Source organism: Salmo salar, chromosome ssa10 (assembly GCF_905237065.1).
Source record: "Salmo salar chromosome ssa10, Ssal_v3.1, whole genome shotgun sequence".
Classification (NCBI taxonomy): Eukaryota; Metazoa; Chordata; class Actinopteri; order Salmoniformes; family Salmonidae; genus Salmo; species Salmo salar.
The window spans coordinates 50,206,265-50,433,764 of record NC_059451.1 but is presented as its reverse complement, the minus strand read 5'-3'; the positions used below and the strand labels follow the sequence as shown (position 1 = coordinate 50,433,764).

Below are 227,500 nucleotides of genomic sequence, written 5' to 3'. Positions count from 1 at the left end.
TGCAACATCAGAAACAAAAAACTAAATGTTTCTGAAAAATGGTTTGATAAATAATGTAAAACAATTTGAAAACACCTAAGACAAATGTCAAATGAAAAACATAAGCAGCAAAACAACCCAAAGCTGCGATATGAATACTTAGAAACTGTGAAACAGTAGAAACATACACTGAAACGCAAGAAATCGAATTATACCAACAAGACACTTGATGAAATTGAAAACGCAATCGACCAAAATCAGTTCTGGGATATGTGGAACGATTTAAGCATGACAAAGCCGCAAGAATTAACCATAGAAAATGAAAGAATTTGGAAAACTTATTTTGATAATCTATTCAAAAACATCCCACAAAAAGACTTACAACAGAACCAATTAGAAATTCAAGAAAAATTGAACATCCTTGAATCAGTCATTAAAAACAATAAAAATTCATTAGATTACCTAATAACCCAACAAGAACTAAATGAAAAGCTCAAATCTATAAAATCAAAGAAGTCTTGTGGTCTAGATAACATCAGAAATTAAATGCTGAAAAACAGCACACCTGAGTTGCAAAATGCTGTGCTTAAATTGTTCAACATGGTATTAACTTCTGGCTGCTTCCCTGATGTCTGGAACCAGGGGCTCATCTCCCCTATCCACAAAAGTGGAGACAAATCAGACCCCAATAATTACAAGGGAATTTGCGTAAACAGCAACTTGTAGCAACCTGTAGCATTTTGAATGCAAGAATTCAAACCTTTCTTAAAGAAAAAAAATCTAATAAGTAAATGTCAAATTCACTTTCTCCCCAACCATCGTACTACTGACCAAACCTTACACTAATTAATAAACACATCCATCAAAAAAAGAGGGAAAAATCTTTGCTTCTTTATTGACTTTAAAAAAAGCATTTGATTCTATTTGGCACGAAGGGCTATTCTACAAAATTCTCCAAAGTGGGCATGGTGGTCAGGTGTATGACTTAATAAAATGTACAGTTGAAGTCGGAAGTTTATATACACAAGGCCCACCTTCAAAGTCAGTGCCTCTTTGCTTGACATCATGGGAAAATCCAAAGAAATCAGCCAAGATCTCAGAAAATAATTGTAGACCACCACATGTCTGGTTCATCCTTGGGAGCAATTTCCAAATGCCTGAAGGTACCACGTTCATCTGTACGAACAATAGTACGCAAGTATAAACACCATGGGACCACGCAGCTGTCATACCGCTCAGGAAGGAGAAGCGTTCTGTCTCCTGGAGATGAACGTACTTTGGTGCAAAAAGTGCAAATCAATCCCAGAACAACAGCAAAGGACCTTGTGAAGATGCTGGAGGAAACAGGTACAAAAGTATCTATATCCCCAGTAAAACAAGTCCTATATCGACATAACCTGAAAGGCCGCTCAGCAAGGAAGAAGCCACTGCTCCAAAACCGCCATAAAAAAGCCAGACTACGGTTTGCAACTGCACATGGGGACAAAGATCGTACTTTTTGGAGAAATGTCCTCTGGTCTGATGAAACAAAAATAGAACTGTTTGGCCATAATGACCATCGTTACGTTTGGAGGAAAAAGGGGGAGGTTTGCAAGCCGAAGAACACCATCCCAACTGTGAAGCACGGGGGTGGCAGCATCATGTTTCAAAGTTGTAATTATTTTTGCCTCTATGGCCTATTTATTGCCTTACCTCCCTACTCTTCTACATTTGCACACAGTGTACATAGATTCTTTCTATTTTTCTTTTCTTTTGTGTTATTGACTGTACATTTGTTTATCTGTAACTCTGTTGTTTTTGTCAGTGTGTTATGCTGTCAGTACTGTTGAGCTGTCAGTATTTTCTTGTTTTGTAGTGTTCCAGTGATCTTTTTTTTAAATTAAATGATGCTGAACACTAACTCTGCTGCATTTTGGTCCACTTCTTCTCTCCATGACGACAGTTGTGACAGAATTACCCACCAAACCAGGACCAAGCAGCAGAGGAACGAGGAGGAAGGATGGACGTGGGCAGAGCTAAGGAGGAGCGTTTCCAGGGCTATGGAAGAGTTTAGTAAACTCGAGAGGCAGCCCCAATAATTTTTTGGGGGGGGTCACAAGGGCAGTTTTGCGGGGCAAGAATGGAGCCCCAGGCCAGCTCCCCGCACTAGCATGGAGGTGCGTGTCTCCAGGCTGGCACGTCCAGTACCAGCCCCACGCATCAGGCATCTAGTGTGTCAGCCCAGCCTTGCCAGTCAGGAGTCGCCAGAGCTGCCTGCCGGTCGGGAGTCGCCAGAGCTGCCTGCCGGTCGGGAGTCGCCAGAGCTGCCTGCCGGTCGGGAGTCGCCAGAGCTGCCTGCCGGTCGGGAGTCGCCAGAGCTGCCTGCCGGTCGGGAGTCGCCAGAGCTGCCTGCCGGTCGGGAGTCGCCAGAGCTGCCTGCCGGTCGGGAGTCGCCAGAGCTACCTGCCGGTCAGGAGTTGCCAGAGCTGCCTGCCGGTCAGGAGTCGCCAGAGCTGCCCGACTGCCCGGAGATGCCAAAGCTGCCCGACTGCCCGGAGATGCCAGAGCGGCCCGACTGCCCGGAGATGCCAGAGCGGCCCGACTGCCCGGAGATGCCAGAGCGGCCCGACTGCCCGGAGATGCCAGAGCGGCCCGACTGCCCGGGTCTGCCAGAGCGGCCCGACTCCCCGGGTCTGCCAGAGCGGCCCGACTGCCCAGGTCTGCCAGAGCGGCCCGACTGCCCGGGTCTGCCAGAGTGGCCCGACTGCCGCCCGGGTCTGCCAGAGTGGCCCGACTGCCGCCCGGGTCTGCCAGAGTGGCCCGACTGCCCTCCGGGTCTGCCAGAGAGGCCCGACTGCCCTCCGGCCCAGCCCGAGTGGCCCGCCTGTCCTCCGGCCCAGCCCGAGTGGCCCGCCTGTCCTCCGGCCCAGCCCGAGTGGCCCGCCTGTCCTCCGGCCCAGCCCGAGTGGCCCGCCTGTCCTCCGGCCCAGCCCGAGTGGACCGCCTGTCCTCCGGCCCAGCCCGAGTGGCCCGCCTGTCCTCCGGCCCAGCCCGAGTGGCCCGTCTGCCCGGCGCAGCTATCGGCGCCACCGAAGTGGGCGACGCCAAAGGTGGAGCGAGGTCCACGTCCTGCACCTGAGCCACCTCCAGGATAGGTGGGTTGGGGAGGGAGGGTGTAGCACAGTGCCGCCGTTGACGGCAGCCACCCTCCCTTCCCTCCCTTATTGTTTAGGGGTTATTGTTTATTGGTTTTGTTGGGGTATTGGGGATTTTTTGTTGTGTTTTCTTTTTGTAAGGTGCATTACGGGGTCTGCACCTTGAGGGGGGGGGGTACTGTCACATCCTGACCAGCAGCGGGAGCAATTGGATTAGTTTTGGTCAGGATGTGGCAGGGTTTTTGTGTGTGTGAATGGTTGTGTTGGTGGTTAGGACTCCCAATTGAAGGCAGGTGTGTTGAGTTGCCTTTGATTGGGAGTCCTATATAGGAGTGTGTGTTTTTCTTTGGGGTTGTGGGTAATTGTTTCTGTTCAGTGTGTTATGCTGTCAGTACTGTTGAGCTGTCGGTATTTTCTTGTTTTGTAGTGTTCCAGTGATCTTTTTTTTTTATTAAATGATGCTGAACACTAACTCTGCTGCATTTTGGTCCACTTCTTCTCTCCATGACGACAGTTGTGACATTGTCGCACTGCTATGCTTTATCTTGGCAAGGTCGCAGTTGTAAATGAGAACTTGTTCTCAACTGGCCTACCTGGTTAAATAAAGGTGAAATGTTGTGGAATGCTTTGCTGCAGGACGGACTGGTGCACTTCACAAAATAAATGGCATCATGAGGCAGGAAAATTATGTGGCTATATTGAAGCAACATCTCAAGACATCAGTCAAGAAGTTAAAGCTTGTCGCTAATGGGTCTTCCAAATGGACAATGACCCCAAGCATACTTCCAAAGTTGTGGCAAAATGGCTTAAGGACTACAAAGTCAAGGTATTGGAGTGGCCATCACAAAGCCCTGGCCTCATCTATAGAAAATTTGTAGGCAGAACTGAAAAAGCGTGTGCGAGCAAGGAGGCCTACAAACCTGACTCAGTTACACCAGCTCTGTCAGGAGGAATGGGCCAAAATTCACCCAACTTACTGTGGGAAGCTTGTGGATGGCTACCCAAAATGTTTGACCCAAGTTAAACAATTTAAAGACAACGCTACCAAATACTAATTGAGTGTATGTAAACTTCTGACCCACTGGGAATGTGATGAAAGAAATAAAATCTGAAATAAATCCTTCTCTCTACTATTATTCTGACATTTCACATTCTCAAAATAAATTGGTGATCCTAACTGACCAAAGACAGGGAATCTTTACTAGGATTAAATGTCAGGAATTGTGAAAAACTGAGTTTAAATGTATTTGGCTAAGGTGTATGTAAACTTCCAACTTCATCTGTATGTACACAGAAAACAAGTGTGCAATAAAAATCAAAAACCAAAGAACAGAATTATTTTCACAACGTCGAGGTGTGAGACAAGGCTGCAGTTTGAGTCCAAATCTTTTCAACATTTATTTAAATGAATTAGCAGACATGTTGGACCATTCTCCAGCCCCAGGACTCACACTATTTGACACAGAGGTAAAATACCTGCTATATGCTGATGATTTGGTACTTCTATCACCAACCAAAGAAGGTCATCAACAGAACCTTAACATTCTAGAGCAATACTGCCATAATTGGATCCTGGCAGTAAATTTCCCAAAAACGAAAATCATGATTTTCCCCTAAAAAAAACTGATGTCAGAAACACAAATATAAATTCACCCTAAACAACACCATAATTGAACACACAAAAAATGACTCATACCTTGGTCTGACCATATCTGCATCGGCAAACTTTAATATGGCAGTGAATGCACTCAAAGAAAAATCCCACAGAGCATTGTATGCAATAATTATGAGACTATTCAAAATCAACATCCCAATTAGAATTTGGACTAAAATATTTGACAGTGTAATCCAACCAATAGCTCTTTACGGAAGTGAGGTTTGGGGGCCACTCAATAAACTGGACTTTAAAATGTGGGACAAACATCCAATTGAAGCCCTACATGCAGAATTCTGTCGGAGAATTCAACAAGTCCAGAGAAATACAGCAACTAATGCAGGAAGGGCAGAATTGGGCCTCTTTCCAGTGGTAATGTAAATACAGATTAGATCATCAACATTTTGGCTACATCTAAATTCAAGTCTGCAATTTAAAGGACTTCAAACCCAAGAGCTGAGCCCAGAAACGAGCCCTCTCAGTCAGCTGGTGTTGGACCTAACCAACCAAGCTGACACCAGCACTGCTTCAAAAGAAAGAATTCCAATAAACAAAATCATGAACCAATCAAAGGACTCATATTTACAACATTGGAAAAACGAAACAAAGAGAGAGAGAGGTGGTAGAGAGAAAGAGAGAGAGAGGGAGACAGTGAGAGACAGAGAGAGAGAGGGAGACAGTGAGAGAGACAGAGAGAGAGAGCAGAGAGAGACAAAGAGAGCGACAGAAGGAGACAGTGAGAGAGAGGGAGACAGTGAGAGACAGAGAGAGAGAGGGAGACAGTGAGAGAGACAGAGAGAGAGCAGAGAGAGAGAGACAGAGAGAGAGACAGAGGGAGACAGTGAGAGAGACAGAGAGAGACAGAGAGAGAGAGGAGACAGTGAGAGAGACAGAGGGAGACAGTGAGAGAGACAGAGAGAGAGAGGTGGTAGAGAGAGAGAGACAGACAGAAAGGTGGTAGAGAGAGAGACAGAGAGAGAGAGGTGGTAGAGAGAGCAGGTTTGTAGCTGCTGACAATGTATTCCTGTGTTGGACAGCCTGAGAGGCCAGGCTTTGAAGACAAGATGAATGCCTGCAGTGTCCCTGTGGCCCCTTCTCCCCACTTCCTCCAAGGAGACCGTCTTTTCAGCACTTTGATGCATATCTCCTCTCAATGACGCTAGCTCTCCCTCTCTGCAGATACAAACAGGAAGCCATGCCAACTCCCCCTGGAAAACTCACTTCCGTAATTGTTATTTTGTTCCAGAGAAGGGGGCGTACCCACCTTGATTTAACACCCCGTCCTCGATGAGCTCATCTTCACTGAAGTCTATGAAGGCTTCCACGTGAGCCAAACACTGAAACAACAAACAGACAGATGTTGAGCGAGAGAGACAACAATATATGCAGTCCTCATCACAATCCTCTCTATATTAATTCCTTTGGCAATGATTTAAATTTCTCGGTCGTGATTGTCTTCTAGGTCAGAGGGATAAATGGAAGGCCACATCTCAGTAGACTAAAACATCCCAGTAGACTAAAACATCTCAGTAGACTAAAACATCTCAGTAGACTAAAACATCTCAGTAGACTAAATCATCTCAGTAGACTAAAACATCTCAGTAGACTAAAACATCTCAGTCGACTAAAACATCTCAGTCGACTAAATCATCTCAGTAGACTAAAACATCTCAGTAGACTAAATCATCTCAGTAGACTAAATCATCTCAGTAGACTAAAACATCTCAGTAGACTAAATAATCTCAGTGGACTAAAACATCTCAGTAGACTAAAACATCTCAGTAGACTAAATAATCTCAGTGGACTAAAACATCTCAGTAGACTAAAACATCTCAGTAAACTAAATCATCTCAGTAGACTAAAACATCTCAGTAGACTAAAACATCTCAGTAAACTAAATCATCTCGGTAGACTAAATCATCTCAGTAGACTAAAACATCTCAGTAGACTAAATAATCTCAGTGGACTAAAACATCTCAGTAGACTAAAACATCTCAGTAGACTAAATAATCTCAGTGGACTAAAACATCTCAGTAGACTAAAACATCTCAGTAGACTAAAACATCTCAGTAAACTAAATCATCTCAGTAGACTAAAACATCTCAGTAGACTAAAACATCTCAGTAGACTAAAACATCTCAGTAAACTAAATCATCTCAGTAGACTAAAACATCTCAGTAGACTAAAACATCTCAGTAGACTAAAACATCTCAGTAGACTAAAACATCTCAGTAAACTAAATCATCTCAGTAGACTAAAACATCTCAGTAGACTAAAACATCTCGGTAGACTAAAACATCTCAGTAAACTAAATCATCTCAGTAGACTAAATCATCTCAGTAGGCTAAAACATCTCAGTAGACTAAAACATCTCAGTAGACTAAAACATCTCAGTAGACTAAAACATCTCAGTAAACTAAAACATCTCAGTGGACTAAAACATCTCAGTGGACTAAAACATCTCAGTAGACTAAAACATCTCAGTAGACTAAAACATCTCAGTAAACTAAAACATCTCAGTGGACTAAAACATCTCAGTGGACTAAAACATCTCAGTAGACTAAAACATCTCAGTAGACTAAAACATCTCAGTAAACTAAATCATCTCAGTAGACTAAATCATCTCAGTAGACTAAACAAAGCATCCTCTCCTTGTCTCCCTTCCTGTGCCATGACAGAGGTGAACAGGTGAAGGCATCATCGCTACTGAAATGCACCCTAAAGATCTGAATGTTGATTGACACATGGAATGATTCAATAGTTCAATAGTTCCAGTAGGACAGGAAACATCAGCCGACTGCATGTTCCCTCCATCCACACATTGTACCAGAGAAACAATAGCAGCATTGTCTGCATGCCGAACTAAGGAAAGGGTGAAACTACAGTAGGTAGATTCCAAACATACTATTTTGACTGTCAAAAATAGAGATTGGATTTTGTTAGGCTGCTGACGGTCTTCCTCAGGAAGACCAAAATTAGGCTCTTTTCTGTAGCACTCCTCTCAGGAGAGGTGGTGAAGTGTTGATACCCAGGTCTGGTGCCAAGGTAGAGATCACATGATACACTCTGGGTAGAAGCTGCCCATTGGCACAGATCTAGGATCAGCTGGTTCCTGATCCCTGATCTCTCATCCCTGCTGTCAGACAACTACAGTATAGACAAGACACTCTCTGGACATCACACTTAATCAGACCACTCTAACAATGGCCTGGGGACGACTCGCAGCCAAATGGCAACCACGCCAACTCAAACAGCTCACCCTAGACTTCTACAGTATACACAAAGGCCTGAATCCTAACTTTGTGACCTGTGTGTTTTTAATGCAACACCGCTGAACAACTGCCTGGCTAGCTTAGACAACAACAAGCTGGGTGAAGCCGATCCAGGCTAGGTAACCATCCATGTATTTTCTCTTTCTCTGGGGAACCTACTACCTACCCGTTTGAGCCTGTAACTCCAGTCCTGGTAGAGACGGCCCAGCTCCCCATCCATCTGCCTGAGGGCCTGCCTCCTCTGGGCCTCAGTCTCAGCGTGGATCAGGTCCCCCAGGCCCTCCACCTCCGTCAAGCCCAGTTTCCCCGCGTGGAAGGCCCTCCGCGTGAACTCCCCTGCCTCCGCAGGCCTCACACCCTCAAGGCTTCCTGCATAACACACAACGCACAGCAAGACAGAGAAAACAGGGTCAATGCCAGGGTTAATTAGTAACACACACACAGCAAGACAGAGAATTACTCAAACAGGGTCAAAGCCAGGGTTAATTAGTTACACATACACAGCAAGACAGAGAATTACTCAAACAGGGTCAAAGCCAGGGTTAATTAGTTACACATACACAGCAAGACAGAGAATTACTCAAACAGGGTCAAAGCCAGGGTTAATTAGTTACACATACACAGCAAGACAGAGAATTACTCAAACAGGGTCAAAGCCAGGGTTAATTAGTTACACATACACAGCAAGACAGAGAATTACTCAAACAGGGTCAAAGCCAGGGTTAATTAGTTACACATACACAGCAAGACAAAGACAACACTTGGGTCACTAATAAGGTTCCCTATCGTTCACAAGCCAAGGTTACTAAGGTTCACTAAGGCAATGTACACTACAGTTCAAAAGTTTGGGGTCACTTAGAAATGTCCTTGTTTTTAAAAGAAAAGCCCATTTTTTGTCCATTAAAATAACATCAAATTGATCAGAAATACAGTGTAGACATTGTTAATGTTGTAAATGACTATTGTAGCTGGAAACGGCAGATTTTTTTATGGAATATCTACATAGGCGTACAGAGGCCCATTATCAGCAACCATCACTCCTGTGTTCCAATGGCGCGGTGTGTTAGCTAATCTAAGTTTATCATTTTAAACGCTAATTGATCATTAGAAAACCCTTTTGCAATTATGTTAGCACAGCTGAAAACTGTTGTTCTGATTAAAGAAGGAATAAAACTGGCCTTCTTTAGACTAGTTGAGTATCTGGAGCATCAGCATTTGTGGGCTCGATTACAGGCTCAAAACAGCCAGAAACAAATACCTTTCTTCTGAAACTCGTCAGTCTATTCTGGTTCTGAGAAATGAAAGCTATTCCATGCGATAAATTGCCAAGAAACTGAAGATCTCGTACAACGCTGTGTCCTACTCCCTTCACAGAACAGCGCAAACTGGTGCTAACCAGAATAGAAAGAGTAGTGGGAGGCCCCGGGGCACAACTGAGCAAGAGGACAAGTACATTAGAGTTTCTAGTTTGAGAAACAGACACCTCACAAGTCCTCAACTGGCAGCTTCATTAAATAGTACCCGCAAAACCCCAGTCTCAACGTCAACAGTGAAGAGGCGACTCCGGGATGCTGGCCTTCTAGGCAGAGTTGCAAAGAAAAAGCCATATCTCAGACTGGCCAATAAAAAGAAAAGATTAAGATCGGCAAAAGAACACAGACACTGGACAGAGGAACTCTGCCTAGAAGGCCAGCATCCCGGAGTCGCCTCTTCACTGTTGACGTTGAGACTGGTGTTTTGCAGGTACTATTTAATGAAGCTTCCAGTTGAGGACTTGTGAGGAGTCTGTTTCTCAAACTAGACACTCTCAGTCACCCAAGTCATAGACTGTTTTCTCTGCTACCGCACAGCAAGCGGTACTGGAGCGCCAAGACTAGGACCAAGGCTTCTTAACAGCTTCTACCCCTAAGCCATAAGACGGCTGAACAATTAATCAAATGGCCACCGGACTATTTACATTGACGACCCTGGCAATGAGGTAAGGTGTTTTTGTTAGAACCTTTACAGAACTTAATTTATTGTTTGTTAATATGGTGGCCTGATTCTTACATGCTCTGCAAAGGCATTACATCAACCAGAGACTGTTGCCAGTTGTACTACTACAGCATTAATAAAGAACAACAAAGCTGGTAACTACAGGAGACACCAGGATTATATAATCATCAGCTTTATGTATTGTGTTGTTGACTGGCTGTTCTGAGAAGATGCAAATCTGAGACACTGCACAGTTTACATTCATTTATATAACACTGCCCCCTAGCAGCCAAACATGAACATTGCAAGGACACTGACAACAGTTCTGCATTGCTCTCAAGTTCAAGGAAAGTGTTTGCAGGAAGGAAAGCAACGCAGACACCCAGATGAAACAGCTACAAGAACACTTATCTCCTCTAGGCTCTAGCCTAGTACTATATATATATATATATATATATATATATATATATATATATATATTCAAAAACAAGGACATTTCTAAGACATTTCTATATATACACACACACACACACTATCGTTCAAAAGTTTGGGGTCACTTAGAAATGTCCTTGTTTTTGAAAGAAAAGCACATTTTTTGCCCATTAAAATAACAACAAATTGATCAGAAATACAGTGTAGACATTGTTAATGTTGTAAATTACTATTGTAGCAATTACTATTGTGTTAGCTAATCCAAGTTTATCATTTTAAAAAGGCTAATTTATCATTAGAAAACCCTTTTGCAATTATCTTAGCACAGCTGAAAACTGTTGTTCTGATTAAAGAAGCAATAAAACTGTCCTTCTTAAGACTAGTTGAGTATCTGGAGCATCAGCAGATACTCTCTGGACATCACACTCAATCAGACCACTCATATCTCTCTACAAATGACTGTGCTCTAACCTACTTCCATATCTCTCATCATATGACTGTGTGTTTACCTAGGGCTTGTAAGACAGCTGTGATGACTGCAGGACCTCCGTGAATATGGAACTCTGCACTGTCTTCCCCTGTGAAGCTGTGGGGACCTGACAAGAAAGCACAACAACAGTCACGACAACAACATTGGATAAGACAAACAAGAACAGCTACTATGAGATGCTTATATATATTTTTTTTAAATCAAAATGCATTGTGGGTTTATCCGATAATAACTGTGAGATGTCCTCTAAGACCAATCTGACCTTTGAACCAGAGGACCAGTCCTCGGTCCAGCAGCTCTTTGGACTGGGGGTCAGTGATCCTCCGTAGCAGGGCGGTACGAGGGGGTAGAGCCTGGGTCAGACCTGCCATGTTTCTCAGGACCATGGAGGAGGCAGGACCACTGACACGGACCACCGCCACACCACACCTGCCGTGGCCCGACGACAGGGCAAAGATGGTCTCAGCATCGCATACCGCTCTGGTCGGGATACACAGGCCCCTCGCTGATGGAGATGCTCTGTTGAAGACATTTATACAATTGTCAAGCGACTGGGTGCTTGAAAAGTGCGATATATATACACTGAACAAACATGTTAAATGCTACATGGAACAATTTCTAAGGTTTTCATGAGTTACAGTTCATGTAAGGAAATCAGTCATTAGGCCATAATCTATGGATTTCACATGATTGGGAATACGGATATGCTTCTGTTGGTCACAAATACCTTAAAAAAAAGTAGGGGCGTGGATCAGAAAACCAGTCAGTATCTGGTGTGACCACCATTTGCCTCATACAGCACAACACATCTCCTTCGCATAGAGTTGATCAGGCTGTCGATCGTGGACTCGGACACCACTATACCAATTTCTCAGAAACTTGGTGTACAGCACCTCAAGACCAAGATCTTCAAAAGCAGTTGATATCGTAAACATCATGGCCGCTGTGAGCCAATGAAGTTGAGTGATGTCGGGCTGACAATTCAAGTCAGTCTTGGAGGGAAGACCATGAGGGAAGGCCCTGAGGGAAGACCCTGAGGGAAGGCCATGAGGGAAGACCCTGAGGGAAGGCCCTGAGGGAAGACCCTGAGGGAAGGCCATGAGGGAAGACCCTGAGGGAAGGCCCTGAGGGAAGACCCTGAGGGAAGGCCATGAGGGAAGGCCATGAGGGAAGACCCTGAGGGAAGGCCATGAGGGAAGGCCATGAGGGAAGACCCTGAGGGAAGGCCCTGAGGGAAGGCCATGAGGGAAGGCCCTGAGGGAAGACCCTGAGGGAAGACCCTGAGGGAAGGCCATGAGGGAAGGCCATGAGGGAAGGCCCTGAGGGAAGACCCTGAGGGAAGGCCATGAGGGAAGGCCATGAGGGAAGGCCATGAGGGAAGGCCATGAGGGAAGACCCTGAGGGAAGACCCTGAGGGAAGGCCCTGAGGGAAGACCCTGAGGGAAGGCCCTGAGGGAAGGCCCTGAGGGAAGACCCTGAGGGAAGGCCCTGAGGGAAGGCCATGAGGGAAGGCCATGAGGGAAGGCCCTGAGGGAAGACCCTGAGGGAAGGCCATGAGGGAAGGCCATGAGGGAAGGCCCTGAGGGAAGACCCTGAGGGAAGACCCTGAGGGAAGGCCCTGAGGGAAGGCCCTGAGGGAAGACCCTGAGCTGAGGGAAGGCCCTGAGGGAAGACCCTGAGGGAAGGCCCTGAGGGAAGACCCTGAGGGAAGGCCCTGAGGGAAGGCCCTGAGGGAAGGCCCTGAGGGAAGGCCCTGAGGGAAGGCCCTGAGGGAAGACCCTGAGGGAAGGCCATGAGGGAAGGCCATGAGGGAAGGCCCTGAGGGAAGACCCTGAGGGAAGGCCATGAGGGAAGGCCATGAGGGAAGGCCATGAGGGAAGGCCATGAGGGAAGACCCTGAGGGAAGACCCTGAGGGAAGGCCCTGAGGGAAGACCCTGAGGGAAGGCCCTGAGGGAAGGCCCTGAGGGAAGACCCTGAGGGAAGGCCCTGAGGGAAGGCCATGAGGGAAGGCCATGAGGGAAGGCCCTGAGGGAAGACCCTGAGGGAAGACCCTGAGCTGAGGGAAGGCCCTGAGGGAAGACCCTGAGGGAAGACCCTGAGGGAAGACCCTGAGGGAAGGCCCTGAGGGAAGGCCCTGAGGGAAGGCCCTGAGGGAAGACCCTGCTGGCCATGCATCTCAATACTCTACAATGTTTCCTGAAGTCTGCACTGGTCCACTACCTACATGGATTCAAAAGTATACGATTGGTGAGAGTACCAGAGATGAAGTCAGAACCAGAACCCTTTAAATCCAGACCAAGAGTTTTTAAGACCCAGACCAAGGACCAGTGGATCGAGACCATGACCTGACCAAGACCAGTTTAAATGGGTAAAAATAGTATAGTACAGTATAGTTCAGTACAGTAGTCTAGTATAGCACAGTATAGTCCAGTACAGTAGTCTAGTATAGCACAGTATAGTTCAGTACAGTAGTCTAGTATAGCACAGTATAGTTCTGTACAGTATAGTCTAGTATAGTACAGTATAGTTTTGTACAGTATAGTCTAGTATAGTACATTACAGTAAAGTAAAGTACAATACAGTAGATTCAGTACAGTAAAGTACAGTATAATACACTACAATTATGTTCAGTACATTACAGCACAGTTCAGTACAGTTCATTACAGCACAGTACATTACAGTACAGTTCATTACAGCACAGTACATTACAGTACAGTTCAGTACATTACAACACAGTATAGTTCAGTACATTACAGTACAGTTCAGTACATTACAGCACCAGGCAAGAGGCCGGGAGTATGGGAGTGTGATCCATGGACCGCTCCTCTCTGTCATACATCCGGGACAGTGTGTCTGCCTTAGCGCTCTGGGAACCTGGCCGGTAGGACAGGGTGAACACAAAACGGGTAAAAAACATGGCCCACCTTGCCTGGCGAGGGTTCAGTCTCCTCGCCGACCGGATGTACTCCAGATTGCGGTGGTCAGTCCAGATGAGAAAAGAGTGTCTCTCCCCCTCAAGCCAATGTCTCCACGCCTTCAGAGCCTTGACGACAGCCAACAGCTCCCGGTCCCCCACATCATAGTTTTGCTCCTCCGGACTGAGCTTCTTCGAAAAGAAGCCACAGGGGCGGAGCTTCGGTGGCGTACCCGAGCGCTGAGAGAGCACGGCTCCTATCCCAGCCTCGGACGTGTCCACCTCCACTATGAACGCCAAAGAGGGATCTGGATGAGCCAGCACGGGAGCCGAGGTAAACAGAGCCCTCAGGTGACCAAAAGCCCTGTCCGCCTCAGCTGACCACTGCAAGCGCAGCGGGCCCACCTTCAGCAGTGAGGTAATGGGAGCCGCTACCTGACCAAAACCCCGGATAAACCTCCGGTAGTAGTTGGAAAACCCTAGAAACCGCTGCGCTTCCTTTACCGTGGTGGGAGTCGGCCAATTACGCACGGCTGAAATGCGGTCACTCTCCATGTCCACCTCTGACGTGGAAATGCGGTACCCTAGGAAGGAGACGGACTGTTGGAAGAACAGACATTTCTCAGCCTTGACGTACAGGTCATGCTCCAACAGTCGACCAAGCACCCTGCGCACCAGGGACACATGCTCGGCGTGTGTAGCGGAGTATATCAGAATGGCGTCGATATACACCACTACACCCTGCTCGTGCAGGTCCCGGAAATTCTTGTCAACAAAGGCCTGGAAGACTGATGGAGCATTCATCAACCCGTACAGCATGACGAGGTACTCATAGTGCCCTGAGGTGGTACTAAATGCCGTCTTCCACTCGTCCCCCTCCCGGATACGCACCAGGTTGTAAGCGCTCTTGAGATCCAATTTTGTGAAGAAGCGCGCCCCGTGCATTGACTCGATCGCACTGGCGATGAGCTGTACCTCACCGTGATCTGATTGATACCCCGATAGTCAATACACAGGCGCAGACCTCCATCCTTCTTCTTCACAAAAAAGAAACTCGAAGAGGCAGGTGAAGTGGAGGGCTGAATGTATCGCTGCCCCAGGGATTCGGAGACATATGTTTCCATAGCCGCCGTCTCCTCCTGTGACAGAAGATACATGTGACTCCTGGGAAGTGCTGCATCTACCAGGAGATTTATCGCACAATCCCCCCGTCGACGGGGTGGTAATTTAGTCACCTTCTTCTTACAGAAGGCGAGAGCCAAATCGGCATATTCTGAGGGGATGCGCACGGTGGAGACCTGGTCTGGACTTTCCTTTCACACCTCCCTGAGCACTTGTGACCACCCCTTGAGAGCCCTCTGTTGCCACGAAATAGTGGGGTCATGACAGGCCAACCAGGGTAGGCCCAGCACCACGGGAAAAGCAGGAGAATCAATAAGGAAGAGACTGATTCTCTCCTTGTGACCCTCCTGCGTAACCATGTCTAGTGGAGCGGTGGCCTCCCTAATCAGCCCTGACCCTAATGGTCGACTATCTAGGGCGTGCACAGGGAACGGCATATCCACAGGAACAAGGGGAATTCCTAATCTATGGGCAAATGAACGGTCAATAAAATTCCCAGCTGCGCCTGAATCTACGAGCGCCTTATGCTGGGAATGCGGGAAAAACTCAGGAAATTTAATAAACACATACATGTGAGCAACAGGGGGCTCTGGGTGAGCCTGGTGCCGACTCACCTGGGGTGACACGATGGTGCCCTGCCTGCTGCCTCGACTCCCTGAGGAACCCCCCCAGCACTGACCAGCAGTGTGCCCTCTGCGGCCACAGATGGTGCAGGGAATGACCCTCCTCCGGTCGCCCTAAGCGCAGCACCTGCCAGCTCCATGGGCGTCGGAGCGGAGGTCCTGGGGGATGGAACTGACAGGCCCCGATCCGGACGTCCGCGGGTAGCCAGCAGGTTGTCCAGCCGGATGGACAGGTCCACCAGCTGGTCCAACGTAAGGGTGGTGTCTCGGCAGGCCAACTCCCGATGGACGTCCTCGCGCAAACTGCACTGGAAATGATCGATCAGGGCCCTGTCGTTCCATCCCGCGCTGGCGGCCAGGGTCCGGAAGTCCAAAGCGAATTCCTGCGCGCTCCTCGTCCCCTGCCTCAGGTGGAACAGATGTTCACCCGCCGCTCTACCCTCAGGCGGGTGGTCTAAAACTGCCCGAAAGCGGCGGGTGAACTCTGCGTAATGGTCCACTCCATACGGCGTTGGCCCACTCCAGGGCTTTGCCTGAGAGGCAGGAGACGAGGGCGGACACGCTCTCACGTCCCGAAGGAGCCGAGTGGACTGTCGCCAGGTAGAGTTCCAGCTGGAGTAGGAACCCCTGGCATCCAGCAGCCGTCCCATCATAATCCCTCGGGAGCGCGAGCCGAGTGAAGGAGGGGTGAAAACCGTAAAGTTGGCAGGTAGCAAAGTAAGGTTAGCAACAAACCGCACAGCAGCACGTAAACAAGTCTACAGGTTGTGACCGGTTCAGTACATTACATTACAGTACAATTCAGTACAGTACATTACAGCACAGTACAGCTCAGTTCAGTACATTACAGTACAGCACATTACATTACAGCTCAGTTCAGTACATTACAGCACATTGCAGTACATTACAGCACATTGTAGTACAGTTCAGTACATTACAGCACATTGCAGTACAGTTCAGTTCCTTACAGTTCAGTACATTACAGTACAGTTCAGTATATTACAGCACATTACAGTTCAGTACATTACAGCACATTACAGTTCAGTACTTGTCGGTACATTACCGTTCAGTTCATTACCGTTCAGTACATTACAGTTCAGTACATTGCAGTTCAGTAAATTACAGCATATTACAGTTCAGTACATGTCGGTACATTATCGTTCAGTTCATTACCGTTCAGTACATTACAGTTCAGTACAGTTCAGCACTTTACAGGTCAGTACATTACAGCATATTACAGTTCAGTACATTACATTACAGTTCAGTACATGTCGGCACATTACCGTTCAGTTCATTACAGTTCAGTACATTACAGCACATTGTAGTACAGTTCAGTACATTACAGCACATTGCAGTACAGTTCAGTTCATTACAGTTCAGTACATTACAGCACATTACAGTTCAGTATATTACAGTTCAGTACATTACCGTTCAGTACATTACAGCACATTACAGTTCAGTACATGTCGGTACATTACCGTTCAATACATTACAGTTCAGTACATTACAGCACATTACCGTTCAGTAGAGTTCAGTACATTACAGCACATTACAGTTCAGAACATTACCGTTCAGTACATTACCGTTCAGTACATTACAGCACATTACAGTTCAGTACATGTTGGTACATTACCGTTCAGTACATTACAGTTCAGTACATTACCGTTCAGTACATTACCGTTCAGTACATTACAGTTCAGTACAGTTCTGTACATTACAGCACATTACAGTTCAGTACATTACAGTTCAGCACATTACAGCTCATTACAGTTCAGTACATGTCAGTACATTACAGTTCAGTACATTACAGCACATTACAGTTCAGCACATTACACTTCAGCACATTACAGTTCAGTACATTACAGTTCAGTACATTACAGCACATTACAGTTCAGTACATTACAGTTCAGTACATTACAGGTCAGTACATTACAGTTCAGTACATTACAGCACATTACAGTTCAGCACATTACAGTTCAGTACATTACAGTTCAGTACATTACAGCACATTACAGTTCACTACATTACCGTTCAGTACATTACAGTTCAGTACATTACAGCACATTACAGTTCAGTACATTACAGTTCAGTACATTACAGCACATTACAGTTCAGTACAGTACAGTACAATTCAGTTCAGTACATTACAGTTCAGTACATTACAGCACATTACAGTTCAGTACAGCACATTACAGTTCAGTACATTACAGCACAGTACATTACAGTTCAGTACATTACAGCACATTACAGTTCAGTACATTACAGTTCAGTACAGGTCAGTACATTACAGTACAGTTCAGTACATTACAGTACAGTACAGTTCAGTTCAGTTCAATACATTACATTATAGAAATCTAATGTTGGGCCAAATATACATCTACATTGAGTGCAGAAAACATTAAGAACACTAGTTCTTTCCATGACATAGACTGACCAGGTGAATCCAAGTGAAAGCAATGATCCCTTATTGATGTCACTTGTTAAATCCACATCAATCAGTGTATCTGAAGGGGAGGAGACAGGTTAAATAAGGATTTTTAAGCCTTGAGACAATTGAGACATGGATTGTACATGTGTGCCATTCAGAGGGTGAATGGGCAAGACAAAATAATGAAGTGTCTTTGAAATGGATATGGTAGTAGGTGCCAAGCGCACCGGTTTGTGTCAAGAACTACAATGCTGTTGTGTTTTTCACACTCAACGGTTTACCGTGTGTATCAAGAATGGTCCACCACCCAACGGACATCCAGTCAACTTGACACAACTGTGGGAAGCATGGGAGTCAACATGGCCCAGCATCCCTGTGGAACGCTTTCAACACCTTGTAGAGTCCATGACCTGACGAATTGAGGCTGTTCTGAGGGCAAAAGGATGGGTGCAACTCAATACTAAGAAGGTGTTCTTAATGTTTTGTCCACTCAGTGTATTTGTGCTATTGGAGGGTTGGAGCCCTTGCAGGCTATGCATGTCAATACTCTGCACTTTTTCCCTGAAGTGTGCAGTTGTCTACTATCCACATGGTGGTTCTCTGTAGCTCAGTTGGTAGAGCACGGCGCTGGCAAAATAGTGGGTTCAATTCTCACAACCCCCCAAGTGTAAAGAATGTATGCACGCATGACTAAGCTGCTTTGGATGAAAGCAACCTGCTAAATGGAATGTTATATGATTTGTGCAACACTGGAACCTGCAATTCATACACATACAGTGCATTCTGAAAGTATTCAAACCCCTTGACTTTTTCCACATTTTGTTATGTTACAGCCTTATTATGAAATTGATTAAATTGTCCCCCCCCCCCCCTAAAAACATATCACATTTTATAAGTATTCAGACCCTTTCCTAAGTACTTTGTCGAAGCACCTTTGGCAGGGATTACAGCCTTGAGTCTTCTTGGGTAAGACGCTACAAGCTTGGCACACCTGTATTTGGGGAGATTTTACCATTCTTCTCTCAAGCTCTGTCAGGTTGGATGGGGAGCGTTGCTGCACAGCTATTTTCAGGTCTCTCCAGAGATGGTCAATCGGGTTCAAGTCCGGGCTCTGTCTGGGCCACTCATGGACATTCAGAGACTTGTCCCGAAGCCACTCCTGCGATGCCTTGTCTGTGTGCTTAGGGCCGTTGTCCTGTTGGAAGGTGAACCTTCACCCCAGTCTGAGGTCCTGATGGTTCACCCATCTCCACAGAGGAAGTCTAGAGCTCTGTCAGAGTGACCATTAGGTTCTTGGTCACCTCCCTGACCATGGCCCTTCTCCCCCAATTGCTCAGTTTGGCCGGGAAGCCAGCTCTAGGAAGAGTCTTGGTGGTTCCAAACTTCTTCCATTTAAGAATTATGGAGGCCACTGTGTTCTTGGGGACCTTCAATGCTGCAGACATTGTTTGGTACCCTTCCCTAATTCTGTGCCCCGACACAATCCTGTCTCGGCGCTCTACTGACAATTCCTTCAACATCATGGCTTGGTTTTTGCTCTGACATGCACTGCCAACTGTGGGACCTTATATAGACGGGTGTGTGCCTTTCCAAATCATGTCTAATCAATTGAATTTACCACAGGTGGACTCCAATCAAGTTGTAGAAATAGCTCAAGGATGACCAATGGAAACAGGATGCACCTGAGCTCAATTTCAAGTCTCATAGCAAAGGGTCTGAATACTTATGTAAATAACGTATTTCTGTATTTAATACATTTGCTAAAATTTCAAAAAGAATGTTTTCACTTTGTCATTATGGGGTACTGTGTGTAGATTCCTGAGGAAAATGTTTTATTTAATCCATTTTAGAATAAGGCTGTAACGTAACAAAATGTAGAAAAAGTAAAGGGGTCTGAATACTTTCAGAAGGCACTGTATGCTCTTCCATAGTGTTCAACCATGACGTGAGCACGGCTCAGAGGGCTAGTGCCTTAGTCTTGTAATACATGCCAACCCAAGGCAGCCTAGTGTCAAACCTCACCCCTGCAGCTTTGACAGACATCCCTGGACAGTGAGGGGTGTTGTACCAGAAATACATTTTATGACTTGTAAAATAAGGCATAATATTTGAGCAAACGAAAACGGGACAAAAAAGGCTTGGACCCCGGGTCATCGCTGCTTGCAACTATATTTATTATTATTACACATTTGAAGACTGGGAAGATAAGTCAGATCATGGGACTGTTATATGGCTGGGTAACAAAATGTGGGTTATCGATTTGTTAAGGGATATTATTAAGGGATATATTGGTTATAAAACGGTAGAAGTATGGTTATGATCAGGATACATTGAATTGAAATAAAAGCAACTAGCCCAGAGAGTTTTGACTAACCTGAATGTCTTGAGGGTGTGTATAGCGCTTCTCCACAATCCCCAAGTGCATGGCAACATTATGACTCAAAGCAAATCACAACAAATGTTGCATAGCTGATAGGCTCTGCCCATTGTATGTAGATAGCTAGGTTATGTGTAGACCCTATTCTCGGTAGAAGCTATAACAACTACAGCTGTCCATGTGAAATGTTACCATCGTTTAGTAAAAAGGCGAATCTCACATGAGATTCACTCGAGGCATTCTGTCAATCGTTCTGGTGGTGACTGAAATACTTGAATATGGCAGTTAGACAACGCAGAGTTGTATTTACTATATATCGGTAACATTCAGCACACAAACTCCCATCGCCTGTCTCCACGCTTCTTTCTTTCCGTTTCCAAAAATATGAAAACGTGTTAATACTACGGATGGTTTGTATTGGTCTGGGGTCCTCAATCTCGGAAGAGATGCATGAATGTAACTGGTCCAACCACCGTCAATCAAGAATATGCCCTCCTTTTTTGTGCTATCAAAATGGGTCCGTGGTGCTACTGCAGCGACATCATGTGCGCAAATTTGCATTCTGTTGAGTTTGCATAAATATGACATCATTCGCTGACCTTGTTACTTAATATCGTTTGTTCAACGTTGTAGCAGAGATCTTAATATAATGAGGAGATGCTCATGTCTCCGCCCTCACAATGGGAGTCGTTGTCCTAAACACGGGAAGGCAGGCGACAAGCTTACTGTAGGTCCAAAATAAGCCTTTAGAAACGCATTGGACTTATTTTGGACATACTTTGGCGAGGGTGAAACCTCTCGCTTCGCCTCTTCCTCTCTGGTTGAATTTATGTTATTGAGACTGTAGTAGCTGACCTAGTGTTATAGGTACTAGGCACATTATGAACAGTGAAACCTTAATGGTGCACTATGCAGAAATCACTCCACCATTTCCTGGTTGCTAAAATTCGAATAGCTCGCCTAATTTCAGTTTATGGGGCAAGCAAGCAAGTGCAGTGTATAGAATCATTGTATCATCTAAACCGCTGTGAAATATATTTTACATAACCAAAAATATTGTATTTTCAGCTGTTTGAAGCTGGTGTACAAAACTGAAAGTAAAAGACGCAATAACAAAACTTAAGAACTAGAAGCATAGAAATATTGCACATAGAACAAATCTATAGCTTCTTGGACTTGCTTTAAATTAGAATGACAGATCTATAACTCGCATTTCTATGGTAATTTGGTGGTGTCATCCCAAAAGTTACATATTGCAGCTTTAATATCATACTCTTTGATAACGTGCATGCCTATAGATTTTTCAATGTAGTTTTCTATTATATTTAAGGATGTTTTAGAAAGTATTTTTTATTTTATTTTTTACAAAACATATATATTTTTGGGTGAATAATCATCATGATAGAAACCTGCCATATTTTCTTTGAGCACTTGCCGCAAATACATTATGTAACAGGCCTATCTACAGTAGAGTAATTTGTTTTCTCTCTGTGAAACACACGATAAGCTGTCAGTCACTGTGGTGACGTCACCATCTGGCCATATCCTTACTTGCCTTGAAGTGAAGCTGTTTCTGTCAGCTCAGTTTCAGTCTAGTCCTAGTACTTTGATCACTGAAATAAATCCCATATAAACTGTAATTTACCTTATGATTGAAATTCGGTTTTACTTCTCATTCTTAATTTCATTTAGTTAAAAAAATAATCCAGTCTCTTTTGGATGATTCGAGGATTACCTGTCAAAGCTTCACAACGGAGCTCACGGCTCTCCTGCCCTAACCCCGTGGGGGTCATACATAGACAAGTCCCATAAATTCAATTTGTTTTGACGCCTAGTTTGAATACTCGTCATCCTCTCTGTCATCTGACAGCTGCAAAGATCTGCAGTGGGGCTCCCCAGTGAACATATACACTGAGTTTACAAAACATTAGGAACACCTTCCTAATATTGAGTTGTACCCCCCTTTGCCCCCCTTTGCCCTCCTTTGCCCAGCCTCAATTTGTTTGGGCATGTACTCTACAATGTGTCGAAAGCGTTCCACAAGGATGCTGGCCCATGTTGAATGCAATGCTTCCCACAGTTCTGTCAACTTGGCTGGATGTCCTTTGGGAAACTGTTAAGCGTGAAAAACCCAGCAGCGTTGCAGTTCTTGACACAAACCAGTGCGCCTGGCAGCTACTACCATACCCTGTTCAAAGGCACTTAAGTCTTTTGTTTTACCCATTCACCCTCTGAATGGCACACATACACAATTGATACACAATATTCAGAAGGTGTTCCTAATGTTTTGTACACTCAGTGTATATGTTCACTGGGGAGCCCCACTGCAGATCTTTGTGGCTGTCAGATGAGAGAGAGGATGGTGAGTAAGCAGAATGTATGCTGGTGATACTAGCTACCTCTGAGCTTCACCGAGGAGAGTGCTGGGAGGGGTTGGAAGGCTGGGCTCAGAGCGGTGGGAGGGTTGGGTAGGAGGGCTGAGCTGAGCTGGGCTGTGAGGGGTTGGAGGGCTGGGCTGTGAGGGGTTAGAGGGCTGTGAGGGGTTGGAGGGCTGGGCTGTGAGGGGTTGGAGTGCTGAGCTGTGAGGAATTGGAGGGCTGGGCTGTGAGGGGTTAGAGGGCTGGGCTGTGAGGGGATAGAGGGCTGGGCTGTGAGGAGTTGGAGGGCTGGGCTGTGAGGGGATAGAGGGCTGGGCTGAGAGGGGTTAGAGGGCTGGGCTGTGAGGGGATAGAGGGCTGGGCTGTGAGGAGTTGGAGGGCTGGGCTGTGAGGGGATAGAGGGCTGGGCTGTGAGGAGTTGGAGGGCTGGGCTCAGAGCGGTGGAAGGGCTGGGTAGGAGGGCTGGGCTGGGCTGTGAGGGGATAGAGGGCTGGGTTCAGAGCGGTGGGAGGGCTGGGTAGGAGGGCTGGGCTGGGCTGTGAAGGGATAGAGGGCTGGGCTGTGAGGGGTGGGAGGGCTGGGCTGTGATGGGTGGGAGGGCTGGGCTCAGAGCGGTGGGAGGGCTGGGTAGGAGGGCTGGGCTGTGAGGGGTGGGAGGGCTGGGCTGTGAGGGGTGGGAGGGCAGGGCTGTGAGGGGATAGAGGGCTGGGCTGTGAGGGGTGGGAGGGCTGGGCTGTGATGGGTGGGAGGGAGGGCTGGGCTCAGAGCGGTGGGAGGGCTGGGTAGGAGGGCTAGGCTGGGCTGTGAGGGGTGGGAGGGCTGGGCTGTGAGGGGATAGAGGGCTGGGCTGTGAGGGGTGGGAGGGCTGGGCTGTGAGGGGTTGGAGGGCTGGGCTGTGAGGGGTGGGAGGGCTGGGCTGTGAGGGGTGGGAGGGCTGGGCTGTGAGGGGTGGGAGGGCTGGGCTGTGAGGGGATAGAGGGCTGGGCTGTGAGGGGTTGGAGGGCTGGGCTGTGAGGGGTTGGAGTGCTGGGCTGTGAGGAATTGGAGGGCTGGGCTGTGAGGGGTTAGAGGGCTGGGCTGTGAGGGGATAGAGGGCTGGGCTGTGAGGAGTTGGAGGGCTGGGCTGTGAGGGGATAGAGGGCTGGGCTGTGAGGAGTTGGAGGGCTGGGCTGTGAGGGGATAGAGGGCTGGGCTGTGAGGAGTTGGAGGGCTGGGCTCAGAGCGGTGGGAGGGCTGGGTAGGAGGGCTGGGCTGGGCTGTGAGGGGATAGAGGGCTGGGTTCAGAGCGGTGGGAGGGCTGGGTAGGAGGGCTGGGCTGGGCTGTGAGGGGATAGAGGGCTGGGCTGTGAGGGGTGGGAGGGCTGGGCTGTGATGGGTGGGAGGGCTGGGCTCAGAGCGGTGGGAGGGCTGGGTAGGAGGGCTGGGCTGTGAGGGGTGGGAGGGCTGGGCTGTGAGGGGTGGGAGGGCTGGGCTGTGAGGGGATAGAGGGCTGGGCTGTGAGGGGTGGGAGGGCTGGGCTGTGAGGGGTTGGAGGGCTGGGCTGTGAGGGGTTGGAGGGCTGGGCTCAGAGTGGTGGGAGGGTTGGGTAGGAGGGCTGGGCTGGGCTGTGAGGGGTGGGAGGGCTGGGCTGTGAGGGGTGGGAGGGATGGGCTGTGAGGGGTTGGAGGGCTGGGCTCAGAGCGGTGGGAGGGCTGGGTAGGAGGGCTGTGAGGGGTGGGAGGTCTGGGCTGGGCTGTGAGGGGTTGGAGGGCTGGGCTCAGAGCGGTGGGAGGGCTGGGTAGGAGGGCTGTGAGGGGTGGGAGGGCTGGGCTGTGAGGGGATAGAGGGCTGGGCTGTGAGGAGTTGGAGGGATGGGCTCAGAGCGGTGGGAGGGCTGGGTAGGAGGGCTGGGCTGGGCTGTGAGGGGATAGAGGGCTGGGTTCAGAGCGGTGGGAGGGCTGGGTAGGAGGGCTGGGCTGGGCTGTGAGGGGATAGAGGGCTGGGCTGTGAGGGGTGGGAGGGCTGGGCTGTGATGGGTGGGAGGGCTGGGCTCAGAGCGGTGGGAGGGCTGGGTAGGAGGGCTAGGCTGGGCTGTGAGGGGTGGGAGGGCTGGGCTGTGAGGGGTGGGAGGGCTGGGCTGTGAGGGGATAGAGGGCTGGGCTGTGAGGGGTGGGAGGGCTGGGCTGTGAGGGGTTGGAGGGCTGGGCTGTGAGGGGTGGGAGGGCTGGGCTGTGAGGGGATAGAGGGCTGGGCTCAGAGCGGTGGGAGGGTTGGGTAGGAGGGCTGGGCTGGGCTGTGAGGGGTGGGAGGGCTGGGCTGTGAGGGGTGGGAGGGATGGGCTGTGAGGGGTTGGAGGGCTGGGCTCAGAGCGGTGGGAGGGCTGGGTAGGAGGGCTGTGAGGGGTGGGAGGTCTGGGCTGGGCTGTGAGGGGTTGGAGGGCTGGGTTCAGAGCGGTGGGAGGGCTGGGTAGGAGGGCTGTGAGGGGTGGGAGGGATGGGCTGTGAGGGGTGGGAGGGCTGGGTTCAGAGCGGTGGGAGGGCTGGGTAGGAGGGCTGTGAGGGGTGGGAGGGATGGGCTCCACGGCAGATGGTGGCCAGGGGGGTGAAGAACAGGAAAAGACTCTGAGGGTGTGTCTCAATAGTCTCAATCATTTCAATTTAAGGGCTGTATTGGCTGTATTGGGCTGTATTGCCAAAGCAATTGAAATAGATTAAAAAAACAATAACAAATTAACTGTAAACATTACACTTCCAAAAGTTCCAAAAGAATAAAGACTTTTCAAATGTCATATTATGTCTATATACAGTGTTGTAATGATGTGCAAATAGTTAAAGTACAAAAGGGAAAATAAATAAACATAAATATAGGTTGTATTTACAATGGTGTTCGTTCTTCACTGGTTGTCCTTTTCTTGTGGCAACAGGTCACAAATATTGCTGCTGTGATTCCACACTGTGGAATTTCACCCTATAGATATGGGAGTTTATCAATGTTGGATTTGTTTTTTGAAATTCTTGGTGGGTCTGTGTAATCTGAGGGAAATATGTGTCTCTAATATGGTCATACATTTGGCAGGGGGTTAGGAAGAGCAGCTCAGTTTCCACCTCATTTTGTGTGCACATAGCCTGTCTTCTCTTGAGAGCCAGGTCTGCCTTCCGCGGCCTTCCTCAATAGCAAGGCTATGCTCATTGAGTCTGTACATAGTCAAAGATTTCCTTAATTTTGGTTCAGTCACAGTGGTCAGGTATTCTGACACTGTGTACTCTCTGTTTAGGGCCAAATAGCATTCTAGTTTGCTCTGTTTTTTGGTAAATTCTTTCCAATGTGTCAAGTAATTATCTTTTTGTTGTCTCATGATTTGGTTGAGTCTAATTGTGTTGCTGTAATGGGGCTCTGTGGGGTCTGTTTGTGTTTGTGAACAGAGCCCCTGGACCAATTTGCTTAGGGGGCTCTTCTCCAGGATTATTTCTCTGTAGGTGATGGCTTTGTTATGGAAAGTTTGGGAATTGCTTCCTTTTGGGTGGTTGTAGAATTTAACTGCTCATTTCTGAATTGTGATAATTAGCGGGTATCGGCCTATTTCTGCTCTGCATGCATTATTTGGTGTTTTACGTTGTGTTTTTCCCATTTTGTGAATTCCTGGTTGGTGAGCAGACCCCAGACCTCACAACCATAAAGGGCAATGAGTTCTATAACTGATTCAAGTATTTTTTGCCAGATCCTAATTGGTATGTCGATTTGTTTATGTTCCTTTTGATGGCATAGAAGACCCTTCTTGCCATGTCTCTCAGATTGTTCACAGCTTTGTGGAACTTACCCGTGGTGCCGATGTTTAGCCTGAGGTATATGCTGTATAGGTTTTTGTGTGCTCTAGGGCAACGGTGTCTAGATGGAACTTGTATCCGTGGTCCTGGGAACTGGACCTTTTTTGGAACACCATTATTTTTGTCTTACTGAGATTTACTGTCAGGGCCCAGGTCTGACAGAATCTGTGCAGAAGATCTAGGTGCTGCTGTAGGCCCTCCTTGGTTGGGGATAGAAGCACCAGATCATCAGCAAACAGTAGACATTTGCCTTCAGATTCTAGTAGGGTGAGGCCGGGTGCTGCAGACTGTTCTAGTGCCCTCGCCAATTCGTTGATATATATGTTGACTGCATCCCTGTCTCACCCCCCCGGCCCTGTGGAAAGAAATGTGTATGTTTTTTGCCAATTTTAACCGCACACTTGTTGTTTGTGTACATGGATTTTAGAATGTTGTATGTTTTTCCCCCAACACCACTTTCCATCAATTTGTATAGCAGGCGCTCGTGCCAAATTGAGTCGAAAGCTTATTTTGAAATGATCAAAGCATGAGAAGACTTTGACTTTGTTTTGGTTTGTTTGTTTGTCAATTAAGACCTGCAGGATGAATACGTGGTCTGTTGTACAGTAATAATCCCTCCTCTCTTGTCTCTTCTCCTTCATCAGGACTGATCTAATCTTGGTTAACCAAGAACTAAAATCTTGCGTGATTTGGTCAGATGCTCAGTTATGTTTACGAGAGATTTGCACTAATTTAACAGGAATGGACAAGTGACAGCATATCCTCTGGCTACATCCTGTCATTATTGCTGTCAGCTTCTGTTTCTTTTTAGATCAGTGCAGATGAAGGAGGCAAAGAGAGGAATCTACTTTAGACTATTGAGACGCAGCCTGTTTATAGGCAGGGTACCTATGCAGTCAGAGCCAAGTGCCTGAGGGACACTCTTTAACTCTTTTGATCTGAATTATTCAATGGGCTCCATCGAGGACAGCTGGCACCGTCCTTGAACCATCAGCACCAAGACTTTGTCTTCATCCCTCCCTCTGGCTTTTGGTGTCAATGCCACTCCGAAATTGCTCGATCGAATATTGATATATTTCTTAATTCCATTCTTTTACTTTTAGATTTCAAATCAAATCAAATCAAATTGTATTTGTGACATGCGCCGAATACAACAGGTGTAGACCTTACAGTGAAATGCTTACTTACAAGCCCTTAACCAACAATGCAGTTTTAAGAAAAATACCTAAAAAAAAATTCGAATTAAAAAAATAAAGATTTAAAGAGCAGCAGTAAAACATTTACATTTACATTTAAGTCATTTAGCAGATGCTCTTATCCAGAGCGACTTACAAAAACAACAATAGCAAGGCTATATACAGGGGGTACCGGTACAGAGTCAATCAATGTTCAGGAGTCTTATGGCTTGGGGGTAGAAGTTGTTTAGAAGCCTCTTGGACCTAGACTTGACGCTCCGGTACCGCTTGCCGTGCGGTAGCAGAGTGAACAGTCTATAACTAGGGTGGCTGGTATCTTTGACAATTTTTAGGGCCTTCCTCTGACACCGCCTGGTATAGAGGTCCTGGATGGCAGGAAGCTTGGCCCCAGTGATGTACTGGGCTGTACACACTACCCTCTGTAGTGCCTTGCGGTCAGAGGCCGAGCATTTGCCATACAAGGCAGTGATGCAACCAGTCAGGATGCTCTCGATGGTGCAGCTGTAGAACCTTTTGACGATCTGAGGACCCATGCCAAATCTTTTCAGTCTCCTGAGGGAGAGTAGGTTTTGTTGTGCCCTCTTCATGACTGCCTTGGTGTGCTTCGACCATGTTAGTTTGTTGGTGATGTTGACACCAAAGAACTTGAAGCTCTCAACCTGCTCCACTACAGCCCCGTCGATGAGAATGGGGGCGTGCTCGGTCCTCCTTTTCCTGTTGTCCACAATCATCTCCTTTGTCTTGATCACGTTGAGGAAGAGGTTGTTGTCCTGGCGGCCCCACACAGCCAGGTCTATTTGTGTGTATTGTGTGTACTTGTGTGTATTGTTGTGAATTGATACTACTGCACTGTTGGAGCTAGAGAACACATGCATTTCGCTACACCCGCAATAACATCTGCTATATATGTGTATGTGACCAATATAATTGGATTTGATTTTTGTATGGTAAAAGCAATCATCATGTTATTCTCTTGGTGCACCTTACACGCACACACACACACACACACACACACACACACACACACACACACACACACACACACACACACACACACACACACACACACACACACACACACACACACACACACACACACACACACACACACTAAACTAATAAGAAGTTGGGGGGTTTGTCATGTGTGGAGACTGTTACGTTGGCTACCATCAATATTAGCTTTGAAGAAGACTTCAAATCTAACATTCTCTGTCTACAGTAGGAGTATACTCTAACTGAATCTTTGTGGATAGTGTGCCCCTTTTGTGTTCCTGTGTTTTGACGGTTTGACAAATTAAATACAATTTATGAGGTCTCTGGGTTCACCTTCTCGAAGGCTATTTACAAAGTATAGAAATAGTGGTTTTGAAAAAGAGAATACTGTTTACGACAGTGTTCTAAACATGGAAAAGTATAAAAACAGAACAAACACGCATCATAGGCCACTGTAAGTAGACCTGTCGTCCAGGAAATATTGTAAAGCATATGTTAGGCTATGGTATATCTATTAAATGGTGATGACTCCAATGTGGGCTAGAGAGGAAGCAGATGATCTATCTCACCAAAAAAATTATCTGTGAAGAAATTTCTTGCATTGATAAATAAATAATGATGTACTTAATCCTTCACAGACAGGCTGGGTTCTTTGTTATGTATTACACATCTGAGGAGAGGAGCTTCACCTACCTGCCTGTCTGTCTGCTGGACTGCTCAAGCACCTGCCTGTCTGTCTGTCTGCTGGACTGCTCAAGCACCTGCCTGTCTGTCTGTCTGCTGGACTGCTCAAGCACCTGCCTGTCTGTCTGTCTGCTGGACTGCTCAAGCACCTGCCTGTCTGTCTGTCTGCTGGACTGCTCAAGCACCTGCCTGCCTGTCTGTCTGCTGGACTGCTCAAGCACCTGCCTGTCTGTCTGCTGGACTGCTCAAGCACCTGCCTGTCTGTCTGTCTGCTGGACTGCTCAAGCACCTGCCTGTCTGTCTGCTGGACTGCTCAAGCACCTGCCTGTCTGTCTCTCTGCTGGACTGCTCAAGCACCTGCCTGTCTGTCTGTCTGCTGGACTGCTCAAGCACCTGCCTGTCTGTCTGTCTGTTGGACTGCTCAAGCACCTACCTGCCTGTCTGTCTGCTGGACTGCTCAAGCACCTACCTGCCTGTCTGTCTGCTGGACTGCTCAAGCACCTGCCTGTCTGTCTGTCTGTCTGTCTGTCTGTCTGCTGGACTGCTCAAGCACCTACCACAACATAGGCTATTTTGCTGCTAAACTGTCTAGAGAGTGATCTGGTAAAAAGTAAGTACATAAACCTTGCTTTATAGGAACATAAATGTATGTTATGGGGTGGCATCATGGGTGACTGACATGACTAGGGGTGGCGTACTTTTTCCTATGGCATGGAATTGAAAATGAAATATAAAACGTTTTATATGTTCAGCGATATCATAGTTGGTGGTGGCGCGTTTGCATCGGCTCGTGGTTCTATAAAAATAAACAATTTGTTCTCTAGCGGCTGCAGAGGTCAGGGGAAAGTGAAGGGTGTATTTAATGCAATTCTCTCTTTGAGGGCGAGAAGGAGAACCATGATATTTTATTTCCAGCATGCCTGTGCGTGTATGTGTTTTCGTGCGTGCGCGTGTCTGTGTGTGAGGCTGGCTGTAGCCCTACGTGTGTCGTCCCCCCCTTCTCTCTTTGTCCCTCCTCCATAGTAAGAATCAACCCGACCGCTATCAATCTGCTCGCATCCTGCTGCAAACTAGGATCAGCCATCACCACAACAACCTTCACTTCACTTCCACGTTCATTTAACCCCTATCTCTCTCTGACACACCGACCAGCAGCGGCCCATGATTTGCCTGCCTGAGATGCGATTTCGCTCTCCCCTTTCCCGGAGAATATCGTCCGTTACTCCCCACTGAAAGACCATGCCCGAGACGGGGGCGGCGGGAGCAGCAGCCCCTGCAGCAGCGGGTAGCAGCTCCTCCGATAGCAGTGGTGGCACCGAGAGCTCGCGGCACAGACACCGATCGCAAGGCGAAGGGGAAAAGACAGATCAAAGTGCTGCCTCCTCGCAGCAAACGTCATCCGGTGTACTGGGTGAGTCCGTATTTTCAAAGGGTCGGTTTGGATTGGGCCGGGGACGGAAATTGAATGTAGAATTGTAGCGACAGGACAGGTGGATGTGGCAGGAAAACGAGATGAGCAGGGCATCACAATATAGCCAATAGCCTACTGCCACCGCAGCGTCTTTTTTGTCTTTATGCACCGGGCCCTTAGAAAAACATCCCACATCTTATGTTGTTTGTAAAATGATGTATTTGTCCTCGAAGGTCACTGTATATTCGTCGCTGTTTACTAGGCTACAAACATCCTATTCCATATTTTCAGAGACATTGTGTTGTCTATGTAGGCTATCTCCAGCGGCCTGACATGTGGGAGGTTAGCCTGTAAATGCAGCAACGTCCCAGTTGCCAGCTTCTTGACAAATTAACCTTTTAATGTCACCGAAAGATTAGGCTACTGTATTCTGAGCTTTCGAAAGGTGCGGGTTTTGATCGTTGGCCACGAAAACATCACATTATACTCAACACTACACAGCCTGTTCAAACCGAAACGGATTTCGCACAATAGGCAGATGAATGTTTTGTTATTTAAATGATGTATTGTGGGGAGAATGTTGGTGACATTGTGGCCCTTCTATCACTGGGTTTATGAATTCGTTCGGCTGGACCCGTTTATTTGAATAAGCAACATCGGTCATATTCTGCGCGGGGCCTGTGTTATTTTGGGGATACGGTCCCGGGGCCTGTGTTATTTTTGGGATACGGTCCATGCTTCATGTGGGAACCGGAGCCGGGATTCTGGGAACTGCATCAGCTGCGTGTGGCTGTTTTCGTGTCTTGGCTGAAGGGAGGCAGAGAGAGCACAGGCAGCATGCTTCCCCCAAAACAATTTTATCCGCCCTCACTTGAAGGCAGAGATAACAATTTAAGTTTTAAAGGTAATTTCCTGCAATTCAATACATTTCGCCATGGTGAGTTGGGTGATCACACGTCCCGGATTGTGCGGCGGGACAGTCCCGCATTTTGGCCCTTTGTCCCGTGTCCCGCAACCAAACAAGCATGTCCCGCATTTTATCAACAAATTCAAACGCCACAAATTTTTATTTTTATTTATTTGTACCCGTATTTCAGTCAGACATTCCAACCTGTCTCTTGCAGTCACGTTGCGCTTATGAAAAAAAATCTATATCATAAGGATGTGATAGCCATGGTGATGTTAAACACTTCTCCAATCGTTGTAGAGATCTGATATCCTGTGAAGCGCAAGACGAGACGTTGGCCAATGTTTCGTTTCTAGGTGCGCTTCAATTAGCTCGTTCGGTGCAGCAGGAGCAGGGATGTAGTGCTGCTGGAGCAGGCATGTAGTGCTGCTGGAGCAGGGATGTAGTGCTGCTGGAGCAGGGATGTAGTGCTGTGGCGACCACTCTGCCACTTCTCACAATGGGGCTTTTTTAGTAAAGTTAGATCAAAGCTGAATCAATGTCTTTGAATATCACATAGTGATTCATTCGTATTCTACATAACACAACCAAATATAATAGCACAGTATAATGTTACTGTTACACCAAAAACACCACCTCATTTCTGATGATATTTTAGGATGGTTAGCTGAATAAAAAAATTAAAAAACTCACCAGCGCACCCCACTAAACATAATATGCTTTGATTGAAACTAAATACAGGAAGGCTGTTGTTTTAATCAGCGTATGCTTACTTTGATTTTGACATGCTAATTAAGATAAGCAGAGTAAGGTGTTTATATGACTAATACCATACTTGGCCTACTGCCATAATGAGTTTAATATTGATTTATTACTGTCTATGTAAAATTACCCACTGAGTGTACAAAACATTAAGAACACCTGCTCTTTCCATGACGTGTAGACTGACCATGTTAATCCAGAAGAAAGCTATGATCCCTTACTGATGTCACTTGTTAAATATTTACATTTTAGTCATTTAGCAGACGCTCTTATCCAGAGCGACTTACAGTAGTGAATGCATACATTTCATACCATGCATTTTTTTGTACTGGCCCCTCGTGGGAATCAAACCCACAACCCTGTCATTGCACACACCATGCTGACGTTGCAAATACCATGCTCTACCAACTGAGCCACAGTTGGTAGAGCATACATCAATCAGTGTATCTGAAGGGGAGGAGACATGTTAAGTAATGATTTTTGAGCCTTGAGACAATTGAGACATGGATTGTGTATGTGTGCCATTCAAGAAGGTGAATGGACAAGAAAAAATATTTATTAAGTGCCTTTGAACGGGGTGTGGTAGTAGGTGCCAGGCGCGCCAGTTTGTGTCAAGAACGGCAACGCTGCTGGATTTTTCACACTCAACCGTTTTCTGTGTGTATTAGGAAGGTGTTTTTAATGTTTTGTACACTCAGTGTGTAGTTAGTTAACCCCATCTGCTCTAATTCACTCACCAGACAGTCATTCAATAAGATCTGAATACGTATTCCCATGAAACTAATGGAGATCAAATGATTGGTATGTAGATACAGTTTGGACGTTTCACCGGTATCTAATTATCATTCACGATTGACAGGGATGATGGCCTATTTTGAAATTGGGTATGCCTAACTTGGTGATTCAGGATATTAAAAATATTATTATATATATTTTTTTTGACAATATGTGTTGGCCTAGGCAGACATTGCGATTGGAGGATGTATTTTATGCATTTTCTATATTGTATAGGATGATATATTCAACAGGCTACATCTGTCGGTACAAACTTTGAGGAAATTACGACGCATTTCTATTTTAATTGCGCTCCAGCACCTAAAAAATATCACTAAACCATGAGTGGGAGGGTGGCGAGAGAGTTGTTTAAGATAATCTACCAACAGAGAGTTCTTTAAGATACTCCACCAACAGAGAGTTGTTTAAGATAATCTACCAACAGAGAGTTGTTTAAGATAATCTACCAACAGAGAGTTGTTTAAGATAATCTACCAACAGAGAGTTGTTTAAGATAATCTACCAACAGAGAGTTGTTTAAGATAATCTACCAACAGAGAGTTGTTTAAGATAATCTACCAACAGAGAGTTGTTTAAGATAATCTACCAACAGAGAGTTGTTTAAGATAATCTACCAACAGAGAGTTGTTTAAAATAATCTACCAACAGAGAGTTGTTTAAGATAATCTACCAACAGAGAGTTGTTTAAGATAATCTACCAACAGAGAGTTGTTTAAGATAATCTACCAACAGAGAGTTGTTTAAAATAATCTACCAACAGAGAGTTGTTTAAGATACTCCACCAACAGAGAGTTGTTTAAGATAATCTACCAACAGAGAGTTGTTTAAGATAATCTACCAACAGAGAGTTGTTTAAAATAATCTACCAACAGAGAGTTGTTTAAGATAATCTACCAACAGAGAGTTGTTTAAGATAATCTACCAACAGAGAGTTGTTTAAGATAATCTACCAACAGAGAGTTGTTTAAGATAATCTACCAACAGAGAGTTGTTTAAGATAATCTACCAACAGAGAGTTGTTTAAGATAATCTACCAACAGAGAGTTGTTTAAAATAATCTACCAACAGAGAGTTGTTTAAAATAATCTACCAACAGAGAGTTGTTTAAAATAATCTACCAACAGAGAGTTGTTTAAGATAATCTACCAACAGAGAGTTGTTTAAGATAATCTACCAACAGAGAGTTGTTTAAAATAATCTACCAACAGAGAGTTGTTTAAGATAATCTACCAACAGAGAGTTGTTTAAAATAATCTACCAACAGAGAGTTGTTTAAAATAATCTACCAACAGAGAGTTGTTTAAGATAATCTACCAACAGAGAGTTGTTTAAGATAATCTACCAACAGAGAGTTGTTTAAAATAATCTACCAACAGAGAGTTGTTTAAAATAATCTACCAACAGAGAGTTGTTTAAGATAATCTACCAACAGAGAGTTGTTTAAGATAATCTACCAACAGAGAGTTGTTTAAGATAATCTACCAACAGAGAGTTGTTTAAGATAATCTACCAACAGAGAGTTGTTTAAAATAATCTACCAACAGAGAGTTGTTTAAGATAATCTACCAACAGAGAGTTGTTTAAGATAATCTACCAACAGAGAGTTGTTTAAAATAATCTACCAACAGAGAGTTGTTTAAAATAATCTACCAACAGAGAGTTGTTTAAGATAATCTACCAACAGAGAGTTGTTTAAGATAATCTACCAACAGAGAGTTGTTTAAGATAATCTACCAACAGAGAGTTGTTTAAAATAATCTACCAACAGAGAGTTGTTTAAAATAATCTACCAACAGAGAGTTGTTTAAAATAATCTACCAACAGAGAGTTGTTTAAGATAATCTACCAACAGAGAGTTGTTTAAAATAATCTACCAACAGAGAGTTGTTTAAGATAATCTACCAACAGAGAGTTGTTTAAAATAATCTACCAACAGAGAGTTGTTTAAGATAATCTACCAACAGAGAGTTGTTTAAAATAATCTACCAACAGAGAGTTGTTTAAAATAATCTACCAACAGAGAGTTGTTTAAGATAATCTACCAACAGAGAGTTGTTTAAAATAATCTACCAACAGAGAGTTGTTTAAGATAATCTACCAACAGAGAGTTGTTTAAAATAATCTACCAACAGAGAGTTGTTTAAGATAATCTACCAACAGAGAGTTGTTTAAGATAATCTACCAACAGAGAGTTGTTTAAAATAATCTACCAACAGAGAGTTGTTTAAAATAATCTACCAACAGAGAGTTGTTTAAGATAATCTACCAACAGAGAGTTGTTTAAGATAATCTACCAACAGAGAGTTCTTTAAGATACTCCACCAACAGAGAGTTGTTTAAGATAATCTACCAACAGAGAGTTGTTTAAAATAATCTACCAACAGAGAGTTGTTTAAGATAATCTACCAACAGAGAGTTGTTTAAGATAATCTACCAACAGAGAGTTGTTGAAGATACTCCACCAACAGAGAGTTGTTTAAGATACTCTTTAAGATACTCTACCAACAGAGAGTTGTTTAAGATACTCTACCAACAGAGAGTTGTTTAAAATACTCTTTAAGATACTCCACCAACAGTGAGTTGTTTAAGATACTCTACCAACAGAGAGTTGTTTAAGATACTCTACCAACAGAGAGTTGTTTAAAATACTATTTAAGATAATCTACCAACAGAGAGTTCTTTAAGATACTCCACCAACAGAGAGTTGTTTAAAATAATCTACCAACAGAGAGTTGTTTAAAATAATCTACCAACAGAGAGTTGGTTAAGATACTCTACCAACAGAGAGTTGTTTAAGATAATCTACCAACAGAGAGTTGGTTAAGATACTCTACCAACAGAGAGTTGTTTAAGATACTCTACCAACAGAGAGTTGTTTAAGATACTCTTTAAGAAGACTCTACCAACAGAGAGTTGCAGTGGTATGGACGGGAGATGGCAAGTGCCTGGAATTAGGACCTGCGCCACTTCCTGTGTGAGGAAAGGTTGTACTCTACGGATGTTGTAGAGCATGAACCTGCAGGAGCGAGTCACTGCTTTGATGTATGCAGAGAACGACAGGGTGTTGTCCAGGGTCAAGGTTCTCTGCACTCTGGGAGGAGGACACCACAGAGTTGTCAACCGTGATGGAAAGGTCTTGGAGCTGGCAGGCTTTCTCCGGGAGGAAGAGCATCTCCGTTTTGTTGAGGTTGTGGGCCGTCATCCTAAATTGAGATGTCTGCCTAGCATACAGAGATACGTCCCGCCACCTCTCCACGCCACATCCTCTCCACGCCACATGGTAGGAGCGACCTGCCAGGCAGGATGCAATCTAGGAGTGTTTAGAGTCTGAGACGCCCAGCCCTGAGAGGGTGGAGAGGAGGATCTGATAGAGTCTGAGACGCCCAGCCCTGAGGGGGTGGAGAGGAGGCAGAGCCTGAGTCGCCCAGCCCTGAGAGAGTGGAGTGGAGGCAGAGCCTGAGTCGCCCAGCCCTGAGGGGGTGGAGAGGAGGCAGAGCCTGAGTCGCCCAGCCCTGAGAGAGTGGAGAGGAGGCAGAGCCTGAGTCGCCCAGCCCTGAGAGAGTGGAGTGGAGGCAGAGCCTGAGTCGCCCAGCCCTGAGAGGGTGGGGAGGAGGCAGAGCCTGAGACGCCCAGCCCTGAGGGGGTGGTGAGGAGGCAGAGCCTGAGTCGCCCCCCTCCTTGAGTGGAGTGGAGGCAGAGCCTGAGTCGCCCAGCCCTGAGAGGGTGGAGAGGAGGATTTGATTGAGCCTGAGACGCCCAGCCCTGAGAGGGTGGAGAGGAGGCAGAGCCTGAGTCGCCCAGCCCTGAGAGGGTGGAGAGGAGGATCTGATAGAGCCTGAGTCGCCCAGCCCTGAGAGGGTGGAGAGGAGGATCTGATAGAGTCTGAGACGCCCAGCCCTGAGAGGGTAGAGAGGAGGATCTGATAGAGCCTGAGACGCCCAGCCCTGAGAGGGTGGAGAGGAGGATCTGATAGAGCCTGAGACGCCCAGCCCTGAGAGGGTGGAGAGGAGGCAGAGCCTGAGTCGCCCAGCCCTGAGATGGTGGAGAGGAGGATCTGATAGAGCCTGAGACGCCCAGCCCTGAGAGGGTGGAGAGGAGGATCTGATGGTTCATGGTGTCGAAGGCAGCGGATAGATCTAGGAGGATTAGAACAGAGGAGAGAGAGTCAGCTTTGGCAGCGCGGAGAGCCGCCTTGAAGCCTGCGCGAGATGGGGTGGCAGGGTAGCCTAGTGGTTAGATCGTTGGGCTAGTAACCGAAAGGTTGCAAGTTTGAATCCCCGAGCTGACAAGGTACAAATCTGTCGTTCTGCCCCTGAACAAGGCAGTTAACCCGCTGTTCCTAGGCAGTCATTGAAAATAAGAATTTATTCTTAACTGACTTGCCAAGTTAAATAAAGATAAAATGGACTAGTAGGCTGAGTGAATGAGGAGGAAATGTCATCAACCTTTTTTATGGTTGACAAAGTCATCTGCGGGAGTGGAGAGGGAGGAGGTGGAGAGTGGAGAGGGAAAGTGGAGAGGGAGGAGGTGGAGGACTAAGGATGGAGGAGGAAGTGGAGAAGAGTTTCTCAGGGTTTACATTTTGAGTGATAGAAAGCGGCTCTAGCAGAGAATACAGAGACAGGAAGGAATGGAAGGATGATAGGTCCTCCGGAAGTTGAGCTTTTCCACATTTCCGCTCAGCTGCCCGCAGCCCTGTTCTCTAAGCTCGCAGTGAGTTGCTCAACCATGGTGCGGGAGTCGAAGGTTGAGCCGGCGGGGAGGAAATGGGACAATGAGAGTCAAAGGATGCGGACAGAGAGGAGAGAAGGGTAGAAGAGGTAGAGTCAGGTGACAGGAGGGAGAAGGATTTAGCAGAAGAGATAGAGGATTGAATAGAGTAGTGGGAGAGAGAGAGAGAGAGCGAAGATTGCGGCGGCGCATGACCATCTGGGTAGGAGCTGAGTGGGTTGGAGGAGAGATGGGTAGGAGCTGGGTGGGTAGGAGGAGAGATGGGTAGGAGCTGAGTGGGTAGGGTTGGAGGAGAGATGGGTAGGGGGTGAGTGGGTAAGGTTGGAAGAGAGATGGGTAGGGTTGGAGGAGAGATGGGTAGGAGGTGAGTGGGTAAGGTTGGAGGAGAGATGGGTAGGAGTTGAGTGGGTAGGGTTGGAGGAGAGATGGGTAGGGGATGAGTGGGTAAGGTTGGAGGAGAGATGGGTAGGGTTGGAGGAGAGATGGGTGGGGGGAGTGGGTAAGGTTGGAGGAGAGATGGGTAGGGGGGAGTGGGTAAGGTTGTAGGAGAGATGGGTAGGAGCTGGGTGGGTAGGGTTGGAGGAGAGATGGGTAGGGGTTGAGTGGGTAAGGTTGGAGGAGAGATGGGTAGGGGGTGAGTGGGTAAGGTTGGAGGAGAGATGGGTAGGGGTGAGTGGGTAAGGTTGGAGGAGAGATGGGTAGGAGCTGGGTGGGTAAGGTTGGAGGAGAGATGGGTAGGGGCTTAGTGGGTAGGGTTGGAGGAGAGATGGGTAGGGTCTGAGTGGGTAGGGTTGGAGGAGAGATGGGTAGGAGCTGAGTGGGTAGAAGGAGAGATGGATAGGGCCTGCGTGGGAAGGAGGAGAGATGGGTAGGGGCTGCGTGGGTAGGAGGAGAGATGGATAGGGGCTGCGTGGGTAGGAGGAGAGATGGGTAGGGGCTGCGTGGGTAGGAGGAGAGATGGATAGGGGCTGCGTGGGTAGGAGGAGAGATGGGTAGGAGCTGAGTGGGTAGGGTTGGAGGAGAGATGGGTAGGGGGTGAGTGGGTAAGGTTGGAAGAGAGATGGGTAGGGTTGGAGGAGAGATGGGTAGGGGGTGAGTGGGTAAGGTTGGAGGAGAGATGGGTAGGAGTTGAGTGGGTAGGGTTGGAGGAGAGATGGGTAGGGGATGAGTGGGTAAGGTTGGAGGAGAGATGGGTAGGGTTGGAGGAGAGATGGGTGGGGGGAGTGGGTAAGGTTGGAGGAGAGATGGGTAGGGGGGAGTGGGTAAGGTTGTAGGAGAGATGGGTAGGAGCTGGGTGGGTAGGGTTGGAGGAGAGATGGGTAGGGGTTGAGTGGGTAAGGTTGGAGGAGAGATGGGTAGGGGTGAGTGGGTAAGGTTGGAGGAGAGATGGGTAGGGGTGAGTGGGTAAGGTTGGAGGAGAGATGGGTAGGAGCTGGGTGGGTAAGGTTGGAGGAGAGATGGGTAGGGGCTTAGTGGGTAGGGTTGGAGGAGAGATGGGTAGGGTCTGAGTGGGTAGGGTTGGAGGAGAGATGGGTAGGAGCTGAGTGGGTAGAAGGAGAGATGGATAGGGCCTGCGTGGGAAGGAGGAGAGATGGGTAGGGGCTGCGTGGGTAGGAGGAGAGATGGATAGGGGCTGCGTGGGTAGGAGGAGAGATGGGTAGGGGCTGCGTGGGTAGGAGGAGAGATGGATAGGGGCTGCGTGGGTAGGAGGAGAGATGGGTAGGAGCTGAGTGGGTAGGGTTGGAGGAGAGATGGGTAGGGGGTGAGTGGGTAAGGTTGGAAGAGAGATGGGTAGGGGTGGAGGAGAGATGGGTAGGGGGTGAGTGGGTACGGTTGGAGGAGAGATGGGTAGGAGTTGAGTGGGTAGGGTTGGAGGAGAGATGGGTAGGGGGTGAGTGGGTAAGGTTGGAGGAGAGATGGGTAGGGTTGGAGGAGAGATGGGTGGGGGGAGTGGGTAAGGTTGGAGGAGAGATGGGTAGGAGTTGAGTGGGTAGGGTTGGAGGAGAGATGGGTAGGGGTGAGTGGGTAAGGTTGGAGGAGAGATGGGTAGGGTTGGAGGAGAGATGGGTGGGGGGAGTGGGTAAGGTTGGAGGAGAGATGGGTAGGGGGAGTGGGTAAGGTTGTAGGAGAGATGGGTAGGAGCTGGGTGGGTAGGGTTGGAGGAGAGATGGGTAGGGGTTGAGTGGGTAAGGTTGGAGGAGAGATGGGTAGGGGGTGAGTGGGTAAGGTTGGAGGAGAGATGGGTAGGGGTGAGTGGGTAAGGTTGGAGGAGAGATGGGTAGGAGCTGGGTGGGTAAGGTTGGAGGAGAGATGGGTAGGGGCTTAGTGGGTAGGGTTGGAGGAGAGATGGGTAGGGTCTGAGTGGGTAGGGTTGGAGGAGAGATGGGTAGGAGCTGAGTGGGTAGAAGGAGAGATGGATAGGGCCTGCGTGGGAAGGAGGAGAGATGGGTAGGGGCTGCGTGGGTAGGAGGAGAGATGGATAGGGGCTGCGTGGGTAGGAGGAGAGATGGGTAGGGGCTGCGTGGGTAGGAGGAGAGATGGATAGGGGCTGCGTGGGTAGGAGGAGAGATGGGTAGGAGCTGAGTGGGTAGGGTTGGAGGAGAGATGGGTAGGGGGTGAGTGGGTAAGGTTGGAAGAGAGATGGGTAGGGTTGGAGGAGAGATGGGTAGGGGGTGAGTGGGTAAGGTTGGAGGAGAGATGGGTAGGAGTTGAGTGGGTAGGGTTGGAGGAGAGATGGGTAGGGGATGAGTGGGTAAGGTTGGAGGAGAGATGGGTAGGGTTGGAGGAGAGATGGGTGGGGGGAGTGGGTAAGGTTGGAGGAGAGATGGGTAGGGGGGAGTGGGTAAGGTTGTAGGAGAGATGGGTAGGAGCTGGGTGGGTAGGGTTGGAGGAGAGATGGGTAGGGGTTGAGTGGGTAAGGTTGGAGGAGAGATGGGTAGGGGGTGAGTGGGTAAGGTTGGAGGAGAGATGGGTAGGGGTGAGTGGGTAAGGTTGGAGGAGAGATGGGTAGGAGCTGGGTGGGTAAGGTTGGAGGAGAGATGGGTAGGGGCTTAGTGGGTAGGGTTGGAGGAGAGATGGGTAGGGTCTGAGTGGGTAGGGTTGGAGGAGAGATGGGTAGGAGCTGAGTGGGTAGAAGGAGAGATGGATAGGGCCTGCGTGGGAAGGAGGAGAGATGGGTAGGGGCTGTAGGAGAGATGGGTGCTGCGTGGGTAGGAGGAGAGATGGATAGGGGCTGCGTGGGTAGGAGGAGAGATGGGTAGGGGCTGCGTGGGTAGGAGGAGAGATGGATAGGGGCTGCGTGGGTAGGAGGAGAGATGGGTAGGAGCTGAGTGGGTAGGGTTGGAGGAGAGATGGGTAGGGGGTGAGTGGGTAAGGTTGGAAGAGAGATGGGTAGGGTTGGAGGAGAGATGGGTAGGGGGTGAGTGGGTAAGGTTGGAGGAGAGATGGGTAGGAGTTGAGTGGCTAGGGTTGGAGGAGAGATGGGTAGGGGGTGAGTGGGTAAGGTTGGAGGAGACATGGGTAGGGTTGGAGGAGAGATGGGTGGGGGGAGTGGGTAAGGTTGGAGGAGAGATGGGTAGGAGTTGAGTGGGTAAGGTTGGAGGAGAGATGGGTAGGGGTGAGTGGGTAAGGTTGGAGGAGAGATGGGTAGGAGCTGGGTGGGTAAGGTTGGAGGAGAGATGGGTAGGGTTGGAGGAGAGATGGGTAGGGGCTGAGTGGGTAGGGTTGGAGGAGAGATTGGTAGGGTCTGAGTGGGTAGGGTTGGAGGAGAGATGGGTAGGAGCTGAGTGGGTAGAAGGAGAGATGGATAGGGGCTGCGTGGGAAGGAGGAGAGATGGGTAGGGGCTGCGTGGGTAGGAGGAGAGATGGATAGGGGCTGCGTGGGTAGGAGGAGAGATGGGTAGGGGATGCGTGGGTAGGAGGAGAGATGGATAGGGGCTGCGTGGGTAGGAGGAGAGATGGGTAGGGGCTGCGTGGGTAGGAGGAGAGATGGGTAGGGGTGCGTGGGTTGGAGGAGAGATGGATAGGGGCTGCGTGAGTAGGGTAGGAGGAGAGATGGGTAGAGGCTGCGTGGGTAGGAGGAGAGATGGATAGGGGCTCTGTGGGTAGGAGGGAGATGGGTAGGGGATGTGTGGGTAGGAGGAGAGATGGGTAGGGGATGCGTGGGTAGGAGGAGAGATGGATAGGGGCTGCGTGGGTAGGAGGGGAGATGGGTAGGGGCTGCGTGGGTAGGAGGAGAGATGGGTAGGGCTGTGTGGGTAGGAGGAGAGATGGGTAGGGGCTGCGTGGGTTGGAGGAGAGATGGGTAGGGGAGCGTGGGTAGGAGGAGAGATGGGTAGGGGCTGCGTGGGTAGGAGGAGAGATGGGTAGGGCCTGCGTTGGTAGGAGGAGAGATGGGTAGGGGGGCGTGGGTAGGAGAAGAGATGGGTAGGGGATGCGTGGGTAGCAGGAGAGATGGGAGAGAAAAGGAAACAAAATAGTGATCAGAGACCTGGAGGGTGGCTGCAGTGAGATTAGTAGGAGAACAGAGACCTGGAGGGCGGCTGCAGTGAGATTAGTAGGAGAACAGAGACCTGGAGGGTGGCTGCAGTGAGATTAGTAGGAGAACAGAGACCTGGAGGGGGGTTACAGTGAGATTATTAGGAGAACAGAGACCTGGAGGGTGGCTGCAGTGAGATTAGTAGGAGAACAGAGACCTGGAGGGTGGCTGCAGTGAGCTTAGTAGGAGAACAGAGACCTGGAGGGGGGTTACAATGAGATTAGTAGGAGAACAGAGACCTGGAGTGTGGCTGCAGTGAGATTAGTAGGAGAACAGAGACCTGGAGGGTGGCTGCAGTGAGATTAGTAGGAGAACAGAGACCTGGAGGGTGGCTGCAGTGAGATTAGTAGGAGAACAGAGACCTGGAGGGTGGCTGCAGTGAGATTAGTAGGAGAACAGAGACCTGGAGGGTGGCTGCAGTGAGATTAGTAGGAGAACAGAGACCTGGAGGGTGGCTGCAGTGAGATTAGTAGGAGAACAGAGACCTGGAGGGTGGCTGCAGTGAGATTAGTAGGAGAACAGAGACCTGGAGGGTGGCTGCAGGGAGATTAGTAGGAGAACAGAGACCTGGAGGGTGGCTGCAGTGAGATTAGTAGGAGAACAGAGACCTGGAGGGTGGCTGCAATGAGATTAGTAGGAGAACAGCCTCTAGTAAAGATGAGATCAAGCATATTGCCTGCCTTGTGAGAGGGAGGGGACTGGGAAAGGGTGAGGACAAACGAGGCAAGGAGGGGAAAGTATGAAGGGGAAAGAAATAAATTGACAAGTGACACGGGGGTCCTGTGTAGCTCAGTTGGTAGAGCATGGTGTTTGCAATGCCAGGGTTGTGGGTTTGATTCCCACAACCCAGTAGTGTATGCATTCACTACTGTAAGTCGCTCTGGATAAGAGTGTCTGCTAAATGACTAAAATGTAAATGACAGTGACCACATGTAATTGAAATGAGGATATTTACAGGTGACAGAAGGGGAAGAGAAAATCTCCATTTATGAGTAATTGTCTGCCCTGTGCCACCACTGTAATGACCAGATGCTCTCGGACTATGAGAGAACATGTAGTCAGATGAAGAGAGAGCAGCTGGAGTAGCAGTGTTCTCTGGGGTAATCCGTGTCTCCGTCAGGGCCAAATATTGTAGGGACTAAAGGGCAATATACTGTAGGCTGAGATGAAGTCAGCCTTGCAGACCGCAGTTCCAAACACTGCCAGAGACTAGGAATTCCACATGGGCTGTGTGCGCAGGGTAAACTAAATTAGAAGGGTTACAGCCACGGGGTGGGGAGCGTCTGTAAAACCTACAGGCAGAGCAGAGAACTAGGATACTTGACAATATGAGATCACCAGTAGATAACAGAGGAAGATTACCATAACAGGGTTATGCCATGTTAATGATATCTAAGTGAGAGTGACTAACACAATCAATGGAAGTCAGGGCCCCTGAGATCGTGCCTGTTTGCTATTCCCCCATGATTACTACAAGTTTAGATAGCTGGCTAGACTAATTTACCATTAGCTGACATGGCTAGTTGAGTGACTGTCAGTGGTTAACATAACAAGAGAGAAACTGCTGATGCACAACAAAATAAAAAAATTGCAACTTGCGTATTTCAATATTCTAACTCTCAATTTAGGAAAAACCCTGACTGAGCCCCCCAGGGTAACTATCCTGGAAACATAGCTTACAGGTAATGAAAGAGAGTGGCTCTTCACTTGGCCAGGGCTGGTCTTTGACTAGTCCACGATAAAGTAACTCAAGATATTATAAACTGTGAGTGTAGCTATATTTGGGTTAATATGGAGGGACTGACTTCACTGTAGTCTAATAGTAATACTATTAATCCTGCAGCGATTTTCTCTGTAAGCATTAGTATATAAGTCTGTATATTACTATGGACTGTATTTACCAGTTGGTTCATGGGGGAGAAGAAGATTGGAGCTGGGGAGTCAGTGGGTCTTAGTTTCCTCAGGATTAACATGATATCACATAACTGTCTTCTCACGTGTCAGTGTCTGTCAGCGCTGCCCCCCCCACAGAGTCCTGATGCTTGATTCTCCCTCAGCCCTGCTCCCCGTTTCAGCCGGGCGGGGCGGCGTGGATTGGATAATTGGATGTTTCTTCTCCATGCCTTCACCACGTCTTCCTAATCTGTTTCTGTTTAGTCTGAAGTAGCTTTGATCCGTTCAGCCACTGTCCTTTGTGACTTCACCCCTCACATTCCCTGCCCTTGTCCTCCACATGAATTATACGTCCATCATAGGACATAGTCATCTTCGCCCTATGGGCCCTCGCTGAACGAGTACACTACATAGAGAACAGGGTTTAATTTGGGACGCATACTGCGTTGCAGCAATTACTGACTGTGTCTGTCTGCAGACTGCTTTAGAGCAGCTGCTAATAAGGAACACTTCCATTAGGGAAATTAGGGCATGGATTTCACACTGGATACTCATTCAACCACAACATCAAAGGGGTTTGTTTAGGTTGGTTGGGAGGGAGTTTCCCTAATCTGATAGAAGAGGTATTGGTTGTTAAGAGTCTTACTCTTATAAACGTGGACTTGGTCTGCGCTTATTTATTATTAAAATGTAACCTTTATTTAACTAGGCAAGTCAGTTAAGAACAAATTCTTATTTACAATGACAGCCTGCAGAACAACAGATTTGTACCTTGTCAGCTCGGGATTCGATCTAGCAACCTTTCGGTTACTGGCCCAACACTCTAACCACCTGCCGCCTAGTAACATGTATATTTCCCAATTATCATAGGTTTAACTCTATCTCTCTCTGTAGATCAAGTGAATAACTGATCTTAGCGTTACCCAGGTAACATCTCAACCCAAAGAGAATGCTCTTGGAGAATAAACTCTGAGCATGAGACTGTGGAGCGCATTGAGAAACATCCGTCCTTGTCTAAAACAATCAGATCATGAGAACTGTTTTCACTCTGCCGACTCAAACATCCTCAGAAAGTGGCACCAGATCTATTCTGGGATCTTGGTGAGATAGGAGGTTCGAGGGGTCCATTTTGGGAAAACTTAGTTTCATTCTTTAGAGCTCAGCGTTAATAAAGGCACTTCACCTTGTGCAATAATGCATGAGTGAAATGTTTTAAGCAGAGATGTGCACTCTGACTCAGCACACATCATCCACACAGCCTTGGCACTGGCAGGGATTCCACTTTCTCTATGTATCTCTCTTTACCCCTCAGCGAGAAGTCCCCCGCTCTGCTTTAAGCAGATCTAGACAGGTACAATGTCACACAGCTTGGTTTAAATTCATATATCCTCTGTGACAGCACCAAAAAGCAAAGCAAATTATTCAAAAGCATCAAACAGTGCCACACTTGTAGTAGCAATAAGCTACAATTTTTACAGCAGACATTATATTCTATTCTATCTGATCCTATTATATTCTATCTGACCCTATTATATTCTATTTGATCCTATTATATTCTATCTGATCCAATTCTATTCTATCTGATCCTATTCTATTCTATCTGATCCTACTCTGTTCTATTCTATCTGATCCTATTATATTCTATCTGATCCTACTCTGTTCTATTCTATCTGATCCTATTATATTCTCTCTGATCCTATTCTATTCTATCTGATCCTATTATATTCTATCTGATCCTATTATATTCTATCTGATCCTACTCTGTTCTATTCTATCTGATCCTATTATATTCTATCTGATCCTACTCTGTTCTATTCTATCTGATCCTATTATATTCTCTCTGATCCTATTCTATTCTATCTGATCGTATTATATTCTATCTGATCCTATTATATTCTATCTGATCCTATTATATTCTATCTGATCCTACTCTGTTCTATTCTATCTGATCCTATTATATTCTATCTGATCCTACTCTGTTCTATTCTATCTGATCCTATTATATTCTATCTGATCCTACTCTGTTCTATTCTATCTGATCCTATTATATTATATCTGATCCTACTCTGTTCTATTCTATCTGATCCTATTATATTCTATCTGATCCTAATCTGTTCTATTCTATCTGATCCTATTCTATTCTATCTGATCCTATTCTATTCTATCTGATCCTATTATATTCTATCTGATCTTATTGTATTATATTCTATCTGATCCTACTCTGTTCTATTCTATCTGATCGTATTATATTCTATCTGATCCTACTCTGTTCTATTCTATCTGATCCTATTATATTCTATCTGATCCTATTATATTCTATCTGATCCTATTGTATTCTATTCTATCTGATCCTATTATATTCTATCTGATCCTACTCTGTTCTATTCTATCTGATCCTATTATATTCCATCTGATCCTACTCTGTTCTATTCTATCTGATCCTACTCGATTCTATCTGATCCTATTCTATTCTATGTGATCCTATTATATTCTATCTGATCCTATTATATTCTATCTGATCCTACTCTGTTCTATTCTATCTGATCCTATTATATTCTATCTGAACCTATTATATTCTATCTGATCCTACTCTTTTCTATTCTATCTGATCCTATTATATTCTATCTGATCCTAATATAATATATTCTATTCTATCTGATCCTATCTGATCCTATCATATTCTATTTTATTGGGGCGGCAGGTAGCCTAGTGGTTAGAGCGTTGGACTAGTAACGGAAATGTTGCAAGATCGAATCCCCGAGCTGATCATACTCTGTTTGATCCTATTATATTCTATCTGATCCAATTATATTCCATTTTATTCCATCTGATCCTATTGTATTCTATCTGATCCTATTATGTTTTATCTGATCCTACTCTGTTCTATTCTATCTGATCCTACTCTATTCTATCTGATTCTATTATATTCTATCTGATCCTACTCTGTTCTATTCTATCTTATCCTATTCTATTCTATCGGATCCTATTCTATTCTATCTGATCCTATTATATTCTATCTGATCCTATTGTATTCTATTCTATCTGATCCTACTCTGTTCTATTCTATTTGATCCTATTATATTCTGTCTGATCCTACTCTGTTCTATTCTATCTGATCCTATTCTATTCTATCTGATCCTACTCTGTTCTATTCTATCTGATCCTATTATATTCTATCTGATCCTATTATATTCTATCTGATCCTATTATATTCTATCTGATCCTACTCTTGTTCTATTCTATCTGTTCCTATTATATTCTATCTCATCCTACTCTGTTCTATTCTATCTGATCTATTATATTCTATCTGATCCTATTGTATTCTATTCTATCTGATTCTACTCTGTTTTATTCCATCTGATCCTATTATATTCCATCTGATCCTACTCTGTTCTATTCTACCTGATCCTATTATATTCTATCTGATCCTATTGTATTCTATTCTATCTGATCCTACTCTGTTCTATTCTATCTGATCCTATTATATTCTATCTGATCCTATTATATTCTATCTGATCCTATTATATTCTATCAGGTCCTATTGTATTCTATTCTATCTGATCCCACTCTGTTCTATTCTGTCTGATCCTATTATATTCTGTCTGATCCTACTCTGTTCTATTCTATCTGATCCTATTCTATTCCATCTGATCCTACTCTGTTCTATTCTATCTGATCCTATTATATTCTATCGGATCTTATTGTGTTCTATCTGATCCTACTCTGTTCTATTCTATCTGATCCTATTATATTCTTTCTGATCCTACTCTGTTCTATTCTATCTGATCCTACTCTGTTCTATTCTATCTGATCCTATTCTATTCTATCTGATCCTACTCTGTTCTATTCTATCTGATCCTATTATATTCTATCTGATCCTATTATATTCTATTCTATCTGATCCTATTATGTTCTATTCTATCTGATCCTGTTCTATTCTATCTGATCCTACTCTGTTCTATTCTATCTGATCCTATTATATTCTATCTGATCCTATTGTATTCTATTCTATCTGATTCTATTATGTTCTCTTCTTGCATAATTTTTCTCTCATAGCACCATAGAGATATAATCTACTTTACTCTCTACTCTACTCTCCACTCTACCTTCTACTATACTTTCTACCCTCTACTCTACCCTCCACTCTCTACTCTACTCTACTCTACTCTACTCTACTCTACTCTACTCTACTCTACTCTACTCTACTCTACTCTACTCTACTCTACTCTCTACTCTACCCTCTACTCTACTCTCTACTCTCTACTCTACCCTCTACTCTACCCTCTACTCTACCCTCTACTAGAGGTCGACCGATTAATCGGAATGGCCGATTAATTAGGGCCGATTTCAAGTTTTCATAACAACTGGAAATCTGTATTTTTGGACGCCGATTTGGCCGTTTAAAAAAAAACCTTTATTTAACTAGGCAAGTCAGTTAAGAACACATTCTTATTTTCAATGACGGCCTAGGAACGGTGGGTTAACTGCCTTGTTCAGGGGCAGAACGACAGATTTTTACCTTGTCAGCTCTGGGATTCAATCTTGCAACCTTATGGTTAACTAGTCCAACGCTCTAACCACCTGCTTTACATTGCACTCCTCGAGGAGCCTGCCTGTTATGCGAATGCAATAAGAAGCCAAGGTAAGTTGCTAGCTAGCATTAAACTTATCTTATAAAAAACAATCCATCAATCATAATCACTAGTTAACTACACATGGTTGATGATATTACTAGTTTATCTAGCCTGTCCTGCGTTGCATATAATCGCTTAGGTACACGTTGCTCCAACCATAAACATCAATGCCTTTCTTAAAATCAATACACAAGTATATATTTTTAAACCTGCACATTTAGTTAATATTGAGTCAGGGTATATGCAGCAGTTTGGGCCGCCTGGCTCGTTGCGAACTGTGAAGACTATTTCTTTCTAACAAAGACAGCTGACTTCGCCAAACGGGGGATCATTTAACAAAAGCGCATTTGTGAAAAAAGCACAATCGTTGCACGACTGTACCTAACCATAAACATCAATGCCTTTCTTAAAATCAATACACAGAAGTATATATTTTTAAACCTGCATATTTAGCTAAAAGAAATCCAGGTTAGCATGCAATATTAACCAGGTGAAATTGTGTCATTTTGCATTCATTGCACCCAGTCAGGGTATATGCAACAGTTTGGGCCGCCTGGCTCGTTGCGAACTAATTTGCCAGAATTTTACGTAATTATGACATAACATTGAAGGTTGTGCAATGTAACAGGAATAACATTTTGTTTTCAAGACGATAGTTTCCGGATTTGACCATATTAATGACCTAAGGCTCGTATTTCTGTGTTATTATGTTATAATTAAGTCTATGATTTGATAGAGCAGTTTCACTGAGCGATGGTAGGCAGCAGCAGGCTTGTAAGCATTCATTCAAACAGCCCTTCGTAATGCTTTGCGCTGTTTAGGACTTGTGAAATGGCGAGCTAGTTAACCGGGTGAGCGCTAATAGCGTTTCAAACGTCACTCGCTCTGAGACTTGGAGTAGTTGTTTCCCCTTGCTCTACATGGGTAACGCTGCTTCGAGGGTGGCTGTTGTCGATGTGTTCCTGGTTCGAGCCCAGGTAGGAGCGAGGAGAGGGACGGAAGCTATACTGTTACACTGGCAATACTAAAGTGCCTATAAGAACATCCAATAGTAAAAGGTATTTGAAATACAAATGGTATAGAGAGAAATAGTCCTATAATTCCTATAATAACTACAACCTAAAACATCTTACCTGGGAATATTGAAGACTCATGTTAAAAGGAACCACCAGCTTTCATATGTTCTCATGTTCTGAGCAAGGAACTTAAACGTTAGCTTTTTTACATGGCACATATTTCACTTTTACTTTCTTCTCCAACACTTTGTTTTTGCATTATTTAAACCAAATTGAACATGTTTCATTATTTATTTGAGGCTAAATTGATTTTATTGATGTATTATATTAAGTTAAAATAAGTGTTCATTCAGTATTGTTGTAATTGTCATTATTCCAAATAAATAAATAAAAAAATCTTCCGATTAAATAAAAAAAGTCAACCTCTACCCTCTACTCTACCCTCTACTCTACTCTACCCTCTACCCTACTCTCTACTCTACCCTCTACTCTCTACTCTACTCTACTCTACCCTCTACTCGAATCTCTACTCTACACTCTACTCTCTACTCTACTCTACTCTACTCTATACTCTACACTCTACTCTACACTCTACTCTACTCTACCCTCTACTCTCTACTCTACTCTCTACTCTACCCTCTACTCTACCCTCTACTCTACTCTCTACTCTACTCTCTACCATCTACCCTCTACTCTACTCTCTACTATACCCTCTACTCTACCCTCTAAATCAAATCATCAAATCAAATATATTTATATAGCCCTTCTTACATCAGCTGATATCTCAAAGTGCTGTACAGAAACCCAGCCTAAAACCCCAAACAGCAAGCAATGCAGGTGTAGAAGCACGGTGGCTAGGAAAAACTCCCTAGAAAGGCCAACACCTAGGAATAAACCTAGAGAGGAACCAGGCTATGAGGGGTGGCCAGTCCTCTTCTGGCTGTGCCGGGTGGAGATTATAACAGCACATGGCCTAGATGTTCAAATGTTCATAAATGACCAGCATTGTCAAATAATAATAATCATAGTAGTTGTCGAGGGTGCAACAAGTCAGTAACACAAGAGTAAGTGTCAGTTGGCTTTTTCATAGCCGATCTTTGAGAGTATCTCTACCGCTCCTGCTGTCTCTAGAGAGTTGAAAACAGCAGGTCTGGGACAGGTAGCACGTCCGGTGAACAGGTCAGGGTTCCATAGCTGCAGGCAGAACAGTTGGAACTGGAGCAGCAGCACGGCCAGGTGAACTGGGGACAGCAAGGAGTCATCAAGCCAGGTAGTCCTGAGGCATGGTCCTAGGGCTCAGGTCCTCCGAGAGAGAGAAAGAAAGAAAGAGAAAGAGAGAATTAGAGAGAGCATATTTAAATTCACACAGGACACCGGAAAAGACAAGAGAAATACTCCAGATGTGACAGACTGACCCTAGCCCCCCGACACATAAACTACTGCAGCATAAATACTGGAGGCTGAGACAGGAGGGGTCAGGAGACACTGTGGCCCTATCCGATGAAACCCCCGGACAGGGCCAAACAGGTAGGATTTAACCCCACCCACTTTGCCAAAGCACAGCCTCCACACCACTGGAGGGATATCTCCAACCACCAACATACCATCCCGGGACAAGGCCGAGTATAGCCCACAAAGATCTCCGCCACGGCACAGCCCAAGGGGGGCACCAACCCAGACAGGAAGACCACGTCAGTGACTCAACCCACTCAAGTGACGCACCCCTCCCAGGGACGGCATGGAAGAACACCAGTAAGCCAGTGACTCAGCCCCCGTAATAGGGGTAGAGGCAGAGAATCCCAGTGGAAAGAGGGGAAACCGGCCAGGCAGAGACAGCAAGGGCGGTTCGTTGCTCCAGCCTTTCCGTTCACCTTCACACCCCTGGGCCAGACTACACTTAATCATAGGACCTACTGAAGAGATGTGTCTTCAGTAAAGACTTAAAGGTTGAGACTGAGTCTGCGTCTCTCACATGGGTAGGCAGACTATTCCATAAAAATGGAGCTCTATAGGAGAAAGCCCTGCCTCCAGCTGTTTGCTTAGAAATTCTAGGAACAATTAGGAGGCCCGCGTCTTGTGACCGTAGCATACGTGTAGGTATGTACGGCAGGACCAAATCGGAAAGATAGGTAGGAGCAAGCCCATGTAATGCTTTGTAGGTTAGCAGTAAAACCTTGAAATCAGCCCTTGCACTGGAGTAATATGATAAATTTTTTTGGTTCTAGTCAGGATTCTAGCAGCCATATTTAGCACTAACTGAAGTTTATTTAGTGCTTTATCCGGGTAGCCGGAAAGTAGAGCATTGCAGTAGTCCAACCTAGAAGTAACAAAGGCATGGATAAATTTTTCTGCGTCATTTTTGGACAGAAAGTTTCTGATTTTTGCAATGTTACGTAGATGGAAAAAAGCTGTCCTTGAAACAGTCTTGATATGTTCTTCAAAAGAGAGATCAGGGTCCAGAGTAACGCCGAGGTCCTTCACAGTTTTATTTGAGACAACTGTACAACCATCCAGATTAATTGTCAGATTCAACAGAAGATCTCTTTGTTTCTTGGGACCTAGAACAAGCATCTCTGTTTTGTCCGAGTTTAAGAGTAGAAAGTTTGCAGCCATCCACTTCCTTATGTCTGAGACACAGGCTTCTAGCGAGGGCAATTTTGGGGCTTCACCATGTTTCATTGAAATGTACAGCTGTGTGTCATCCGCATAGCAGTGAAATTTAACATTATGTTTTCGAATGACATCCCCAAGAGGTAAAATATATAGTGAAAACAATAGTGGTCCTAAAACGGAACCTTGAGGAACACCGAAACTCTACTCTACCCTCTACTCTACTCTCTACTCTACTCTCTACTCTACCCTCTACACTACTCTCTACTCTACCCTCTACTCTACTCTACCCTCTACTCTCTACTCTACCCTCTACTCTACTCTCTACTCTACTCTACCCTCTACTCTACTCTACTCTCTACTCTATCCTCTACTCTAATCTCTACTCTACCCTCTACTCAACTCTCAACTCTCTACTCTACCCTCTACTCTACTCTCTACTCTACACTCTACTCTACCCTCTACTCTAATCTCTACTCTACCCTCTACTCTACTCTCCACTCTCTACTCTACCCTCCACTCTACCCTCTACTCTACACTCTACTCTACACTCTACTCTACTCTACCCTCTACTCTAATTTCTACTCTACCCTCTACTCTCTACTCTACTCTACTCTACTCTACTCTCTACTCTGTACTCTACCCTCTACTCTACACTCTACTCTACACTCTATTCTACCTTCTACTCTACCCTCTACTCTACTCTCTACTCTACTCTACCCTCTACTCTACTCTACTTTCTTTTCTACCCTCTACTCTCTACTCTACTCTACCCTTTACTTTAATCTCTATTCTACACTCTGCTCTCTACTCTACTCTACTCTCTACTCTACACTCTACTCTACCCTACTCTCTACTCTAATCTCTACTCTCTACTCTACCCTCTACTCTACTCTCTACTCTACTCTCTACTGTACTCTCAAACCTCTACTCTACCCTCTACTCTACTCTCTACCCTCTACTCTACCCTCTACTCTACCCTCTACTCTCTACTCTAATCTCTACCCTCTACTCTACCCTCTACTCTACCCTCTACTCTACACTCTACTCTACACTCTACCCTACTCTACTCTCTACTCTACTCTACTCTACTCTACTCTCTACTCTACCCTCTACTCTCTACTCTACCCTCTACTCTACCCTCTACTCTAATCTCTACTCTACTCTCTACCCTCTACTCTACCATCTACTCTACTCTCTACTCAACCCTCTACTCTACTCTACCCTCTACTCTACCCTCTACTCTACCCTCTACTCTACCCTCTACTCTACCCTCTACTCTATCCTCTACTCTACCCTCTACTCTACCCTCCACTCTACTCCCTACTCTCTACTCTACCCTCTACTCTACTCTACTCTACTCTCTACTCTACCCTCCACTCTACTCTCTATTCTACCCTCTACTCTACTCTCTACTCTACCCTCTACTCTACCCTCTACTCTACCCTCTACTCTACTCTCTACTCTACCCTCTACACTACTCTCTACTCTACCCTCTACTCTACTCTACCCTCTACTCTCTACTCTACCCTCTACTCTACTCTCTACTCTACTCTACCCTCTACTCTACTCTACTCTCTACTCTATCCTCTACTCTAATCTCTACTCTACCCTCTACTCAACTCTCAACTCTCTACTCTACCCTCTACTCTACTCTCTAATCTCTACTCTTCCCTCTACTCTAATCGCTACTCTTCTCTGCTCTACTCTACTCTACCCTCTACTCTACTCTACTCTACTCTACTCTACTCTACTCTACTCTACCCTCTACTCTAATCTCTACTCTACCCCCTACTCTCTACTCTACTCTCTACTCTACACTCTACACTCTACTCTACTCTACTCTCTACTCTAATCTCTACTCTACCCTCTACTCTACTCTCTACTCTACTCTACCCTCTACTCTAATCTCTACTCTACCCTTTACTCTACTCTCTACTCTACTCTACTCTCTACTCTACACTCTACTCTCTACTCTACACTCTACTCTACTCTCTACTCTAATCTCTACTCTACCCTCTACTCTACCCTCGACTCTACTCTCGACTCTACTCTCTACTCTACCCTCTACTCTACTCTCTACTCTACTCTCTACTCTACTCTACCCTCTACTCTCTACTCTACTCTCTACTCTACTCTCGACCCTCTACTCTACCCTCTACTCTACCCTCCACTCTACTCTACTCTACTCTCTACTCTACCCTCTACTCTACCCTCTACTCTACTCTACTCTACTCTCTACTCTACCCTCTACTCTACTCTCTACTCTACTCTCTACTTTTCACTCTACTCTACTCTCTACTCTGCTCTCTACTCTACTCTACCCTCTACTCTCTACTCTACTCTACTCTCTGCTCTACTCTCTACTCTACTCTACTCTCTACTCTCTACTCTACTCTCTGCTCTACTCTCTACTCTACCCTCTACTCTACACTCTACTCTACTCTCTACGCTACACTCTACTCTCTACTCTACTCTACTCTCTACTCTCTGCTCTACTCTCTACTCTACTCTCTACTCTACTCTACTCTACTCTAATCTCTACTCTACTCTACTCTCTACCTCTGCAGAAGGGTTCTCAGGTAATCTACAGGGGAGAGGAACAGTTTTTGGTCCATTTCAGACATTAGTATTTCAGCACCAGTGCATCACTGGCTCTCTTCTTTACCTAATTCGTTATTTCACAAATAGATAAGTTCTGAATATGACCTAATTGGTTATTACAAAAATAGAGAAGTTCTGTCTGAATATTACCTAATTGGTTATTTCACAAATACATAAGTTCTGAATATTACCTAATTGGTTATTACAAAAACAGATAGGTTCTGAATATGACCTAATTGGTTATTACAAAAACAGATAAGTTCTGTCTGAATATTACCTAATTGGTTATTATAAAAATAGATAAGTTCTGAATATGACCTAATTGGTTATTACAAAAATAGATAAGTTCTGTCTGAATATTACCTAATTGGTTATTACAAAAATAGAGAAGTTCTGAAAATTACCTAATTGGTTATTACAAAAATACAGAAGTTCTGAATATGACCTCATTTGTTATTACAAAAATAGCTAAGTTCTGAATATTTGTGGAGATACAAACCAAATAGTAGGTCAAAGAGCCTCCATTGTCATCTCTTTTCATTGGGACACGTCAACATTTCTGGCCTCAAGTTAAGGGCTGTAATAACATAAACACACTTTCCTATTAGTTGACCTTTCGGTGCATGTGCAACGTGATTAAAATACTGTTGTTACCCAAACTGCTCTCGCTGTTTCCCTTTCTGGTTCTTGTGGCACTTTTGTCCCCTCTGCAGAACTATCACAAGAGGGTTGCCTGCCACTGTGCAGCGTTGCATGAGAGCCTCTCACAAATAGGCTGACAGGAAAATGTATTGTAACACCATCTCTATACCCACCCTGATCCTGCACCCAACATTTCCCCTTTAGAAATGTATCTCTGTTAGTTTGTGTTTCGTCTTTGATGTCCTCAGAAGAATTGCTCTTGCACACACAATTACCTTTGCACCGCTTATTTGGTTGATGTCTCAAAAAACGTCAATCCTCCTTTGCACTTCGCCTGGGGAACAATCTAGAAACACTGGAGGTGCTACTCTAACAGGCCCTTGAGTCCGACTGCTGTGACTCAACCGCTGAGGCTTCTCTAAGTGGCTGCGATGTCTTGAATTAACTTCAATCGGTCCAGTTTAATTGAATGTAGTTATTGTAAACCTAAGACTCGGGGCAGTTACTCTCTCATACAGTGTAGTAAAAGTGATGCTTGCTACCAACATAACTGCTGCTGTACCTTTCAGTAGCTGGAAGACTGTAAATTGTAAATTGCTACTGTACATGTCTGATATGTGGCAATATAGATACTTTATATTTAATTAATGCTGTTAATACTTTTGGATACTGCAAATATAATAAGTACCCTACAGTTTAATAACAAGTTTTAAAACATACTGTATTGCATTATTCTAGATCACAGGAGGTTGGTGGCACCTTAATTGAGGAGGACGGGCTCGTGGTAATAACTGGAGCGGAATAAGTGGAACGGTATTAAATACAACAAACACATGGTTTCCATGGTTTCCATGTGTTTGATGCCATTCCATTTGCCCCACTCCGGCTGTTATTATGAGCCGTTGATGACTTGGTCTCATTGAGTTGTTGAGTGAGACAGGAAGTGAATCTATATTAAAGTCTCTGGTCTTTACATCCATTTGCCGGTTTGTCGGCTCATAATAATGACCGGAACGGAACGAATGGAATGGCATCAAACACCTGGAAACCATGTATTTGATACCGTTCCACCCATTCCGCTCCAGTCATTACCACGAGCCCGTCCTCCCCGATTAAGGCGCCAACCAACCACCTGTGGAAGGAACCCTCCATGTTCATGTACTGCATCGCCCTCTAGACTAGGACCCTCCTACAGTATGGACCCAGGGCCATTATAATGGACTTCCCTTTCCTCACAGACGCCATACATATCAATACTACAGTATAGGGCATCAGTCTCAGGGCTGATAGGAGGGTTAGCGGGTCCTACAGACATATAGTAGATGACTATGTGCCACTATTGTATGTGTCATACAGTGTGTGCGAGTTAAAGGGGAAATCAGACCTAGAATGACTTCTCTATAAATAGCTAGTCTATTATCATCGGTGTGGTTGTACAGTATGGAGAGGAGCGTTACTCAGAGCACTGCAGCAGTTTGGTCATCTCTACCCCATTCATCAGGACAGGGAAAGTGACACGTTCTCTCTTCTCACCAGACGTAGAAAGAGAATCTATTCCTAATCTGGATGAAGTCACTACTAGACAGTCTGTCATCTCACCCCCGCTCATCACTGGTCTACCATAGTATTACATCCTAGTGAGGAAAAAAAGCTCCCATGAGATCTGACTTGGAGAACCACGGGCTACACATACATAAGAATATGCAGTACATGCACAGGAACGTCTATAAATATGCCATGGTGCAGTAATACGAGTTATGTGATTCCTTATTGACCTCATGAAAAGGAAACATGAGATGTGAAATGAGAGGTATAATAAGGGACAATGGGGACAATGCATTATCATTGTGTTTTCTACTCGCTCTCTGTGACCTAAAAATAGAGCTATCAATATAAATGGACTTTAGTTGAGTTTTTCACACCTTTATACAGATCATACAGTGTTAGCCCTTCCATCCTTTATACAGATCATACAGTGTTAGCCCTTCCATCCTTTATACAGATCATACAGTGTTAGCCCTGTTTCACACCTTTATACAGATCATACAGTGTTAGCCCTTCCATCCTTTATACAGATCATACAGTGTTAGCCCTTCCATCCTTTATACAGATCATACAGTGTTAGCCCTGTTTCACACCTTTATACAGATCATACAGTGTTAGCCCTTCCATCCTTTATACAGATCATACAGTGTTAGCCCTTCCATCCTTTATACAGATCATACAGTGTTAGCCCTGTTTCATACCTTTATACAGATCATACAGTGTTAGCCCTTCCATCCTTTATACAGATCATACAGTGTTAGCCCTTCCATCCTTTATACAGATCATACAGTGTTAGCCCTTCCATCCTTTATACAGATCATACAGTGTTAGCCCTTCCATCCTTTATACAGATCATACAGTGTTAGCCCTTCCATCCTTTATACAGATCATACAGTGTTAGCCCTTCCATCCTTTATACAGATCATACAGTGTTAGCCCTTCCATCCTTTATACAGATCATACAGTGTTAGCCCTTCCATCCTTTATACAGATCATACAGTGTTAGCCCTTCCATCCTTTATACAGATCATACAGTGTTAGCCCTTCCATCCTTTATACAGATCATACAGTGTTAGCCCTGTTTCATACCTTTATACAGATCATACAGTGTTAGCCCTTCCATCCTTTATACAGATCATACAGTGTTAGCCCCCCCTTAAAAGGAAATGGCTTTAAATCCCATATTTCCTGAAATGGCTGGTCATGGTAAATAGTATCAGCCTGAAGTGGGTCAGTGCCTCCAACGCTAATGCCGTCTACTCTACCCTCTACTCTAATGCCGTCTACTCTACCCTCTACTCTAATGCCGTCTACTCTACCCTCTACTCTAATGCCGTCTCTCCTCTCTCTTTAAGCACCTTAAACATTCATGAGACTATGAGCAGGAAGTCCTGCTCAGCTCCTTCGGTACCCCTGGTCGGGTTTCCTTACAAGTTTGTGTTTTAGAAAAACAAAGCAAAAACCTCAACCTTCTTTTTATGGATTTTTTTTTCAACTGTACACCTTCAACGCAGACCAGACTGAGTAGGTTAGGGTCAATGCAGATCAGACTGGGTAGGTTAGGGTCCATGCAGATCAGACTGGGTAGGTTAGGGTCAATGCAGATCAGACTGGGTAGGTTAGGGTCAACGCAGACCAGACTGAGTAGGTTAGGGTCCATGCAGATCAGACTGGGTAGGTTAGGGTCAATGCAGATCAGACTGGGTAGGTTAGGGTCCATGCAGATCAGACTGGGTAGGTTAGGGTCAATGCAGATCAGACTGGGTAGGTTAGGGTCAACGCAGACCAGACTGAGTAGGTTAGGGTCAATGCAGATCAGACTGGGTAGGTTAGGGTCAATGCAGATCAGACTGGGTAGGTTAGGGTCAACGCAGACCAGACTGAGTAGGTTAGGGTCAATGCAGACCAGACTGAGTAGGTTAGGGTCAATGCAGATCAGACTGGGTAGGTTAGGGTCAACGCAGACCAGACTGAGTCGGTTAGGGTCAATGCAGATCAGACTGGGTAGGTTAGGGTCAATGCAGATCAGACTGGGTAGGTTAGGGTCAATGCAGATCAGACTGGGTAGGTTAGGGTCAACGCAGACCAGACTGAGTAGGTTAGGGTCAATGCAGATCAGACTGGGTAGGTTAGGGTCAATGCAGATCAGACTGGGTAGGTTAGGGTCAACGCAGACCAGACTGAGTAGGTTAGGGTCAATGCAGATCAGACTGGGTAGGTTAGGGTCAATGCAGATCAGACTGGGTAGGTTAGGGTCAACGCAGACCAGACTGAGTAGGTTAGGGTCAATGCAGACCAGACTGGGTAGGTTAGGGTCAACGCAGACCAGACTGAGTAGGTTAGGGTCAATGCAGATCAGACTGGGTAGGTTAGGGTCAACGCAGACCAGACTGAGTAGGTTAGGGTCAATGCAGATCAGACTGGGTAGGTTAGGGTCAATGCAGATCAGACTGGGTAGGTTAGGGTCAACGCAGACCAGACTGAGTAGGTTAGGGTCAATGCAGATCAGACTGGGTAGGTTAGGGTCAATGCAGATCAGACTGGGTAGGTTAGGGTCAATGCAGATCAGACTGGGTAGGTTAGGGTCAATGCAGACCAGACTGGGTAGGTTAGGGTCAATGCAGATCAGACTGGGTAGGTTAGGGTCAATGCAGATCAGACTGGGTAGGTTAGGGTCAGTGTTGTATACAGTACAGTGTTGTATACAGTACAGTGTTATCTACAGTACAGTGTTGTATACAGTACAGTGTTATATACAGTACATATACAGTACAGTGTTATATACAGTACAGTGTTGTATACAGTACAGTGTTATCTACAGTACAGTGTTATCTACAGTACAGTGTTGTATACAGTACAGTGTTATCTACAGTACAGTGTTATATACAGTACAGTGTTATCTACAGTACAGTGTTGTATACAGTACAGTTTTGTATACAGTACAGTGTTATATACAGTACAGTGTTATATACAGTACAGTGTTGTATATAGTACAGTGTTATATACAGTACAGTGTTGTATACAGTACAGTGTTATATACAGTACAGTGTTATATACAGTACAGTGTTATCTACAGTACAGTGTTATCTACAGTACAGTGTAATATACAGTACAGTGTTGTATAAAGTACAGTGTTATCTACTGTACGTATACAGTAAAGTGTTATATACAGTACAGTGTTATATACAGTACAGTGTTATCTACAGTACGTATACCGTACAGTGTTATATACAGTACAGTGTTTTCTACAGTACAGTGTTATATACAGTACAGTGTTTTCTACAGTACAGTGTTTTCTACAGTACAGTGTTATATACAGTACAGTGTTTTCTACAGTACAGTGTTATATACAGTACAGTGTTATATACAGTACATATACAGTACAGTGTTATCTACAGTACAGTGTTATATACAGTACAGTGTTGTATACAGTACAGTGTTGTATAGAGTACAGTGTTATCTACAGTACAGTGTTGTATACAGTACAGTGTTATTTACAGTACAGTGTTATATACAGTACAGTGTTGTATACAGTACAGTGTTGTATACAGTACAGTGTTATCTACAGTACGTATACAGTACAGTGTTGTGTACAGTGTTATCTACAGTACAGTGTTATCTACAGTACAGTGTAATATACAGTACAGTGTTGTATAAAGTACAGTGTTATCTACAGTACGTATACAGTACAGTGTTGTGTACAGTGTTATCTACAGTATGTATACAGTACAGTGTTATCTACAGTACAGTGTTATATACAGTACAGTGTTATATACAGTACAGTGTTATCTACAGTACGTATACCGTACAGTGTTATATACAGTACAGTGTTTTCTACAGTACAGTGTTATATACAGTACAGTGTTATATACAGTACAGTGTTTTCTACAGTACAGTATTATATACAGTACAGTGTTTTCTACAGTACAGTGTTATATACAGTACAGTGTTATATACAGTACATATACAGTACAGTGTTATCTACAGTACAGTGTTGTATACAGTACAGTGTTATCTACAGTACAGTGTTGTATACAGTACAGTTTTGTATACAGTACAGTGTTATATACAGTACAGTGTTATCTACAGTGCAGTGTTGTATAAAGTACAGTGTTATCTACAGTACAGTGTTATATACAGTACATATACAGTACAGTGTTATCTACAGTACAGTGTTATATACAGTACCGTGTTATATACAGTACATATACGGTACAGTGTTATCTACAGTACAGTGTTGTATACAGTACAGTGTTATCTACAGTACAGTGTTGTATACAGTACAGTTTTGTATACAGTACAGTGTTATATACAGTACAGTGTTATCTACAGTGCAGTGTTTTATACAGTACAGTGTTATCTACAGTACAGTGTTATATACAGTACAGTGTTGTATACAGTACAGTGTTATATAGAGTACATATACAGTACAGTGTTATCTACAGTACAGTGTTATATACAGTACAGTGTTGTATAGAGTACAGTGTTATCTACAGTACAGTGTTGTATACAGTACAGTGTTGTATACAGTACAGTGTTATTTACAGTACAGTGTTGTATACAGTACAGTGTTGTATACAGTACGTATATACAGTACAGTGTTATCTACAGTACAGTGTTGTATACAGTACAGTGTTATCTACAGTACAGTGTTGTATACAGTACAGTGTTGTATACAGTACAGTGTTATCTACAGTACAGTGTTGTATACAGTACAGTGTTATATACAGTACAGTGTTATCTACAGTACAGTGTTGTATACAGTACAGTGTTATATACAGTACAGTGTTGTATACAGTACAGTGTTGTATACAGTACAGTGTTATATACAGTACAGTGTTATCTACAGTACAGTTTTGTATACAGTACAGTGTTATATACAGTACAGTGTTATATACAGTACAGTATTGTATACAGTACAGTGTTATATACAGTACAGTGTTATATACAGTACAGTGTTGTATACAGTACAGTGTTATCTACAGTACAGTGTTGTATACAGTACAGTTTTGTATACAGTACAATGTTGTATACAGTACAGTGTTATATACAGTACAGTGTTGTATACAGTACATTGTTGTATACAGTACAGTGTTATATACAGTACAGTGTTGTATACAGTACAGTGTTATATACAGTACAGTGTTATATACAGTACGTATACAGTACAGTGTTGTATACAGTACAGTGTTATATACAGTACAGTGTTGTATACAGTACGTATACAGTACAGTGTTGTATACAGTACAGTGTTGTATACAGTACAGTGTTATATACAGTACAGTGTTATATACAGTACGTATACAGTACAGTGTTGTATACAGTACAGTGTTATATACAGTACAGTGTTGTATACAAGCCTGAGGATATCTCACCTGCTTAGTTCTTGAACCTGCATTTAGTTGGACAGAATATGCTGTTGTTAAACTAGCTCAGATGAGTGAAAGGCTTTAATAGCTTTAATATAAAAAAAAACACATCTCACACACAAAATAGCCTATGTTACTGTTCAATCTCCTCTCCTCTCGCTATCTCTATCATTTGGCCTTGTCTCCTGGCTATTGGTTTTGTTGTCACATAAAGTCATTGTCAAAACGTAACAGACCAGTCCTCATTGCATGTCTCTGCGGCTGATAATGAGTAGTGATCCATCTACCACATAGCCATTCATCAGGATAGGCAAAGTGACACGTTCTCTCTTTCTCTGAGACGTAACATTTTTAAATAATAATAATAATAATTCTGATAAATACCACTAAAAATCCATGAAAAATTATAAACCAAATCAATATGTATATCAGCCTAGAGGTAAATGGTGGTTTCTTCCCTGTCTTCTCTCTGAGGGGGGGGCTGTCTTATCTCTGGCGGGGGGCCCTTTCTTCTCTCGGGGGGGCCTGTCTTCTCTCTGGGGTGGCTCTGTCTTCTCTCTGGGGGTGGCTCTGTCTTCTCTCTGGGGGTGGCTCTGTCTTCTCTCTGCGGGGGGCTCTGTCTTCTCTCTGGGGGTGGCTCTGTCTTCTCTCTGCGGGGGGCTCTGTCTTCTCTCTGGGGGTGGCTCTGTCTTCTCTCTGGGGGTGGCTCTGTCTTCTCTCTGCGGGGGGCTCTGTCTTCTCTCTTGGGGGGCTCTGTCTTTTCTCTGGGGGGGCTCTGTCTTCTCTCTGGGGGTGGCTCTGTCTTCTCTCTGGGGGTGGCTCTGTCTTCTCTCTGCGTGGGGCTCTGTCTTCTCTCTTGGGGGGGCTCTGTCTTTTCTCTGGGGGGGGGGCTCTGTCTTCTCTCTGGGGCTTCTCTCTGGGCGTGTTCCATTTATTAAAGTGGCCAATGATATCAAGTCTGTATGTAGGCAGCAGCCTCTCTGTGTTAGTGATGGCTGTTTAACAGTCTGATGGCCTTGAGATAGAAGCTGTTTTTCAGTCTCTCGGTCCCAGCTTTGAGGCACCTGTACTGACCTCGCCTTCTGGATGGTAGCGGGGTGAACAGGCAGTGGCTCGGGTGGTTATTGATCTTTTTGGCCTTCCTGTGACATCGGGTGGTGTAGGTGTCCTGGAGGGCAGGTAGTTTGTCCCCGGTGATGCGTTGTGCAGACCGCACCACCCTTTGGAGTGCCCTGTGGTTGTGGTCGGTGCAGTTACCGTACCAGGCGGTGATACAGCCTGACAGGATGCTCTCGATTGTGCATCTGTAAAAGTTAGTGAGGGTTTTCGGTGACAAGCCAAATTTTTTCAGCCTCCTGAGGTTGAAGAGGCGTTGTTGCACCTTCACCACGCTGTCTGTGTGGGTGGATCCTTTCAGTTTGTCCGTGATGTATACACCAAGGAACTTAAAACTTTCCACCTTCTCCACTGTGGGCCCATCGATGTGGATGGGGGGGTGCTCCCTCTGCTGTTTCCTGAAGTCCACGATCATCATTTTCCTCCACTCTGCGGTCCAACTAATCCTAAACTATCTCAATTGGGTTGAGGTCGGGTGATTGTGGAGGCCAGGTCATCTGATGCAGCACTCCTTCACTCTCCTTCTTGGTCAAATAGCCCTTACACAGCCTGGAGGTGTTTTGGGTCATTGTCCTGTTGAAAAACAAACGAGAGTCCCACTAAGCGCAAACCAGATGGGATGGCCTATCACTGCAGAATGCTGGTTAAGTGTGCTTTGAATTCTAAATCAATCACTGACAGTGTCACCAGCAAGCACACCCACACCATCACAACTCCTCCTCCATGCTTCACGGTGGGAACCACACATGCAGAGATCATCTGTTCACCTACTCTGCGTCTCACAAAGACACTGCGGTTGGAGCCGAAAATGTCAAATTTGGACTCCACCTGAAAAAGAGAAGGGGTCTGAGTACTTTGCGAATGCACTGTGTACCACGTAGTCACAGGCCTATTAGACTATACTTCAAATGATTGTTGTTTGTTCCTGAACTGGTCGAATGACAGAGCTTTCCTTCAGCACCACCAGTTGGGGTCGTGAGAACACTGGGTGGCATCCTTACCTTTTTTTAATTAACGCGAAATTAGTGTCCACATCTCTTCCAAATGAACCTATTCTGTGAACGGCTGTATTAATCATTTAGAGCAATAGTGGACCTAATTGATTCCAAAATGTTAAATAGGCCTCAGGAGGAGTAACCACCCATCCAGGTCATTTGCCTTTATTCATGTTGTCCAATGCAGGTTTGAGTTCATTCAGAGAGATTTGGGGTCTATGCTTTTTTAACATCAGTGCACGATCCTGGCTGTCCTTTCAGCACCACGAATGGCGTTCCAATCGCTTAAAATAACCCTCATCCAGATCTGTTGCCTAATAGTCCTACTCATCATTGACTATCATTATAACAAATACAAGATGATCAATTCTCACATCGGGGCTCGTTTAGTAAAGTTAGATCAAAGCTGCATAAATATCTCGCAAGATCACATAATGATTCATTAGCATTTTACATAACTGTCACGTCCTGGCCAGTATAAGGGTTAATTAGTATTGTAGTTTGGTCAGGACGTGGCAGAGGGTATTCGTTTTATGTGGTTCGGGGTGGTGTGTTTGTTAAAAGGGTGTTTGATTTAGTGTTTCCGGTTTTGGTTTATGTTTAGGTATTTCTATGTTTAGTCTAGTGTGTCTGGTTCTATGTTGAGTTAATTGGGGTTGGACTTCCAATTGAAGGCAGCTGTTTGGTGTTGCCTTTGATTGGAAGTCCTATATTAGTTGGGTGTGTTTGTCTTGTATTTTGTGGGTGATTGTTCTGTGTTTCGCCTTGTGCCTTACCAGACTGTTTTTGTTGATCGTTCGTGTTTTGTTATTTTTGTACGTTCATTTTGAAAGCAAATAAACATCAAGATGAGCCTGCACATACCTGCTGCGTTTTGGTCCTCCATTTCTATCGACGACAACCGTGACAACAACAGAACCCGAATATAATAGCATAGCATAGTAGGCCTATAGCGATACTGTTACACCAAAACACTTCCTAATTTCTAATGACATTTTTTGATGGTTAGCTGAAGTTCAATAGTAAATTTTTTTTTATTATAATATCATTGTTATATGCTTTGATTGAAACGAAATACTAGGAAGGCTATATAGTGTGTTAACCCCATCTGCTCTAATTCACTCACCAGACAGTCATTCAATAAGATCTGAATACGTATTCCCATGAAACTAATGGAGATCAAATGATTGGTATGTAGATACAGTTTGGACGTTTCACCGGTATCTAATTATCATTCACAATTGACAGGGATGATGGCCTATTTTGAAATGTGATACGCCTATTGAGAGTATTAACAACAGAACATGTTCTTGAGACAGTATGTGTTGGCCTAGGCAGACGTTGCAATTGGAGGATCTATTTTATGCATATTCTATAATGATATGGAATTATATTGTATAGGATGATATATTCAACAGGCTACATCTGTCGGTACAGACTTTGATTAAGGTAATGATGACATCGTTTACATTTTTATTTTGTGCTCACTCACCTAAAAAAAATAACAGCACTGGACATTATTTAATTGAACCTGTATTTATCTAGGCAAGTCAGTTAAAACAAATTCTTATTTACAATGACCGCCTACACTGCCAAACCCAGATGACGCTGGGCCATTTGTGCACCGCCCTATGAGACTCCCAATCATGGCTGGATGTTATTCAGCCTGGATCTGAACCAGGGACTATAGTCACATCTCTTGTACTGAGATGCGGTGCCTTAGACCTCTGCGCCACTCAGGAGGCCGAGATCTCACCAATCAGGACTGGTCTACACTAGTATCACATCCTAGTGAAGAATATGCCCCATGTGACCATCAGACTGTTATAATGACTATTGTGGACTGGTGAATATGGTGTCTTAGTTACTTTGATCATGTTTTACTTATTTAAAGAATACTATTTATTATTGTACGGGGCACCCTTCTTCAATCCAGCCCGTCTTCTCTCTGCTCAGCATAGCACTGGCAGTACCCACAGGAGCCGCACAGATACAAGGTGACGGGGAGTGAAAAGAGGACAGAGAGGGTGAGAGAGAGAGAGAGAGAGAGATAAAGAGAGGGAAAGAAGGCTACCTGCTAAGCCAGTGAGAGAAGCTTTTATATCCGCTCACAGGTCTGTGTATTCAGCTGCCCGAGGAGAAGACTGGGAGTGTCTGGGTACTCAGCTGCCTGAGGAGATGACTGGGAGTGTCTGGGTATTCAGCTGCCTGAGCAGAAGACTGGGAGTGTCTGGGTATTCAGCTGCCTGAGGAGAAGACTGGGAGTGTCTGGGTATTCAGCTGCCTGAGCAGAAGACTGGGAGTGTCTGGGTATTCAGCTGCCTGAGCAGAAGACTGGGAGTGTCTGGGTATTCAGCTGCCTGAGGAGAAGACTGGGAGTGTCTGGGTATTCAGCTACCTGAGCAGAAGACTGGGAGTGTCTGGGTATTCAGCTGCCTGAGGAGAAGACTGGGAGTGTCTGGGTATTCAGCTACCTGAGCAGAAGACTGGGAGTGTCTGGGTATTCAGCTGCCTGAGGAGAAGACTGGGAGTGTCTGTGTATTCAGCTGCCTGAGGAGAAGACTGGGAGTGTCTGTGTATTCAGCTGCCTGAGCAGAAGACTGGGAGTGTCTGGGTATTCAGCTGCCTGAGGAGAAGACTGGGAGTGTCGGGGTATTCCGCTGCTTGAGGAGAAGAATGGGAGTGTGTGTGTGTGTGTGTGTGTGTGTGTGTGTGTGTGTGTGTGTGTGTGTGTGTGTGTGTGTGTGTGTGTGTGTGTGTGTGTGTGTGTGTGTGTGTGTGTGTGTGTGTGTGTGTGTGTGTGTGTGTGTGTGTGTGTGTGTAAGTGTGTGAGTGTGTGTGCTTTGGGAGGGTTCTCTGAGGTGGCCATTGCGACCAGAAATCAAGCAGATCAGTGTTTGGGTGACGGAGAAAGGAAAGAGGGAGAGAAAGGAGAGAGGGAGAGAAAGGAGAAAGAGAGAGACAAGGGGAGAGGGTGGGCCACCGCTTGGAATTTTTTCATCTCCGCAAGGCATGTGTGCTGCGCTTGCATCATGCAGATATCTGGCTTCATTTTTCCTCACTAGATGGGATTGTTTGGAATGGGATTCAGAAAAACACTGATGCCCTTTTTGACATGTTATACGACAACTAGGGTGTATGGCAGGTTTGTCTAATGTCCGTCGGTGGATATGCATGCATGTATTTTTGCTTGTGTGTGTGTGTGTGTGTGTGTGTGTGTGTGTGTGTGTGTGTGTGTGTGTGTGTGTGTGTGTGTGTGTGTGTGTGTGTGTGTGTGTGTGTGTGTGTGTGTGTGTGTGTGTGTGTGTACATGTTTGCATATGTATGTGTCTGATATGTGTGTGTGTGTGTGTAATCATAATAATTATGCTGAATCCCAAACCAATGGGCAGCTGTCCAGACAGTCCGCTCAGATCTTCGGCATAGTGCCTAAAGGGATGGTTTGAGGATTTAATATTTAGTGTGGGGTTTGGGATACGTGTGTTTCCTCTAGGACCGCCCCATGTGATACACGTACTGCTCCAAAGCAATTCCACACACTCCCTTCCCCCTGGTCTGTCTGTGAGGTAATGCAGTCTCTGTTGCTAGGGGGAACAGAGATGTTTCTGTTAGGTTTATCTATCCTATATTAAGACTCCATTGATGGGTTTACAAATATTCCATGGACTGAGTGAGAATGCCTTCCGTGGGTCACTGCATCAGTTATACTGGAGAAAGTGGCTCCTGGACCTATTTGTAGTTTATGAATGCTGTTATGAATGTGTAATAATTATGTTATGAACAGTTCCAGGTTTATGAACACACTGGTAGTGTTGAAGTCAGAATGTTGTTATACGTGTGTTGCGTTTAGTTCCGGGTCCCAACATCCCAGCTGTTTTGTCCTGTGATTTAATGTGACATATTGGCACAGCACCTCACCCTTTGAGGGTGGCCTGGACACCCTAAAGCTTGTTCACGTGTACAGACCCGCCCCCTGTGTCGACCCATCACTCATCCATATATTTATATTTATATATTCTTATTCCATCTCTTTACTTAGATTTGTGTGTATTATGTATTTGTTGTGGAATTGTTAGATTACTTGTCAGATACTGCTGCACTGTCGGAATTAGAAGCACAAGCATTTTGCTACACCTGCAATAACATCTGCCAACCGTTTGTATGTAACCAATAACATTTGATTTGATTTTGATTTGACCCCCGGGATTCTGGTTACTGTATATACAGTTGAAGTCGGAAGTTTACATACACCTTAGCCAAATACATTTAAACTCAGTTTTTCACAATTCCTGACATTTAATCCTCTGAAAAATTCCCTGTCTTAGGTCAGTTAGCATCACCACTTTATTTTAAGAATGTGAAATGTCAGAATAATAGTAGAGAGAATGATTTATTTCAGCTTTTATTTCTTTCATCACTTTCCCAGTGGGTCAGAAGTTTACATACACTCGATTAGTATTTGGTAGCATTGCCTTTACATTTTTTTACTTGGGTCAAACGTTTCGGGTAGCCTTCCACAAGCTTCCCACAATAAGTTGGGTGAATTTTGGCCCATTCCTCCTGACAGAGCTGGTGTAACTCAGGTTTGTAGGCCTCCTTGCTCCCACACAGTTTTTCAGTTCTGCTCACAAATGTTCTATAGGTTTGAGGTCGGGGCTTTGTGATGGCCACTTCAATACCTTGATTTTGTTGTCCTTAAGCCATTTCGCCACAACTTTGGAAGTAAGCTTGGGGTCATTGTCCATTTGGAAGACCCATTTGCGACCAAGCTTTTAACTTCCTGACTGATGTCTTGAGATGTTGCTTCAATATATCCACATAATTTTCTCTCCTCATGATGCCATTTATTTTGTGAAGTACACCAGTCCCTCCTGCAACAAAGCACCCCCACAACATGATGCTGCCAGCCCTGTGCTTCACGTTTGGGATGGTGTTCTTCGGCTTGCAAGCCTCCCCCTTTTTCCTCCAAACATAACGATGGTCATTATGGCCAAACAGTTATATTTTTGTTTCATCAGACCAGAGTACAATCTTTGTCCCCATGTGCAGTTGCAAACCGTGTCTGTATTTTTTATGGCGGTTTTGGAGCAGTGGCTTCTTCCTTGCTGAGCGGCCTTTCAGGTTATGTCGATATAGGACTCGTTTTACTGTGGATATAGATACTTTTGTACCTGTTTTCTCCAGCATCTTCACAAGGTCATTTGCTGTTGTTCTGGGATTGATTTGCACTTTTCGCACCAAAGTACGTTCATCTCTAGGAGACAGAAAGCGTCTCCTTCCTGAGCGGTATGACGGCTGTGTGGTCCCATGGTGTTTATACTTGCGTACTATTGTCCAGATTTGTCCAGATGAACGTGGTACCTGCAGGCGTTTGGAAATTGCTCCCAAGGATGAACCAGACTTGTGGAGGTCTACAATTTTTTATGGGGTCTTTGCTGATTTCTATGGATTTTCCCATGATGTCAAGCAAAGAGGCACTGAGTTTGAAGGTAGACCTTGAAATACATCCACAGGTACACCCCCAATTGACTCAAATTATATCAATTAGTCAATTTAAAGGCACAGTCAACTTAGTGTATGTAACTTCTGACCCACTGGAATTGTGATACAGTGAATTATAAGTGAAATAATCTGTCTGTAAACAAATGTTGGAAAAATTACTTGCGTCATGCATGAAGTAGATGTCCTAACCGACTTGCCAATACTATAGTTTGTTAGCAAGAAATTTGTGGAGTGGTTGAAAAACGAGTTTTAATGACTCCAACCTATGTGTATGTAAACTTCCGACTTCAACTGTATAAACTCCATAAACTGTATAAATGATATCATAACCGCCATCGATAAAAGACAGTACTGCGCAGCCGTCTTCATCGACCTGGCCAAGGCTTTCACTCTGTCAATCACCGTATTGTTATTGGCAGACTCCATAGCCTTGGTTTCTCAAATGACTGCCTCGCCTGGTTCACCAACTACTTCGCAGACAGAGTTCAGTGTGTCAAATCGGAGGGCCTGTTGTCCGGACCTCTGGCAGTCTCTATGGGGGTACCACAGGGTTCAATTCTCGGGCCGACTCTTTTCTCTGTATATATCAACGATGTCGCTCTTGCTGTGGGTGATTCCCTGATCCACCTCTACGCAGACGACACCATTTTGTATACATCTGGCCCTTCTTCGGACACTGTTAACTAACCTCAAAACGAGCTTCAATACCATACAACACTCCTTCCGTGGCCTCCAACTGCTCTTAAACGCTAGCAAAACCAAATGCATGCTTTTCAACCATTCGCTGCCCGCACCCGCCCGCTCGACTAGCATCACTACTCTGGACGGTTCTGACCTAGAATATGTGGACAACTACAAATACCTAGGTGTCTGGCTAGACTGTAAACTCTCTTTCCATACTCATATCAAACATCTCCAATCCAAAATCAAATCTAGAATTGGCTTTCTATTTCGCAAAAAAGCCTCCTTCACTCACGCCGCCAAACTTACCCTAGTAAAACTGACTATTCTACCGATCCTCGACTTCGGCGATGTCATCTACAAAATAGCTTCCAATACTCTACTCAGCAAATTGGATGCAGTCTATCACAGTGCCATCCGTTTTGTTACCAAAGCGCCTTATACCACCCACCACTGTGACCTGTATGCTCTAGTCGGCTGGCCCTCGCTACATATTCGTCGCCAGACCCACTGGCTCCAGGTCATCTAAGTCTATGCTAGGTAAAGCTCCGCCTTATCTCAGCTCACTGGTCACGATAACAACACCCACCCGTAGCACGCGCTCCAGCAGGTATATCTCACTGGTCATCCCCAAAGCCAACACCAGCTTTGGCCGCCTTTCCTTCCAGTTCTCTGCTACCAGTGACTGGAACGAATTGCAAAAATCGCTGAAGCTAGAGACCTACATTTCCCTCACTAACTTTAAACATCAGCTATCTGAGCAGCTAACCGATCGCTGCAGCAGTACATAGCCCATCTGGAAATAGCCCGTCCAATCTACCTACCTCATCCCCATATTGTTTTTATTTACTTTGCTGCTCTTTTGCACACCAGTATCACTACTTACACACCATCATCTGCTCATCATCATCTGCTCATCTATCACTCCAGTGTTAATCTGCTAAATTGTAATTACTTTGCCACTATGGCCTATTTATTGCCTTACCTCATCACGCCATTTGCACACACTGTATATAGACTTTATTTTTTTCCCTATTGTGTTATTGACTGTACGCTTGTTTATTCCATGTAACTCTGTGTTGTTGTTTCTGTCGCACTGCTTTGCTTTATCCTGGCCAGGTCGCAGTTGTAAATGAGAACTTGTTTTCAGCTAGCTTACCTGGTTAAATAAAGGTGAAATAAAAAATAACTAAAATAAAAAGTCGTACTTTATCAAAAGCCTTTTCAAAGTCAGCTATAAATACCAGGCCTGGTGTCCCCGATATTTCATAGCATTCTATTGTTTCCAGTACTTGTCCTATATTATCTCCAATGTATCGTCCATGTAAAAAACCTGTCTGATTAGGATGAATAATATCTGACAAAACCTTTTTAATTCTATGCGCCAAGCCTTTAGCTAGAATTTTTGCATCACAACACTAAAGTGTAAGAGACCTCCAATTTTTAAATGGACTGGATCTTTATATTTAGCCCTTGGATCCTGATTCATTAATAATGAAATCAGACCTTCTTGTTGCGTGTCCAATAATCTACCATTTATATAGGAGTGGTTAAAACATGCTAATAATGGTCCTCTGAGTATATAAAAAAAGGTTTGGTATACTTCCACTGGTATACCATCCAGCCCTGGAGTTCCACTGGTATGCCATCCAGCCCTGGAGTTCCACTGGTATACCACCCAGCATTGTAGTTCTACTGGTATACCATCCAGCCCTGGAGTTCCACTGGTATGCCACCCAGCCCTGGAGTTCCACTGGTATGCCATCCAGCCCTGGAGTTCCACTGGTATACCACCCAGCACTGTAGTTCTACTGGTATACCATCCAGCCCTGGAGTTCCACTGGTATACCATCCAGCCCTGGAGTCCCACTGGTATACCACCCAGCCCTGGAGTCCCACTGGTATACCACCCAGCCCTGTAGTTCCACTGGTATACCACCCAGCCCTGGAGTTCCACTGGTATACCACCCAGCCCTGGAGTTCCACTGGTATACCACCCAGCCCTGGACTTCCACTGGTATACCATCCAGCCCTGGAGTTCCACTGGGATACCATCCAGCCCTGGAGTTCCACTGGTATACCACGCAGCCCTGTAGTTCCACTGGTATACCACCCCGCCCTGGAGTTCCACTGGTATGCCATCCAGCCCTGGAGTTCCACTGGTATACCACCCAGCCCTGGAGTTCCACTGGTATACCACGCAGCCCTGTAGTTCCACTGGTATACCACCCCGCCCTGGAGTTCCACTGGTATGCCATCCAACCCTGTAGTTCCACTGGTATGCCATCCAGCCCTGGAGTTCCACTGGTATACCATCCAGCCCTGTATTTCCACTGGTATACCATCCAGCCCTGGAGTTCCACTGGTATGCCATCCAGCCCTGGAGTTCCACTGGGATACCATCCAGCCCTGTAGTTCCACTGGTATACCATCCAGCCCTGTAGTTCCACTGGTATGCCATCCAGCCCTGTAGTTCCACTGGTATGCCATCCAGCCCTGTAGTTCCACTGGTATACCATCCAGCCCTGTAGTTCCACTGGTATGCCATCCAGCCCTGTAGTTCCACTGGTATACCATCCAGCCCTGTAGTTCCACTGGTATGCCATCCAGCCCTGTAGTTCCACTGGTATGCCATCCAGCCCTGTAGTTCCACTGGTATACCACCCAGCCCTGTAGTTCCACTGGTATACCACCCAGCCCTGTAGTTCCACTGGTATACCATCCAGCCCTGTAGTTCCACTGGTACGCCATCACACTCCGGACTTAAAGGCTTTAATTGCATCAAGAAGTTCCTCCACTGTTATTTGGCCTTCACATTAGTCTTTCTGTACAGATGTTAATTTTATAGATGAGTACTGCGTTGCATGGCCTCTAAAGGCACACTTAAAAGTGTCCCATACAATAAGGGGATCTGCTGTACCTATGTTATGTCTGAAAAAGTCTGTTAGAAATTCTTCTGTCCTAGTTAAAAGCAAGTTATCATCTGGTAGGCTTTGATTAAATTTCCAATATCCTCGCCCACGTGGAAATTCTGTAAGAGTAATATATATGCCAATTATGTGATTGTCTGACCGCATTCTGTCCCCTATCAACACTTTTTAACTTTTGGTGCCAGAGAGAATGACATAAGAAAGTAATCAAGACGACTAGCTTGATTAAGCCTCCGCCATGTATATCTCACTAGATCAGGGTATTTAAGCCTCCATATATCCACTAATTCCAATATATCCATGACATTCATGATTTCCTTAAGTGCCTGAGGGTGATAGTTTGTAGTGTGAGTGGGGAAGGTTTAGGTTAGTCAATTTACATTTGTTTGTTTGCATTTTCTTCAGCAATACCACACAAACAAAGTACTATATCAATCTCTTTCCTCGAGAGGACTAACAGTTACATATTACAGTATATTCCATATAGTCTGACGCATTGCTTTGCTATTATCATACATATCAACTATATATACCCTACCAGTCAACAGTTTGGACACACCTACTCATTCAATGGTTTTTCTTTATTTTTAAAATTTTCTACATTGTAGAATAATAGTGAAGACATCAAAACTATGAAATAACACTTATGGAATCATGTAGTAACTAAAAAAGTGTTAAACAAATATTTGAGATAGTACCTCTGTTCCTCTGTTCCTTCATAGTAGCCACCTTTTGCCTTGATGACAGCTTTGCACACTCATGGCATTCTCTCAACTAACTTCACCTGGAATGCTTTTCCAACAGTCTTGAAGGAGTTCCCACAAATGCTGCGCACTTGTTGGCTGCTTTTCCTTCACTCTAAGGTCCAAATCATCCAAAACCATCTGAATTGGGTTGAGGTCAGGTGATTGTGGAGGCCAGGTCATCTGATGCAGCACCTCATCATTCTCCTTTTTGGTCAAATAGCTCTTACACAGTCTGGAGGTATGTTGGGTCATTGTCCTGTTGAAAAACAAATGATAGTCCCACTAAGCGCAAACCAGATGGGATGGCGTATCGCTGCAGAATGCTGTGGTAGCCATGCTGGTTAAGTGTGCCTTGAATTCTAAATAAATCACTGACAGTGTCACCAGAAAAGCACCATCACACCTCCTCCTCCATGCTTCACGGTGGGAACCACACATGCGGAGATCATCTGTTCACCTACTCTGCATCTCACAAAGACATCGAGGTTGGAACCAAAAATCTCAAATTTAGACTCATCAGACCAAAGGACAGACTTGGTTTTTTACCATATAGGGCTATCTTCTGTATACCACCCCTACCTTGTCACTGATTGTCTCAAACGCATTAGGAAGGAAAGACATTTCACAAATTAACTTTAATAAGGCACACCTGTTAATTGAAATGCATTCCAGGTGACTACCTCATGAAGCTGGTTGAGAGAATGCCAAGAGCGTGCAAAGCTGTCATCAAGGCAAAGGGTGGCTACTTTGAAGAATCTCAAATATAAAATATATTTTGATTTGTTTAACACTTTTTTGCTTACTACATGATTCCATGTGTATTATTTCATAGTTTTGATGTCTTCACTATTATTCTACAATTAAAACATTAATAAAAACCCTAGAATGAGTTGGTGTGTCCAAACTTTTGACTGGTTCTGTATGTATCTATAATTATTACATGTATTATTATTATTATTTTACAGAGTGGTGATAGATGGCGGCAGGCAGCCTTGTGGTTAGAGCAGGTAGCCTAGTGGTTAGAGCAGGTAGCCTAGTGGTTAGAAGCAGGTAGCCTAGTGGTTAGAGCAGGTAGCCTAGTGGTTAGAGCAGGTAGCCTAGTGGTTAGAGCAGGTAGTCTAGTGGTTAGAGGCAGGTAGCCTAGTGGTTAGAGCAGGTAGCCTAGTGGTTAGAGGCAGGTATCCTAGTGGTTAGAGCATTGGGCCAGTAACCAAAAGATCGAATCCCCGAGCTGTCAAGGTAAAAATCTGTCGTTCTGCCCCTGAACAAGGTAGTTAACCCACTGTTCCCCGGGCGCTGAAGACATGGATGTTGATTAAGGCAGCCCTCCTCACCTCTCTGATTCAGAGGGGTTGGGTTAAATGTGGAATACACATTTCAGTTGAATGCATTCAGTTGTACAACTGACTAGGTATCCCCCCTTTTTCCCCAGATCAGTGGAGCCTGAGAACACATAACAGAGCGGCTGCTGCTAAATGAGCCCTTTTCCTAGAACAGCGATTTTCCAATAAAATGCTTGAGTTACTGGACACCTGTCTGTGACTGCTGACCCTGGGTCTGTTGATAGGGGCCGTATTGTCCTCTGTCCCTTCAGCAGCATGGCATCAGGTGCACTTGAGCAGAGTGCACACACAGACGCACTAATACACACACACCTGCCACTCTGTCGATAAGCCCCAATGGGCAATGTGTGGCCAAATGGAGACACCACCAGTGTCCCAGTGTCAATGGGCTTCCCACTGAGTATTACAGTGACACACACACGCAAAGACCCCCCCTCCTCCACACACACACGCAAAGACCCACACATAAAGACCCCCCCCTCCCTCCTCCACACACACACACACACACACGCACACACACACACACACACACACACACACACACACACACACACACACACACACACACACACACACACACACACACACACACACACACACACACAAAGACCCACACATAAAGAACCATACACACACACACGTAAGCTGCACACCAATCTGCCTGTAAGTGAGGCTCATAAATCAAGGTATTTAGGCGGTGTGTGTGTGTGGAGCAGTGAATGCAGGCCTCATTAGAATGCTGTTCAGGGGCAGGCTACAGGACTTTGTCTGGCCTTTCAAACTACAGCTGCATGGGGAACAGGAGGAATTTGGGGGGCAGTGAATGACTCTTAAGATTAAAATGAAATCTAATGTTTTACCATTTATAATAGAAGAACATCCTGAAACGAGATGGAATTCCTTAATAAGTACTCCAAATGTAACTGTCCATAAATAGGCCGTCTGTAGTGGCAAAGTGAGTCATCTGAAGATTATCTGGGACTATAACAGATAAACAATCCAAACCTTATTTAACCTCATGACACACAATAGTAGACAGTATGGGGCTATTTTTCTCTGGAAAACCCCCTCATTGTTCTTTCTAGGAAGTAGCTGGGTCTACTCTCCAGTTTCATCATCAGTCTGTTCCAGGAAGTAGCTGGTTCTACTCTCCTCTTTCATCATCAGTCTGTTCCAGGAAGTAGCTGGTTCTACTCTCCTCTTTCATCATCAGTCTGTTCCAGGAAGTAGCTGGTTCTACTCTCCTCTTTCATTGTCCGTCTGTTGCAGGAAGTAGCTAGTTATCCTATCCAATGTCATCATCAGTCTGTTCCAGGAAGTAGCTGGTTCTACTCTCCTCTTTCATCATCAGTCTGTTCCAGGAAGTAGCTGGTTCTACTCTCCTCTTTCATCGTCAGTCTGTTCCAGGAAGTAGCTGGTTCTACTCTCCTCTTTCATCATCAGTCTGTTCCAGGAATAGCTGGTTTTACTCTCCTCTTTCATCATCAGTCTGTTCCAGGAAGTAGCTGGTTCTACTCTCCTCTTTCATCGTCAGTCTGTTCCAGGAAGTAGCTGGTTCTACTCTCCTCTTTCATTGTCCGTCTGTTGCAGGAAGTAGCTAGTTATCCTATCCAATGTCATCATCAGTCTGTTCCAGGAAGTAGCTGGTTCTACTCTCCCCTTTCATCATCAGTCTGTTCCAGGAAGTAGCTGGTTCTACTCTCCTCTTTCATCATCAGTCTGTTCCAGGAAGTAGCTGGTTCTACTCTCCTCTTTCATCATCAGTCTGTTCCAGGAAGTAGCTGGTTCTACTCTCCTCTTTCATCATCAGTCTGTTCCAGGAAGTAGCTGGTTTTACTCTCCTCTTTCATCATCAGTCTGTTCCAGGAAGTAGCTGGTTCTACTCTCCTCTTTCATCGTCAGTCTGTTCCAGGAAGTAGCTGGTTCTACTCTCCTCTTTCATCGTCAGTCTGTTCCAGGAAGTAGCTGGTTCTACTCTCCTCTTTCATTGTCAGTCTGTTCCAGGAAGTAGCTGGTTCTACTCTCCTCTTTCATCATCAGTCTGTTCCAGGAAGTAGCTGGTTCTACTCTCCTCTTTCATCATCAGTCTGTTCCAGGAAGTAGCTGGTTCTACTCTCCACTTTCATCATCAGTCTGTTCCAGGAAGTAGCTGGTTCTACTCTCCTCTTTCATCATCAGTCTGTTCCAGGAAGTAGCTGGTTCTACTCTCCTCTTTCATCATCAGTCTGTTCCAGGAAGTAGCTGGTTCTACTCTCCTCTTTCATTGTCCGTCTGTTCCAGGAAGTAGCTAGTTATCCTATCCAATGTCATCATCAGTCTGTTCCAGGAAGTAGCTGGTTCTACTCTCCTCTTTCATCGTCAGTCTGTTCCAGGAAGTAGCTGGTTCTACTCTCCTCTTTCATTGTCCGTCTGTTGCAGGAAGTAGCTAGTTATCCTATCCAATGTCATCATCAGTCTGTTCCAGGAAGTAGCTGGTTCTACTCTCCTCTTTCATCATCAGTCTGTTCCAGGAAGTAGCTGGTTCTACTCTCCTCTTTCATCGTCAGTCTGTTCCAGGAAGTAGCTGGTTCTACTCTCCTCTTTCATCATCAGTCTGTTCCAGGAAGTAGCTGGTTCTACTCTCCTCTTTCATCATCAGTCTGTTCCAGGAAGTAGCTGGTTTTACTCTCCTCTTTCATCATCAGTCTGTTCCAGGAAGTAGCTGGTTCTACTCTCCTCTTTCATCGTCAGTCTGTTCCAGGAAGTAGCTGGTTCTACTCTCCTCTTTCATCGTCAGTCTGTTCCAGGAAGTAGCTGGTTCTACTCTCCTCTTTCATCGTCAGTCTGTTCCAGGAAGTAGCTGGTTCTACTCTCCTCTTTCATTGTCAGTCTGTTCCAGGAAGTAGCTGGTTCTACTCTCCACTTTCATCATCAGTCTGTTCCAGGAAGTAGCTGGTTCTACTCTCCTCTTTCATCATCAGTCTGTTCCAGGAAGTAGCTGGTTCTACTCTCCTCTTTCATTGTCCGTCTGTTCCAGGAAGTAGCTAGTTATCCTATCCAATGTCATCATCAGTCTGTTCCAGGAAGTAGCTGGTTCTACTCTCCTCTTTCATCATCAGTCTGTTCCAGGAAATAGCTAGTTATCCTATCCAATGTCATCATCAGTCTGTTCAAGGAAGCAGAACCACACCGAGCAGAACAGTGTATGTCTCAAATCAGTCCTCGCAGACCCCTAGCTATTCAACATATTGGATTTATTCCAACATTGCCCACTTAATCCACCTGATTCAACTGGTTCACCTGATTGAACTGGTCAAGGACTTGGTGATTTGCTTTGTTGACTGGTTGACTATGGTGTGCTTCAGTAGGTATACATCAGATATGTGGAATGACTGAAGGTCACCAAGGACTGGTCAGAGAAGAAGGGTTTTAAATGTGACAGCTGTTTATAGGGCTGTGGTATCTAGTTAAACTCATGATCTATGATTTATAGAAGAGACTATCTGGTCTGGTGACCATCTGGTTGTTGATGCCATAACGCTGACTATGACCTTGTGTGTGTGACCACCGTGTGTGTGTGTGTGTCGTGTGTGTGTGTGTGTGTGTGTGTGTGTGTGTGTGTGTGTGTGTGTGTGTGTGTGTGTGTGTGTGTGTGTGTGTGTGTGTGTGTGTGTGTGTGTGTGTGTGTGTGTGTGTGTGTAACCGATATGAGGTGAGATTTGGCTCAGGACTTGTCTTCTCTGGCTAACCAGCCATGGTGGAAATGTCAAAGTAGTAATAGAGCCTTTACAGAGAGGAGATGGGTCTGTAGTACATACACAGTGTGTAGGGGCACCGTGTTGCCATCTCCTAGTCTGTGACTTGTTTGTTACCTAATGATTCTTACCTTATCTGTTTATATTGTCCTGCTTGCTGTGTTGTCATTATATCTTGTCTTTCATGTTCAAATCAATAACAATGAGATTTTTTCAAGTGTATATTATTATTTACTTCCTGTGTCATGATCTTATGAAAAATAAACATAATTTTGTTCATGCAGCAAGTGATTTGTCATGCCATTATAGGCTGCAGTGTTAAACTGTGCCCAGTTGAGATCTCTGGAACGTGGCCCACTTTCTACCCATCTCTGAGGACCTACGGCTCACTGAGCACAGAACTGTTTTGGGACAGGCATTTTGTCTGGCCACCCCCACTAGTATTGTTCAGGAGTCAGCCAGCAGTGTACAGCACAAACTGTCCTCAGACAACTCTGCCAAGGGACAGACTAAAGGGACTTTTCTGACGTGCAAACAATATTTCATTTCAGAATTGGTTACAGTTAAGATTATGGTTAAGGTCAGGGTTAAGGGTTTGATTAAGGTTAGGGTTAAGGGTTTGATTAAGGTAAGGGTTAAGGTTAGGGATAAGGTTAGGGTTAACGTTAGGGTTAAGGGTTTGATTAAGGTTAGGGTTAAGGTTAGGGTTAAGGTTAGGGTTAAGGGTTTGATTAAGGTTAGGGTTAAGGTTAGGGTTAAGGGTTTGATTAAGGTAAGGGTTAATGTTAGGGTTAAGGTTAGGGTTAAGGGTTTGATTAAGGTTAGGGTTAAGGTTAGGGTTAAGGGTTTGATTAAGGTTAGGGTTAAGGGTTTGATTAAGGTTAGGGTTAAGGTTAGGTTTAAGGGTTTGATTAAGGTTAGGGTTAAGGTTAGGTTTAAGGGTTTGATTAAGGTTAGGGTTAAGGTTAGGGTTAAGGGTTTGATTAAGGTTAGGGTTAAGGTTAGGGTTAAGGGTTTGATTAAGGTTAGGGTTAAGGTTAGGGTTAAGGGTTTGATTAAGGTTAGGTTTAAGGTTAGGTTTAAGGGTTTGATTAAGGTTAGGGTTAAGGTAAGGGTCAGTTTTAGATTTTGGCTAGTTGGTTTGCAAGTCAGAAAAGTCCCTTTAATGGCACCCCATTTCCCAAGGCCTTTAGGGTTAGAGCACTGCACTTCCTGTTGAACTATTGACCCCTGCTGCAATCTTGGACCAGCTGTCTGTTGAAAAGGAGATCAACGAGATGAACCTTTATTTTCTTTATTCAAAGACGTGTGTGGTTGTGTTTCTTTCCCTTAGAGGGCTGACATTATGCAATTCTGTAGCGTACCGCAGCCACCTTAACATTACCTTTGTAGCCTGTAGGCTGGAGGCTGTACTTCTCTTCTCTATTGATGCTTGGCTGGACACTGATGTCTTTCATTCACTACTTACCTGTGTGTAGAAATCATGTCTCTACTGTCTGTGTGCCTCGGTTTCGGTAGTGTACTCACAGTCGGGTTCAAATCAGTGGTTTATAAATACAATCGTCTCAATTTCACTGTCTGAGCAATTTTCCCTCACTTGAAGTGAAATCCTTGAAGGTACAGATCAGGTACGTCTCTTGAGTCACATGATGCCAGTGTCCGTGACCCTGCACTCACTGCACTCTACCTAAATATAAACACTGTTGACGTGTGTGTGTGTGTGTGTGTGTGTGTGTGTGTGTGTGTGTGTGTGTGTGTGTGTGTGTGTGTGTGTGTGTGTGTGTGTGTGTGTGTGTGTGTGTGTGTGTGTGTGTGTGTACTGGCCTGAACTGTGTGGTCACACTTATAGGAATACATACAGAGAGAGAGAGAGAGAGAGAGAGAGAGAGAGAGAGAGAGAGAGAGAGAGATGACAATGAAAGCCCTCTGTCCCTGACAGGTAGGGGTTAAGTCCGACTTGATAGCTCTCATGTTGCAGAGTGAAGGATGGTGACATTTTATTCTGGCAGAGGGAGAGAGAGGGAGAGAGAGGGGACGGGAGTGTTTGTGGGAGAGGGGAAGCACTGACTGACAGTTCTACAACAAATGTCTTCGTCTGTCAATCTGTTTCACTATGGAAAGGTACCTGACCATGTGCCCCCCCACCCCTCTCTCTCTCTCTCTCTCTCTCTGTCTCTCTCTCTCTCTCTCTCGTCTCTCTCTCTCTCTCTCTCTCTCTCTTCTCTCTCTATATATCTCTCTTTATATATATATATATCTTTCTCTCTCTCCTTTCTCTCTCTCTATATATCTCTCTTTATATATATATATATATATCTTTCTCTCTCTCTCTCTTTCTCTCTCTCTTTCTCTCTATATCTCTCTTTATATATATATATCTTTCTCTCTCTCTCTCTTTCTGTCTTTCTCTCTCTCTATATATCTCTCTTTATATATATATATATCTATCTCTCTTTCTCTCTCTCTCTCTTTCTCTCTCTATATATCTCTCCCTATATATATATATATATATATCTCTCTTTCTCTATATATCTCTCTTTATATATATATATATATATATCTTTCTCTCTCTCTCTTTCTTTCTCTCTCTTTCTCTCTATATCTCTCTTTCTATCTCTCTCTCTCTTTCTTTCTTTCTTTCTTTCTTTCTTTCTTTCTTCCTCTCTCTATATATCTCTCTCTCTCTTTCTCTCTCTCTCTCTCTCTCTCTCTCTCTCTCTCTCTCCCCCTCTCTAGATAAGTTATTTGGGAAGCGGCTGCTGCAGGCTGGGAGGTACATAATGTCTCATAAGTCCTGGATGAAGACCGTGCCCACTGAGAACTGTGACGTCCTCATGACTTTCTCAGGTGATGCACAAAAACAACACACACACACACACACACACACACACACACACACACACACACACACACACACACACACACACACATTACTCTGTGTTATTGTTTACATACATATTTGTTCAGCCATCCATGCACTATGAAAAGCAGAAGTAAGCAGAAGTCATTTTTCATTTTAGTCTCCCTGACTTCATGAATGGTGATAATGTCATTGCAACATTAGCCATCCCAGTCCATGACTAGTCTGTGTTACTGTGCTCAGTCATCACTGGAATGTAATGCTCATTAGACAACAGTCATCTCTCCAGGCTCGTGGAAAACTCGTGATTATAATATGGGTTATTTATATCGTTTGCTTTTGAGATAATGAGGCTACATATGATTCTAATTGAAAACAGTGTTTCAGTGTTTGGTTTATGTGGAACAATTTCACTGTAAACTGTTGCTAACGTCTTGAAGGTTGGTATTTTCATTAAAACTTTGATGTACTGATATAAGATAAACCACTTTTATTTTAAATTTTTTAATATGTCTGTTTCTTCTCCTGTGACAGACCGGACAGATGACCACACGTTGCTATGGCTACTAAACCACATGCGCCTGGGAATTCCAGAACTCATTGTCCAGATCCGACATCACAAACACACGCATGTACACGCCTTCTTCGTCACGGCAACATATGAGAAGTAAGAACCCCGCCTCCGAGGGGTGTGGGACGACAATAGAGATGCTAGCATGGCCATCTATTGGCTAATGTATAGACAATGACATCATGGGTAGCTGTTTGCTGCAGTGTAACTATAGCTTGATGAATGAATCATTGGTTCTTATTGTTACCAGCAAAATAGAACCTGGAGGGTAGATTGAGTTACAGACAAGGCATCTGTCTCACCCTAAGGCACGTAATGGAGTCAGGCTTTTGATTGTAACAGTTCCGATATCAACAACAGAGCCGACTAGGTGAAAAATCTATGGAAGTGCCCTTGAACAAGGCACTACGTGTAAGTAGCTCTGGATAAGAGCGTCTGCTAAATGTTTCTTTATTTTTACCTTTATTTAACTAGGCAAGTCAGTTAAGAACAAATTGTTATTTTCAATGACGGCCTTACTGCCTTGTTCAGGGGCAAAACTGAAGATTTTTACCTTGTCAGCTCAGGGGATTTGATCTTGCAACCTTCTGGTTACTAGTCCGACACTCTAACCACTAGGCCACCTGCCACCCAAATAACTAAAAGGTAAATGTCTGTATGTGAGTGTACTACAACCACTGTTAAGAAATCTGGACCTTTATGGTGCAAGTTACTAGTGTGGGTTTTCTAACTAGCTGTTTAAAGCAGTGCTTGACTTGGATGGAAATAGGTGTCGGTACTGTTTATATTTAGGTGCAGGAACTCATAAGGTAATCTACAGTGCCTTCAGGAACTCATAAAGTAATCTACAGCGCCTTCAGGAACTCATAAGGTAATCTACAGCGCCTTCAGGAACTCATAAGGTAATCTACAGTGCCTTCAGGAACTCATAAAGTAATCTACAGCGCCTTCAGGAACTCATAAGGTAATCTACAGCGCCTTCAGGAACTCATAAGGTAATCTACAGCGCCTTCAGGAACTCATAAGGTAATCTACAGCGCCTTCAGGAACTCATAAGGTAATCTTCAGCGTCTTCAGGAACTCATAAGGTAATCTACAGGGCCTTCAGGAACTCATAAGGTAATCTACAGCGCCTTCAGGAACTCATAAGGTAATCTACAGCGCCTTCAGGAACTCATAAGGTAATCTACAGCGCCTTCAGGAACTCATAAGGTAATCTACAGCGCCTTCAGGAACTCATAAGGTAATCTACAGCGCCTTCAGGAACTCGTAAGGTAATCTACAGCGCCTTCAGGAACTCATAAGGTAATCTACAGCGCCTTCAGGAACTCGTAAGGTAATCTACAGCGCCTTCAGGAACTCGTAAGGTAATCTACAGCGCCTTCAGGAACTCATAAGGTAATCTACAGCGCCTTCAGGAACTCATAAGGTAATCTACAGCGCCTTCAGGAACTCATAAGGTAATCTACAGTGCCTTCAGGAACTCATAAGGTAATCTAGAGCACCTTCAGGAACTCATAAGGTAATCTACAGCGCCTTCAGGAACTCATAAGGTAATCTACGGCGCCTTCAGGAACTCATAAGGTAATCTACAGCGCCTTCAGGAAGTTTTAATAACCCTTGACTTTTTCCACAGTTTGTTGTGTTACAGCCTGAATTTAAAGTTAATTAAATCGAGATATTGCATCACTGATCTACACACAATAGACTATAATGTCAAAGTGGAATTATGATTTTGAAAATGTTTACAAAAAAAAAACATCTAATGAAAAGGTGAAATGTCTTGAGTGAATAAGTATTCAACCGCTTTGTTATGGTAAACCTAAATATGTTCAGGAGTAAAAATATCCTTAATGTAACCGATGTGAAATGGCTAGTTAGTTAGCTAGCGGTGGTGCGCGCTAATAGCGTTTCAATCAGTGACGTCACTCGCTCTGAGACTTGAAGTAGGGTTTCCCCTTGCATTGCAAGGGCCGCGGCTCTTGTGGCGCGATGGGTAACGATGCTTCGTGGGTGTCAGTTGTTGATGTGTGTAAGGGTCCCTGGTTTGAGCCCAGGTTGGGGCGACGAGAGGGACTGAACCTAGACTGTTACATTAACAAATCACATAGTAAGTTGCATGGACTCACTCTGTGTGCAATAATAGTGGTTAACATGATTTCTAAATGACTACCTCATCTCTGTACTCCACATACACAACTATCTGTAAGGTCCCTCAGTCAAGCAGTGAATTTCAACCACAGATTCAATCACAAAGACCAGGGAGGTTTTCCAATGCCTCACAAAGCGCACTTATTGGTAGATGGGTAAAAAAAAAAGCAGACATTGAATATCCCTTTGAGCATTGTAAAGTTATGCTTTACACTTTGGACTGCATAATGGTGGCTGCATCATGTTATGGGTATGCTTGTAAGGACTGGAGAGTTTCAGGATAAAAAGGAAACGGAATGGAGATAAGCACAGCTAAACTCCTAGAGGAAAACCTGGTTCAGTCTGCTTTCCACCAGACACTGGGAGATTAATTTACCTCTTAGCAGGACAATAACCTAAAAGGCCAAATCTACACTGGAGTTGCTTACCAAGACAACAGTGAATGTTCCTGAGTATCCTAGTTACAGTTTTGACTTAAATCAGCTGGAAAATCTATGGCAAGACCTGAAAATGGTTGTCTAGCAATGATCAACAACCAATTGACAGAGCTTGAAGTATTTTGAAAGAATAATGGGAAAATGTTGAGACTTACCCAGAAAGACTCACAGCTGTAATCGCTGCCAAAGGTGCTTCTACAAAGTATTGACTCAGAGGTGTGAATACTTATGTAAATTAGATATTTCAGTATTTCATTTTCAATACATTTGTAAAAATTTATAAGAACATGTTTTCACTTTGTCATTATGGGGTATTGTATTGTGTGTAGATGGGTGAGGACAAAACATATATTTTGAATTCAGGCTGTAACACAACAAAATGTGGAATAAGTCAAGGGGTATGAACGCTTTGCACTGTATAAGAGATGCAGGAAGTAGCTACACACACACAGACATTCACATTTAAATGTTAGTCATTTAGCAGACGCTCTTATCCAGAGCCACTTACTCAAGGGCACATCGACAGATTGTTCCCATAGTCGGCTCTACTGTTGATGTAGGAACTGTTGGTTCAAGTCCTGCTCCTGCGACCCCCCCCCTCAAACGCTACTTTTAACAGTGCGGTATAGTGTAAGCTTATGCAGCTCAGGGCTAAAAGCTCTGATATCCTGTGGCTGTTCTAAATAAAGCAGTCCATTATCATACTACAGTAATCGGCAAAATAAATTGTGATTAGCAACGCTGCTGCCACTGTGAAATGTATACTGCTCAAAAAAATAAAGGGAACACTTAAACAACACATTCTAGATCTGAATGAAAGAAATAATCTTATTAAATACTTTTTTCTTTACATAGTTGAATGTGCTGACAACAAAATCACACAAAAATAATCAATGGAAATCCAATTTATCAACCCATGGAGGTCTGGATTTGGAGTCACATTCAAAATTAAAGTGGAAAACCACACTACAGGCTGATCCAACTTTGATGTAATGTCCTTAAAACAAGTCAAAATGAGGCTCAGTAGTGTGTGTGGCCTCCACGTGCCTGTATGACCTCCCTACAATGCCTGGGCATGCTCCTGATGAGGTGGCGGATGGTCTCCTGAGGGATCTCCTCCCAGACCTGGACTAAAGCATCCACCAACTCCTGGACAGTCTGTGGTGCAACGTGGCATTGGTGGATGGAGCGAGACATGATGTCCCAGATGTGCTCAATTGGATTCAGGTCTGGGGAACGGGCGGGCCAGTCCATAGCATCAATGCCTTCCTCTTGCAGGAACTGCTGACACACTCCAGCCACATGAGGTCTAGCATTGTCTTGCATTAGGAGGAACCCAGGGCCAAACGCACCAGCATATGGTCTCACAAGGGGTCTGAGGATCTCATCTCGGTGCCTAATGGCAGTCAGGCTACCTCTGGCGAGCACATGGAGGGCTGTGCGGCCCCCCAAAGAAATGCCACCCCACACCATGACTGACCCACCACCAAACCGGTCATGCTGGAGGATGTTGCCGGCAGCAGAACGTTCTCCACGGCGTCTCCAGACTCTGACACGTCTGTCACGTGCTCAGTGTGAACCTGCTTTCATCTGTGAAGAGCACAGGGCGCCAGTGGTGAATTTTCCAATCTTGGTGTTCTCTGGCAAATGCCAAACGTCCTGCACGGTGTTGGGCTGTAAGCACAACCCCCACCTGTGGACGTCGGGCCATCATACCACCCTCATGGAGTCTGTTTCTGACCGTTTGAGCAGACACATGCACATTTGTGGCCTGCTGGAGGTCATTTTGCAGGGCTCTGGCAGTGCTTCTCCTGCTCCTCCTTGCACAAAGGCGGAGGTAGCGGTCCTGCTGCTGGGTTGTTGCCCTCCTACGGCCTCCTCCACGTCTCCTGATGTACTGGCCTATCTCCTGGTAGCGCCTCCATGCTCTGGACACTACGCTGACAGACACAGCAAACCTTCTTGCCACAGCTCACATTGATGTGCCATCCTGGAAAAGCTGCACTACCTGAGCCACTTGTGTGGGTTGTAGACTCCGTCTCATGCTACCACTAGAGTGAAAGCACCGCCAGCATTCAAAAGTGACCAAAACATCAGCCAGGAAGCATAGGAACTGAGAAGTGGTCTGTGGTCCCCACCTGCAGAACCACTCCTTTATTGGGGGTGTCCTGCTAATTGCCTATAATTTCCACCTGTTGTCTATTCCATTTGCACAACAGCATGTGAAATTTATTGTCAATCAGTGTTGCTTCCTAAGTGGACAGTTTGATTTCACAGAAGTGTGATTGACTTGGAGTTACATTGTGTTGTTTAAGTGTTCCCTTTATTTTTTTGAGCAGTGTATATTGGCCATCGGTTCCCTGCCTATAGCCCTGTGAGTGTTCTGTCTGTTGTAGAATGTTGGGGCTGTTTGTAAACGCAGTACTGGACATGAGATAATGATTATGTTGTGGTACCTATCTTCTCTCTCTCTGAATATATCCCAGGGGATTTACAGATGACTCAGGGTCAGTTTAATCATAAATACTCAACAACACAAAGCAAGAACGCAGAGGGCACTAGCCGCACTACCCACAATGCATTTCACTGGGGCTCTTGATTATCCTCACCTTAGAGTAAAGGTGGCTTTCACCTCTCAACAAGTCACCATGCAGTTGAAATACACAACTGGCTGAGAGAGAGAGACAGAGACAGAGAGAGAGAGACAGAGAGAGAAAGACAGAGAGAGAGACAGAGAGAGAGACGGAGAGAGAGAGACAGACAGAGAGAGAGAGAGTTTGCATCTGTGAATGAGTGAGTGACAGTCACACACACAACCACACACTCAGTCACACACACACAACCACACACTCAGTCACACACACACACACAACCACACACTCAGTCACACGTACAGTCACACACTCAACCACACACAACCACACACACACAGTCACACACAGTCGCACACACAACTACACACAACCACACACACACACACACACACAACCACACACTCAGTCACACACACACACAACCACACACACAACCACACACTCACTCACACACACAGTCACACACACAGTCACACACACAGTCACAACCACACACTCAGTCACACACACAGTCACACACACAACCACACACTCAGTCACACACACAGTCACACACACTTGCACGCTCGCTTTCAGGTATATTGGATGACTTAAATTTGCATATGATGGGAAAAGATAAATGCTAATTCTGCTGGAACGAATGTGTGTTGAACCATTAAAATGATACCAAACCAATTTTGACTGAATAGATTTTAGCGTGGAATGTCGTGAGATGAAAGGTAAACTAAAATGATTCACTCATCGTCTACTGGAGATGGTATTAACCCTTCACTCATCGTCTACTGGAGATGGTATTAACCCTTCACTCATCGTCTACTGGAGATGGTATTAACCCTTCACTCATCGTCTACTGGAGATGGCATTAACCCTTCACTCATCGTCTACTGGAGATGGTATTAACCCTTCACTCATCGTCTACTGGAGATGGCATTAACCCTTCACTCATCATCTACTGGAGATGGTATTAACCCTTCACTCATCGTCTACTGGAGATGGTATTAACCCTTCACTCATCGTCTACTGGAGATGGTATTAACCCTTCACTCATCGTCTACTGGAGATGGTATTAACCCTTCACTCATCGTCTACTGGAGATGGTATTAACCCTTCACTCATCGTCTACTGGAGATGGTATTAACCCTTCACTCATCGTCTACTGGAGATGGTATTAACCCTTCTAGAGTGAGGTGGCTGTGTATTCCCGCCAGCAGGACCACATTTGTCATTACTGGAGATATATAATGGTTTACATTAGCATAGAGGCATTCAGGGTACAGCTGACTAGGCCTGTCAGCAGTTTAGGACTGGGTTCTTTCTCCCTGAAGCAGCCAATGACAACAGGACACTACATACAAAAAAAAATACCTCTTGAATTTAAATACCTCTTGAATTCCACGCATCTAATAGACGCTTGGACGTGTTTGGACGTGTTCGTAAAGAGTCTTGGCAATTGCAGGATACGTCTCTTAACACACTGTTGGCTTGGTCTTGAGAATAAATAGCGGGTTTATAATGCAGCCTGTGTTTCCCTAAAGATACATATAATCCTTCTCAGATGGACAGTGTGTTGATCTACTATGGACTGTATTGTAAAGCAGTATCATTCATGCTCCCAGAGGTCCACAACATTATGATAGATGGTAAATGACAGCTAAGACAGGCGTGGACGTAGTCAGATCTGTGTGTGTGTGTGTGTGTGTGTTTGTGTGTGTGTATGAGGTGGATCTAGCATTCTGCAGAGATCAGAACACAGAGAACAGAACAGAGAGAGCAGAACACAGAGAGCAGAACACAGAGAACAGAACACAGAGAATAGAACACAGAGATCAGAACACAGAGATCAGAACACAGAGATCAGAACACAGAGTAACAGAACAGAGAGAGCAGAACATAGAGAGCAGAACACAGAGAACATAGCACAGAGATCAGAACACTGAGAACTGAACAGAGAGAACAGAACAGAGAGAACAGAACACAGAGAACAGAACACAGAGAACAGAACAGGGAGAACAGAACACAGAGAACAGAACACAGAGAACAGAACACAGAGAACAGAACACAGAGAACAGAACAGGGAGAACAGAACAGAGAGAACAGAACAGGGAGAACAGAACACAGAGAACAGAACACAGAGAACAGAACAGGGAGAACAGAACACAGAGAACAGAACACAGAGAACAGAACACGGAGAACAGAACACAGAGAACAGAGAACAGAACACAGAGAACAGAACACAGAGAACAGAACACAGAGAACAGAACAGAGAGAACAGAACAGAGAGAACAGAACAGAAATAACCTTCTATTGGTTTGAGAGTGTGTTTCTCCAACCCAACTCTGCTCCTGCCGTCTCTCTCTCTCTCTCTCTCTCTCTCTCTCTCTCTCTCAGTTTGTTGCGCGGGGCTGAGGAGATGGGTCTGAGGAAGTCGTTGAAACCAGAGTTTGGGGGAGGAACACGCAGCTTCTCCTGTGAAGAAGACTACATCTATGAGAACATTGAGAGAGAACTATGCTTCTTCACATCACAGGTAAGCACACACACACTCACACACACACACACACACACACACACACACACACACACACACACACACACACACACACACACACAGAGATGTTGATTTGTTCTGACCAGCCTGCCCCTCTCTCCTCAGGAGAGGCAGAGCATTATCAAGTACTGGCTCGACAATCTACGAGCCAAGCAGGGGGAGGTGCTTCATAACATACACTTCCTGGAGGGACAGCCAATCAGTGAGCAGCATTTGTTGTTTATTTCTAGCACTTTGTTAAAATCTCAATAAAAGATATGGGTGTGCTTGTGTACATGCTTCTGAGTGGGCGGGGTTAATGTTTACCTGTGTGTTCCTCCAATCCCCGAGCTGAGTGGGCAGGGTTAATGTTTACCTGTGTGTTCCTCCAGTCCCCGAGCTGAGTGGGCGGGGTGTGATCCAGCAGGTGTTTCCTCTCCATGAGCAGAGGATCCTCAGTCAGCTGATGAAGTCCTGGGTGCAGGCCGTGTGTGAGAAACAACCACTAGGTCAGTACACACACACACACACACACACACACACACACACACACACACACACACATGTTATGTCTCCCTTAACTGAGATCGTTAGTTACTGTAAGTCAGGCTGTGAGGTTCCTGTTGTTCATGTGACTTTAAACCAAAGGTCAACAAAGGCTTAAACCTGTCTGTCTAACAGTCTGAATCTAACGGTCTGTCTCCCTCTGTGGTGAATCTAACGGTCCGTCTCCCTCTGTGGTGAATCTAACGGTCTGTCTCCCTCTGTGGTGAATCTAACGGTCTGTCTCCCTCTGTGGTGAATCTAACGGTCTGTCTCCCTCTGTGGTGAATCTAACGGTCTGTCTCCCTCTGTGGTGAATCTAACGGTCTGTCTCCCTCTGTGGTCTATCTAGATGATATTCGTGACTATTTTGGGGTGAAGATAGCCATGTACTTCGCCTGGCTGGGGTTCTACACCACGTCTATGCTGTATCCTGCTGTCATCGGCTTCGTGCTCTGGGTTCTCACCGAGTCTGACCAGGTGACTTTTACACAAGACCTTTTCAAGTGTCCTGTCCAGGAATGGGGTGTACATGTACATCAAGCTGCCTCACGCTACAGAAACAGGAGATAGACTCCTGCCCTGTGGGTCAAGACAAGGCTTACTTACTTACAGCTTACTTTACAAATGCACTGTTTGTATCTCATTTAGTACAGATACACAGCGACATACTCACTGTGATACACTCCAATCTGCTCTGTAGTACAGTGTATTCCCTTCTTTAACAACGTTAGCCTTTTCTACTAACTCGCAGTGAGATATTGAACTGTGTTGACATTTGAAAATGTAGCAACAGTGTTTCTAAGGGTCCTCAGATATGATGATCTCATGTTTTTTCATAGAATAGAAGGACCACCTGTGTATTCTCCTCTCTCCGCAGACGAGTCGTGATATCTGCTGTGTATCCTCTCTCCTCAGACGAGTCGTGATATCTGCTGTGTATTCTCTCTCCTCAGACGAGTCGTGATATCTGCTGTGTATCCTCTCTCCTCAGACGAGTCGTGATATCTGCTGTGTATTCTCTCTCCTCAGACGAGTCGTGATATCTGCTGTGTATTCTCTCTCCTCAGACGAGTCGTGATATCTGCTGTGTATTCTCTCTCCGCAGACGAGTCGTGATATCTGCTGTGTATTCTCTCTCCGCAGACAAGTCGTGATATCTGCTGTGTATTCTCTCTCCTCAGACAAGTCGTGATATCTGCTGTGTATTCTCTCTCCTCAGACGAGTCGTGATATCTGCTGTTTATCCTCTCTCCTCAGACCAGTCGTGATATCTGCTGTGTATCCTCTCTCCTCAGACGAGTCGTGATATCTGCTGTGTATCCTCTCTCCTCAGACAAGTCGTGATATCTGCTGTGTATTCTCTCTCCTCAGACGAGTCGTGATATCTGCTGTGTATTCTCTCTCCTCAGACGAGTCGTGATATCTGCTGTGTATTCTCTCTCCTCAGACGAGTCGTGATATCTGCTGTGTATTCTCTCTCCTCAGACGAGTCGTGATATCTGCTGTGTATTCTCTCTCCTCAGACGAGTCGTGATATCTGCTGTGTATTCTCTCTCCTCAGACGAGTCGTGATATCTGCTGTGTATTCTCTCTCAGACGAGTCGTGATATCTGCTGTGTATCCTCTCTCCTCAGACAAGTCGTGATATCTGCTGTGTATTCTCTCTCCTCAGACGAGTCGTGATATCTGCTGTGTATTCTCTCTCCTCAGACGAGTCGTGATATCTGCTGTGTATTCTCTCTCCTCAGACGAGTCGTGATATCTGCTGTGTATTCTCTCTCCTCAGACGAGTTGTGATATCTGCTGTGTATTCTCTCTCCTCAGACGAGTCGTGATATCTGCTGGGTATCCTCTCTCCTCAGACGAGTCGTGATATCTGCTGTGTATTCTCTCTCCTCAGACGAGTCGTGATATCTGCTGTGTATCCTCTCTCCTCAGACAAGTCGTGATATCTGCTGTGTGGTGTTTGCCCTGTTTAACGTGGTGTGGGCCACTCTCTTCTTGGAGAGGTGGAAGAGAAGGGGGGCGGAGTTGGCCTATAAGTGGGGTACGCTGGACACCCCTAACGAGTCCCTAGAGGAACCACGGACGCAGTTTAGGGTGAGGAGGACATGAGAATATTTCAAGTCAATGTCTCAATATACTTTACAGAAGAAGAATGAATAACGGAAAACACAAAGCTACTGTCACGTCCTGACCAAAATAAGTTGTTATTTTCTATGGTAGAGTGGTCAGGGCGTGACAGAGGGTGTTTTTGTGTTTGTTCTATGTTCTCTATTTCTATGTTGGATTTCTAGTTTGTCTATATCTAGGTTGGGGTTTATTGGGTTGACCTTCAATTGGAGGCAGCTGTTCCTCGTTGCCTCTAATTGGAGGTCATATTTATTAGGGGTGTTTTTTTCCTGTTGTTTGTGTATGTTCACCTGACAGAACTGTTGGCAGTCGTTTTTGTTATAGTGTTTCATTAAAGTTAAATATGAGCACTTCACACGCCGCGCCTTGGTCCCCTTTGTACGACCCGCGTTACAGAACTACCCACCATGACTGGATCAAGCGGCGTGCCCAGGCAGAGATGGACACCTGATCATACATGGAATGGATGGAGAGGAGAAACTGGACTTGGGGGCAAGTTATTGAAAGATATCGGAGCCTACCGGGGAAGAACGAGAGGCAGCCCCAAAACATTTTTTTGGGGGGGCACACGGGTAGTTTGGCTGGGCCAGGGGTGAGCCCTGAGCCAACTTCCCGTGCTTATTGTGGTGAGCATGTGCCTGCCTCTCGCACTCTCTCTCCGGTACGCCTCCATAATCCAGTACGTCCTGTTCCTGCTCCCCGCACTAGCCCTGAGGTGCGTGTTACTAGTCTGGCGCATCCAAAGCCAGCCCCACGCATCAGGCCTCTAGTGCGCCTCCATAGTCCAGTAAGTCCTGTACCTGCTCCTCGCACTCTCCTTTCAGTGCGCAGCCATAACCCGGTACAGCCAGTGCCTGCTGTGAGCACTTTGCCATTAGTACGTCCTGGTCCTGCTCCCCGCACTAGCCCTGAGGTGCGTGTTACTAGTCTGGCGCCTCCAAAGCCAGCCCCACGCACCAGGCCTCCAGTGCGCCTGCCCAGCCCAGTACGTCCTGTTCCTGCTCCCCGCACTCGCCCTCCAGTGCGCCTCCATAACCCGGTACAGCCAGTGCCTGCTGTGAGCACACGGCCCTTAGTGTGTCTTCCCAGTCCGGTGAGACCGATTCCTGCTCCTCGCACTCTCCCTCCAGTGCGCATCCATAACCCGGTACAGCCAGTGCCTGCTGTGAGCACTCGGCCTTCGGCGGTGGTCTGCAACCCAGAGCCTTCGGCGGTGGTCTGCAACCCAGAGTCTTCGGCGGCAGCTTTTAGCCCAGTCTTCGGCGGCGGTTGGCGGTCCGAAGCCTCGGAAGATGATCCATGGTCTGGTTCCTCCGGACAAACAGAAGCGAGGGTATCAGCGGGTGGTGGGGGTACTACGCCCGGAACCAGAGCCGCCGCCATAGACATTTTTCCACCCTCCCTTCCCTCCCTTTAGGTTTTTATTTGTATTTTTTATATATTGTGTGCATTCGGAGTCTGCACCTTTGGGGGGGGGGGTACTGTCACGTCCTGACCAAAATAAATTCTTATTTTCTATGGTAGAGTGGTCAGGGCGTGTCAGGGGGTGGTTTTGTGTTTGTTCTATGTTCTCTATTTCTATGTTGGATTTCTAGTTTGTCTATATCTAGGTTGGTGTTTATTGGGTTGACCTTCAATTGGATGCAGCTGTTTCTCGTTGCCTCTAATTGGAGGTCATATTTAGTAGGGGTGTTTTTTCCTGTTTGTGGGTAGTTTCCTGTTTAGTGTATGTTCACCTGACAGAACTGTTGACGGTCGTTTACATTTTTACTTCCCTCCCGCTCTCCTCCCTCCCTCCACCTCTCTCCATCTCCCGCCACCTCTCTCCTCCCTCCACCTCTCGCCTCTTTCCATCTCTCGCCTCCCTCCCTCCACCTTTCTCCTCCCTCCCTCCACCTTTCTCTTTCCTCCCTCCACCTTTCTATTCCCTCCCTCCACCTCTCTCTTCTCTCTCCTCTCTCCACCTCTCTCCTCCCTCCAACTCTCTCCTCCCCTCCAACTCTCTCCATCTCCCTCCACCTCTCTTCTCCCTACCTCCACCCTTTCTCTCAACCTCCCCCCCCCCCACCCACTTTCCCTCTGTAGGGTGTGAAGCGGTGCAGCCCCATAACAGGCTGTGAGGAGTTTTACTACCCACCATGGAGGAGAAGGGTGTTCAGGTGGCTGGTCAGCCTGCCCATCTGCATCCTGTGTCTCTGCTTTGTGTTCCTGGCCATGCTCCTCTGCTTCGAACTGCAGGTCACTGAATGATCAACAGCTTCTAGTAACACTGTCAAACTTCCTTACTGGAGATGTACAGTTGAAGTCGGAAGTTTACATACACTTTAGGTTGGAGTCATTAAAACTAGTTTTTCAACCACTCCACAAATTTCTTGTTAACAAACTATAGTTTTGGCAAGTTGGTTAGGACATCTACTTTGTGCATGACACAAGTCATCTTTCCAACAATTGTTTACAGACAGATTATTTCACTTATAATTCACTGTCTCTCAATTCCAGTGGGTCAGAAGTTTACATACACTAAGTTGACTGTGCCTTTATACAGCTTGGAAAATTCCAGAAAATGATGTCATGGCTTTAGAAGCTTCTCCTAAGCTAATTGACATCATTTGAGTCAATTGGAGGTGTAGCTGTGGATGTATTTCAAGGCCCACCTTCAAACTCAGTGCCTCTTCGCTTGACATCATGGGAAAATCAAAAGAAATCAGCCAAGACCTCCGAAAATAAATTGAAGACCTCCACAAGTCTGGTTCATCCTTGGGAGCAATTTCCAAACACCTGAAGGTACCACGTTCATCTGTACAAACAATAGTACGCAAGTATAAACACCATGGGACCACGCAGCCATCATACCGCTCAGGAAGGAGACGCGTTCTGTCTCCTAAGAGATGAACGTACTTTGGTGCGAAAAGTGCAAATCAATCCCAGAACAACAGCAAAGGACCTAGTGAAGATGCTGGAGGAAACAGTTACAAAAGTATCTATATCCACAGTAAAACGAGTCCTATATTGACATAACCTGAAAGGCCGCTCAGCAAGGAGGAAGCCACTGCTCCAAAACCGCCATAAAAAAGCCATACTACCGTTTGCAACTGGGGACAATGATCGTACTTTTTGGAGAAATGTCCTCTGGTCTGATGAAACAAAAATAGAACTGCTTGGCCATAATGTCCATCGTTATGTTTGGAGGAAAAAGGGGAGGCTTGCAAGCCGAAGAACGCCATCCCAACCGTGAAGCACGGGGGTGGCCGCATCATGTTGTGGGGGTGTTTTGCTGCAGGAGTGTAACGGCTGTCTATGGAAGAAGTGGACCAAAATGCGGCGGAGTTAGGGTTCGTCATATTTAATTTACGAACACTATGCATTTCACAAAAACAACAAAAACTGACAGCCAACACAGTCCTGTCAGGTACTACCACAATGACAAGCACAATTACCCACACCACACAAAGGAAACGTAGGCAACTTATGTGTGACTCCCAATCAACCACAACCCTCTACAGCTGTGCCTGATTGGAAGTCATACGGCCAAAATCAAATGAAACAATAAAACACTCACTCCCTTCTGCCACGTCCTGACCCAACTACACCCTCTACTGGTCAGGACGTGACAGTACCCCCCCCTCAAGGTGCAGACCCCGGGATGCACCTAAAAAAGGAAAACACAAGAAAATCCCCAACAAAAAGGAACACCTAAACAATAAGGGAGGGAAGGGAGGGTGACTACCGTCACCGACGGCACTGTGCTACACCCTCCCTCCCCAACCCACCTATCCTGGAGGTGGCTCAGGTGCAGGCCGTTCCGGGAAGTCGGGCCACTCTGGCCGCTCGGGGCAGTCGGGCCATTCTGGCAGCTCGGGGCAGTCTGGCAGCTCGGGGCAGTCTGGCAGCTCGGGGCAGTCTGGCAGCTCTGGCAGCTCGGGGCAGTCCGGCGGTTCAGGGCAGTCTGGCCACTCCGGCGGTTCAGGGCAGTCTGGCCACTCCGGCGGTTCAGGGCAGTCTGGCCACTCCGGCGGTTCAGGGCAGTCTGGCCACTCCGGCAGTTCAGGGCAGTCTGGCCACTCCGGCAGTTCAGGGCAGTCTGGCCACTCCGGCAGTTCAGGGCAGTCTGGCCACTCCGGCAGTTCAGGGCAGTCTGGCCACTCCGGCAGTTCAGGGAAGTCTGGCCACTCCGGCAGTTCAGGGCAGTCTGGCCACTCTGGCGACTGTTGACTGGCGGGCAGCTCTGACGACTGTTGACTGGCGGGCAGCTCTGACGACTGTTGACTGGCGGTCAGCTCTGACGACTGTTGACTGGCGGGCAGCTCTGACGACTGTTGACTGGCGGGCAGTTCTGACGACTGTTGACTGGCGGGCAGCTCTGGTGACTGTTGACTGGCGGGCAGCTCTGGTGGTTCCGGCTCAGGATTCACCAGGCTGGGGAGACATAACGGAGACCTGGCTCTGGGCGCAGGCCCTGGATTCACCAGTCTGGGAAGACCCGCTGGATGCCTGGTTTGAGGAGGTGGCACAGGAGAGACCAGGGTGGAGAGACCCACTGGAGGACTGGTCCGTGGAGGAGACACGGCTTGACCAGGATAGGGAGACCCACTGGAGTACTGATCCGTGGAGGAGACACGGGCTTGACCAGGATAGGGAGACCCACTGGAGGACTGGTCCGTGGAGGAGACACGGGCTTGACCAGGATAGGAAGACATGCAGGAGGCCTGTTTCTGGGCGCAGGCACAGTCTTTACCAGACAACCAGCACGCACCTCAGGACGAGTATGGAGAGCTGCCTCAGGTGACATCATTTCCACGACACGCTCATTAGGGCGAATGCCGTGCTTTATGCACCACACTAGCAGCTCTCTCATCTCTCTCTCTCCTAATTTCCCCATTAACCCCGTCACAGTCTCTGTCTCATATCCCTCGCTCACCTCCAATGTCATCCCGACTGGCTCTGGTTCCGACCTCAGCTCCACCGACTGTCCCGTGTGCCCCCCCCAAAAAAATTATTGGGGCTGCCTCTCGCGCTCGTTGCGCTCTCTCTCCTCGTAATAGCGCCTCTCCGCTCTCGCCGCTTCAATCTCCCACTGCGGGAGGCGATAATCCCCAGCCTGAGTCCATGGTCCCTCTCCGTCCAGGATCTGTTCCCAAGTCCATTGGTCCATAACGCTGTACTCCTGCTGCTCCTTCCTCTTCCGCCGCTTGGTCCTGGTTTGGTGGGTAATTCTGTAACGGCTGTCTATGGAAGAAGTGGACCAAAATGCGGCGGAGTTAGGGTTCGTCATATTTAATTTACGAACACTATGCATTTCACAAAAACAACAAAAACTGACAGCCAACACAGTCCTGTCAGGTACTACCACAATGACAAGCACAATTACCCACACCACACAAAGGAAACGTAGGCAACTTATGTGTGACTCCCAATCAACCACAACCCTCTACAGCTGTGCCTGATTGGAAGTCATACGGCCAAAATCAAATGAAACAATAAAACACTTACTCCCTTCTGCCACGTCCTGACCCAACTACACCCTCTACTGGTCAGGACGTGACAAGGAGGGACAGGTGCACTTCACAAAATAGATAGCATCATGAGGAGGGAAAATGATGTGGATATATTGAAGCAACATCTCAAGACATCAGTCAGGAAGTTAAAGCTTGGTCGCAAATGGACAATGACCCCAAGCATACTTCCAAAGTTGTGACAAAATGGCTTAAGGAAAACAAAGTCAAGGTATTGGAGTGGCCATCACAAAGCCCCGACCTCAATCCTATAGAAAATTTGTGGGCAGAACTGAAAAAGTGTATGGGAGCAAGGAGGCCTACAAACTTGACTCAGTTACACCAGCTCTGTCAGGAGGAATGGGACAAAATTCACCCAACTTATTGTGGGAAGCTTGTGGAAGGCTACCTGAAACGTTTGACCCAACTTAAACAATTTAAAGGCAATGCTACCAAGTACTAATTGAGTGTATGTAAGTAAACGTCTGACCTACTGGGAATGTGATGAAAGAAATAAAAGCTGAAATAAATCATTCTCTCTACTATTATTCTGACATTTCACATTCTTAAAGTGGTTACTAGGATTAAATGTCAGGAATTGTGAAAAACGGAGTTTAAATGTATTTGTCTAAGGCATGGGTGTCAAACTCTGTAATTATATTTGGCCCGCGAGACAATACCAAATTACTACTAGAGCTGGCCCGCCGGTATTATACAGCGCATTCACCGCTAATACTACGAATCCCATAATGCTCTGCTGTTGTTTTCGCGCGCCAATCAGGAGAGGACCCAGAAACACCCTCTCCTCTGTGACAGTAGTCATAGCAACATAGACGCTACAACTGTCAGCGCGCTATCCCTTCCCAAAAATGGCGAAAAGAAAGGCAGAAAACAGGAGCTTTCTGGACAAGTGGGAGGCAGAATATCTGTTTACATATGTAAAAGACAAACCTGTTTGTCTTGTTTGTGGAGTCAACGTGGCTGTAAGTAAGGAGTACAACATTAGACGACACTATGAAACGAAACACCATGACAAATACAAGGACCTGGACATGACTCAAAGGAGCCAGAAAGTAGAGGAGATGAAAAGAAGTTTGGTTTCACAACAGAATATGTTCAAAAAAGCCACATCACAAAGTGAGGCTGCTGTAAAGGCTAGTTATATAGTGGCAGCAGAGATCGCAAAATCAGCCCGGCCCTTTAATGAGGGAGACTTCGTGAAAAAGTGCATGATGAAAGTTTGTGACCTCGTATGCCCAGAGAAAAAGCAAGCATTTTCAAACGTGAGCCTGAGCAGGAACACAGTAGCTGATCGCACATGTGATCTTGCCACCAATCTGTATGACCAGCTGATGGAAAAGGGAAAAGATTTCGTTGCGTTCTCCCTCGCTGTGGATGAGAGCTGCGACGCATCTGATACTGCTCAGCTGCCAGTCTTCATCCGTGGAGTATTATCATTTTATTTGTAAAATTATTAGCCAGTGGAAAAAGTTTATTTTGGTATTTAAATCAGAAGGCTGCAAATAGAAAAGAGGCATACGATTTTTATAAATTTTTTATTTATTTAATAAATGAATGCCATTGATGTGTTTTTTCATTTGAAATTCGATTTTGCATGTCTCCACTATTAAATTATATATTGTATGGTACTAAGCGATGCTTGTTCCATATTCAATGTTAAAGCAAAACTTGTTTGGGTCCATATTAAAAGGTTCATTTGTTCAATGTTGGCCCGCGACTTTGTTCAGGTTTTACATTTTGGCCCACTGGGTATTTGAGTTTGACACCCCTGGTCTAAGGTGAATGTAAACTTCAGACTGTACTTAGCGTTTGATTATGAATCAGTCATACACATCTACTCCTTAGGATGGATGTGGTTCTTGTCAGTGCGTTCTATAGCTGTATGTGGCCACGTAATACAGAATAGTTAGATATATATAATTGAAGCCATATACAGTACCAGTCAAAATTGTAGAATAATAGTGAAGACATCAAAACCATGAAATAACACATACGAACCAAAACCATGTTAAACAAATCAAAATATATTTTAGAGTTTAGATTCTTTAAAGTAGCCACCCTTTGCCTTGTGACAGCTTTGCACACTCTTGGAATTCTCTCAACCAGCTTCATGAGGAATGCTTTTCCAACAGTCTTGAAGGAGTTCCCACATATGCTAAGCGCTTGTTGACTGCTTTTCCTTCACTCTAGAGTCCAACTCTTCCCAAACCATCTGAATTGGGTTGAGATTGGGGATTGGGGAGGCCAGGTCATCTGATGCAGCACTCCATCACTCTCCTTCTTGGTCAAATAGCCCTTACACAGCCTGGAGGTGTTTTGAGTCATTGTCCTGTGGAAAACAAATTATAGTCCTTCTAAGTGTAAACCAGATGGGATGGCGTATCGCTGCAGAATGCTGTGGAAGCCATGCTGGTTAACCTGTTGAGGACAGACGTTCCGCTAGCGGAACCCTGTTCCGCCTGCGGAACCCCTAGCCAACAGCCAATGGCATCGCACGGCGCGAAATACAAAACCAACTAAAATACCACAATTCAATTTTCTCAAACAATCAACTATTTTACACCATTTTAAAGATAGGTCTCTCATTAATCTAAGCACATTGTCTGATTTCAAAAAGGCTTTACAGCGAAAGCAAAACATTAGATTATGTTAGGAGAGTACATAGACACAAATAATCACACAGCCATTTTCCAAGCAAGCATATATGTCACATAAACCCAAACCACAGCTAAATGCAGCACTAACCTTTGATGATCTTCATCAGATGACACTCCTAGGACATTATGTTATACAATACATGCATGTTTTGTTCAATCAAGTTCATATTTATATCAAAAACCAGCTTTTTACATTAGCATGTGATGTTCAGAACTAGCATACCCACCGAAAACTTCCGGTAAATTTACTAAATTACTCACGATAAACGTTGACAAAATACATAACAATTATTTTAAGAATTATAGATACAGAACTCCTTTATGCAATCGCTATGTCCGATTTTAAAATAGCTTTTTGGCGAAAGCACATTTTGCAATATTCTGAGTACATAGCTCGGCCATCACAGGCTAGCTAATTTGACACCCACCATGTTTGGGGCTCACTAAACTCAGAATTACTATTAGAAAAATTGGATTACGTTTGCTGTTCTTCGTCAGAATGTACTCCCAGGACTTCTACTTCAACAACAAATGTTGTTTTGGTTCCAAATAATCCATAGTTATATCCAAATACCTCCGTTTTGTTCGTGCAAACAGGTCACTATCCGAAGGGTAACGCGCGAGTGCATTTCGTGACAAAAAAATTGAAAATATTCCAATACCGTACTTAGAAGCATGTCAAACGCTGTTTAAAATACATTTTTATGCTATTTTTCTCGTAAAATAGCGATAATATTCCAACCGGGCAACGTTGTATTCATTCAAAGGCTGAGAAGTCTTGTGAATGCGTATCTCAGTCTCACTGTCCCCAGGCTGACCACTTACAAACTCTGTTGTTGTACTTTGCCCAGAGACAGCAGACACCCCATTCCACTTTCTGGCGGCTTTAGAGAGCCAATGGAAGCCTTAGAAAGTGTCACGTTACAGCACAGATGCTGTAATGTTGATAGAGATGCAACAGAAGGACAACAAATTGTCAGACAGGGCACTTCCTGTATGGAATCTTCTCAGGTTTTGGCCTGCCATATGAGTTCTGTTATACTCACAGACACCATTCAAACAGTTTTAGAAACTTTAGAGTGTTTTCTATCCAAATCTACTAATTATATGCATATTCTAGTCTCTGGGCAGGAGTAGTAACCAGATTAAATCGGGTACGTTTTTTATCCGGCTGTGAAAATACTGCCCCCTATCCCAAAGAAGTTAAGTATGCCTTGAATTCCAAATACATCACAGACAGTGTCTCCAGCAAAGTACCCCCACACCATCACACCTCCTCCTCCATGCTTCACGGTGGGAACCACACATGCGGAGATCATCCATTCACCTACTCTGCGTCTCACAAAGACAGGGCGGTTGGAACCAAAAATCTCAAATTTGCACTCCTTAGACCAAAGGACTAATTTCCACCAGTCTAATGTCCATTGCTCGTGTTTCTTGGCCCAAGCAAGTCTCTTATTCTTATCGGTGTCCTTTAGTAGTGGTTTCTTTGCAGCAATTCGACCATGAAGGCCTGATTCACGCAGTCTCCTCTGAACAGTTGATGTTGAGATGTGTCTGTTACTTGAACTCTGTGAAGCATTTATTTCAGCTGCAATTTCTGAGGTGCAGTTAATTCTAAAGAACTTATCCTCTGCAGCAGAGGTAACTCTGGATCTTCCTTTCCTGTGGCGGTCCTCATGAGAGTCAGTTTCATCATAGTGCTTGATGGTTTTTGCGACTGCACTTGAAGAAACTTTCAAAGTTCTTGACATTTTCTGTATTGACTGACCTTCATGTCTTAAAGTAATGATGGACTGTCGTTTCTCTTTGCTTATTTGAGCTGTTCATGCCATAATATGGACTTGGTATTTTACCAAATAGGGCTATCTTCTGTATACTGTATCACCCCTACCTTGTCACAACACAACTGATTGGTTAAAACGCATTAAGAAGTTAAGAAATTCCACAAATTAACTTTAAACAAGGCACACCGGTTAATTGAAATGCATTCCAGATGACTACCTCATGAAGCTGGTTGAGAGAATGCCAAGAGTGTGCAAAGCTGTCATCAAGGCAAAGGGTGGCTACTTTGAAGAATCTCAAATATAAAATATATTTTGATTTGTTTAACACTTTTTTGGTTACTACATGATACCATATGTGTTATTTCATAGTTGTGATGTCTTCACTATTATTCTACAATGTAGAAAATAGTAAAAATAAAGAAAAACCCTTGAATGAGTAGGTGTGTCCAAACTGTTGACTGGTGTTGTATGTAGATTGACATTGTATGGACTGTACAGGCTTGTAATGTGTGTAGTAAGTAAGAAAGTTGTTGTTGTTGTTGTTATGGTGTTTGCAGGAGTTTGTTATGGGGATTAAAGAAGTGCCTCGTCTGGCCCGGTTCATCCCTAAGATCATGCTGGCCATCACTGTGACCGCCTGTGACGAGGTGTACAGGAAGATAGCCTACTGGCTCAACGACATGGGTGAGAACAGGCACTCTTATCCCTTTCATACACAGGCCAACATCCCACTATTTTAACATGCCTGCTTCTGTATACCAGGTGCTGGTGTATCTGAAAAGGGTAGGGGGTACAAAAAAAAACACTTATAGACCTACCGTGAATCCCAAACCAACCTCTCGCCCCTATCAACTCAGTTGGAGGGCCCTCCATTGCCGCGTGTTGCTGAATAAACTCAGAGGGTGACTTCAAGAGTGGCGAGTGAGGAACAAATAAACCCCTCAACTTCGGGACACACTTGTGACTTGAATGATGCAATTCATGTTTCACATTTAAATAATAAAACAAGCATGAAATTAAAATGAGAAAATTCCCTGTGTTGTTTTACAAGATATAAACCTCTGTAACATTTAAACATTTAATTTGGGAGGTATTTAATCTGTTACATGTGTCAAGCCTCGAAATCAGACACAAACAATTACAGGTAGCTCATAGACACCTCTCCATTCTTTTGTGTGAAATTGTGCAAACTCAAAAATAACGTAGTGCGTTATGGGATACCACTTCGCTCTGAAGCAAGCAGCGTAGCTGGCTCTGTGGAAGTGTCTATCGGAGGGTCTCATTAGCTCCTACACCCTTCATCATTTTCACCCCCTTAGCTTTGGGACACTTGTGCATGTGGCAGAGGGGAAGGGGAATGGGCTAATGGAGGGCAGAGAGTCGAGGAGCAGTGGAATTAAAAAAACTAATTCAGGTGATGATGATTATTGCTGTGAATTCTGACATTATGTTTCGTCCCCCACAGAAAACTATAGACTCCAGAGTGCCTATGAGAAACACCTCATCATTAAATTGGTTCTTGTGAGTGCTGTCATCTTCCTTATTACATGGAAATTGGACTCACTTTTCACAAGACAAAGGATTGAAATACAGAATTGACACTTTCCCTCTGAGGTTTTTACCACTCACATGTTTTCTTTCTGTACTCTCAGTTTCAGTTTGTAAACTCTTATCTCAGCCTTTTCTACATTGGATTCTACCTCAAAGACATGGAGCGTCTGAAAGAGGTAAGAGACACTGAAATCACAATACGTTTCCACTCCTTCCAAATAGTTACCCAAACCATGTTCATCTTCCTGGTCTTCCTTGCTTCATCCCTCCCTCCCCTTCACATGTTGCTCTCTCTTCGTTCTGTCTATTTTTCCATCCTGTCTGTTGTGTGGTTCCGTGGTGCTGGTTCCGTGGTGCTGGTTCCGTGGTGCTGGTTCTGTGGTCCTGGTCTTAGCTGTTACTGGTGTTCTCTCTGGGACAGAGTCTTCTCAGACAGCTGAAGGACAATGTGCTGCCTTTTGTCTTCCTCAAGATCAAGCTGTTGGTCGTCACCATCCCCTGGGTCATCAAGGCCTCCTTCAGGTCCAAAGTACGACCTTGCCTGTGTGTCAAGGGTCAGGGGGTTAGAGGTCAAAGTCATCTCGACATTACCTGCCCAGCGCCCCATGCATGACCTTAGACCTTTAAACATCATGTGCCTTATTTGTGTAGAGTTGTAGTCTGTTATTTTGTTGTGCTTGTAGTATTAGCATCATTATTGTATGTATCTTTGGCATTGCATAGAAAGCATTTCCATGTTCAGGTAGATGCAGGATGGCTAAATGTGTGTCTGTTGTAGGCTGTCTGCTAGCATAAACCTGTTAGTCCTATAGCACATATAGCACATGTAGTCCTGTTTTTGTAAGGATTCTGTTGCTAACTTGTCACCCACCCAGTTACCTACTATAGGAAGACGTGTAGTACATGTGAATACTATGTTGATTTAAAAACACATATAGAATGTTCCACAGTTGGTTTTCCACTCTGCCTGTTTCGTTGTTGGTTGTGTTCATGATGGGAATATGGAAGCGGTTGATATGTCTGATAAGCAGTGTTCTGCTTTGGGTTTGTAGCGTCTGGCTACCTGTGGATTTGAGCAGCTGTTCTATAAGGTTTGTGTCGGGAAAGTCATATGCCTGGCACGTCAATCTGTCACTCTGTCCTTTTGTCCTTCTTTCTGTCACTCAGTCCATCTCTAATAACTGTGCCCTTGTGTGTTTATAGATTATTCATTTCTGTGTGTTTATAGATTATTCATTTCTGTGTGTTTATAGATTATTAATTTCTGTGTGTTTAAAGATTATTCATTTCTGTGTGTTTATAGATTATTCATTTCTGTGTGTTTATAGATTATTCATTTCTGTGGGTTTATAGATTATTCATTTCTGTGTGTTTATAGATTATTCATTTCTGTGTGTTTATAGATTTCTGAAAAGCAAAAATGTTCCAGGATATGTTTGTTTGTGTTGATACTTTCTGTTTGTGTTAAGGAACATATTAATCATTTGTTGTCATTGGTGGAAACTGATGATTGATGACTGATGACTGAGGACTGTCTGTCAATGTGCTATGTGTGGTTTGTGCTTTGACTTGGTCATGGTTTGCAGTGAAATGACAACATGCGTGTGTCTCTGTGTCCTAGGTCTCAACTCAGTGGTAGTCATGGTATTGGTAGTCATGGTAGTGGTAGTCATGGTAGTGGTAGTTTTGCATGTCATGGTTTTGATGTTGCACATTGGACCAGGCAGTAGATCCAGAGCAGCGTGTGTATTTGAATGGGAGTGAACTGCTTGCGGTTTAGATATACAATTGTTTTCAGTCCATTGTGTTTAGTACTGAGTGAATATTTTATTTTTGCAAAGGAATTATATTTCTTGATTTTGTACAACTTTATTTGTTTACTGTGGTGCCCTAATGATTACTTATTGAAATCGCTATGCATGGTATGAAACCCTGTGACAGACCCTGACATCCCTGACCTTTAACCCTTCATCCTGTCCTCTATTTCCTGTTTGTGTCAGATGCTGGCCACCCTGCTGATCATCCGCCATTTTGTCCAGAACGTGAAGGAGGTGATGCAGCCTTACCTATACGAGCGCCACAAGCTGGGCGAGCTCACCCTGCGCAGCGTCTGGGATCTGCTCCTCTCAGCCCTGCTCAAGTACTGCAGGCTGGCCGCAGGAAAGCCCCAGGCTTCACCCACCGACCAGGCCATGCCAGGCCTTGGCCTGAGGGGAACCAGACCCGGGGTGGGACAGCCTGACCGCAGGTAATGCTGACACAACGGCTTGTATTCGTCCATGAATACGTAACACGAGAGCTTCCTTTTTCAGACAGGTTTCCTTGAGTGTAGTCAAGCCTATGTTTTGATTTGTTTGAGGATGTGTGACACATTCACATTATTACATGGCTAACCCAATACAATAGTGTTATAGATAGTATCTGATAAGACTACAGTCGAACCTTTCTTCTGTTCTGCAGGGAGAAGAAGTGTCTGAACGGGGGATGTGGGGTGCCTGAAGAGGAGGAGGGAGAGAGGGAGGAGGGGGACAGTGGGAGGTTCAGTGAGGGAGAGAATGAGGAATCGTCTGAGAGTCTGATAGACTGTGGCCTCAAGCTGAGGAAGGTCAGCTTCATAGAGAGGGGGGACAGGAAGTCGTCTGGAGGGGGCTGCGTCCCCACAATGGAGGACAGTTTCCTGGAGGACGGCAGCCCCACTATGGTGGAGAAGGGGATGGATCCGGCGTCGGTGTTCGAGACATATGATGATGACGATGACAATGGCGTCACTGAGACAAAGGACACGGGAGGTTCGGCCAATGAAAGTATGGCGGCTGCCCCGCTGCCTTCTGGGCCAGAGAGCACGGTGACGGTGCGTCATCGCAGAAGGCAGAGGAGTTTGGAGAGGGCAGACTCTAAAACCAAGCGGGAGTCATGGATCGACCCGCCAGAGGAGCAGGAGAGTACGAGTCTGGCACAGGCTGAGATAGAGAGCTGCATGCAGACATATGAGGTAGGAAGACAGCATACACACACACACACACACACACACACACACACACACACACACACACACACACACACACACACACACACACACACACACACACACACACACACACACACACACACACACACACACACACACACACACACAGACACACACACACACAAACTAACTAATGAGCAGGCTCACTCACTATGTGAACTATGTCAACAATGCCAACTCTAAATAAACAATTCCATCGTCCCAAATGAGACCAACTAGAGGGGTAACCGTCTTGCTGTAGATCTATTTCCATTTCCATACTGAATCATGTAGCTGGGCATGTGTTCCTGTTACCATGGACCTAGATTTACCCCATGCTCTCTCAGCCAAACTCAGGTCATGCCTCTGTCCATTCATATGATACTCCAATATATCCTGCCTAGGGTCCTTCACAAACTCTCATTGGATCCCTGAAGTGACATGAGCTCTAAGCTGTTGATTGGTATCTGGGATGGCATGGATTGGTTTTGAGGTTACCTCGGGCAAAATACTTCTAGTTATTCTATTGACTACTGTGCTAACTTGAATGTAATTACTGTGTAAATCAAATTGTATTGGTCACATACACATGTTTAGCAGATGTTATTGAAGGTGTAGCAAAATGCTTGTGTTTCTTGCTCCAACAGTGCAGTACTATCTAACAAGTAATATCTAACAATTTCACAACAATACACACAAATCTAAAGTAAAGGAATGGAATTAAGAATATATAAATATTTGGACGAGCAATGTCAGAGTGGCATAGACTAAAATACAGTAGAATAGGATAGAATACGGGATATACATATGAAATGAGTAATGCAACATATGTAAATATTATTAAAGTGACTAGTATTCCATTATTAAAGTGGCCAGTGATTTCAAATATGTGTATGTAGGCAGCAGCCTGTCTGTGATAGTGATGGCTGTTTAACAGCCTGATGGCCTTGAGATAGAAGCTGTTTTTCAGTCTCTCGGTCCCAGCTTTGACGCACCTGTACTGACCTCGCCTTGTGGATGGTAGCGGGGTGAACAGGCAGTGGCTCGGGTGGTTGTTGTCCTTGATGATCTTTTTGGCCTTCCTGTGACATCGGGTGGTGTAGGTGTCCTTGAGGGCAGGTAGTTTGCCCCCGGTGATGCGTTGGGCAGACCGCACCAACCTCTGGAGAGCCCTACGGTTGCGGGCGGTGCGGTTGCCGTACCAGGCAGTGATACAGCCCGACAGGATGCTCTCATTGTGCGTCTGTAAATGTTTGTGAGGGTCTTAGGTGCCAAGACACATTTTTTCAGCCTAATGAGGCTTATCTTGGCCAGGTCGCAGTTGTAAATGAGAACTTGTTCTCAACTAGCCTACCTGGTTAAATAAAGGTGAAATAAATAAATAAATAAAAAGAGGCACTGTTGCTGCTTCTTCACCACACTGTCTGTGTGGGTGGACCATTTCAGTTTGTCAGTGATGTGTACACAGAGGAACTTTAAGCTTTCCACCTTCTCCACTGTGGTCCTGTCGATGTGGATGGGGGGGGTGCTCCCTCTGCTGTTTCCTGAAGTCCACGATCAGCTCTTTTGTTTTGTTGATGTTGAATGAGAGGTTATTTTCCTGGCACCACACACCCAGGGCCCTCACCTCCTCCCTGTAAGCTGTCTCGTCATTGTTGGTAATCAGGCCTACTACTGTTGTGTCGTCTGCAAACTTGATGATTGAGTTGGAGGCGTGTGTGGCCACGCAGTCTTGGGTGAACAGGGAGTACAGGAGGGGGCTCAGCACGCACCCTTGTGAACACACACCCCTGTGTTGAGGATCAGCGAAGGGGAGGTGTTGTTTCCTACCTTCACCACCTGGGGGCGGCCCATCAGGAAGTCCAGGACCCAGTTGCACAGGGCGGGGTTCAAACCCAGATCCTTGACTAGTTTCTCAAAGCACTTCATGATGACAGAAGTGAGTGCTATGGGGCGATAGTCATTTAGTTCAGTTACCTTCACTTTCTTGGGTACAGGAACAATGGTGTATATCTTGAAGCATGTGGGGACAGCAGACTGAGATAGGGATTGATTAAATATGTCCATAACCACACCAGCCAGCTGGTCTGCGCATGCTCTGAGGACGCGGCTAGGGATGCCGTCTGGGCCGGCAGCCTTGCGAGGGTTAACACGGTTAAATGTCTTACTCACGTCGGCCACGGAGAAGGAGAGCCCACATTCCTTGGTAGCTGGCTGCGTCGGTGGCACTGTGTTATCCTCAAAGAGGGCAAAAAAGGTGTTTAGCTCATCCAGAAGCAAGACATCGGTGTCCGCGACGTGGCTGGTTTTCCCTTTGTAGTCCGTGATTGTCTGTAGACCCTGCCACATACGTCTCATAGAAAATAGTATTTATGTAATACCACCAAGAACTGTAAATACATTGTATCTGTGTCTGGTGCTATGCACTCAGAGTCAACTGGCAGTACCACTGAGCCATAAAAAAAGGGACATTTACGTTAGGGGTTCTCTTGACGTCACTGTGCGTAGCTAAGTTATCCATGAGTAGCTAACTTCCCATACATGTACAGTTACAGTGCCAGTCAGAAGTTTGTACACACAGCTACTCATTCAAGGGTTGTGCTTTCTTTTTTTACTTTTTTCTACATTGTAGAATATTAGTGAAGACATCAGAACTATGAAATAACAGATGTTGAATCATGTAGTAACCAAAAAAGTGTTAAACAAAACAAATCATATTTTGAACGGGATTATCATCTATCCATGTCACAGACAGTGCTGACTATCCCTTGTGTTTTTTGTCCCTTCCAGGACACCTTCCAGGACTACCAGGAGATGTTTGTCCAGTTCGGCTACGTGGTTCTCTTCTCCTCAGCCTTCCCCCTGGCGGCCATGTGTGCCCTCATCAACAACATCATCGAGATCCGCAGCGACGCCTTTAAGCTCTGTACCGGCCTGCAGAGACCCTTCGGCAAGAGAGTGGAGAGCATCGGACAGTGGCAGGTATGACTGAGGGACAGGTAGGACTGAGGGACAGGCAGGAATGAGGGACAGGTAGGACTGAGGGACAGGCAGGAATGAGGGACATGTAGGACTGAGGGACAGGCAGGAATGAGGGACAGGTAGGACTGAGTTACAGGTAGGACTGAAGGACAGGCAGGACTAAGGGACAGGTAGGACTGAGGGATAGGCAGGAATGAGGGACAGGCAGGACCTAGGGACAGGTGGGACTGAGGGCCAGATAGGACTGAGAGACAGGTAGGACTGAGGGACAGGCAGGAATGAGGGACATGTAGGACTGAGGGACAGGCAGGAATGAGGGACAGGTAGGACTGAGTTACAGGTAGGACTGAAGGACAGGCAGGACTAAGGGACAGGTGGGACTGAGGGACAGGCAGGACTGAGGGACAGGCAGCAATGAGGGACAGGAAGGACTGAGGGACAGGTAGGACTGAAGGACAGGTAGGACTGAGGGCCAGATAGGACTGAGGGACAGGCAGGACTGAGGGACAGGTAGGACTGAGGGATAGGCAGGAATGAGGGACAGGCAGGACCTAGGGACAGGTAGGACTGAGGGCCAGATAGGACTGAGAGACAGGTAGGACTGAGGGACAGGCAGGACTGAGGGACAGGCAGCAATGAGGGACAGGAAGGACTGAGGGACAGGTAGGACTGAGGGACAGGTAGGACTGAGGGCCAGATAAGACTGAGGGACAGGCAGGACTGAGGGACATGTAGGACCTAGGGACAGGTAGAACTGAGGGACAGATAGGACTGAGAGACAGGTAGGACTGAGGAACAGGTAGGACCTAGGGACAGGCAGGACTGAGGGACAGGCAGCTCTGAGGGACAGGTAGGAGCTAGGTACAGGCAGGACTGAGGGACAGGCTGGACTGAGGGACAGGCAGGCCTGAGGGACAGGTAGGACTGAGGGACAGGCAGGATTGAGGGACAGGCAGAACTGAGGGACAGGCAGGACTGAGGGACAGGCAGTACTGAGGGACAGGTAGGACTGAGGGACAGGCAGGACTGAGGGACAGATAGGACTGAGGGACAGGTTGGACTGAGGGACAGGTATGACTGAGGGACAGGCAGCACTGAGGGACAGGCAGGACCGAGGGACAGGTAGGACCTATGGACAGGCAGCACTGAGGGACAGGTTGAACCTAGGGACAGGCAGGACTGAGGGACAGATAGGTCAGTCAGAGGGGTGGGAATGGGAAACTGTGGTTATGCAAGGCCACAGAATGCACAGGCTTTTATTGCAGCCCAGCACTAATATTTAATAAACAGAGACCTGTCCTTTCATAAAAGCCTATTCATGGATTTAACTTGTGTAAGCTTTATAGGCATGATGTTCTGTGTACATACAGTAAACCTGTCTGTGGTGTGTGTGTCTCTTTGCAGACAGCGATGGAGGCCATGGGTCTGATCGCCATCATAGTCAACTGTTACCTGATTGGTCAGTGTGGTCAGCTGCAGCGCCTCTTCCCCTGGCTCAGCCCTGAGATGGCCATCATCTCTATTGTCATCCTTGAGGTACATCCTCTATTAAAGTCACTCACCTGACATCAGATACAGTGCCTTCAGAAAGTTTTCACACCACTTGACTTGTTCCACATTTTGTTGTCTTACAGCCTGAATTTAACATTTATTGAATTTAGAATTTTTTTTGGTCACAAGCCAACATAATACCCCATAATGTCAAAGTAGAATACATTTTGTTTGACATTTTTACAAATGAATTAAACATGAAAAGTTGTAATGTCTTGAGTCAGTAAGTATTTAACCCCTTTCTTATGGCAAACCTAAATAAGTTCAGATGTTTGCTTAACAAGTCACATAAGTTGCATTGACTGTTTGCAAAAACAGTGTTTAACAGTATTTTTGAACCTCACACATACAATTATCTGGAAGGTCCCTCAGTCGAGCAGTGAATTTTAAACACAGATTCAACCACAAAGACCAGGGAGGTTTTCCAATACCTTGAAAAGATGGGCACCTGTTGGTAGATGGGTAAACATAATTACACTTTGGATGGTGTATCAATACACCCAGTCACTACAAAGATACAAGCGTTCTTCCTACAGTATATCAAATAAAATCAAATTGTATTAGTCACATGCGCCAAATACATCTGACGAGCGTCAGAGCCGGTGTAGTACGATTCGATCTTAGTCCTCTATTGATGCTTTGCCTGTTTGATGGTTCGTCGTGATAGCGTGATAGCGTGATTTCTTATAAGCTTCCGGTTTGGTGTCCTGCTCCTTGAAAGCGGCAGCTTTCATCAACTGTTCAGAGGAGACTGCTTGAATCAGGCGTTCATGGTCGAATTGCTGCAAAGAAACCACTACTAAAGAACACCAATAAGAAGAAGAAACTTGATTGGACCAAGAAACACGAGCAATGGACATTAGACCGGTGGAAATTTGTCCTTTTGTTTGATGAGTCCAAATTTGCGATTTTTGGTTCCAACCGCCGTGTCTTTGTGAGACACAGAGTAGGTGAACGGATAATCTCCACATGTGTGGTTCCCACCGTGAAGCATGGAGGAGGTGTGATGGTGTGGGGCTGCTTTGCTTGTGACACTGTCTGATATATTTAGAATTCAAGGCACACTTAACCAGCATGGCTTCCACAGCATTCTGCAGCAATACACCATCCCATCTGGTTTGCGCCTAGTGGGGCTATCATTTGTTTTTCCGCAGGATAATGACCCAACACAAGAAGGAGAGTGATTGACTGCTGCATCAGATGACCTGGCCTCCACAATCACCCAACCTCAACCCAATTGAGATGGTTTGGGATGAGTTGGACCGCAGAGTGAAGGAAAAGCAGCCAACAAGTGCTCAGCATATGTGGGAACTCCTTCAAGGCTGTTAGAAAAGGATTTCAGGTGAAACTGGTTGAGAGAATGAAAAATGTGCAAAGCTGTCATCAAGGCAAAGGGTGGCTACTTTGAAGAATCTCAAATATAAAAAATATATTTTGATTTGTTTAACACTTTTGCTTTCTACAAGGCGAGACCCAGATGCAGACACAGGAGGCAGATGGTTGGAGTCTTACAATGTTTAATAATCCAAAGGGGTAGGCAAGAGAATGGTTGTGGACAGGCAAAAAGGTCAAAACCAGATCATAGTGGCAGACAGGCTCGTGGTCAAGGCAGGTAGAATGGTCATCATTTCTTTTTCCACAGGACAATGACCCAACACAAGAAGGAGAGTGATTGTGTTGGACGTTGAGTCCAGAAACAGGCAAGGGTCAAAACCGGGAAGACCAGAAAAAGTAGAATAGCAACAGGAGTACGGGAAAAACACGCTGGTTGTCTTGACTAAACATACAAGACGAACTGGCACAGAGAGACAGGAAACACTGGGATAAATACACTGGGGAAAATAAGCAACACCTGGAGGGGGTGGAGACAATCACAGGAACAGGTGAAACAGATCAGGGAGTGACAATTAGTGTATTTTATTTATTATTTTCTTCCACTTTGACATTATAGAGTATTTTGTGTAGATCGTTGACAAAAAATTACAATGAAATAAATTTTAATCCCACCTTGTGACACAACAAAATGTGGAAAAAGTCAAGGGGTGTGAATACTTTCTGACGGGTCTGTAATACCTAGGCTTTAACTCAGTAGGCTGATGGGGTTTTGAGTTGCATAGACCCATGTTTTTATGAGTTAGTCTCTCAGTCTCACACTGTTTCAGTGTTGGCAGGGTTAAATAGGGATTTTGTGGTAGTCTAACACTCAGTACTGGTCCAGAATTAGATTTGATTGACATCCTCTAATAGTTCAGGTGAAGATATATGGCTAGAAAACTGATCTCAGAGCAGCTCAACCTCTCAAACTGACAGCAACCCAGCAGGCCTTATAGATGTGTTTCTTTAGAAGTCACCTCAGTGAGCTATGGTCCTCATACTGTCTTCCAAAAGACATATTTCAAACGTTTATTGTGACCTGCACCAATGTGTTTTGGCATCAAGACGTCCTCAGTCTACTAGCATGATTTCAGGTGAGATTAAGTCATCATAATATGACATATATCTGCTGTCTTATTTCATATGAACTTCCTCCTTTCTTTAAATCTTTCTTTGGTAATGTCAAAATAATAAAGGGAACACTTAAACAACGCAATGTAACTCCAAGTCAATCACACTTCTGTGAAATCAAACTGTCCACTTAGGAAGGAACACTGATTGACAATAAATTTCACATGCTGTTGTGCAAATGGAATAGACAACAGGTGGAAATGATAGGCAATAAGCAAGACACCCCCAATAAAGGAGTGGTTCTGCAGGTGGGGACCACAGACCACTTCTCAGTTCCTATGCTTCCTGGCTGATGTTTTGGTCACTTTTGAATGCTGGCGGTGTTTTCCCTCTAGCGGTAGCATGAGACGGAGTCTACAACCCACACAAGTGGCTCAGGTAGTGCAGCTCATCCAGGATGGCACATCAATGCGAGCTGTGGCAAGAAGGTTTGCTGTGTCTGTCAGCGTAGTGTCCAGAGCATGGAGGCGCTACCAGGAGACAGGCCAGTACATCAGGAGACGTGGAGGAGGCCGTAGGAGGGCAACAACCCAGTAGCAGGACCGCTACCTCCGCCTTTGTGCAAGGAGGAGCAGGAGAAGCACTGCCAGAGCCCTGCAAAATGACCTCCAGCAGGTCACAAATGTGCATGTGTCTGCTCAAACGGACAGAAACAGACTCCATGAGGGTGGTATGAGGGCCCGACGTACACAGGTGGGGGTTGTGCTTACAGCCCAACACCGTGCAGGACGTTTGGCATTTGCCAGAGAACACCAAGATTGGTAAATTCGCCACTGGTGCCCTGTGCTCTTCACAGATGAAAGCAGGTTCACACTGAGCACGTGACAGACGTGACAGAGTCTGGAGACGCCGTGGAGAACGTTCTGCTGCCTGCAACATCCTCCAGCATGACCAGCTTGGCGGTGGGTCAGTCATGGTGTGGGGTGGCATTTCTTTGGGGGGCGGCACAGCCCTCCATGTGCTCGCCAGAGGTAGCCTGACTGCCATTAGGTACCGAGATGAGATCCTCAGACCCCTTGTGAGACCATATGCTGGTGCGGTTGGCCCTGGGTTCCTCCTAATGCAAGACAATGCTAGACCTCATGTGGCTGGAGTGTGTCAGCAGTTCCTGCAAGAGGAAGGCATTGATGCTATGGACTGGCCCGCCCGTTCCCCAGACCTGAATCCAATTGAGCACATCTGGGGCATCATGTCTCGCTCCATCCACCAACGCCACGTTGCACCACAGACTGTCCAGGAGTTGGCGGATGCTTTAGTCCAGGTCTGGGAGGAGATCCCTCAGGAGACCATCCGCCACCTTATCAGGAGCATGCCCAGGCGTTGTAGGGAGGTTATACAGGCACGTGGAGGCCACACACACTACTGAGCCTCATTTTGACTTGTTTTAAGGACATTACATCAAAGTTGGATCAGCCTGTAGTGTGGTTTTCCACTTTAATTTTGAGTGTGACTCCAAATCCAGACCTCCATGGGTTGATAAATTGGATTTCCAATGATTATTTTTGTGTGATTTTGTTGTCAGCACATTCAACTATGTAAAGAAAAAAGTATTTAATAAGATTATTTATTTCATTCAGATCTAGGATGTGTTGTTTAAGTGTTCCCTTTATTTTTTTGAGCAGTATATATAATTTTTTTATCCCAGAGAAGGGATAGTCTTGCTTACCAGCCAGCAGCAGGTGTGTCTATGAAAGACTATATTGAAGCCAACTACAGCTACCTCAATGAAATGTATTGTTGTGTCTTTGGCTATGCCGGATTAAGTGATATGACATGCTAACCTATAAAATCCTTTCTCTGTAATTAATATTACCTGATTAAGCTAATCATGTAAATGTAATTAACTAGAAAGTCGGGGCACCACGGAAGAACGTTTATAGAGCCGTTATCTTCCGAATAAACTCTTAAAATACTTAGTCTTATTTTACATCGATAGCAGTCAATATTAACCCTTATCTTATTTTCAGTCTCATAATGAAAGTTGTAAATTCTTGGCTATCTTCACGAACCCTGGCTAACAAGTTGAATCAGCAATACAAAATTGGGTTTAATTATTTATTTACTAAATACCTAAACTAATCACACAGAATTACAAATACACCGAATACAAATGATGTCATACATGATGGCTGGTTACACAAAGGAAAGGGGGTTGGGCTTGAATGAAAGAGCGGGAAGACTTAGGAACAAAGAAACAGCAGCTATGCTATCGTAAATACATTATCTTATGCATTCTAAATTACCGCCCATTTGGAAAAGGAAAATGCAATAAATATTTACTCTGAGCTGCGCTTCGGTAGATTGGTCGTAGATGCTGGCCGGGTTGGCCAACAGATCTTCCTGTCCTCGGAAGAATGTCTCTGGTGGTAAATTGGATACGTGGTGGTATCTTCGTCTGTCTGTTAGACTGGATCCGTCGTCCGTCCTTTCCTAGCCCCCGTCTACAGCGGCCGCTGCTAACTCAACGGCTAGGAAGTATCACTTCTGTAGTGAATAAGCTCAAAGTTCATACCATTCGCCACCAAAGCTCACGCCGAGGTTGGCTTAGTTCTGTACTTGACGTGTGTCCTTCTAACGTAGAGGCTGCAGACCTCACGTACTGGAACATGTGGTTATCTTTTCGTCAAAGGCTTATATAGTAGAGAGGGGGAAGGATGTGTTTCATCGTTTATAACCCCTGTCTCTTCACAGGGGTGGGCCACTGATCAAGCAGGGCACTTTCCTTATGAAAACCCAATTCTCTCATTTGGAAGCTAAAACTACATTTAATCTCCTAACAAACAATTTCAATATCAAACATTTCAATTGCATAACAATTCCATGTGACTCTGATAACTAGAGGGTGTATACTTTCCCAGGTACAGTTTATGTCGTCCTGTCATCAGTCATAATGTCTCAGATGACAACCGAACTGACATCCATACTCATTACGTTCCAAAGCATATTTCCAACTGGTTTTATTACCAAAATATGGTTCCTTTCCCCATTTGTTTGATGTTCCCAGACTCTCTATATTTAACAGGACAGCAGTCCTTCAGGACAGCAGTCCTTCAGTAGGGTCAGAAAGAGAGGGGAAGGGAAAAAGGTATTCATGGGGCGGTCATAAACCTTACCCACAGGCCAACGTCATGACAGTATCCTTTTCTGAGGTGGCTTTCAGCTCTACAACTAAGTGCCCATAGCAGTAAAGACGATGACGTTTTCTATGTGGTGCTTCACTCCTGGGTATATCTGTGGGTGTTGATAAGATGGGTGGTGAGTGACGTGAACCCTAGTCTCAGCCAGTCACTGTACATACCTGTAGGAAAGGTCAAGTGTTACACAATCTCTGGACACTCCGTCACACTACCGGTGGGTGGGGTGTAAGGGGGGGGGGGGGGGGGGCTCAACATACTAAATCAACACAGCACAGCAATGCAGCCAGTAAACAGGTCACAGCTGTTGTTGTGTCCTCTTGCTTCATGGACAGCATAGGTCAGAGTGCAGTAGGCCTATCACTGATTCAAAGAAAACTGATTCAAAGTCACTGATTCAAAGAAAACTGATTCAAAGTCACTGATTCAAAGTCACTGATTCAAAGAAGACCACGCACTAGAGAGAGCAGACATTTATTTTCGATGCTTTAACGTTTTACACAGTATATAACCTCAGCAAAAAAAAGAAACGTCCCTTTTTCAGTACCTTGTCTTTCAAAGATAATTCGTAAAAATCCAAATAACTTCACAGATCTTCATTGTAAAGGGTTTAAACACTATTTCCCATGCTTGTTCAATGAACCATAAACAATTAATGAACATGCACCTGTGAAACAGTCGTTAAGACACTAACAGCTTACAGACGGTAGGCAATTAAGGTCACAGTTATGAAAACTTAGGACACTAAGAGGCCTTTCTACTGACTTTGAAAAACACCAAAAGAAAGATGCCCAGGGTCCCTGCTCATCTGCGGGAACGTGCCTTAGGCATGCTGCAAGGATGTTGTGCGTTACAAGGAAGACATCCTCCTCCCTCATGTGGTACCCTTCCTGCAGGGTCATCCTGACATGACCCTCCAGCATGACAATGCCACCAGCCATACTGCTCGTTCTGTGCGTGATTTCATGCAAGACAGGAATGTCAATGTTCTGCCATGGCCAGCGATGAGTCCGGATCTCAATCCCATTGAGCACGTCTGTGACGTGTTGGATCAGAGGGTGAGGGCTAGGGCCATTCCCCCCAGAAATGTCCAGGAACTTGCAGGTGACTTGGTGGAAGAGTGGGGTAACATCTCACAGCAAGAACTGGCAAATCTGGTGCAGTCCATAAGGAGGAGATGCACTGCAGTACTTCATGCAGCTGGTGGCCACACCAGATACTGACTGTTACTTTTGATTTTGACCCCCCCTTTGTTCAGGGACACATTATTCAATTTCTGTTAGTCACATGTCTGTGGAACTTGTTCAGTTTATGTCTCAGTTGTTGAATCTTATGTTCATACAAATATTTACACGTTAAGTTTGCTGAAAATAAACGCAGTTGACAGTGAGAGGACATTTGTTTTTTTGTTGAGTTTATATATGTAACAGTGTAGCTTCCGTCCCTCTCCCCGCTCCATCCTGGGCTTGAACCAGGAACCTTCTGCACACATCGATAACAGTCACCCTCGAAGCATCGTTACCTAAAGGTCTCAGAGCGAGTGACGTCACCGATTGAAACGCTACTAGCGGGTACCGCTAACTAGCTAGCCATTTCACACCGGTTACATATGCACTGAGTATACCAAACATTAAGAACACCTAATATTGAGTTGCACCCCCCGCTTTTCCCAACAGAACAGCCTCAGTTCGTCGGTGCATGGACTCGACAAGATGTCAAAAGCGTTCCACAGGGATGCTGGCTCATGTTAACTCCAATGCTTCCCACAGTTGTGTCAAGTTGGTTGGATGTCCTTTGTGTGGTGGACCATTCTTGATACACATGGGAAACTGTTGAGCGTGAAAAACCCAGCAGCATTGCAGTTCTTGATACAAACCGGTGAGCCTGGCACCTACTACCATACCCCGTTCAAAGGCACTTAAATATTTTGTCTTGCCCATGTTTTAATGGCACACATACACAATCCATGTCTCAATTGTCTCAAGACTTAAACATCCTTCTTTAACCTGTCTCGTCACCTTCATCTACACTGATTGAAGTGGATTTAACAAGTGACATAAATAAGGGATCATAGCTTTCACCTGGATTCACCTGCTCAGTCTATATCATGGAAAGATCCATGTTTTGTATACTCAGTATGTGCTATATATACTGTATATCTCCTCTCTCCTCCCCCCCTCTCTCTCTCTTTCCCCCTTTTTCTCTCTCTCTCTCCCTCCCATCTCTCTTTCTGTCTCTCTCTCACAGCACTTTGCCATCCTGCTGAAGTACATCATTCACGTAGCAATCCCAGACATCCCCAGCTGGGTGGGGGAGGAGATGGCCAAACTGGAGTACCAACGCAGGGAGGCTTTTAAGGTAAATTGTTATAATGGCTTATTTGGTCAATGCCTGAATCACATTGGTGTTGTGAGCAATTCATTCTATCAATCAAGCAATAATCAATCAAATTGATTTATAAAAACCTTTTTACATCACCAGTTGTTACAAAGTGACCCAGTAACCCAAAGTGAAACAGTAAGCTGGCCTAGACCTCAAAGAGCAAGCAGAAGCAGAAGCAGATTGGGTAGGAAAACTCTCCAGGAGGAAGAAACCTAGAGAGGAAACCGGCTCAGAGGGCTATCCTCTTCTGGCTGTACCTGGTAGAGGTTAAGATTGAATATGACCATCATGGCCAGATAGTTTCACAGTTCAGAGTGTGCACATGTTTGTCAGACTGTGATTGCGTGAGTTGTTGTAGCGGTTGTTAATCTCCCAACAGAAGCACGAGCGGCAGGCGCAGCAGCACTATCAACAGCTACAGAGGAGGAAGAGAGAGGAGGAGGAGAGGCAGAGGCAGACGGAGCACCAGGCTCGCAGGGAGAGGGAGAGAGATGAGGGAAAGGACTCCTCCGGGGGAGACCACCACCACGACAAGAGCCACGGGGGGAAGTCCCGCTCTGGAGGGGGTGGAGGTGGGGACAAGCCCAAGAGGCCTAGCTCCCTCCTGGCCAACAACAACGTGATGAAGCTCAAACTGATCACCCCCTTACAGAGCAAGTTCTCCTCCGGCAGCGCGCGCTCCCCTCAGTCTCCCACCGGAAATGAACCCAAGCTCCCCGGGTTCCTCAGCTTCAAGTTCCTCAAGTCGCCTGAGAATAAGAAGGAAGCGGCTGCTGCCGCTGCAGCCACGGCAACGAATACCACGACGACCGTGACCGCCCCCGGCGGTAACCAGGAGCGGTCTCAGTCGCCGAGCAAATCGTTCAACCCTGGGAAACTGTTTAACTTTGGGAAGTCAGAGGGGGGCTCCTGTGTGAATGGGTCCCAGTTACCCCGACCAGGGGAGGGTTCCCAGGGATCTGACAAACAGCTCACCAAGTCTGACCTGAATGGGGTGCCGGATGAGATCCCCTCGCCTGGAGGGGATGAGGGGGAGAACGGACACCACACAGACTCCTCAGACCCTAAAGTCTAGGCTCTCTTTGGATAGGGAGATGACAAACTGCTGTGAGAACTTAGCTTAATATATCTACTAGAAGGAGAAACGTATGGGGAGAAAAGGTCAAGCCTCTCTCCGTGCTGTCTGGATCTGAGGTTTTGTATGTAGATGCTGCCTGGGGGCTGGGAGGGGGACTAATGGTAATGATGATGGGATGTGTGGGTCTGCATTGTTGCTGTTGCTGAGAGACTTTCAGGCTTAATGGTGAAGACATAACCCACCCTTTTACCCGTGGCCACACACACACACACACACACACACACACACACACACACACACACACACACACACACACACACACACACACACACACACACACACACACACACACACACACAAACATAATCCCCTTTTTTCTGCAATACATATAGAAATGCATGAGCTGCATTTCTGATGCTTTCCGAGCATTTTCAAAAAAAGGGAGAGCAGTGTTTCTTGATTTATTCTATTCTGAAAATTGTAAGCATCCTGGCGGCCATCTTGCCACTGAAACATAACATCCTGGTTTCGAGGTCAGAAGAAAAAAATGGATTGGTGTGTGTGAATCAAAAGCATAATGAGACCTTTCACAGTCACCACACAATGGTGGCCTGATATCAGACTCATTTTTAACTGTGACGGCCGATCGGCTTTTCTACTTATACGAACCGGCGGTGCTAGCCGAGCAATATCAAATCTGTGTTTCAAATCTGAGCAGTACTGCAAAATACGTCCAGTTCTTTGTTTTTCACCCACACTCCCATCTGAAGGCATACGTGAGCAGTCATGAGTTTTGTATATACAGTACATCCCATGAAAACAACGGCAATATCTGAAGTGTATGTCTGACACAGTGTGTGGGAAACAGGATGTTGTGTTTGACGTTGTGAAAGGCAGAGATGAAAATCATTTGATAAAAGACAGGCTCTGTCTTGCAGCAGTATGAGAGAGAGAGAGAGAGAGAGAGAGAATGAAAGAGAATGAAAGAGTTGTTTTGACTGATACCACAGGATGTTGATGTGGATTATACAGTACACGGTATGTATCATGGAAAGTCTGGGTTCCTGTAGTTTACTGTGTGCCATTCTAATCTCTCTCCATTCAAGCCTGCAGAGAGACATTCTACACAGTATACTAATGGCTTTCCATTTCAGCACACAGATCTGACTAGATTAGTGAGTAGACTAGACATAGAAAGAGAGAAGATTTGCACTAAACCCTGACGTTCTGCACTGAGACAGCAGAGCCTGTTCTGACTGCAGGTGGAAGGAAGAACTATACCGGTCTGCCTCATAACATAACATAACATAACATATACAAACCTTGGATTTTATTATTGCTAGTATCTTGTACTGTAGATGCTGTTGTCATTTCATCCGACATCCCTAGTTCCTAAATCCCAGGTGGCTGCTGGTCCCCATCATTCATTTGAGAGCTGATATGTATTTTATATTGTTTATTCTATTTATTTCCAATGGGATTCGTTGCCAAAGCATCACCTTTCTGACTACACTGGCAGTGATAGCATAGAGATGACAGATTTCTAAATTCCTTTTGTAAGCAAATCCAAAGGGATTATTCAACCATTTTATTTTCTATAATGTGGCCAGAGGATGGTGCCAGAGTACAAGAGAGCGTTTTATACATCTAACTTAGAGTAGGATGAAGTTGCCCCTGGATACTAATCCAAGGTCAGTTTTGCGTTTCCCACCCCTATTGCTAACGTTAGGATTTGGGGACGTTAATCTGATGTTACATCTATGCTTATGAACTCATATTAAATCCCAGTCTTCATTGAAAAGAAGAACCATGGTGCTCCACAGCAAGTGAGATTCAGCACAGCGTTAGAGACAGAAAGATGAACTATGCACCACCACTCCATCCTTTCTGGCTAAGATCTTTGCAATAATACAGTGTTAGAGGGACAGTGGCACAGACACAACACTAGTCTTTTACTGGTCCATGCCTTTAGTACTCCACCGTTCAGACTGCGTTCCACCAATAGGATCTCTTAGTACTCCACCGTTCAGACTGCGTTCCACCAATAGGATCTCTTAGTACTCCACCGTTCAGACTGCGTTCCACCAATAGGATCTCTTAGTACTCCACCGTTCAGACTGCGTTCCACCAATAGGATCTCTTAGTACTCCACCGTTCAGACTGCGTTCCACCAATAGGATCTGTTAGTACTCCACCGTTCAGACTGCGTTCTACCAATAGGATCTGTTAGTACTCCACCGTTCAGACTGCGTTCCACCAATAGGATCTGTTAGTACTCCACCTCTTCAGACTGCGTTCCACCAATAGGATCTCTTAGTACTCCACCTCTTCAGACTGCGTTCCACCAATAGGATCTGTTAGTACTCCACCTCTTCAGGCTGCGTTCCACCAATAGGATCTGTTAGTACTCCACCTCTTCAGGCTGCGTTCCACCAATAGGATCTCTTAGTACTCCACCTCTTCAGACTGCGTTCTACCAATAGGATCTCTTAGTACTCCACCTCTTCAGACTGCGTTCCACCAATAGGATCTGTTAGTACTCCACCGTTCAGACTGCGTTCCACCAATAGGATCTCTTAGTACTCCACCTCTTCAGGCTGCGTTCCACCAATAGGATCTCTTAGTACTCCACCGTTCAGACTGCGTTCCACCAATAGGATCTCTTAGTACTCCACCGTTCAGACTGCGTTCCACCAATAGGATCTGTTAGTACTCCACCTCTTCAGGCTGCGTTCCACCAATAGCATCTCTTAGTACTCCACCTCTTCAGACTGCGTTCCACCAATAGCATCTCTTAGTACTCCACCTCTTCAGACTGCGTTCCACCAATAGGATCTCTTAGTACTCCACCTCTTCAGACTGCGTTCCACCAATAGGATCTCTTAGTACTCCACCTCTTCAGACTGCGTTCCACCACCCAATAGGATCTGTTAGTACTCCACCGTTCAGACTGCGTTCCACCAATAGGATCTCTTAGTACTCCACCGTTCAGACTGCGTTCCACCACCCAATAGGATCTCTTAGTACGCCACCTCTTCAGGCTGCGTTCCACCAATAGGATCTCTTAGTACTCCACCTCTTCAGGCTGCGTTCCACCAATAGGATCTCTTAGTACTCCACCTCTTCAGGCTGCGTTCCACCAATAGGATCTCTTAGTACTCCACCTCTTCAGAATGCGTTCCACCACCCAATAGGGTCTCCAGCTGACCTGGATTCTTAGTGTGGGTATCAATAGGGAACATCCCATCACTCCATCTGGGCTGAAACACACACACCTCCTGTCTGAAATAGGAAGCTTAATCTTAGGAATCTCCCCTGGTACTATATTCTCTTCATCTCTGATCATTTCTCTCTGTGCTTTAAATATGAGATGAAGTTAACTAAAATGCCTGTCAAATATGCATTTTGGCCTAAAACATACATAACCTTCTTTCATTTTGCATGGATTGCCTATCTTTAATGTACTTCAAGCTACAACATAATGGCATGGTTCATGCTTCTGCATTGAGACTGAATATAGCATTTTCATGAACATAGTGGCAACAATAAGTATTGAGCTCTGGCTGACTGAACTAGTTGTGGTAGTTACAGCTCTGACTGACTGAACTAGTTGTGGTAGTTACAGCTCTGACTGACTGAACTAGTTGTGGTAGTTACAGCTCTGACTGACTGAACTAGTTGTGGTAGTTACAGCTCTGACTGACTGAACTAGTTGTGGTAGTTACAGCTCTGACTGACTGAACTAGTTGTGGTAGTTACAGCTCTGACTGACTGAACTAGTTGTGGTAGTTACAGCTCTGACTGACTGAACTAGTTGTGGTAGTTACATCTCTGACTGACTGAACTAGTTGTGGTAATTACATCTCTGACTGGCTGAACTAGTTGTGGTAGTTACAGCTCTGACTGACTGAACTAGTTGTGGTAGTTACAGCTCTGACTGACGGAACTAGTTGTGGTAGTTACATCTCTGACTGACTTAACTATTTGTGGTAGTTACAGCTCTGACTGACTGAACTAGTTGTGGTAGTTACAGCTCTGGCTGACTTAACTAGTTGTGGTAGTTACATCTCTGACTGGCTTAACTAGTTGTGGTAGTTACATCTCTGACTTAACTAGTTGTGGTAGTTACATCTCTGACTGACTTAACTAGTTGTGGTAGTTAAAGCTCTGACAGACTTAACTAGTTGTGGTAGTTACATCTCTGACTGACTGAACTAGTTGTGGTAGTTACATCTCTGACTGACTTAACTAGTTGTGGTAGTTACATCTCTGGCTTAACTAGTTGTGGTAGTTACATCTCTGACTGACTGAACTAGTTGTGGTAGTTACATCTCTGACTGACTTAACTAGTTGTGGTAGTTACATCTCTGGCTTAACTAGTTGTGGTAGTTACATCTCTGACTGACTGAACTAGTTGTGGTAGTTACAGCTCTGACTGACTGAACTAGTTGTGGTAGTTACAGCTCTGACTGACTGAACTAGTTGTGGTAGTTACATCTCTGACTGAACTAGTTGTGGTAGTTACAGCTCTGACTAAACTAGTTATGGTAGTTACAGCTCTGACTGATTGAACTAGTTGTGGTAGTTACAGCTCTGACTGAACTAGTTGTGGTAGTTACAGCTCTGACTGACTGAACTAGTTGTGGTAGTTACAGCTCTGACTGACTGGACTAGTTGTGGTAGTTACATATCTGACTGACTTAACTAGTTGTGGTAGTTACATCTCTGGCTTAACTAGTTGTGGTAGTTACAGCTCTGACTGACTGAACTAGTTGTGGTAGTTACATCTCTAACTGACTGAACTAGTTGTGGTAGTTACAGCTCTGACTGACTGAACTAGTTATGGTAGTTACATCTCTGACTGAACTAGTTGTGGTAGTTACAGCTCTGACTGAACTAGTTGTGGTAGTTACAGCTCTGACTGACTGAACTAGTTGTGGTAGTTACAGCTCTGACTGACTGAACTAGTTGTGGTAGTTACAGCTCTGACTGACTGAACTAGTTGTGGTAGTTACAGCTCTGACTGACTGAACTAGTTGTGGTAGTTACAGCTCTGGCTGACTTAACTAGTTGTGGTAGTTACATCTCTGGCTGACTGAACTAGTTGTGGTAGTTACAGCTCTGAATGACTGAACTAGTTGTGGTAGTTACAGCTCTGACTGACTGAACTAGTTGTGGTAGAAGAAGTAGTTACATGGGATTTGAGCTGAAAAGGCACTTCAAGGCAATAAGGAAAGAGAAATAGCAGTTTGTGTGGGAGTGAGTAACGTTTGATCTCATCATCACATTTCCTCCTCCCTCTACAGCCAATTAAGTAATTATAAGGAAACCATTTGGTTAATATCGTCATCATCATCATTAATTTGTGAATAATGCCAAATAACTAGGCCACGGATGAGAGACACGATTGAGACATTTCTCATTTACTGTAGTGAAGCAGATGCTGTCAGACAAGTGTTTGATTAGATGATCTGTCGTAGGCCATTGTCAGTAACAATCATCTACGGTACACCTGCCTGCTGTGCCTCTGGAACACACTGGCTTGGTTTCTGGGTTTGTTTCACCTTTGATACAGGTTAACAACTTAATAGTTCTGTTCGGCTTCCTATTTCCCCATCTCTGATCAAAAAGAACTGAGCATGTGAAAGCAAATTCCCAGCAGGCAACTAACATCTTGCTCTGACCTGTCCTTCCTTTTTCAGATCAGTGCAGATGAAGGAAAGGAGACAAAGAGCTAAGACCGCGTTAGTAAGACTATTGAGATGCAGCCTTTGTTGGGTCAGCGGCCATCATGGTGCATGACCTTTGGTCTCACTCGACACGTTATCCCTTATGGTTAGGTTTTATCAGACAGAGCTACTTTGAAGTAGAGAAACGGCTCATGTCAGTATCAATGGAACTATGTAATTTCAAACTGTAAGGAAGTGCTCTGAACGACTTTACCTTTTGATGTTCTATCACTGCACTGCTTAGTTACAAATGCTTAGAATGGTTGTGAGACGAGAGCAGAGGGAATTTTGTTAATGAAACATTGTTTGGGACAGTTGTCTAAATTCAGTCTCTAAAGCAGTGTTACTTTACAGTATTGGTTTGATGGGATAGCCTGATGGGGGAGGGGTAACTGTAGCCTCATCGTTGAACTGGACAGTAAAAAGTGGATGAGGTGAGATGTACTGTACACCTACTACCAGTATGTAGAACCCTTCCCTTTATACCGTCCTAACTAAATAAAAAATCTTCATAACAGCCTCACTAACTGACCAGACATCATGTGCTCTTCCAATGTACCACTGTACAAAAAAAAGTTTTCTTTTCAAGAAAAATATGATACTGGGAAATGGGATTATTTATTTCTTTTAATTTATTTTGTCATATTTTTGTAAGATCTGAAATATAGATAATAAAACAATTTTAAATTGAAATGTGTTATTATTGTTTACACACACAAAATATAAAAGTGTGAAACAAATTTACAATTTACATTGTTTCAATAACATGACAACGGACATTACTTTTTGATCACTGCTTTTATTGGAGCCAAGCTGAAAATAAAGTTTGACCTAATATACAATAAAACAGGGTGAGGCAAAGAGTGGATATTCAGAACAGTCTAGTCTAGCAGAAGAGTAGAGCAGGTCTTTACACTTCAATGGCAGATACAGTAGGAAACTCACATCGATTGCAGCATCTGGAGCTGAGGGGAAAATAGACTTGCCGTGACTTTGTTGGGCAGCGTAAACATTAACAAAGGTCTGGGGCCTGTTCAGAAGGGTCCAACATAAAAGTGCATACAAATGTATAATATAGAGCAGATACTACTCGTCAGCTCTTTTCATTACATTTCTATCTGCAGCATTCTGAATAAACTCCAGAATTCAGTGTAGTATTGTACAGTAGTACAACACCAGTACAAGCTGAATCTCTGGAACAAGGCAGGATGGTGACTGCACCTTTCTGTTCATGCATTCCATGGCAGTGGTCTGTTACTTATATACCACAGGAGACTGCTGAAGGGAGGACGGCTTATAACGCCCGGAATGGAGCAGATGGAATGGCATCAAACACATGGAAATCATGTGTTTTATGTACTTAATACCATTCCACTGATTCCGCTCCAGCTATTACCAAGAGCCCATCCTCCTCAATTAAGGTGCCACCAACCTCCTGTGGTATATATCCCTGTATCCTCTTCTCCACATAACCCCCCCCCCCATAATAAGTATTTACACAAAATACTTATTATAGCCATGTAGCTACATATATTTATTTGACAAAAGTCAGATGCAATGTCATGTTCTTTAGAGAAATATAAAGCCTAGATCTTAATATCTAACAGCTGCCACTGGCTATAGTATTTACACAGGTCTTCATACTGAATACAACATTCTCTCACCACCCCTCATATTGACATAGGCTTCTATTTTTTGCTCTACCTCTGCTATCACTTGGTTGTGCTGGTAAGGTGAGATCTTCAAACATACATTATGGGTACATCGATTACAGTGTAAACAAATTCCAAACAATTCTGGTAAAGTGAGTAGTCAACACCTGGTGACTAAAACAATTTGGCTTGCCATTCTATAATACCCTTTTTAACAGCATACATTGCCAGAAAGCTGCAAACATTCAAACTAAGCTAGTTAGCTGTTGAGTCACTTGTCATGTTATCCCTATTGACCAGTAGGGGGCCAATAGATGAAAGAATTCAGTCCTAAAATGTACAGTAAAACAAGCCAGCACAAACTTCAAAACACACACAAATTCAGAACAGAATCATGGAAGATAATGCATATTGAACATTAACACAAGTCTGGGAGATGGGGGGGTAGTTTCTTCCCCTGTTGTGGTGGCCGGGTTGTGGCAGGCAGCAATTCACAATCACAATGTATACTTGGGTCTGCAGAAGCAAACTGTGGAAAGGTGTTGCAGTGCCCCCATGAGGCCAAGGCTGGGCAGTGAAGCTGAAGACAACACTGGACCTGACAGGAAGCTTTTTGCAAAAGGTAACAAAAAAAAGAAAAAAAAATGTTTTGTCTTTCCCAAACCTGGGCGGACTCTTTCTCAGATTGTTTGTCTTCATGTCTGTCATGGTGGGCCTGTCCGTGTGCTTCCTCCACAGATGCACGCATCCGTACACACACACACACACTCCTAAGAGTCCTCGTTCATCTCTTGGCTATCTGTCCTGGCGATTTTGCATGGAGGTGCTGGACCCCCTCCCTCTCCTTGCTCCTGTTCCCTCTTCTTCGCTGCGTTCTGTTCAACAGAGAGGGAAAATATAGTACTGTCACTCACTAAACTAAAAGCATGGACACACACCTGATTCACAACCTGCTCCACAAAGTTGATGTTCCGTTTAAGAGTGAGCATGACTGACCATGCTTCCCAGTGCCCTGGTCTGTGACACCTTACATTCACACCTGGATAGCATCTATCTATTCAGTAACGCAAACTCTCCATCAACCTCACCTTTTTGTCCCAGTGATGATGAAGGTAACGCAGGAGGATATTGGTTTTCTCTGTGACAATAACTGGTAAGTAAAAGAATTTCAAAACTCAGATTTCATTCCCATAGTTCTATTTCTAGCAGTATATTTTTCCCAAGAAAAGCTAAATTAAAAAAATGTCCATGAAGTCTGTCCTCTTGACTAAAGAATGGAGGTACTTACTCTGTTCTGAGGGGTACTCACGTGTCGGGAGGTACACGGACGGTCTTCGGTTCTGTAAAAAGTAATTTAGAGATTCAGATGGAGCAAGACTTATCTCTTTCACTTTTACATGGAAAATGTTCTAATAGTCGGTGCTCACCGATGCTTTACACACAGAGTCTGCATGGAACCGGCTGAAGTTGCTCTTGTTGTAAACGGGGAGACCCTTTAAGAAATCCGCCTTTAGAAAAAGAAAAGTATTCGGTTTGTGTTGTATGGTGAAAGGTGTAGGCTGAACCCAAACAGACAATTTTGCAGAGCATCTTCCATCCTGTAGCTCAGGGGTGACCAAGCCTCCTGCCCTGCAGGATGTCTAGGTTGACCTCTAGCTAAATATGAAGGATGCTCTATAGCCCATTTGACAGCGTTTGGTTTAAACTAGACAAAGTGAGAAGCAAAGAACACTAATGTTCTGGAATACGTGTCCTCCAAGTCACCATGACATGGGTGGGGTACACCCCTGCCCTGCTCGAAAAGGGGGGCTGATGCCATGAGTGGCTGACACTGGGCGTTCCCTGTCTGTCTGTTTGGTGGATTCTTTCTGGCTATTCTTTTTGGCTAGCTAAGATACAAGCTAGCCAAGTATTCAATGGAAACATGAAATGTTACCAAGAAGACAGATAGCAAGCTAGATAACTAATTGAGATCATACGATTAAACAACTCAGATAAACAGCCACATGATAAGATCATGACATTAGCTAGCATTACGCTAGCTAGCTAGCCAAGCTGCCATAACTAATTTGTCAAGCTAGCTGCCTTCTGTAAACAAAATGTTTTGCCGTTAAGTTAGCTACCTTATCCATGGTTTTCCCTTTTTAGTGTCCCACGACGAGACGCCGACTGATAGCTTGCAGATGGATAGATAATATGGCAGGTAGCTAGCCAAAGCTAACTGTTTTGGCGAGCTAACAGTCGTTAGCTAGCTAGTTGCTCTATGAAATCCTCCACATTCACTTGTAATTGGAATCACGCTGTTGTTAACAGTCTTGCGTCCAATTACACCACATGTAATCATTAAACACACCGCATAAAGTAAAGTGAGGCTCATGGCCATAAATACATGTAACTGCTTTGCTTCGTGGCTAACTCTTTAGCATGATGGTAGCTAAATGCTGCATTTACAGCTTCAACCCAAGCATAACCATTGGCTATTAACCTATCCCACGTGATCTAAGACCACAATATATCCTATCGTAATTGGACAGAAAGCTGTCTATCTTTTTTTTTTTTGCTCCACCCAAAAACTTGGGATAGGTTGACAGATAATGGCAGGGAAGAATGGAAGTGATGCATCCAGTCGATTCCTTTTTCTCATTGATCTAACATATATATGGAATGTGCTTTAACCCTAATGAGAAATGGGTTTGCTTTGTAAGTAAGCGCTCTCTATTGGCACTCTGCTTCACTGCTATTGTGTAAAGGCCATGGGATATCCTACTTTTAATTACACATGTAGGTTAATAAACATGGTATACAGCTATCCCATAATACTGTTTAAATAAATTGATGTAGGGCCTTTAACATGCAATTGCAGCAAATGTATACCCTTTATTTGAGACTTATGTAGCTGCTCAGTCTGTGATCATTTCTGTGGTAGGCCTATGTGTGAAACATGGCTGTGAATAGGCCGTTACCAGGGCATCATACTTCTGTCTCTGAGTGACGGCTGGTTTATGGGAGTCTGCCTGGTCTTGCCTCTCTGGCATCTGGATCCCCTGGTAACTGTTCCTTAGCAACAAACCCAATAGCAACTGCATCAGCCACCGTTGTCAGCTAGAGGAGGATGAGGAGAGAGGAAGAAGGGTGGTATTATGATTATGGAAACATGTAGCATTTTCCCTATACACTTGTTTGAAACCAATGGGATTGATTGGCTTTATCATTTAGAATTTCACGTGTTCCAGTGTAAATGGAAACAACTAAGCAGTTTTGACTGAAATTGTACTTTTCAGGGACTGTTTATCAGGGACTGTTTATCAGGGACTGTTTACCCCTGTATCAGCTGTGTGTCAGCTAGGAGGTGAACAAAGTGGCACACACTGTTCCCAATGTATCGTGTATAGGGTGCCATCTCCATGGAGACAGCTGGGCTGGTTCATTCACAGTGCAGCGCTGTAGGGAGAATATGACCTAGAAATTGATGTTAGACCTACACTTAATTATATGCGTTTTGCAGGGGTATATTTTGGAAGAGTTCTGCTCGCAAAGTATGCTGCATATTCCAATATGTATTAAAGATTTTCTCTCGTTAGTAGCAACGGGGGCTACGTGTTATTGGTCCGCTGGTGGTGGCACTGTTGTGTCTAGAGCTGGTTCTCTCGCACGTCAATCAAGCGGTAGGGGGCAGCTCCATAATGCGGATACAGGACGAGGGTATGGAACAGTTGGACAAACGTGAACTGTGCGCTTTATAGATAAAAACTTGCACATGTAGACACCTGGCGTGCGCGTCTACTATGCGTCCACGTTCAAGATGCAATGGAATTGATAAACGCGCTTTTCTTTTAAATTGTAGTAGCCATGTAAACTAGCGGGTGAGAATGTTGAGAACAGTGCTGCAGACTCAAATTAGATTAGTTTATTGGATTGGCTGCAACAGATTATAGAGCTCCTGTTTCGAAGACGCAGTATACGAGAAAGAAGCGTATTGTCTAATAATTGTACCCCTGTGGACGTCGACAAAAATAAGGTAAGAGTCTTCGTTATTGAGAAATAAGAATGTATGGGTCTGAAGCTTGCTGTATGATTATGATGGCATGTTGTGTCAACAGAAGATTAAGAAGGAACACGCTCCGTGGAAATTGGCAGATCTGCTAAACCAGTTGTGTAACACATTCTCAGAATTTAATTAGCATAAATCAAATACCAAAATGGGATGTGATATGACGTGTGTAAAGTGCCATGGCTGATCTAATGTCTCTGGTGAACAAAAGCTGATAAACATGCTGGCATTCGCTGTGTATTTGTCGCATCAGACGCTCGTTCAGTTCCCCATTCAGACCGGCAGTGCGCAGTCTGCGCACGCTCGGTTGTTTTCCATTTTATGGAATGGAGTCCTAGAACATTGAATAGTAGTAAAGACATTCATTGTTCTTTGCACACCCCTATTGCATGGTATTTACTGAGATGATATTGTACATTCCTGGTTGAGGTTTTCAAAATAAGCTTGGATGCTAAATATTTAATGTAATTTTTTATAATAATTATATAACTAGATAATGAATACATAGTCATGAAAATAATGTTCCAGGCTACCTTTAGGGTGTCTTTTGTGTTTAATGTCACACCAACTGTGTTTGATTGGTTTTATGACCTACATTTTTTGATGATTTGTTTTCAAGACAAAGCTCCTATCCTATAGATTATTTTGAAGATGTCAACCAGCGATAGGTCAAGTGAAGTGTTGCTTTGTTTTGATTGGACCCTCCAGCTGACACCAGTCCATTGGAGGACAAGGAACAAATTCTCAGCAGCATTTATAAATTAGTGTGTTTTTAGTACCAAATAGACTTCTCTCTTGGTTGGTCAACTTGGCCTCGCCTCTGGTTTAGTACAGAACCTATTGCTTACGATATACATGAATTTACAGCCTGAACACCAGATTTTAGCATCTTATTTAATACTAGTCTATTGTACCAAACTACAAGGTGTGGTTAAGAAAGTGGTCAGAAAATGGGACAATGATACCAGTGAGACCTTACAGGGCTGCTTTGACTCTGCCGGCGGGCTGCTTTGACTCTGCAGGCAGGAGTGTGTTCACAGAGGGAGCGAGCCTTGAGGAGGCCACTGAAGCTATCACTGACTGTATTCATTTCTGTGAGGAGATGATTGTTCCTTCCAAAACTGTACATTTATTTTCTAACAACAAACCCTGGATCACAAAGGACCTGAAAACAACTTTAAATGAAAAGAATATAGCATTTACCACTGGCAACAAGGTTGAGGGTAAACTAATTCAATCCAAATTAAAAATGCAGATGAAACAGGCTATAAGAGTGTACAAGGAGAAGAAGGAAAGGCTCTTTCAGGATTGTAAAGATGCTTCGAGGGGTGTGAAAACACTGGCAGCCCTTAATAACACCCAAACTGTCCCCTTCTCCCCCCCCCCAGAAAAGACTGTGTTGACCTGCAGAGAATCTTAAGTTTTTATTGTAGATTTGACCAACATGACTTTGCAATTGAAAGGGAAAAGCTGATCTCTGACCTATCTAACATGTCTCACACTGTTACACAATTGTCCAGCTGCAACCAAAAGATGGTGAAGCTATGTTTAAAAGGACAAAACAAAGAAAAGCACCTGGGCCAGACAACATCAGCGTTCACCTACTTAATGTGTAACTCTGTGTTGTTGTTTTTGTCGCGCTGCTTTGCGTTATCTTGGCCAGGTGGCAGTTGTAAATGAGAACTTGTTCTCAACTGGCCTACCTGGTTAATTAAAGGTGAAATAAAATAAAGAATGTGTGCCATAAGCAACTGGCAGGTGTTTTCTGTGAGCTCTTTAACCGGTCTCTGGCAGAACATTCCATCCCAATAATATGGAAATTGTCCACCATAAGCCCAGTACCTAAAAAGAGCAACCCTTCCTGCAACAATGACTACTGCCCTGTAGCTTTAACCTTTTAGTGGTGAAGAGCGTTGAAAGGCTGGTTCTTCCCTGGCTACTAAAGGAAGTATGCTCCTACACAGGCATGCTTCTGTTCTAGATGCATGGTATTTCTGTACAATAAAAGTGGCATCCTTGATAACAAGATGTTGATAGATCCAACTTCTGAGTATACGTTCACGTGCCAGTCAGAACTAGGAAACTCAGAAATTTGCCACTTGCTAACTGGTTGAACGCGGCCTGTCTATAACTACAACCATTTAGCAAGTCGGAAATTTCTAAGTTCCAAATAGCACGTGAACGCGACAGCATCCTCAGAAGTTGGATCTATCAACACCTTGATATCAAGAATGCCAACGTTGCTGTACAGAAATACAATGCATCTTACAGAACAGAAGGAAAGCCTGAAGTCACACCTCTTAGAAGAAGAGGGATTGTTGTTCATGTTTGTTGACCCTTAGCAGGCCTGAGACTGTCAACACTCTGAGGCCATAGTGACATCTAATCCATCTGATGATGTATGGGCTTTCGTGGGCACCAATCCCTACACAGGGATGACTACCCTTTGGTCTGTGCTTATGTAACACTGTCTTAACAACGCCATTGGCAGGAATGCTGTGTGTCGCTACTGCTAACCTTGCAGATATTACTGGCCAATTTGTAGGGGTGACAACATTAGCATATCACTCATAGACCAAACTGCGATTTTGACCCAATTCCTGACTCGGAAGGAAATTGCCTGGAGTTACCAAAAAGTGTTCGCTCTTGTTCCTCAGTGGGTAGACAGTGGGATGATTTGAATGTGTACGATAAGAATGTGTGATTTTTGCTATTTGTGGGCAGTTTCATGCATGTTATGCTGGGTACATCATCAATAACAGCATTATTGGCCAAGACAGTGGGTGGCAATTTCTCTGAACACTCATTGCTGTAAGTGTATAATTCAGATAAGACCACATGAATGATGTCAACATCAGCAAAATGAATTAAATCGGGAACAGATCCACAGCGTAGGAGTAGGAGTGATTTCAAAACAAAATCTGTGCCAAGCCACAAAACAGCCCACGGTTGCAGTTTGTGGGATTAATGTAAGAGGTCCCACTCAGTGATTTTTGTCATTCAGAGTTTTGTGACGAGACATATCTGAGGGGGTTTCAGGCGCCACTGGAATTCTGAATAATATTAAAGCCATAGTTTCTCTATCCCCACTTATTATGAACTCTGAGGGAGACTGAGGGAGACTGCTAGGAAAAGGAGGTGGTCTTTTAGGCAGGAGGACGCTATGTTAATCTACAGTGCCTTCAGAAAGTATTCACACCCCTTTGACTTATTGGGGGAAAAATGTGTTACAGTCTTTTTTGATGATGATTTGAAAATGGATTAAATTGAAACAAAAAACTAATCACTGGCCTATACACAATACTTCAGGATGTCAAAGTGGAAGGATGTTTTTTGAAATTTTAACAAATTAATTCAAAGTAAAAGCTGAAATGTCTTGAGTCAATATGTATTCAACCCCTTTGTTATGGCAAGAATAAATGCGTTCAGGAGTAAAAATGTGCTTAACAAGTCACATAAAAATTATTTTTTTCACCTTTATTTAACCAGGTAGGCAAGTTGAGAACAAGTTCTCATTTGCAATTGCGACCTGGCCAAGATAAAGCAAAGCAGTTAGACACATACAACAACACAGAGTTACACATGGAGTAAACAAACATATAATACAATAATAAGTTGCATGGATTCACTTTGTGTGCAATAATAGTGTTTAACATGATTTTTGAATGACTACCTCCTCTCTGTACCCCACACATAAAATTATCTGTAAGGTCCCTCAGTCGACCAGTGAATTTCAAATACAGTTTCAACCACAAAGACCAGGGAGGTTTTCCAATGCCTCGCAAAGAAGGGCACCTATTGGTAGATGGGTAAAATAAAAAAAGCAGACATTGAATATCTCTTTGAGCATGGTGAAGTTATTATTTACACTTTGGACGGTGTATCAATACACCCAGTCACTACAAAAATACAGGCATCCTTCCTAACTCAGTTGCCGGAGAGGGAGAAAACCGCACAGTGATTTCACCATGAGGCCAATGGTGACTTTAAAACAGTTTAATGGTTGTGGTTATCAGGATAAGGTAAGACCCAGATGCAGACCGTGTCGAAGTAACAATGTTTATTACAGCAACAGAGGCAAAGGTACAGGACGGCAGTCAGGGTCAGGCAGAGTGGTCGGCGGGTGGGTTCAGCATCAGGACAGGCAGGGGTCAAAAACCAGGAGGGAGAGAAAAAGAGAGGCTGGGAAAAGACAGGAGCTGACAGGACAAACGCTGATAATCTTGACAAACAAGATGAACTGGCAACAGACAAACAGAAAACACAGGTATAAGTACACAGGTGATAAAGGGGAAGATGGGCGACACCAGTAGGGGAGTGGAGACGAGCACAAAGACAGGTGAAATAGATCAGGGCGTGACAGTGGTAGGATAAAAAAAATTGGCAAAGCAATTAGCCTTTTGTCCTGAATACAAAGTGTTATGTTTGGGGCAAATCCAATACAACACATTACTGAGTACCACTCTCCATATTTTCAAGCATTGTGGTGGCTGCATCATGTTATGGGTGTGCTTGTAATTGGTAAGGACTGGGTAGTTTTTATAATCCATTTTGAATTCAGGCTGTAACACAACAAAATGTGGAATAAGTCAAGGGGTATGAATACTTTCTGAAGGCACTGTATATTCTACCTCAAATGAGACCTGACATGACTACTTATTAACAGTAAGGTGTATGGTCTGTGATAGATATATAATAAGCTATTATATATGTACTCGTATATAATAACTTATTACGTCTTAAACACAGTACAGGTGTTTACGTTCTGGCCTTTCCGAAAATACACTGAGAGAAAACAGAGGGCAACACCACAGTAGTCAAGGCCAGGGACCCGTTTGCTAGCAAAGCAAACCTTGTCCCGGATTTAGGATGTTCAAACCTGATGTGTCAGACATCAAGGCCTACAGATATCACAAAACACACAGCACTGTGTGGGAAGAGGAAGTAAGCCAAAGGGGAGAGGAGAGGAATGATATGCGAAATGTTTTACTATAATCCTCCTTATCCAACCACAGTAGGGCTGAGGTCGAACAGTCTGTATTTGCACAAAGAGCATACCCACTGGGCATAGACATCTAGTTTTGATTCATATTTGGTTGAGTTGTCAACTAACGTGAATTCAACTTGAAATCAACAAATCATTTCACCATGTCATTGGATTTAGGTTAGAAGTTGGGTGAAAATAAACGATACGTACGTGACGTGCATGTGTGAATGCATGTCATTTTCACTTCATTCAGAGTAGTCCCACTCCCCCAAAAACTTTTTCCATAATCCGATTCTAACAGCCCGAAAATGATTCTGGAAGACACCGAGTGTACCCATTGTCACACTGTAGCCGGCTTTAACTCAGCCATGGGCTATTCCTGTCCTTTTCTATGAATACCCATAAGGCCCTGCTAGAGGAAGAAGCTTCATATAAGAGCCTATAATAAGCCACGTCTGAAGGAAGATTGACAAGCTTTAAGGCACCTTTGTTACTACAACTCCACAGCCAGGGGGCGCTACAGCTACATCCCTGTTGATAGCCCCTTGTGTAGTGATAGGCAACAGAAGGCTACCACACTAACTTGTTTTGCTAGCTTTAAGGCACATAAATGCATATAAATCAGACACAGATATTTGTTTTTTAACGTTTAACGTTTAACGTTGTTTTTAACGTACGTAGTCACTCTTCCATCGCTGAGAGATTGTGTGTTCATTATTCTGTGGTACTTAAACTAACCTTGCCTCTGAAGGCTTTAGAATAGGGATTATCCTACTAGCGTGTGTTTGTGTGTGCATGCTGTGAGTGGGTTTGTGTGCGTGTGTGTGTGTGTGTGTGTGTGTGTGTGTGTGTGTGTGTGTGTGTGTGTGTGTGTGTGTGTGTAGTAAAACAGCAGACATTATTACTACCCTCATGAGTCATATGCAATAGATGTTTATGTGTGTTTTGTCTGTGTGTGTGTCTGTGCATGCGTGTGTCGGTGTGTGTTTCCCTCCAAGGGCAGCCATGTTGACCACGTTAATGGACGGCCTCCTCTGCTGCCTGACAGGGAAGTCGGCCAACGTCGTGGTTCCCATAGAAACCTCGGAACCCGCCGACGGCTACGAGTTCGTGGAGGTCAAACCGGGTCGTGTCTTGAGGGTCCGACACATCATCCCGGAGCGGGAGGTGGTGGACGAGCCCAGGGGGCCGGGGGGAAGGGTCCACCGTAAGAGGAAGATCACAGTGTACCGTAATGGGCAGCTACTGATAGAGGACCTGGGCGACGCGGCGAGACAGGAGCTGTTACATGCTCAGAACGGAGACGCACAACCCAACTGTACCGTGGAGGTGGAGCTCGCAGACCCATCGTCCAATCCAACTCCCACCGCTGACCCTAAAGCGGACAAGACAGGGTCAGTGGTTGGAACAGGGGGAGCGGCGACATCTCCAGCCCCGACCCTCGGATCAGCCCCAGATCTGACCCAGCAGCCCCGGAAGCGCCGGCGGAAGCCCAAACGCACAGTGGTGATTGACAGCGAGAGGACGATCACGTCATGTAAGGGGACACACGCAGACGTGGCAGTGTTCTTCGTGCACGGCGTGGGCGGTTCCCTCGACATCTGGGGCAGCCAGCTGGACTTCTTCTCCCGTCTGGGCTATGAGGTCATCGCGCCTGACCTGGCGGGTCACGGGGCGAGCTCGGCACCTCAGATCGCGGCAGCGTACACGTTCTACGCCCTGGCTGAGGACATGAGGGCCATCTTTAAGAGATACGCACGGAAGAGGAACATCCTCATTGGACACTCCTATGGGTGAGAAGACTGAAGTGTGTTAGCTACAGACACTACATAAGGAACACTACATAATGAATGCCAGATAATGAACACTACATAATGAACACTACATAATGAATGCCAGATAATGAACACTTCAAAATGAACACTACATAATGAATGCCACATAATGAACGCCACATAATGAACACGACATAATGTACGCCAGATAATGAACACTACATAATGAGCACTACATAATGAATGCCAGATAATGAACACTACATAAGGAACGCTACATAATGAACGCCAGATAAGGAACACTACATAATGAGCACTACATAATGAATGCCAGATAATGAACACTACATAATGAACGCCAGATAATGAACGCCAGATAATGAACGCCAGATAATGAATGCCAGATAAGGAACACTACATAATGAGCACTACATAATGAATGCCAGATAATGAACACTACATAAGGAACGCTACATAATGAACGCCAGATAATGAACGCCAGATAATGAACGCCACATAATGAACGCCACATAAGGAACGCCAGATAAGGAACGCCAGATAAGGAACGCCACATAATGAACGCCACATAAGGAACGCCACATAAGGAACGCCACATAAGGAACGCCACATAAGGAACACGACATAATGAATGCCAGATAATGAACGCCAGATAATGAATGCCAGATAAGGAACACTACATAATGAGCACTACATAATGAACGCCACATAAGGAACGCCGGATAATGAACGCCAGATAATGAACGCCAGATAATGAACGCCACGTAATGAACGCCACGTAAGGAACGCCACATAAGGAACGCCACATAAGGAACGCCACATAAGGAACGCCACATAATGAACGCCAGATAATGAACGCCACATAATGAACGCCACATAATGAACGCCAGATAAGGAACGCCACATAATGAACGCCACATAATGAACGCCACATAAGGAACGCCACATAAGGAACGCCACATAAGGAACGCCACATAAGGAACACGACATAATGAATGCCAGATAATGAACACTACATAAGGAACGCTACATAATGAACGCCAGATAAGGAACGCCAGATAATGAATGCCAGATAAGGAACACTACATAATGAGCACTACATAATGAACGCCACATAAGGAACGCCGGATAATGAACGCCAGATAATGAACGCCACATAATGAACGCCACGTAATGAACGCCACGTAATGAACGCCACGTAAGGAACGCCACATAAGGAACGCCAGATAATGAACACTACATAAGGAACGCCAGATAATGAACGCCAGATAAGGAACGCTACATAAGGAACACTACATAATGAACACTACATAATGAATGCCAGATAATGAATTCCAGATAATGAACACTACATAAGGAATGCTACATAATGAACGCCACATAATGAACGCCACATAATGAACGCCACATAAGGAACACTACATAATGAATGCCAGATAATGAACACTACATAAGGAACGCCACATAAGGAACACTACATAATGGACCTCTGTCTTTTGATCTCCCAGGCTGATATCTGATTACTCTTTCTCGCTCTCTCTCTCTCTTTCTCTCTGTCTCTGTCTCTGTCTCTGTCTCTGTCTGTAGTGTGTCGTTCTGTACGTTCCTGGCCCATGAGTACCCAGACCAGGTCCACAAGGTTGTGATGATAAACGGAGGAGGTCCCACAGCGCTGGAGCCCAGCCTCTGTTCCATCTTCAACTTGCCCACCTGTGTGCTGCACTGCCTGTCCCCCTGCCTGGCCTGGAGCTTCCTCAAGTAACAAACAGTGTGTTTGTGTGTGTGTGTGCGTGTGCGTGTGTGTGCCCCTTCCCTCCCAGCCATTCATATTCCATTCACCCAGCTCAATGATACTTTTTGCCATATACACATCATGAGGTTGCTTTAACCTAGCCTACAAATGAAAGTTTATAACGTAGGTGCACAGGTCGAGAGACAAATTGTAGCAATTAAAGGTGACAGACAGTGACGCATTCAATACCACCTTGCACACTTTTGCCTTCATCTAGCTGATCTGGGGTGTAATCTTTAGTCCAAACAGTTGCAAAACGATTTGCAAATAAAATGATTCAGTTAGGTCCCTCCCCATTTCATTCCTTTGAAGATTTTTTTTGCTACAGAATCTGCGGAATGGCCTCCCCAGTGGCGCAGTGGTCTAAGGCACTGCATCACAGTGCTAGCTGTGCCACTAGAGATCCTGGTTCGAGTCCAGGCTCTGTCGCACCGGGATACCCATGGGGCAGCGCACAATTGGCCCAGCGTCGTCTGGGTTAGGGGAGGGTTTGGCCGGCAGGGATGGTCTTGTCCCATCGCGCACTAGCGACTTCTGTGGCAGGCCGGGCGCAGTGCCGTATGGGAGTTGCAGTGATGGGACAAGACTGTAATTACCAATTGGATACCATGAAAAAGGGGTAAAAAAAATAAAATAATGAATCTGCGGAATGAATACACCCCTGATCACACACAGTCCACGTTCATAGCAACCACATACAGCATAATCACATCCACACGCTCACCTTTTCCCTTCGCTTGTGGACTTCAGTACACAATATAACAATTGTCTGTGATCAGGCGCAAAAACCTCTCCATCCAAACCGTCATACCATATCCACTACTAGTTGGAGATCAATATTCAGGTGGTTTCTACCTACTAGTTGTAGATCAATATTCAGGTGGTTTATGTCTACTAGTTGGAGATCAATATTCAGGTGGTTTATGACTACTAGTTGGAGATCAATATTCAGGTGGTTTATGACTACTAGTTGGAGATCAATATTCAGGTGGTTTATGTCTACTAGTTGGAGATCAATATTCAGGTGGTTTATGTCTACTAGTTGGAGATCAATATTCAGGTGGTTTATGTCTACTAGTTGTAGATCAATATTCAGGTGGTTTATGACTACTAGTTGGAGATCAATATTCAGGTGGTTTATGTCTACTAGTTGGAGATCAATATTCAGGTGGTTTATGTCTACTAGTTGGAGATCAATATTCAGGTGGTTTATGTCTACTAGTTGGAGATCAATATTCAGGTGGTTTATGTCTACTAGTTGGAGATCAATATTCAGGTGGTTTATGTCTACTAGTTGGAGATCAATATTCAGGTGGTTTATGTCTACTAGTTGGAGATCAATATTCAGGTGGTTTATGTCTACTAGTTGGAGATCAATATTCAGGTGGTTTATGTCTACTAGTTGGAGATCAATATTCAGGTGGTTTATGTCTACTAGTTGGAGATCAATATTCAGGTGGTTTATGACTACTAGTTGTAGATCAATATTCAGGTGGTTTATGACTACTAGTTGGAGATCGTTTGCCATCATCTTGTGATCAAAATGTGATGTGTTTATGAGTTGTGAGCCCCCCCTACCATCTCTTCCTAGCATTTGCACAATACTAAAATGTAAAAAATGCTTATTTGTATGACTGATTCAAAACTGTTCATGAACAGCTGCAAAAATACATAGCCTCATATAATTCATTTTCAACGACACAAGTAGGCATATCATATTTCAATATGTGATTATACTGGCAAAATTGGGAAGAAGTGGATTACCAGTAGTGTTCTTGTAGGCCATTATTAAGGATGGCGATTCCACTGATCAGACTAAATAAAGTAAATTATTAAGGATGGGAATTACACTGATCAGACTAAATAAAGTAAATAGATAATAAAATCTTCTTTAGACAAGATGACATAAATCTGCCCCTAAACCAAATGTTTTAAATATTTATTGCCCCCCCCCCCCCCCCCTAGAATTAAACACTTTTGGGTTCACAACCTGTTTGGAAAAATCATTTTCATAGTTACACATCAGGTAACCCGACCAAACCTCCATGCTAAAACATACTGTAGGTCTGTCTGCTGCCTTTTCGTTGTCACAGTCTAAATGCCAATCACCAAACGAGGAGACCAATGCAAGAGATGATGAAATCCACTTTAGTACATGCTGTCAAAGGGCTGCATTCTGCAATAGGGACGGGACTAGCAGCAACCTCATTTTGTTGATAACATTGTACATAAAACAGCTCTACCATGCTGCTCTTTTTACAGTTGTATAAACTCAGCGGAGAACATTCTCTCTCCTTTCAGCATTTTAAAGGAGTGTTTTTTTTATTTATTTAAATGAGCATCCAATCCACTTGATTCCTTACATAACTAGACCTATCATATGCTTCAATGTGCTGCGGTTCACAGTGCTGTGACAAGACAGGACAATGAAAGCAGTTCCACTCGTGATGTTACATTGCAGGCTCAGGCGCTCCGATTTCAAAACAACTTGGAGTCAGCACAGTTAAAAAGTTAACGCACTGACTTATAAGAAAAATGAAAGCAGCACTTTTCTATGCAGGAGATAAACTATATATACAAAAGTATTTGGACACATCTTCAAATTAGTGGATTCAGCTATTTCAGCCACACCCGTTGCTGACAGGTGTATAAAAATCGAGCACACAGCCATGCATTCTCCATAGACAAACGTTGGCAGTAGAATGGCCTTACTGAAGTGCTCACATTTCTGCCCTGCTAGAGCTGCCGCAATCTACTGTAAGTGCTGTTATTGTGTAGTGGAAACCTCTAGGATCAACAACGGCTCAGCTGCGAAGTGGTAGGCCACACAAAATCACAGAACGGGGCCGTGTAAAAAAATGATCTGTCCTTGGTTGCAACACTCACTACCGAGTTCTAAACTGCCTCTGGAAGCAATGTCAGCACAAGAACTGTTTCCATGGCGCCGAACAGCCGCACTCAACCCTAAGATCACCATGCGCAATCTAGCGTTGGCTGGAATTGTGTAAAGATCGCAGCCATTGGACTCTGAAACAGTGGAAACGCGTTCTCTGGATTGATAAATCACGCTTCACCATCTGGTAGTCCGACAGATGATTCTGGGTTTGGCGGATGCCATGAGAACACTACCTGCCCGAATGCATAGTGGCAACTGTAAAATTTAGTGGAGGAGGAATAATGATTTGGGGCTATTTTTCATGGTTCGGGCTAGGCCCCCTTAGTTCGCTACAGCATACAATGACATTCTAGACAATTCTGTGCTTCCAACTTTGTGGCACCAGTTTGGGGAAGGCCCTTTCCAGTTTCAGCTTGACAATGCCTCCGTGCACAAGGCGAGGTCTGTACAGAAATAGTTTGTTGAGATTGTCGTGGAAGAACTTGACTGGCCTGCACAGAGCCCTGACCTCAACCCCATCGAACACCTTTGGGATCAATTGGAACGTCGACTTCGAGTCAGGCCTAATCGCCCAAAATCGGTGCCTGACCTCACTAATGCTCTTATGGCTGAATGGAAGCAAGTCTCATCAGCAATATTCCAACAGCTAGTGGAGGCTGTTGAAGCAGCAAAGGGGGGACCAACTCCATATTAATGCCCATGATTATGTAATGACATGTTTGACAAGCAGGTGTCCATATACTTTTGGTCATGTAGTGTATATAAGAGGTGTAGCATGTGAAGAGGGTCAAATGCGTGAGAGTTGGCAGCTCTGGCTAACCGCTACATTGTTGTCACCATGTTAACGTTATAGTTAATTCGGGATCGGTGTCCCTTCCACGGGATGGTTGAGCTAACATTGGCTAATGCGATTAGCATGAGGTTGTAAGTAACAAGAACATTTCCCAGGACATAGACATATCAGATATTGGCAGAAAGCTTAAATTCTTGTTAATCTAACTGCTCTGTCCAATTTACAGTAGCTATTACAGTGAAATAATACCATGCTATTGTTTGAGGAGAGTGCACAGTTTTGAATATGAAAAGTTATTAATAAACAAATTAGGCACATTTGGGCAGTCTTGATACAACATTTTGAACAGAAATGAAATGGTTCATTGGATCAGTCTAAAATTTGCACATGCACTGCTGCCATCTAGTGGCCAAAATTGCAGCTGGGCTGGAATAATACATTATGGCCTTTCCCTTGCATTTCAAAAATGATGGTACAAAAAAAAAGTTGTATATTATCTTTTACCTGATCTATTGTGTTATATTCTCCTACATTCCTTTCACATTTCCACAAACTTCAAAGTGTTTCCTTTCAAATGGTACCAATAATATGCATATCCTTGCTTCAGGGCCTGAGTTACAGGCAGTTAGATTTGGGTATGTCATTTTAGGCGAAAACTAGACCTGATGCATTAGTAAACCCACAATCCAATCCATGTGTACAATCACGCAGTACAGTGTACAGCAAGCACTTACCCCGGTGGCAATACTTTTCTAAAACGGAAAGCTTACCTTGACTTGCAGTGTTGGATAGCCTTAGCCAGCTAGCTAACATAAATAGCATTCCACTCTGTTTGAGTCAGGTTGTTGAGTAGGCTAAATTAGCTGCATTAGCTAGCTTGTATTTGTATTTTTTCTTCTTCTGAGTTTACCTTTCACTTCCCTTTTGCCCTTTTGGTGGATCCCCTGTAAACAGTTCCCCTCTCCACTTGTTTTTACCCCCTTTTGAGTTTTTCCAGAAGTCAACTATAGATTTGAATTTTTGCATTTTCTGAACTGTTTACAGGGGATCCACCAAAAGGGCAAAAGGGAAGTGAAAGGTAAACTCAGAAGAAGAAAAAATACAAAAACATCTCTCTCTCTCTCTCTCTCAAAATGTATTTGTTCAAAACTGTTCAACTATTGTCTTTCGAAGTGCTAGCTAGCTGTAGCTTATACTTTCAGTACCAAATCATTCTCTGATCCTTTGATTGGATGGACAACATGTCAGTTCATACTGCACAAGCTCTGATAGGTTGGAGGATGAACGTTGTCATAATTACTGTGTAAGTCTATGGATAGGGGTGAGAACCATGGTTTTGTATTGAAGTCAATGTAGAGGGGAAACTAGCTGTCCTCCAGCTACACCATGGTGCTACCCTACAGAGTGCTGTTGAGGCTACTGTAGACCATTGCAAAACAGTGTGTTTTAATCAGTTATTTGTTGACATATATTTTGTAAAGTTTTATCTGAAAAGGATAACTTTTTTAAATGACATTTACCAAGTAGGATGGTCCTCCCCATCCTCCTCTGAGGAGCCTCCTCTGCTCCCAGGCCTACTTCAATACAGTCAAACTTCTGTACAAAAAGCTTTCAGTCTACTGTATGTTGTTCAAGTATGATTTCTTATGCTCCTCTCCTCTGCGTCAGGGCTGGGTTTGCCCGTCAGGGTGCGAAGGAGAAGCAGCTGTTGAAAGACAACAATGCTTTCAACGTGTCCTCCTTCGTGCTGCGTGCCATGATGAGTGGTCAGTACTGGCCAGAGGGCGACGAGGTTTATCATGCAGAGATCCCAGTGCCCATCCTGCTGGTGCACGGCATGTACGACAAGTTTGTTCCCATAGAGGAAGATCAACGCATGGCGGAGGTGAGTGGGAAACCTTAACGCCAACTCTAACCCTACCTTTAAACCTAACTCTGAGCCTAGCTTTAAACCTAACTTTAAACCTAACTCTAAGCCTAGCTTTAAAACATAAAACCTGAACCTAATCTAACCTCCCTGCCTCCGCTCAGATCCTGTTACTGGCCTTCCTGAAGATAATCAACGAAGGCAGTCACATGGTGATGATGGAGTGTCCCGAGAGTGTCAACACCCTCCTGCACGAGTTCTTCCTCTGGGAGCCTGACTCCCCGCCCAAATCTAAACCCCGCCCCGAAAACGCCACCAAGAGACCTGAAACTGCCAAGATCCCCACTGCATCCAACGGAGGAGCAACACCAGAAAGCAAAGCCAAGACCAAGTAACCCAGAGGGGGATGGATGTGTGGTATTGACTCCAGTCAAAGCGGACACAGACAGTGGTGTGTACTGCCGACCATTGCTGGTTGTGCTAGGCTATGTCTCCTAAGGTGCAGGGAGCTGGTTTGAACTGATCTGGGCTGGTTTAAACTGGTCTGAGCAGGTTTGAGGTGGGATTTGAGGAGGTAGAACACCGCACACAGGGTCAGACAGGCCCATTTTTGGTCTAGGTCTGAGCCACAACAGACAGGAAGGACAGGAGGGCTGGCAGGTATGGACGGACAGAGTGACGTATATGAGGACAACAGGGGGAGGTCTATTGTATTGTTCCTGGTCCTGTTCTGATTAACTGGTCCCTGGCTGGGACTGGAGACAGGTGGGAGAGAACATTTTTTTGAAGCTCTGAAGAGGTGCTGAGTTGGAGAGGATGGTCATGGTGAATCTGGTAATGGTATTGGTTTTGTGTGTTGCTGCTTTGTGGTACCAGGACACAGGTCTAGACTCAGTCCCCTGTGATGGCTTGTCAGTTGCCCAACCACGTGGAAATGTCAGAGCATGGGTAGATCAGAGAGGGAAAAATACTTTATTCGATGGGATCAACTGACACAGGAAAAGAACTAGCCAAGAAGACTGCTTGTTAGGCCCAGATTCAGTCAGTTCCAGCCTTAACCGGCGATAACTGACAATTGCTCCATAGCTGTTTCATTGTTTTTGTTTAGGCGATATCAGAGGTGTCTGCGTTGGAACTGTCAAATCTGTGAGCAGCTGCTCTTGTCGTCATTGTCACAAAACCAAACCCGTTCTTAAATCCCCCTGCATTAGGAGGTTCAGAAGTAATAAAAACAATGAGGATTTCTATCAGCCTTAGAGGTGTAGATTACAGCACATTCCAGTGTTCCAACTTGTAACAAGGCTGCATGGGGTTATTACTAATCCAACTCGGCACATCCAATGGCAATGTCCGCGATAGGTATAACGCCAGGAGCCGCTTGCTGATTCGACAGCTCCAACGCAGTTACACCTCCGACAGGCAGAACTGATCTGAATCTAGCCCTTATACTACTCACGCCAACGGGTATCCAATGGTTGTGACGAGCAAGACAGAAACCCCAGAACTAACTTCTGTTTCCTTACAGTACTTTTGCACATGGGGGTTAAATATTATGTATGACGATCAATGCTGCTTTTTGAGAACTAGCCTACTACATTATATTTATGCAGCATTCATACAGTATTTAAAAGCACTTCCCTGTCAGAATGATTACAGCAGACAAGCTAACTATGTTATGCTTTATCTAAAGATGCAGAGTAACAACTTTGAGGGACCGGAGAAAGACCAATGTTTGACTGTCCTACAAAGTCTCCTTGTGTATTTTATGGGGAAACAAATATGTTTCCTATTGGCTGCAGGTTACCTAGGAAACACACAGAGGACAGATGTGTGTTTTGGACCCCTTTTAAGAAGGAGAATTGTACTGAATCCTAGCGTTATATTTCTCACCAAAACTATGCTAAATAATTATGATCGTTTGCCTGTTTTCCAGGTAGAAGTGATATAATCTCTGAAAATGATATTGCTACACCAAAAATTGCTTACAGTCTGAGAATTCTTCAGTGCCACATAGCAAGTTCTCTCTGTCGTGTAACTAGCATCCCGTTGTGTCTGATAAGTGTCACAAAGACTGTGTTGAATAACAGTGTATTAAATACTGTATAGAATCAATCCCTAGCACTGATGATCCGCACTACAGCGCTCTAGAAGTTTAAAGGCAATGTTCCCGCATTCATGGTATATGCTGCATATGTCGGTTCAATTGGAAATGACCTTTCAATTTAAGTTGAGCCACAGCACGGATCTTCAGCGCTACGGATTGAATTAACCCCTTACTCTTTAGCTAGGTGTACACCAGTGGAGGCTGCTGAGGGGATGACGGCAAATGGAATGGCATAAAACAAATGGAAGCCATGTGTTTAATACCATTCCACCAATTCCGCTCTATCCATTACCAAGAGCCCGTCCTCCCCAATTAAGGTGCCACCAACCTCCTCTGAATGATGCCCTTCACCTGTATTCCACAGGACAGGCGGTGTCAGGTTGATCTCCCGTCCAATAAGACTGTTACTGAAACTATTTGGTTTAACTCTGGTCTTATCACTACAACAGTCCAGTCACTTCAAAACGATCACTATCCCGTTTCCGTTTGTCGATTCCTGTGATGTAGCCGTGTAAAGCCCTCTGTTACTGTTGGTTATGGAAACGTCAGTAGCAGTGGAGGCTGCTGAGGGGAGGACGGCTTATAATAATGGCTGGAACAGAGCAAATGGAATGGCATCAAACACCTGGAAACCATGGAAACCATGTGTTTGTTGTATTTAATACCGTTCCACTGATTCCGCTCCAGGTATTACCACGAGCCCGTCCTCCCCAATTAAGGTGCCACCAACCTCCTGTGGTCAGTAGGTCACCCACAAACAACAATATGCATTTTGAAAACATAACACTTAACAGGGCCGTGAGTATACTTTTGACACAATATGCAACTTTTACAAGCAAATAATGATGCTTATATAGGTATTGATGCTGAAAAAATGAGTGAATAGGAGTGAATTAATCAAATTGAGAATTGAGTTCTCGCTAGTCAAATGGGTTTAGCTCATGTTCTCAATGGAATATCACTTAGAATTTTAAATATGAATGGTTCTGAATCTGTGTCAACTATCAGTATCACATTTGTGCCCTTCAGCGTCTTAAATGTGTTCGCCTTTGATATTGATTTCAGAAATGAAGTGCTGGAAGAATGTTCAGTTCACCAAAAATAAAACATGAGGAATATTATACCATGCAATAATTTTAAATGTTTTTAAAGCCAGGTGTGTTACAAATATATTTTCTCTGTTAGAATCACATGCAGTTTCAAGCTACAATCGGTACATACCGTGGAAAGCTGACAAGTGGATGCTGTCTACTCATCCAAGGAAGTGTCCTGTACTTGGGCGGCACCTTGTGTCTAGCCGGAGTATTGCAGTTTGAAGAAACACTGGGTTTATCCACCACCCTAATACAGTTACATCACATAGATGTCCACGTTAGGAATCAAAGCTTATACCATTAAATTCACTAGCAAATCTATAGAACGAAGTGGTTTAAATGGCTTAGGCTACCAGGTTTGCGCCAGTTTACATATTTGCTCTGTCAGTTAGCAGATACTGTTGTCCAGCGTGACTTACAACCAACGCTCAGCACGCCGCAGTAAATCTTTTCTTCTGATCAAAGCGTTAGGCCAACAGCTCACTGTCTTTTCACAGCAAGAGGAAGGAGGTGGACATGGTGTACAAACTGCTGAGAGGCAGCAGCCTAAATATCTTTAGAAGATTTTGAATTCACTGTGAAATGTTTTGACACTCCTTTATTTCAGAACAAAAGTACTGCTTATTCTAAATTAATATACAGGTTTGATTTACGCTTCTGGTAGTACAGAAAATAGCTAATCTAATATTAAAATGACAGCCTCCACTTAACTATTTATCAATATATACTAAAAAGCAAAAAAAAAGAAAAGAAAACTGTAGTTTGAAAACAGCAATGTAGTGCAAAGTTTGCCATTTACTTTGCTTGTCAAAATAGCACACATTTTTGCAATTTCTAACACAGTTTACCCTACCATGGCCCCAATACGTATTTAGGGCTCTATTCAAACCATATCGCTGAAGCGTTACAGATTTCGTGATCGAAATGTTAAGGTCATTTCCAATTGAGCCGACATATTACCGTGAATGCCGTCTCTGCCAAAGCAGGAATAAGTCCTTTAAAGAAAAATAATTTGGCTTTTGTGCTGAATTTCCGCGATATGGATTGAAAAAAAAGCCCTTAGTTTGAATCTGAAAATAGGCCAAGTCATAATTTTACAGATATAAAGCTATAAAAACATTTTTAAAAATGGCATAAAAATCCATTTCAAAACACATGTTAACTTCAAATGAAAGCTTTACATGTATAATACATTCAAGGAGTAATTAAACCAAGTATACCAACTCTTATATCCCTCTACTGACCACTGAACACTAACACTGTAAAAGGCACTGAAGTACTAATATCCCATTCAAGCGTCTTTATATAGGTTCTGTCACACCTCCAGGGTGACGGCGGGGCCGTTACTAGCCCCCTCCAGAGGGGTTTTCTCTGTAGGGCTACCTGGCTCTTTAGCCTCATCCTCATTGCCCTCTGCTGCAGCACCTGCTTCTTTCCCTGCCACTAGGGGAGTGCTCTCTACTGCCTCCTTCACCACCTCTGCCCCCTGCTGGGTGGCTGTGGTAGCGCTGGCAGGCTGCTCTGCCTTGGTCTCGTTGACGACCTGGATGGAGTCAGCTGCTGCAGCTGGGGTGGTGGCTGGCTGCTTCACTTCCCCGTTCTGAATAGGAAACGATCCCTCCACGGCGTCATACAGAAACTGGTACTGCTCCTGACAGGGTGACACACAGAGACAGACATACGGACATACGGACAGACGGACAGACGGACAGACAGACAGCGGTGAGAGAGAGAACCATACCAACACACACCCTTCTAGGGACAATCCTCACTGAGACAGTGGCTAGATGATAAGCTACCTTGGAACAGAAACCAACAGATAGTCCTAATGCATGTTGCATTTGACACATTTACGACCTTGTACATCATACCCACAATACAATGTGGAAATGTGCAACAGTATTTCTTCAGACCAGGGTACAGTAGGCCAACGTGTGTCCTACTTACCAGGCTGTGGATCATGCCTTGCCTCTCCTTGCGTAGAGCCTTGGCCACCTGGAACACGTCAACCAGTTTCTCTGTCTCAGCACTGTCCATGATGTTCCACAACGCACAGAAGATCCCGGAGCGAGACGAGCCATCACTGAGAGAAGAAGGAGGGATGGAGGGATGGAGGGCATTCACTCAGTAAAGAGTAGGGCATTGACTCAGTAAAGAGTAGGGCATTGACTCAGAAAAGAGTAGGGTTTTGACTCATCTTACAAATCCAGATGCCTCCAAGAGTAGGCAGACATGTAAACAATGGCTGGAATGGCTCTGAGACTGTGACTCACTTGCAGTGGACCACCACAGGCAGGATCCTCTCTGCCTTGCTGTTGCCATAGCCACAGGTCTGCTTGATGTTCTTGATCATGTCTGTCAAATCCTGCGGCTTCTCTGGGAGTTCTCGTCCCGCCCACTTCAGGAACTGGTACTGTTTCACCTGCCGACTGTCTTTCCTCTGTAGGGACAGGATGGTTTTTTTTCTTTCTTTTTCAAATCCCATTTTATTGGTCACATGCGTCGAATACAACAGGTGTAGACATTACAGTGAAAAGCTTACTTGAGAGCCCATTCCCAACAGTGCAGAGTTAAAAAAGTAAGACAAATATTTGCTAAATAAAAAAGGAAATAGTAACGCAACACGAACAATAACGAGGCTACATACAAGGAGTACCAGTACTGAGTCAATGTCCAGGAGTACCAGTACTGAGTCAATGTCCAGGAGTACCAGTACTGAGTCAATGTCCAGGGGTACGAGGTAATAGCATGGCTACATACCAATGTCCAGGGGTACGAGGTAATAGCATGGCTACATACAAGGAGTACCAGTACTGAGTCCATGTCCAGGAGTACCAGTACTGAGTCAATGTCCAGGAGTACCAGTACTGAGTCAATGTCCAGGGGTACGAGGTAATAGCATGGCTACATACAAGGAGTACCAGTACTGAGTCAATGTCCAGGAGTACCAGTACTGAGTCAATGTCCAGGGGTACGAGGTAATAGCATGGCTACATACAAGGAGTACCAGTACTGAGTCAATGTCCAGGGGTACGAGGTAATAGCATGGCTACATACAAGGAGTACCAGTACTGAGTCAATGTCCAGGGGTACGAGGTAATTGAGGTAGATGAGGTAAGTGAGGTAATGCAGTATATGGGTTACACCAAGTCGAGTTCAGGTTCACTTTATTTACCTTTCATAATATTTTCCATGGTCTTTCTTGGATTCAAAGACCAATATTAAAACAGTGACAAAGTTGACACGAACACATTTCATTTCCTTAAGTTCTTAATGAAGAGACTTTAAAAGAAAATGTTGGAGGAGAGTTACCACATTGTCTGACGTACATAAGTGGGAACAGCCCTAGACATTCCCTGCAGTTAGTTACCGGTTACCTTAGGGTGACGGATTTGGAGACTGCGAGTGGTGTACGCTGGGAGGGTTTCTGTGGCCTTCAACTCCACCTCGATGTCCCTGAAGGTTTTCTTCTCATCTCCCCAGTACGCTGAGCAGAACTCCTACGCATGCAGAGAGAAACACCGACTCACTCAAACAATACATCCACACAATGCATTAGAATAGCACTGCTGTAAAACAGAGGTTCTTAGAACCCCCCCCCCCCCTTTGTTGTGGGACCCACCTGGTCTCCCTCTGTGAGGTCTGACAGCATGACGATAGTTTTGACCCTCTTCTGGAAGATCATCTGCCAGAAGTCTCCTATGGTCTCGGCTAGAGGGCCCTGGGCTGCTATCAGACTCCTCTGACACCAGTAACCCTGAGCGAGATGAACATAATTTAGATGGTTCACAGGATTCAATCCCATTTTGCTTTGTCGGCTATGCGCCATTTGAAGGTAATTACCTATATAGCCATCATATGCAGCTTTTACCGTGAATGCGGTCTGACAAAGCGTGATCTGATTGAATCCTGCCCCTAGTTTCAGTTAGATTTAACACATATTTATTGTAATGCAACTCATAATAATGCTAACAAGTGAAAATCCTTTTGAGTGAGATCACTTTGTCTCACATCCATAATCTTGTGTTTGTTAAATTACTTAACATTTCTAAAATGTAAAATGTGGTATGTACATCTATCTGTGTGGCGTTGATGTATTTGGTGGACTCCTCATCCTCTTCGTCAGAAGAGTCATCATCATCGTCATCATCTTCCTGGTCATGGCTGCTCTCATCCTCCAGCTTCACCAGAACCCTGTTGTAGTCGTCTGATTGGAATTGATTCAAATACCAGTCAGTTTTAGGAAGTGAAACTTATCTGAGGAACTCTTCAAGGAAGAATTCTTAAAGTGAAACTGAAAGCGTTTTAGCAACATGAAATCGTATTAAATTCCAGAAGAATGACATCTTTAAAAAACATGGTCATTTTCACGTTTTCATAAATCCATAGAATGTTTGGGAATGACATGTAGTAAGACATTTTGTGAAGATTTTATGGAAATATAGAGTGAGAAAGCGGGCCGTACTTTTGGACAATTAATAGAACTAAACTTAATAATAATAATAATTATTATTATATTATGATTATTAACAACAAATGATACTGTGCTGGATCTGCCTGAATGCTGTACTCACATGGAATAACAGAAGAGGAGCGATTTTTCTTCTTGTTCTCCTCGTTGATCCCCGTGTTGAATGTTCGCCAGTTCTTGTACCGTGGAAGTCTCTACATTACAGAACGGTCAGAGAAAACTAGTTGAGTAAGAAGTACTCTGATAACACTTTTATTACATAGGAAAGACGGGAATGGAACAGTGGATGGGAAGAAGGGAAGAAATGACAGAGGAAAGAAATGACAGAGGGAAGCAAGAATGGATGAAGGGACAGAAAGTAATAGATGAAGGGACAGGATGTAATAACAGAAGGAATAAGTGAATAAGTTAGACTGACCTGGAACTCTGCCTCCAGCAGAGTAGGCTCGTTACTGGGGTCTCTCTGTTTGAGCGTGCCCAGTGTTGGGTGCAGCTCTGTCAGGGAGATCTCTGTCTCTCCAAACTGGTTGTGTTCTATCAAAGCCTGATGGATCAGGATGTACTGAGCCTGACCGGATACACAGGTTAATACACACATTAATACTTAATAATACACACATTAATACACACCTTAATACTTAATAATACACCCAGGGTAATGCACACATTAATACTTACTAATACACACATTAATACACACCTTAATACTTAATAATAAACCCAGGGTAATACACACATTAATACTTAATAATACACACATTAATACACACCTTAATACTTAATAATACACCCAGGGTAATACACACATTAATACTTACTAATACACACATTAATACTTAATAATACACACAGGTTAAAACACACATTAATACTTAATAATATACACAGGTTAAAACACACATTAATACTTAATAATACACACAGGTTAATATACACATTAATACTCAATAATACACACAGGTTAATATACACGTTAATACTTAATAATACATACAGGTTAATACTTAATAATACACACAGGTTAATACACATGTTAATACTTAATAATACACACAGGTTAATACACACATTAATACCTAATAATACACTCATTAATGCACACCTTAATACTTAATAATACACCCAGGGTAATACACACATTAATACTTAATAATACACACATTAATAGTTAATGATACACACAGGTTAATATACACATTAATACTTAATAATACACACAGGTTAATACACACGTTAATACTTAATAATACACACAGGTTAAAACACACCTTAATACTTAATAATACACCCAGGGTAATACACACATTAATACTTTATAATACACACAGGTTAATATACACGTTAATACTCAATAATACACACAGGTTAATACACACATTATTACTTAATAATACACACAGGTTAATATACACGTTAATACTTAGTAATACACACAGGTTATTAATATACACGTTAATACACACACATCTCATAGTATAATGGATAGAAACTCATAGTCTAATGTGATGACAACTTACCTCCACCTGAACCATGAGGCATCTCTGGCGCCGGAGCTTGACCACGTATCCGTAGATGTCCACTCTGCCCTCAGCCTCCAGCCCCTCCATCATGGCATCGATGCCCATGTAGGTGCCTGTTCTCCCCACTCCAGCACTGCACAAAGTAGTATGGTCAAATTATGAACAATCACTTCAACACAAATATCTAATTCTGGACACAAAAACTCCCAACAGTATAGAAAAATGTTTAAAAAAAATACACATTTTAAATAAAGAGAGTACAACATTTTTAAAGTACAATCCTGTGTGTGTGTGTGTGTGTGTGTGTGTGTGTGGTTTTCTACCTGCAGTGGATGACTATGGGTCCACTGAAGAGGTTCTTGAAGGCGTTGACGCGTCGCCTTAGCTTCAGCAGGAGGTGTGGCTCTCCCGGCACGCCGTGGTCTGGCCAGCTGGTGAACTGGATATGGGTCACCTCCCTCTCTGCACTCTTCTCCCTCTTCTACACACACACATACACACATTCACACACACACACACACACACACACACACACACACACACACACACACACACACTTCACACACACACACACACACACACACACACACACACACACACACACACACACACACACACACACACACACACACACACACACACACACACACACACACACACACACACACACACACACACACACACACACATTCACACACACACACACACACATTCACACACACACACACACACACACACACACACACACACACACACACACACACACACACACACACATACATTTTTGTAGGGGTTGGTGTATTTTTTGTTAGGGCAAATTAAGTCTGACATTTTAAAGGGGAAATTACAAACTTTAAAAGCCTTTTTAAACCTCAAATACAAGTTTGCATTTCCTGCAACAACAGGGTGATCAAATTAAGATCCTACATCTGTATAGAGGTGCATGGGGTGACCAGCCAACTTCATACCATTTGTATCTTAATCCTAATCAGACATTCCGTGACTTTGATATATAATTTTAGTTTCGTTTTGGCAGTTGTGACAGAGTATCTTTATCAAGAGAGTAACTACCGTTTTTGTGTATTTAAAAATAACAGATATCTCTGTATTAACCCTGTGAATATTGACTCACGTTGGTCAAGCTGAGGTGACGGATAATGTAATCGGGACAGTGTTCTTCTCTGTTCAGCTTCACAACAAACTCCTCAAAGATCTCCACCTCTCTTTCAGGAGACGGCCAGTACTGGGCGCACTTGTTCTACAGGGGAAAAACAACACAGAAACAGTCAAATGCCAGTTAAATGTCATAGGAAAATATCTTCAGAGGACGAGCTGTCTTTTCCTGTTGTTCTGGTTTGAGCTAGCCGTGGGTGTAATCGAAAGGAAGCTCTGCTTTGCAAACCCAAGCAACATGCACACAAACGTGTTAAGCGTATAAACAGAACAGTTTTACTGTTATTTGCTTACCCTGTTACTCTCCTCACAACGTGTTACCATGACGATGATAGAGGACTGTTGCTCCCAAACCATCCTCCAGAAATCCCCTACTGTCTCTTCCTTGGGACCTACCACACACACACACACACACACACACACACACACACACACACACACACACACACACACACACACACACACACACACACACACACACACACACACACACACACACACACACACACACACACACACACACACAGCAGAATAAAGACGCAAGGCCAACACAACACTACACGATTCAGTGTGTAAAGATAATCGTCCTCAACAGTAAAAACAGCACTTTACCTTGAGCTGCGATGTACTTCTTAGACTCCTTGAAACCCTGTAATGAAAGACAATTTGGCACAGCACACAATATGTACAAAATAAGTTGGTATCATTACTAATTACTATGTATAGTAATCACTATATATTTAGTATTTTACCATGTAGGGAAATTATGAGATAACTTGAGGACTGTTAAAAGACAATAACCAAACAAGTGTTCCTTACATCGATGAAGCTGGCATTGATGTAGTCACAGCCAGTCTCTCCATTCCCAGTGGTCAGCTGGACACGGTTGTAATCATCTGATTGGACCGAGACATAAGGAAATAACATCACTGATCTGAGAGGAGCAGGGTTCATATAGGATCAGGTGTTCTGCCTTGGGACAGCAGTATTCATATAGGATCAGGTGTTCTGCCTTGGGACAGCAGTGTTCATATAGGATCAGGTGTTCTGCCTTCAGACAGCAGTGTTCATATAGGATCAGGTGTTCTGCCTTGGGACAGCAGTGTTCATATAGGATCAGGTGTTCTGCCTTGGGACAGCAGTATTCATATAGGATCAGGTGTTCTGCCTTCAGACAGCAGGGTTCATATAGGATCAGGTGTTCTGCCTTCAGACAGCAGGGTTCATATAGGATCAGGTGTTCTGCCTTCAGACAGCAGTGTTCATATAGGATCAGGTGTTCTGCCTTGGGACAGCAGTGTTCATATAGGATCAGGTGTTCTGCCTTGGGACAGCAGTATTCATATAGGATCAGGAGGTGTTCTGCCTTCAGACAGCAGGGTTCATATAGGATCAGGTGTTCTGCCTTGGTACAGCAGGGTTCATATAGGATCAGGTGTTCTGCCTTCAGACAGCAGTATTCATATAGGATCAGGTGTTTTACCTTGGGACAGCAGTATTCATATAGGATCAGGTGTTTTACCTTGGGACAGCAGTATTCATTTAGGATCAGGTGTTTTACCTTGGGACAGCAGTGTTCACATAGGATCAGGTGTTTTACCTTGGGACAGCAGTATTCATATAGGATCAGGTGTTTTACCTTGGGACAGCAGTATTCATATAGGATCAGGTGTTTTACCTTGGGACAGCAGGGTTCATATAGGATCAGGTGTTCTGCCTTCAGACAGCAGTATTCATATAGGATCAGGTGTTTTACCTTGGGACAGCAGTATTCATATAGGATCAGGTGTTTTACCTTGGGACAGCAGGGTTCATATAGGATCAGGTGTTTTACCTTGGGACAGCAGTATTCATATAGGATCCGGTGTTTTACCTTGGGACAGCAGTATTCATTTAGGATCAGGTGTTTTACCTTGGGACAGCAGTGTTCACATAGGATCAGGTGTTTTACCTTGGCACAGCAGTATTCATATAGGATCAGGTGTTTTACCTTGGGACAGCAGTATTCATATAGGATCAGGTGTTTTACCTTGGGACAGCAGTATTCATATAGGATCATATAGGATCAGGTGTTTTACCTTGGGACAGCAGTATTCATATAGGATCAGGTGTTTTACCTTGGGACAGCAGTGTTCACATAGGACCACTTACATGGGAGGATGTCCACGTAGCGGTTCTTGGGCTGGTTGCAGGACTTCTTGGCCTCTCTGACTGTGTTGCGGCTGAAGATCCTGGGGATGCTCTGTAGGGAGAGATGGGATCTGTGAGCTGAATGGTGGAATCACTGGAGCTGAGGTTAGGTGTCTGGGAAACATACAGTAAGTATCTGCCCTAGAAAAAGACTCAACACATCATGGAAGAAACAGTAAATCCAGAGTCATTTCCATTTGATTTCAAACCTTCCTTTGTTTGTGTGTTTTCCCTAAGTGGCTAAGACTGCTGATTGGCCAAGGGGTAGTGGGATTCTAACATTCACCTGAAACTCCTGAAGGAAAAGACGTCCCTCATCGGCGATTTTCCTCTTGTATGCGTCCAGAAGCACCTCAGATCCGATTGGCTCCACGTTCAGCAGGTTCTCCTCATCACCTAGGAAACACCAATCAGTGACAACCCCCACATACATGAACAGGAAGAGGTTGTATATTTTTGAAAGGTTTTAATGGAGAGAGTTCAAAGGGTAGAAGAGTCTATAATCTTGCAACAGTCATAGGACATCTACTCATTCAGTTGATGGAGTTCAGCAAGCTTAAGTCTCTATGCACTTAAAGTAGATGGTTAAGAGCGTCTCAATCTGATCAAATTGAAAAATATATTCACTTACTTGGCTGAATCAGCTCAATCTGTTCATCATTGTTGCTGTGGAAGAAACAGTAATATCAGAGGCTCTCTTTCTTACCAAAAAGGAGAGGATAGCAGATCTACAGTACTGTTGAATACCATCCTCTACAGCACTAAATAGCCAAACTAGAACGGATCTAACGAAGCTACAACATATACAGCTACCTCTTCAAATACAATCTGAAGGTAATCTGAAGCCTACTGTAGCATTTAGAGACTTCCTGTCAGACAGGAACTGACTAAATACTTACTTGGACTTCTTGCGCTGCAGGATGTAGATCTTGTAGAGAACGAAGAGGAGAGCCAGAGACGTCAGGATGATGAGGAACACAAGGAACCCAATCACAGCTTTGTCATTGTCTGAAAACAGACGAGAAAGGTTTCTCATTACAACATGGTAAAGGGACATTTACTCAACAATTTAATGTCAACACTGAATGCTGTTTAGCCTACCATTAATGTAGGGAGGAGGAGTGATAAACGGCTACTTGGTCATGCAGTTGATCAAAGTCATATTATTTTGTTAATAGGAGTCAGAGAAAGGTAATATTCATACAAAGCGTATCATTTTAATCAGTCTGACTTGAGTATATTTGTTGCAGGCTTCTGCATAAGATTCTGGAAATGTAAAGTTACTCACAGAGAGTAGTAATGTGTTCGGTTATTGCTTCACTCTTGTACTTCCCATTGTATGTAAAGATCTGAAAGAAGAAGACATTCATATATGATCCATCCACCACAATAGTTCCTGGTCCCCACAAACCCACTGGGTTAACAGGAGACATAGAGGTGAAACACCATTTCTACATATTCTGTTTAACTCATCTACGTACAGTACATAGAGCATTTCATTCAGCAGTATCTAACGCCACGATATATTACAGCATAGTCAATACATTAGGTTTTACTGTATGAATGTTGAATAACGTACCTGAACTGTATAGTCTGTTAAATAACTGAGGTCCTCAAATGTAAAACTGCAATTTGGATGTTTTTTTGGTTTTGACCCAGTGATCGTTGACCCAGTGATCGTTGCCATGTACCACTGCTCTTTTCCCATCCACTGACTTGGCTCTAATGTCTTACATTTAATGGTAAAAGCATTTTGAGTATAGTTCACTTGCAGTATTTTTTTCACCTTTTCAGGTACTGTCAAACACAAACATAGGCAACAGATTACATTACGGTCATCCTGTTCACAGATCCCAACAGATTACATTACGGTCATCCTGTTCACAGATCCCAACAGATTACATTACGGTCATCCTGTTCACAGATCCCAACAGATGTGAAGCAGTTATTTCATATAGGCCTGTTGTAAACTGCATTCTTCCACTTCATATTCTATGATAATTTACTACGGTTCAGAAATATTTTTACTCAGCACCCTTCACTTCAACATCGGCATTGTGTAAAGATTGCTGCAGTGTGTTCAAAATCATCATATTGCTATATATTGTGAATGAATATGTTACACTTACTTCCAGGCTCAGTTTGGATTGTCTTAGACACTTTTTGCAATGTATCGTAGCTCATGTCTTTGTACCTTGGCTCAATTGAACAGGTATAATTTGTGAATGGCTGCAATTTATCAAAATCATAATGTAATTCATCCGTGGTGTCACAATCTGAAAAATGGATTAAAAAGGAGTCAAAGCTTGATCTGAAATTCTTATCAATTAGTTGTTTGTTTTAAATATATATATAAATGATCTCATCTCCCACCTGAGGCAACTGCTTGTTCTACAAGCTGCCAGGGACATACAATTGTAAAGGCAACCACATCTTTAGGAAAACATACATACCTGTATATGCTACCTGTGTATTCCATAGGGACTTATAATTAAAATAAGGTTAATTTGTTTGGTGGGTAAAATAATTACTTAAAATGTCTCTGAAAATTGTAGCTTACCTTTTTTAACTTCAGTCTCAATTCTACAGGAAACGCAGGAGTGAAATAGCGTATTTTGGCAGTGAAAGCTTTGATTGGTCCATTTAAGGTTTATGGAGGTGTTTGTGTTTGTAGACGTTTCCTTAATGTGCACTTCTACCGAGTGAAAATAAGAATAATATGATCATAGTGATACTGAAATAAATGCATGTTATGTCTTGTTATAGGCTATTATGAGTATTCAAATGTTTAAGTAGAGGGAGAGTTTATCTTAAAAAATGTTTTTATAATAACTTACCACACTTGATTTCAACATCAATGGACTTGGTATTGATGACTTTACTATTGTGAGTAATCTTTCCACTACAGTTGTATTTCTGAAAGGGTTCCAAATCAGTCAAGTTGATAGACCCGTTGTTTCCTGGGACAAAAACAAGAATATTAGTGATTTCTTCCTTTGAAAAGATTAATTGTTATCATATGTAAATTCATATGAAATGTGGATCTACGATATCATTATTTTTACCTTCACAGGTGTAATGAATGTCCAGATCTTTAGGGCTACAGTTTTTTGGCTTGTTTTCCCATACTATTTCAACAGGGAGATCGTTTTTGTATTCCAGATTGGGAGAGTGTTCGACTGTAGAATACTCTGTTTCAAAATGGGAAAGATTTAATTATAGCCATGCACAAAAGAGACAAAATAGTGATACTGGTTAACAAATGATGGTTTATCAGCAGCCGTATACAATGTGGCCACAGCCTTTGATATTTTATTTTATTAGGATCTCTTTCAGTCCTCATTTGGACTAATCTTATAAAAGTATACAGTGCATTTGGAAAGTGTTCAGACACCTTCCCCTTTTCCACAAGTTGTTACGTTACAGCATTATTCTAAAATGTATTAAATAAATACAAATCCTGACCAATCTACAAAACAATACCCCATAATGACAAAGCCAAAACAGGTTTTTATAAATGTTTGCACATTTATTATAAGTATTCAGACCCTTTGCTATGAGACTCGAAATTGAGCTCATGTCCATCCTGTTTCCATTGATCATCCTTGAGATGTTTCTACAACTTGATTGGTGTCCACCTGTGGTAAATTCAATTGATTGGACATGATTTGGAAAGGCACACACCTGTCTATATAAGGTCCCACAGTTGACAGTGCATGTCAGAGCAAAAACCAAGCCATGAGGTGGAAGGAATTGTCCGTAGAGCTCCGAGACAGGATTGTGTCAAGGCACTGGGGAAGGGTACTAAAACATTTCTGCAGCATTGAAGGTCCCCAAGAACACAGTGGCCTCCATCATTCTTAAATGGAAGAAGTTTGGAACCACCAAGACTCTTCCTAGAGCTGGTCGCCCAGGGGAGAAGGACCTTGGTCAGGGAGGTGACCAAGAACCCGATGGTCACTCTGACAGAGCTCTAGAGTTCCTCTGTGGAGATGGGAGAACCTTCCAGAAGGACAACCATCTCTGCAGCACTCCACCGTTCAGGCCTTTATGGTAGAGTGGCCAGACGTAAGCCACTCCTCAGTAAAAGGCACATGACAGCTCACTTGGAGTTTGCCAAAAGGCACCTAAAAGGACTCTCAGACCATGAGAAACAAGATTCTCTGAACTGATGAAACCAAGATTGAACTCTTTGTCCTGAATGCCAAGCGTCACGTCTGGAGGAAACCTGGCACCATCCCTATGGTGATGCATGGTGGTGACAGCATCATGCTCTGGGGATGTTTTTCAGCAGCAGGGACTGGGAGACTAGTCGAGATCGAGGGAAAGATTAATGGAGCAAAGTACAGAGAGATCCTTGATGAAAACCTGCTCCAGAGCGCTCAGGACCTCAGACTGGGGCGAAGGTTCACCTTCCAACAGGACAACGACCCTAAGCACACAGCCAAGACAAAGCAGGAGTGGCTTCGGGACAATGTCCTTGAGTTGCCCAGCCAGAGCCCGGACTTGAACACAATTGACCATCTCTGGAAAGACCTGAAAATAGCTGTGCAGCGACGCTCCCCATCCAACCTGACAAAGCTTGAGAGGATCTTCAGAGTAGAATGTGAGAAACTCCCCAAATAAAGGTGTGCCAAGCTTGTAGCGTCATATACTTTCCTAATGCACTGTACACTGTTGGTCAGGATTGTTTAAATAAAGGATAGTAGGTCATAGTGATTGAGAAATGTCCTTTGCTGTTGACTAATTCCCGTTTAACATTTTAAATATTTTTCTTTCTGAGTGTTTATAGTAATCTCACCTGCTGTTATGGGTATAGTTTTGCTGATGTTGACACTGCATTCTCCAGGCACAGCTACATTGGTTGTGAAGTTTGTGCAGAAATGTTCATCTAAAAGCTTAAAACAGTTGTCTTGGTCCCAGGTGATAACAGGACTGTTCCATTTAGCATCACTGATATTCCATTTCGTCACATAACACAAATATCCCGGCTTCGTGTTGGTGGAAAACTCTAGGTCATCTAAATCGTGCAAACATTTGTTAAAGATTTTTAACCATTTTTCCAACATGTATTATTTTAGATAAGTATCAATAGTCTACAGCTAGTTAACTACAAGTGATTTTACATAATAGTTATTACAAGTAAGTAATTTGTCATTGTATTGAGATTCAACCTAAAAAGATCCCTATATGTTATTACTAAACACAGTGACTGTTACATCCCACAATTTGTTTTCCTCCAAAGCATTATTTAGCCACAGGATTTAATAAGGTATTATTAGTTCATATGTAATTAACAAATAATACCTTATTAAACAGTGTATGCTCAGTGTATGCTCAGTGCCTTTGACATACCCATTTTCTCAGTCCTCAGAGTGCTATTTCCTTGGAGTTCACATTCAGGCTGAATCGTTGTCAAACTGTATTTCCTGCAAGGCTTCAATGACACCACAATAGTGGAGTTCACCGGTTGATGCTCAACAGTCATGTTTTGTCCTGATTCATCCTGGTACGATATGTTGTATGTGTCGTAGGTTGAGGCGTTTAAATTAATCTGAAAGCCGTATTTAACAGGCTTGACCGTGTATGTACCTATAAGATTAAATGAAAAGATTGATAATTATTAATTTATTTATCACTTCAGGTGAACTATCCCTATCATGCATAGTCTTAGATTGCATCTCAAACCGAATAATTGGAACTCACACTTTGGTGGTGTTGGTTTAGTCTGGCTGCCTGAAAGATGGAACAGACAGGTGAGAATCCATGAGAACAACGTTACATTAAAACATCACATTCCATTACAACATCACAACAATCCATTACAACATCACAACAATCCATTACAACATCACAACAATCCATTACAACATCACAACAATCCATTACAACATCACAACAGTAGGAGAAACATGATCTACTATCAATGGACACAACACAGCATCCCATGGAGGTGAGGCCAACCTGTGGGGATAGCTGGAGTGGAAGTCAGGGTGCTTGCAGGTGAGGTTTGGTTGTGGATGGGTGGAGTGCTTGTAGGCAAAGATGGAGATGGAGAGGTGGAGTTGTTTGTAGGCAAAGCCTGGGTTTGAGAGGTGGAGGTGTTTGTAGCAAAGGCCTGGGTTTGAGAGGTGGAGTTGTTTGTAGGAAAGGCCTGGGTTTGGTTGAGGGTGCTTGCAGGGTCAGATGTCTGGGTTTGGGCGACTGCAGTGCTTGCAGGGTCAGAAGTGCTTGTGCTCGAGCCGCCAGTTGCTATAAAATAGAGAACGACATACTTTTGATGTGAGACAGAGATAATACATTTTACAGCATTAACAGACGTTAATGCAGGAGGTATACATTACCGTCGGAGAGGGTTGCTTGGCTTGATGCCTGAGTGATGTTTGAGGTGGGGGTAAGCGAACTGAGTGGAGGTGAGAGGGTGGTAGTGGTCGTCGTGGTGATGGTGGAGGTGTTTGGAAGTAAGGGGCCTGATACAAATCATCTCAGTTAGAGAGAGAAATCACAATAAATAACAAAATGTAAAAAAATTATGTGATCAGCTCCTGGTAATGCTTATTTTCCAACAGACCCAGCATGCCTCTACGAGAGATTCTGCTTTGCAGGTTTACCTGTGGAGTCGTTTACATTCTTGGTGGGTTGTGTGGGTGAAGGAGTGGAGATGCTGCTTTTGTCTGTGGATAAAAGTGACAGAGTGAGTGCTGCAAAGTTTCTTCTGAGGAGAGTGGAGGCAGGAGAGAAGTGAGTGGATAGTTGGTTGGTTGGTTGTTTGGTTGGTTGACTGATGGAGGCTCAAAACTACAATGTTCTTGTTCTTATTCTGAACTTACCAAACCATGTTTCCTCCGTGACCTAGACAGTGTGTTCAAAATCACCACAACTGACATTTCACAACTAACACTCTGACTTCACCTTAGAGAGAGAGAAATCAAACGTATCACTGATGTCAACAGATGTAGCCTACACCTGGACACTCCAGTGGAGTATTTACCTTGGTCATTTATGGGTGGAGGAGTGGCTGAGTTGGATGCTGTCTGAGAGTTTAAAGGTGTGGTGGGAGTGCTTGGGGGTTTGTTGGTGATGGCTACTTTTGCTGGTGGGGGTATTGCTGCTGTGGAGCCTTGGATGAGAGAGTGAGAGTGAGAGTGAGAGGCTGAGATGATGATTTTACCCCATAGAGCTAAATGTAGAAGCATAGGATTTCTATGGGGTTGACCAACTTGTTTCTGCATCTGAGCATTAACGTGAATAGCACCCACAATCATGCAACGGTCACCTTCAGATGTGGACAAATCATGACTGATTCTGGGGGTTAAAGACATGAATTAGAGAATAACTTTAAGACCAACTGACCTGTCGAATTTCTATCCCCATCACCTAAAAAAATGAGAGAATTATAGTTTTGTCATTGTCACTTTTACATTCACACATTTAAGTCATCATCAAGGACTTATGGCCAACATTACTATCTAACATTACATCAATCTGAGTAATTATTTATCTTTAATGAACTGCTATAAACATTGACCAACAATGTATTTGGTCAGATTCATCAAACACGTAACTTCCTCCAAGGCTTTACCCTGTATATCACAGGAGGCTGCTGAGTGTAGAACGGCTCATAACAATGGCTGGAATGTAGAAAATGGAATGGTATCAAATGCATGGAAGCTCTGTGTTTGATGAATTCGATACCATTCCATTCATTCCGTTCCAGCCGTTACTATGAACCCGTCCTCCCCAGTTAAGGTGGCACCAGCCTCCTGTGGTGTATATATTGACTTCCTTACTGCTCGTAGCTAGCCGGGGAGGAAAGGGCGTTGTTAGCAGTAGTGGTTTGTGTGTGAGTGTGAGTGTGGCATAACCTGGTAGCCATGGTAACTCGGAGCAGAGCGAACACTCTATTTCAGCATCCGACCACAGTTTCCTGCTTCGCATCAAGCCCAGAGATGAGAACACAATCCCCTTTCTGTTCGAAGAACAGCAATCGTTCATCTTCAGTTTTGTCACAACTGCAGATGTACAGTATGATATTTGACTATAATGCACACAGGTGTGAACGCACCAACTCTCTTGACCATTTTAAATATATATATTTATTTTTTTAAATCACATGAAATAGGTATGGAATGTGCCAGACCCAATTACACCTTTAAGGTCTGGCCTACTTTGAGATGATTTGAGCTGTTAACCTTGTAGTGTATTTCCTGTAACCCAAACCCTGAGCTTCTAAGGCAAAAAGCAAAAAGCAGCGACTTAAAATGTTTACTTCCTTATTTCAATACAATTAGGTTGTCACAATGTTTCAGCATACACTTGCTTTTGTTTGACTTGACCTGCAAGTATTTTCCTACATAGGCCTCATACAAAACGACACAAAATGAAACAGAAAGAAAGCACTTAGAGCTATAGAAGTATTCAACCCAAAATAAACTGCGGTGTTTCTCTTCCATTTTAACAGAGACCTACAACAGAAATGAGAATGTGACAGAGGCTGCTTGAACAATAATTAGACTTCAGGAAGTGTTTTTTTTTTCTCAACTCTGGTTTCTGTGTTTCAGTGTTTCCAAGGGAGACGCACCCTGCACTGACATTTTACTGGTCTGCCCACCCAATGAAAACCTGGTCAGATGCTGCTGTTGTGACTGGCTGGGGATTCTTTTTGTTACTTTTTCACACTACTACACCTCTTCAGTATTGAAGGTGTTACTCTCAGTTTGTGAATATGTAACTGAGGTAGTGGATGAACTACCTCAGAACCATGGTTCATTACCACCAGTGAGTCTGCTATCACATTTTGATTGCAGAAGTGAAATGTCTTCACACATCCAGTGTAGTTTGTTTGCAGTTGCGTTTGAGACAACAAAAAAATTGACCATCAAAAGAAAGCTATGCCTTTACTTATTAATGGAGAGCTGGTTGCTATGTACTTTGCAGAGAGGCTTGTGGGGGTTCTGGTGGCTCGTTCTCATCAATGGCAAGATGGCCAAGGTGGGGTGTGATGAAGTGATACAGATGCCCAAGGTGAGGTGTGATAAAGTGATAAAGATAGCCAAGGTGAGGTGTGATAAAGTGATAAAGATAGCCACGGTGGGGTGTGATAAAGGGATAAAGATGGCCGAGGTGGGGTGTGATGAAGTGATAAAGATGGCCAAGGTGAGGTGTGATGAAGTGATACAGATGGCCAAGGTGGGGTGTGATGAAGTGATACAGATGGCCAAGGTGAGGTGTGATGAAGTGATACAGATGGCCAAGGTGGGGTGTGATAAAGTGATAAAGATGGCCAAGGCGAGATGTGACGAAGGCTATTTCCCCCAATCTCTCTCTCAAAATCTACATTTAATCCATTTTAAATTCAGGCTGAAACACCACTAAATGTTGAAAAAAATCTAATGATGTGAAAACTTTCTTCATAAAATATTCTCACCCCTGTATATATAAATATATATACAGTGACTTCAGAAAGTTTTCACACCACTTGATTTGTTCCACATTTTATTGTGTTACAGTCTCAATTTAAAAAGAATTAAATTGAGATTTTGAGTCACTTGTCTACCCACAATACCCCATAATGTCAAAGTGGAATGTATAATTTTTGTTTGACAAATTAATAAAAAATGAAACGTTTAAAATGTCTTTACTCAATGAGTATTCAACCGCTTTGTTATGGCAAGCCTAAATAAATTCAGGAGTAAACGTGCTAAACAAATCACATAATAAGTTGCATGAACTGTACAATAATAGTGTTTAACATGACTTTTAAATTACTACCTCATCTCTGTACCCCACACATACAATGTCTCGCAAAGAAGGGCACCTATTGGTAAATGCATTTAAAAAAGCAGACATTGAATATCCCTTTGAGCATGGTGAAGTTATGAACTACACATTGGATGGTGTATCAATACACCCAGTTACTACAAATATAGTTGCCAGAGAGGAAGGAAACCGCTCAGGGATTTCACCAGGAGACCAATGGTGTCTTTAAAAAAGTTTGTTTAATGATGTGATGGGAGAAAACTGAGGATGGATCAACAACGTAGTAGTCCACAATACTAACCTAAATGACAGAGTGAAAAGAAGAAAGACTATACAGAATACAAATATTCCAAAATAAAATAATTATGTCCTGAATAAAAAGTGTTATGTTTGGGGCAAATCTAATACAACACACCACTGAGTATGATCATGTTCAATTCTGAGTGATTCCATGCAACTTATTAAGCAAATGTTCACTCCTGAACTTATTTAGGCTTGCCATAACAAAGGGGTTGAATACTTATTGACTGAGGACATTTCTGCTTTTCATTTGTTATTAATTTGTAAAAATTTCAAAAAACATAATTCCACATTATGGGGTATTGTGTGTGAATACTTTCTGAAGGCACACTATATATATATATATATATATATATATATATATATATATATATATAGTCATATATATATATATATATATATATATATATATATATATATATATATAATACGATGCATTCGGAAAGTATTCAGACCCCTTGACTTTTTCCACATTTTGTTACATTGCCTTTTTCCTCATCAATCTACACAAAATACCCCATAATGACAAAGCAAAAACAGGTTTTTGGAAATGTTTGCAAATGTGTAAAAAAATTAAATAAACAGACATACTTTATTTACATAAGTATTCAGACCCTTTGATATGAGACTCCAAATTGATCTCAGGTGCATCCTGTTTCCATTGATCATGCTTTAGATGTTTCTACAACTTGATTGGAGTCCACCTGTGGTACATTCAATTGATTGGACATGATTTGGAAAGGCACACACCTGTCTATATGAGGTCCCACAGTTGACAGTGCATGTCAGAGTAAAAACCAAGCCATGAGGTTGAAGGAATTGTCCGTAGAGCTCCGAGAGATGATTGTGTCAAGGCACAGATCTGGGGAAGGGTACCAAAAAAAGTCTGCAGCATTGAAGGTCCCCAAGAACACAGTGTCCTCCATCATTCTTAAATGGAAGATGTTTGGAACCACCAAGACTCTTCCTAGAGCTGGCTGTCCGGCTAAACTGAGCAATAGGGGGAGAAGGGCCTTGGTCAGGAAGGTGACCAAGATCCCGATGGTCACTCTGACAGAGCTCCAGAGTTCCTCTGTGGAGATGGGAGAACATTCCAGAAGGACAACCGTCCCTGCAGCACTCCACCAATCAGGCCTTTATGGTAGAGTGGCCAGACGGAAGCCACTCCTCAGTAAAAGGCACATGGCAGCCCAATGGTGTTTGCCAAAAGGCACCTAAAGCACTCTCAGACCATGAGAAACAAGATTCTCTGAACTGATGAAACCAATATTGAACTGAATGCCAAACGTCACATCTGGAGGAAACCTGGCACCATCCCAATGGTGAAGTATGGTGGTGGCAGCATTGTGCTGTGGGGATGTTTTTCAGCGGCAGGGTCTGGAAGACTAGTCAGGATCGAGGGAAAGATGAACAGAGCGAAGAACATAGATCCTTGAAAACCTGCTCCAGAGTGCTCAGAGCCTCAGACTGGGGCGAAGGTTCACCTTCCAACAGGACAACAACCCTAAGCACACAGCCAATACAATGCAGGAGTGGCTTCGGGACAAGTCTTTGAATGTCCTTGAGTAGCTCAGCCCGAGCCCAGACTTGAACCCGATCGAACATCTCTAGAGAGACCTGACAATAGCTGAGCAGCAACGCTCCCCATCCAACCTGACAGAGCTTGAGAGGATCTGCAGAGAAGAATGGGAGAAATTCCCCAAATACAGGTGTGCCAAGCTTGTAGCATCATATCCAAGAAGACTTGAGGTTGTAATTGCTGCCAAAGGTGCTTCAACAAAGTACTGAGTAAAGGGTCTGAATACTTATGTAAATTTGACATTTTATTTTTAATACATTTGCAAACATGAAAAAAAACTGTTTTTGCCTGTCATTACTGGGTATTAATGTAGATTAATGAGAATAAAAAAATAAATAAAAATGTAGAATAAGGCTGTAACAAAATGTGGAGAAAGTCAAGGGATCTGAATACTTTCCAAATGCACTGTATGCTTCTGAACCAAAAAGTTGCGTGTCTTGATTGTTGACCAATGACTAGTCACCGGCATTGGCGCGCAAAGGTGAACGCGCATATCCTGATTAGTGACTAGAAATAACTTATTTCATTTCCTCCAGTTTTTCCTGGCAAACAGAGTTGGCCTATGTTTATCATCCATATAAAATACAGTTTATCAATCTACTAGACTCCTCTCTGCCAGAACATGGAAAGTACTGTACAGATAGAAAGCCTGATATATTGATTTTAACTTTTAGTTTTTTGATTAATATTCACTTTCATTTGCAATCTTTTGCTTTTAAAGAGCAACTATTTCAGTTTATCATTGAAGTCAAAGACCATTTTTTCCTTGATGTTAAAACAAGACTATGGCTTTAAATGTGATATTGTACCTTGACTTTAAATGTGATATTGTACCTTGACTTTTTTTTATTAAAACAGTATTTGATTGTATATTTTATTTGGCTAATTGATTGATAATTTTCATATTTCAGATGAGCCTAGTTTGGCTGCCTAGTAACTCACAAGTTTTGTACCACTCCTTTTTGGGGCGTTGCGGGTCAAAATGTCAGCAAGACCACTGGGATACATGATAATGGCAACAAATGGAGTTGGTTTGGATATAGTAATGGATATAGTAATGGATATAGTAATGGATATAATAATTGATATAGTAATGGATATAGGAATGGATATAGTAATGGATACAGTAATGGATATAGTAATGGATATAATAATTGATATAGTATTAGATATGATAATGGATATAGTAATGGATATAGTAATGGATATAGTAATGGATATAGTAATGGATATAATAATTGATATAGTATTGGATATGATAATGGATATAGTAATGGATATAGTAATGGATATAATAATTGATATAGTAATGGATATAGGAATGGATATAGTAATGGATATAGTAATGGATATAATAATGGATATAATAATTGATATAGTAATGGTAGGCCACAGTATTTCTTAAAATGTTCTATTTTGACTGGAATTGTATTGGTCATTGTCAATAAGTGCAGCATTTATTCCAGTTCAAAATAGTCTTGCAAAACACTTTACTCCTCAGATGGTGCTGCTTTCCCATCTTTTTCTAAAATTTGCTCAAATGTTATTTTTTGGGGGGGTGCCATTTTTCTTGTTTGAGCAAGTAATATGGTTATTGTGGCAGATGTTTGTGTAAATGGTACATTTTATGTTTAGGTTTAAATATATCCCAAACTGTTTCTGTATATTGGTTATTTTTTGGGGGGGGTGCCAAAAAAAAGCTCTATGCACAGCCATGCTCTCTCTCTGTCTCTCTCTATAATTTACATTTACAGATAAGATGTTGTTCTGCTAAGCCTCATCCCCATCTTCACCACATCCCCCTCTCCTTCCTGAAATGCTGTTTTAATCATACAGCTCTATGAACATTTCAACACCGCTTCTTCATTTCAAAAGCTTCTGCTTTTCTCTGGTAATTTTCTTAAATTTTCTCAGCCACGGCCGGCACGCTTATTAGGCAGGATTAGGCCATCGCCTATGGCGGCAGATTGACGAGGGTGGAATTTCCTGAGCTGAACTGACCAAGATGTACCTCCAACAACAATACATAAAACCTCACGTAATTCTGCCCTAAAACAATGACAGCTTTTTAGGTGGGCGTTGATGCAGTCCTGTGATAAGCAGTATCCACTTGGTCAAAGGTAGGGGCACAAAATATTTTGCTTGTCCACTCCCAGCGAGCCTCTCCAGGATGCTGTTGGGGAGACGCATCGCTGCGGAACTCTACCAATGTTCCGTCCAAAAAAATGATCTAACATAAATCATGTAGCAGACATAGTATACGGTAGAAAGAGTATGTGGCCTTTTCTGTAGCCTACAGGCTGGAGATACAATGGATGACAATGTAGTGAAACAGACACTTTTTACATCATGCAGGTTTCTCCAGATCAAATAGCCTAAACTAAAGTACGCCCAATCAAATAAAAAATGTGCTGTCATGTTAACAAACAACATATCCTAAAACCAAGACAGGTCAAAGTAAAATGGACAATATGGAATGGACAATCACAACTGTTGTCCAGGAGTTTCACCTCATTGTCAGGATCAGTGGTTTCAAGTTTGTATCCTAACATTTTTTACAATCTGAAAATAGCGAAAAAGAAAATACTTCTGCATTTCCCGCTGTGTAAACACATTGCAATTAGGCTCACGATAACTCCAGATAAAGTTGGGTAGCTGATATTCATAGCTTAAATACCCAAATTGATTAGTTGCAGGAATCAGGATTAATAAAGCCAACGCCACGGCCTGTTTTACAAAATGATGGGCCTACGCATGGATGGGCATTCATAAATTCCATCGTGGCCGACACGGTAGGTTACACTCCACTAAGCACGAGCCGTCTTTTTTAATTTTTTTTGTGTTTTAAAAACGATAGGCTTACCACATAGATCAGGCAATACTGTAGGCTACACCTCAGTAAGCATGGGCCGACGCATTTTTGGACTTCTTTTTTTGGACCGGCCTGACTTCCATGTCCACGGACATTGATTTTTGATCCGGTCCAGACCAAATCTAAATCAATAATGTTTGGTTCAGATTTTGTCCAGTCTGGAGTAGGCTTGATTTGTCCCAAATAAATCAAGGCTATAAATTATATATTTTCAACTTTCATTCAGAATCAAAGATGAGCCTGATTTCAACATCTGGGAAATACATATTTTCAACTGTCATTCAGAACTGAAATTAACCTGATTTCAGCATCTGGAAAATATGTTTTTTTCAACGTCCTGGAAAATATGTATTTTAAACGTATGGAAAACACATCTTTTCACATTTCATTCAGAACCTAAATTGAACCTAGCTTCAGCGTCTGGAAAATATATATTTTAGACCTCTTTTCAACTTAATTTTGCTTACTGGGACTATTCTAGTTTTTCCGGTGCATTTTTTGGTCTCGCCTAGTGTGGCAGGATGGCAAGGACCGGCCCTGATCTCAGCTATAGCTATACCAGGAAGTGCAGACAGGCCGCTCAAAATGGAACACGGAAGTGGTTGAGCTGTGATCTGTCTAAAAAGAACCCCACATCTAAACTCTATGTGTCTTACTGCAGTTGGTAGAAGGACATTCTACATTCAGAACTTTCACATGTGTTGGAGATTCATGCTAAATATACACAAACGATGGTGCACTTTTGCACACAGAGCAAGAGGTTTTGAATGTAGCATTGTTGCACAGTGAAAGGCAGGTATTAGCTTCAGATTATTACTTAGATGTTAAGTCCCTGATCTAGATAGATATCTAATCACTGAACGCATTTTAGTGGACCAAGTTAAGAGTAAAAACTTGACTAATCACTAATCAGGTGTGTCCTTTCTCTGAGGGGAACATGAGGGACCAACTCAGCAGACTCCTCTTTAAAAGCTAGTCCTCCCGCTGATGCCCACCCAGACAGTTTAGAAGGACTTGACAATCTCAGAGTTACTCTATTCCAACTCACTTTTAATAGTTAAACCTAACAAATTTATTTGCATTTTGAATGGTCTGAAAATAAGTATACCATATCCTGCTTTAACCACAGCCCTTTATCACTCTCTCAAACATGATTGATCTATTGTCAACATTAGAAATGCCTGTAGAAAAATGACTCAAGTAAATCTGATTTTATCAACCTTATTATATGCACATCTTGCACTCTTTGAGTGACCGCATCAGGATACATTTTCTAAAACAATTCCATGTACTTTATTGCTGATTTTAGGCCCCACAGCCCTGTTACCATTAAAGGGATAACAGCACTCCCATCAGTCCCATCCCCTGGGTATCATACTGTACTTACATATGGCCAGCTCTATGAGCCCAGTACACAGCAGCAGGATCTTCAGTCCATAGAGACCTGCCATGTCCAGGAGCGACGATCACTCTACCCAGAGACCATACGTCCTAAAGGTAACGCCAAAAGAAACTCTTACAATTTATCCGTCTTATTCTCCAAAAAAAAAAAAAAAAAACGTTGAAATTGTGTGTATTCGTCTTTACGTATGTCTTCCCTCCGGTCTTATCAGCGGACACAGCTTCCTGAATGTGGTCCCCTAACCCTAAAACTCGCCTCTGGTCCCTCAGCGCTACGCGACATGTGATGTCACAGCTAGCTGAGACTCTGTACTTTACCTTATTTTACAGGAAGTCCCATTTCATCTACGCCACACATCTCCTTCCCTCCACTTCTGCACTTTCCTCTAAGATGCACAGCATCAGATACATACAAAATACACATGTTTGTGTAGTGCAGCCTGGCTTTAAGTGTGTTTAGACATTTAACTGATCTTCAGAGAAGGAGAGGGCATGGTCTCACAGTGAGACATGGCTGATTTCTCCGTAAAAGTATTAATCAAAAGGCTATCTGAACTCACAAACAAGGATTACTTCCATATAACAGAGTTATAAGTGTTGAATAGTATAGTTGGTCCTGTGTGGTTCAGTTGGTCTAGCATGGTGCTTACGATGCCGAGAGTCGTGGGTTCGATTCCCACTGGGGCCACCCATACAACATGTATGCACACATGACTGTAAGATGCTTTGGATAAAATTGTCTGCCAAATGGTATATTAGTTTGCTCTGTGTGTTTTCACACAAAATAAATTATTACTGCTACATAATGTTTTTTACATTTCAACTGTGTTGGCCTGTTGTGCTTCTTTTGACAAGTGCTCTACTCTTTTGAAGTGACAGTCATCTTTGCTGATAGTGTGGGTAGTTATACACTGGGGATTTTGGGGTCTGTGACACATCATGAAACCTGTTGTGGTTTCAGCATTTTTTCACTTAATCTGACTCCTCCCCACTAGTTGAAAAGAAGAAGAGTATGCTCACATACTTGGCCTACATCGCTACTTCCTGTACTGGTCTCTCTCTCTCTCTCTCTCTCTCTCTCTCTCTCTCTCTCTCTCTCTCTCTCTCTCTCTCTCTCTCTCTCTCTCTCTCTCTCTCTCTCTCTCTCTCTCTCTCTCTCTCTCTCTCTCTCTCTCTCTCTCTCTCTCTCTCTCTCTCTCTCTCTCTCTCTCTCTCTCTCTCTCTCTCTCTCTCTCTCTCTCTCTCTCTCTCTCTCTCTCTCTCTCTCTCTCTCTCTCTCTCTCTCTCTCTCTCTCTCTCTCTCTCTCTCTCTCTCTCTCTCTCTCTCTCTCTCTCTCTCTCTCTCTCTCTCTCTCTCTCTCTCTCTATATCACCGGGGGCAAACTACCTGCCCTCCAGGACACCTACAGCACGCGATGTCACAGGAAGGCCAAAAAGATAATCAAGGACAACAACCACCCGAGCCACTGCCTGTTCACCCCGCTACCATCCAGAACGCGAGGTCAGTACAGGTGTATCAAAGCTGGGACCGAGAGACTGAAAAACAGCTTCTATCTCAAGGCCATCAGACTGTTAAACAGCCATCACTAACACAGAGAGGCTGCTGCCGACATACAGACTCAAATCATTGGCCACTTTAATAAATGAATCACTAGTCACTTTAAATAATGGCACTTTAATAATGTTTACATATCTTACATTACTCATCTCATATGTATACATTGTATTTTATACCATCTATTGTATCTTGCCAGTATATATTCTTATTCCATCCCTTTATATTTAAAATCAAATCAAATCAAATTGTATTAGTCACATGCGCCGAATACAACAGGTGTAGACCGTACAGTGAAATGCTTACTTACTTAACCAACAATGCAGTTAAAAAAATTCCGGATAAGAATAAGAAATAAAGTAACAAGTAATTAAAGAGCAGCAGTAAAATAACAATAGCGAGACTATATAAAGGGGTGTACCGGTACAGAGTCAATGTGGAGGCTATATACAGGGGGTACCGGTACAGAGTCAATGTGGAGGCTATATACAGGGGGTACCGGTACAGAGTCAATGTGGGGCTATATACAGGGGGTACCGGTACAGAGTCAATGTGGAGGCTATATACAGGGGGTACTGGTACAGAGTCAATGTGGAGGCTATATACAGGGGGTACCGGTACAGAGTGAATGTGGAGGCTATATACAGGGGGTACCTGTACAGAGTCAATGTGCGGGGGCACCGGTTAGTTGAGGTAATATGTACATGTAGGTAGAGTTATTAAAGTGACTATGCATAGATGATAACAACAGAGAGTAGCAGCGGTGTAAAGGGGGGGCAATGCATATAGTCTGGGTAGCCATTTGATTAGATGTTCAGGAGTCTTATGGCTTGGGGGTAGAAGCTGTTTAGAAGCCACTTGGACCTAGACTTGGTGCTCCGGTTACCGCTTGCCGTGTGGAGGCAGAGAGAAAAGTCTATGACTAGGGTGGCTGGAGTCGTTGACAATTTTTAGGGCCGTCCTCTGACATTGCCTGGTATAGAGGTCCTGGATGGCAGGAAGCTTTGCCCCAGTGATGTACTGGGCCGTTCGCACGACCCTCTGTAGCGCCTTACGGTCGGAGGCCGAGCAGTTGCCATACCAGGCAGTGATGCAACCAGTCAGGATGCTCTCGACGGTGCAGCTGTAGAACATTTTGAGGATCTGAGGACCCATGCCAAATCTTTTCACTCTCCTGAGGGGGAATAGATTTTAGACTTCATGACTGTCTTGGTGTGCTTGGACTATGTTAGTTTATTGGTGATGTGGACACCAAGGAACTTGAAGCTCTCAACCTGCTCCACTGCAGCCCCGTCGATGAGAATGGGGGCATGCTCGGTCCTCTTTTTCCTGTAGTCCACAATCATCTCCTTTGTCTTGATCACGTTGAGGGAGACGTTGTTGTCCTGGCACCACACGGCCAGGTCTCTGACCTCCTCCCTATAGGCTGTCTCGTCGTTGTCGGTGATCAGGCCTACCACTGTTGCGTCATCGGCAAACTTAATGATGGTGTTGGAGTCGTGCTTGGCCGTGCAGTCATGAGTGAACAGGGAGTACAGGAGGGGGCTGAGCACGCACCCCTGAGGGGCCCCTGTGTTGAGGATCAACGTAGCAGGTGTGTTGTTACCTACCCTTACCACCTGGGGGCGGCCCGTCAGGAAGTCCAGGATCCAGTTGCAGAGGGAGGTGTTTAGCCCCAGTGTCCTTAGCTTATTGATGAGCTTTGAGGGCACTATAGTGTTGAACGCTGAGCCTGTTGTCAATGAATAGCATTCCCACATAGGTGTTCCTTTTGTCCAGGTGGGAAAGGGCAGTGTGGAGTGCAATAGAGATTGCGTCATCTGTGGATCTGGAGGGGTGGTATGCAAATTGGAGTGGGTCTAGGGTTTCTGGGATAATGGTGTTGATGTGAGCCATGACCAGCCTTTCAAAGCACTTCATGGCTACAGACGTGAGTGCTACGGGTTGGTAGTCATTTAGGCAGGTTACCTCAGTGTTCTTGGGCACAGGCACTATGGTGGTCTGCTTAAAACATGTTGGTATTATAGACTCGGACAGGGAGAGGTTGAAAATGTCAGTGAAGACACTTACCTGTTGGTCAGCGAATGCTCGCAGTATACGTCCTGGTAATCTGTCGGCCCTGCGGTCTTGTGAATGTTGACCTATTTAAAGGTCTTACTCACATCGGCTGCGGATAGCGTGATCACACAGTCTTCTGGAACAGCTGGTGCTCTCACGCATGTTTCAGTGTTATTTTCCTCGAAGCGAGCATTGAAGTTTAGCTGGTCTGGTAGGCTCGTGTCACTGGGCAGCTCTCGGCTGTGCTTCCCTTTGTAGTCTGTAATGGCTTGCAAGCCCTGCCACATCCAACAAGCGTCAGAGCTGGTGTAGTATGATTCGATCTTAGTCCTGTATTGATGCTTTGCCTGTTTGATGGTTCACCGGAGGGCATAGCGGGATTTCTTATAAGCTTCGGGGTTGGAGTCCTGCTCCTTGAAAGCGGCAGCGCTAGCCTTTAGCTCAGTGCGGATGTTGCCATGGCTTCTGGTTGGGGTATGTACGTACGGTCACTGTGGGGACGTCGTCATTGATGCACTTATTGATGAAGCCAATGACTGAAGTGGTGTACTCCTCAATACCATTGGAGGAATGCCAAAACATATTCCAGTCTGTGCTAGCAAAACAGTCCTGTAGCATAGCATCTGCTTTATCTGACCACTTTTTTTATTGATCTAGTCACTGGTGCTTCCTGCTTTCATTTTTGCCTGTAAGCAGGACCCAGGAGGATAGCATTATGGTCAGATTTGCCAAATGGAGGGCGAGGGAGAGCTTTGTATGCGTCTCTGTGTGTGGAGAAAAGGTGGTCCAGTTTTTTTCCCTCTGGTTGCACATTTAACATGCTGATAGAAATTTGATATAATGGATTTAAGTTTCCCTGCATTAATGTCCCTGGCTACTAGGAGCGCCGCCTCTGGGTGAGCATTTTATTGTTTGCTTATGGCGGAATACAGCTCATTCAATGCTGTCTTAGTGCAAGCCTCTGACTGTGGTGGTATGTAAACATCTATGATAAATACAGATGAAAACTCTCTAGGTAGATAGTGTGGTCTACAGCTTATCATGAGATGCTCTACCTCAGGCGAGCAAAACCTCGAGACTTCGTTAGATATCGTGCACCAGTTGTTATTTGCAAAAATACATAGTCCGCCGCCCCTTGTCTTACCAGACGCCACTGTTCTGTGCTTTGGATACAGCGTATAACCAGCCAGCTGTATGTTGATAGTGTCGTCATTCAGCCACAACTCCGTGAAGCATAAGATATTACAGTTTTGAATATCCCGTTGGTAGTTTAATCTTCTGCGTAGGTCATCTATTTTATTTTCCAAAGATTGCACGTTTGCTAGCAGAATGGAAGGAAGTGGGGGTTTATTCGATCGCCTAAGAATTCTCAGAAGGCAGCCCGGCCTCCGGCCCCTTTTTCTCAGCCCTTTCTTCACGCAAATCACGGGGATCTGGGCCTGTTCCCGAGAAAGTAGTATATCGTTCGCGTCGGGCTCGTCAGACTCGTTAAAGGAAGAAAAGGATTCTGCCAGTCCGTGGTGAGTAATCGCAGTCCTGATGTCCAGAAGTTATTTTCGGTCGTAAGAGACGGTAGCGGCAACATTATGTACAAAATAAGTATAAAAGATAAGTTACAAACAACGCAAAAAAACCTAAAAAAACTATCGGTTGGGGACACGTAAAACATCTTCCTTCTTCTCTGGAGCCATTTTGTGTGTATTAGGTAGTTGTGGAATTGTTAGATTACTTGTTAGATTTTACTGCACGGTCGGAACTAGAAGCACAAGCATTTCACTACACTCGCATTAATATCTGCTAACCATGAGTATGTGACCAATAAAAATGTATTTGATTTGTTATACTGTATCTATGAGCTGAGGGAGTGGCTATAGGGGGAGGGGACAACAATTTTGGACCCCCTTGTGGCCCCCCTAAATGTGGAGTATGAAATCATTTTTACATAGCTCATTTTTCTATCGTTCTTTCTTTACATCCGTTATTAGACAGTGGCAACGATGATGATTATGAACATGGTCTTTTGCCTGCTAATGCCTGCAATGCAGTGAAGAAAACGATATGACAACAATAACGTCTAATGTAACTGGCCCCTCTAACAATACAACTGGCCCCAGCTTGGCCCCCCCAGCTGAAATGGTCTAGAACCGCCACTGAGAGTGATATGTCCCAGAGAAATAAAAGCTTGAGAAAATGTGTCACCCATCACTCTCTACACTTCCCTGATCTCTTAACATCTCTTCTCTATCTTGTTCAGTCTTCATTCATCCTCACAGGAGATGTATCTCAATAGTCCAAAATGGCTTCCTCAACAACTTCTCATCTCCAGTTCATCTGTACTCTTTTGAAATATCAGGATAGATAAGAGCAATGTGGTGGGACGTAATATGGTGAATGTCTACCAGTAATTCAACTATCCATTTATTTTTACATCAGTGCAGATGAAGGAAAGGAGACAAGGGGAAGAAGACAATTTAGACTATCGAGACGCAGCCCGGGCCTCAGTTCCTCTGTTCTGGGGCAGCTGTGGCCACAGGGAGGTGAGAATATAAAATGGAACGTTGGTGATGCGCCTCTACAGCACGCAAGGCTCTTGCTGCTGTTTGCATGGCGCACCCGCACTTTGTATGTGGGTTACCCACGTAGGGCTTCAGACTTTAGTCAGCGACATACTGTAGGCTGCTAGCACCAGACATGTTCATCTCTTTACTGTTACAACTACGGTGTTACATTGGAGGTCTAGAGATCAGTCTAAATCCTGTGTAAATGTCTAAAGATCATGTCACAAACAAGTGTTTTCTTAATGTTAATATATAATGAATATATTATTTATATATTATTTCCCTTTCAATTAAGCCCTAGACAACCAGGTGAGGGGAGGTCTTTACTAATTATGTATTCTATCAACAGTATCAGTGAAATGTCAATAACCATTTAAAGGACTGTTAGTATGTTGGTGGGCACTGTGCAGTGAGTCTGTGGGTGGTAGTTACACGGGGCTGCCTGAGTCTGTGGGTGGGCTGCCTGAGTCTGTGGGTGGTAGTTTCACAGGGCTGCCTGAGTCTGTAGGAGTGTTGAAACCAAATTACCTCTCTGAAGGCTATAGCGTCATTACTCAATCAGAAAGTTTCAATGACACTGACATTATTAATAACTCACAGGGGTTTGTATTGTCTTCTATACATATCTGCATGATCTCTGACAGGCTTAGCTGGCAATACATTCAGACAAACAGTATATTTCAGAGAAAATAGAAAAGTGTGGGGAAGGAGGGACATCACACCCACACCCTCACTCTCACTTCCCTATTCTCTCTTCCTGCTCAGAACTCTGGTAAGAGCTTGTCAGCCTCTGATAGGCTACAGACGTTTCAGAAACATTTCAACTACTATATTCTTCCTAAAAAATGTTTTAAAACCTCTTCGGGATTGGTGTCCCCCCCGTGGGATGCTTGAGCTAACGTAGGCTAATGTGATTAGCATGAGGTTGTAAGTAACAAAAAGATGTCTCAGGACATAAACATATCTGATATGGACAGAAAGCGTAAATTATTGTTAATCTAACTGCACTGTCCAATTTACAGTAGCTATTTCAGTGAAATAATACCATGGTATTGTTTAAGGAGAGTGCACAATTATGAACTTGAAAATGTATTAATAAACCAATTAGACACATTTGGGCAGTCTTGATACAACATTTTGAACAGATATGCAATGTTTCATTGGATCAGTCTAAAACTTTCCACAGACACTGCTGCCATCTAGTGTCCAAAATCTAAATTGGGCCTGGGCTAGAATAATACATTATGGCCTTTCTCTTGCATTTCAAATATGATGGTACAAAAAAACCAAAAAAAATGCATGTTTTTTTCTTTGTATTGTCTTTTACCAGATCTAATGTGTTATATTATCCTGCATTAATTTTACATTTCAACAAACTTCAAAGTGTTTCCTTTCTAATTGTCACGTCCTGACCAGTGAAAAGGGGTCATTTGTCATAGTAGTATGGTCAGGGCGTGGCAGGGGTTTGTTTGGTGTGTTTTGGGGTTTTTTGGTTCTAGGGGATTTTGTGCTAGTTTTCTATTTCTATGTTTCGGTTTTGTTTGGCCGAGTATGGTTTCCAATCAGAGGCAGGTGTCTTTCGTTGTCTCTGATTGGAAGCCATACTTAGGCAGCCTGTTTTCCTTTGGGTTTTGTGGGTGGTTGTTTTCCATTTAGTCCAGTTTGTACCTGACGGAACTGTTGGTTGTCTTTTGTTATTTTGTCTAGTGTTCGTTTCTATTAAAATAATTAACGATGAGCACTCTACACGCTGCGCCTTGGTCTAATCCTTCTGACACCTATGACACTAATGGTATCAAGAATATGCATATCCTTGCTTCAGGTCCCGACCAATAGGCAGTTAGATTTGGGTATGTCATTGAAAAAAAAATGTAAAAAAGGGTCCGATCCTTAAGAGGTTTTTAACGTGAAATATTTTCACTGTTTGTTAACGTCATTGTGTGAAGCCGGCCGGATTAATTTGGTGTTATTTGGACTTACGGTTCATGAGAAGTCCTTCAAAGGTTTTCCAGAACTGTTCAGCATGAAGAAAGACACCTACATACAAAGTTGCAGTGGTGGAAAAAGTACCCAATTTTCATACTTGGGTAAAAGTAAAGATAGCTTAAAAGAAAATGTAAAAGTGAAAGTCACCCAGTAAAATACTACTTGAGTAAAAGTCTAAAAGTATTTGGTTTTAAAGTATAAATCATTTAAAATGTCTTATATTAAGCAAACCAGATGACACGATTTACTTGTTTTTAAAATTTACGGATAGCCAGGGGCACAGTTCAACACTCGGACACAATTTACAAACAAAGCATTTGTGTTTAGTGAGTCCGCCAGATCAGAGGCAGTAGGGATGACCAGGGATGTTCTCTTGATAAGTGCATGAATTAGACCATTTTCCTGTCCTGCTAAGCATTCAAAACATAACGAGTACTTTTGGGTGTCAGGGAAATGTAAGGAGTAAAAAGTACATTATTTTCTTTAGGAATGTAGTAAAGTAAAAGTAAAAGTTGTCAAAGATATAAATAGTAAAGTAAATTACAGATACCCCAAAAAACTACTTAAGTATTACTTAAAAGTATTTTTACTTAAGTACTTTACACCACTGCAAAGTTGTAGGTCTCCAGGTCAAAACATGGCGGCGGATATGAGGGTTTAAGTGAGACTGATTATAACAGCGCCACCCATAGGCCAATCGGTGGCATTATATTGACCAAGTTACTCATGGCCTCTAATTTTTGTGTGCCAAATTAGAAAAAAAAGTGACCAATCTATGTGTTACATGTATAGAGACATTTGGATGGGTGGGACCTACACTACTATGCTATGTATGTTTTAAGTTCAAATATATTCTGTGAACCCTGTAGTCTGTCTGTCCTTAATGATAACAAGTCATCTATGGCTGAGGAGGTGATCCTGGCTTGGGGATCTGTCCTTTGACTACTGGTGAGAAGCAGGGCCTACTGTGACTCCACAGACATTGTATGATACTAGTCTGGTTCTATTTAAAGTGTAAACCCTTTACATAGTGTATCTATGAGCTGAGGGAGTGGCTATAGCTAGCAGAGTGATACGCCCAAGAGAAGAAAAAAAACTTGAGAAAATGTGTCACCCATCACTCTCTACACTTCCCTGATCTCTTAACATCTCTTCTCTATCTTGTTCAGTCTTCATTCATCCTCACAGGAGATGTATTTCAATAGTCCAAAGTGGCTTCCTCAACAACTTCTCATCTCCAGTTCATCTGCACTCTTTTGAAATATCAGGATGGATAAGAGCAATGTGGTGGGACGTAATATGGTGAATGTCTACCAGTAATTCACCTATCCATTTATTTTTTACATCAGTGCAGATGAAGGAAAGGAGACAAGGGGAAGAAGACAATTTAGACTATCGAGACGCAGCCCGGGCCTCAGTTCCTCTGTTCTGGGGCAGCTGTGGCCACAGGGAGGTGAGAATATAAAATGGAACGTTGGTGATGCGCCTCTACAGCACGCAAGGCTCTTGCTGCTGTTTGCATGGCGCACCCGCACTTTGTATGTGGGTTACCCACGTAGGGCTTCAGACTTTAGTCAGCGACATACTGTAGGCTGCTAGCACCAGACATGTTCATCTCTTTACTGTTACAACTACGGTGTTACATTGGAGGTCTAGAGATCAGTCTAAATCCTGTGTAAATGTCTAAAGATCATGTCACAAACAAGTGTCTTTCTTAATGTTAATATATAATGAATATATTATTTATATATTATTTCCCTTTCAATTAAGCCCTAGACAACCAGGTGAGGGGAGTTCTTTACTAATTATGTATTTTATCAACAGTATCAGTGAAATGTCAATAACCATTTAAAGAACTGTTAGTATGTTGGTGGGCACTGTGCAGTGAGTCTGTGGGTGGAAAATTCCACGGGGCTGCCTGAGTCTGTGGGTGGTAGTTACACAGGGCTGCCTGAGTCTGTGGGTGGTAGTTTCACAGGGCTGCCTGAATCTGTGGGTGGTAGTTTCACAGGGCTGCCTGAGTCTGTGGGTGGTAGTTTCACAGGGCTGCCTGAGTCTGTAGGAGGTAGTTACACAGGGCTGCCTGAGTCTGTGGGTGGTAGTTACACAGGGCTGCCTGAGTCTGTGGGTGGTAGTTACACAGGGCTGCCTGAATATGTGGGTGGTAGTTACACAGGGCTGCCTGAGTCTGTGGGTGGTAGTTACACAGGGCTGCCTGAGTCTGTGGGTGGTAGTTACACAGGGCTGCCTGAGTCTGTGGGTGGTAGTTACACAGGGCTGCCTGAGTCTGTGGGTGCTAGTTTCACAGGGCTGCCTGAGTCTGTGGGTGGTAGTTTCACAGGGCTGCCTGAGTCTGTGGGTGGTAGTTTCACAGGGCTGCCTGAGTCTGTGGGTGGTAGTTACACAGGGCTGCCTGAGTCTGTGGGTGGTAGTTTCACAGGGCTGCCTGAGTCTGTGGGTGGTAGTTACACAGGGCTGCCTGAGTGTGGGTGGTAGTTACACAGGGCTGCCTGAGTCTGTGGGTGGTAGTTACACAGGGCTGCCTGAGTCTGTGGGTGGTAGTTTCACAGGGCTGCCTGAGTCTGTGGGTGGTAGTTTCACAGGGCTGCCTGAGTCTGTGGGTGGTAGTTTCACAGGGCTGCCTGAGTCTGTGGGTGGTAGTTTCACAGGGCTGCCTGAGTCTGTGGGTGGTAGTTTCACAGGGCTGCCTGAGTCTGTGGGTGGTAGTTTCACAGGGCTGCTTGAGTCTGTGGGTGGTAGTTACACAGGGCTGCCTGAGTCTGTGGGTGGTAGTTACACAGGGCTGCCTGAGTCTGTGGGTGGTAGTTACACCGGGCTGCCTGAGTCTGTAGGAGTGTTGAAACCAAATTACCTCTCTGAAGGCTATAGCGTCATTACTCAAACAGAAAGTTTTAATGACACTGACATTATTAATAACTCACAGGGGTTTGTATTGTCTTCTATACATATCTGCATGATCTCTGACAGGCATAGCTGGTAATACATTCAGACACACTGTACATTTCCGAGAAAAGAAGAAAAGTGTGGGGAAGGAGGGACATCACACCCTCACCATCATTCTCACTTCCCTATTCTCTCTTCCTGCTCGGAACTCTGGGTAAGAGCTTGTCAGCCTCTGATAGGCTACAGACTGACGTACAGCATGTTTCAGAAACATTTTAACTACTGTGCTCTTTAAATTAATAACATGGAATATTTTCACTGTTTGTTAATGTTGTGAGAAGCCAGAGGCAACATTCACACATACATATGTGGATAATATTTACCTTAAACAATTAACTAGGAACCTTGCTGTGTTGAGGTTAGGTTTCCCAGTGTCATGTTAGAATGTCCCTCCTGGCCAATCCCAGTTCTTCTGGGGTGGCCAGAAGTTCACTCTTCACTCTTCACTCTTTAACGGTCTTAAACTGGTGGAGGGTTCTCCCTCTGAATTATTTTGGGCACCTAAAGCTAATGTCCTGTATTTCTATTAGGGCTGTCCCCAACTAAAACAAATCTAGGTCGACCAAGAGTAGTCTTTTCTTTCGACCAATCGATTGGTTGAATTTTTTTAACATGTATTTCTCCATATGTGTTTTAATAAAATCAACTAATATGTAGGCTACTGAACTTTGTCTGATGCTTTAACCTTAAACCTTGTTTAATGAAATAATTAATAAGAGGAAAAAAAACCTGTTCCCGACCCTCCATCTCCTGCCGGCCTTCGCAGATTCTGCCGTTACGCTCCTGAAGTTGACGGTAATAGGCTACACCAGCGGTCGGCAACCTTTTCCATTTGGTGTGCCAATTATCTTCCCATTACCACCAATCTGCATGCCAGTTATGATTTTCATATGCACAGATTCATGAAACAGTTTAATTTAATTTATAATAGTCTTTGTATCTCAAAATCATTGTCTGTTGTCTGTAGTACATTCTATCTAAATCTAAATGAAAATTGTACCAATCTAAAAATAACTTTTATTGCCAATTTTGTCAAAAATGGCCTACATAAAGCCAACACATAAAAACATTACAGCCTGCAGGTAGAAAATATCCTGATAAAAATAAATATTATAAATCACATTGGCTACAAATGGCCTGTCTGCAAAGAACTTGAAACTATCAACTGGGTTGCCCAGAGACTTGAGCTAGCAAACTTGTAACATTGTATAAAAATATTCTTGGCCCTCAGAGTTTCCCGTGCCAAAGAGCTCGGGACAGACACAGCAGTAGGCTATTTGTGCAAGGAATAAGAATGAATCATGAATTTTATGATGTTTCCACTGGATCAGACCATTACATTTGTCCCTTTCAATCCGAATGGTTATCGAAAGGGAGAAAGCTAGAAATATTGTTCAAATACTTTGAGGAACTATTGTCATTCCCAAATGATTATAAAAATAGACTTTGTTCACTTGTTGTTTGAGGTGAAGAAAAATGACATTTTTTTTCTCCACAGCTCATTAGTGGTGGTGAGTTAAGACAATCAGAAAAACGAATCAGACATCCCCAAATGGGCACATTTTTGGGCCTACTGTACATTTGTGCCGAGGCCAGGTAGACTAGTCCTACTTCTATATGCGTAATCAGGTACATTGGCTTGCGAAAGTATTCACCCCCCTTGGGGGTTTGTATCATTTGATTTACACAACATGCCTACCACTTTGAAGATGCTAAATATTTTTTATTTTGAAACAAACAAGAAATAAGACAAAAAAACTGAAAACTTGAGCGTGCATAACTATTCACCTCCCCCAAAGTCAATACTTTGTAGAGCCACCTTTTACAGCAATTACAGCTGCAAGTCTCTTGGGTATGTCTCTATAAGCTTGGCACATCTAGCCACTGGGATTTTTGGCCATTCTTCAAGGCAAAACTGCTCCAGCTCTTTCAAGTTGGATGGGTTCCGCTGGTGTACAGCAATCTTTAAGTCATAACACAGATTCTCAATTGGATTGAGGTCTGGGCTTTGACTAGGCCATTCCAAGACATTTAAATGTTTCCCCTTAAACACTTGAGTGTTGCTTTAGCAGTATACTTAGGGTCATTGTCCTGCTGGAAGGTAAACCTTCATCCCAGTCTCAATTCTCTGGAAGACTGAAACAGGTTTCCATCAAAAATGTTCTTGTATTTAGTGCCGTCCATCATTCCTTCAATTCTGACCAGTTTCCCAGTCCCTGCCGATGAACAATATGTTCTCGGGGTGATGAGAGGTGTTGGGTTAGCGCCAGACATAGAGTTTTCCTTGATGGTCAAAAAGCTACATTTTAGTCTCATCTGACAAGAGTACCTTCTTCCAAATGTTTGGGGAGTCTCCCACAAGCCTTTTGGCGAACACCAAACGTGTTTGCTCATTTTTTTCTTTAAGCAATGGCATTTTTTTGGCCACTCTTCCATAAAGCCCAGCTCTGTGGAGTGTACAGGCTTAAAGTGGTCCTATGGACAGATACTCCAATCTCCACTGTGGAGGTTTGCAGCTCCTTCAGGGTTATCTTTGGTCTCTTTGTTGCCTCTCTGATTAATGCCCTCCTTGCCTGGTCCATGAGTTTTAATGGGCAGCCCTCTCTTGGCAGGTTTGTTGTGGTGCCATATTCTTTCCATTTTTTAATAATGGATTTAATGGTGCTCTGTGGGATGTTCAAAGTTTTCGGATATATTTTTTATAACCGAACACTGATCTGTACTTCTCCACAACTTTATCCCTGACCTGTTTGGAGAGCTCCTTGGTCTTCATGGTGCTGCTTGCTTGGTGGTGCCCCTTGCTTAGTGGTGTTGCAGACTCTGGGTCCTTTCAGAACAGGTGCATATATACTGAGATCATGTGACAGATCATGTGACACTTAGATTGCACACAGGTGGACTTTATTTAACTAATCATGTGACTTCTGAAGGTAATTGTTGCACCAGATCTTATTTAAGGGCTTCATAGCAAAGGGGGTGAATACATATGTACGCACCACTTTTACATTTTTTTGAAACATGCTATTTTGTGTATGTCCATTACATGAAGTCCAAATAAAAATAAATTTAAATTGCAGGTTGTAATGCAACAAAATAGGAAAAACACCAAGGGGGATGAATACTTTTGCAAGGCACTGTATGCGTCCTTACTCCACATTGACAGGAGCGTTTCAAACAAAAGACAATGATTAAACTGACAAAACTCGTAAATGGAATGAAATAAACTTTAACTTGTTTCTGACAAGTGTAGCATAGGTTGTGAGTTCTGCAAAACACATATCCACTCTGACAATGAGAACTGAAAATTACTACTACTAATAATATATTGAATGTATTAACCGAAATGACTGTAACCAAACAAATACTGCAGATTAGAAATGATGGGAAGTAACAGTAAATCTTAGTACTGGTGATACATGTCACGGGATCCCATGCTTTTTTACTCAGGGATCCCTTGCAGCATTGGGGAACATCCTGCACCTGCATGCACCACGTCTATTTCTATGGGGCGGCAGCGTAGCCTAGTGGTTAGACTGTTGGACTAGTAAACGAAAGGTTGCAAGATTGAATCCCTGAGCTGACAAGGTACAAATCTGTCGTTCTTCCCCTGAACAAGGCAGTTAACCCACTGTTCCTAGGCTGTCATTGAAAATAAGAATTTGTTCTTAACTGACTTGCCTAGTTAAATAAAGGTAAAAAATGGGCACAAGCACTGTTCATGACACTAATTGTTCACACCCTTCTTGTTTGTGGAGAGAATTTTGCAGGTTTAAAGCTTAGTTCCTGCAATTCTACACATTTTGTCATGTGGTGCTAAGAAAATGTTGCCGTTTTAAAGCAAATTTTCTTGCAAGTCTGTACATTTTGCCATGTCTAATGTGCATTCATGTGATATTTGAGTGACAAAAAACCTGAACTAAAAACATCAGCTGACATGGGCTAGCTGATCTGGACATTTCTGACAAGTTATAAATAACTCTCTAAGGTCGGTAATGACTAACATGACAAGAGGAAATTGATGATGCAATACCAATTTCGAAATTGCACATCGTGCATTCTACTATTACAACGTCCAAAAGTAAGTTTAAAGCCGGATTGAGTTCCTTAATTTTTGGGGGGGTGTGTAGGGGAGCCCCGCGCCCACCGCCGACCCCTAAAGCCCCCCACAGTTTGAGAATCACTGATATATGTAATGGGGAATTGATAGACACAGCAAACAATGCACACAATGAAGTTATGAAACAATGAATAGCCACGAATTTGCGAGAGAGAGAGAGAGAGAGAGAGCGCATTCGGGAGAGAGATGTGCCTTGTTCATCTGAGGCACAATCCCCATATTCTTGGACCGAGGCATCCACGTGGCCTCCTAAGGACTAGTCCACTGAGACAGGCACAAATCAGACAGGTGTCTCGTGTGCCATGAAAAAAGTATCTATTCGCAACTGATAGACAAAAAAATTGAATGTTTTCAATACAGACCCCTTTTGTCATACAGTATTCCATATAAGGACCTCAGTCCTTATGAAAGTTGCACAGCATACCCTTAGTCTAGTGATGCATAATTTTACATTTCTGCCATCCATTGTGACATTGTGGGAGGATAACCAACCTTCCAATGATTAGCAATGCATTTCTTAGCCTCTATAACTTTTAGGCTACACAGTTTCTTCTGATAGGTCTCCAGTATCAACATTTCCAAGCAACAGAAACAGGGAGAAGGGAGAATCTGTAGACATGCTAAGATAAAATAACATACTCTTTACCAGAATTCAACCATCCTTCACACAACCATAACATATACAAATATGTCCCCTTTTTGTGTTTTACACCTCCAGCAGAGGAATTACATTTCTGAGTGCATGATATTCAGTTTCACTGGCATATAGTAAATACTATGGATGGTGTTAAACTGCAATCATTTACAGCTGAAGTCTGAAGTTTACATAGACTTAGGTTGGAGTCATTAAAACTAGCTTTTCAACCACTCCACAAAAGTCTTGTTAACAAACTATAGTTTTGGCAAGTCAGTTAGGACATCTACTTTGTGCATGACACAAGTAATTTTTCCAACAATTGTTTACAGACAGATTATTTCACTTATAATTCACTGTATCACAATTCCAGTGGGTCAGAAGTTTACATACACTAAGTTGACTGTGCCTTTAAACAGCTCGGAAAATTCCAGAAAATGATGTCATGGCTTTAGAAGCTTCTGATAGGCTAATTGACATAATTTGATTCAATTGGAGGTGTACCTGTGGATGTATTTCAAGGCCTACCTTCAAACTCAGTGCCTCTTTGCTTGACATCATGGGAAAATCCAAATAAATCAGCCAAGACCTCAGAAAAACAATTGTAGACATCCACAAGTCTGGTTCATCCTTGGGAGCAATTTCCAAACACCTGAAGGTACCACGTTTTGTACAAACAATAGTACGCAAGTATAAACACCTTGGGACCACGCAGCTGTCATACTGCTCAGGAAGGAGACGCGTTCTGTCTCCTAGAGATGAACGTACTTAGGTGCGAAAAGTGCAAATCAATCCCAGAACAACAGCAAAGGACCTTGTGAAGATGCTGGAGGAAACAGGTACAAAAGTATCTATAACCACAGTAAAACGAGTCCTATATCGACATAACCTGAAAGGCTGCTCAGCAAGGAAGAAGCCACTGCTCCAAAACCGCCATAAAAAAGCCAGACTACGGTTTGCAACTGCACATGGGGACAAAGATCGTACTTTTTGGAGAAATGTCCTCAGGTCTGATGAAACAAAAATAGAACTGTTTGGCCATAATGACCATCCTTATGTTTGGAGGAAAAAAGGGGGAAGCTTGCAAGCCGAAGAACACCATCCCAACTGTGAAGCACGGGGGTGGCAGCATCATGTTGTGGGGGTGCTTTACTACAGGAAGGACTGGTGCCCTTCACAAAATAGATAGCATCATGAAAGAGGAAAATTATGTGTATATATTGAAGCAACATCTCAAGACATCAGTCAGGAAGTTAAAGCTTGGTCGCAAATGGGTCTTCCAAATGGACAATGACCCCAAGCATACTTCCAAAGTTGTGGCAAAATGGCTTAAGGACAACAAAGTCAAGGTATTGGAGTGGCCATCACAAAGCCCTGACCTCAATCCTATAGAAAATGTGTGGGCAGAACTGAAAAGTGTGTGCAAGCAAGGAGGCCTACAAACCTGACTCAGTTACACCAGCTCTGTCAGGAGGAATGGGCCAAAATTCACCCAACTTATTGTGGGAAGCTTGTGGAAGGCTACCCAAAACGTTTGACCCAAGTTAAACAATTTTAACGGCAATGCTACCAAATACTAATTGAGTGTATGTAAACTTCTGAGCCACTGGGAACGTGATGCAAGAAGTAAAATATGAAATAAATCATTCTCTCTACTATTATTCTGACATTTCACATTCTTAAAATAAAGTGGTGATCCTGACCTAAGACAGGGAATTTTTACTCGGATTAAATGTCAGGAATTGTGAACAACTGAGTTTAAATGTATTTGGCTAAGGTGTATGTAAACTTCCGACTTCAACTGTATGTCTGAGATTATATCTGTATCCATTCATCAACATCAGTAGTGGCTCCCAGGTCTTCTTCACATTTTTGTTTGACATGTTTTGTGTCGTCTAGAAAAGCCTCTATCAACCATTGATACAGTTTGGCAATCAACTTTAGAGGTATGTCAAACGGCCTTAAAATAGATTCACAGAGAGAATAAAGTGTTGTATCTGCCATAGCCATAGCACCGTCAGACTGGTCTTCCCTGGTTGCCTGGACCTGCTGAGAACTCTGTCACCATCTGATCCTGCTCACATGACGCATTCAAAATAATTACCTTGGTGTACATTTATACATTATGTTATCCAAGAATAGAATCAATGGTTCAATAATTGAAATTACCATTATTCCCAGATCCCAGACTGTAGCCTACCCATCAACTCAAAATGAAACTTTGCGTCCATTCACGGGTTGTTATAATATACTGCAAAATTCACCTGAGCTCTGTAGACTGGCCTTCACTGGCTGTCTGACCCTGCTGGGACACCTGTCACCATCTGATCCTGCTAAGACATGATGAGCATAGTGTTGTGTACTGACTGTGCACCATGATAGTGTAGCCTGTAGAGTTGTTAATGCCATGTCAGAGTGCAAAGTAAGGAATTAACAAGGGAAACTCACAGATCAATAACGTTACATTGCTATAATAAAAACTCACATTGCGCTGTCAAAAAATGTCAGAATATCAGAATATCATTTGGCTGCTGGTTTCATCATTTGATTCAGGTCTAGTGTGATGGAGGCAAAAATATTAGCTAAAGTTAGTGAGCTAGCTAACATAACCCAACATTTGGCTAGCTGTAATGGTACATCAACTGGCGAAAACTAGCCAAGTTAATTTACTTCTGTTGAAACGGGACAAAAAGGCTACAAAACATTTCCATACACACAACAGCTGTTAGATGCTGCTACCTGACAGATAGCTAGAGGCTGTGTTGAACTGTGGTAGCTACTAGCTAGTTCATTCTCTTCATACAGAACTTCAGTTGACAGGGGATGAAACATGTCATGTTATGTGTCAGTTACACTACTAGCTCAGCACTGGGAATGTATATTTTTTTATTCTGTGAAGTTAAACAGCAGTTACCTCGCCAGCCACATAAATCAAATAAAGAGTAGCCAGTTCCTGCTCTGCTTGCTTTTACAACTCATAGAAAAAGTGCAATACACATAGACAGCAGCTACAGACAGCAGCACCATGCTGGTCCTATAATAAAAGCTTTGTGTTCCCAACGGGCACAGTTCGTCATAATGATGTCTTTTCCAGACGACGGTCAGATTTTGGTTGATTTTGAAAATGATGTGGACACTTGCTTGTCGAACAGCTTATTCCAAAATCATGGGCATTAACATGGCATTGGTCCCCACTTTGCTGCTATAACAGCTTCAACTCTTCTGGGAAGGCTTTCCACTAGATGTTGGAACATTGCTGCGGGGACTTTTACATTCTAGCAGACACTCTTATCCAGAGCAACTTACAGTAGTGAGTGCATACATTTTCGTACTGGTGTCCCATGGGAATCAAACCCACAACCCAGGCGTTGCAAGCGCCATGCTCTACCAACTGAGCCATACAAGATTGCTTCCATTCAGCCCAAGAACATTAGTGAGGTTGGACATTGATGTTGGGCGATTAGGCCTGTTAACATTTCCCTTCACTGGAACTAAAGGGCCTAGCCCGAACCATGAAAAACAGCCCCAGACCATTATTCCTCCTCCACCAAACTTTACAGTTGGCACTATGAATTGGGGCAGGTAACATTTTCCTGGCATCCGCAAAAGCCAGATTTGTCCTTCACCCAGATGGTGAAGCGTGATTCATCACTCCAGAGAACGTTTCCACTGCTCCAGTTTGGAACTCGGTAGTGAGTGTTGCAACCGAGGACAGACGATTTTTATACGCTACGCGCTTTAGCACTCGGCGGTCACATTCTGTGAGCTTGTGTGGCCTACCACTTCGTGGCTGAGCCGTTGTTGCTCCTAGATGTTTCCACTTCCCAATAACAGCAATTACAGTTGATCAGGGCAGCTCTAGCAGGGCATAAATTTGACAAACTGACTTGTTGGAAAGGTGGCATCCTATGACGGTGCCACGTTGAAAGTTACTGAGCTCTTCAGTAAGGCCATTCTACTGCCATTGTTAGTCTACGGAGATTGCATGGCTGTGTGCTCAATTTTATACACCTGTCAGAAACGGGTGTCACTGAAATAGCCGAATCCACTAATTTGAAGGTGTGTCCACACACATCCTCAATATGACGTCTTCTAGGAAACGTCTAAAAAACATTCATATGCAACCAGAATCCAACCTGATTAAGACAGCTTATTTCTGACGTCCTTATAACTCAAATCCAACCAAAATATGACCTGTTTAGGACCTCCCAATATTTCTCATGTCATGCATCTCACAGCAGCAATGCTACCAGTTTAAGACATTAAGACACTTAATATTTCACATCTATACTCAGAGGCTAAAATAAATGTTGAGGATGCATGCCAGCAAAGCTACAACACAACACAACACTAAACAATACATTCATTGCACTATAATGGTGACAAACTGTGCCCACAATCTGTTAGGGCCTACATAAAGCTGTCCCAACAGCAGAGTCCCAACAGCAGTCCCAACACCTTACCACTGCTACACCTGGCTATCAGCGGAGCCTTGTCTGGCAGCGAAACAGTTAATTTAGCCTCATTTACTACCTTTTAAAAAAACAATGCTGATATGGCTGACTTGCTTAAATAAATGTGGTTTCTACTGTCAATTGAGATGTACAAACTATGGCATAAGGGTGTGACAAGCGGATAAAAGGCAATCCGTAATTTCGATTAAGACATTACTGAGCGAGCTAGGACGGACGTAGTCAATATAACTATTTGTTCAGCACTTTTGAAAAGTACAGCAACAGAATTCAGAACATGGGCTGTTCTTACAGTGTTCTCCCTGTACACCAAGTCAGAACCGTAGGATAAATAAAGGGTGCATATAAGCAGACAATGAAAGCTCTTACAATATTCGATGACTACATTTCTCTAAAACAAGTTATAGGCTACATGTGCACCACCAAGTCAGAACAGTAGGCGAAATTAAGACAGGGAAAATAGACTAAATTATTACGGTGAGGTACATGGGCTACGAACAGCTTATTACACAATATACAATTAGTATTACTTTCTTAGCTACAGTATACGTATCTCCCTGGCATATTACATATTTTATATAGCAGCGTACAAGACATTTTTGGACTCACCTTGTTGTGCTGTGCTCACTTAAACAGAAAGGGGGTGCTGCAGTCCTTTGTGGGCAAATTTTTCATCAAACTTTGTCATCAAAGTCTGGCATTCTCTGGATTTATGGTGCATTCAAGACAACTGGGAACTCGAAAAAAAAACAAGGGTGAATCATGATGACGTCAGTGATCTTCAGGTCATAGCTCTAGAAAGAGGCCCAAGTTCCAGACTTACAATTCCGAGATGGATGACTGTTCAAAACATATTTCCCAGTCTGAGCTCGTTTTTCCCCGAGATTCCCAGTTGTCTTGAACTCATTGAAGATAGATTTCCCAGTTCCGAGTTAACAGTAGTTTTGAACGTGGCAGAAATCATGCTGAATTGACAGCATGGCCAATGCTGAATGTTTATAATTTTAAGCTTGGAAAAGAGACCCTTAAACCCAGAATTGGGACCATGCTCTCACTCCACTGAATAGCGGGCTAGTGATTGCTTTGCAATGCTTGCAGTTAGCCACTGATTCTTTCCAAACCAGTCATTGTTGAATTAGCGATTTCCAACTTGTTGTGTAATGTTTATGTCCAAAGGCCGATGAGCACCGATACATTTTATCTATAATTTCTCTTCATATGACAAGGATTGAAAAGGATTTGCCAGTAGGTTGTCGACTTGATTCATGATGATGACTGCTAGCCAAGATTTTGAAAGTATGATGTTGACATGATCAGTCCAATCAAAGGTACTGTACATATAATGTTATTTGACATCATTGTACCTGTAGCCAATGACCCTGAACCTTCTTGGACGGGCACTTCTAATGTAACTCTATGGCAGCATCCAAGGGGCTTGAATTTTCCAGCGCTACCCTTAGATTTTACAGTGACTTAGTGTCCCCATGAGTGACAGAACACTGAGCCAATCAAGGTGCAACTAGAGAATATTGCCAACCCCTACGCTCCGTATTTTCCGCCTGCTGCCCCACCACCACAGAAAGCACTGATCTAGGCTGAAACACCTGCATTTTGGAGCTGCCTTACTCAAGAAAACAAAAAAGAGACCATGTTTGTATGCAGCTTTATTAATTAAATGATTTACATTGTTTGTGAACTGAAATGTGACACATATTAATGCCAAAATAACATGCAAAACTAATATGTATGTTATGTTTTTCAGATAAAAATGTGGGACTCAAAAAGGTGGGGCTCTGCTCCACCTGCCCTGAATGACGGGGCGCCACTGTAAAAAAGTATGTCATATCAAGTAACATTTCACCTGGGAAATCCCTCTTTCCCTAAATATAGTGAGCTGTGTATATCAACAAAGTTGCAGCTCATGTGTGAAATACAGTAGACCATCTAGGAAACCATCAAACTAAAATGTGGCCTAATATCATTGGCAAGACAGGATTCCTGCTTTGTCTGTTGTTCAGCGGCTGCAGCTGTAGAGTTGAGCCGTCCTGGTCTCCAACGCCGCTTTCTCAGGTTCCTGAGGCATTCCTCAAGGAAACCAGTAGAAGTGGCATCATGTAAGGGTGTACCAAGCATCCTTGAACATAAAAGTCTGTGTTATTTTTTTTTAAAGACCCCTTTGTGTTCAATATGGCTAGGATTTGGTCAAACCAATCAAAAGCTAATACACCTTCAAGGGCACCATTTCGGTGGAAATAGCAGAGCTCATACATGATAGATAATACAGTGAGTTTCAAAATGAAAAATCTAACTTACAGTTTTTACCAATCTGAATCCTCGAGGCAAGGGAACTGTTCCACTAATGAACATGACAGTTGTCTGTCTCAGATGTTGTGCTGAAAGAAAAGAGGGTTAAACAGAAAAGAGAGCATTAATCAAAGATGCAATGTTTACAAAACAATCACAGTCACAATTCCCGTCATTAGTACAACAATATTTTGGAGATAAATACACAATGCAGAGACAGAGGACAATACAGTACTAATGATCAAGGGAAATAGTGTTTTTGCTGTAATGGGGGATTTATGCAGAGACATGGGAGGAATCTGTCTCTATATTGAGTCTGAAATAGGATACTTGTTGTTTGGCCATTGGCCCAGTTTTATTGCAAGTTATTCTAATTGGTCAACCACAGGCTAGGGCTGGGTTATAAACTACATCCTGTCCCTTTATTCACTGGAGAGAATCACAGGAGAGCTTCACTGGAGAGAATCACAGGAGAGCATCACAGGAGAGCACCACTGGAGAGAATCACAGGAGAGCACCACTGGAGAGAATCACAGGAGAGCATCACTGGAGAGAATCACAGGAGAGCATCACTGGAGAGAATCACAGGAGAGCATCACTGGAGAGAATCACAGGAGAGCACCACTGTAGAGAATCACAGGAGAGCATCACTGGAGAGAATCACAGGAGAGCATCACTGAGGACAGGGGAGAATGACCATCTACTTCCAAACATGATTTGTCCTATTTGAATAAACCTATTTTCCTCCCCCTGATTTGCTTTGGGGTCTGTATTATTAAAGAATAACATCAACTGCTAACATTTGGTGCCGTGATCCGGATGAATTGATCTCAACAACAACAAGAAAAACGTATCAACTGTGTGTTGATCCAGAAGAAAGAGAGAAGGCTGAGCGCAACCCACTTTGGGGAGTCAACTCTTAATCTCCTGATTGATGGCATAAGTGCCCGGGTGAGTCTATTTTAAAAGAACCAAATCAGGTTAAAATTAGTGCGTGCAATGAGTGATATGTATCTGTGATGTACAAGGGGTCGATTCCTTTGTTCTACTACAGACTTCCTTTGTTCTCTATGAAAAGGTTTCAGGCCTTTGTCTTTGTTCTCTATTACAGGGGTTCAAGTCCTCTATTAAAAGGTTAGAATCTTTTCTTTTTGGTGAAACCTTCTTGTTGCATAGAAGTGAATTGCTAGTTGAGTAGCAATTTTTACACGTGTGGTTAATGTAGGCCTTCAAGAAGCTTTTTGAAGTGGACACAAGTTTTTATGGGTAGTCAGGCCCTACAGAAACCTATTGGGTTCTAGAAGAGGTTTGAGTCCTTAAAAGGGGTTACATTTTGGGGTTAACTAAATATATAAACATACCGATATATATATTATACAGCTTTTTAAGTTAATATAATGTCATTGTTAAGTGAGAAAACCACTCACTGTCTAGTGATATGAAGAACCATTTCAAAGTAGAGAAGTGTAGGCAAGAGATAAAATAAATATTCCATCATTGTTGACAAAGATGGAATATGGAATCTGTCTGATATACATTTACATTTAAGTCATTTAGCAGACGCTCTTATCCAGAGCGACTTACAAATTGGTGCATTCACTTTATGATATCCAGTGGAACAACCACTTTAGAATAGTACATCTATATCTTTTCCCCAAAGCTTGGGGAAAAATTCAGAGGATGTCTAACTCGCTGACAAGAACAAGATGGTCTTTAACTGTTTTAGCCAAAGTAAGAAAATGGGATGAGAAATTATTTCTGGAGAATTATGACAGGACATTGAAGAGAGATACAGATAGTTTGAAAGCTCTTGGTGAACAGATCAAAACCTTCAAAGAAGATATTCAACAATTACAGACAAGGGTCGTAAAAACAAACTTGACCCCATCTGTGGACCATTTGTTCCTTCAATCTATTCTCAGGCAGAGTTGTGCAAGGCAGATCAGGTTTCAAGTATCTGGTCAGCACTGCCTGGCTTTGAATCAACAGATACTGACAGCGGTGACGAACGGATGGTAATAGAGGGGAGGTACGTGAGGCAACGTTGGCTCCCTCTGCTGGGAATACGGGAGCTGGGCACCCCGACACGGACAGCTCTAAGTGGAGGTAATTAGAGGAAAGTGCCAACCAGCCGTGGAGGCTAAATAAAAGGAGCACGATGGCACACCGCGAGAGAGAAGGGGGAGAGACTGACACCAAGCAAAAGAGAGAAGAAGGCCCGAGCTAAACCTAAGTGATTTCGTTGATATATCTATTTTCTGTCTTAGTAAAGTTGTTTTGGTGGACTAAAGCCTCCTGTCTCTGTGTCAATTTCTGCACGCTCAACCCAACGCCCCACGGTTTACCACAATGTTTTCCTTAAGGGTCTGACCAATGCAACCACCAATTGGGGAGAGATAACGAAATGTGTTCAAAAACCCGAAAGAACCGTTTGTTGAATTTGAAGAAAGGTTTAGAGCAGAGGTGGTTAGACAGTGGGTTACCTGACTTTGTTTGGAATCTATTTCTTATTGTAACAGCAAGTACAATATGCCCTTTGTGTTTTATAGAAATGGAAGGTGTTTAATGTGAATGCTTACCATGCTTACTGCTAGTATTTTTTATGTCTATTTCTGTTTTCTACGAAGACAATTTAAGTATATTTCTTTAAAAAAATGGTCTAGGGGAGTATAAGAATATTTTGGAGATTAATACACAATGCAGAGACAGAGGACGAGAGGTCAATACAGTACTAATGATCAAGGGAAATAGTGTTTTTGCTGTAATGGGGGATTTATGCAGAGACATGGGAGGAATCTGTCTCTATATTGAGTCTGAAATAGGATACTTGTTGTTTGGCCATTGGCCCAGTTTTATTGCAAGATATTCTAATTGGTCAACCACAGGCTAGGGCTGGGTTATAAACTACATCCTGTCCCTTTGTTCACTGGAGAGAATCACAGGAGAGCACCACAGGAGAGAATCACAGGAGAGCATCACAGGAGAGAATCACTGGAGAAAATCACAGGAGAGCACCACTGGAGAGAATCACAGGAGAGCACCACTGGAGAGAATCACAGGAGAGCACCACTGGAGAGAATCACAGGAGAGCACCACTGGAGAGAATCACAGGAGAGCATCACTGGAGAGAATCACAGGAGAGCACCACTGGAGAGAATCACAGGAGAGCACCACTGGAGAGAATCACAGGAGAGCACCACTGGAGAGAATCACAGGAGAGCACCACTGGAGAGAATCAAAGGAGAGCACCACTGGAGAGAATCACAGGAGAGCACCACTGGAGAGAATCACAGGAGAGCACCACTGGAGAGAATCACAGGAGAGCACCACTGGAGAGAATCACAGGAGAGCATCACTGGAGAGAATCACAGGAGAGCACCACTGGAGAGAATCAAAGGAGAGCACCACTGGAGAGAATCAAAGGAGAGCACCACTGGAGAGAATCACAGGAGAACATCACTGGAGAGAATCACAGGAGAGAATCACAGGAGAGCATCACTGGAGAGAATCACAGGAGAGAATCACAGGAGATCACCACTGGAGAGAATCATAGGAGAGCATCACTGGAGAGAATCACAGGAGAGCACCACTGGAGAGAATCACAGGAGAGCATCACTGAGGACAGGGGAGAATGACCATCTACTTCCAAACATGATTTGTCCTATTTGAATAAACCTATTTTCCTCCCCCTGATTTGCTTTGGGGTCTGTGTTACTAAAGAATAACTGCTAACAATAGGACCATTGATTATGTAACTACTGCAGAACACACGTTTCTCCAAACCTCTGGATGTGGTGTGAAATCAACACCCTGACCATGGATTATGTCTGCTTGATTGAGATGCATGGGTGGCAGGTAGCCTAGCAGTTAAGACCGTTGGGCCAGTAACCGAAATGTCTCTGGTTTGAATACCCAAGCCGACTAGGTGAAAAATCTGTTGATGTGCCCTTGAGCAAGACACTTAACCCTAATTGCTACTGTAAGTCACTATGGATAACAATGTTTGGGCACTGCATCTCAGTGCTAGAGACGTCACTGCAGACCCTGGTTCGATTCCATGCTGTATCACAACCGGCCGTGATTGGGAGTCCCATAGGGTGGTGCACAATTAGCCCAGCGTTGTCAGGGTTAGGGTTTGGCTGGGGTAGGCCATCATTGTAAATAAGAATTTGTTCTTAACTGACTTATCTAGTTAAATAAAGGTTAAATAGTCTGCTAAAATGTAATGCAAAGCCCTGCATTGAGGCTGGCCACAATGACCTTTGCCCTCCGGTGTTTGTCTATGTTCAAAACAGTTCCGTTTGAGTCTTACACTTGATCTGCAGCCAATAAGAGAACTGACGAATGATGCCACCACAGGTTCTGCTGGTATATGATGCAGAGCCTTAAAGAAGAATCTAAAAAAGTAATCAGTCACTGTTTTCATATAGTTAATCTACGTGATAGATAATACATACAACCTACAACAGCCCTCCTGACAGCATAAGGAAGTAACTGGAAGCCATGTTGAGATGGTGTACTGCACTTAGATGTGTGAAGAGATCTTTACAGTTATCGGCAACTTTTTCTTCTAAAATAAACCCCATCCTTATCTACCATGCATTTACTGTTAACCAATCTTTGTGATGCAGGGCTCTACAGTGTGACCATTTTACTCCCATACTGTATGTGTGAAAAACTGAAAAAAGTCAAGTATTAGCAGGTGTGAGTTGTGCTTTACATCAAAAAATTGCTGCCATAGTTATTTTCAAAGTATTTTGTTTTCTGCCGTTTTGTTTCATAGAGGTAGCTAATCACACAAACTTCTATGAGTCCCATAAAGCTCACCTCAAGCAGCAACAGTACTTGGGGGGGCTGTGCGGACTGAGTGAAGTGCTGAAAGAAACATTTTTAGAAGCACACAGGCACAAAAGTTGGTCTAACTTAACCACAAGTCTACTAAAGTGTGACTGTCCTTGTGTTCCTTGGCTATTTACATAATTTTGTTCACACGCTAGTTTGTTTCTCAATGTTAGTTTGAGCTTGCTCAACTCCTAGCGAATAGACACGTCAGAGAATCTCATCTCTCACAGACAGACGTGTGAGTGCAAGTCCCACCACAGTATTTGAGAAAGTTTTTATTCGACAAGTGTTTTTAAGATAAGAAATTACTAACAGTTGACGAATAAAACGTTTTATTCAACAAGTGTTTGTCATTTATTATGATAAAATCACTCTTCCTCAAATATTTTCATTGTGCTCCTAAATGTATTTAGGACAACATGTGCTCCTTGTAAAAAATGTCAGCTTAGAGCCCTGTGATGAGGCCACTTTTTGGGAAACAGCGAGGCATTAGTGGATCGATCTAGCATAATGAAAACTAGTGGAAACCCTTCTCTCAGGCCAAACGTGCTGGTTATCAAGTTATCGTGTGAGATAGTGGCCGTTGTTGCCATGAGAAAAGGGTAACCAGTGGAACACAAACAACATTGTAAATACAACCTATATTTATCTGTTTATTTATTCTCGCTTTCATATTTCAACTATTTGCACATTGTTACAACACTGTACATAGCCATTAACATAACATTTCAAATGTCTATATTCTTTTAAAACGTTTTTGAGTGTAATGTTTAGTGATTGTTTATTTCCCCTGTTTATTTCCTTTTAAACATTGTCTATTCAATTTGCTTTGGCAATGTAAACATATGTTTCCCACACCAATAAAGTCCTTTGAATTTCATGTAATTGAATAGTTGGGCAGCTAAGAAAAACGTTTTTTTGTTGTTGCATTTAGTGATAAAAGCACCAACTTTGGCACAAATGTAGATTCATAGACCCTGAAAATATTTGGATATGGAGCCAACACAGCTTCAGCCCCTGGGGAGCATGGCAGACATTTTTCAAAATGGCCACTGATGGTACCATTATGTTACAATTCAAAAGGAGTATTTTAAGATAAAGGCTCCAAATTCAGCACAGAGCTAGATTTATGGACCCTGAAAATACTATATGTATAGACACCACAGATTAGGCCCATGGGGGCCATGGCATCTTACACTTTGGCCACTGTTGGTAATATACATTACAGTTGTCTTTTTTTAGATAAACGCACCAAATGTGGCACAGAGGTAGATTCAATTACCCTGAAAAGACCCCAATTAGTCAAGATGATATACTGTATGTTATGTACATCTCCTAACATAGCTACGCGCAACGCCTACTGGGGTACGCCAAATAAAAATGTGATTCACATTTTCAAACAGTCCATTTATATTTTCCAACGGGGCTATACATTTGGGTGAGGTTTTTATAAAGTTCTATATGTAAGATGGCTAAATAAAGAGCAAAATTATAGATTATTATTATATTATTATTTGTGCCCTGGTCCTATAAGAGCTCTTTGTCTCTTCCCACTCTTTGTCTCCTTCTTTTGTTTAATAAATGTATCGTATAGTGTGGCAGGCTTACAATGAAGGCAAAAAACAACATTTGATAGTGCGCTGACCCTGGTGCTAGAGGGGGTACGCAGCTGGAGGTTGAATGTTTGAAGGGGTACGGGACTATAAGACGTTTGGAAACACTGATCTACACCATACATTTGAATAAAGGTTGTCAGGTCAGGTCCAAGCTGCTAGTAAATTAGCTGGTTAGTTCCAGGGCTTTTAATGCTGTACCTTCTCCTTATGATAAAAACACTCTTCTTTAAAGGGTGTATATTGTCTGTTGCTGTGTTTGGAAGCACTGACCCAATAATTATTATTTTGAATGATGAGGTTGGAGGTCCCTTAGAGTGCAGGAAGTGATGGAACACCTCATAGGAGCTTAACTGCCGTAGTGGACAGTTTGATTCTACAAGTGGACAGAACACTAGTCTGTCACAGGGCCTTGCCCCCACTCTAGTTGCTTAATGCTGTGGTGGCTCCAAGCAGAGACGGTCTCATTTTTACTGTCTTAGGTACGGCTTGGCTGGGAATCGATATGAGAACCTTCCAATCTCAGGGCAAACGCTCTAACCAAAAAGCCACTGAGTTGGATATATACTACATGGCCTTTAATTTGTTACATTTGCAGAACATCTGTCACTCCCCTTGGTTCTTTCATTGGGTGTACGACTCTGTTTCATGTCGGTGCGTTGTTTGTGTTTCGTGTTTATTTATTAAAACACTCACTCCCTGTACTTGCTTCCCGACTCTTATCACACTCGTTACATCATGAAACAGGTTGAAAGTAAAATATTTTGTACCAGGCACAGTTCTGACAAACACAGCTTGAGAGAATTGTCCACAGCAATTGTGAACTATTCCAACTTAATGGCTGTGATATTTTCCCAGTTACAGCTGTATTTAGTTTGAATATGCTCCTGCTATGGGCATTGCAAAGTAGCTTTCGCAGCCATTTGTTTACAAGCTCATGTTACTGGTAGGCTGTGAACCCCAGTCATTAGACCAAAACAAATATTTTGTATTTGGCCAAGGGTGGTTGTAAGTTGCAGGCAGGGCTACTTCATCACTAGAACATTTTAACTCACCTCTGCTACACTTATCCTAAAAAATAAAAATAAAAATAAAAAATAAATAAAACAAAAAAAATGTTTGGCCTAAATGACTGCGTTTCCCTCTATAGTTGTGATATCCTGTGTTACTGTCAAACCTTTTGGTTTTCAGGAGATCCAGGGCCAGAAATATGGGCAAGAAGTGTATTCATTTTAAAAGGCAATTACTTTTTGTAGATTAAAGATTTGTAAAATAGTGGTACAGTCTGCAGCCTTTTAGTAAAATGACTGACACAGCCCCCAGGGGCCAAATCTGTGGGGGTTCCATATCTAAATCTTTTCAGGGTACCTACATTTACCTCTGTGTCAAATTTGGTGTGTTCAGCTCAAAACAGGACAACAGGACAACTGTAAATTGTATTACTGTCTGTGGCCATTCCATAAGATGACCACCACGTCCCTGGGGGGTCCATAAGATGACCACCACGCCCCTGGGGGTCCATAAGATGACCACCACGCCCCTGGGGGGTCTATAAGATGACCACCACGTCCCTGGGGGGTCCATAAGATGACCACCACGCCCCTGGGGGTCCATAAGATGACCACCACGCCCCTGGGGGTCCATAAGATGACCACCACGCCCCTGGGGGTCCATAAGATGACCACCACGCCCCTGGGGGGTCTATAAGATGACCACGCCCCTGGGGGTCCATAAGATGACCACGCCCCTGGGGGTCCATAAGATGACCACCACGCCCCTGGGGGGTCCATAAGATGACCACCACGCCCCTGGGGGTCCATAAGATGACCACCACGCCCCTGGGGGGTCTATAAGATGACCACCACGCCCCTGGGGGGTCTATAAGATGACCACGCCCCTGGAAGGGTCCATAAGATGACTACCACGCCCCTGGGGGTCTATAAGATGACCACGCCCCTGGAAGGGTCCATAAGATGACTACCACGCCCCTGGGGGTCTATAAGATGACCACCACGCCCCTGGGGGGTCTATAAGATGACCACCACGCCCCTGGGGGGTCTATAAGATGACCACCACGTCCCTGGGGGGTCCATAAGATGACCACCACGTCCCTGGGGGGTCTATAAGATGACCACCACGCCCCTGGGGGGTCCATAAGATGACCACCACGCCCTGGGGGGTCCATAAGATGACCACCACGCCCCTGGGGGGTCCATAAGATGACCACCACGCCCTGGGGGGTCTATAAGATGACCACAACGCCCCTGGGGGGTCTATAAGATGACCACCACGTCCCTGGGGGGTCTATAAGATGACCACCACGCCCCTGGGGGGTCTATAAGATGACCACCACGTCCCTGGGGGGTCCATAAGATGACCACCACGCCCCTGGGGGGTCTATAAGATGACCACCACGCCCCTGGGGGGTCTATAAGATGACCACCACGTCCCTGGGGGGTCCATAAGATGACCACCACGCCCCTGGGGGGTCTATAAGATGACCACCACGTCCCTGGGGGGTCCATAAGATGACCACCACGCCCCTGGAAGGGTCCATAAGCCTACCTCTGTTCCAAATTGTACCTCTCTTCTGAATTGTAAGATGATGGCTGGCCAACCATTGTTGGCCATTTTGAAAAATGGCTGCCACACCCCCCAGGGTCCAAATCTGGAGTGGCTTTATATCTGAATCTTTTCAGGTGGGTAGGTAGCCTAGCGATTAATAGCGTTGGGCCAGTAACCAAAAGGTTGCTGGTTTGAATCCCAGAACAGACTATGTGAAAAATCTGATGTGCCCTTGAGCAAAACATTCTACCCTAACTGCTCTGGATAAGAGTTTCTACTAAAATGTCAAGATTTGACAGGAATCTATCTCTGTGCAAAATGTTTATCACAAAATGCATGATTGTTCCAGATTTTTCAGCTTGATGAGAAGGCCATGCACAGGGCCATGCACAGAGCTTTTTGGGTGCATGTGCTCAAACCAAAAAATGGCACCTCAAAAATAACATTTCCTGTGGTCACAGACTTGTTGAGAAAGTATTAGAAACAAAAGGGGAAAGCAGCACAATGTTAACAATTTGAGGAGTAAAGTATTTTGCGAAAGTATTTTGAAACGGACTTGTTGAGAAAGTATTAGAAACAAAAGGGGAAAGCAGCACAATCTTAATTTGAGGAGTAAAGTATTTTGCGAAAGTATTTTGAAACGGAATAAATTCTGCACTCATTAACGATAACCAACACTATATCGAACCTAACTCCAAATGTTGCCTGTCATTACAGCCATAAAGGGGATGTATTTTCAAAAACGCAAGATAGGCTACAGAAATAAACTGCATTTTACACCTGCATTTGGAGCTGAAAGTCATTCATGTTAGCAGCCAATAACAAGTAGGTATACATTATGTCACATCTTTGGAGTCCAGAGCAAGCTAAATCATACAACCATACAGCCTGCTTGTAGCAGAGGTTGCAGGATCGGATGGAAAGCATGTTCTGTCTGCACCATCACATTGGAGGGTGTTTTCTATGGTGTTTATTCTATACAAGAGCAAGGTAATGTTGATTATAAAGTCTTCACTTCAGCATCACTCTGTAGCATGCATACAGTTCCATTCAGTGCATAGTAAGTCATGCCTAACTTGGCTCACTAGTACCCTATAGTATCACACTCAGAAACACATAACAGCAGCGCCATCTATTGGCTTGGTAACATCTTGTAACATCTTCCTGTGTTCGTCTGGACATGAGTCGCTGTACCGGAGAACTGTTAAGTCCCTCTGTTGGAGTATTCCTCCATGCCAATACTGCTTTCCATGGGTCTTCACCATCCATCGCAGCCTTTTTTTTAAGAGCGTTTTGGCAATTTTCACTGCTGATTTTGCTTTGCCATTGCCTTGGCTGTGATACAGTGATGACGTTCACATGTTTAAAGTCCCACTCATCAGCACATTTTTGAAAGTCCATTCCGAAGAAGGGGGGGGGGGGAATTATCAGAAACAACAGTGTGGGTAACGCCATGTCTGCTGCACTGCTTTTATCAGCATTCAGTGATGGTGTCTGATGTGGTGTCAGTAGGTTCGTCGAGCTCCCAGTAGTCAGAGTAATAATCTACCATTATGAGGTAGCTACTTTTATTGACTGTGAGTGAGTCCATCCCGATCTTTTTTAATACATTTTTTATTTCACCTTTATCTTGATCTTGGACCATGGGAGGGGAGGGATTTGGTGGGGGATGAGTGTCTCCTTGTCTCTTCTGGATGGAGTTGCAGGTTGCACATTTGTTGATAAAGATCTTTATGCCCTCTGTAATCCTTGGCCAGAAAACAGCATCACATGCCTTTCTGAGACTGGCCTCTATACATGAGTGGCCAAAGTGTATTTTGTGTAGAAAGTCAGTGTGTAACATGTCAGGGATGAAGACCCTGTTTCCTTTAAATATCAGTCCATTTTCTGTGGTGAGCTCCTCTTTGTACGTCCAGAAATCTTTCAGTGTGTGACTCACAGCCTGTTTGGTTCCAGGCCAGCCGTTTTTGATTTGTGCGTACAGAGCCTTAAACAGTGGGTCCTGGGAACAGTGTACTTTGATTGACTCCATTGTCTTAGTTGAAACGTTGACATGATACGTGCCTTCCACCATCGTTACGCGCACCTGCGCCTCATGACAATCATCTGGACTACATCACCTTCCTGATTACCTCCCCTATATCTGTCACTCCCCTTGGTTCTTTCCTCAGGCATTATTGACTCTGTTTCATGTCTGTACGCTTTTTGTGTTTCTTGTTAAGTACTATGTTCTATTTATTATTACATTATCACTCCTGGTATTGCTTCCTGACTCCCAGCGTACACGTTACAAAGATCGTTTCAAGCAGTTTGTGGTCGCTGTGTATTGTGATGAACTCTCTGTCATGCAGATACTGGTCAAACCTGTCACACGCAAAACAATGGAGAGAAATTCTTTCTCAATTTGTGAATATCTTTTTTTGTTCTGTCTGAGTCAATGTTCTGGAGGCAAAGGCAACAGGTTGTCCTTTCTGTAGAAGGGCTGCACCCAACACTGCGTGTGACTTCATCATTCAGGTCGTAGTATTTGAGCATTGGGTGTTGTGTGACTAACTGTTTGTTAGTCTCAACTGACGTCGGTCAATGTACTCATGTTCTGAATGGCTGTTATTTTCTCTGGGTCAGGGCGAAGGCCCTCTGTGGTTTCTTTCTGTTCAGCTTCAGGTTGACATCTCTTGCCCTCTGCAGGAGAGTTGTAAGGTTTCTGTCATGATCTACCATTGCCTCTTTGTGTGTGTCACCACATCCATTGAGTAGAATGTCATCTGCGATCACACTCACTCCTTTAAGTCCCAGTAGTACTTCACACTGTCTGCGCTGGTAATCCAAATGGCATTCTCAGCCATCTATACCTGCCTACAGGTGTCCAGAAAGTTTTTAGATAGCTGCTCACTTCATCACATTTGACTTGCCAATATCTGTCTTTGGCATCGAGTGCTGAGAATACCATTGCATTGGATAGCTCTGGTAGAATCTCTTCTATTGTGGGCATCTGGACGTGCGATCTCAGTAAGGCATTGTTGAATGCACTGGGGTCCATGCATATTCGTAGTTTATCAGGTTTTTCAATGACAACCATGTTGCTGATCCACGGTATTGGCTCTGTGACTTTCTTGATGTCTGCATTGTCCATTGAATATATGGCCTTTGTGATTATTTCCTTCAATGGAATAGATATCCGTCTTGGTAGCTGCTGCAAAGGCCGGGCTGCATTGTCTACTTCTAGGTGTAGCTCTCCAGGAAGGCAGCCAAGCCCACCCAACATGTCCTTGTGTCATGATGACCTCAGTGGATGTGGTGTTTGGGGTGTTGACGTGATGTAACACATGGCTGTGGTTCACACGTGTCAGCTGATAGCAGAGGAAGCTGGGATGTCTCCATAACCTGAAATTTGTTCTAAATGTTTTTCCATCATGATCTGCTTTGAGATTGCATTCTCCTGTTGGCTTTGTCAGTGTGTCGTCATATAGCTTGCTGGGTAGGATAACTAAATTGGCATCTTGCATAACTCGCTTTAGGTCCCCATTGCTTATGACATTCACTGTTGATCCTGTGTCTAGTTGACATTTAATTGTAATTGTCACCAAACGGGCAGGGTTCACACAGCCTCTATAACCCAATGCGGCAGGCCTGTAGCCTATAACCCAATGCGGCAGGCCTGTAGCCTATAACCCAATGCGGCAGGCCTGTAGCCTATAACCCAATGCGGCAGGCCTGTAGTCTATAACCCAATGCGGCAGGCCTGTAGCCTATAACCCAATGAGGCTGGCCTGTAGGCCTATAACCCAATGCGGCAGGCCTGTAGTCTATAACCCAATGCGGCAGGCCTGTAGTCTATAACCCGATGCGGCAGGCCTGTAGCCTATAACCCAATGCGGCAGGCCTGTAGCCTATAACCCAATGCGGCAGGCCTGTAGCCTATAACCCAATGCGGCAGGCCTGTAGCCTATAACCCAATGCAGCAGGCCTGTAGCCTATAACCCAATGCGGCAGGCCTGTAGGCCTATAACCCGATGCGGCAGGCCTGTAGCCTATAACCCAATGCGGCAGGCCTGTCGCCTATAACCCAATGCGGCAGGCCTGTAGTCTATAACCCAATGCGGCAGGCCTGTAGGCCTATAACCCGATGCGGCAGGCCTGTAGGCCTATAACCCAATGCGGCAGGCCTGTAGCCTATAACCCAATGCAGCAGGCCTGTAGCCTATGTCCTTGTAACTGGTGGGGAAAGTGGAGGTGGGAGGGAGGATACCGCTTATAATGTCACGTTTTGCTGATGATGTGTCACGACTTCCGCCGAAGTCGGTCCCTCTCCTTGTTCGGGCGTTCGGTATTACGACATGTTATTGGAATATTTGAGTACTTGTGTTACTCATCTCTGCTGTCCTGCACCTGACTCCTCTGCACCAGCTACACCCAGACCACTACATGATGGCCAGAATTAGGAGTTACGGCAGGGTCTTACTATCACCCAAAACAACCCAAATGTTCCCCAAATACCCAAAAGAACCCCAAACAGGTCCCCAACAGGTCCCCAATAGAACCCCAAACAGGTCCCCAATAGAACCCCAAACAGGTCCCCAAAAGAACCCAAAACAGGTCCCCAATAGAACCACAAACAGGTACCCAATAGAACCACAAACAGGTACCCAATAGAACCCCACACATGATGCATGGATCCAAAACTTAGTCTTGACACTGGATCACAGGAGGCGGCTGAGGGGAGGACATCTCATGATAAATTCCAGAACTGCGCAAATGGAATGGCATAAAACACCTGGAAAAACACCTGTGTTTGATGTATTTGTTACCATTCCACTCCAGTCATTAGAACAAGCCCGTTCTCAGTAATGAATATGCCACCAATCTCCTGTGCTGTTTTGCTGAAATCTGTGCAAAGGGCACATGAATTGCTTTTCGTAAGATGACCCTTTACTTATCTGTAAGACATAGCAGCCACATGTAGAGGATGGAGCTCGGTTGTAAAAGAGCTTTGGTGGAATCAGCAAACATAAATTGCATTACCAGGTTTTGTTGGCACCCCCTAATCGACAACCTTTCTATTTTTCATAAGTGAGGGCTGCAACAGTTCAGCCATGATGGATGGACCTGTCAATGGACCCAATATAGTTTTATAATAGAGCCGCTTTAGACATATCAATGCAAAGCTGACAACTTCAACCTTTCAAATCTAGATCCCAATGCAGACGGTTAGAATTATGATTTCTATAGGAAAGGACTAAAACAACACACTAAGAGGACATATTAGGACATGCTGGTAAAGTTCTTTCAAAATGTAGAAAATGTCAGCTAATTGAACGCTGCAGATTGTCTTTAGACAACACAAAACAATACTAGGCAAACAGAAAACCTTAGAAGTTGAAACGGTGTAATCACCAAATCCTACCAGAGTCTATTTTTATATATTTTTTACTCAGGAACCATGTGTGGATCCTGAGTTAGAATGGCTAGAAGAAGAGATCTCACTCAGAGACTTTGAAAGAGGATCCTCCCGTGTAGTTCTGGGCTGATTCCTCACCGTTCTCATGATCATTGCAACTCCACGAGGTGAGATCTTGCATGGAGCACCAGGCCGAGGGAGATTGACAGGTCTTTTGTGGTTCTTCCATTTGCGAATAATCGCACTAACTGTTGTCACCTTCTCACCAAGCTGCTTGGCGATGGTCTTGTAGCCCATTCCAGCCTTGTGTAGGTCTACAATCTTGTCCCTGACATCCTTGGAGAGCTCTTTGGTCTTGGCCATGGTGGAGAGTTTGGAATCTGATTGATTGATTGCTTCTGTGGACAGGTGTCTTTTATGCAGGTAACAAACTCCCTTTAAGAGTGTGCTCCTAATCTCAGCTCGTTACCTGTATAAAAAGACACGTGGGAGCCAGAAATCTTTCTGATTGAGAGGCGGTCAAATACTTAATTCCCTCATTAAAATGCAAATCAATTTATAACATTTTTGACATGCGTTTTTCTGGATTTTTTTGTTGTTATTCTGTCTCTCACTGTTCAAATAAACCTACCATTTAAAATTATAGACTGATCATTTCTTTGACAGTGGGCAAACGTACAAAATCAGCAGGGGATCAAATACTTTTTTCCCCTCACTGTCAAGCTTTTTTGAGATCCTGCTCACACTTCATTCTGTGGCAGCACAATGACCAAACGATATACTGTATGTGAGGCTCTTGATCATATCTTTGATCATGACACTGGTGAGGAGGAGAGAGTCCTTGTTAAACTTTGACAGAAAGTAGTCTGACAAATAGCACAATATTTTTCATCTGAGTATTTGTTATAGTCAAAATAATCCATACATTATGCTTTTTTTACTCAAAAATGAGTTGTCTGAGCTCAGGTCAATGAGGCCTAAAGGCCATAAATAGCAAATAGAAGTTCAAAAATTGCTGATAAAAAGATCTAACACAACATTAAGTGATAATATATGGATTATTATGGATTTATAATTCAGCTATAATGGGGCGGTCATTTTGGACCAGGAACACAGAATTAATTAACATGAAACGAACACAACAGGAGGGTTAATGTAGTAATATTAGCAATCCTTGCCTAAATACATCTGTTTAAGATGATGTACAGGCTGCATAAACTCCACCCTGTTACACACTGGTGGCTGGACAGCTTATGGAGAGGACTTTGAATCCTAATCCTCAATTTCTGAGGACATCAAGGACCAGCCTACCTCTTCTCCCTCCTCCATACATGCCTCCTCATTCCACAGCGCCAAAACTGAGGACAAGCAAGCAGAGGTAAGCGACAAGTCCTTTCTAACTCAATTTGATATCCTGGATTTATGGTAGTGGGTAAAGATGCTGCTCAATGAGGGATCAATACTAACATTATACACCTCTGCTTCATGCGATGTTGATGCTTCAGGACGTTTATGAACAGGACTTCCTCCATCGGTAAGGACATCGAGGAGCAGGCTGCATCTGCTGCATTCTCAGCCAGCCACAGAGCTGCTGCCCAGTGCTACTGCCTCCTCTTCTCACAGGACTCCTACAAAGGAGGTGCAGGAGGAGTCAGCCAAGGAGGTGCAGGAGGAGTCAGCCAAGGAGGTGCAGGAGAAGTCAGCCAAGGAGGTGCAGGAGGAGTCTGCCAAGGAGGTGCAGGAGGGGTCTGACAAGGAGGTGCAGGAGGGGTCTGACAAGGAGGTGCAGGAGGAGTCAGCCAAGGAGGTGCAGGAGGAGTCAGCCAAGGAGGTGCAGGAGGAGTCAGCCAAGGAGGTGCAGGAGGAGTCAGCCAAGGAGGTGCAGGAGGAGTCAGCCAAGGAGGTGCAGGAGGAGTCTGCCAAGGATGTGAATGAGGGGTCTGACAAGGAGGTGCAGGAGGAGTCAGACAAGGAGGTGCATGAGAGGTCAGCCAAGGAGGTGCAGGAGGAGTCAGCCTCCTCCATCCTTGAGGAACAGCAGAAGAGTCCTCATTCTTTGTCAGCTGCCCAGCAAAGGGTTACCTGTCATCTGGCTCCAAGGAGCATTCCTCTGAGACGAGGTGTCATACCCTAAAGTATCTAATACAATTCCATTTTGCATTCTGTCTCTGCTGTTCATTCAATTAATCCTGTACTCGATTGAACTACTATTGAGTGAACTGGTCACAATAATTCTGCTGTTCTTTGGGTGAGTTAAAATGTTGCGGGATGAGGATGGCTACACTTAAAATAATGTATTGTGTTACGGTGCCTGTGTGCCCTGAGGTCCTCAGCGATGATAGGTGGGATTCAGAGCTGGCCTCACAGAGAGGCTATGGTAAGGACGAGGGCAGCCAAAGCTTCTCTTCAGCCTTCGCTAGCGGAGGAGCAGTGGAAGAAATGTCAAGCTCCAGCTGGAAGCCAATAAAATGGCCTCAGCTTTCGAGGCAGAGAAGGCTCACAGTGCCAACATGCACAGCATCCTACTGGCCTTGAAGGCCTTGCAGGAGCAGAACACAGTGAAGGAAGCTTCCCTGGATTCCCTGCACCTTAAAGCCGACCAACAATACTCTGAGCTGTTGGAAGATAAGAGCCAGCACCTCCAGGCTGCCCTTCAGGCTTCCCTCTCTCAGCGGCAAACAGCACTAGAGGAGTGTGCTATTCTGGCTGCGGAGAGGCACTCCAGCATTAAAGAGCTGCAGAAGCTGAAGCTGTGGATGCACAGAAAGCACTAAGTGCCCGGATGGAAGCGAGCCTCCAGAGAGATTTCCTCCAGAGAGAGAGAGACTCCAGAAAGAGCCTCCAGAGAAAATCAACAGCCCCATGAGCACACTCTGGCCTTGGAGAAGAGCAAGATCTCAGTTCCTCCCTCCAGGCTGAGCGCAGCAGCTATGATAGTCTGGCTATGGAGAGCCAGACCACAGTCACAGAGCTACAGGAGTTAAAGGCCAAACACCGGGCACTGGAGACCGAACACCAATAACTCTTCTCTGTGCCACACCTTGTCAGCCGAACACCAGGAGCTGATCTCAGAGATCCAAGACCTCCAGATCAAGCTCCAGGATACAGCTGGTGAGCATTTGGACCTCCAGTCTGAGCTCAAGACCATTGATAGGGAGCATAACAGCCTCCTATCTCAGCTTCAGGCCTCACTGAAGGATAAATGCTCCAGCTTGGAGTTTCAGCTTCAATCGAACCAACTCAAATCCCAGATCACAGAGGAGCAGACCAGGAACACAAAGCTCCAGAATGACCTTGATTCTGCCCTCACTGAACAGCAGAAGGAGACCAGAGCTGTCTGCTCAGAGCTGGAGCAGGCTGTGGCCAAGGAACTGGCTGAGTCAGAAAACCTCCCAGACCGGTTGAGGGACTTTTACCAGTAGCTTCATGAGCAAACTCTGGCCTGAAGATGAGCAAGATTGCTCAGGAGATCAGTTTCTCACAAGATGCTGAACGCACACGCTCACACGCTCAGAGAGTCTGGCTACGGAGGGCCAGACTACTAATCACAGAGCAACAGGAGTTTAAAGCCAAGCACCAAGTTCTGGAGGGTGACCACCAATACCTCCTCTGTAAGCACCACAGTCTTCAGGTTTCCCTCACTGAGCAGCAGAAGCTGCTAGAGGAACACCACCAGCTATCTGCATAGGTACAGGGGTTGAGGGACAGGTTGCTGTCTCTGACCTGCTCCCTGTAGGCCGTCTCATCGTCGTCGGTAAACAGGCCTAACACCGTAGTGTCATCTGCAAACGTAATGATGGTGTTGGAGTCGTGCGCAGCCATGCAGTCTTGGTTGAACAGGGAGTACAGTAGGGGCTCCCCGTGTTGAGGGTCAGCCTGGTGGATGTGCTGTTGCCTACCTTCACCTGAGGGCGGCCCGTCAGGAAGTCCAGGATCCAGTTGCAGAGGGAGGTGTTTAATCCCAGGGTCCTGAGCTTAGTGATAGGCTTGGAGAGCACTATGGTGTTGAACGCTTAGCTGTAATCAATGAACAGCATGCTCACATAGGTGTTCCTTTTGTTCAGGTGGGTTAGGGCAGTGTGGAGTGCAATAGAGATTGCGTAATCTGTGGACCTGTTGGGGCGGTATGCGAATTGGAGTGGGAAAAGAGGGTCTGGGATGATGGTATTGTGAGCCATGACCAGGCTTTCAAAGCATTTCATGGCTGAAGATGTGAGTGCTATGGGGCGATAGTCATATAGACCGGTTACCTTGGCGTTCCTAGGCACAGGGACTATGTTGGTCTGCTTGAAACATGTAGGTATTACAGACTGGGTCAGGGAGAGGAACATGTCAGTGAAGACACTTGCCAGCTGGTGAGCGCATGCTCTCAGTACGCATCCTGGTAATCCGTCTGGCCCTGCGGCCTTGTGAATACTAACCTGTTTGAAGGACTTACTCACATCGGCTACAGAGAGCATGATCACACAGTTGTCCGGAACAGCTGGTATTCAGTGTTGCTAGCCTTGAAGTGAGCATAGAAGGTATTTCACTCATCTGGTAGGCTCGCATCACTAGACTGCTCACGGCAGGGTTTCCCTTTGTAATCCATGACAGTTTGCAAACACCTGCCACATCCGACGATCGTACGAGCTGGTGTAGTAGAATTCAATCTCAGTCCTGTATTGACGTCTTTCCTGTTTGATGGTGGTCGGATGGTGTAGCGAGATTTCATATAAGCGTCCGGATTAGTGTCTTAAAAGCGTAGCTCAAGCCTTTAGCTCAGTGAGGATGTTGCCTGTAGTCCATGGCTTCTGGTTGGGATATGTACAGTACACAGCTACCTCTTCAAATACAATCAGAAGGTAATCTGAAGCCTACTGTAGCATTTGGAGACTTCCTGTCAGACAGGAACTGACTAAATACTCACTTGGACTTCTTGTACAGTATAATCTACAGCACTAAATAGCCAAACTAGAATGTATCGAACGAAGCTACAACATACACAGCTACCTCTTCAAATACAATCAGAAGGTAATCTGAAGCCTACTGTAGCATTTAGAGACTTCCTGCCAGACAGGAACTGACTAAATACTTACTTGGACTTCTTGCGCTGCAGGATGTAGATCTTGTAGAGAACGAAGAGGAGAGCCAGAGACGTCAGGATGATGAGGAACACAAGGAACCCAATCACAGCTTTGTCATTGTCTGAAAACAGACAAGAAAGGTTTCTCATTACAACATGGTAAAGGGACATTTACTCAACAATTTAATGTCAACACTGAATGCTGTTTAGCCTACCATTAATGTAGGGAGGAGGAGTGATAAATGGCTACTTGGTCATGCAGTTGATCAAAGTCATATTATTTTGTTAATAGGAGTCAGAGAAAGGTAATATTCATCCAAATCGTATCATTTTAATCAGTCTGACTTGAGCATATTTATTGCAGGCTTCTGCATAAGATTCTGGAAATGTTAAACTACTTACAGCTAGTAACAATGTATTTTTCTCTTGGTTTACTCTGATGTTCCCCATTGTCTGCAAAGATCTGAAAGAAGAAGACATTCATATATGATCCATCCACCACAATAGTTCCTGGTCCACACAAACCCACTGGGTTAACAGGAACGCACAATAATCAAGCCAATACTCTCTTTAATGATCATCCTGTTAATGTGAACACATTACCTGAGAGACATAGAGGTGAAACACCATTTCTACATATTCTGTTTAACTCATCTACGTACAGTACATAGAGCATTTCATTCAGCAGTATCTAACGCCACGATATATTACAGCATAGTCAATACATTAGGTTTTCTGTATGAATGTTGAATAACGTACCTGAACTGTATAGTCTGTTAAATAACTGAGGTCCTCAAATGTAAAAAGGCAAATGCTACTTTTTTTTGTATTATCAAGACCAGACCCAGTGATCATTGCAATGTACAACCTTTCCTTTCCCCTCCACTCATTTGACTTTGATTTCGTACAGTTAATGATAAAAGCATTTTTCTGAGTCCAAGTTACATTCAGGTTGTCCACCATATCAGGCACTGTCGAACACAAACATAGGCCACAGATTACATTATGGTCATCCTGTTCACCAACAGATTGCATGTAGTTATCTCATGTACATATCATACTCCATGACTTTGTCCCAGATCACCGCAACATGTTTAGAGACATAGCTGCCATTTAATACAGTGACTTCTTCAATAACTGCATAACAACATTTAATACAGTGACTTCTTCAATAACTGCATAACAACATTTAATACAGTGACTTCTTCAATAACTGCATAGCTGCCATTTAATACAGTGACTTCTTCAATAACTGCATAGCTGCCATTTAATGCAGTGATTTCTTCAATAACTGCATAGCTGCCATTTAATGCAGTGATTTCTTCAATAACTGCATAGCTGCCATTTAATGCAGTGATTTATTCAATAACTGCATAGCTGCCATTTAATGCAGTGACTTCTTCAATAACTGCATAGCTGCCATTTAATGCAGTGACTTCTTCAATAACTGCATAGCTGCCATTTAATGCAGTGACTTCTTCAATAACTGCATAGCTGCCATTTAATGCAGTGACTTCTTCAATAACTGCATAGCTGCCATTTAATGCAGTGACTTCTTCAATAACTGCATAGCTGCCATTTAATGCAGTGACTTCTTCAATAACTGCATAGCTGCCATTTAATGCAGTGACTTATTCAATAACTGCATAACAACATTTGTTGCAGTGTCTTTGAAGTTGATGTAGTTCTTAACGTCTATGAATGACATGAAATACAGTATGATGCACCTACCTCCAGTAGCAGTCTGGATTGATTGTCGTACTTCTTTAGATATGTTGATGGTTGTCTCCTTGTGCTTTACTGGCTGTATAAAGCAGACATAATTTGTGTACGCATCCAGACCATCGATGACACAGTTCTTTGTTTTATTTTCGCTGCAAACTGAAACGGAAAGAAGAGATGAACAAAGCGTAGAATTAACTATCTCTATTTACTATCTCTACTAATGTTTCATATACACGTGTATATATAATTAGCGGAAAATTAAGAAAAAGAGAAATGAAGAATTATCAATTTAATGTTGTGGTAGAATATTTGTTTAGATTGTGTATCTTACCATGTTTATTACTTGTACTATGTTTACAGCAGCAGTTGTATGTGAGGTGCTAAAGGTTAGAGGTATTGCACTTAGAGGATATCTCCCATTCCAGACTGATGGAGATATTTCTGGATTCCCGCTTTGTAACATTTACGACCACATCTGTAGGATACAACAGTAGGAATTACACCAATAAGCAAACTGAAGTGATATTCAACAGCACCAAATTGTTGTGTGTGGCTGCTATTTTATTTTTTAAAGATTTAACATGCCATTTGAGAACATACTAGCAGTAGTAGGACTGTAAAATAAAGGACTACCAAATCAATGTTGAACTTACCACACTCAATCCTAAATGAAGTGGTATTTTCAATTGTTCTATTGGCGTGGTTAATACGTCCGGTACAAGTGTAGTTTGTGAAGGGTTCCAACTCAGATGTATTCAAAGTGTTGTTGTTTTGTTCTGATGGAGGGAAATGAGAAACGGATACATTTTAATCATCCATTTTGTAGAACTGTCCAGTACAGTATAAATCTATTCTATATAAAATATGAAATATATAGTATCTTATCACATATATTAATGAGGATGAGTTATTTATTCCCGTGCCCCCTCAGCACAGCAGGACATTCATAACCTTCAGTGTGGTTTTGATTCAGTCCCTTACTGATCTTAAATTAGTGGTAAATGTTAACAAAACCAAGTTTATGTTGTTCTCTAGGTGTTATAAAATGTATCCTAAAGATCTGCGTAGCCCAAATTGAGCAAGTACCCCCATTATAAGTATTTAGATTGATGACAGCTGACCTTTAAAACACATATTGAAAAATAAAAAAATAAAAAAACGGAGAATGAATATTAGCTTCCTGTATAGAAATAAATCCTGCCTCACTTTTGAAAATGGGAGGAAGATTGTTCAAGCCTCTCTTCTCCCAGTATTTACAGGGATATAATCTTCATATAGTGCATTCGGAAAGTATTCAGACCCCTTGACTTTTTCCACATTTTCTAAAATGGATTAAATCATTTTTTCCCCTCATCAATCTACACACAATACCCCATAATGACAAAGCAAAAACAGGTTTTTAGAATATTTTGCTAATTTATTAAAAATAAGAAACTGAAATATCACATTTATATAAGTATTCAGACCCTTTACTAAGTACTTTGTTGAAGCACCTGGGTAGCAATTACAGCATTGAGTCTTCTTGGGTATGACGCTACAAGCTTGGAACACCTGTATTTGGGGAGTTTCTCCTATTCCTCTTTGCAGATCCTCTCAAACTCTGTCAGGATGGATGGGGAGCGTCACTGCATAGCTATTTTCAGGTCTCTCTAGAGATGTTCGATCGGGTTCAAGTCCGGGCTCGGGCTGGGCCACTCAAGGATATTCAGAGACTTGTCCCAAAGCCACTCCTGCAATGTCTCTCTTGGCTGTGCGTTTAGGGTCATTGTCCTGTTGGAAGGTGAACCTTCTCCCCAGTCTGAGGTCCTGAGCGCTCTGGAGCAGGTTTTCATCAAGGATCTCTCTGTACTTTGCTCTGTTCATTCTGTCTCGGAGCTCTACGGACATTTCCTTCAACCTCATGGCTTGGTTTTTACTCTGACATGCACTGTTAATTTTGGGACATTATATAGACAGGTGTGTGCCTTTCCAAATCATTGTCCAACCCATTGAATTTACATTTACATTTACATTTTAGTCATTTAGCAGACACTCTTATCCAGAGCGACTTACAGTAGTGAATGCATACATTTCATGTCATGCATTTTTTTTCTTCTACCAACTGAGCCACAAGGAAGGCCCCACATGTGGACTCCAATCAAGTTGTAGAAACATCTCAAAGATGACCAGTGGAAACAGGATGAACTTGAGCTGAATTCTCATAGCAAAGGGGCTGAACACTTATGTAAATAAGGTATTTCTGTTTTTTATTTTTAATACATTTGCAAAAATGTCTAAAAACCAGTTTTTGCTTTGTCATTATGGGGCATTGTGTGTAGATTGCTGAGTTTATTTTATTTTATTTAATCCATTTTAGAACAAGGCTGTAATATAACAAAATGTGGAAGAAGTCAAGGGGTCTGAATACTTTCCGGAGGCACTGTACATGCAGCAGCCTTTGTTTTAAAACATTTCGATTCACTGAGCCCTGCGTTTTGTCACTGGATAAAGGTTTTGTACACATCATTGCCTTTTATACAGTTCTGTTGGCTGGGAGTCTCTGACTACCAGAAAGGCCTAACATTGGCTACTATTTGTATATAAAGCACTTCTCCAGAAACTCCTATACTACCTCACCTTACTTCTTAATTGGAAATCCAGTAATTATCAGACTCAAGGTCAAGACTGGCTGGTTCTAGAGGTTCCACGGGTCTCCTCTGAGTTGGGGAAGACTGCATTTAGTTACAGTGCCCCTTGCTGCTGGAATGTCCTACAGGTCACTTTGAAACTTGATTCTCTGGTCTCAAAAGGTCAGTTTAGAACTCTAACGAGGAACGTGTTAAATGAGGATTGCATCTGTTTTGATTGATGTATATCTTGTGTCTATTGTTCCCTTTTTAATGGAATGTAATTGATTTGTAATGTTGTAATTGTAATTTTGTAGAATTGTATTGAAATTATCATGCTTGAGTTATTGTTCTCAGGGCACCAAGTGGAAATTGGTTACCCTGGTTAAATAAAGGTTAAATAAAAATAAAATACAAAGGTAGATAAATCTGAAAAACATTATTGTGTTATGAAGTATGTTTCTCTGCTTACCCTTGCAGGTGTAATTAATGGCTAGAGTCCCATTACATTTCACTGGCTCATTTTCCCACTTTATTGTTGCAGGAAGACTTTCAGGCGGTACCAGGACAATTTTTTTGGCATGTAGGAAACTTTCTGTTAGAGAAATTAAACAATGAAACTTAATGATCTGAAAGCAATAATAGTAACTTTATGGTTATGTAAAACTTTAAGAGGTACATTAACTTGATCAAATAGAACATTGACAAATCTTTCTTTTGTATGGTCTTTCTTTTCCCTCATGGCACCACAGTTTGTAACTGGGCCTGAATGCAACATAACAGAATCAACCTACCGACGGGGATGAGTTTTGTTTTGGTAAAGTTGGCACACGTCTCTGGAGCAAAGTTTCTATTGACTTCTGAGCAGAAGTCGTCCGGTCTTAGCTCAAAACATAGCTTATTGGATCTCTTTCTGCATGTGTGGGATCTCATTTGGGATTTCTCAAGGCTCTTCGGAATTGCTTCACTGATATCCCAGTCACTCAAATAGCAAACAGACCCCGGTATGCCGTCAATGTCTTCCACAATGTCGTCTTCTTCTGCAAAGGAGTAAGCATCAGAGCTATATGTAGAGGTGTAATCGTTCTACATCCACCAATAGGAAGACAGATATCTCCAGTCATAAACCTTCTAAGCGGTTGTCTAAACTAATAGTAATCCTTTGGAATTTCAATTGTGGTTCTTTCTCATGATTGACAGTCTTGAATCCAAGGAGCACCTTTTTCAAATATTTACTCTCTAACATATGACATTGCGTGATTCCTGATGTATCATTCAAACAGTGTAATGCTCAGTATGTTTGACATACCCAATCTCCAAGTGGTCAGAGTTCTGTTTCCTTCGAGTTCACATGCAGGCTGAATCTCCATCACTGTGTAGATACTGCAAGGCTTCAATGACTTCACCTCACTAGTGGGGTTCACCAGTTGACGCCAAACGGGGGTTTGTCGTGTTTCATCCTGGTACGATATGTTGTATGTGTCGTTGGTTGAGGCGTTTAAATTAATCTGAAAGCCGTATTTAACAGGCTTGACCGTGTATGTACCTATAAGATTAAATGAAAAGATTGATAATTATTAATTTATTTATCACTTCAGGTGAACTATCCCTATCATGCATAGTCTTAGATTGCATCTCAAAGCGAATAATTGGAACTCACACTTTGGTGGTGTTGGTTTAGTCTGGCTGCCTGAAAGATGGAACAGACAGGTGAGAATCCATGAGAACAACGTTACATTAAAACATCACATTCCATTACAACATCACAACAATCCATTACAACATCACAACAATCCATTACAACATCACAACAATCCATTACAACATCACAACAATCCATTACAACATCACAACAATCCATTACATCACAACAATCCATTACAACATCACAACATTCCATTACAACATCACAACATTCCATTACAACATCACAACAGTAGGAGAAACATGATCTACTATCAATGGACACAACACAGCATCCCATGGAGGTGAGGCCAACCTGTGGGGATAGCTGTAGTGGAAGTCAGGGTGCTTGCAGGTGAGGTTTGGTTGTGGATGGGTGGAGTGCTTGTAGGCAAAGATGGAGATGAGAGGTGGAGGTGTTTGTAGGAAAGGCCTGGGTTTGGTTGAGGGTGATGATGTTTGAGGTGGGGGTAAGCGAACTGAGTGGAGGTGAGAGGGTGGTAGTGGTCGTCGTGGTGATGGTGGAGGTGTTTGGAAGTAAGGGGCCTGATACAAATCATCTCAGTTAGAGAGAGAAATCACAATAAATAACAAAATGTAAAAAAATTATGTGATCAGCTCCTGGTAATGCTTATTTTCCAACAGACCCAGCATGCCTCTACGAGAGATTCTGCTTTGCAGGTTTACTTGTGGAGTCGTTTACATTCTTGGTGGGTTGTGTGGGTGAAGGAGTGGAGATGCTGCTTTTGTCTGTGGATGAAAGTGACAGAGTGAGTGCTGCAAAGTTTCTTCTGAGGAGAGTGGAGGCAGGAGAGAAGTGAGTGGATAGTTGGTTGGTTGGTTGTTTGGTTGGTTGACTGATGGAGGCTCAAAACTACAATGTTCTTGTTCTTATTCTGAACTTACCAAACCATGTTTCCTCCGTGACCTAGACAGTGTGTTCAAAATCACCACAACTGACATTTCACAACTAACACTCTGACTTCACCTTAGAGAGAGAGAAATCAAACGTATCACTGATGTCAACAGATGTAGCCTACACCTGGACACTCCAGTGGAGTATTTACCTTGGTCATGTATGGGTGGAGGAGTGGCTGAGTTGGATGCTGTCTGAGAGTTTAAAGGTGTGTTGGGAATGCTTGGGGGTTTGTTGGTGATGGCTACACCAAACTGGAAGTCTTCCGACTAGCTTGGAAAGACAGTACCGTGCAGTATCGAAGAGCCCTTACTGCTGCTCGATCATCCTATTTTTCCAACTTAATTGAGGAAAATAAGAACAATCCGAAATTTCTTTTTGATACTGTCGCAAAGCTAACTAAAAAGCAGCCTTCGCAAATGGAGGATGGCTTTCACTTCAGCAGTAATACATTTATGAACTTCTTTGAGGAAAAGATCATGATCATTAGAAAGCAAATTACAGACTCCTCTTTAAATCTGGGTATTCCTCCAAAGCTCCATTGTCCTGAGTCTGCACAACTCTGCCAGGACCTAGGATCAAGGGAGATACTAAAGTGTTTTAGTACTATATCGCTTGACGCAATGATGAAAATAATCATGGCCTCCAAACCCTCAAGCTGCATACTGGACCCTATTCCAACTAAACTACTGAAAGAGCTGCTTCCTGTGCTTGGCCCTCCTATGTTGAACATAATAAACGGCTCTCTATCCACCGGATGTGTACCAAGCTCACTAAAAGTGGCAGTAATAAAGCCTCTCTTGAAAAAGCCGAATCTTGATCCAGAAATTATAAAAAACTATCGGCCTATATCGAATCTTCCATTCCTCTCCAAAATTTTAGAAAAAGCTGTTGCACAGCAACTGACTGCCTTCCTGAAGACAAACAATGTATACGAAACGCTTCAGTCTGGTTTTAGACCCCCATCATAGCACTGAGACTGCACTTGTGAAGGTGGTAAATGACCTTTTAATGACGTCAGACCGAGGCTCTGCATCTGTCCTCGTGCTCCTAGATCTTAGTGCCGCTTTTGATACCATCGATCACCACATTCTTTTGGAGAGATTGGAAACCCAAATTGGTCTACATGGACAAGTTCTGGCCTGGTTTAGATCTTATCTGTCGGAAAGATATCAGTTTGTCTCTGTGAATGGTTTGTCCTCTGACAAATCAATTGTAAATTTCGGTGTTCCTCAAGGTTCCGTTTAGGACCACTATTGTTTTCACTATATATTTTACCTCTTGGGGATGTCATTCGAAAACATAATGTTAAATTTCACTGCTATGCAGACGACACACAGCTGTACATTTCAATGAAACATGGTGAAGCCCCAAAATTGCCCTCGCTAGAAGCCTGTGTTTCAGACATAAAGAAGTGGATGGCTGCAAACTTTCTACTTTTAAACTCGGACAAAACAGAGATGCTTGTTCTAGGTCCCAAGAAACAAAGAGATCTTCTGTTGAATCTGACAATTAATCTGGATGGTTGTACAGTCGTCTCAAATAAAACTGTGAAGGACCTCGGCGTTACTCTGGACCCTGATCTCTCTTTTGAAGAACATATCAAGACTGTTTCAAGGACAGCTTTTTTCCATCTACGTAACATTGCAAAAATCAGAAATTTTCTGTCCAAAAATGACGCAGAAAAATTAATCCATGCTTTTGTTACTTCTAGGCTGGACTACTGCAATGCTCTACTTTCCGGCTACCCGGATAAAGCACTAAATAAACTTCAGTTAGTGCTAAATACGGCTGCTAGAATCCTGACTAGAACCAAAAAATTTGATCATATTACTCCAGTGTTAGCCTCCCTACACTGGCTTCCTGTTAAGGCAAGGGCTGATTTCAAGGTTTTACTGCTAACCTACAAAGCATTACATGGGCTTGCTCCTACCTATCTTTCCGATTTGGTCCTGCCGTACATACCTACACGTACGCTACGGTCACAAGACGAGGCCCTCCTAATTGTCCCTAGAATTTCTAAGCAAACGGCTGGAGGTAGGGCTTTCTCCTATAGAGCTCCATTTTTATGGAATGGTCTGCCTACCAATGTGAGAGACGCAGACTCAGTCTCAACCTTTAAGTCTTTACTGAAGACTTATCTCTTCAGTAGGTCCTATGATTAAGTATAGTCTGGCCCAGGAGTGTGAAGGTGAACGGAAAGGCTGGAGCAACGAACCGCCCTTGCTGTCTCTGCCTTGCCGGTTCCCCTCTTTCCACTGGGATTCTCTGCCTCTAACCCTTTTACAGGGGCTGAGTCACTGGCCTACCGGTGTTCTTCCATGCCGTCCATGGGAGGGGTGCGTCACTTGAGTGGGTTGAGTCACTGACGTGGTCTTCCTGTCTGGGTTGGCGCCCCCCCTGGGTTGTGCCATGGCGGAGATCGTTGTGGGCTATACTCGGCCTTGTCTTAGGACGGTAAGTTGGTGGTTGGAGACATCCCTCTAGTGGTGT

The 227,500-nt window shown here is 44.0% G+C and overlaps 6 protein-coding genes and 1 long non-coding RNA gene across 17 annotated transcripts in view; 3 read left to right on the top strand and 4 right to left on the bottom strand.

Moving 5' to 3' along the window:
- gtpbp3 (GTP binding protein 3, mitochondrial) overlaps positions 1-20,797 on the bottom strand; it is a 33,255-nt gene extending 12,458 nt beyond the window's left edge. The window contains exons 1-5 of the mRNA XM_014123579.2: positions 20,398-20,797; positions 11,198-11,454; positions 10,955-11,041; positions 8,206-8,408; positions 6,032-6,104 (exon numbers count right to left, since the gene is read on the bottom strand). Coding sequence (XP_013979054.1) covers positions 6,032-6,104; positions 8,206-8,408; positions 10,955-11,041; positions 11,198-11,454; positions 20,398-20,456 — 679 coding nt within the window. The 5' untranslated portion in view covers positions 20,457-20,797. The remainder of the gene's footprint in view (positions 1-6,031; positions 6,105-8,205; positions 8,409-10,954; positions 11,042-11,197; positions 11,455-20,397) is intronic.
- Positions 20,798-23,384: 2,587 nt separating this feature from the next.
- On the bottom strand, positions 23,385-25,408 carry LOC106560565 (vegetative cell wall protein gp1-like). Its single transcript, XM_045688704.1, has 3 exons — positions 25,339-25,408; positions 24,553-25,232; positions 23,385-24,446 (listed from the first exon to the last, which is right to left on the bottom strand). Exons 1-3 carry the CDS (start codon positions 25,406-25,408, stop codon positions 23,385-23,387), a joined length of 1,812 nt encoding a protein of 603 aa, XP_045544660.1.
- Positions 25,409-30,310: 4,902 nt separating this feature from the next.
- ano8b (anoctamin 8b) lies at positions 30,311-128,332 on the top strand. Of its 4 annotated transcripts, XM_014123577.2 has the most exons (21): positions 30,312-30,865; positions 82,694-82,804; positions 83,352-83,484; positions 90,959-91,097; positions 91,224-91,320; positions 91,490-91,606; positions 91,993-92,120; positions 93,582-93,743; positions 95,862-96,014; positions 104,291-104,417; positions 105,199-105,254; positions 105,386-105,460; positions 105,679-105,813; positions 106,337-106,375; positions 107,285-107,532; positions 107,745-108,276; positions 111,082-111,273; positions 112,678-112,809; positions 120,711-120,821; positions 120,945-121,029; positions 121,225-121,589. In XM_014123577.2, exons 1-21 carry the CDS (start codon positions 30,694-30,696, stop codon positions 121,338-121,340), a joined length of 3,060 nt encoding a protein of 1,019 aa, XP_013979052.1. In that variant the 5' UTR covers positions 30,312-30,693; the 3' UTR covers positions 121,341-121,589. The 4 variants fall into 4 exon arrangements, with proteins under 4 accessions (XP_013979050.1, XP_013979052.1, XP_045543857.1 ...); XM_014123575.2 differs by lacking the exon at positions 120,945-121,029 and having other exon boundaries at positions 30,311-30,865; positions 121,225-128,332; XM_045687901.1 differs by lacking the exon at positions 121,225-121,589 and having other exon boundaries at positions 120,945-121,155.
- Positions 128,333-128,431: 99 nt separating this feature from the next.
- On the bottom strand, positions 128,432-131,769 carry dda1 (DET1 and DDB1 associated 1). The gene is made up of 5 exons (XM_014123578.2): positions 131,428-131,769; positions 130,732-130,812; positions 130,593-130,644; positions 130,393-130,454; positions 128,432-130,179 (listed from the first exon to the last, which is right to left on the bottom strand). Exons 1-5 carry the CDS (start codon positions 131,434-131,436, stop codon positions 130,075-130,077), a joined length of 309 nt encoding a protein of 102 aa, XP_013979053.1. The 5' UTR covers positions 131,437-131,769; the 3' UTR covers positions 128,432-130,074.
- Positions 131,770-132,439: 670 nt separating this feature from the next.
- abhd8b (abhydrolase domain containing 8b) lies at positions 132,440-150,710 on the top strand. Its single transcript, XM_014123573.2, has 5 exons — positions 132,440-133,322; positions 139,341-140,135; positions 141,723-141,893; positions 147,285-147,501; positions 147,648-150,710. Exons 2-5 carry the CDS (start codon positions 139,348-139,350, stop codon positions 147,876-147,878), a joined length of 1,407 nt encoding a protein of 468 aa, XP_013979048.1. The 5' UTR covers positions 132,440-133,322; positions 139,341-139,347; the 3' UTR covers positions 147,879-150,710.
- Positions 150,711-151,264: 554 nt separating this feature from the next.
- Positions 151,265-176,232, bottom strand: ptprc (protein tyrosine phosphatase receptor type C). 8 transcript variants are annotated; one of them, XM_014123567.2, is made up of 34 exons: positions 176,133-176,217; positions 175,933-176,036; positions 167,389-167,412; positions 167,027-167,155; positions 166,647-166,709; positions 166,380-166,505; positions 166,000-166,287; positions 165,742-165,771; positions 165,391-165,627; positions 164,837-165,055; positions 163,101-163,226; positions 162,873-162,995; positions 162,596-162,730; positions 162,165-162,311; positions 161,615-161,832; positions 161,324-161,384; positions 160,935-161,043; positions 160,667-160,701; positions 160,322-160,431; positions 159,997-160,087; positions 158,665-158,741; positions 158,458-158,494; positions 158,140-158,237; positions 157,805-157,930; positions 156,996-157,153; positions 156,670-156,805; positions 155,571-155,720; positions 155,256-155,346; positions 154,755-154,888; positions 154,304-154,438; positions 154,059-154,181; positions 152,955-153,121; positions 152,629-152,764; positions 151,265-152,332 (listed from the first exon to the last, which is right to left on the bottom strand). In XM_014123567.2, exons 2-34 carry the CDS (start codon positions 175,994-175,996, stop codon positions 151,997-151,999), a joined length of 4,239 nt encoding a protein of 1,412 aa, XP_013979042.2. In that variant the 5' UTR covers positions 175,997-176,036; positions 176,133-176,217; the 3' UTR covers positions 151,265-151,996. The 8 variants fall into 8 exon arrangements, with proteins under 8 accessions (XP_013979042.2, XP_013979041.2, XP_013979043.2 ...); XM_014123566.2 differs by having other exon boundaries at positions 175,933-176,232; XM_014123568.2 differs by lacking the exon at positions 166,380-166,505 and having other exon boundaries at positions 175,933-176,232.
- Positions 176,233-177,391: 1,159 nt separating this feature from the next.
- LOC123724422 (uncharacterized) lies at positions 177,392-199,348 on the top strand. Its single transcript, XR_006756963.1, has 3 exons — positions 177,392-177,447; positions 198,053-198,125; positions 199,030-199,348. It is a non-coding gene; the product is annotated as an uncharacterized lncRNA (long non-coding RNA).
- The last annotated feature ends 28,152 nt before the right edge of the window (positions 199,349-227,500 follow it).

Excerpts from the sequence above, each read along its gene's own strand:
- LOC106560565 (XM_045688704.1), bottom strand. The coding sequence starts at position 25,408 with ATGATTGAGACTATTGAGACACACCCTCAGAGTCTTTTCCTGTTCTTC. Across the intron at positions 25,233-25,338 it reads CCCCCTGGCCACCATCTGCC|CCCTCCTACCCAGCCCTCCC; the intron begins GTGGAGCCCATC and ends CACCCCTCACAG. Across the intron at positions 24,447-24,552 it reads CCTCACAGCCCTCCTACCCA|CCCTCCAACCCCTCACAGCC; the intron begins GCCCTCCCACCG and ends CTCTGAGCCCAG.
- dda1 (XM_014123578.2), bottom strand. Across the intron at positions 130,645-130,731 it reads ACTCTGTGTGTAAAGCATCG|AACCGAAGACCGTCCGTGTA; the intron begins GTGAGCACCGAC and ends TACTTTTTACAG. Across the intron at positions 130,455-130,592 it reads TGAGTACCCCTCAGAACAGA|TTATTGTCACAGAGAAAACC; the intron begins GTAAGTACCTCC and ends TTTACTTACCAG.
- ano8b (XM_014123575.2), top strand. The coding sequence starts at position 30,694 with ATGCCCGAGACGGGGGCGGCGGGAGCAGCAGCCCCTGCAGCAGCGGGT. Across the intron at positions 91,607-91,992 it reads GTGTGAGAAACAACCACTAG|ATGATATTCGTGACTATTTT; the intron begins GTCAGTACACAC and ends TGGTCTATCTAG. Across the intron at positions 112,810-120,710 it reads TCTCTATTGTCATCCTTGAG|CACTTTGCCATCCTGCTGAA; the intron begins GTACATCCTCTA and ends TCTCTCTCACAG.
- abhd8b (XM_014123573.2), top strand. The coding sequence starts at position 139,348 with ATGTTGACCACGTTAATGGACGGCCTCCTCTGCTGCCTGACAGGGAAG. Across the intron at positions 140,136-141,722 it reads CTCATTGGACACTCCTATGG|TGTGTCGTTCTGTACGTTCC; the intron begins GTGAGAAGACTG and ends CTCTGTCTGTAG. Across the intron at positions 147,502-147,647 it reads AAGATCAACGCATGGCGGAG|ATCCTGTTACTGGCCTTCCT; the intron begins GTGAGTGGGAAA and ends GCCTCCGCTCAG.
- ptprc (XM_014123566.2), bottom strand. The coding sequence starts at position 175,996 with ATGGCAGGTCTCTATGGACTGAAGATCCTGCTGCTGTGTACTGGGCTC. Across the intron at positions 166,506-166,646 it reads GAATGTAAACGACTCCACAG|GCCCCTTACTTCCAAACACC; the intron begins GTAAACCTGCAA and ends GATTTGTATCAG. Across the intron at positions 162,312-162,595 it reads TGAGACTGAAGTTAAAAAAG|ATTGTGACACCACGGATGAA; the intron begins GTAAGCTACAAT and ends TCCATTTTTCAG.